Here is a 260,532-nt window from a genome sequence, read left to right as displayed (position 1 = left end):
ATCTAAACGGGATGGGGCAGCCTGTGGAAAAGTTGGGGAGCTGGTGGTCCCAACAATGTAGTGGGGCAGGGGCATCACATCAGAGAGGACTCCCCCACCCCTGGCAGAAGCCCCAGGGATGGGCAGACTCTGGAGGCCTGACTCCTACTAGCCTAACTCATTAAAGGTAAAGTGTAGGGTTCCTAGCCTTGGCCAGTGATCTGAATACCCTTTAAAAAACACAGATTCCTGGCAAGACTCCACCTGCTCAGAACAAACAAACAAACTTGCCATTAAGTAGATCCTGACTCATGGTGACCCCATGTGTGTTAGAGTAGAATTGTGCTCCATAGCGTTTTCAACGCTGATTTTTCAGTAGTTCTCCAGGCCTTTCTTCAGAGATGCCTCTGGCTGGACTCCAGAGTGTTAACTATTTGCCTCACCCAGGGACTCAGCTCCACCCAGCCCTACTGAATCTCCCAGGGGGAGGGAGGGAGCCTCCTGTGTTTTTAACAAGTGCCCCCAGGGTTTTCCCAGGGTAGGGCTGGCAGATAAATACAGGATGCTCAGTTAAATCTGAATTTCAGATAAACAGCAATCTTTTTTTTTTTTTTTTTAGTGTAAGTATATCCCAAATGTTGCATGGGACATATTTATACTAAAAAGAATCATTCAGTTGTTTATGCGAAATTCAAATTTAACCTGCCTCTTTATCTTTATTTGTTAAATCTGGCAACTCTATCCAGGGACCTCTGCTGGGGTGGTCTTAGAAAGAGCTTTTGGAAAGACCATGGACTTGCCCCCCTCAAACACTCCTAGGGGAGGGAGGAGAGTGGGGAGGAGAAAGTAACGTGAGAGGAAGGTGAAGTTACTGGAAGCGATGCTCCGTGGAGACAAGGAATTGAGAAAGTCCAGCGGAAGGAAACACGCTATATGAAAACGTTTTATGTTTAATCGCTTCAAAAAACCAGACTCTGTATTTTACCTGGGGATCTACAGAACGCGTGACAAAGCACAGAAGGGTATGGGATGAGACGCAGCAAGTCCATAGCAGGGGATTGCTCTGTGGTTGTGTGTGTGTAAAGGTGAGAGGGGCGCCTAGGAGACTTTAGCCTTACAGGTGTGTCTGCAAAGTGGATCGCCAGGCCTTTCTTCCTAGTCCGTCTTAGTCCGGAAGCGCTGCTCAGGCCTGTTCAGCACCATGCAGGGCTTCACTGACAGATGGGTTGGGGCTATACACGAGGTGCACTGTGGGGGAACAACCCGGGTCTCTTGCATGGATGGTGAGAATTCTACCACTGGAGAATGGCTGCTCCCATCATTGAGGGTTAGTGGACCTTGGATCCTACTTCCTCCTTGATCTGACATTTGCCCCCGTCCCAACCAGCATTCCCTAACAAGAGCATTGTTAGTAGGTCACTGAGAAGTGCCGATGACAGTCTAAGCCTGGGTGGAGGACTGCTGAGATTCCCTCTAAGCCAGTTCCAGGTCACCAGTCCCTTCCAGGAAGTGGCCCTGCACCATGGAGTTGATTGAGCATGGGAGGTCTGGCCTGGCTGAACGGATGGAAGTACTGCTTAAACCTAACCACGGCTGACTGCTGCCGGAAAGGACAACGTGTTCTCCCCAGGCTCCTGGCTGCTGTCATTCCCTGTGGCTTCCTAGGTCCTTGCGGGTGAGGGGAGGAGGGGGTTTCCGCACAGCCAGCTCCCTGGCACGGTCTGCTCGGCTCACACTCCACCTGCCCAGAGCCTGGATGATCCCACCCAGCGGGCACCCACTCCCTTGGGCCCCTCACCTTGCACTGTCTTTACCGCTCCAGCACGACCTGAGGTCACCTTGCTCACATATTTGTTCTGCCCTCTGGAAATCATTGCTGTATCCCCAGAACAGGGTTGACATGCCTATGCTGTGCTTGGCGAATGTCACCCCCAGTGGCTTAATGAATATTAATTAAATAGATAATGCCCAACAAGGCCTTGTGCCGGTGGTTTGTCTACTTCGTCTTATTTACCATTTTCCCCAAATTTTTATTTGACAACTTTTAAGCCTTAAGACAAGGTTCCACTGCTATTCAGGTTTTTCAAAAGTAGTCTGCCAGTCCTTTCTTCCTAGTCTATCTTAGTCTGGAAGCTCCACTGAAACCTGTCCACTTGGGTGACCCTGCTGGTATTTGAAATACCAGTGGCATAGCTTCCAGCATCACAGCAACACGCAAGCCATCATAGTACAACAAACTGACAACTACAACTGGACCAATAAGCAACATGATGATAAACAGAGAAAAGACTGAAATTGTCAAGGATTTCGTTTTACTTGGATCCACCATCAGGGCCCATTAGGAGCAGCAGTCAAGAAATTAAATGATGTATTGCATCGGGCAAATTTGCTGCTAAAGACCTCTTTAAAATGTTGAAAAACAAAGATGTCACTGGGAGAACTAAGGTGCATCTGAACACAAGCCATGGTATTTTCAATGGCCTTATATGCATGCAAAAGATGGACAATAAATGAGAAAGACGGAAGAAGAATTAGTGCCTTTGAATTATGGTGTTGGCGAAGAATACTGAATATACCATGGACTGCCAGAAGAACAAACAAGTCTGTCTTTGAAGAAGTACAGCCAGAGTGCTCTTGGAAGCGAGGATAGAGAGACTTCATCTCACATACTTTGGACATGTTGTCAGGAGGGATCAGTCCCTGGAGAAGGACATCATGCTTGGTAAAGTAGAGGGTCAGTGAAAAAGAGGAAGACCCTCAAGGAGATGGATCAACACAGTGGCTGCAACAATGGGCTCCAGCATAACAACGACTGTGAGGATGGCGCAGGACCAGGCAGTGTTTCGTTCTGTTGTACATAGGGTCGCTATGAGTCCTAACTGGCTTGATGGCACCTAACAACAACAAGCATTAAGAAAAATGGAAAGAATGAACAATGAACGCTTGAATACCTTCCATCTAGTTCAGTAGTTAACGTTTCACTGTTTTGGCTTTGTCTCTCCCTCCATCTCCACACAAATGTCCATTTTGTTGTTGAATCATTTGAGAGCGAGCTGCCAATGTCATGAACTCCACCCTAAAGCACTTCATTCCTCAGAAGACATGTGTTCTCTTACGGAAGTACAATACCATTACCACAGCCAAGAAAGTAAAAATAACTCTGTATTCGATGATGCGTTAGTTTCTTAGGGCTGTAGTAACGAAGTACCAGAACATGGATGGCTTGAAACAACAGAGATTTCTTGTCTCACGGTCTGGAGGCTAGAAGTCTAAATCTGGGTGTCGGCCATGTTGATTCCCTGTGAGGGCTCTGAGGAAGGACCTGTAGGGTGCCTCTGTCTTAGCTGCTGATGACGGCAGAGAGCAGTGGCTTCTAAGAGTACCACTCCGGTCTCTGCCTGTTGTCACCTGGCTGTGTCCCTGCTGAGTGAGTCTCTTCTTCTCTTTTATAAAGACATCAGTCAGATGGGATTAGAACCCACCCTACTCCAGTATGACCTCTGGTTAACCTAACTCATACAATCTGCAAAACCTTATTTCCAGACAAGGTCACATTCACAGGTACCAGGGTACTTCAACTTATCTCTTTGGGGAACACAATTCAACCCATAACAGGTAATATTATAAGACCGTATTTAAATTTTCCCAATTTTTCAAACTAGGATCCAATCAACAGTTTGCATTCAGGTGTTACATTCATTTTGTGTTTGTAACAACTGGGAGAGGAGGGTGCTCAGACCCCTGCCCCACAGGTGAGGAGGACGCTCAGACCCCTGCTGTACAATTGAGAACTCAGTGGTTCAGAGAGGGGAAGGGCTTGCCCAGGGTCACCCGACTCCTAAGTGGGAAGCCGAGAAGCCATCATACGTCTCTGACCCCTAAGGCTTCTTTCCCCTTCACTGCATCCTGCTCCCCTGAGTCCCCTGGGTCTCTGCAGGTTCACGCCTGGCCTCTGGCTGGTCTGGTCCCCGGGAGTCCTGGGCTGGGGCTGAAGTGGAGGTGTTGGCCCAGTTACTGAGCAGACCAGCCTAGCTTTGAAGTTCTCCATTCTGACCAGCGGCACCACACAGCCCTCACCTTATCTTCTGTTACTTGGGCAGTGGCCATCGTCTGGGCGTGACGAGGTAGTCCTGTTCCTCCCTCATTCCGTGGAGCGCCCACGGCTGTTGGCTGTGTAGAGGAGAGACCCCGTGGAGGGGCGGTCAGGTGTGAAGGTCAGGCTGCAGCAGGGCTGGAGAAAGCATTGCTCCTGGATGCACCGGGCTCACCTGTGAACAGTGAGAAAGAGTCTCGCCCCACAGGAAAATAGGTCGTGAGTCATCAGCTGCTTTCTGCGTGTCCAAACAGAGACTGGCTGTGCTCCAGACTATGGGAGCTCCACTCCCAGAATCCTTTACCGTAGGATGCAGCGCATGCGGGATTGTCAGTTACTACTGGGCGTGTGAGATTATTGTAGCGTAGGACCGGCCACATTTCATTCTGTTGTACGTAAGGTCCTCCATGAGTTGGAGCTGACTTGACAACACCTAACAACAACAACAACGATATTGTGTATGTGACTAGACAACCTGACTCACTGGAATGTTGGGGAGACCCACTTTTTTCATGGGTAAATGCCTGAGCTGATCTCTCTGTGTCTGAGGCTCAACACTTGGGAAGACCTGAAGAGGGGCAGGGAAAGGACTGCGGGGGGAAGTGGAGTGGAGCTGGACAAGAGGGTGTCTTAATCTCCTAGGCTGCTGTAACACAAATACCACAAGTGGGTGGCCTTAAAGAACGGAAATTTATTTTCTCACAGTTCTGAGGCTAAAAGTCCAAAGGAGGGTCTCAACTGTGTCAGTTCCTTTTGTAGGTCTGTCTCCTAGTTTCTGGTGAGCTCTGGCAATCTTGACGTTCCCTGGCATTTGTCTTCCCCTGTGTGTGTCTCTGTGTCTGTTCTGCTCTTTTTATGACTCAGAAGTGATTAGGCTTAGGACCCACGCTACTCTGGGATGGCCTCATTAACATAACAAAAGAAAACCCTATTTCCAAACAGAGTCACTCCCACAGGTACAAGGGCCAGGAATTCAACACATGTTTTTTGGGGGGACACAGTTCAGTTTATAACATGCCCCAACCCTGGCTTGTCATCCTGGCTCTGAGTCCCATCAGAGCTCTGGCCTTTGAGCCCAGGCACTCAGTCTCCAGACTCCCCCCTGGATTCCAAGGGACAACCTCCACCTGTTGGAGCTGGGCCAGGTCTCTCCTCTGCCCACCAGCAGCTGTGGGTGCTCCATGGAATGAGACAGACAGCAGGTAGCCCTTCCCCACCGGTTTGCGAACTTGTTTTGCCCCTCCCAGTGTCTTCGGAGTCTGTAGCTGGGGGCGCACTGGGAAGGGCAGTGTGCAGGCCCCCGTTCTGGGCTCCCAGTCACGGTGGAGCTCCCTCTGGCCCGCTTGCTCCCCTGAACACCCTTTCCCAGCTCCCAACACGTAGCGGGGTTTCCTAGGTCAGACTCCTTCCAAACTGGTCTTACGGGACTGTGCACCTTCTCTCGTGCTACAAGTATCTCGGTCTTGAAGAACAAGGCCACGGTCAGCGCGAGGTTCCACTCAAATGTCTGGCCCAGCCAGCTCTCTGCAGAGCTGGCTTGGCTGCAGGGGGCAAAAGGACGCTAACCATCTTTCCCCAACAAGACTTGGCCTTGAGTCCAGGCGGCCTCCGCCCCACAACGCTTTCCCACGCGCCCAGACATTCCCAAAGTTGTGGAGTCAAAAGTCTTAGGTTAGAACGGGTAGTACACTGCGTCGCCACTAGAGGGCGACGCTGGTAAAGGCAGAGCAGACGCGTAGGGAAGCCGCCGGCAAGGCCAGGAGCGAGCCGGATCCTCGGGCTGGTGAGACCGCCTCCCGGGGTGGGCAGGGGGCGCGGCATTGCATCCCGGGCCCAGCCTGTCACCCAGGCGCCCCTGGCTGTGCGCAGATGCGAGGTGGCCCTTCGCCCTGGGTTTGTGAACCTGTTTTGCCCTCAGATGCTGCTTGTAGATGAAACACTGTCTCAGCACGAGACCCGCTCTGTATAGTCACCGCTTGAAGTACTACTACTGCTGCTGCTACTACTGATATTACCACTACTGCTGCTGCTACTACTGATATTACTACTACTGCTACTGCTACTACTGCTACTGCTGCTGCTACTACTGCTACTGCTATTACTACTACTGCTGCTGCTACGATTACTGCTACTGATATTACTACTGCTGCTGCTACGATTACTGCTACTGATATTACTACTGCTGCTGCTACGATTAATGTTACTGATATTACTACTGCTGCTGCTGCTACTACTGCTACTGATATTACTACTGCTGCTGCTGCTACTGCTACTGATATTACTACTGCTGCTGCTGCTACTGCTACTGATATTACTACTGCTGCTGCTGCTACTGCTACTGATATTACTACTACTCCTGCTGCTACTACTGCTACTGATATTACTACTACTGCTCCTGCTGCTATTACTGCTGCTGCTGCTGCTGCTACTGCTACTGATATTACTACTGCTACCGCTGCTACTATTACTGTGGCTCCTACTGCTGCTATTACTGCTACTGCTGCTACTTCTATTATTGCTACTGCTGTTACTACTACTGATATTACTGCTGCTACTGCTGCTGCTGTTACTCCTGCTGTTACTGCTTCTGCTGCTTCAACTATAAGTGCTGCTATTACTACTACTGCTACTGATATTACCACTACTGCTGCTACTGTTATTGCTGCTGCTGCTACTACTACTGCTAGTGCTGCTGCTATTACTACTACTACTGCTTCTGCTGCCACTATCGCTACTGCCGCTGCTACTGCTACTACTACTACTGCTGCTGCTGCTACTGTTAGTGCTACTGCTGCTACTACTACTGCTGCTGCTATTACTACTACTACTGCTTCTGCTGCCACTATCGCTACTGCTGTTGCTACTGCTACTACTACTGCTGCTACTATTAGTGCTACTGCTGCTACTTCCACTATTACTGCTATTACTGTTGCTATTACTATTATTGCTCCTACTGCTGCTGCTGCTACTATTATTATTGCTGCTACTGCTGCTACTACTACTATTACTGCTACTGCTACCGCTATTACTGTTACTGCTGCTACTGCTACCACTATTACTGCTGCTGCTGCTACTAGTACTATTACTGCTACTACTACTGTTATTGCTGCTACTGCTATTACTATAAGTGCCACTACTACTATTACTGCTGTTACTAGTAGCACTACTACTACTACTATTACTGCTACTACTATAAGTGCTACTACTACTATTACTGCTGCTACTAGTAGGACTACTGCTACTACTAGCAGTACTATTACTGCTGTTACTGCTACTACTATGTATAAAGATTGATATCCTAGACATTAGTGAGCCGTAATGGACTGGTATTGGCCATTTTGAATCAGACAACTATGACAGGAATGACAAATTGAAGAGGAATGGCGTCACATTCATCGTCAAAAAGAACATTTCAAGATCTATCCTGAAGCACAAGGCTGTCAGTGACAGGATAATGACCTGCAAGGGAGACCAGTTAATATGACTATTTTTCAAATTTATGCACCAACCTCTAATACCAAAGATGAGGAAATTGAAGATTTTTACCAACTTCTGCAGTCTGAAATTTATCAAACATGCAATCAAGATGCATTGTTAATTACTGATGATTGGAATGCGAATGTTGCAAACAAGGAAGAATCAGTATTAGATAGAAATGATCCTGGAGATGGTGTGATAGATAGATGTTGCAAGACCAATAACCTATTCGTTGCAAATACCTGTTTTCAACAACATAAATGGTGACTGCACTCGTGAGCCTCGCCAGATGGAATACACAGGAAATCAAATTGACTACACCTGTGGAAAGAGATGATGGAAAGCCTCAGTGTCATCAGTCAGAACAAGGCCCGGGGCTGACTGTGGAACAGACCATCAATTGCTCATATGCAAGTTCAAGTTGAAGCTGAAGAAAATTAGAACAAGTCCGTGAGAGCAAAACTGCAACCTTGAGTATATCCCACCTGAATTTAGAGACCATCTCCAGAATAGATGTGATGCATTGAACACTAATGACCAAAGAACCAGGTGAGTTGTGGAATGACATCGAGGACATCATACAGGAAGAAAACAAGAGGTCATTAAAAAGACAGGGAAGAAAGAAAAGACCAAAATGGATGTCAGAAGAGACTCTGAAACTTGCTCTTAAATGCAGAATAGCTAAAGCAAAAAGAAGAAATGATGAAGTAAAAGAGCTGAATAGAAGATTTCAAAGGGCGGCTTGAAAAAACAAAGTAAAGTATTATAATGAAATGTGTAAAGATCTGGAGTTAGAAAACCAAGCTGAAAGAACTGAAGGAAAAATTTAAGCCTTGAGTTGCAATATTGAAGGACTCTACAGGGAAAATATGAACTCAGAAAGCATCAAAAGACGATGGAAGGAATACACAGAGTCACTATACCAAAAAGAATTGGTCAATGTTCAACCATTTCAGAAGAAGCATACGATCAGGAACCATGGTACAAAGGAAGAAGTCCAAGCTGCATTGAAGACATTGGCAAAAACCAAGGCTCCAGGAATTGACAGAATACCAGTTGAGATGTTTCAACAAACAGATGCAGCACTGGAAGTCCTCACTTGTCTATGCCAAGATATTTGAAAGACAGCTACCTGGCCAACTGACTGAAAGAGTTTCATATCTGTGCCCATTCCAAAGAAAGGTGATCCAACAGAGTGCAGAAATTATCAAACAGTATCATTAACATCACACACAAGTAACATTTTGCTGAAGATCATTCAAAAGCAGTTGCAGCAGTACATCAACAGAGAACTGCCAGAAATTCAAGCCAGATTCAGAAGAGGACGAGGAGCCAGGGATATCGTTGCTGATGTCAGACCTTGGGTGAAAGCAGAGAATACCAGAAGGATGTTTACCTGTGTTTTATTGGCGATGCAAAGGCATTCGACTGTGTGGATCATAACAAACTATGGATAACACTGCGAAGAATGAGAATTCCGGAACACTTAATTGTGCTCATGAGGAACCTGTACATAGATCAGGAGGCAGTTGTTCACACAGAACAAGGGGATACTGCGTGGTTTAAAATCAGGAAAGGTGTGCGTCAGGGTTCTCTCCTTTCACCATATTTATTCAATCTGTACGCTGAGCAAATAATCTGAGGAACTGGACTATATGAAGAAGAATGGAGCATCAGAATTGGAGGAAGACTCATTAACAACCTGTGTTATGCAGATGACACAACCTTGCTTGCTGAAAGTGAAGAGGACCTGAAGCACTTATTGATGAAGATCAAAGACCACAGCCTTCAGTATGGATTACACCTCAGTGGAAAGAAAACAAAAATCCTCACAACTGGACCAATAAACAACATCATGATAAACAGAAAAAAGATTGAAATTGTCAAGGATTTCATTTTACTTGGATCCACAAACAACGCCCGTGGAAGCAGCAGTCAGGTAATCGAATGTCTCATTGCATTGGGCAAATCTGCTGCAAAGGACCTCTTTAGAGTGTTGAAGAGCAAAGATAATCACTTTAAAGACTAAGGTGCGCTTGACTCCAAGCCATGGTGCTCCTAATTGCCTCATAGGCACCTGCAAGCTGGGCAGTCAACAAGGAAGACCAGAGAAGGATTGATGCCCTTGAATTATGGTGTCGGTAAAGAATATTGACTATACCATGGACGGCCAGAAGACTGAACAAATCTGTCTCGGAAGAAGTACAGCCGGAATGGTCCTTAGAAGCAAGGATGGCGGGACTTCCTCTCACGTAATTTGGACGTGTTATCAGGAGGGACCAGTCCCTGGAGGAGGACATCATGCTTGGTCAAGTAGACAGCAAAAAATAGGAAGACCCTCAACAAGATGGATTGCCACAGTGGCCGAAACAACGGGCTCAAGCATAGCAACGATTGTGAGGATGGTGCAGGACTCGGCAGCGTTTCGTTCTGTTGTGTACAGGGCCACTCTAAGTAAGAACCTACTCGATGGCGCCTAACAACATAGCAACAACACTGCTGCTGCTATTACTACTACTACTATTACTGCTACTGCTGCTAAGACTGCTGTTGTTACTACTGCTAGTACTGCTACTGCTACTACTGTTACTGCTACTGCTACTACTGGTAGTATTATCACTGGTGCCCATACCCAAAACCAAACCCATTGCTGTCGAGTTGATTCTGACTCATACTGCTACTATACTGTTACTACTACTGCTACCAGCTCTGCGTGTGTCTGGGAGCTTGTGGAATCGCTTCACAGATGTGCGTCACTGTTTGGTGGCACAGCACCAACATCAAACAGTTTGCAAGGTCCCTGGGTGGTGCAGACGGTTTGTGCTCAGCCACTAGCTGAAAGGTTGGCAGTTCGAACTCACCAGTGGCACTGCAGGAAAAAGATCTGGGGATCTGCTTCCGTAAAGATTACAACCAAGGAGACCCTCTGGGGCAGTTCTGCTCTGTCCCATGGGTCTCCTAAGTCACAATCAACAACAAACACACAATCGACAACATCAAACAGTTTGGGTGTCCTAGAGTCCGTTAAGGAGCCCTGGTGGCACAGTGGTTAAAGCAATTGACTGCTAACTGAAAGGTTGGTGGTTTGAAAACAAAAGTGGCTCCGTGGGAGAAAGATGTGGCAGTCTGCTTCCGTGGAGATTTACAGCCTTGGAAACCCTATGGTGCCACTACGAGTTGGAATCGACTCGACGGCAGCGGGTTTCAGTGGTTTTGAGCCCATTACCAAAAAACCAAACCCATTGCTGTCAAGTTGATGCCAACTCATAGCGACCCTATAGGACAGAGTAGAACTGCCTCATAACGGTTTCTGAGGAGCGGCTGGTGGATTTGAACTGCTGACCTTTTGGCTAGCAGCCAAATGCTTAACCACTGCACCACCAGGGCTCCACTTTGAGCCCATAAGGGAGAATAAATGCCCTTTGTGAGCCAATTTTCTGCCACCAATTAGACCTCATAGTTGGGCTCGCCGTGCCATCTGTCCCCTGTGTATTCACCAACAGGGGACGAATGAGGGATGGGGTGGCTTCCGGAGAATCTTTGTCCAGTAGTCCGAAAGCCGAACCTGGGGAAACAGGATGCTGAACGGCTTCATTTTTACCCCAGTCGGAAGGAGAATATTTTTAGTGGTATAAGAAACAATGTTTGCACTTACAGCTTCGAGTATCTGCTTACTTGTGAGGAGAGGTCACGCTGCTCTCTAGCCGCTTGATCGTGAATGTCTGGGTGTGTCTGAAAAGCAGCCGCTGGAGGCAGCGTTCTCATCTTTCGTCTCTCACATTTATTCACTGTGTGTATTGTATGACTTTCCTGTGACTTCCGTAACAAAATGCCACAAACAGAATGGGTTGTAATAACAGAAATTTATTCTCTCAGCGTTCTGGAGGCTGGGAGTCAGAAATCAGGGCATCAGCCACGCCATGGTGTCTCTGAAGGCTCTAGGGGAAGACCCTTCCTTGCCTCCTCCAGCTTCCGGTAGCCCCAGGCGTTCTGGGGTGCACAGCTGCGTCTCTGCTTCTGTCCCCTCTGCTATGAGGACTCTCCTCAGATAGGCTGCAGCAGTACATCAACAGGGAACTGCCAGAAAGTCAAGCCAGATCCAGAAGGAGATGTGGAGCCAGGGATATCATTGCTGAAGTCAGATGGATCCTGGCTGAAAGCGAAGAATACCTGTGTTTTATTGACTATGCAAAGGCATTCGACTGTGTGGATCCTAACAAATTATGGATAACATTGCAGAGAATGGGAATTCCGGAATACTTCATTGTGCTCATCAGGAAGATGTGCATAGACCAAGAAGCGGTCGTTCGGACAGAGCAAGGGGATACTGCAAGGTTTAAAGTCAGGAAAGATGTGTGTCAGGGTTGTATCCTTTCACCATACTTATTCAATCTGTATTCTGAGCAAATAATCCTAGAAGCTGGACTACATGAAGAAGAACGGGTCATCTGGATTGGAGGAAGACTTATTAACAACCTGCATTATGCAGATGACACAACCTTCCTTGCTGAAAGTGAAGAGGACTTGAAGCACTTACTAATGAAGATCGAAGTACCACACCCTTCAGTACGGATTATACCTCAACATAAAGAAAACAAAAATCCTCACAACTGGACCTATAAGCCACATCATGAAAAACAGAGACAATATTGAAGGTGTCAAGGATTTCATTTTACTTGTGTCCACAATCGATGCCCATGGAAGCAGCAAAAAAAGACCTCTTTAAAGTGCTGAAAAGCAAAGATGTCACCTTGAAGACTAAGGTGCACCTGACCCAAGCCAGGATGTTTTCAATCACCATATGCATGTGAAAGGTGGACAATGAACAAGGAAGACCTAAGAAAAACTGATGCCTTTAAATTATGGTGTTGGTGAAGAATATTGAATATACCATGGACTGCCAGAACCATGAACAAATCTGTCTTGAAAGAAGTACAGCCAGAATGCTCCTTAGAAGCAAGCATGGCAAGACTTTGCCTCACATACTTGGATATGTTACCAGAAGGGACCAGTCCCTGGAGAAGGACATCATGCCTGGTAAAGTAGAGGGTCAGTGAAAAAGAGGAAGACCCTCAACAAGATGGATTGACACAGTGGCTGCAGCAATGGGCTCAAACGTAACAATGTTTGTGAAGATGGCTCAGGACTGGGCGGTGTTTCGTTCTGTTGTACGTAGGGTCAGTATGAGTCGGAACCACCTGGACAGCACCTAACTACAACAACAACAACTACTCCAGTATGACTTCATGTTAACTGAGAACATCTTCAAACACCCTATTTCCAACCAAGGTCACTTTCACAGGTGGGGGTGGCTAGGAAGTTAACATATCTTTTCAGAGGACATGATTCAATTCATAATGTATGTTCATAGGCATTATTATATTTCAACCCCAAACAACCCCATGAGGTAGATGGGGAAACTGAGGCTCACGGTGACGTGGTAAATGAATAGCCTCACTAGGGGTGAAATTAGTTTGTGTCCTTCTGTGAAGCATTTACTGAGACTTCTTGTGTGCCGGGCCTTGTGTCAGATTTAGGGACTTTGACGCTAAATAAAACGCTAGCTCCCTGACTCCCTTCAGGTGGGAGTCACTCTATTAGAGACTTTATGGTCCTGACCATCAGCCTAAAATAGCGCCCCCCACCCCCACCCCCAGTCACGACTGTCTCCTGACCTGCCTCCTCACAGCCAGCATGTCCACCTGGTGTGTTTCCTGCCTCTTTCCCTCTGTCTTCTACTATGTCGTTGTTGGGTGCCGTTGAGTTGATTCCGGTGCACAGGGACCCCAAATGACAGAGTAGAACTGCCCCATAGTGTTTCCTAGGTTACGGGAGCAGACGCCAGGTCTTCCTCCTGCAGAGCAGCTGGTGGGTTTGAACTGCCGACCTTTCACTTAGCAGCTGGGAGTTTAATCACCGCACCACCAGGGCTCCTTGTCTTCCACTGTAGTATAAGTATTTGTGGGGTCAATGAAGATGCCTGGAGTTCTCCAACCTGGCCCCTTCTTCTGTGCTCCCGGGGTCTCTCCCTCAATCTCTCTCTGGGCAGGGCAGCCCTGGAGCTTCTGCTTTCCCAGAAGGGCTGCCAGCCATGACACGCTGCTGTTCAGGACCTCAGCTATGCTCTTCCTTGGGGCCTCTGGTGCCCAGAGGCCATCTCTCTGCCTGCTGTCTACTCACTCTGCCCCATGGTAGCAGACTCCAGGTGTCCAGGCCGGGTGAGGGGAGAGTCCACAGCACCTGTTTGGAAGCTGTCTGGCCTTCAGAAGAGATACTTCCAGAGATCTTGAATCTTCAAATGTTCAAGTATGGCGGTGGCTCTGAGGATGGCTTCGGCCCTTCCAACCTGGGGGTGGGGAGTGTTACTGACACCTAGTGGTAGAGACTGAGGATGCGGCTGAACATCCTACAGCGCGCAGGGAGGCCCCCACAGTGAAGAATTACCCGGCCCAGAAAGTCCATACTGGGGAATATGGGAATGTTTATTTGGCTCCTGAATTGCTCCTTAAAAGATTTCAGACTCGGATTCCTGTGCCCATTCTTATACCGCAAGGTTAAGTGTCTACTGATGTTTTATTTCTTACCTTATGATGAAATTTCAAAAAAGAAACCAGTGCTGCCCCTCTAGAGCGTCCCTGAGCGCTGAGTAGGGCAGTACGGGGAGATGCCACTGGCTGCGCCTTGAGCCTCCAGCCTCCTCGACCGCATTGTCTCTGAGAACCACGCTGACTCCAGGTGGCGGGCCTTCAGCCTTTCACAAAATGAAAACACTCACAAAATGTGCACAAACACCCAGAGTTTCCTGTATTGTATGGTATTCGTTTAAGAAGAGGTTTATATACCATACCAGTTGCCCTTGCGTCAACTCCAATTCATGGCAACCCCATGTGTATCAGAGTAGGCCTGTGCTCCACAGGGTTTTCAGCTGATTTTTCAGAAGTAGATTGCCAGGCCTTTCTTCTGAGGCACTGCTGGGTGGGCTTGAACGTCCAACCTTCCCCTTGGCATCTGAGTATGTCTGGATAGATTGAAGGATAGGTGAAACATTGACCCCAGCTTATTGTCTAGCATTTTGGGCAGCAGACATTGTGTGAAAACAGGTGCTGATGGGCGAACGCCTCTTGGGGGCGCTGTTCTCCCTTCAAAACAACACCAACAAACTGGCTAGTCTGAGTGTTTCCGGACTTGCCTCTCACTGGTCAAGAATGCACAGGTAAGGCACGTAGTTTTCCACACGAGCAAACTTTATTGAAGAGGCTTGCAAGCGGAGATGAGGAGGGCCTAGAGCAACGCATACCCTCATCTCACAGAACAAAAGACAGGCCTGAGTTTTTATAAGTTCTTGGGCGGGAAAAGATTCATGTTTGTTTATAGACATAGGTGTGGATATGTTAACTAAGGTGCACATGCAGCAGCTTTCCAACATGGCTCCTGTCCCGGAGGCCTCTGGGATTCGTAGCAGGACTTATTATGGGGTGTCTCGCCTGCGCAGTCTCACATTCCCTGGGTTTGATTCCCCGGCTGGGGCTGTAGCCTCTCAATGCGCCTGGTGGAAGGTCACACAGCGCTCACAGTGGATGTTCTGCGCATGTCCCCGGGCCTGGTTTTCTCCAGCTGCTTCTGAAAGGCAACTTTAAAGAAGTTTGCCGCTAGTTTTAGATACCCTGCCCCATTGTTCTGGGGAATGGCTTTGTTTCTGTGCCCTGGCCCATTTCTTGTTATTTTGTTTGCAGATTTGGGGGCCCTTGTGTTCCTTGTCTTATTAAGTTTCTAGGTTCCACACTCAACCCCCTATTACCTCTAGGCTATTTCTTTTTTACTGGTTTCTCCTGTGACCACACCAGTCTCTTCGCTATTTCTCAAACAGGCACCCTCCAATCTCAGGGCCTTTGTTCCCTATCTTATGAGGGCTTCTCCATCAGCAAAACAGGGTCCATGCTGGTGTGTGACCACCTGGTGTGTTCAGCCTGTGACTAACCCTCATGCTGCCACCCAAATGCTTCCCACTTTCATACCAGTGGGATCAGGGATTCCTGACCCAGAGTTCCTGCTGTGCAGATTGCCTGCCCTAATTAGGACACAGAAGCCCTGGTGGCATAATGATTAAGAGCTTGGCTGCTGACCGAAAGTTTTGTGGTTCGAATCCACCCAGTGGTGCCACAGGAGAAAACTGTCGATCAGCTCCTGTAAAGATTACCGCCTAGAAAACCCTCTGGGGGCAGTTCTACTCTGTCACACGGGGTCGATATGAGTCAAAAATCAACTCTATGGCACCCAACAAAAACAAAGAGGACCTTTCTGACCAGACTAGCCCAAAGGCAAAAAGCGTACACCTGAGCACACTTTATATTTCGCCGTGAATAATTAATCTTAGGAATTATTTTTGCCTCTCTGGCCTGCAGAACACTCACTCCCTCACACACAATATTCATCTCCAGCTCAAGGTGAATCATTGCAGGGAGCTTTTGACCCAGTAATTTCACTTCTAGAAATATTCCCCACAAAAACATTGCCACGAGGGTACAAAAACATATCTGCTATGGTGTCCGTGGGCGTTTTGTTTGTACTAGTAAAAAAATAGAAGCAACTTAAATGTCCATCATAGGAGAATAGTGAAGTAATAATAGTTACGGGACCTCTATGCCCTGGAATTCTCTGTTACGGTAAAAAAGAACGCACTGGAGCTGTAGGAAGTGACGTAGAAAATGAGCTGCAGGGTGCACTAAATAATTCCACTTTTGTAAAAAAAAAAAAATCACAAATGTTTATTTTACATGTATTAAAAAGTGCTTAGAAACATATTGCTGTTGTCGTTGTTGTTAGGTGCCATCGAGTAGGTTCAGACCCATAGCGACCCCGTGTACCACAGAACGAAACACTGCCCAGTCCTGCACCATCCTCACAATCGTTGCTTGCTCGAGCCCATTGTTGCGGCCACTGCGTCAATCCGTCTCGTTGAGGGTCTTCCTCTTTTTTGCTGACCTTCCACTTTAGCAAGCATGATGTCCTTCTCCAGGCATTTCTATATAGTATATAAAAACCTGAAGAAATGTGTTTCTCTCCAAGAATAGGATTTTGGGTGACTTATTTTTCTGTTTGCTTTTTTTTTTTTTAATTTAGATATTGTCTGCATGAAAACAGCCTATGTATTACTTTTGTAATAAGAAAATCTGTGCTGTTTTGGAAAACTAAGGACAAAATTAGGCTTGTTTGGTTTTTTCCCCAGCCAATGTCAGCTGGGTTTCCCGTTGTCTGCAGGCTCCTGTTACTCCCCAAGGACAGAGTTAATGCGTGAGGTGGCTGTTTTTGGCAAGATTATTACTGCAGGCGCCATTCTCATCCAAAAGGCAATCTTTTGGCCGGAACCAGCTTCTCTTGACTGCAGATTTTGGATCTGTAGGGGGTGCTCCATCACAAAGGGGCTCCTCAGGGCCCTTGCCTGTGTGATGAATGAGACTGGGTGATCTCTCCCTCACGAACTTCCAAAAAGAAAGAGAGCCGACCACGAGGAGACCCGGCCTCTGCCTTGGTGAGCTCCGGGTCATGAAGCTCCAAGGGCTGGGACTAGGTGCGCTGTTCACCTCTGTACCTAGCACAGTGCCTGGTGCGTAGTTGGTGCTCAGTAATTGTTGAATGAATTTGTCAGATGAAGAAGGAGTCCTTGAACCCTGTCAGTGTGATTTTCATGTGTCTTGGGGAAAAGGAGCTTATTACTTTTCTAGGGCTGCCATGGAGCCCTGGTGGCACAGTTGGTATGGGCTCGGCTGCTAAGCAAAAGGTCGGCAGTTTGGATCCACCAGCCACTTCTTGGAAACCCTATGAGGCAGTTCTACTCTGTTCCCTAGGATCACTGTAAGTTAGAATTGACTCAAAGGCAACATGGTTTTGGTGTTGGTTTTTTTTTTTTGGTTAGGGTTGCCATTACAAAATTACCACAAACTGGGTGGCTTAAAACAGCAGAAATTTGTTCTCTCACAGTTCTGAAGGCCAGAAGTCCAAACTCACCGTGTGGTGTCTGCAGGCTTGGTTCCTTCTGGAGGCTCTGAGGGGAATCTGTTCCATGCCCGTCTCCTAATGAGCCTCCTTCCATCCCACAGCCCCAGTTTCACTCCGGAGTTAAACACTTAACTGTTTCCGTGTGTCCTTCCAGAAATCTCCTGGTGACGGCTGGCGAGCCTTGGCTTGTAGATGCGTCAGTCCAATGCCTGCCTTTGTCTCCTCATGGTGTTCTCTGAGTGTGTGTCTGTGTCTCTTTCCCTCTTGTTATAAGGAGCAGCTGAGATTGGCCCACCCTACTCAGTGTGACCTCAAGTCAACTTAACTGATACCAACTTCAAAGACCCTATTTCCAAACAAGGTCACGTGCCCAGGTACCGGGGATGAGGACTGGAACATATCTTTCTGGGGGACACAAATCAACCCATAACAAGGAGTATCAGTGAAGGTGGCTCACAGTTCCTGGTTTCTGAGTCCTGTGTTGTCTCCTGGGTGCCTTCTAATTTTGTAAAGTTGTGAGCAGCCGGCTCTGCTACGTGAGAAGTACCTCAGGAAGCCTTAACACTCAGTCTCTGGACTCCGAAACAACACAGCAGAGCCCATCTGGCATGTCTTAGTGATTTGCTGGTATTTCCAGGATTACAAGACACAAACGGTGATCACCTCACTTCAATTATGGTAAGTGGTATTAATACGAAAGCAAAATCAAGCATTTCAGGGGCAACTTTGGGACCAGGGTGGCCAAGAGGGGCCTAGGTGGACTTACAACTGCTCTGGGATCCCTCCAAAGACCCCTTGGACCCCAAATCCAAGCCTGCTCAGATGCTAGGCCTCTTTGTGTTTCTGGGAAGGGGAGAAGTCCCACCTGCGACCTCTCAGAGCTAAGCCACAGCCCCCTTTCCCCCTGAAGTTCCCCAGCCTCGCCCCTGTCCAGGGAAGCATGGTGCTGGCTCGGCTCTGCCCCAGCTCCTGCCCTGGGGCCCCAGGACACCTGCCCCTCCATCACAGTCTCTCCCAGCTCACAGACTGCAGGCACCTGGCTGTCTTTCCCACTCTCTGTGGGTAGAAATTCTAATATAGCTGTTCTGAGTGAGTGGCTGATGTTTAACAAACATGCACACACACTCAGTTAAAAAATCAAAAGGATAGAAAACAAAAAACGAGTCTTCCTTCCACCCGATAGCCCCAGTTCCACTTGGCAGAGTTAAACAACATTAACTGTTTCCTGTGTGTCCTTCCAGAAACGTTCATGCCCTGCAATCCCCTATCTACCTACCAACTACCTACCTACCTGTCTGTCTATCACCTATCTGTCTATCTATCCATCTATGTTTTGGTAGACACAAATAGACATACACTGTGCACATTCTTCTGCCCCTTGCTTTTTTCTTTGACCTAATTTATCTTGGAGGTTGTTCCAAATCAGCATACACGGATTTACTTATTCTCCATACACAGCTGCATACTATTCCAGTATTTACATGGTAGACAGTTGTTTTTGTTCTTGCCCAGTAGGCTTTCCCCTTTCTTCTCATAATGTGGCCAGAATTTTCTGTGGAGAATTGTTTCTTTCTCATTTTCAGTCTTGTGATTTGGGTGAAGCTGATCCTGACCCCAGCTCCAGGGTTGCATCAGTGACCCAGACCTTACCACAGTGATCGGCTGGGGGATGGGCCTGTGACCCACACCTTACCACAGTGATCAGCTGGGGGATGGGCATGTGACCCACACCTTACCACAGTGATCGGCTGGGGGATGAGCATGTGACCCAAACCTTACCACAGTGATTGGCTGGGGGATGGGCATGTGACCCAGACCTTACCACAGTGATTGGCTGGGGGATGGACCTGTGACCCAGACCTTACCACAGTGATTGGCTGGGGGATGGGCATGTGACCCAGACCTTACCACAGTGATTGGCTGGGGGATGGGCCTGTGACCCAGACCTTACCACAGTGGCTGGCTTGGGGGATGGGCCTGTGACCCAGGTGGTGCCAATGCCAGTCATTGCCAGGACTTTATCTGTAGTAAGGAGTGAGAAGCTCTCTTTTTTCGACTGGACTTGCACCTGGGAAAATGGAGGGCTAGAGCCCTGGCAGCTAATATTGCCTTATGTGGAGCCTGAGAACGAAGCCAAGGTGGAGAAGAACAGGGCCACACCGTGGAGAGAAACCATGCTTGTCTTGATGACATGGCTTACAGGTCTGGTTTAGGTCCTCCGGGAGCCCTCCCTCTCTGCCCTGCGCTTTCAGAGGGAGGCTGTGCCCCAGAGGAGAGGAGGAGAGGCATTGCTTCAGCAGGGGGTGCAGCCCCTTCCACAGAGAGGAACCCAGGGAGGAAGGACCTTGGAGACCTGATGCTCCAAGCAGAGCAGTGAGTCATGCGGCAATACTCACACTTGGCAACAAGAATTGAATTGCTAACCACCAAGAATAAACTCTGTGAAGGAGAATATGCCAAAATACAACCAGGTCATCAAACATGCTCTTGTCCTGATACTTGGTTTTTCTTCTCTTTGTCTTTGTTTCACAATTTTTCTCTTTATTAACTTATGGACAGTGAAGTGATTTAACTTATGTATGTTCTTTATGGATATTTTATTATTTGTATATTTGTTACGATGCTGGAAGTCTGCAACCAATATTCAAATACCAGCAGGGTCACCCATAGTGGACAGGTTTCAGCGGAGCTTCTAGACTAAGACAGACTAGGAAGGAAGGCCTGGTAATCGACTTCTGAAAATTGGCCAGTGAAAAACCTATGGAGCACAACAGAATATTGTTCGATAGAGTGCTGGAAGATGAGCCCCCTAGGTTGGAAGGCACTCAGATACACAGTGGCCATAACAATAGACTCAAGCATACCGATGATCGTGAAGATGGTGCACGACCGGGCAATGTTTCTATTATATATGCTGTAGTAAGGTCATAGTAAGGTCGCCATGAATTGGAGCCAACTCAATGTCAACTAACAACAATATTTGTTATTATAAATCATCTGTTCCTATCCCTCTTCCTCCCAAGAACTAAGCCCTCCCTGGAGGGCCCCCCGGGTGTGTGGAGAAGGCAGATCTAAGGAGATTCTACTCACTCTCATGTGGGTCAGTACTAGGGGGAGGCAACGTGTTACCTCAAGCCCAGGTCAAAGGAATAAGCTGAGAGCCCCTTAACTTATATAGAGGTTAAATCTCATCTGCACAGAAATACCTTTCCTGATACCCTCCTAACTCAGCGCTCCTCGTCGCCATAACAACCCACACCTTATAATCATATGGGCGAAGAAGTTACCTTCCATGTGGGAGAAGCAGGCCAGCAATGGGACCCTTGCCTAACTAGGAGATTTGTCTTCGGAGGTCTCATCCAGGAACCATTTTCCCAAGGTCTGTAACATATTGTGATACAGTGAAACCTGTGAGAGCCAGAACTCGATGGGACAGCCGTGTTTATCCAGGTCTCACAAGTTTTCCGCCTTTGACAGGATGCAGTCTTACCACCTTTCTATCGCTTGTTTTAGTGGAAAATATCTGCGGTTTCCTTCTCTGACAGGTTTCTGTCTTACACAGGTTCTAGCTTTCGTAGGTTTTACTGTAAATGGGGGCCCTAGCCCCGACATCAAATATATCTCTAGAATCCAGGATTGTCAACTGACAGCCCAGGGACTGAATCGATCCTGCAGATGTGTTTTGTTTGGCCTACACAGGGTTTTACTAACAATCTGAATTATTTGCCAGCATTTCAAATAGGGGGCTTTCACTGAACAACTGGGGTTTCCAATGCCTTTTGGGAAATGGGAAGTGCTGGAGCAGAATTCCTGCTTGGCCGGGTCCCTGGGGGCCTGGGTTTGTGACTCCACACACACCCTAGTCCAGTAAACACCAACGTGAGGGAAGTGCTCAGAGCTCACGGTGAGGCAGCAAAGGTTTCCGACTAACTGTCAGACGCAGGCAGGGTAATTTATTGAAATGAAAGTTTCGATGGTCTCTTAGCCTACTTCTTAACTATGGGCAAGTCACCAGGCTTTGTACCTCCCCATTGGAAGGTTTTGGTGCAGCAAAGAGCAAAGCAGCCTGAAAGAGAACCTGAGATTTACTGAGAGCCTAAGGCTTTCGGGTTCCTAGCCCTTAAGCTCTGATTACTGGGGAGTCCTGATGAAGCGGTGGGAAGGCAGAGGGCCTTGGAGAAGCAGTGAAGTGAGGAGAGGAGGGGACCTCAGTCCCAGGAAGGGTAGAGATGTCTGGGAGTCCTTAAGACCCCCTGTTGCCCACCACCCCTCAGCGACAGCCTCCTGGAGGTGCCAGATGGTGGGGTGGCCAGGAGAGACAGCAAGTCCTCCCCACCCACGGAAGCTGGAAGCAGGACTATGGGCTTGGGGGACATGCTGACCTGACCAGGCAGCCGGCGTGACCGTGGTCAGCGCTGCCTCATAGGCCTCAGGGATTCTGATAAAACCTTGAAGGATGAGGGGCCCTCAGAACTGACTGAGGTGAAAAGGGATGAAATCCTGACACATGTTATGACGTGGATGAACCTTGAAAATACCATACTGAGTGAAAGAAGTCAGGCACAAAAGCAGGCATATTATATGATTCCATTTATATGAAATGTCCAGAAGAGGTAAGGAGCTCTAGTGGCACAGTGCTTAAGTGCTCGGCTGCTATCTGAAAATTTAGTGGTTCAAACCCACCCAGCAGTTCTGTGGGAGAAAGACCTGGCAAACTTCTCCCACAAAGAGTACACCCCAGAAAACCCTAAGGGCCAGTTCTATTCTGTCACATGGGGTCACTATGAGTCAAAATTAACTCAATGGCACTCAACAACAATAACAAAATAGGTAAATCCAGAGAGACAGAAAGTAGAGTAGTGGTTGCCCAGGGGTAGGGGGGGGAAGTAGGAAGTGACCACTAATGGGTATGGGGTTTCTGTCAGGGGTGACAAAAATGTTCTGGAATTAAATAGTGGTGACTGTTGTAAAACATGGTGAATGTACTGAAAGCCAGTGAACTGTACACTTTAAAGTGGCTAAAATGGTGAGTTTTATATGAATTATTAAAAAAAAAAAGTGCTTTTAAACTGACTAAGATGGAATTTTCTACCACCCTAGTGAAATTTGACCTGAATTTACTGTTTAGTTGATTTAAAAGAAAATGTCAGCAGAGAGCAACACAGCCTGACCATGAACATGGGATTTACCAGGAACCTAAGGCTTTCGGGTTCCTAGCCCTTAGGCTCTGATTACTGGGAAGTCCTGATGCAGCGGTGGGAGGGCAGAAGGCCTTGGAGAAGCAGTGAGGTGAGGAGAGGAGGGGACCCCCGCCCCAGGAAGGATAGAGATGTCTAAGAGTCCTCAAGGCCCCTGCTCCCCACCACCTGTGTGTGTGGGGGCCAGGAGTTGTCCCATCACATCAGTGTATCCCACCTAAGGGAAGACACTGTGTCCATATCCTGGGACACGGCTAGTGGTAAGGACGTGCACAAACACTGCCCAGGACAGAGGGACAATGATGCTGGCCTGGGGGGTGAACCTGTCGCGGACCTCTGCTTCTTAGGCCAAGGTCACCCGCTGCCGTCGAGTGGACTCGGACTCATGCTGCCCACACGTGTGTCACAGTAGAACTGTGCTCCGTAAGGTTTTCAGTGGCCGATTTTCTGGAATTATATCGCCAGGACTTTCTCCTGACATGCCACCAGGTAGACTTGATCCTCCAACCTTCTGGTTACCAGGTGAGCTCATCAACTGCTTGCACCACCCCAGGGACTCCTAAGCTGGGATGGTTCACCCCAATTCTGACCTAGTTCCCTGTTATCCTTTCTTAGTTTGTGACAATGATGTGGGGTCCCCTAGAAGGAATTCAAGGGGACTTGAAAGCAGAGGGTTTGGTACTTGCCGCACCTTGCCAGACAAAGCTGGGTCCCCGAGGTGAGCAGGACAGAGCCCGCCCCTCCCAGCAGTACTGCTGGTTTGGCTCCAGCCACTCCCTGTCCCCAAGAAAAGCTGTCGTAAAGACTCTGCACTCGCTCAGAGCTGAGAGACGGGGGGTGCCCTCAGTTCTGACACATAGTGACTCCAAAGAAAAGAGTAGAACTGCCCCGTACGGTTTCCAAGGCTGTAATCTTTATGGAAGTGGACTGCCACATCTTTCTCCTGCAGAGCGGCTGGTGGCTTCCAACTGCTGACCTTTCAATTAGCAGCTGAGCACTTAACCACTGTGCCACCAGGGCTCTTTTATCTCAGTAGTAGCTCCATTATCCTGAAGATGCAGGTAGCCCCTTTTAAAAGTCTCTGACTTAGACTGCCCAAGGGCCACTGGGGCTCCCCCGAATCCCACCCTGACCCAAGGATTTGAGTGCAAGTAGTGATTGAAGACTAAAATCCTCACAGATGGACCAATAAGTAATATCATGATAAACGAAGAAAAGATTGAGGTTGTCAAGGATTTCATTTTACTTGGATCCACAATCAATGCCCACGGAAGCAGCAGTCAAGATATCAAATACCATATTCCACTGGGAGAATCTGCTGCAAAAAACCTCTTCAAAGTGTTAAAAATCAAAGATGTCACTTTGAGGACTAAGGTGTGCCTGACCCAAGCCATGGTATTTTCGATAGCCTCATATGCACGCAAAAGCTGGACAATGAATAAGGAAAACTGAAGAAGAACTGACACCTTTGAATTGTGGTGTTGGTGATGAATATTAAATAAACCATGGACTGCCAAAAAAGTGAACCAATCCGTCTCAGAAGAAGTAAACCAGAATGTTCCTTAGAAGTAAGAATGGTGAGACTTCGTCTCACGTACTTTGGACATGTTATCAGGAGGGATCAGTCCCTGGAGAACGACATCGTGCTTGTTAAAGTAGAGGGTCAGCGGAAAAGTGGAAGACCTTCCGTAAGGTGGATTCACACAGTGGCTGCAACAATGGACTCAAACACACCAACGATTGTGAGGACAGGGCAGGACCCTGCAGTGTTTCGTTCTGTTGTTCAGTGGGTTGCTTTGAGTCGGAACTGAGTGGATGGCACCTAATTACAACAACAGTGATCCCAGAACGTATTGGGAGGAGGTCGAGACAGACAGGGAGACCAATAAAGGGGGTGCGCTACATCCCGTTGATTGAACCTTGGAAGTCTTCTTAGGGTACCTCCTGGCATTCTCATTGCTGCCAGCCCTTTGGTGTCACGTCCTTGTTAAAACCAGCTGCCATTGAGTTGACTCCAACTCCTGGCCACCCCACGTGTGTCAGAGCAGTAGAACTGTGCTCCACAGAGTTTTCAATAGCTGATTTTTCAGAAGTAGGTCATCAGGCCTTTCTTCCAAGGCACCTCTGGGTGGACTTGAACCTCCAACCTTTCCATTAGTAGCAAGCAGGTTAACAGTTTGCACCACCCAGGGACTCCAGATCTCAACCATTTATTGCAACAGCCTCCTCGCTGACGTCCGTGCCTGGTGCCCAAGTTGATTTCCCTTAAGCAGGTTGTGATCATGACCTGCTCTAATAGCCTTCGTGGGTGTGCTTTAGGTGAAAGTTCACAGCTCAGGTTAATTTCTCATTCAATAATCTATACACATATCGTTTTGTGACATTGGTTGCAATCCCCACAATATGACAGTAAGCTCCCCCTTTCCACCCGGGGTTCCCTGTGTCCATTCGTCCAGTTCTTGTCCCTTCCTGCCTTCTTGTCCTGCTCCTGGGCAGGTGTCACCTTTTTGGTCTGGTATATCTGACTGAACTAAGAAGCATGTTCCTTACTGTTATTCTTTGGTTCACAGGCGGGTCTAATCTCTGTCTGACCTCATTGCCCTCGGCTGGGGCTGCAGGGCGGCCCAGGGCAGGGCCACTCAATCCCTGAGTCTTCTTGCCAGGTCTGCCCAAGCTGCTCCGAGAGGTGTCATCAGGGGGCTAGGGGCCTGGACCAGAGTACCAGGTCCTGGCGCCGAGCCCGCGCTCAGCACCTGCCGGGCCGGTGAGGGGCGGTCCCCGCTCCTCCTCCGCGTCCCCGCCCGCCCGCCTCCCGGGCTCCTCCCGCCCGGGGCGGTGCCAAGGCTGCGGCGGCGGCGGCGGCGGGAGCGGCTCCTTCGGCTGCGCGCGGCCTCCCGGGGCGGGCATGGAGCCGGGCCCCGCGCCCCCCGCGCCCCCTGCGCCCCCCGCGCCCCCAGCGCCCCCTGCGCCCCCCGCGGCCCCCGCGGTCCCCGCGCCCCCCGCGGCCCCAGTGCCCCCCGCGCCCCCCGCGCGCCCCGCACGCCCGGCGCCCCGGCCGCGCTCCCCGGCAGAGGCCGAGGCCCGCGGTGTTGAGGGGCTGCTGCGCCACTCGGGCTCCGGCTACGAGGGCAGCACCAGCTGGAAGGCCGCCCTGGAGGGTAAGCCGGCGCCCCGCCGCCCTCCCAGACCCGGACCCGGGACCCTGGTCCCTTGCCCGGTCATTCCCCGCCCACCGGCCTGGATCCCCGTGGCCCCGGCGGCCCCCGCCTCCCAGACCACGACCCTCGTCCCTTGTCCCCGCCGCCCCGGACTGCGACCTCGTCCCCGCCGCCCCAGACCGAGACCCTGCTACCCTCTTCAGCCCGGGATCCCTTGTCCCTGCCGCTTCCCGCCCCCCAGATCGCGACCCTCATCCTCTGTCTCTGCTTCCCCGGCCCGTGACCGTGGTCCCTGCTGTCCACCCCGGCCCGGGACCCTCGTCCCCCCCGTCCCTCCGCCTCCCGGGCTTGGAACTCTCGTCCCCGCTGACCAACCCGACCCGGGACCCTTCAACCCCGCCATCCCGCAGCCTCCCGGGCCCAGGACTCTTCTGCCCGCTGACCAACCCGGGCCTGCGACCCTCATCCTCTCCATCCGCCCAACTCTCGGGCCTGGAACCCTCGTTCCTGCTGCCCACTCCAGCCCAGGACCCTCGTCCCGGCCATCCTCTTGACTCCGGAATGGCGACCCTCGTTCCCCCACCCCATCCCCACCGCTCTCCCAAGCCCGGGTCCCCTCGATTCCCCTTCTCCCTTTCTTCCCCTCCCTAGCCCGGGACCCTCCTCCCCTAGGTTCCCCACTCACCCTGTCCAGGTCCGGGGAGGAGGGGCTGCTGTTGGGGGGAGGGGGGGCAGGTCACAGTCACCTTGGCCCATCTGGGGGGGGGCACGGGTGGGAGGGTGCAGGAACCTGGAGACTGATTTCTGGGCCATCAGATGCCATGGGAGGGGGGCCAGGGTCTGGGGATCACCTAGAAGGACAACCTGACTCACTCTTTGACCTTGGGGGCAAGCTTGGGGCTGGAGAGATGGAGAGGGACCTGGAGCTGTATCAGTCACCAAAGCTGCAGACCCAGAGAGGCAGGTACCCTGAGGGAGGGTCTGTGGTATTGATGGGCCCTGTGGGAACTGGAGAGGAAGAAGCCACATGGGCTCTTCCAGCAAGGTCACGGTCCCACCTACCCTTCCAGTCACACTGGCCCGGGGATGACCCCGGCTGGCCAAGGAGCAGTCACAAAGTGGAAACTACTTTGGTCACGTCCCTGAGTTTCTGTAGGAGGCTGGTGTTGGCCCCCGGGGAGGTAGGTGTGCGGTGGGGGGCAGTGAGAGATGCTGGCCTTGGAAGGAGGGGAAGCAAGTTCTCGAATGTGGCTCAGGTGCCCCTTGTACCCGAGTCCAGGGGCCGAGGACTTCCGCAGCGTTACCAGAGGGGCCTGGAGCCTGGATAACCCAGCCTGGGGAGGGGGTGTCAGGAAGAAGGCTTCCCAGGGAAGGCGAGCTCTTAGGAGGTGTGGAGAGGACCTGGCTGACGGAGCAACGTGTTCTTTGACCTTGGAGCCACCATGTCCCTTGTGGGGAACTGACCCTAGAATACTTTGATGGGGTGGGGTGAGGGGAGATGAGTCTGGGGGCGAGGGGCGGATCAAGAAGGCCACCTAGACCTTGCCAAAGAGTTTGGACTTTGTTCTGAAGGCGCTTCGAGGGCTTTTAAACCTGGGGTGAGAGGTGGGTTTGCCCAGCAGTATGGTCCAGAGAGAGTCTCCAGGTGGCCAAATGGTAAATGATCGACTAGTAACTGTAAGGTTGGTGGTTCGAATCCACCCAGAGGTGCTTCAGGAGAAAGTCCTGGGAATCTACTTCCGAAAGGTCAGAGCCTTGAAAACCCTACGGAGCAGCTCTACTCGGCACACACGGGTTCGCCATGAGTCAGAACTGACTCCACAGCAACTCGTTTGGTTCGGTTCGGTGTGGTGTGGCATGGAGTGGCCAGACCCAGGCCGGGGCAATGTCCAGGGAGGGGCGTGCCAGCGCTGGCATGAAGGCAAGTTGTGGGGCCGCCGAGGACGGGGAGCTGGAGACAGTGATGGGACCCAGCCAGCAGCTTGGCCCGAGGCAGGTGGGCCGGGGGTGTGCCTGTGCAGACACGGCGGGGAAGCTGGCTGCCTGGAGGAGACTTGGAACCGAGGGGCAAGGATGCTGAGGGGCAAGGGCGTGAGGAGGAGCTCTGGGCCGAGCAAGCCGGGTGGAGTGACAGTGGAGCAGCCCCTGCTCTGACATGGTCTCCAGCCTCATTGTTGGGTTTACCCTGTGACTTCCCTCCTACCAGGTATCTCTTGACGCGGCTCGCCACTCTTGCTGCCTTTGCTCTTCGTTCATTGGTTGGCCTTCGTTCTGAAGGGCTGTTGGCCTGGCAGTGGTTAGGGTACAGAAAAAAGAAGGCTACCCTGGGGTGCGTGGCTTCTATTTGAGCGCCCGCTGCTGGCTGGTTCCCATCCTGGCTCTGGCCCCTTGCCCTCCTGCGCCCAGTGTGGTGGGCTGAGGACAAGCTCTCGGGGCCCTGGATCTTCCGGCCCCCACGCTTAGTGCCTGTCTGTGGCCCCGCCTGGTCTCACCTGTACTGTCCTTGCTCTGGGCTCATGTCATCTCTGGCCCCCTCACCTCACTCCCTGGCCTTCTTATCAGAGGCTCCACCTTGAGAGCCTGTGGTCCTTGGGGGTGCAGCATCTGGGGCCCAGTGACTTCTTTCCACAGGTGTTTTAGGACCTGGGGTCTGAGGCCCTGGTCCTGCCTTCCGCCAGTTCCTTGTGTGCCTCCTGCAGTTCCCCTCCATCTCCTGTGGGGGGCCCAAGGGAAGCTGGGAACCAGGGCTGGTCCCCTCAGCTAGCTGCTGTTGCCCGGAGCTGGCCTTTGCTCTTGCCCCTCATGTTCTTCCGTTCTTTCCTTCCTCAAACAAACGTTTCTCGAGTGCCGACACGCCAGACCCAGGTTTGGTGCGGGGACGCCTTGCCTTCCCAGAGCTCACAGGGCACCTGAGACAGCTCGGACACAGCCACAGCGTGTGGAGTCAGGCCAGCCCAGCCGGGTCCCCCATGGCCTCAGGCTAGCGGGGTGCCCTTGTGACAGCCTTGGCTTCCCTGCCTTTAGGTCCGGGAGTGACTCCTGCCTCTCAGGGCTGTGGCTGCTGTGACTTCTCAGTGCCCTGGTGGGGATGCAGGTGATCAACTGCCCCACGGAAGTCCTTTGACTCCTGGTCTGTCTACCTTGAGCCCACCCCTGCCCCAAACTGCTTCTTGTTGTTGGCTGCTGCTGGCTGACTCATGGCGACCCTGTGCCCAGCCGGAAGAAATGCTGGCTGGTCCTGCACAATCCACAAGACTGGTTGCGGATCAGACCGTTGTGGTCCGTAGAGTTTTCACTGGCAGATCTTCGGAAGTAGATCCCTAGGTCTTTCTTCCTAGTCCTGGTGATCTACTTGTGAAAATCAGCATCACAGCCACACACAAGCCTCCATGGGCAGATAGCTTGTGGCTACACGTGAGGTGCATTGACTGGAACTCAAACCCGGGTCTCCCACATGGAAGGCGAGGATTCTGCCACTGAACCACCAAGGGCCCCTAATTAGTCCCATAATTGGCCCAGTCCATAGGCCTGAGGAACACTGTTGATGGGGGTGGCCTGTCAGTTCTGGGGACCTGGGGGTTGCAGGGCCTGCTTAGCCAAGCACCTCTCTTGAGAGATGCCCTGCTTGTCCAAGCTGAGGAGCACATGCAGAGGCCGAAGCACCATTATTCCTACACACCAAACATTTATTGAGCATGTACTGTGTGCCTGAACAATCGTTACCTCCTTTAACCCTTACATCTGCCCTCACAGGGGGTTGGTGAGTGTTATACCCATTTTATAGATGAGGAAACTGAGATGCAGAGAGGCTGAGCATCTCGCCCGAGGATGCCTCTTGGTTGCTAACGTATGAAGCCCTTTTGTAGGATTTGTCACAAGGGTCCTCTGATGCAAAAGCTCGTACCCTCACCTGTGCCGACCAAGGACGACTGGCTTGGGAAGGGTCACTGGAGATCATCAAATGGTGCTTCAGACATTCATAGCAACTTCCCCTCCCCTTGATCCTCGGACACCCTGCCACCTTCAGGGTAGACTTTCTCCCTCCTCATGATTAAGGGAATTGGAGAGCTTCTTAAATCATAAAGCCATGACCAGAGCCCAAGTCTTTAACAATTTATAAATAGAAAGCCAGACAGAAGTTCTTGATCAGTTCTTCTCTCTCTGTAGATATTAACCTGCCCTGCCACCTCCAGCCTCAGGTAAAAGCTGGAAAAGGTGACCCAGAGCTCCTGCCTGGGTTCTGGACAGCCTGGGGGTGACTCAGGTTGAGCTATTTCTGGCCTGGGGGTGAGTGTGCATAGCCCAGGCTATAGAGTTTCAGTGAACACTGATTCTGAATTTTTAATGTTGAAAGTTTCTTGATTAGGTATAAACCCACAACTTCCCGAACAAAACCACGCACACACATTTAGCAAAGCTTCTTATACACTTAAAAATTACCAAACTCCCCATTTGATAGTTTTTAATAGTTGGGATTCTGATCTCCAGGCTGCGTGCCTGACGATTTAGAAACATCAGCTGTGAGCCTTTTGGGGATACGAGGATGTTGGGAGATTTGTCTGGGCTTGGGAGTCAGATTTAGTTGTTCCTTCTAATGTTAGCTGAAGCCATACATGTATATAAACATAAATAAATTTCACATCTAAACTCCCTCTAATAGGGACCACTGCAAAGTAGGAATGCTTGGTGGGTTGGATGTTGGGTTGGATTTTGGGTTGGATGTGGGTTGGATGTTGGTTTGGATGTTGGGTTGGATGGTCTAGCCCGGTGGTCTCCTCTTTGAGCACTGGCAGTGAGCAGCGAGTGGGGACCCTCTACCCCTGCCTGTCTCCTCAGTCCACACTGCGTCATAGAGAGCAGTTATGCCCATGAAACAATGGAGAGGCTTCTTTGCTCTGGCTATGTTGAAGACAAATGGACAGTTGCCCCTCGCCCTAGAGAGCAGGTGCATGCCTACGTGGACTTTCCACGTGCTTAGCTGGATTTAGGGCTGAGCAAGGACATTTGTCGTTCAGGGTGGCCAAGTTTCCCTCATACTTTTTAAGGACCAGTGAGGGGTTTGTAACTTTCTAGGCAATAACTCTTCAATTATTATAGGGAATCCAGAGGTGAGTGAAGGCCAGTCCTTACCCTAAAAGAGCAAGCCTCCGGGTCAGTAATTATCATGATGTTGGCAAGTAGCTAACATTTGCGGAGTGTGTCCCATACCAGGCATTGTTTTATACGTTGAGTCCTCTTCAAATTCTAAGAGGCAGTGGATTTGTGTCCCCCCAAAGATGTATTCAAGTCCTAACCCCTGGTACCTGCGAACCCAACCTCATTTGGAAATAGCATCTTTGTGATGTGATTAGTTAGCCTGAGGTCACACTGGAGTAGGGTGGGACCTAATCCGAAATGACTGGTGTCCTTGTAAGAAGAGAAGAGAAGAGACAGAGACAAACACGGGGGAAGATGGAGACAGAGATTGGAGTGATGCTGCTATGAGCCAAGGATTGCCAGGAACCACCAGAAGCTGGAAGAGACAAGGAAGTCTCTTCTCCTAGAGAGAGAGCGTGGTCCTGTCCACCCCCTGAATTTGGGCTTCAGGCTTCCATGGCTGTGAGACAATAGGTTTCTGTTGTTTTCAGCCATGCAGTTTGTGATAATTTGTCTCAGCAGCCCCAGGAAGTGAATCCAGCAGGTACTAGTATTACCTCATTTGGAAGAAAATGAAGCAGACTGCAGCTGGGAAGTGGCAGAGCTGAGATTTGAACTCCGGGGAAGTGGTTTCAGATTCCATGCTCCTGTCCCCAGTGTACATAGGTCAGAGTGGCAGTGTTCCAGAAGCTGGTTGACAGACGAGTGAAGAAGGGGTAGAGGGACGGATGTGGCGCTGGCCACAGACAGTCGTCCTGCAGCTCCGGAGTCAGCCTTCGGTGCAGTTGGCCCTGAGGACAGCAGAGCGGGACAGAACAGCCCAGGCCTGAGGACAGGCAGGAGCCTCTGCTCTTACCATCGGGCCGCTCCACTGCTGGGTCCAACCCATTGCCTGCAGAGACCTTGCTCTTAGACCTTGCTCTTAGAAAGAATGCCAAAGTGTGTTGAGTTTCCAGCAAAGATGGCAGACTGGCCATATGGATTTATTCCCTTTGCTTTCTGAGCCCCATAAATACAACAGTAAAGGGCTTTTTAAGAGGCCACAAGGACAGAAAGAACAGAAGAGAAGACAATAGCAACAAAATTTTGGGAGCTAGGAAGAATGGGTGAGTGGTAACCGCCTTTGCCAACCTGAGAAAGTTCAGAGAGCAGAGAAGTAGACAGAGTCACTCAGCAGGACCTCAAAGACACAGGGACAGGCGGCATCAGTTATCATGGGCAGGGAGTGAAGACAGGGCCCAAAACAGGAGGACTGGTTGACATTTTATTTCAGATCCCCTTCCCCATTCCATAGGGCCCTGCAAGGAACCTACGGTTAAGTCTCTTAAGAAAAAGGGCCTCTAGACACCTTTGAGACTGACAGCATTTAAGTCAACATTTACACGTCAAATGCTGAGGACAGCTCCCCGCCCCCTCCTCCCTCCCCCCAGTCCTCTTCTGCCAGCTCCTTTCCTTCCCCTCCAGGAGGGAGAGTGGTAGATCCTTTTCCAGGGACTCTGATCCGCCCAAGAGGACAGAGCTAAGAAGATTAACATTTGGGACCCGAAGGATCAGTCCAGCCAGATCACTCTACCATGAACCGCACAGTTAGTTAAGTCCTATCCATGGGCTCAGAGGCTCCAGTGAACTCTTTAATCCCTCACCTTAATCATGAACAAATGCCTAAGGGTCACCAGACATCTGAGGAAAGCCTCAGACATGGAAGCTAGAGTCCAAAACAAATGAACAGAATAAAGGAACTTGGAGAAAACAGAGACTACACAGGGAGGAAAAAACTGTCCACGCTTTGCCCCCTGAAATGCCCTGTGAGTAATATCTTCAGACAGATAAAAGGGGATATTTCCTCATTAAAAAAACAATTGGATGGGATGCTTTAAAACGGGGGTATTCAGAGAACAAAACAAAAACAATAAAAATCCTTCAAAATTAAAAATACAATAACAGAAGTGAAAAACTTGGAGAAGGTTAGGAAAATAAAGTTGGGAAAATCTTCCAGAAGATAGAACAAAAAAGCAAAGAGATAGTGAATTAAAAAATAGAGAGAATTGGAGGAACAATTCAAGAGGTCCGACATTTGAAGAATGTGATCTCTAGAGAAGGACAGAGAAAATGGAAAAGAAGAAATCACCAGTGATATAATTAAAGAAAAATCCCCTGGAACTGAAGGACATGGATTTACAAATTGAAAGGGTCTATTGATTGCTTAATATAATGAGTGAAAACAAACCCAAACCAAGGTATGGCATCACACTGGGTGAAAAGGAAAACATGCAAGAAGCTTCTAGAGAGAAAAAAAAATAAAGCGGTCTATATTAAAAGGATCATACATGAGGATGGCTTTAGACTTTTCAAAAATAAATAAACAAACAAACACTAGGAGCTAGAAGAGAATAGAGTTATGCCTTAATGATTCTGAAGGTGAATTATGTCCAACCATGTCCAATTAGGAAACCCTGGTGGCATAGTGGTTAAGTGCCACAGCTGCTAACCAAAAGGTCAACAGTTCGAATCTACCAGGTGCTCACTGGAAACCCCTTGAGGCAGTTCTACTCTGTCATATAGGGTCGCTTTGAGTTGGAATCAACTCGATGGCAACAGGTATGTCCAATTATGTCCAGGTCTCCAAGTCACACAACTCCAGGGCACACCACTCACATTGTATTCTTTCTGCCCCAGGAGGTGCCGCTTGCCACCGCACACAATGTGAAACTCTGCCCGCTGGAGCTGTGCAGTGCAGTGGTTTTGCTATACCCTTCCTCAGGCAGCCCAAGGAGGATGTGCTGCAGCAGGTCAAGGGAGTAAACCAAGAGAGAGGCAGATATGGGCTAGAAAGAACAGTAGAAAGGCAGAGCAGATCCTCGGGCTGATGGGCAGGGAGGCAACCAGTTCCAACTGGAGCAGGTCAGACGTGTCCAGGGACACCTCTTCAAAGTGAAATAGAATTCCTGATTTAGTCTTATCACCTTGAAGGAGTTTTAGGGTTGCAGTTATGATTGGCACATAGAAGACTGGACAACTAAACAAGACCATGATTAACTACAGGCGAGGAGAAGTCGTATAGGAAAGAAGCATTTACAATATGAAGCGTGGTTCGGTGAGGAGTATCGTTTACGTCGTCATAGAACATAGCACTGAATTACTGCTCTAAGCCACATGGCGCTGTACCTATGTTGGAAGGGCAGGAGGTGGGTCAGTAATTGGGGAAGGATGGAATGCAGAGAGATGGAAATTGCCATACGTGTGGTGAGTCGGCAAATGATACACAAAGTGGAAAAGTCAAGAAGTATTGACACACACATGGCATTTAGAGATTTGGAGGTTATCCTTGATGAAGGCACAGTGGCAGAAGAGCTCTGCTGCTAACCTTTAACCAAAAGGTCGTCAGCTTAAATCCACCAGCCGCTTCACGGGAGAAAGATGTGGCTGTCTGCTTCCGTAAAGATTTCAGCCTTGGAAACCCTTTGAGGCAGTTCTACTCTGTCCTGTAGAGTTGCTGTGAGTTGCAATTGACTGGATGGTAGCGGGTTTGATTTTTTTGATTTATCCTTGATGAAAGGAGCGAGGGTGGTACAGTGGTTAAGCACTCAGCTACTAACTGAAAAGTTGGTGATTTGAACCCGCCAGCCATTCCACAGGAGAAAGATGTGGCCGCCTGCTTCCATAAGGTTACAGCCTTGGAAACCCTACGGGGCAGCTCTACTCTGTCCTATAGGTTGACTATGAGTCGGAATTGACGGGTTATCCTTGATGAAAAAGAATAAGCTTTCTTTTCCCAATCCTTTGCAGATGGATATTTTTGTAAAATACAACACCAATAAATTACTAGAACTATGATCATACACTTGGATGTCACAGCAATGTTGATTTACTGTGGAAGTTTCTAGATACTGCCTCCCGATTTCTGTACTTATCTCGTCACGGGCCAGCAGCAAAGAGTCTACGGATCAGTGCTGGTCTGTGGGTGCATTGCTGTTAGCTGTGCTCAGACAAAACTTTGATATTAAAAAAAAAAAAAAGGAAGACTTAAAAATAATAAAAGGGGAGCCTAGGTAGTATGAGTTAATTTGTGTCCCCCCCAAAAGATATGTTGAAGTCCTAATCCCTGGTACCTGTGAACATGACTTTGTCTGCAAAAAGAGTCTTTGAAGGTGTTAAGTCGTCATGAATTCGGGGTGGGCCCTAATTCAATATGACTGGTGCCCTTATAAGGAGAGATGAGACACAGAGGGAAGATGGCCATGTGAAGATGGAGGCAGAGATCAGAGATATGCTGCTACAAGCCAAGGAATGCTTGGGGCCACCAGAAGTCAGAAGAGACAAGAAATGACCCTCCACTAGAGCCTTCAGAGAAATGGCCCTACGGACACCCTAATTTCAGACTTCTGACCTCCAGAACTGTGAAATAATAAATTTCTCTTTTTTAAGCCACTCCGTTTGTGGTACTTTGTTGTGAGAGCCCCAGGGTACGGACATGCTGGGGGTCAGGAACGATTTCTGGGGAAGGGTGGATGGCATGTGAGGTGGACAGGATTTCAAGAGGTGGTGGTGGAGGAGAAGGACGTTGGGAGTAAAGACCCAGCCACACAGACTGTGAGGGCTGGATAATTCTTCAAGGAGCCTGTTGGCTGAACCCTGGGGACTGAGTAGAGACCAGCAGGAGATTAAAAGTTGCAGACCTCAGAAAGCCACAGAGGGAGGTGATGCATGGCTTGGTGGGCATTGGGTAGCCATGGAGGGTGGGTTCCAAGCAGAGGAATCACAGACTCAATACTGTGCTCTACGACATTGTTGTCGGCCCCGACTCTTGGCGACCCCATGCACGACATAACAAAATGCTGCCCAGTCCTGAGCCATACCCATGATCGGTTGCAGATGGGACTGTTGTGCTCCACAGGGTTTTCACTCACTGATTTTTGGAAGTAGATCACTAGGCATTTCTTCCTAGTCTCTCATAGCGTAGGTGCTCCACTGGAACCTGTTCAGCATCATAGCAACTCTCAAGCCTCCACGGACAGATGGGTGGTAGCCAGAATCGAACCTGGTTCTCCTGATTTCGTACAGTCTCAGACTTTTACGTGCATCAGAGCCACCAAGAGAGCTTGTTAAAAATCAGATTGTTGGGCTGCGTCATTTGGTCTGGGGTGCGCAGACCGTTTGCATTTCTAACGGGTTCCTGGGTGATGCTGCTGCTATGGACCACCTTGAGAGCCACTGGCCTAGCACCTGGCCCAGCTGTGTGGAATGATCTGGAACAGGCAGAGGGAGAAGAGAAAACCAGGAGGCTTTCACAAGTGTCTAGGCATAGGTACCCAGATGGTTGCAATGGGAAGGAGAGAAATTCCTGACGTCGATAACACAAGACTTGACAACGGTGGGGTTTAGGGGAGGGAAGGAGATAGGATAATAATTTATTAAGCGTTTACTTATGGTGTTCTCAGAGCCCTGGTGTGCAGCGGTTAAGAGTTCGGCTGCTAACCAAAAAGTCGGCAGTTTGAATCCACCAGCCACTCCTTGGAAACCCTATGGGGCAGTTCTACTCTATCCTAATAGGGTTGCTATGAGTCGGAATGACTCGACAGCAGTGAGCTTGGTTTTTGGTTATGGTGTTCTCAGTCAAGTTCAGACAGCAGTAGAATAAGAATCCCAGAGAAGAAAAAAAACATTTGTATTTAGCACATTATTTGAAGGTAAACAAGTACTCTGAAAGCCTTTGAAAGGCTCCTAAATTAGACAAATATTGCCCGTATTGTTTCATTCCTACGATTAATTCTATGGTGAATTCCATTTCATGGGAGTTAAGGTAAACATTGGCCCAGGCTCCAGAGCTCCAGGGATTAGCAAAAGTATATTGGGGAGTTTGAAGAAAAGAAAAGCAAGCTCCCTGTTCTGCTGGGACACGTTGGAGCTTGAGGAAGGTGTCTCTCTGGGATCCAGAAGGCCTTCGTCTAGACTGCTCCTGGGTAGGGTCAGGCCTCCCTGAGTGGGGCTGAGGAGAGGGTATAACTGAGCATGGAGAAGCTGCGGATGTGGGGGTGAGGGTCACACACACCTCTTCACAGGGCCTGGGGGATGGGGATGGAGAAGGACGGGGAGGATGTGAACTAATAATGGGCCTCACCCTCCCTCAACTGGAGCTCCTCTCCTGAGATACAGAAGAAGGAAGAAAAGACCCTGGACATCTCCACAATGAGGGCCTGGGCTGGCTGAGGGTTGGTGTGGGGGTGGGGGTTGGTGGGGTGGGTTGGCGTTGGGGGTGGCTGGCACTGAAGCCCTTTCTCTTCTCCTCAGACACTACCACGCGTCTCCTCCTGGGGTCCATTGCAGTGCTGCTGTTCGCCATCCTGGTGGTGATGAGCATCTTGGGTGAGCCTGGGTGTCAGGTTATTTGGGCAGCCCACTGCCTGAGCGCCTCTCAGAAGGCTGGATGATGGAGAAGGAAGGGTCCAGATGTTCTAGGAATTCCGTGGGGGACAGAGTAAATAGAAAACGTAGTGTTGGGCCCAGGTGCGATTTTACCCCAGAAATAATACATGCACGTGAGCTAGACAAGCCCCCTTACTAAACCATGCAGGTAAATGCAGGTGAAGTGGAGGGTGTCTCCTATGCACCATTGCAGAGATGCTGCAAGCACTCAGAAAGGGTGGGCTGGGCAGGCAGTGCTTATTGGAGGGATGACTTGGGGATAAGAGCCTTTAAAGATCCCATTTATTCATTCAACAAGTTTTTTTTTTTTTCCTAGTGAAAATGTATACAACAAAACACACCAATTCAACTATTTCTAAATGTACAATTCAATGACATTGGTTACATTCTTCAAATTGTGCCACCTTTCTTGGTATGCTTTTCCAAATTATTTCACCGTCATTAACACGAACTCACTGCCCCTGAAGCTTCCCATCTAACCTTTCAAGTTGCTGTTCTCAATTTAATTGCATATAGATAATTCTTTAAAGAACATGATGCTCAAGGCAGACCTTCTTTTCTAATTAAGCTAAACTACCATTTGGTTTAAAAATGCCCTAGTGCCGCAGTGGTTAAGAGCTTGGCTGCTAACCAAAAGGTTGGCAGTTAGAATCCACCAGTCGCTCCTTGGAAACCCTGTGGGGAAGTTCTACTCTGTCCTATAGGGTCACTACAATGGCTATGGGTTCAGAGGACAGTTTTGGTTTAAGATATAAAGATTTCCCCAGGAAAATAGGTTTTGGGGGGGTGGTCACCCAGGCTTAATGACTCCAGAATGTCTAGATTCTATGAGAATTTGAAATTCTATTCCATATATCCCCCCTTTTGATCAACAAGTATGTTTTGAGCCCAGCTTCTTGTTGGGCCCTGGGCTAAGTGCTAGGGATAAAGAAATGAATGTGACATCATCTCCCCTGTCAAGGGTAAGTGCAGTCATCAAGATATTACTACCTGGGGGCTCCCTAGAAGGAGAGCACTGTGCTGAACCCTGAAGGATGAAGAGGAGTCCCAGAGACAAGGAGGTAGAAGCAACAGTGCACTCCAATGGGGGAGACATGAGAGACATAGAGTGGTGTGTGGGACTGAAAGGGTAGAACCATAAAAAGGGAGAAAACTACACTTAAGGATAGGGGGATACTGTGTCTGTGTCTTCCCACATCAACTCTAAATCTCCTCTCTCACCAACTGCAAACACGACTCTTACTCTAACCACCCAGACCTACATCAGCTCTCAAAGGCTAGAGGGTACAGTCCTCCAGAAGCCTAGTCTGCCCAAAACTTAAGACACCAGCTGTGACATTGGGGGTTCCCAGAGCCCTGTCACTTCTGACCTACTTGCTACAAATTCGAGGCTCGCCACTACTCTCTCGGTTTAAATAATCCACTAGAATGACTCACAGACTTACGATTACAGTTTTATTATAACAAAAAGAATATAAATGAAGAGCTGCATAGGGTGAGGTCCGGGAGGGTCTCCAACGAAGGGCTATGTAACCCTGGTATATCGACATCTTTCACCTACCAGGAAGCTCACCTGAGCCTCAGTGTCCAGAGTTTTTCTTGGAGTTTCATGGAGGCATGATTAGTTGACTCATTGCCCACGTGATTGAAATTAATCTCCAGCCTCCTTCCCCTCTCCAGAGTTGGTCTGATAATCATCACACAGTGGGTCTTTCTGGCCTGGCCAGCCCCCATCCAACATGAGTCACCTCATTAGCATAAACCCACAAGTGTGATCTGAAGCCCTCCATGAATAACAAAGACTCCAGTCACTGGGGAAGGTCTGAAGGTTCAGAGTTTACCTCCCTGGAAGGAGGGACAAAGACCAAATTCTTTGGGTAAAGTCAACTGTACACCCCACAGGGTGCTATATGAACAACAGTAGCTACAGGGCCACTCTTAATGGACTCCATTCAAAGTATGTCGTGGGTCCTAAGGTTTTGCCAGAGATTTCAGTACTTCTGTCTTTTATCTCTGAGAGTGCCAAAAGACCAGAGGTGAGCAACTCAAAATGGGAAAAAGCCCTCTGCCACTGTTAGTCCCACCAGATCCTCACCTGTCAGCGAGGCATGATAAGCAGGTGGTTTGTGAGTGTGTAGAAAATGTTCTGGCGACCACTGGAGCCAGCTTGGAGTCACTAAGAATAACTGCTATAAATTAAATCAGTTTCTTTTTATCCTGTTGTTAGGTTGGGAGGCCAGGCACTGCCATGGACATAGCATATTGTGATTTCAATGAAGTACAGAGTCCCTTAGAAGGGCCTTGTCGAAAATTCGCTGAGGTGTAGCCACACCACAGTCAATACTCCCCAATGGGTTTGCAGCTTCCTGAGCAGATATAGCCCAGCAAGTGTCAATGGATTAACTGGGACCAGCATGGCTCTAGACCTCCAAGGACACGGTGCCATAGGCTGTGCTCATGGCTCTGTCCTTGTGAAAATGGTGTGGTAGGGGTATCTGACTTCCTCTAACTTCAAGAGGGGGAGATTCACCATCAGCATCAGCCCAAGGCTGACTCCTATGAATGACAAAGACTCCTCTCTCCAAACTTTTTACAAATCCTGACACCAGCTGTCCCTCCCACGGCACTCTCTACTCCTCTGCTGGGTTCAATAATTCGTTGAAAAGGCCACATAAAACTCACAGGAAATACAATTAAGGGTTTATTAGGGAAGTTGTTACAACAACGACAACAATTACGGAAGTAACAATTACAATTCAGGAACAAGCAGGACTTAAAATAGAGTTTTTCAATCAGGACAGCTTTTTCTTAGCCATGCTGAGTTCTCCTGGCCCTTGGCCCCTCAGCCTTTCAGGCCTCTTGGACCCTTTGGCCCAGCCTCTGCCCTGCTCGGGCAAGTGTTAGAAAGGTCTTTAGCTCTACCTATAAGTGCCCAAAGGCATTCCACTCTACCAGTAAGGCTTGACCCGAAGGCGCTCAGCTCTTTCATTCCATAGGTCAGTGAGCCTAGCTCCTGCCAAGTGCCCAGAGATACTACACTCTATCAGCAAGCCTCCTGCCCAAAGGTGCTTAGCTCTCTTGCTCCGTGGGATGGAAAGCCCACTGCACCATCTTCTGCTGGTCTCCTGGTTCTGCTGCCTCTGTTGCTGCTGTTTCTCTGCTGCTGCTTTTTCCTGTCTCTCGCTGTCTCCTGGGTCCAGGAGGTTCCCAGTGTGCAGACTCAAGGTCCAAAGGACATACTCTGCTCCTGTCTCTTCTTCTTGGTGGTAGTCAGGTCATCCCTTCTCTGCTCATTTCTCTCTCCTTTTATCTCTTGCAAGATAAAAGATGTGACTCAAGCAAGGGTATGACCTAAGCAAGGCGGTGACTTGTGTAAGGGTGGTGAGGTGGTGACTGAGGTAAGCGTGGTAACTTGAGTCATACCGTCTAGTAAGGCAGTGACTCAAGATACATCCTACCCTAATCCTGCCACATTAACATAATGGACAATTCAGTCCCCAATGGGACCATAATCACAGGCATAGAGGCTAGGATTTACAACACATCACAAAATAGAGGATAATTATATCAGATCACAAGATGGAGGACAATTACATCAGACCACAAAATGGAGAATGACTATATAATTATGTAATTGCCAAAGCACTGAAAATCATGGCCCAGCAAAGTTGACACATAACCTTAACTATCATAGGTTCCATACACCTAATTTGCATAGTAGCACCCAGTCATTGCCTGGGAGTCACAAAGACTGTGCCTAGAAGGGCCATATTAAGTAATTCACCACACCGCAGCACTAATCTACATTTTAATTGAGCACTTGTATGAAAACAAATGAAAAGTACGCTGATGAAATTTGTAGTTGACACAGTCCAAAGAGGGATGCTTAGTAAGACAGATAGAAAAAATCAAAATGAAAATTTATCTTTAAAAATGCAAATGATGAGCCAAACGGAATGAGATAAATGTGGACGAAACAAAGGAAAGCTTCTGCATTTGGAGGTAAAATTGCACCTGTTCTGGGTTGGGGAGCCCTGGCTTGGAAGCAGAGGATAGGAGAACACCCTAAGAGTGTGGCTTCATACCTTGGACAAGAGGCCCTTTGCAGGTCTGTTGGAAGCTCTGGAACTCCTTTCCAGAAGAGTGCACACACCCACAGACTCACAGACACACAGACTTTTGTCGTGGAGGCGTCTGCACACTGGTAAAGCCCATAGCAAGTGCTCCCTGTTGCTGATGGCCACCTCAGACGGACTCCAGTGCCATGTGGCCATGGGATCACTTGCAGCAAACTGGGCAGAATGGAAAAGGGTCAGGAAATCCAACCCTGCAGGGAATAGTGGGAGAGCTGGAGAAGGGAGGCTGGTGGCCACCTTCAAGCAGGAGGTGGCCAAAGATGGACCAGGTCTTGGACCAGCAGGTCTAGACCACAGGAGGGGGCAGGTTGGGACCCAGAATTCAAAAAGAACTTTTCAGAAGGTCAGTGGTAGAATGGGCTGCCTGGTTAGCTAATGAGGGCATGATTAATGAGAGTGGCCCCTCACAGCTTACAGATGGACTGCAGAGAGAGGACCTGAGGCTTCCAAGGTCTCTTTCAGATCTGAGTTTCTGGGGTTCTGTGCCTTGGGGAACTGGGAGAATAGGGAGATTTTAATCTGTCATTTCCTCTCGAGGTGCCACTGACTTAGTACCATCTGTTCGGTGACACACCTACTGGCCTCCCAAATCGCCCCCTCCCACACTCTTCCCCAGTGGTTGCCAGGCACTGGGCAACGCAGTTGCCTTTCCGAGATGCTCCTTCGAGAAGACCCTTCAGACGTGGATGGTTGGAGGAGGCCTGTGGAGGGCGGTGGGCGGTGTGGAGGGCGGGTGCCGACTGTGGGGTGGCGGGCAGGGGCTGGGTGCTGAGCCCCTACCTCCCTCAGCTTCCAAGGGCTGCATCAAGTGTGAGGCGCCCTGCCCTGAGGACTGGCTACTCTATGGGCGGAAATGCTACTTCTTCTCCGAGGAGCCAAGAGACTGGAACACAGGCCGCCAGTCCTGCCATACCCACGAGGCTGTGCTGGCTGTGATCCAGAGCCAGAAGGAGCTGGTGAGTGCATGGGGGGCAGGGGTCACCCTGGGTCCCCATTGCCACTCCAAGGGAAAGCCATGGTTCCAGGGCCACCTGGAGCCCAGGCAGCTGGCTCCTGTGCCCACGTCCATTGTCAAGGCTGCTCACATCAATCCAAGGCCCTGCAACAAGCTCAGATTCCTGTTGTAAAATGTAAGAATTATAATCATTTGTCAAATGTAAAAACATTCTCCCACTTTCTACTAGTCCACATCAAGAGGTGCTTTTTTGCTCAATTTAACATACAGAAATGAGAACAGACCAAACTGATTGCTGTTCAGTCACTCTGACTCATGGCACCCCCATGTGGGTCAGAGCAGAGCTGTGCTCCACAGGGTTTTCAGTGGCTGATTTTTCAGAAGTAGATCTCCAGGTCTTTCTTCCGAAGCTCCTCTGGGTGGACTCGAACCTCCAACCTTTCAGTAATCCGCCAAGCACCTGCAGAAGCACTATGAATAAGTCTGTGAGCCACTGTGGACTTTGAGGCTTACAGTGGTAGCCCTTCAGACTCACAGACAATCTAGACATCACTTCTGTTTGTCTGCTACACGGTGTGATCTCCTGAGCACACACATTCATATGAAGAGAAAGCCCTGGAAATCTGTAGGTGGAAGGACAGCCAAATTTGAAGTCTGTCCCTGGCACTCCATCAAGCAGGCAGATCGGGACTACTGAGCTCAGGAGCACACTCTGCTCCAAGCAGCCTGGCCCAGTGGGTGTGGTGTGAGGGGTCATTGAGCCACTCTGAGCCCAAGGTCCGGCCATGTGGCCACAGGGGGTTCTGGAACCCCAGTGTCTCACTTCTGGGGCACAGTAGGAATTGGTGTGGTGTGAAGGGTCGTGGAGCCACTTTGAGCCCAACCTCTGGCCATGTGGCCACAGTGCCTCACTTCCGGGGTACAGTGGGACCTGACCCGCTGTTAGTCTGTCCCTCTCAGGAGACAGGAGCCTCTCCTGAGCTGAGGTTCCCCCAGGACGTGATTGGCGAGGAGGCTGCGTCTGACCCTGAGTTTTCCCTCCTTCCTCATGCAGGAATTCATGTTCAAGTTCACACGGAGGGAGCCCTGGATTGGCCTGCGCCGAGTGGGGGATGAATTCCACTGGGTCAATGGGGACCCATTTGACCCTGACACGTGAGCTGAGGCTTTCCCTCTGCCACAGAGCTTGGCTGGGGATGGCTGAGCACCCGACCCCTCCCCAGAGGGAGACACGAATCTTTGGGTTCAGCATGTGTGACTGAGACCCATAGTGACCTCAGGATGGCTTCTCTGTCTCCCACCCAAGTCCAGCCTGTGGGGTGGCCCTGGCCAACATGTTCAGGGACCAGGCCCCTTCTGTCCTGTCACATTCTTGTCCCTTGTCTACAGGGTCCAGGGTGGTCACATTCACACCCATTCAGCAGGCAGCAGCCTGGGACGTCCCCGTCCCTCAAGCAGGACCCAGCCATATGGCCACATGGGCTGCAGGGAGGCAGAAGAGGGTGCCTCTGCTCTGGGAGCCATGTGACACCCAGATGCAGTCCCTACAGCAGAAAGGGTCTGAATCCCAGGCCCCCACGAGCTTTCTCACCACCTTTTCCTGGAGAAGACACCCCCAAGGGGCAGGACAGATGTGGTGGTGTGTGTGGTAGTTGGTGTGTTTTCGTGGCCTGAGAAGTATGGACGTGAGCCTGTGCTGGTGCGGGTGGTGGTGGATGGGTGACGGCCCTTTCTGGTGTGTGGGGGTAAGGAGGTGATAGCGTGTGTGGGGGTGAGGGGGTGATAGCGTGTGTGGGGGTATGGGTGTGATAGTGTGTGAGGAGGTGATAGTGTGTGTGGAGGTAATAGTGTGTGTGGAGGTGATAGCGTGTGTGGAGGTGATACCACGTGTGGAGGTGATACCACGTGTGGAGGTGATACCATGTGAGAGGGTGAGGGGGTGATAGCGTGTGTGGGGGTGATCAGTTGATAGTGTGTGTGGAGGTGATAGTGTGTGTGAAGGTGACAGCCTGTGTGGAGGTGATAGCGTGTGTGGAGGTGATAGCATGTGTGGAGGTGATAGCGTGTGTGGAGGTGATAGCACGTGTGGAGGTGATACCATGTGAGGGGGTGATAGAGTGTGTGGGGGTGATCAGTTGATAGTATGTGTGGAGGTGATAGCATGTGTGAAAGTGACAGCCTGTGTGGAGGTGATAGCTGTGTGGAGGTTGTTAACATGTGGAGGTGATAGCATGTGTGGAGGTGATACCACATGTGGGGGTGATAGCACATGAGAGAGTGAGGGGGTGATAGCTTGTGTGGGGTGATCAGTTGATAGTATGTGCGGAGGTGCTAGCGTGTGTGAAAGTGACAGCCTGTGTGGAGGTGATAGCGTGTGTGGGGGTGATAGCTGTGTGGAGGTTGATAATGTGTGAAGGTGATAGCATGTGTGGTGATAGCATGTGTGGAGGTGATAGCATGTGTGGAGGTGATAGCTGTGTGGAGGTGATAGCTGTGTGGAGATTGATAACGTGTGAAGATGATAGCATGTGTGGAGGTGATAGCATGTGTGGAGGTGATACCACGTGTGGAGGTGATACCATGTGAGGGGGTGAGGGGGTGATAGCATGTGGTGGGGGTGATCAGTTGATAGTGTGTGTGGAGGTGATAGCATGTGTGGAGGTGATAGCTGTGTGGAGGTTGATAACGCGTGAAGGTGATAGCAGTGTGGAGGTTGATAACGTGTAAAGGTGATAGCATGTGTGGCGGTGATAGCATGTGTGGAGGTGATACCATGTGAGGGGGTGAGGGGGTGATAGCATGTGTGGAGGTGATAGTGTGTGTGAAAGTGACAGCCTGTGTGGAGGTGATAGCTGTGTGGAGGTGATAGCGTGTGTGGGGGTGAGGAGTTGATAGTATGTGTGGAGGTGATAGCCTGTGTGGAGGTGATAGCTGTGTGGAGGTGATAGCGTGTGTGGGGGTGAGGAGTTGATAGTATGTGTGGAGGTGATAGCGTGCGTGGAGGTGATAGCCTGTGTGGAGGTGATAGCTGTGTGGGGCAGTCTAGGCACAAGTTGAGGCAGGGAGGTGCAGACAGAAACAGAAACCGTCTTCCGGCCTGCAGTATGGTGGGGGAACAGGGCCCAAGGGCCTGGAGGAGGAGCACAGCTGCCACCCTCCCTGATGAGGATATGAGTGTCTCTAAGGTAGGGGCTAAAGGGTAGCTAAAGTGGGAGAGCACCGAGACCCCAGACCCCAGCCGCAGCAGAGGAGGGATGGCGCCCTCTGGCCTGGGCAGCCCGTGGGCACCCTTCCTGCCTCCTCCTGCTTCCCTTGGGTCTCCTGTGTCTCCTGCGCTTTGGGTTTGCACCTCTGTCCTCCCCTCCCTCCCCTGTTTGTCCTTCCGTTCCTGCACCCCATCCGTTCTCAGAGTCTCTCCCCTCCCGCCCCAGGCTGGCGCCCACGGGAGGGCCGTGGGGACCCCTTCGCACACCCTGTCGCCCTGTCGGGGTCACATGTGGTCATCTGGCCCTGGCCGGGAACTGGGTTTTGCATAAGTGGGCTCTCAGTGCAGCGGGAACCCGCTAGGGCAGGAAAGGGGTGATTTCAGACAGGAACACAGACCGACAGATGGTCGGAGAATGACTGACTGATGGCTGCCCCACCTCGCGCTGTGAAGCGCCAGGTTACTCCGGCCGTCCTGACCCAACAGGGTAACTGAGTCTGGCGGTCTCCACCCAGCACGTGCTGCGCCTGGGACACTGTGCCCTGCCAGCGACCGTCCATGTGCCGGCGGGCGGCAGACAGATGGACAGACGGGTGGCACAGGCTCCCAGGGTGCTGGCAGGGGGTGTGGGGGTGGCGGGAGGAGACGCAGGGTTGTGCTCTGACGAGGGTTCCAGGGCCCGGGGGGTGCATTGACCCTGGAAGGAGGTAGGGGGTTCGGGGAGCATCCTGGACACCCCTGTGGGGTGGGAGTGATGGCGCAGAGTGGGGTCCCCAGGTGGGCGGCGATGCCAGAACGTCGAGACGGGACGGGCCATGAGGGTGAGCCGACCCCAGGTACGCGGGAGCTGAGTGCCCGGTCTCTTCCTTCCGGCCGCAGATTCCCGGTCTCCGGGCCGGGGGAGTGCGTGTTTGTGGAGCCCACTCGGCTGGTGTCGACGGAGTGTCTGATGACGCGGCCCTGGGTGTGCAGTAAGATGGCCTACACGTGAGGGGTCCACCAGGCGGCCCCACCGCTGGCCGGCACCAGGCCTCGCTCCAGGACTGCTCCAGGCTCCACGCGGAGGCCCAGCTGGGCTGCGGTGGGTGGCCCCCGCCGGCCCCTCTTCCAGGCCCTGGTTCCTGGTTCCCTCTGCCCCCAGGCAGGTCCTGGGGGGCACAGCAGCTACATCCCATTGGCTAAGTAGCATAGGAGGCACCCGGGCCCCTACACAGGTGCACACACATGTGCACACATGCATACATGCACACACGCGCACACACCCTGGCGAGCTCAGCATCCACCCTCAGCTGCCGGTCCTGGAGAGTCCCTTCCTCACCATGGTCCTGATGCTTCGGAAGGACAGAGGCTAGACAGAGGGCATTACCGGCAATGCTGACAGGCCCACCCTTCCCTGTCCTGTGATGTCCCCTCACCTTGGCCAGCCCAGCCCAAGGCTGTGGCGGTGACCACCCCCCGCACCCCCCGGCTGCCTGCCCTGGGGTCTCAGCAGGCCCCGCTGTGTCTGTGGTGCTGTTGTACTGATTCTGACGGAATAAAGACATCACCGTCCAGAGTCTGCTGGCCTTTGTCCAGGGTCCTGGCTGGGGGTGGGTGGTGGGCAGGGAGGGACTGACTTTGGGCTCAGTCTGTGGAGCACCCCAAAGATGCACTTACCTTGTATGGTGGGGGTGGTGTGAAGGGAGCGGGGCAAACACATTTATCACTACTGAGTTCCCTCAGCTGTCCGAGGGGCCCTCCACTCTCTTCAACTGTGCGATCCAGGGCTTCAGACCAGTTCATTCCGGTCCACACCCCTGTGGAGAATTTGTATTCCACCCCAGATATACTGAATCAGAATCTACATTTTAATAAGATCCCCAGTGATTCTTACATCTGGTAAATTTCGAGAACCACTAGTGGTTCTCAGAATTGGTCCCTAACCAGCAGCATTAGCACTGTCTGGGAACTTGTTAGAGCACAGGCCACTGGCATGCGCTATCAGTTATGGCCGGTCCTCCCCCTGAGGAGCACAGGAAACAGCCTAGAAGGCACTAGAACATTCTGGGGAGGCCCCAGGTGAGAATGGGGTAGGATGAGTGGGGATGGGAGGTGGAAAGCCTCAGAGAAGAGGGGGTATCCCAGTGCCTTGGCTGTCCGAGGAGGAGGGGGCTGGCAGTGCCTGGGTTTTGTGGGGGCTCCCAGTGCTGTCACCCACCATCAACACCCCACAGCAGTGGCCGCGGGGCCTCAGCTCCTTGAGGTGGCTGCCTTGGTCTGCACTGGGTTCTGGCCCAGTTCAGAAAATAGCTCTAGAACCAGGCCCTGCCTGCCCTACTTTTACCCTTGGCTTTCAGGCACAGCTGCCAACCCGGGTTTGTCACCTTTCACCTGCTTTCCAGGTACTTAGTAAATGTGGGCTGTTTGTGGTTTCAGGTTTCATCTTTATTGGGCAGCAGTGGGAGCAGCGAAGTGGCCGAGGGGATTCAGGGCAGTGGGGTGGGAGGCCCACTGAGTCATGGCCCCTGGGGACCTGTGCCGAGTGGTGGCTGCTGCTGCTTGGAGAAGGGGGCCTCTCTCCTCTCAGTCACTACAGGCCCAGGGTCCTCACCTACATTTCCCTCAAAGACCTCAGCGAAGCTCTTCCTACTCTGCAGACTGGGCAGGTGACACTGTCACAGGTGAGGAAACTACACCGGCCAGGGCCCAAGGCTGTGCGAAGGAGAGCCAGCTGGGCAGCCGGGTCTCCTCCCACCCTGAGGGCCTGTGGGAGGATCGCGCAGGAGGGTGGAAAGGGGAAGGGAGGAATGTGAGGGGACAGGGAGTAGTCTTCCCAAAGAAACCAAACCTGCTGCTGTCGAGTTGACTCTGACAGTGACCCCATCTGTGACAGGGTAGAATTGCTCCATTGGGTTTTCTTGGCTGTTATCTTTTTTTTTTTTTTAAAGCAAAAAGAAAGTTTTATTTGGCATATATTCAAAAAGACAAAAGTTGAGAAGCGGACAAGCACGTTGCCAGAGCTATGTCTGCCCGAGTCCAAGGAAATATTACAGGGTAAGCAGGAATGGGAAATGGACAAGCATGCTGCTACAGCCATGTCTGTCCGAATCCACGGATTGGCTGTTATCTTTATGGAAGAAGGTCACCAGGCCTTTCTTCCGAGGTACCTCTGGGTGGGTTTGAACTGCCAACCTTTCAGTTAGTAGTCCAGTGCTTAGCTGTTTGAGCAACCCAGAGACCTCATCTTATTCAGTTGCCCAGAGCCCACTGCTGGAAGTTTCCAGGGCACACTGGCAAACAGGCTGTCCCAGCCTGGGCTGTGTCCTGCACCATGAAACAATTTTAGATCCTTTTTTTTTTTATATAGCGAAGCAGGGGCCTTGCGCCTGGGCTCTGAACGTTTTAAGTTTTCTTATCAAGGGAAGAAACTCAAAAGAAAAACAAAGCAAAACACAGACACACCAACCTCAGCAATGTTGAGTGTCTTCCCAAGGCCATATCTCCATGTGGGGGACCCGGGCTCTGTCTGCTGGACCCCACTCCAAGCCCCCTCACCCTCCTGGGCAGGTTTTTCCTTTCTGAGGCGGCTCCCCTGGAGTTGAGGCATGTTTAGCTCAGAAGCCTCACACTGACCCATGTGTGCTTGGCATGGTCACTGAGGCACTGGGGTGGTACTAGAGGTCCTTGGTGGGGACGGAGGGCATCTCCAGACCTCAGACCTGAGCTCCCGTGTGGTGCTGAGTCTGTGCCGCCTTCTCACAGCGACTGTCCATCCACCACCTGGTTAGAAGCCTCTAGATCACAGGGGCTGTGTGCCATTGGTCTCTGTAGTCACTTAGCAGAGGCTCAGGCAATGGAGTCTGGTAGTAAGGGTGCGCACTATCGCCACCTCTTGGTGCTGTGACAAGGAGGAGAGAACAGCTTTCTGGCTTTTACTCAGCAACAATGAAATATATCTATTTTTTCCCCTCAATTTTATGTTTGTTTTCAGTTCTATTACCTTCAGCTCTTTAATTATTTCCTCCTTTATACTTTCTTTGGGTTTAATTTGATGTTCTTTTTGTACCAATTGGAGATGATTACCTAACCCAATTTTTTCAGCCTTTCTCTTTGCTAATAAATGTACTTAAAGCTACAAATTTTCCTCCGAATAGAGTTTGTAGCTGCAGTTCACAAGTTTTGATATAGTGCACTCGTTATCATTAAAAAAATGTTTTCATTGTGATTTTATGTTTTTAATGTATTATATTTTTTGTTGTTGTTCAGAATATACCCAGCAGAACATATACCAATTCAACAGTTTCTCCATGTACAAATTAGTGACATTGTTGACATTCTTCGAGTTGTGCAACCATTCCCACCTTCCCTTTCTGAATTGTTCCTCCCCCATTAACAGAAACTCACAGCCCCCTAAGTTTCTTATCTAATCTTTTGAGTTGCTGTTGTCAGTTTGATCCCATATAGATCTTAAAAGCACAATGCTCAAGGCTGACATTCTTTACTAGTTAAGCTAAAGTATTATTTGGTTTTAAGAAGACTTCAGGGGATGTTTTTGGTTTAAGATTTAAAGCTTACCTCAGGGCAATAGTTTTGGAGGTTTGTCTAACCTCTATGGCTCCAGAAAGTCTGGATTCCATGAGAATTTGAAATTCTGTCCTGCATTTTTCCCAGCAATGAACTCGTTAGCCGCCTTTCCCTTGGGTATAGATGAACAGTCACACGGGAAGGGGGTCGGGGGGGTTGGGGGGGTGGGAGGGTGGGTGCAGCCTGAACCGAGAGTGAGTGTCCCAGGGGACTGGCGTGGGTGAGGCAATGCTGTCCTAGACTCCAAAACATTCTTATCTCCTACACGAAGCCTCGTGATGTGGAGACAGCTGCAAGTGGACACAGGAGCAGGGAGCATCTCCCTCAGGGACTGGGTTTAGCTCTGGAAGGTTCCATGTTCTTGGGGACAGTCATGCTAACATCGTTGTGGTGTTCTGTCAGAGATGACCTGGTTTCAGAAATGCCCATTGTCTGCTGAGCAGAGGTGGGGTAGCAGCCCATTCCTCTTCTTGGTCCGAAGCCAGCTTCAAACTGTGCACAAAATGGGATCCCCGTTGGGGGCACCAAGAAAACCTCTTCCACACTCCTCCTCCAAGACCCTCCTCATGGCCAAGGCAGCCTGAAGTGGACACACCCTAGATGAGGCTCTGAGAGCCGTCTGAGTTGGGTCTGCTCCTACCAAAAGCTGTGGTCTGAGCCTCAGCCTTCACATCTGTAAAGTAGAAGTAATGCCTGCCTGGCCTACCTCACAGGGTTTTGAGAGTCCTAGATGTCAGAATTTCAGGGGTTGGAAATGATCTAGTTCCTTCTCAAATTCAATGTCACACGGCTAGGGGCAGAGTAGCACTAGAATTCGGCTCCACCAGTCCCCGTTGGTACTCTATGGCTACGTGTATCATGCTTTGTCTGTGTGTCTCTCAAATAGGCAGAAGTGGGAGCCCCCTGAGACCAAGGAGCCAGTCTCAAATACCTTTGTATCTCTAACACCTGCTACATACAGAAGGTGCTCAATAAATGTGTGTTGAACTAACTTGACCTTGACTTCTAGTCCAAGTGCTCCTCGCGATATCCTCTCTGTCTTTGGTCTTGGCAACCTGTACTCCCTGCTCGGCTGCCCGCCAAGCGCGAACATCCACTCACAGATGAACAAGCTGCTTGGCCATGTCCGTCACGGTCCTATAGTCCGGTGCACAGAATTCTTCTGAGCAGATCCATGCACCAAACCAAAACCAAACCCATTGCCCTGGAGCTGATTTTGACTCATTGCGACCTTATAGGACAGAGTAGAACTGCCTCTTAAGGTTTCCCCGGAGCCGCTGGTGGATTTGAACTACCAATCCGTACCCATCTAAGATAAAATTGGACTAACTATAAAATTAACATTAGTTAAGAGTGTACTCCTCAAAAAGTTACGCATAGAAAAAATAACCAAACCTGTTGCCGTGGAGTCGATTCCGATTCATAGCGACCCTGTAGGACAAAGTAGAACTGCTCCATAGGGTTTCCAAGGAGCGGCAGGTGGATTCGAACTGCCAACCTGTTGGTTAGCAGCTGAGCTCTTAACTACTGTGCCACCTGGGCTCCAGAATTATCATATGACCACAAAATCCCACTCCTAGGTATAGCCCGAGAGCTGAAAGCAGGGACGCAAACAGATACAGGTACACCAATGTTCACTGCAGCACTGTTCACAATAGCCCAACAGTAGAAACAATCTAAATGTCCGTCAATAGATGGACAGATACACAAAATGTGGTTTGTACATACAATGGACTGTTACTCAGCCTTAAGGAGAAATGAAGTTGTGATACACGCTACCACATGGCTGAACCTTGACAACATTACACTGAGGGCAGTTTAAGTCAGACACAAAAGGACAAGTACTGTCTGATGGATCCCATCTGTGTGAAATACTTACAATAGGCAAATCCATTGAGACAAAAGTAGAAGTTACCAGGAGGAAGGGGCCCTGGTGGCAAAACAGTTAAGTGCTTGGCCATTAAGTGAAAGGTTGGTGGTTTGAGTCCACCCAGTGGCTTCACAGGAGGAAGACCTGGTAACCTGCTCCCGTAAAGATTACAGCCTTGGAAACTCTATGGGACGGTTCTACTGTGTCACATGGGATCACTAGCCATCGAGACTGACTCAACAGCATCCAACAATAGGTATACGAAGGAGGAGGAAATACGGAGTCATTGCTTAGGGGGCACGGAGTTTCTGTTAAGGGTGACAGAAAAATTTGGTAACAGATAGTGACGATGGTTGCATAAATATGGTGAAAGTACTTAACGTCATTGAATTGTACAAATAAAAATGTTGAAATGGCAAATTTTTTTTAAAATAATTTTTATTGTGCTTTAAGTGAAAGTTTACAAATCAAGTCAGTCTCTCACACAAAAACTTATATACACCTTGCTACATACTCCCAGTTACTCTTCCCCTAATGAGACAGCCCGCTCCCTCCCTCCACTCTCTCTTTTCATGTCCATTTCGCCAGCTTCTAACCCCCTCTACCTTCTCACCTCCCCTCCAGGCAGGAGATGCCAACATAGTCTCAAGTGTCCACCTGATCCAAGAAGCTCACTCCTCACCAGCATCCCTCTCCAACCCATTGTCCAGTCCAATCCATGTCTGAAGAGTTGGTTTTGGGAATGGTTCCCGTCCTGGGCCAACAGAAGGTCTGGGGGCCATGACCACTGGGGTCCTTCCAGTCTCAGTCAGACCATTAAGTCTGGTCTTTTTATGAGAATTTGGGGTCTGCATCCCACTGCTCTCCTGCTCCCTCAGGGGTTCTCTGTTGTGTTCCCTGTCAGGGCAGTCATCAGTTTTAGCAGGGCACCATCTAGTTCTTCTGGTCTCAGGCTGATGTAGTCTCTGGTTTATGTGGCTCTTTCTGTCTCTTGGGCTCATAATTACCTTGTGTCCTTGGTGTTCTTGATTCTCCTTTGATCCAGGTGGGTTGAGACCAATTGATGCATCTTAGATGGCTGCTACCTACCTTTTAAGACCCCAGACGCCACTCTTCCAAGTGGGATGCAGAATGTTTTGTTAATAGATTTTATTATGCCAATTGACTTAGATGTCCCCTGAAACCATGGTCCCCAAACCCCTGCCCCTGCTACGCTGGCCTTCAAAGCATTCAGTTTATTCAGGAAACTTCTTTGTTTTGGTTTAGTCCAATTGTGCTGAACTCCCTTGTATTGTGTGTTGTCTTTCCCTTCACCTAAAGTAGTTCTTATCTACTATCTAATTAGTGAATACCCCTCTCCCACCCTCCCTCCCTCCCCCCTCTCATAACCACAAAAGAATGTTCTCTTCTCAGTTTAAACTATTTCTCGAGTTCTTATAATAGTGGTCTTATACAATATTTGTCCTTTTGCAACTGACTAATTTCACTCAGCATAATGCCTTCCAGGTTCCTCCATGTTATGAAATGTTTCACAGATTCGTCACTGTTCTTTATCGATGCGTAGTATTCCATTGTGTGAATACACCGTAATTTATTTAACCATTCATCTATTGATGGACACCTTGGTTGCTTCCATCTTTTTGCAATTGTAACCAGTGCTGCAATAAACATGGGTGTGCACATATCTGTTTGTGTAAAGGCTCTTATTTCTCTAGGATATATTCCAAGGAATGGGATTGCTGGATCCTATGGTAGTTCTATTTCTAGCTTTTTAAGGAAACGCCAGATTGATTTCCAAAGTGGTTGTACCATTTTACATTCCCACCAGCAGTGTAGAAGTGTTCCAATCTCTCCGCAGCCTCTCCAACATTTATTATTTTGTGTTTTTTGGATTCATGCCAGCCTTGTTGGAGTGAGATGGAATCTCATTGTAGTTTTGATTTGCATTTCTCTAATGGCTAATGATAGTGAACATTTCCTCATGTATCTGTTAGCTACCTGAATGTCTTCTTTAGTGAAGTGTCTGTTCATATCTTCTGCCCATTTTTTAATTGGGTTATTTGTCTTTTTGTAGTTGAGTTTTTGCAGTATCATGTAGATTTTAGAGATCAGGCGTTGATCAGAAATGTCATAGCTAAAAACTTTTTCCCAGTCTGTAGGTAGTCTTTTTACTCTTTTGGTGAAGCCTTTGGATGAGTGTAGGTGTTGGATTTTTAGGAGCTCCCAGTTATTTAGTTTTTCTTCTGCATTCTTAATAATGTTTTATATACTGTTTATGCCATGTATTAGGACTCCTAACGTTGTCCCTATTTTTTCTTCCATGATTTTTATTGTTTTAGATTTTATATTTAGGTCTTTGATCCATTTTGAGCTCATTTTTGTGCATGGAGTGACGTATGGGTCTTGTTTCTTTTTTTTCCAGGAGGATATCCAGTTATGCCAGCACCATTTTTTAAAAAGACTGTCTTTTCCCTGTTTAACTGTTTTCGGGCATTTGTCAAATATCAACTGCTCATATGTGGATGGATTTATGTCTGGATTCTCAATTTTGTTCCATTGGTCTATGTATCTGTTGTTGTACCAGTACCAGGGTGTTTTGACTACTGTGGTGGTATAATAGGTTCTAAAATCAGGTAGAGTAAGGCCTCCCACTTTGTTCTTCTTTTCAGTAATGCTTTACTTATCCGGGGCCTCTTTCCCTTCCATATGAAGTTGGTGATTTGTTTCTCCATCTCATTAAAGAATGTCATCGGATTTGGATCAGAATTGCATTAAATCTATAGATTGCTTTTGGTAGAATAGACATTTTTATAATGTTAAGTCTTCCTATCCATGAGCAAGGTATGTTTTTCCACTTACCTAGGTCTCTTTTGGTTTCTTGCAGAAGTGTGTTGTAGTTTTCTTTGTATAAGTCTTTTACTTCTGTGGTAAGATGTATTCCTAAGTATTTTATCTTCTTGGAGGCTACTGTAAATGGTATTGATTTGATGATTTCCTCTTCGATGTTCTTTTTGTTGGTGTAGAAGAATCCAACTGATTTTTGTGTGTTTATCTTATATCCTGATAATCTGCTGAACTCTTCTATTAGTTTCAGTAGTTTTCTTGAGGATTCCTTAGGGTTTTCTGTGTATAAGATCATATTGTCTGCAAATAGAGATACTTTTACTTCTTCCTTGACAATCTGGATGCCCTTTATTTCTTTGTCTAACATAATTGCTCTGGCTAGGACCTGCAGCACAATGTTGAATAAGAGCGGTGATAAAGGGCATCCTTGTCTGGTTTCCGTACTCATGGGAAAGGCTTTCAGGCTCTCTCCATTTAGGATGATACTGGCTGTTGGCTTTGTATAAATACCCTTTATTATGTTGAGGAATTTTCCTTCTATTCCTATTTTGCTGAGAGTTTTTATCATGAATGGGTGTTGAACTTTGTCAAATGCCTTTTCTGCATCAATTGATAAAATCATGTGATTCTTGTCTTTTGTTTTATTTATGTGATGGATTACATTAATTGTTTTTCTAATGTTGAACCATCCCTGCATACCTGGTATGAATCCCACTTGGTCATGGTGAATTATTTTTTTGTTATGTTGTTGAATTCTATTGGCTAGAATTTTGTTGAAGATTTTTGCATCTAAGTTCATGAGGGATATAGGTCTGTAATTTTCTTCTGTTGTGGTGTCTTTACCTGGTTTTGGTATCAGGGATACGCTGGCTTCATAGAATGAGTTTGGGAGTATTCCATCCTCTTCTATGCTCTGAAATACTGTTAGTAGTAGTGGTGTTAACTCTTCTCCGAAAGTTTGTTAGAACTCTGCAGTGAAGCCATCCGGGCCAGGGCTTTTGCTGAGAGTTTTTTTTTAAATTTTTTTTATTACCTTTCTAATCTCTTCTTTTGTGATGGGTCTATTGAGTTGTTCTACCTCTGTTTGTGTTAGTTTAGGTCGGTAGTGTGTTTCTAGGAAATCATCCATTTCTTCTAGGTTTTCAAATTTGTTAGAGTACAATTTTTCTTAGTAATCTGATATGATTCTTTTAATTTCAATTGGGTCTGTTGTAATATCACCCATCTCATTTCTTATTTGAGTTATTTGCTTCCTCTCCTGTTTTTCTCTTTTCCATTTGGCCAATGGTTTATCAATTTCGTTGATTTTTTTCAGAGAACCAGCTTTTGGTCTTGTTCTTTCAATTGTTTTTCTGTTTTCTGTTTCATTTAGTTCTGCTCTAATTTTTATTATTTGTTTTCTTCTGGTGTCTGTGGGTTTCTTTTGTTGCTCTCTTTCTATTTGTTCAAGTTGTAGGGATAATTCTTTAATTTTGGCCCTCTCTTCTTTTTGGATGTGTGCATTTATTGATACAAATTGACCTCTGAGCACCACTTTTGCTGTGTCCCAAAGGTTCTGACAGGATATGTTTTCATTCTCATTGGATTCTATGAATTTCTTTATTCCATCCTTAATGTCTTCTATAATGCAGTCTTTTTTGAGCAGGGTATTGTTCAGTTTCCAAGTGTTTGATTTCTTTTCCCTGGTTTTCCTGTTATTAATTTCCGCTTTTATGGCCTTATGGTCAGAGAAGATGCTTCGTAATATTTCGGTGTTTTGGATTCTGCTAAGGCTTGCTTTATGACCTAATATGTGGCCTATTCTAGAGAATGTTCCATGTGCACTAGAAAAGAAAGTATGCTTGGTTGCTGTTGGGTGGAGTGTTCTGTATATGTCTGTGAGGTCAAGTTGGTTGATTGTGGCATTTAGATCTTCCGTGTCTTTATTGAGCTGCTTTCTGGATGTCCTGTCCTTCACCGAAAGTGGTGTGTTGAAGTCTACTATTATTGTGGAGCTGTCTATCTTGCTTTTCAATGCTGATAGAGTTTGTTTTATGTATCTTGCAGCCCTGTCATTGGGTGCATAAATATTTAATATGGTTATATCTTCTTGGTGTATTGTCCCTTTAATCATTATATAGTGTCCTTCCTTATTCTTTATGATGGATTTAACTTTAAAGTCTATTTTGTCAGAAATTAATATTGCTACTTCTGCTCTTTTTTGATTGTTGTTTGCTTGATATATTTTTTCCATCCTTTGAGTTTTAGTTTGTGTCTCTAAGTCTAAGGTGTGTCTCTTGTAGGCAGCATATAGACAGATTGTGTTTTTTTTTTAATCCATTCTGCCACTTTCTGTCTCTTTATTGGTGCATTTAGTCCATTTGCATTCAGCATAATTATGAATTTAGTGCTATCATTTTGATGTCTTTTTTTGTGTGTCGTTGACAGTTTCTTTTTCCCACTGAATTTTATGTGCCGAGTAGATTATATATTGTCTTTTGCTCGTATTCGTTGTTGTTGATTTTGTTTCTGCTGAGTCTCTGTTTTTTTCTTGTATTTTATTTTGATGAGTAGGATAGTTTGCCTCCTTTGTGGTTACCTTATTATTTACCCCTATTTTTCTAAATTTAAACCTAACTTTTATTTCTTCATATCGTTGTATCTTCCTCTCCATATGGAAGACCTATGATTACATTTCTTAGTTCCTCTTTATTGTTTTAATGTTGTCTTCTTGTATATAATAACATTGCTGTTACACTGTTTTGAGCTTTTTTTTTTTTATAATCTTGCTTTATTTTTTTGATTTCTCTGTCTGGGTTGACTTCTGATTGCTCTGCCCAGTGTTCTAGTCTTGGGTTGATGCCTGATATTACTGATTTTCTAACCAAAGAATTCCCTTTAGTATTTCTTGTAGTTTTGGTTTGGTTTTTACAAATTCCCTAGACTTCTGTTTATCTGGAAATGTCCTAATTTCACCTTCATTTTTAAGAGACAGTTTTGCTGGATATATGATTCTTGGCTGGCAATTTTTTTCCTTCAATTTTTTAAATATGTCATCCCATTGCCTTCTTGCCTGCATGGTTTCTGCCAAGTAGTCTGAGCTTACTCTTACTGACTCTCCTATGTAGGCAACTTTTTGGTTATCCCTAGCTGCTCTTAAAATTCTCTCTTTATCTTTGGTTTTGGCAAGTTTGATTATAATATGTTTTGGTGACTTTCTTTTAACATCTACCTTATGTGGAGTTCGGTGAGTATCTTGGATAGATATCTTCTCATCTTTCACAATATCAGGGAAGTTTTCTGCCAACAATTCTCCAACAATTCTCTCTGTATTTTCTGTAATCCCTCCCTGTTCTGGTACTCCAATCACTTGTAGGTTATTTCTCTTGATAGAGTCCCACATGATTCTTAAGATGTCTTCATTTTTTAAAATTCTTTTATCTGATTTTACTTCAAATATGCTAGTGCCAAATGATTTATCTTCGAGTTCAGAAATTCTGGCTTCTACTTGCTCAGTTCTGCTCCTCTGACTTTTTATTGAGTTGTCTACTTCTCTAATTTTATTGTTAATCTTCTGAATTTCTGATTGCTGTCTGTCTATGGATTTTTCCAGCTTATTAAATTTTTCATTATGTTCCTGAATAATCTTTCTAATTTCTTCAGTAGCTTTATCTGTGTGTTCCTTGGCTTATTCTGTGTATTGCCTCATTTCCTTCCTGATGTCTTGAAGGGTTCTATATATTAATCTTTTGTATTCTGCATCTGGTAATTCCAGGAATGCACTTTCATCTAGAAGAACCCTGGATTCTTTGTTTTGAGAGCCTGTTGAGGTGATCATGGTCTGTTTCTTTATGTGATTTGATATTGACTGTTGTCTCTGAGCCATCTATAAGTTATTGTATTAGTTTATGCTTGCTTACGGTGTCGTAGCTTCTTGCTTTGTTTTGTTTTGATATGCCTAGGTGGGTTGTTTGAGTGAGCTAGCTTGATTATTTTCACCTTTGGAGCTCTGAAGTCTTGTCCCAAGATGGCTAGTGCTGTTATCAGGTATATCAGTCTAGGAGTCCATTCACTTTTCTGGTATGAATTCAGCTCAGGTATCCAGGTAGCTGATCATCAAGTGTGTGGTACAGGCTCTGTCCTACAGTCTTAGAGGGGGAGGGGTGATTGGTGTATGTACTGGTATCTGATTGCAGCAGGGGGTCACACTCTGAACAAGGCAAGGGGCTAAGAACCAACCCCAGAGTGTCCCTGAGGGAAGCATGTCTCTGTTCTCTAGAGCGTGTAGGTGGGTGGGTTCTGCAGACAGATCATGGGCACCCAAAGTTTTTGGTTGTAAGGACTGGGCGGTACCAGTTATCCCTGGACTCTTGTTGCAGGTGGCTGGGTGACCTGAGTGGAGCTATCAGTCCTTAGGTCCCTGACGTGGGTAGGTGAGGACCCTGTTTAATAGGCAAAGCAATGTCAAATGTCAAACACCCACCTCTCCACTGCGCAGCTGAAATGGTTGGAGTCTGCCAATTAGGGCCTATTCTCCTGAAATAGGCCCACACAGGTCCATGCAGAAGGGAAAGGTGCTCAAAGTCCACGTACTGTTTATGCCTGGACAGGAGCCGCTTCTGTCCTGAGCTTCCCCAGTTAGTGGGGCTGGCAAATTATGTTTCCCCGCAAATGCAAATTTTTTTCCTTCTCCAAGGCCAGGAGGATGGCTCTAGGTGCTCACCAGGGTCTATCTCAGGCCCCGGGATTCAGCCGCTGAAGCCGGCTTGGGGATGGGGGGGTATGGTAATATATACGGAAGTACTTAGCTTTTGCCGAGAGCACCATTCTCCTCAGGTTCCGGAGGTGTGAGCGGGCTGTGTGGCTGGCTGGTTCTCCCTGAGGAAACTGAGGCCAAACGCTAGGACCAGCCTGCCACTACCGCCGCTCCGGGAATGGTGCCTGAGGGCTCCCCGCGATTCAGGTCCAGTAACTCCTCTCCACTTCTGAACGGCCTCTTCCTCCCCCTGCCCCTTGGTTCGTTGTCTGAGCTTGCCTTTGATGCTCAGGCTCCCAGCTTGTCACAAATATACTCGTTTCACTTGTTTTTTCGGGTCTTTTTTGTAAAGAGGGCTTGCGGAAAGCATCTGTCTATTCCACCATCTTGGCTCTGCCTCTGAGTATATTGAAATGGTAAATGTTTTGACATAAATATATTTACCACTATTAAAAAAAAAAGAAGTGTCCACCCAGAGTGCTTAGCACAGTGCTCAGTAAAAAGCTATTATTATTATCTCATTTAACTATCATGTAAGCCAAGTCCGGTACTAGCCAGAGTTTGCACAGCATGGGGAATGTAACTAATACCACCAAATTGTACACCTACAGTGGTTCAGAAAAGCCAAACCGGTTGCCGTTGGGTCAATTCCAACTCATAGTGACCCTATAAGAACTGCCCCGTAGGGTTTCCAAGCAGCAGCTAGTGGATTCAAACTGCTAATCTTTTGGTTGGAAGCCCTGGTGGTGTAGTGGTTAAGAGCTCAGCTGATAACCAAAAGGTCAGCAGTTGAAATCCACCAGCTGCTCCTTGGAAACCCCAGGGGGCAGTTCTACTGTGTCCTATACGGCCTCTATGGGTCGGAATTGACTCAACGGCAACGTGTAATGGCACCTTTTGTTTAGCAGCCAAATGCTTAACCACTGTGCCACCAGGGCTCTTTTAAAATGGTTACAATGGCAAATTTTGTGTTATATGTTTTACCAAGTGCAAAAATATTTAGATCTTTTTGTGTCCTCGTTTCTAAGATGGGTTTTTTACAACACAATTCTTATAGTTTATCTTGTCACAGTGGGAACAAAGATCTCTCAACACCTCTATGTCCAAACCAGAAACGAAGCCCTTCTGAAGCCTCCACTCAACTCTGTATACAAATGACCTGTCCATCCCGCCTTCCACCTCTCCACTCAGCAGTCAGTGGATCAGGGATTGCAACTGTGACCCACTAGAAGTCCCTGGCTTACAGCGGTTCTGAAACTGTACAGCCAGGTGTTATGAAAGCCCAATTCTAGAGTGGGAAAGCTCCTGGTTCCCCTGAATTTCCTCTCTGGGAGGGAGTCCTTCGCCCGCAGTTCTCTGTGGCCCTTGGCGGCCTCTGGGAGGCCCTGCCTTGTTCAGTATCCTCCTTGGCCACACCAGAAGTGGCCGGTGGGGAACTTGCCCTCTTGGGGGACTGCAGGGTTTTAGCAGTCTACTCCTTACTAACCGCCTGTGCACCACCCATCTGTCAGTTTGTCGTACTGTGGTGGCTTGCATGTTGCTGTGATGGTGGAATTTCAAATGCCAACAGGGTCACCCGTGGTGGATAGGTTTCAGTGAAGCTTCCAGACTGAGGTGAGGAAGAAAGGCCTGGTGATCTGCTTCTGACAATGAGCCGCTGAAAACCCTGTGGAGGAGCACAGTTCTAATCGGACACACACGGGGTCACCATGAGTCAGAGTCGGCTTGACAGCAGCTGGTTTATAATAAAGTAGAAAAGAATCAGACTCTCACAAAAACACCCCTGATTGTTTGGAGCAGGCTTACGGAGTGCCCTCCACCAATCAGTTCCAGAGACCTGAGAAGCGGAGCTCTGCGATGGGGAGCAGCTTCCTCTGAAGCCGAAGCCCTAAGGGAAAGTCACAGCTCGCCGTGAAGAGAGGGCATCGTTTGTTCTTTTTCTAGAGGCTTCCAGGCTTGGTTGGTATGTTAGTGTCCTGGGACTGCCATGACAAAATACCACAATTATGACCTTGAGTACATCTCACCTGAATTTAGAGGCCATCTCAAGGATAGATTTGACACGTTGAACACTAAAGACCGACGACCAGACGAGTTGTGGAATAACGTTAAGGACATCATACGTGAAGAAAGCAAGAGGTCCTTGAAAAGACAGGAGAGAAAGGAAAGACCCAGATAGATGACAGAGGAGACTCTGAAACTTGGTCTCGAATGTCGAGCAGCTAAAGCAAAAGAAAATGAAAAGTGGTGGCTTCTAAGAACAGAAATGTGTTGTCTCACAGTCTGGAGGCTAGGAGTCTATGTGCCAGCCAGGCCATCCTCCTTCTGAGGTCTCCAGGGGAAGATCCTTCTCTCCCGGTTTCTGGTAACCCAGGCGTTCCTTCGCCTGTAGGTGCATCTTCACATGGCTGTCCCACTTCTGTCTCTGTGTTTCTTCTCTTTTATAAGGACACTGTACAGATGGGATTGGGACCCACTCTACTGTGGTGCAGTGGTTAAGTGCTCAGCTGCTAACCAAATGGTCGGCGGTTGGAGAAAGATGCGGCCGTCTGCTTCTGTAAAGATTACAGCCTTAGAAACCCTATGGGGCAGTTCAACTCTGCAGGGTTGCTATGAGTCAGAATCAGGGCTTCAAACTGATTTGAAACAGTTCCGTCACGGCTGATGGAAACAAGGGCAGCGTACGCATTGCGTAGCAACCAAATCTCTTGCCCTTCGAATTTTGACCCTAGTTAGAAACAGGCAGCAGTGCCCCACTCAAAGATGGTAGCCGACCACTCAGGCTCCTGAAACATTCAGCGTGAAAATTTTAGGAGCCTGATGTGGGAGACTGGATTATTGGCAGGATTGCGGAGAGTGACACATATTCAAAGCAGTGTGGTCGGTGAGGCATCTCTGCCTGTTTCCTACTCAGGTCAAAATACGAAGGCAAGAGATTTGGCTGCTATGCAACATGTATGCTGCCCTTGTTTCTGTCAGCCTGTGACTGAACTGTTTGGAACGGGCTTGAAGAGCTCTGATCAGAATCGACTCAATGGCAACAGGTTTTTTTTTTTTTTCTACTCCAGCATAACTTCATGTTAACTGATTACATCTTCAAAGACCATATTTCCAAACAAGTTCACGTTCACAGGTTCCTGGTGTTAGGACTTCAGCACGTATTTTGGGGGGACACAATTCAATCTATGACAGTTGGGGATGAGTACTTGTTGTAGAAGAGTCTAGAATAATCCTTCTTGTACATCATTGGTTCATGCCAATGACTTAACATTTTTATTACCCCTTCACTGACTATGGAGCCCTGGCGGTGTTTAAGAGCTTGGCTGCTAACCAAAAGGTTGACAGTTTGGATCCACCAGTGCTCCTTGGAAACCCTACGGAGCAGTTCTACTCTGTCCTATAGGGTTGCTATGAGTCGGAATCGACTCGTCAGAAATGAGTTTGGCTGTTGAATATGCTTGAGGGAAAATATCGACAGCGTAAGTTTGTCTTTTTTTAGAGTCAAATACCTTTCCAGAGACACTGATGGTGAGACCCTCACACATAGACTGACAGCATCCCCAGTGACACACTTGTCGCCTGGTACATAGAATCTGCTTCCATCTCCTCTTCCAGAAGCTGCTGTCCCTGGTGGTGCCCTTCTAATAAAATGTCTGGTAGTAGAGTTCCAAAGTCTGCCAAAATCTTTTGCATGGATTTTGATATCATTTGAATTTTGGCCGAGTTTGACCCAAGTTCAAGTCCTGGCCCCATTTAGGGTTTTGTTGGTATTACTTGAATTTTGGGAGACAGGGAATTTGGGAGAGTGGGAAAGTGGGTAGATTGGGGAACGAAGGTGGGCTGAGTCATTTGGTCTCTCACTCAGATAGTTATTGATCCCCTCTCTCCCTTCTGTGCCTGTCATGGAAATGGGTATCCTAGAAACAGAGATGAGAGATAATCTCTTACCTGCAAGGATTTTATGGTTCCCTAAGGAAGGATTTTTTTTTTATACTCAGGAGACTGGGAGCCCAGACCAGGGGCGCCCACCTCTGTCTGGAGCTGTAGAGAGGGCTTCCTGAGCAGGAACGATGAGTGAGAGGCGACGCTCCACCTGGAGCGCAGGCCCTCTCCTGAGGGGGCTGAGGGGAGAAGTGGTGACAAAGATGAGGAGAAGATTGGGCGGGCGGGGGAGGAGGTGTTAGGAGGGAGGCCCACCTGGCTCCCTCTGGTGGTCAGGACCGGCCACAGCAGAAGCTGATGAGCACAGAGGCCGGCCTGGTGGGGGCCTCTGGGCGCCCGGTCAGGGTCTTCCTAGCAGCCACCCCTTGGGTGTGCATGCACAGAGGGTGGATGGTGAATGTGGAGAAGGCAGTGGCAGGGGGCGTGGAGGGCAGGCGAGCAGGTGGGAGCAGTGAGAGCTTTGCAGTTCAGACTGGCTGAGAAGCTCGTGAAGCCAGAAGACCAGAAAAAGAGGCCGGGGGTCCGGGTCTGAGGACGCCGGCGGTGGAGGCCGGGGGTCCAGGCCCGAGGACCCCGGCAGTGGAGCCCGGGCAGTGTGGACAGAGGACAGAGTGAAGCAGGTGTGGAGACCAGGCCCGGTGGGGGGAACAGCTAGGTCCCTGGCGATGAGATCAGTGTGCGACGAGGCCACCGGACACTGAAGTCTGAGAGTCCTGGGTGGGAGGAAGCCCGCGCCCCACACCCGGGTCGGTGAGGAAGGTTGGGGCTCTGCGGATAGAGCGCAGCTTCAGGGGACGCTCAGGGGTCAAAATGGCCGAGGAGCGGCGGCGGGAGCCAGGGGACACCGAGCCCTGCCCAGCTGCCCAGGAATTGGGATTAGATGACTTCTAGGCCCCTCTACACTGTTACACACACGGGACTCTGCAAATTCTAAATACGGGGACCTGGGTGGGGGTGTGTGTGGACGCTACAAAACGCGACCAATTACTATCAGTCCATTCCGACTCATAACAACTCCATGTGTGTCAGAGTAGAACTGTGCTCCATAAAGTTTTTTCTTTTTTTTAATTTTGGTGAGAATACACCCATCGAAATATGCTCCTGTATATATGAGTTGGAATTGACTCGACGGCAGTGGCTTGGCTGGCATAACAGCTTGTACACAAATTGTTCAGTGACATCAGTTGCCTTCTTCACATGATGCACATTCTCCTTATTTCTGCTCTAGTTGTTTGGCTGCCATTGAGACTCACTGCCCCCCTAGCTTCTCATCTATGCTTTGCTTAGATGTCACTGTTGCCCCTTTGGTCTCATATAATATTTTTAAAAATTATTATTGTGTTAGAATTTTTTTTAACTGTGCTTTAGGTGAAGGTTTACAGAACAAATTAGTTTCTCATTGAAAAATTAATACACGTACTGTTTTGTGACATCGGTTGCCAACATGGCAACGTGTCAACACTCTTCCCTTCTCGACCTTGGGTTCCCCATTTCCATTCGTCCAGCTTTCCTGTCCCCTCCTGCCTTCTTGTCCTTGCCCCCTGGGCTCGTGTGCCTATTTATTCTTGTATACATGGTTGAGCTACATGTATTATTGTTTCATGGGCCTGCCTAATCTTTGACTGAAGGGTGAACCTCAGGAGTGACTTCAGTACTGAGTTAAAAGGGTATCCAGGGGCCATACCCTTGGAGTTTCTCTAGTCTCTGTCAGACCAAGGCTTTTCAGCAAAGCTCTTTTAAAAAAAAAAAAAAAAAAAAAGATGACTTCAGGGGATAGCTGTGTTTCAAGGTTTGAAGAGTATCCCAGCGCAATAGTCTCGGGGTGTTCCTTCAGTCTCAATGGGTCCAGTAAGTCTGGATTCTTTGGGAATTTGAAGTTCTGTCCCACGTTTTTTCCCTGTCAAGATCCATCTATCGTGTCCCTGCTGGAAACTTTCGGTAATGGTAGCCCTCAGGACCATCCAGTTCTTCTGGTCTCATGACAAAGGGGGCAGTTGCTCATGGTGGCAATTAATCACACACTCCATCTCCTCCTCCAGTTTCTGACTCTCCTTCCTCTGTCGCTCCAGGCAAACAGAGACCAATCGTTTGTGATGTGGATGGCCGCTAGCAAGATTTTAAGACTCTAGGAACTACTCAACAAAGGAGGAGGTAGAACAGAAGCACTAAATGGGTGATTGGGTTAATTAACTGGGATGTCCCAGGAAACCACGACCCTAAACCAAGGATCCAAATCCCATGAGGTGTTTGGTTGTACATAAGCGGCCTCAGCAACTACTCTTTTTTTCTTTTTTTTGTCCTTGTAAATACATCTATCACATAGCTTTTTCCAATTCAACTTTTTACAGGTTCTGCAGACATTTTTAGAGGTATTAAATAATTTTCTGAAGGGTTAACTGATTCCCAAAAGATAACCCATGTCACAATAATCCCTGGAGTCGTATAAGTGGTCTGGTTGCAGGATAAACAGGGGCCAGGCTGAGTGTGCAGTGATTTCAAACAGTTTAATGTAATTCCAAGACAAAGTGTGATTACACATCTACACATATACAATATGCATATGTGAGTTTACAAATTTTAATAAACTCGTTTCACCTCAGAGACCGAAAAAATGATCAAAAAGAAACTGTGAGTAACAAGCTATAACATAGTTCACCACAACGGGACCGCCCTCTCTCACCCTACAGTTAGTAATATTACAGTGAAAATAACTATATTCTTCTATAATTTTTTTCTGTTAAAATCATCTCATAAATTTACAATGCTATTATTAGTTTCCAAGACTAATATAAATTCACTCCATTTTTCTACAACGAAAATGATTATTAATTTAGAAGCACACGACGTCATGATGAAAAACACAAGCATTTTAGTAGCAAGAACTTGATCAGTTAAGAATTAGTTTTCTTGTAAAACATTCTAAAGCCAAGTAAAATATCCATTCTTATAACATACCTATAATGAGACTAAGGGAGAGCTTACGTATAGGTCTACAACACATTGGTTTGTCTTTAAAAAAAAAAAAAGTAGACATTTATAAATAAAAAAGAGGGACAATTCACATAGGAAAAGAGGTACACGAGAAAATACTGTTGCACGCAATAATTTTCACAAAGATTAACGTGGATTAACACTTTTTATTACAGAAACCGCACAGTGAAGGAACACAACAGACCAGGGCTTGCTGTCATGGGGTCATTGAGCTGAGATGACGTGGCGGAGTGAGAGCTGGGTGAGATGGCCTCGGGGAGGGAGCCCTGTTCCTGGGACCCGTGATTGAGGGTCAGCAGATCCCTTCCTCCCTGTCCTTATTCTGGGGAGTGAGGCTTTCTGTCCAGAATGTCCTAAATTCACGGGCAGTTGGAAGGTACACATTCCTACGGATCTGTCCTGTCTCCAGCCTCATGGGTATACCATTTTTGGAAACATGATATAATATCAGAGGCTGCAACTCAGTGCATGTGGTCAAAGCAAACGGGATGGAAAAACCCAGTCCCTCTGCTTGTTGACCTTCTCATCCATCCACGCCCTCAACTGCTGGGGACCCAGAGATTGCAGTGGCACCCTTGGGACCACCCGCCTGGGCAGGTGAGATGGAATGGCCAGGCCGGTGCCATGCAGTGACCCCACGTAGGAAGATGCAGCCTGTGATACGTTCCAGCATGGCGATTCTCCCAGTGCTGGCTCTGTCTCCTAGAACGTCCCTCTTCCTCCTCATCCATAAAGCTATCCTTTTCCTATCAGTAATTTGGCTTGATATATATATATACACAAACATATATATCAACATCTATATCTATACAGTGATTCTACTCAACTAGAAACTCCGCTGCCCCCAGGCCTGACTTCCTTGTCTACTTCATTTGGTTAAAAAACACACACGCAGAGGATGAGGGGACGCTCTGGGGGCCAGAAATGATTGTGCCCTGGAAAATCTGCAGAAGAAAGCTTCAATGGGCAGCCGCACGGAAGTGAAGGAGGCGAAGGGTGGGAAAAATCATTGACCCTGGAGGCAGAGCGAACAGTAGGATTTGCCTTTGAAGGGCTGGTGGGTGGGGGGGAGGATATGTTACCATTCAGAAGTCACAGAAAGCTACAAAGGACGGGCATGGTCAAGTCACTTCATTTCCCAAGTTCTTCCTTATAACCTGAGCCAAACTATTAAAATAGTAATAATAAAAGTAATACGAAGTCCACTGACCCTTCAACCAAGTAGGTGAATGTCTGAGGCAAGACCATCCCTCTCAAGGCCAATGGGTCCTCTCCCAGGCTTTGGAGAGCTTCCCGGGGGTCCTGTGTGCCTGGGCATGGGGCTGCTGTGACGGCAGGGTGGGATGGCGGTGGCCACGGGGCCCATGACCCAACATTAGGTCAGTGGCTGGGGCTCCTGGGAGGGGAGGCAGCATCAGGAGAGGCTCATTCAGAGACCGCTTGAAAGAAAGCTGAGAGGGCCATGGTGCAGCCCTTTCTCAGATACAGCACATTCACTTCTGAAATTTAAAAAAGGAGCCAATTTCTATGCCTCGAGTTTGTAAAGATAGGGTTAAGCCCAAAAGATGACAATATAAAATTCATTTGGTTCATTAATGCCAAGGAAAAACAAACTGAGGATAGCAGGAAGAGAGTTAGGAGGGGTGAGATGAAAAATACTTCACAATAACGTTTCTCACACAAAACTGTCATGAGAACATCCTGTTGGTGCAGGTCACGGGACAAAGAAAATGCATGAAAAAAAAAAGTTCCCTGGTCCCAAGAGTTTTCAGTTTTAAAGGTCTTATCTGCTAAAAGGGATGTACACAGAAAACCCAACCCAAACTCTCATGGAAACCAGCGTTTTCCAGTCTGATCCTGTCTGGCAACGGGGCCCATTTTTGTCTCTGAAGATGTGACAAACGTGACCTCCACTGGGCTGGTCTCGAGTGGAAGGTCCTGGGCAGCCCTGACCCTCCCTTCTCCTGCTCAGTAGCATTCACGACCTCAGGAAGGAATCTCAGGTTCCCTCCCACCCACCCAACCAGGTTCCAAATCGAAGCTTGGTGACGAACACGAAGTAAACCCACCCCTTTACACTGATTTTGCTCTAAAGGAGAAAAGAAATCGAGAACAGCAGATCTATGGAAAACCCTGCCACGCATTTGTCAAAATACTGCTAGGAGCCCAGAAATAGCAGCTGCACCTTCAGGGCCTCCTGGATCCCAGTGTCTTCTATTGCCTGGAGAATGGATGTCAGCGGATCTATGAATAACTTAAATATTCAAAGTCAAGACGGAAACAATGGGCCGGGGACCTGTTCTCTCTAGGCTTCCGGAAGGAGGGGTGCACAGACCAGCGGTAACAGAGCTTCACGTCTGGGTCGGCTTGGGGTGCCCCTTTCCATCCGGTCCCCAGTTGCTTTTGCATCCTTCAGGTTCCCGTGGACCACTAATACGGAGGGATGGTGCACGTGCTGGGCTACGCAACGGTAGGGTTAGGACGTGGCCTCCGACAGAAGAGGTTTGAAGATGTCAGTTACAAACAGAAATTTAAAAAAGTACCAGCTTAAATGTAAACTATAAAACACTCTAGAAACTAGAAAACGTAGCCAGAAAGATGCTTCAGCGTCTGCGGTTAATGACTGAGGGTACTCATTCAGAATGTGACTCTTCTGAGGTCTTAGAAGGCTAACAGCATTTTACAGTAGCTAAAAACATACGTGCTTCACATGTGCATCTATCTAAACACCACGTGTGACTACCACACAGAGCATAATCTATTCCTTGGTTTACGTCTTCTGTAAAGAGAAGCTGTTTTCAGAATTCACTTAAGCAACAATGGCCAGGGTGTGCGTTCATCATTATTTTCAGCCCACATACAGTTCCTAGTCTTTTAAATCCCAAGATCAAGTTGGCTACATTTTTTAAAAAAGGCTAAAACCAGGATGAATGCCCACATTTGAGGTAATTATTGCCATCAGATCACAGTTTGTGTAAGATAATGTATCTAAAACCTTCCTTAAAAACATCTGTAGGTGTTCTGTTAGAATTCCAGAATACCTATTGAAACCAACCAAGATCTCAAATTCTGATTAGCTGGGTTTGCTTCCCATGGAGTTAAGGTTCTAGAAGATTCTAGAATGTGTGTAAACTACCTAAGAATTTAGGCAAACAAGCCTGGAGCCAGTCAAAGATTTTTTAAAAGAAAAAAGAAAACAAAAAACCCACTCAAAACAACTGAGGAGATGTTTCATAGCAAAGGATAATAGTTTTTTAATTAAAAATCTAGTCCCAGAGCATTTCTAAATTTTTGCCACCTTTCAACCAAATCAAAATGTATCTATATTACCTTTAATCTCAATCCAGGGCAAGGGAGACACCTTCCTTATATCCTGAAAGTTGGCTAGTTTTTCTTAGTTCATATGACTGTAACTTTCCATTTCTTTGAAAGAATACTTTGCTCCTGATTTTTAAAGTTATCCTCTCTTTCTCCTTCTGTTCCCCCCGCCTTTTTTTTTACACAAAGGAAAAAAAAAGAAAAGTTCCTGGACACCAGACCCACACTGGAATTTCCAAGTTTGCTGTGAACCCCTCATCTGGTTCTACCCAGAGCTGACGAGCGGATCTTTGATGAGATCTGAGTTAGTTGTCGTGACATTTATCAGTGCAGTAAAAAATAGCATTTTGAAAAAAATATATACCTTTAGTATTGCCTTTCTAGAATTAACTATAAGCAAGGAAAAATTATTCTTTTTAAAAAAGAAAAGACATTTTCTTTTTCTCTTTCCCAAGAGTCTGTTGTAGCAGCACTGCTAAAGCTAGTCCGTACACCAGAAAGAATCTCAAATGAACTCAACTGTGACTTAAAAGAAACTCTCCCAAGATTTTCTCTACCAGTCAAACAAGCTCGGCCCCTTCTGCCTACAGCGAATTCGAGACTCCCTCTCTGCTGAGCTTCAGTGTGGGACGTTCCTTAAAGGCCTTTCTTTGCACAAACTCACAGGAGGCCATGGAGGCTGCTGGTTGGGATCGCGGGTTATCTGGGGCTAAGGCCCCAGCCTGGGGCCACTTACCAGCCTTGTGACCCTGGGCAGGTTACTTGAGCTCTCAAGCCAGTTGCCTCATTGGTGAGAAGACTAATATTGCTGACCCCACAGGGCTGTTGTGAAGAAATCAAACAAGGTAAGGGGCTGAAGCTCTTAGCACAGTGTTTGGCACACAGTAAATGGGAATACCATTAAATGGTTCAGTGAAGGAGGAGGCCACTCATTGCCGTTAATTACAAAGCAAAACAAAGGCCTGATTAACAAAAAATTTACTAGAAACTCAGGGATTCCGGGCCACTATTGTAGTAACTTTCTAACACATGCCACTTTCTCAGAGGTGAGCTTCTTTGTGAGTGGGTGGGGGAGGCAGCATTATCACTCACCCTGGGGGGGCTGTGAGGACTACTTGAGGCCACATACATGACGGGCTTGGCTCACGGCCCACCATATCGAAGCCTTCAGTAAATGCTGGCTACTACTGGCGTGTACGGAGTCCACGGGGGGTGCAAACGGTTAACACGCTCAGCTATTCACCGAAAGGTTGGTGGTTTCTGTCTACCCAAGGGCCTAGGAAGAAAGGCCTGGTGATTTTACTTCTGAAAAATCAACCACTGAAAACCCTATGGAGCACAGTTCTACTCTGACACACATGGGGTCACCATGAATCGGAATCGACTCAAAAGCAACTGGGTAAAAAAAAAAAAAAAAGATAACATAACGTCCTAATGTGAGGTCTGAGATTAGAGGCTCTCAAAGACTCGGTGGGGAGGGTTTGTACGGGTGACCAGGTAGCTCCCCTGTGGAATTGGGGCTCTGTGAAATCATGTCCTGCAAAGGTCACTTTCGTCAACTCTCAGCAAGTCTGAGGGAGGAGCTAGCTTTGTGGTCTTGAACTTCTAGGCGCGAGAAGCCTCTGGGGGGTTGGATAACTGTGCCCAAAGCCTTTAAGATGGTTTCTTTTGTGTTGAAAGACCACTTCCCCCAGCTCCGATTCCCAGGTAGCCTGACAGATTTTATAGACTCAAGAGTCCTAAGGCATCCAAGTGGAAATACTGCTATCTGGAGCTCCCGGTGTGCTCAGCCCCCACACAGCCAGGTGCCTGGTGGAAGGCCTGCTCCATGCCGCCCGCGGTGATGTGAGATGAACGAGGCCCAGGTGCTTCTGTGGCGTCTCCAGCGTCCTGATGGTAGCAGCATGTGCTGATTCCACTCCTCTTAGAAGGAGAGTGCAGTTTTGAAATTAATGCAATTAAAACAAAACAAAACAAAACCCTAGTCAGGACTGAAAAGAAAGAGAACGACACAAGGAATTCCATTGCTCACAATGTCATTATTGCCCAGAAAGAAGAGAAGGAAAGCCATTTTGTCCTTAGGTGGAGGTGTCTCTGAGAAGGTTTCTTTGGCTAAAAAAAGGAACAGGTTTACTTTCCTTTTCAATTTGGTGAGGACAGCTCTGGCCTGCTCAGTGTTAAGGCTTCCCCATCGGAAGGAAGTCAGAAGTGAGACACGCCAGAAAGACAAGACACAGACAAGGAACGAGGCAGAGGCCCCTGGCTGGAATGTCAGGTGGCAACGTCACGCGGGCTGGGCTGGGAAGGATTTTTGCCTTTCTGAGGAATTGTCTCACCTAGTGATTTTCCTCTTTCTGTTTTCTGTCACAGCAACTACCTCACAGGTCAGCAAGAGCAACGGTCACCCATCCTGCCCGCCTCAGCGCCCAGCAGACTCCCAGGACGAAAGCTGGGCTGGGGTCGCGGAGGCATCACGTTTTATCAACCATGAACCATCCGAAAGACTTCCTGAAGCCTCCTCATTACCTTCCTCCAGTTTCCAAGAAAGTCTGCTCCACTCACTCACACTCACACAACCAAAACCCTCCACCACAAGCTTGTTCAAAAATGAGCGTTTGCAATTCCAAAGGTCTACTCAAGGGAAATAGCCCTGTCGGCAGTTATGCTAATACCACCATCCCTTTCTCATACCCAACAATCTGTTATTTGGTTAGGTCTTCCAGAGGGGAGAGGAGGAAACCCAGGGGGCTCCCACAGCTGCCATCAGGCTAGAAATGCAAGCACAGTCCACCCTGCTGACAGCAATGTGGCCCGGTCCTTCTCTCCCCTCCCAATCAGATCCACCGTGCTCCATGTCAGTGTTGACTGGCATCATGCCTCAGCCTCACCCACCCCTTGGCCTGCTCGCCCTCCCCTTGGAAACAGGCACCACATCGTGAAGGAGGCAGGAAGCCCAAAGAGTCAGATGGTTAGCAGAAACCCGCCACTCAGCCACAAGTGACCCTGTAGGATGCAAGCAAGACAACTCTTGACCTGTCCTTTAAATCTTAACTCGTCATTGTATTTCTTCACTAAAGGGGGATGGGGCCAATTAAAGGGCAGACGGCCCCCAGGTTATTCCTAAGGACTTGCTGGCGTTTCCCCACGGTGACCCGGTCTGGGGACAGGCAGCTTTTGCACCCTGCCTGCCAGTGACTTGGGGTTAGGGTCTGAGTGGGAGTCATCGGTATGTGCTCACTCATAGGGGGCTGGCCTCCCTGCTGGGGTCCTCTCTTGGGGCCTTCAATCCACGGCTCTGTGGCGGGGCAGGGGGAGCTGGAGAGGAGGTCAGGTGAGGGTAGGGAGGGTGTAGGGACGCCTGCAGACACTGCTGGGCTGGCCTGAGACTGATGCCTTGCTTCTTCCAGGGAACGCGGCCATTTAAACCCTCTTCGTTTGGGCCCGGGCTTGGGGGCTGTGCTGAGGAGCCTGGTTGAAGCCAGCAGGGATGGCTGTTGCAGCCCTGCAGTGCCTTCACAGCCAACGACCCCATGGGGGACATGGCCACCATGTGTGGAAGGCTGCGGGACTTTGTCCAGAGGTTTCTCTGCCCTCCTACCTACCCACTCATATTTGGCCCACTGGCTTGTCCCTGGAATTGCGTGCTGGGAGGATGCAGGGGGGAGGGGACTGGAGATGAGGGTAGTGCAGTGACTGAGACCACCATGGGGAACGACCACTTGCCCATCACCCTGACACCATCACCCCCAGCGGCTTTTGGAAGGATAACTGTCTCTGCATTGAAGGATATAAGCCACATTCCTGGTGCTCGGATGGGAAACAAGGCGGCGTTTTGGAGGGGGCTGCATCAGCCCTGGGCAGAGGGGCTGCTTCTGCTTGATGGGTGAAGTATCAAAGGTGGGGAGGCCAAGGCTCCCATCAGCAGGTTCAGAACTACAGGAGAGCTCAGAGACGCGGGAACCCACACCCAAGGATCCAACAAGCAGGGATTCAACATTCTTCAAGCCCATGCCTCCTCAGGTCTCATCCCAGGCCACTGGGACACCAACCCACGCATCTTCAGGTCTCGTCCCAGGCCACTGGGACACCAACCCATGCATCCTCAGGTCTTGTCCCAGGCCACTGGGACACCAAACCAGTGCCTCCTCAGGTCTTGTCCCAAGCCACTGGGAATCCAACCCACGCCTCCTCAGATCTCGTCCCAGGCCACTGGGACTCCAGAGAAATACAACGCTGATGGTGACAATGTCACCAAGTGCCAGATTTGGCCTGTACAGAGAGAAAGGCCTGGATTCTTCCTCAGACCTGTGTTCTGTGGTGGCTTCACCTGATGGCTCTTTGTGGAAAACAGATGACAGAAGCAATCTTCCTAATTCCTGCGTCTTTCATCTCACAAAATCTGACATCTGGTGTCCCTCCAGTCTACTCATTTACTCACAGATATAATAAATTTAAAGATTAAAGAGAAAACACAAAGACACTTGGAACTAATGTGCGTTTAAAACCCCAGCTAAAATATCAACGTGATGATAATGATAATCATTATAATGGCAACAACAAAAATAATTAGTACAATGATATCTCTACAGCAGCAGGGAACTTTCATTCTTGATCTGGAAGAAGGAGAGAAGATGCCAAATGAAGGAATCAGCAGACAAAAGCATTTTCTTTAGAATGGAAGGCTTTCTTGTCCTTTCCCCTAAAAGATCAGATCTAGAAAGGGCCGGAACTGGCTGTGCAAGGGGTCCAGGAAGCCACTCAATAAGGCAAACTGAGGTTCAGCCACAGCCAACATTAGATGCTTTTGTAACTTGGCATGAGAAGGTCTGATGGGATATCGCTGCCATCCGGCTGCCAGAAAGTACCAGTGACAGAGGGATTTTCCAAGCTGGTGTGGTAGGGGAGGCTCTGGCTCACGTGTCCTCTGAAGGCTTGCCCCGCTCCCTTCCCCGACTGACTATTTTCTTACTGTCTCAGACACTGGCACTTCCCACCTCCAGACAAAGACATATTGATCGAGGCACCAAGAGGACAGTATCCTGCTGGTTGCAAACCTCTCCTGACTCCATCTAGGCAGGGGGGTCATGATGCCCTCCAGCCTGAGGCCTGGGCTAAGTCTCTCCAGTTTGGGGACCCCTTTCTTTGTAAGATAAATAAGAATTCGCAGTTGGGTGGGGGGGTTTCCAGAGTTATTTCACAGCTAAGAGCTAAGGTAATGGCTTCTGAGTGGAATGATGCTGGGATCACTAAACACTCCTTTCACAGTAGGCTGCTAAGGGAGGCTGTGGGCCGGGAGGAAAGGGAGGCAGGACAAGGTCGGGCTGCTGAATTTGAGTTATGGGCATCAGGGCCAGCCATGGACTCGGACTCAAGAATCAGACAACTGGAACCCCTGTCAAGCCCCATCTGTGGATGGAAAGATTCTCCCTACATTCACATGAAGAGTAATTTGTTATAAATTATGAATAGAGAGAACCTTCCCCACCCCTGGCCCCCAGCAGTGTTCAAAGCCTGAGAAAACGTCCAGAACATATCAAAGGTGGAAGAGGGCAGAGGGCAGACTTCTTTGGAAACATAACTGTCCGTGGGAGTGTTTTCGCAGGTGTGGCATGAGACTCCCTGGAGACCCTCACAAGTGTCCCTCTACAGGCCCCTCAAAAACCAAAATAAATCCGTGTCTCGGGTGATCATGGGTGATGTAGGAGGCGATGGTCTGTCTGCGGAGGAAAGGTGTGGCAAAGCGGCAAGGGCAGAAGACCACCTACGGATCCACCCAAGGCTGGGAATGGGGTGACATCTGAGAACAAATAGCTTCTGGTGGGGAGAGTGGGGGCCATGGCCTGGGGTCCTGTGACATGCACCCGGGCTCCCCTTCCATGGTAAGGGGGCTGGGAGGTTGGGGAAGGAAGCAGGATGTGGCCAATGTTACTACCAGAGATGTGACCTTTGGTTCCACTCCACAGAGCTGGGACAGAGAGGGGCGAGGGTGCAGGATGTGGAGTCTCTTGTTCCCTGTTCCTCAGGTAGAGCTCCATCAAGCCATGCCTATCATCAGATCCACCTGTTCTCCCTCTCAAGCTATACAGACTCCCTCCGCCCAGCCCGGCCGCACACAACACCCCTCTGTGAGCAGACAGCCTGAGGACATGAATATGAAACTGAAAACAATGACAAAAGGAAAGGCCAGAGTAGAACGTTCCAATGGTGGAAGAGTGGGCTTTCATCCGGCTAGCCTTGGCTGGCTGCTGAGAGTACCCGTGGAGGTGAACCTTTGACGCGGCTGCCCTTCGTAAGGCACTAGGAGGGGAGATGTAAAACCAGGACTGGGAGGGCTGTGATGGTGGCGGTGCCGGGACACACAGGGACACTCGCACGCACACACACGTACACGCTCACGCTCACACGCCAGGGCCACCACGCTGGTCACACGCCTGTGTTAAATCACTTATTTTTGTGCAATCACATTGAAGAGTAGTCTATTGGTATCATTGGAGTTGAACACAAAGTTGAAAATGAGGATGCAGAGTGCTACATTCTACTCAGGGGTCGGCGACGACCGCTAGCCCTACGCTACGCAACTAGGGGTTGAGTCAAAGAGAACAGAAATCCTCAGAAAACAAACTCAACTTTGCCACACACATGATTAATGACGTTTTAGGAATCACATTGCTTAGGGATTTGTCCAGAGTGCTCTGGAAGAGGAGAAGTCCCCCCTCCAGGGCTCTCTACCAGCCCGGCCACCTCCCAGAACCAGGCATCCTCTCCTCCCGCCTCTTGGCCTTGCCAACCCCAGACCAACCCCCAAACATCAGCCTCCTCAGACCTCAGTCTGGCATTCTGGAGGAGTGGGGGCTGACTCTTCAGAGTTCTGGAAAAATCCCTAATTCTTACGTTTAATTCATTAAAAAAATCTATTGGATTTCCGTATCAGGCGTCCCTGGCAGCAAATGCTTAAATATCACTTGCTGCCATAAGAAAATAATCTTTGAGAAGTTCACAGATAAAGTTCTTCAAATACTGGGGCCCCTGCTTCCGGAATCTTCCGTGGTGCTCCTCTTCTCTATTCCAGTTGGATGCAGAATGGGCTCGAGAGCTGTGTTTTCTCTTACTGATGTTTTCTTTTTTTTTCCTTTTTTAAAATAAAAAGCATAGATTTCTCCCCTCCTGAATCCCTTCCTTTCAAAACATTCTCTTCTCTGCTCCAGGCGTCCCACCTCCTAGTTCAAGTTTCATCCATCCCACCCGCCCTCCCCTGCCCCATTCGCATTGTCTGTGTGAGGCAGGGTCTTCAGTATAAAAAGCCCGCCCCTCCGCCATCCGTCCCCCACTCCCCCCAGTGTTTATAGATAAGGGTACTGGTTGACCTTGGCGGGGCTCAGCGGGTATCCAGTGTAGACGGTGGAGGCTGGCGAGGCGCTGATGTAGGTCTGGTGGGCGAACTGGGCAGGGTACTGACTTGGATGGAGGGTGGGCGAGGGCAGCACCCGCGGGCCCATGCTAACGGGCACCTGGTGGACGATGCTGGCTGGGTAGGCGGTGTGCTGCACGGGGTGGCGCGCCGAGCCCTGGGAGGCCACCAGGTGGGCCACGGTGCCGGTGGAGCCCAGGGCCGCGGGTGCGGTGTAGGTGTACAGGTGAGGCTGGGCTGGGAGGTGGGCGGCAGCCGCAGCGGCCAGGTGGGGGTGAACCGCGCCATGGCTGGGGCTGTTGTGTGGGAAGGAGTAGGGGGCCTGGGCCATCGTGGGGGCGATGTAGGCTTGCTGCCGGCGGTGGTTCCCCGCACGGTCCGCGGTGATGTGCTGCTGGGCCTGAAGGAGCCAGAGAGAGGGGGGTCAGGGGCAGGATGGCAGGGGGAAGAGGGAGGGAGGTCCGGAGGACCACGGGGTGGGGGGAAGGGAGAGGAAAAGAGAGGTTGAGCCAGAGAGATGGGGAGGTTAGGGGCCGGAAGAGGGAAGGGAGGAGCTGGTGGGGGAAAGGAGGAGCTGGGGGGGCTGGGGGAGGGGAAGGAGGGGGGAGAGGAGAAGAAGGGAGGGAAAGGAGGGGGGAGGGGCTGGGAAGGGGGGGTGGGAGAAGCAGGGAGGGGGGGGCGGGGAGGGCAGAATTCGGAGGAATGGGGGAAGGCTTGGCCCGTGCGTGCACAGAAAGTGAAAACTAGGCTGGGCCGAGAGAGTAGCACACTGCCTGTCATCCTCAGCTGGGACAACACCTGATCCCGGCAGCTGCCACGCTAACAGACTGGATTTTCCCCAAGGATGCAGGAAGCTCAAGGCATCAAGGCCCCTTCCTTGAGTGCCGGCTACTCTCTCACTCACAGGGAAACCTGTTCTTTAACATCACAGACTCAGACCAGGGCAGATTATCCAACAGGCGAGTTAAGCACAGTGTTTAATCTGCTTACCAGATCATCTATAGTGAACAATTTCACATTTTTTTTCACCACATCAAAGATTCTGCTTCTAAGTATGTCTGGCACCTGTCTCTCCCAACCCCACAGCACCTTCTTACAGAATCAAAGCCTCTGTTCATATTTATAATCCCTGACAAGGGGGGGAAGACTCAGTCAGCAAGGTAAGCATGGGTTTACTTGTGTTTACCTCCTAATCTGTAGTGAACAATGTCAATGTGGTGAAAAACAGCTGACACTGCTCACTACAGATCAGTAAGTAGCACAAGAAAGCCCGTGCTTATTGGGGAATCCACCTGACTCAGGCCCTTGGCTGCGTGAACTCTGATCAGCACAAATGACACCTCCCACTCACACCAAGAAGCCTCCATGGACAACCTGAAGGGCAGGCTCCAGAGCACAAATTCCACATTCATCTTAACATAGCTCGCTCGAAACAGGACCTGAGTCCCCTCTGACCTTTCCTGTGCGGCCCTGCTTGGCTCTTAGCCTCTGAAACATGCTCCGCCCACCTTCCCTTGAGTCCTAGAATGAGTCTTCTCCTTTACTGGGGTCTCAGGGGTGAGGCCTCCCTTGTTATGATGCATCAGTAAACCTGTCTTTTTCAGACTACAGGCCTCTCCGTGTCCTGGACTGGGACAAACTGCTCCATGATGGGCTGAAAACAGCATCCCACCCCATACATGGGCAGCCCTATTTTTAAGCTCTGGCATCATAGCACTGATGCTTGCCAACATCAGATGGGTCACTTTGCTTTGGTCCCGCTCTCTGTGAACCAGTGATACCGACTCCCCATGGGGAAGGAGCTGCCGAGGTCAACCTGGCTGCTTCCTGCTGCCCTCTGGGAGCTGGGTGAGGGTCCGGCATGGTGACCTCTCTGGGTGGTCGGACAAGTCCAAGGCCTCGAGCCTGGCCAGGTGGGGGCCACCGGGGGGCTTACCTGACTGAGATTCAGAGGCTGTTGCTGCTGGAAGTGCGGCCCTGGCCGCTGCTGCCGGTAGGCAATGGCTCCAGACGAGCTCCCTGAAGAGTGACCGCTGGTGGAGGTCATGTTGCTAGAGGACTTGGACTTGTAGAAGGATGAGTGGTGGCCAGTGCTGACTGTTGGGAGAAGAACAGGCCACTGGTTAGCTATGGCGCCTTGCTGCCCGGAAGATGCTGCCCCGGGAGAGGAGATGGTGGGCTTACAGAATGAACACACCTTGAGGCCAGCCGATCACGGGCCAGCCACCTCCCCAGGAGCCCAGCTGTGATGGTGCCTCACTCTGCTCCACACTAGCGACTAGGCTCTGAGTGTATCTTGGACTGTGAGGGTGGCTGGGCCCCGAGGATGGGGTGGAGCAAAGGAAGGCTGGGGTGGAACAAAGGAAGGCTGGGCCCCCAAGGATGGGGTGGAGCAAAAGAAAATGGCAAAGGACAGGGGAAGCAGTGTGAGCCACAGCCTGAGACCAGGCCTGAGAGACCCTCCTGGGAGGGGCACTGCTGCCATCTGGGACACGGGTGGAGCACTGTTCCCTCCATGAGTGCTCATGAGGTCAGTGTTTGCAATGTGAGTAAGATACTTTCACTCCCTTGGCTTTCGATGGAGGACAAGTTTGTTCTGCAACTTACCTCTTCTGCACCCCTTGCTGGACTTCAGAATTATGACCTGGTGACACTGAAAAACTAACGGGGGTGCACCAGAAAGAAGGAATGTTCTCTATACCTCTTTAGGGTCTCAACAGAGACTCACAGATGCATAGTGATACATAAAGCAGGACGTGAACACCAAGTCTCAGAAAACAAGAACGCGGTACGTCCCAGAGATACAGAGAACTAGGACAAAACTAACAGGGTAAAGAAGTTTACATTAACCAAATCATCCCTGTCTGCTTCTGCGTCGAGCCATCTGTGGATGCCAACTCCCCGCATGGCGGGATTGGGGCTCCACAGGACAGGGTGCAGAGAAGGGCACCATGCAGGGGCAGGTGTGGCTGGAGGCAGGGTGCTATTGCTTGCCTGCCTCTCGGCTCTCTAGAATCGGACTGGTTCTCTCCAAAAGCAATGTCAAGCTCAGATGAACGAACATCAAGAAGAAAAAATCTACAGTCAATGTGAAAAAAGGCCATCCGCTGTTCCCTAAGCAGACCCCCAGCTCTAGGACTTTGAGGAAGGTGCCCAATGAAGAGGGGGGTAGGAGAAGAGGCACAGGAAGTGTGTACAGCTGATAGAGAGCTGGCCGGGACATGGCAGGATGTCAGAAGACAAGTCTCTCAGCACGTTAAGGGCTTCCCAAGCATTGGCTGTGTTCAGTTGTCCTTACTACTGAACCTCCTCCCTGGCTAAAGCAGATGCTCGTGGAACAGGTGTCCGCTCCAAGTGGGGACAATCACACCCTGTCTGCTGGAACGGGACTCTGGGAGCTGGGGTTCTGGCTCAAGGCCCACAGGTTAAGGCAGTGGGCATCGAGCAGACGCCTGCACCGGGTGGTTCTGTTCCTGCTTGGGACTCAGTTGTTGAACCCCGGGCCCACCCCCCACCCCCCCACATCCTGCTCCCTTCCAGTAACTTCTTTGTCTCAGGCCAATGGAAAGTTCATCTTGTTGCCTTCCAAAGGAACCAATGCATGCAAGAGACCTAGGAAGGCTCCGTGAGAAGTTCTAAAGGACCCTCCCGACCCCAAACCACAGGAGGATTAGGGTGTGAGAACAGACGGACAAGCAGCCTTCCTCATGCCTGGAGCTGTCAAGGGAGGGCGTGGGCTCCCTGATACGCTGCGAGCTCCTGCTAGGGCGGCTGCAGCTGGCCCAGGCCAGCTGGGCGCCGAGGTTGAGGAAGGCTCTTTTCCCGATTTTTCCAAGTCTGGGGTGATTTTGCGCTAAGGGCATAGATTAGTTTTGAAAAAGGCCGATAGGGTGGGCAGGCATCGGAATGCGGCCTTCCCTGCTCTGGTCTGTTACTAGGAGGTCGGCAAGCCGCCCGCCCAGGCAGGGGAGAATAAACGTCTCTTTAAGAAGACAGTGGCACCGCCTGTTTTAGAACCACTAGCCTTACTGGCAATAACTTTTTGCAATTTTTTTTTTAAATCTGAACATTCCTCAGAGTTTCTCAGCCATCTGGGTATTTTTTTTTCTTTTATTCCAGATATAACACAGTCCTTGCAGAAATGAGGAGCTCTGGTGGTGCAGGGGTTAAGCTGACTCTGAGAGGTCAACGGCCTTGGAAACCCGGTGGGGCAGCTCTGCTCTGCCTACAGGGTTGCTATGAGTCAGAACTGACTTGACAGCAAAGGCTTTTTTTGTGTGGTCCAAAGGTTAACACGCTTGGCTGCTAACTGGAAGGTTGGAAGTTTGAGTCCACCCAGAGGCACCGTGGAAAAAAGCCCTGGCAATCTACTTCTGAAAAATCAAACACCGAAAACCCTGTGGAGCACGGTTCTACTCGAACACACGAGTTGGAGTCTATAGGATGGCGACTGGTTTTCATTCATCAGCTTCAGGAGATAAAGCGCCATTGTAAAGGTGGTGAAGTACCACAAATTACAGATAAAATGCTGCTCATGGGATGTGCTGTTGAGCAGGACCCCAGCCTGGCTGCCTGGACGAAATGGGGCAGGACCCGCTGCAATACCCAGCACCTATATCTCATGGCCCCTACAGCCCCGTGTCTGCAGCAGGGCACAGAACCCAGCCCGGAAGAGGCCTGCCCGCCCGTTACCTGGCACGAGGCTGTCACACTCCACCAGCACCTCGCTGGCCTGGGTCTTCAGGGGTGGCACGATGATGGTCCGGGGGTTCCCGGGGCAGTGGACGTCCAGGCCACCCTTGCTGTCGAAGGTGTGGGTGCTGCTGTGGCCAGCCCGCTGCTGCCCAGAGTAGGGGCTGTTGTTGCTGGAGGAGTCGGAGTAGGGGGAGTCGTGGACCGTGACACAGCTGATGACGTTCTTTCTCTGCTTGGAGACGGTGCTGGAAGGACAGGGGAGCAGAGGGTGGTGAGGGGCGCTCAGGGGGAGGCCTGCCAGCCCCCCCACAGCCTGCCTGTGCCCTGGGAAGGCGCTGCCTGTTCTCCCGCCACCGCATGGGGAGGAACAGGGCCTGCAGACGTGGGGAGCTGGTCAACGACCACCGCCCTGCTGGGAGTGGGCAGGTGGGAGGCTCAGGGTGGGTGGAGGCAGAGCCCCGGAGGAGGCAGCGCCTGGAGCAGAGCCCGCAGTGACCCAGGCGCCACCAGAACGGGTATCCAGTAAATGGAAGAGCCCAGCAAGCGGCAGGGAGCCCGAGACAAGGTGTGGGAGGGCAGCCCCGCCAGGGAGGAAGCACTGTGGGCTCAGGTGGGGCCTGTGACATGCAGAGAGGTATGCAAGAAGGAATGGGATTTCTAAGGGGGCTCAGGACACAGCCTGTAGGGGTGGTGGGTTCTGAGAAGGGAGGGGAGCCCTGGGGAGGGAAGCAGATACCCAAGGGAGAGGCGGTCCGAGGGGGGAGGCGGGTCCCGAATGAGGTGGGTCCCGAGGGGGCAGGCGGATTCCGAGGGAGGAGGGTCCTGAGTGGGGAGGCGGGTTCTGAAGGAGATGAGTTTCGAGGGGAGAGGGGGTCCCCATGGGGGAGGCAGGTCCTGAGGAGGGAGGCGGGTTCTAAAGGAGGTGGGTCCTGAGGGGGGAGGCGGGTCCTGAGGAGGGAGGCGGGTTCTGAAGGAGGTGGGTTCTGAGGAGGGAAGCGAGTCCTGAGGAGGGAGGTGGGTCCTGAGGGGGGAGGCGGGTCTCGAGGGGGGAGCTGGGTCCTGAGGGGGGAGGCGGGTTCTGAAGGAGGTGGGTCTCAAGGGGGGAGGTGGGCCCCGAGGGAGGAGGCGGATCCTGAGGAAGGAGCTGGGTCCTGAGGGGGGAGGCGGTCCTGAAGGAGGTGGGTCCTGAGGGGGGAAACGGGTCCTGAAGGAGGTGGGTCTCGAGGAGGGAGGTGGGTTCAGAGGGGGGAGGCGGGTTCTGAGGAGGGAGGTGGGTCCTGAAGGAGGCGGGTTCTGAGGGAGGTGGGTCTCCAGGGGGGAGGTGGGTCCCAAGGAGGGAGGCGGGTCCTGAGGGGGGAGGCGGGTTCTGAAGGACGAGGGTCCTGAGGAGAGAGGAAGGCTCTGAAGGAGGCAGGTTCCGAGGGGAGAGGCGGGTTCTGAAGGAGGGGGGCCTCAAGGGGGGAGGTGGGCCCCGAGGGAGGAGGCGGGTCCTAAGGAGGGAGCTGGGTCCTGAGGGGGGAGGCGGGCCCTGAAGGAGGCGGGTCTCCAGGGGGGAGGCGGGTCCCGAGGAGGGAGGCGGGTTGTGAAGGAGGTGGGTCTCCAGGGGGGAGGCGGGTACCGAGGGGGGAGGCGGGTTCTGAAGGAGGAGGGTCCTGAGGAGAGAGGAAGGCTCTGAAGTAGGCAGGTTCCGAGGGGGGAGGCGGGTTCTGACGAGGAAGGAGGGTTCGGAGGAGAGAGGCGAGGTATGAGGAAAGAGGCGCGGTCTGAGGAGGGAGGCGGGTTCTGAGGAGGGAGGAGGATACTGAGGAAGGAAGCAAGGTCTGAGGAGGGAGGTGCAGTCTGAGGACAAAGGCGGTGCGGCACACCCTCAGGCTGAGGGAGTTATGGGCGATGGGTCGAGCCCTCCGCCATCTCTGCGGGTCCCTGGGTGACTGGGGGCAGCCGCGCACCCCTGAGCTGGCCCTGGCTCGGGCATCGGTCAGGGCCAGGTGGGTGGCTGCCATGCATGGGGTGACGCTCTGGCTCGCGGCCTCCGTCCTGTACCTGACACTTAGCATGGGGATGGGGAGCAGGCCAGCACGCCCTCCCTGGGACACTCCTGGTAGTGGGGTGATTCTGGGAGCCTGTTCTGCCCGTCTCCAAGTCCAGCGAGGCTGGAGGGAGGATGAAGATGGGATTCACTGCTGTGTGAGGTTTTAAAAATGGACTTTATTCATGTATTTTTGTATATTGATCGTTTATTTTTAAGAGAGATTGACTACCTAGGGCAGATGGTCCGTTTCCGCTTGATAAAATAAGAAGGTATTTATAAAGCGCCTGTGGAGGCACAGCCCTGTGGGGGCCTCTTGCCCAAGGTCACGCAGCAGTCACAGGCCCTTGAAGGGGCAAGCCCCAGAACTCCGCAGTCAGGTAGAAGGGCAGCGTCCCACTGAGCAGTCACTGACCTGCTAAAGGCTGGCCATTGCCTGGTGACTGAGGGGGCTAGGGAGGGCATCCCACAGGAGGCCCCCTGACGCCACCCCCAATATCTTGTCCGGGTTCCATGTGGCAGGTCACATCTGGGCTGGGTACTCCCTTAGGGGCTGCACACGAGGTCCCTCTGGCTGAGGGTGATATACTTCACCTCTTGGGGATTTGCCTCCTCTTTGAGAAAGTGTGGATGATGATAGGACCCACATCATAGGGCTTTTCTGATTATTGAGTGAAGCCTCCACTCAACGTGAGTAAGGTTTTTCTAATAACCCAGAACTATGAGATACACTACTTCATGAACCATGAGCTTCTGGTTCCTAAGAGCCTCCTTCTGACAAAAATCTCATCCCAGCTGAATGCTTGGCCTTGCTGACCTATGGGAATTCACGGCCACTCCTGGATGGAAGCCCCCAGGCACGGAGCCTTCCTAAGAGGGGTGAACAACCTGTGTGTGCCCGCATCCTGTTATCCACCAAGGAGTGTGGGCTAAGACCTCTTAATTCTTAAGAAGTCCCTACACCTAATGAGCAAAGATGGCCAACACAGTTTAGTATTGATTTTCCTACTTTTTTGGATTTACACAGGACAGGTTTGGAACAGTGAATTCATCTGACAGCTCTTTGAATCTCTTCTATTGTTAGACGTCTCTGTGCTCCACCTGAGTTGACTCTGATTAGAGAACAAATGGGACATGTTCAATGAGTCACTCTGAGGTTCCCACTGATCATTTCAGAGGCTCACATGTATTGATACTACTGGGAGTCACTCCATATTGTGGATAATTTTTATTGACAGCTCATCAATCCCACTACAAGTTGGCTCGTTGAAATGAGTGTGTGACACAGTAGACTGAGAAATGTTTGCTGAAATGGCCTCGGCAGAACCTCGCTTCTGGGTGCAGAATAAAGCCACCAGGGTTGACGCAGGCATTGTGTCATCATAATGTTTTCCATCATTTTCAAGTGACAGAAATAAGGAGCAAAGAAATCAGCCCCCATGGAAGGAACCACTGCCTGAGGCTCAGAAAACCAAACCAGCTGCCTTTGAGTCAGTTCTGACTCTTGGGGATCCCGTGTGCTCACCAAATATAGGTGCCCCTGATCGGATACACACCAACTACTGTTCAAAGGGCTTTAGATCTGTTATCGCCTCTATCCTCACAGCAAGAGTATGCGACAGAGAATGTTACTGCTGTCATTTCAAAGACGTGGAGAGTGTAAGTAACTTACTTGCCCAAGGTCACACACCTAGTGAGGGCAGAGTCAGGGTTGGAACTGAGACGCTGCACTCTCTCTTACCTCCCCAGAGGCACCTGCAAGCACTGAAGGTGCAAACTAACGGAAACTCTTTGTCCTGCTTCCTCTAGGGCATATTTGGTGACACTCATTCATTCATGTGTGCGTGTATATATACACACACACACATATACACACACACACACCACCATTAGGTGATTTTTGGACTACTTTCTAGAGAATCACAAACAGGTGCCTTGAAGAAACGCTGAGTCGGCACCCCAGCCTCGACCCATTAAGTCACAACAGAAGATTTACCTTCTCCTTCCACCTCCTTCTGTGACTTGATCCTCTCTCCCTAAACCAGCCCATGAGTTTAATAAGCTGTCCTAACCTCAGTAAGCCCACTCCCTGAGCAGTGCTCTGCCCTGCAGCATCCAAACCTCACGTGCACTGTTCTCCGGCTGTCGGAAGAACCCTGGCAGAGGCAGCAAGGGACTCAGGAGGTGGTAACGCATCAGTGGTGGCTCTGTAATGTGCTGGCGTGTCCCCAGGCTTCTGGGGACACTGAGTGGTGCTCTTCTCCCTCTAGACGTGGCCCTAGAAAATGCAGCTCCTTAGCCATCCTCCTCAGCTACCAGGGTGTTCTGAACAAAGGCCTGTGTTACGGACTGAATTGTGTCCCCCAAAATAGGTGTTTTAAATCCTAACCCCTATAGTGGTTATAATCCCATTTGGGAATGGGTTTCCTTTGTTATGCCAGTGAGGCCACATTAGTGTAGGCTGTCTTAAGTCAATCTTTTTTTGATGTATAAGAAATTAAACAAGCAAGCAAGCAGAGACAGGAGAAGATAGGCACCTTGCCACAGGAAGATCACCAAGGAGCCAAGGAATAGCAGCTGAAGAGACAAGGACCTTCTCCCAGAGTGGACAGAGAGGGAAAGTCTTCCCTTAGAGCTGGCACCTTGATTTTGGACTTCTAACCTCCCAACTGTGAGAAAATAAATTTGTTTGTTAAAGTCACCCAGTTGTGGTACTTCTGTTATAGCAGCGCTAGATAGCTAAGACAGCCTGCAAAGACGCAGTGGAGTGGGCTGAACAAAACAGCCTCCCATGTCCTGACATGATTCCTCTGACTGAATCTCCTTCAAGCAAGGGGAGTGAGCTGCTACTGAAGAACTGAGAAACTGTCCCTTCAAATGACACCATGTGTCTGGCTCGGGTCCCCTGTTCCTTCACTCATGCTTTAATCAGATGACTCCACAAGGACAGCCGGGATGTTCTATGTTGGCTGGCAGTACCTTATTAACCAAGAGCAGGAGAGAAAAGAGCTACCTGGTTGTTGGTGGCAATGGAAACTAACTCCACTGATGTTCACGTGCAACAATAAATGAGTGTGTGGGTCTTTTCCCTCTGCTGAGTGGATGCACATTTTCTAGGCCAAAGTCTTCTAAGCGGCAGTTAATCAGTGTTCTGACTGTGGCCTATCTACCATAATTTCTCTAGATTTTCAATTTAGTGTAAAGAAGGAAGACATTTTTGGGGTCAAATGTTTTAAACATTTCTAAGACTGCCCCAAGCAATTGTTTTTATATCTAAACTAACCCAAACCTGAAAACCAAACTCGTTGCTGTCGAGTCAGTTCTGACTCACAGCAACCCTACCGGAAGAAGTAGAACTGCCCCATAAGGTTTCCGAGGCTATAATCTTTCCAAAAGCAGACTGCCATATCTTCTGCAGAGTGGTTGCAGGGTTCGGATCCCCAACCTTTTGGTTAGCAGCTGAGCACTTAACCGCTGTCCCACCAGGGCTCCATATTTAAATTACTGACATTTATGAATCAGTTTTCTTAGTTTACATTTTGGTGACACTGGCTGTGGTACTATCTTTGAGCAGCTGCTGACCCATGCAGAATGAAATTCAGAAGGTAGCAGTGCCCTGATGACCCAAGTAAAACAACCCCCAAAAAACCTGTCTACAGTAGTCCCCCCTTAGCAGGAGATACATTCTAAGACCCCCGGTGGATGCCTGAAACTGGATAGTACCAGACGCTATATATACTATGTTTTGTTCTATACATACACACCTAGGATAAAGTTAAATTTATAAATTAGGCACAATAAGAGATTAACAATAACTAATAAAAAAACAGAACAATTTTAACAATATACTGCAATAAAAGTCATGTGAATGTGGTCCCTGGGGTGGATGGGGCAGGAAGGCGTGAGATTTCATCACACTACTCATTTAACATTTTCAGACCGTGGTTGACCGTGGGTAACTAAAACCTCAGAAAGTGAAACCGTGGATCAGGTGGACTAGTGTACTAGAAATATCCAAATAATTGAAGGAATAAGTATATGAATGAATAACTGAGACTGGACAAAATCATTTCTAGCTGAAATGAAATCAGCTGAAATGAGCCACTTTGGTTACATACTTTAAAAATTACCCTTCTGCCCGAAGGTTCTAAAATGCGGGATGGCAACCTCTAAAAGATCGTTTCCACACAAGGCAGGTTGGCAGAGGGTCTGAACAATCAGACACGCAGCTGTCTAGTTTGTCCAAGCAGATCTCATGTGAGAGGAGAGGGCTTGTTCAGCACATGTGGCCAGTTCAATGCTCCTCAAATCAAAATCTCTTAGACATATTTATATCAGACCAATCGTACTACTTAATTCTCAGGGTCCCAGAAAGGTATCTGTTTGCTGTAACAAAAGTATTGTTTGTTTTCTGTCTTTAGGCCAATTCTCTAGCCATGGCCAGAGTCACCTTAGATGAGGGAATTCGTCGTCTTTCAGGCAGCTTACAGGGCTAGCTCTGGGAGCTAAAATGTTAGAACTGGAGGTAAGTGGCAAATAGAAAATGAGGCCAGGAACACAGAAGATCAGAATCAAAATGCTCACAGCACAGGAAGAGAAATCAGTTTGGGTCAAGGTGGGCAGATTCTCCAGTGTTCAGCTGGAATACAGAAGGTCTAGAGAAGCTCTCCAGCCAGAGAGCCCAAGTGGTGCCCTTCTGTGGCTGTACTTCAGGGGGTACATCCTGGTTTTCCAGGCCAGATGTAGCCACCCCACTTTCCCTCCCAATATAGCTGACCACACCATCTAAGGGAAGCCCTCCACATCTCCCCTTTCCATTTGCAATCCCTTTCTTCCTTGCCTCTTGCTCTCTCTTTGATAAGCACCCCACTGTGCTGCTGACCCCACTGGCCCACCTTTGAGGCTCTGCCCCTCAATCTCCTCGCTTGAACTCACAATCTCTCCTCCCCTGCTGTTTGTCCACAGCTGCCCGGATCTTTGGTCTTAAAAGTTCCCTCTACCCTACTGTTTCCTCAGGCTATTTCCTCCTTGAATCTTCACAGAACTTTGCTCCTTTTTCTGGAGCTGGTATTCTGCTTTGTGTTATAAAGATTTGTGTGTCTTATTTTGCTTATTAGCCTGCAAACCTCCCGAGGACAGGGACTGTCTACCTTATTTACGTAACACCTGCAGTTCCTAGCATCCTCCCTTACCCTGGTGGGGCCAAAAAAATCTTTGCTGTGTTAAATTTTATGACAACTCTGATTTCTAAGAACGAGCCGTTGTATTTTCCCCTTTCTCCCCATTCCGCAGCGTGGTCAGGATACTGTGATCACGATTGCACAGTGATTTCTCTGTAAATAAAACAGCTTCTGGTTTGCTTCATCCAACCCAGACTCAAGTACACTTTCCTGCCTTACGGGTGCCTAAAACTTTAAGGAAATGGTCATTTGATCTCTCCAGAAAACATTACCAGGATATCTCATTTTGGGAGCTCCTGTTACATCTGTGGACAGTGGAACCGTCCATGATTCCTCTGAATCTGCGGCATCCTCCTTGGGCTTCATGTCTCTGGTAAATTTTCATCACCCTGGTCTGGCAGGTTCACTACCACCAGATGTCGTGGAATCGACTCTGACCCGTGGCGGTCCTGTGTGTGTCAGAGTAGAACTGTGCTTCACAGGGTCTTTAGTGGCTGATTTTTTGGAAGTAGGTTGCCAGGCCTTTCTTCTGAGATGCCTCTGTGTGGACTTGAACTGCCAACCTTTCAGTTAGCAGTTGAGCGTGTTCACCTTTTACACCAGCTGCCCTCCACGCTTCTCACGTAAGGAAGTGATGGCTCCCACCATCAGTATGTGTGGCTGCTCCTCACTTGGGCATCTGCTTAGCTTCTCTGCACTACATGTCTCAGAGTCATGACACCCCAGTCCTTCCAGGCTGCCAAAACATCAGTGCATCTGTTCCTTCCTCGGGCAGTCCTCTGGCTGCTGGGGGGACTGGTGCCTCACCCTGTTCCTCAGACACACAATGAACTCTCCCTGAGCACACAGATCAAGCCCCTACATCCGCTCAAATCTCATCCTTCAAAAACAATATTCAATCTAGTTGATAGTAGGGGTTTTAAATGACTTTTGCTGTTTTACAGTTGTGGCAAAGGGTTATGGGGAAACGGTTGGGCCCACACATCACTCTGGCTGTGCCCCTGGCCTTGAGCAGCCTTCCCATCCCCTGCTGCATCATAAAGGTGGGAGGGGCACCCCTGCAGGACTGGCCATCACAAGAATGGCTTCACCCATACATGGATATATTCTGTTATGATTTCAAGGATGGGGATTTACTGCTAATCAGTTGGATCTGTGATTACTAATCAGTAACACTGCATTAGTAATGACATCAGTGACCTGGGCGACACCGCAGATGGTAAGTGTGCACACACAATCATGGATATGTGGGGGAGCAGTGCTGGGCTCAGAGGACCTGCTTCCCACCCTCCCAGGGCTCAGCTCCCCCACACAGGACCAGGCATGATGGGGTCGTGAGATCTCAGTATCTACAGGGCCCATGGTATGTGGGGGGCAGGATGCCAGGGGACTGCCGGTTCTGGGGGCAGGACCCGGGGGCTCATCCGAGTGTAACTGCGTTTCGCAGCAGTCTGGCTGGGACGCAGAACAGACTCCACTGCCGGGTTTCCTAGCCGTGCAAACACTCTTCCCCTTTCCTCGGGAGGCAGGAAAGGTGCAGAACGAATTGACTACTTTGGAGCAAACAGTGGTGCTCTCTCGGTGAAGGGCCAGCCAACTGGCAGTTTGAGAGGCTGGGCAGAGGAACAGAACTGGACAATTACTTCAAGTTCCGAGGGAACCACAGCACTATCAGAGGAACATTTGGACCCACTGGGAATATCGGGACCCAGCCTGAGGCAGGAAGCTTTAAACCTATGGGGGGTGAAACACACTAGCCCTGTGTGCTTGGTTTTCACGGTCTCAGGTCCCGACTCTAGAGCCTCTATCACCATTTTTTAAAACCAACGCGCCTGGAAATTATTTCAGTATCGAACAACCATGGAAATATCTGTTTGACATTCCTTTGAAGTAACATGGGAGCCCAGGTAGTGCAGTGGTTAAACTGACTGACTAACCAAAAGGCAAGCAGTTCAAAACCACAAGCGGCTCAGCAGGAGAAAGATGTGGCAACGTGCTTCCATAGAGATTTATAGCCTTGGAAACCCTATGGGGTCGCTATGAGTTGAAATCGACTTGATGGCAGTGGGTTTCTTGGGTTTGAAGGAACTTTAGGATTTTAGGACATGGGGAAACCAGAGTTAGGGGTCAGGAGATGGGGTCACTACGATTGATGATGGAAAATGGCCAAGATCCATGGATAGCTAATGCGGGAGCCTGCCTCACACACGGTCCGCGCCATGAGTAGCTAACGCGGCAGCCCACACCGCCTACAACGCGCACCGTCCGCGCCATGAGTAGCTAATGCAGAGCCCACAGCGCCTACAACGCGCACCGTCCGCGCCATGGGTAGCTAACGCGGGAGCCCACAGCGCCTACAACGCGCACCGTCCGCGCCATGGGTAGCTAATGCGGAGCCCGCAGCGCCTACAACGCGCACCGTCCGCGCCATGGGTAGCTAATGCGGAGCCCGCAGCGCCTACAACGCGCACCGTCCGCGCCACGGGTAGCTAACGCGGGAGGCCACACCATCTACAACGCGCACCGTCCGCGCCATGGGTAGCTAACGCGGGAGCCCACACCGTCTACAACGCGCACCGTCCGCACCATGAGTAGCTAATACAGAGCCCGCAGCGCCTACAACGCGCACCGTCCGCGCCATGAGTAGCTAACGCGGGAGCCCGCAGCGCCTACAACGCGCACCGTCCGCGCCATGAGTAGCTAACGCGGGAGCCCACACCGTCTACAACGCGCACCGTCCGCGCCATGGGTAGCTAACGCGGGAGCCCACACCGTCTACAACGCGCACCGTCCGCGCCATGAGTAGCTAATACAGAGCCCGCAGCGCCTACAACCCGCACCGTCCGCGCCATGAGTAGCTAACGCGGGAGCCCGCAGTGCCTACAACGCGCACCGTCCGCGCCATGGGTAGCTAACGCGGGAGCCCACACCGTCTACAACGCGCACCGTCCGCGCCATGAGTAGCTAATGCGGAGCCCGCAGCGCCTACAACTCGCACCGTCCGCGCCATGAGGAGCTAACGCGGGAGCCTGCACTGCCTATAACGCGCACCGTCCGCGCCATGAGTAGCTAACGCGGGAGCCCGCACCGCCTACAATGTGCACCGTCCGCGCCTCCCCTCCAAGCGGGAGCTCAGCGGGCCTCACCTGGTGGGGGCGTGCTTCTGTTCCTCCTCCTCATCTGTGTCGCTGCTGATGGTGATGACGCTGACAGTGGGGCTGGGGGTATCAGGGATGACAATCGTCTGCCGCTGCCGCTCCCTGGTGCTGCTGGAGGCCACGTCGCCCCACCCGCAGGTGACGGAGGAGCTGCAGGCCGGGCTGCCGTGCACCATGGCGCAGCGCGGGGGTGTGTTCTCCTTGACGCGCTTGGACCGCTGCGGGGAGCCGACCACCTGAGAGGAGGACACCTCGCAGGTGGACATGTTCCTGGAACGGCAAAGGCACAGACACTCAGAAGGAGCCTACCCCACAGCTCCATCCCAGGACCGGGCCAACCAGAGACACCAGCGGTAATGTCAGAGGGCAGGGAAGTCAGACACAGGGATGACTGGAGATGTGGCTGCTCAGACAGGGACACGGCCTCCCTGCTTGGCTTGCTCCAGGTGCCTGCTCCCCGTGGGACAAGGGAGCCCCAGGGCTTGGAGGAGAGGGAGGGCTCTGTCCAAGGGCAGGGTGGGTTATGTAGGGGTAGAGGTGGTTGTTGTTGTGGTTGGCTGCTGCTGAAGCAGCCCCGACTCGTGGCAACCCCATTCACTCCGGAACAAAACGCTGCCCAGGCCTGTGCCATCCCCATGGTCAATTGCAGATCAGACCTTTGTGACCCAGAGTGTTTTTACTGGCTGATTTTCAGAAGCAGACCACCAGGCCTTTCTTCCTAGTCTATCTTAATCTGCAAGCTCTGCTGAAACACATCATAGCCACACACAGTCCTCTACTGACAGATGGGTGGCGACGATGCATGAGGTACATTGGCTGCGAACTGAACCCAGGTCTCCCTCACGGGAGCTGAGAATTCTACCACCGAGCCATCCGGGGGCAGATGTAACAACTAGTATTTCCGCTGTGTCTGCCCCACACAGCCACTGTTCTCAGAGCCCAGGCCCTACTTCCTAGCTCTGCCTGGTCACGACTTAGAGCATAGACAGCCACACACACCCCCAAACGTACTTACCTCTTGTTTTGGGGGGTGGGGGGAGAAGTGGTTATTTGCCACATAAAGGTCTGGTCTCCTTGCTAATTGCTGGCTGCCATTTATTAAATCAAAACACTCTTACCATTTTTGGGTCTAAAGGATCTAAATTTGGTTACCTAAGAAGTTCAGCTTTCTTCCTTCCTCATCTGGGAAAGGGACACAGTCGCTGATGTGCTGGTGTGTGTGTGTGTGTGATTAAAACACGAGGTTTTTCTGGACGTGGACATCTGAGCCTTAGGGGGGCTCACCGGTCTGCCTGAACAGCAATGAAAAACCGGGAAAAGGCATGCCTAAGAGGCCTTGATTGTGAACGGCTGGAAATTCCTTTTTTAAACTGGTCATCGTCTCTGGTAACTTTGTTGTTGCTGTTAGGTGCCGTCGAGTCGGTTCCGACTCATAGCGACCCTATGCACAACAGAACGAAACACTGCCCGGTACTGCACCATCCTTACAATCGTTGTTATGCTTGAGCCCACTGTTGCAGCCACTGTGTCAACCCACCTCGATGAGGGTCTTCCTCTTTTCCGCTGACCCTGTACTCTGCCAAGCATGATGCCCTTCTCCAGAGACTGATCCCTCCTGACAACGTGTCCAAAGTATGTAAGACGCAGTCTCGCCATCCTTGCTTCTAAGGAGCATTCTGGTTCTACTTCTTCCAAGACAGACTTGTTCGTTCTTCTGGCAGTCCGTAGTATATTCAATATTCTTCGCCAACACCACAATTCGAAGGCGTCAGTTCTTCTTCCGTCTTCCTTATTCATTGTCCAGCTTTCTCTTGTACACAATGTGATTGAAAATACCATGGCTTGGGTCAGGCGCACCTTAGTCTTCAAGGTGACATCTTTGCTCTTCAACACTTTGAAGAGGTCCTTTGCAGCAGATTTGCCCAATGCAGTGCATCGTTTGATTTCCTGACTGCTGCTTCCGTGGCTGTTGATTGTGGATCCAAGTAAAATGAAATCCTTGACAACTTCCATCTTTTCTCCATTTATCATGATGTAAATTTAGGGGAAAAAAAAACACCTTCTCTCCCCATGCAACTCTTGATGACCCTGGTAGTATCTACACAGGGAGAGGCCAAAGCCAACGTACAGTGAGACTCAGACTACTATGCCCTTAGAGGTTCTAGCACCTTCTACCTATAGGGATGGCAGTAAGGTGAAAAGAATGCAACAAAGGTGGATTTCTTTAATTTTGTATCTAACGGTGTCAGCTACGTAGCTGGTTCTTTTTTGGGGGGCTGGTAATTAAGTTTCACCGATAAGATCGGACCATCTTGTGTACTGAATATAAACCCATATACTTGCTACTGTGGAAACCCTGGTGGCGTAATGGTTAAGTGTGACGGCTGCTAATCAAAGGGTCGGCAGTTCGAATCCACGAGGCGCTCCTTGGAACCTCTGTGGGGCAGTTCTGCTCTGTCCTGTAGGGTCGCTGTGAGTCAGAATCGACTCGATGGCACTGGGTTGGGTTGGGTACTTGCTATTGTTATATATGGTACAATTTTGAGATTATGCTTCCACGACTGCAGCCATTAGAACATCTCCACTTGGTATTCACATGCCTGGAATGTACCGCCCACCAGGGAGAGCCTTCTGGTCTTTCACAGTGTTTGGCCTCAGGTGCTGGTCTTAAAAACAGGCTCATACACAACTCTCGCTATAATTATCTTGATCTTGAAATGTGCTGCCAGTGGGCCTTCATAAACCAGCTGGGTAGCAAGTAGAAAGCAGGACTTGATAAGCAGACTGGAAGCGTGAGGGTCCTGGCGTCTTGACTCAGCTGAGAACTCACAAGGATGCTCATGAGCTCAGCCTTGAGCTTGAATCAGAGTCTGTGTGACTACATCCCGCACCTTGACAGCACACGGCACCAAGATGGCGGCCTCTGTCACCACCAACCTAATGACGACATGGGCAGTCATCACAGGGAGCCAGACAGAGCACCGTGGAGGGCTCCAGTGGTCTGTGACGAACTTGCCTGAATTGTCAAACAGTCACAGGAGGGATCTAGAAGAAGGACTACTTAACTTGAGAGGAGTCAGCTCTTGGATTGATTTTTGAATGAGACTGACAAAAGCAGGCCTGATTCCTGGTGCCTTGCTCTAGAAGGGCGGAGAATGCCAAAACGCTCCATTTCACAGGCTGGGCTTCTCTTGGCCATTAAGGTCCTCCAGTTCAGCCCTGAGGAGAGCGGTGTGGGAGAGATTCCACAGGCATACCATCTTGACCATGACTTTGTTTTTGGTTTGGAGCCCATTCCACTTTTAAAGTCAGGTTTATTGTGGTTGGCTGCTGTCAAGTTGATTCCAACTCACAGTGACCCTACAGGACGGAGTAGAACTGCCCCATAGGGTTTTCTAAGCTGTAATCTTTATGGGAGCAGATATGAGAGCAGATCTTTCTCCCATGGAGCTGCTGGGTGGGTTTCAACTTTTGGTAAAGCAGTCTTGTGCTTAACCATTGTACCACCAGGGCTCCTTAGAGTCTGGTTTATTGAGACATAATTTGTTGTTGTTATTAGGTGCCTTCAAGTTGGTTCCGACTCATAGCGACCCTAGGTACAACAGAATGAAACACTGCCTGGTCCTGCCCCATCCTCACAATTGTTAGTATGCTCGAGTCCATCGTTGTAGCCACTGTGTATTTTGAGCACCTTTTTTTTTTTCTAACCTAGGGGGGCTTATCTTCCAGTACTGTAGCAGACAGTATTCTGTTGTGATGCATAGGGTTTTCACTGGCTAGTTTTCAGAAGCAGATTGCCAGGCCTTTTTTCTTAGTCCCCCTAAGAGTTGCTTTTCCTGTTCTCGCTACCCAGTCATTCCCCCACCTACCTTGCCGATGACTGGTGCTGCTTACTCTTCCTGGAGGAGGTGGTGCTGGTGGGCTGCTGGCGCATCACGTGGGCTACACCCACGTTCACGGGCTGGGCGGCTGGAAGTGTCACGTGACCTGTCAGCAGTGCAGGCTGCTGCATGATGGGATTGTAATGGCTGCCATGGGCATGTGTGTTCCTAAAAGGGAGACAGGGAAAAGAGGCGCCTTATTTGTTTTATACAAGTTTAGCTCCTTTATAAGATAAACCTTCCCCCTCAATTAAAAGCTGACTGAAAACCTACAATGTTGGCAGTTGGCTATCTCTCTGCCCTCCAGGTGGCAGAGGTAATAAGGGATGAACCTGGCCAGGTGGGTCAGTCAGGTGAGTCTCCCAGATGTATTGGAGGTAAGCGCTGTTCTGAAGGCGGGGGTGGAGGGGGGTAAAACTGGCTGACACTTGAGGAGAACTCTTCAATAGGCAGGGCCTGTCAGTGAGCAAGGTACGCATGGGCTTGCTTACTAACCTGTACTGCGCAATTTCACATGGGTTTCCTGTGAAAAACAGGTAAAATTGTGCACCACAGATTAGTAAGTAAGCCTGTGTGTACCTTGCTTATTGTGTAATCCATCCCCGAGTGGGAAGAAGGCCAAAGGGGGCAGGCTCAGAGTTCTTAAGTTCTGGGGGGAGGTGATAACTATTCTCTACAATTTCTAAAGTCCCCAAGCAAGTGACTATGCTGAACAATGACAGGTGTTTTATTTTAGAGTTTACAAGGTGCCTTCAACGGGTTATTTCATTCCACTCTGTGAGGTAGGCAGGGGATCTTAGCAGTACCATTTTATAAATGAGGAAATTGTAGTTGGTGTGGAAAAACAAATTCTGGAGCCCTGGAGCCTCCATTTTTGGGGTTTGGAAGTGTTAACTCTCCTCTGGATTCCCTCAGCAGCCAGTAACAAGCTCAGGCCTGCAACAGAGCAGCTGATCAATTAATTACACTCTCGCTGAATGAACAATTAACTGAAGGTTGACTAAGCATGTATGGCGTTTAGTATTAAGTCAAAACTAGTAACAGTCAGATACATGTTGATATAAATGCTGGCAGCCCTCATCCTAAAAATCGGTTATGTTTCAAAAGTTTTCATTACCTGGGTTGTCTAGAGCTTAGAGGCTTGTTTGCCTACCTACAGAAATATTATTAAACGTGGTGATTAATTTACCAACTTAAAAGCCCATTTTACACATAGTGAAATTAAAAGCTAGTGGAGGCTTCATTTGAATTTTGAAAAATTAGAAAATCCTGTCTTCGCAAATTGGAAAAATAGGAGAGAAAGAACTCGATGGGCACTATGGTGGAGATTTGGATGGAGTCTCTGGGACACGTGGGTGGACTCTAGAACCTTCCGGGATGCTGGTGTCTTTATTTCGCCATTGCTGTTTCTTCTACAGACAGAGGGCGCTCTTGTTCCTCTGCTACAGGTCTGGCTCTGGTTCTACTCTTGTTATCAGCCATGACTATGGCTGTCCTTTGGGCCACATGTGAAATGGACAGAGACTGCGAATAAAATGTGTTGGCTTTTGATGTTTCCTGTGGTAGCTAGGCAAGAGATGTAAAGACATGAAGTGGAGGGAGGGGGTTAGAAATACATAGGAGCAATGAGTGCTCCTGAAATTACATGAGCTGCTGGAAGACAAGAAGCAAGGAGGAGGGTGTGGAGCTCCAGGAGCAAAGGGTGGCAACACAGCACGGTCAGAGGGCTTTCCACCCAGCTGCTGCTTCTCTGGAGCCCAGCGAAGCCCGCATGACATGAAAGGGGCCAGAAAAGACACTGGGGTGGTCCCTGTCAAATATGGTGAGTGCTTTGTATTTTATCTCAACTTCAGCCCCCCAACAATCTTCTGAGGTGGGCACCATGCCTGGGATGTGCAGAGCCAGAGGTGGACCCCATGTGACCTGGTTCGAAGGTGCCCCCAACACCTGGGGGTAGGCGTAGGGGTACTGTTATCAGGAAGTGAGGAGGGCTGGGGGAGAGCACCTGTAGGCTGCTTTCCTTTCTACTCTTACTGTTAGTGGCTGTGGAGTCAGCCCGACTCAGGCGACCCCACACGCAAGGGAATAAAACACTGCCTGGCCCTGCGCCTTCACCATGATCGGCTGTGGATCAGGCTGTTGAGCTCCACAGGGTTCTCCTTGGTTGATTTTCAGAAGCAGATCGCCAGGCCTTTCTTCCTAGTCTGTCTTAGTCTGGAAGCTCTGCTGAAACCTGTTCAGCATCACAGCAACACGCCTCCACTGACACATGGGTAGTGGCATGATGCGCACTGGCGGGGAATCGAACCCAGGTCTCCCGCATGGAAGGCAGGAATTCTACCACTGAGCCACCACTGCTCCTTTCTTTTTACTAGTCAGAATAAAGCCTGGGGAATGGAGAAGGTGGTCAAGGCTTCCACCTGCTCTCTTTCACCTTGTCCCGTGAGTTCTTTATTCACAGAAGCTGTGGGGTGCCTGGGGTGGCAGGAGACTCAGAGGGTGGTGTGGACTGACCTGCCAGATGTCCGGGTTGAGGCACAGCTCTGCAAGGCCATGGGGAGTTGGGGACCCCCTGGAGGGTGCCATTTGGCTCTGCATTGGTGAAGGGGGCATGGTGGTGGGCTGGGGAGGGTGGCAGGTACACGGCATAGGGAAAGGTGGCCATAAAAACAATAGAGCAGCTTGTCTGGGAGGAAGCTGGTGGATGGGCAGGCAGGGTTCTGGAAGCTGTGGCGGTCAGCTGGGTGTCGGGGACCTGGGGAGTTACCTCTCATCTCCAAGGCAAGACTGTTCACTGGAGGGGTGCACTCAACAAGCATGCTTTCCACTCCAAACAAATTCTCTCTGTAAATCCCTCCCCAAGGCCAGACCCCACCACAGTGCGTCCCGTCTCAAGGTGCCTCCAGAATGCTTCCTGTTTGGCTGAGGCCCCGGGGACTCTCGTCTGCATCCTTCCACTGGTGACAAGTCTTTGTTTGCTGAGAGTGGAATTTAACTCTGAGAAACAACCAAAGTTCATGGAGCTACTCCAGGGACTTGTACAGGGGGTCAAACGACGCAGCTGAATTTTGGGTCCAAAATGGCATTTGGCCACAGAGTCATGAGGCTGAGTTCCTTGTGTCCTGGTGCATTTATTTAAAAATAACCTCTCATTACCCCATAGTCATCTGCTACATTATATTCTTTTTTTTAAGTCTGAAACTTTTTAAAATCGTGCTGAATATATGTGTAAGAAAACATCTGCTGTTTCAGCTTTGCATGTACAACTCAGTGACATCGATCATGTCCATCTTGTCTGACCATTGCCATTATTCATTTCCAGATTCTTTTATCACCCGTATCACCCTTAACATAATATATATATTTTTTAATTTGGAAAGCTCTCTGCAAACCAGGTAACTCAGGTCCAGGCCAGCTCAGGTATCCTCGGAATCTGGGGTGCACATGCCTGCCCACCCACTTGCCCCGGAAAGGTGTCTGCTTACCTCCAGTCGGCCAACTGCTGGGTGCCTGCCATGGTCTCGGGAATCACGGTCGCGTGCTGCACGGACGTGTGGGTGGCCACGCCCGTGAGCTGCTGCCACGCGGGGGGGAGCAGGATCTGCTGGGTCCCACTGGGCCAGGCCTGCTGTAGGACAGAGGACACAGCCTGCTGTCACGCAGATAACTAACCAGCACGAGGCAAGTGCTTATCATGTGCCTCCAGAAGGAACCAATGTTGCCGACCCCTGGATTTCAGACTCCCAGGCTCCAGAACTGGGAGAGAATCAACGTCTGTTGTGTTAAGCCACCTGGTTTGTGGTGCTTTGTCACACAGGCTTAGGGAACCGATGCACTACCATCCCTCCATCTTTGTCTACTGCGGGGGCAATTGATTACTAATTGATTACTTTTGTGTGGCCTTTCTAGCCATGGTCTTTTAACTCCCACCCAGGTGATTGGTGGGATTGTGTGATAGGATGATCCAAGGGGATTGGTCAGTTTTACCTTACAAGAGAGCCAACTCCAGAGCAGAGAAGAGAAGCCCACCACCACCAAGGAAGGAGAGACCAGCAAGAGGCGGCATGGTGGACTTCCCAGCTCACGGAGCAAGAAAACAGTGCCTTTGGGCAGAGATTGAGGGCCAGAGAGGCCTGCCTGTGAGTACGGCTGGGGAGGGGCTCTCCTGAAGAACAAACTGTATCCTGAGTGTTCCTGAGCCTGTATAGTAACTGTTACTTCCTTAATAAACCGTATAATCTTGAGTATGGTCTGTGAGTTGTGTATGGCCACTGCAATGAATTATCGAACCCAGGAGAGAAGTAGAGAGCGCTGTGTGAGGGATGGCTGGTGTCAGAATTAGTGAAGATGGTGGAGAGGGGAGGCTTGTCTGCCCTCTGCCTCATAGGAATCAGTCTTGGGCTGTTGATCTTGGTTCTTGTTCCCCATGGTGGGGCTGCAGGAGGTCAGACACCTCCCCCATGCTGTTTTTACACCTACTCACTGATGGTTCCTGTTGGTGGCCACGTTGTCAGCTCTGGCCTGGGGCTGGGGAAGACGGAGGTGTCAGCCCCTTTTAGGTGACACCAAAACTTTCCAACTTATATTTGTAAGCCAACCCATCCGCATCACTCCCAGGTCATAGAAACAAGAGACGTGATTACAGCTCCCTCTCTAGGCACAGGCCCTCCGGCTGCACCAGAGACACAGCCTGCTGCTGGGAGGGGCAGCGGGAAGGCAAAGAAGATGAACATGAGGAGTGGATTCAAGACTCTATCTCTTAAGTGTTCACAAACAAAATCCTTGAAAAGATTTTTTAAGTATTTGGATAAAAAGCAGGATGGATATATTTAAAGCAGATAATAGTAGATGGAACAGCCCTACCTGATACCTAGAAGTTTACGCCTTCATTTGAAGGGATCTGCTTAAATGCTCAATTACTGCATTTTTTAAATAGCCATCATACTAGTCCTATTAGTTAACCTATTTTTGTCCATTGAAAGGACCATTTAAGCTATCTAGGGGAGAGCCCCATCTTAACCAGCTAACACACCGGCACAGATTCAGTGACAAACGGAGAGAAAAAAATGTGACCAATAAACAGTAAGACCCAGCACGACCCTGGGTAGGCAGGGCGCTCTTCACTTCATGTATCTCGGCTGTCTGTGCGCGTCAGGACACGTAGGTCTACCCTGTCCTTTTCACTGGCTACACCGCGTTCCACTTTATGCATACATCAGTTTATTTCACGAGTCCCCTACTGATAAGCATTCAAATGGCTGCTGGTAGGTCCCCATTAGGAAAACTGCAGCAATTAAAATCCTCATATGTGTATCTTGTTGTTGCCTTTCTCAGTTACAGCTTTAGGTTGAATCCGCTTGGAGATTTATAACACTATAGGGACTCTTTTCCGGTACGCACAAGGCAGAGCTCTCCCTGCTATGTAAGACCAAGAGAAATGGATCCAGAAATGCTGAGCCTACTGGTTTCCACCTAGCTGAGCAGGGAAGAATGTCCGTTTAGCCAATAAACCAGTTGCCCATTCGGACTCATGGTGCCCCCATGCATTTCAGCGTGGCACGGTGCCCCACAGGGCTTTTAATGGCTGAGTTTTGGGAAATCAATCACCAGGCCTTGCTTCCAAAGCACCTCTCGGTAGACTCGAACCTCCAAACTTTCAGTTAGCAGCTGAGCACTTAATTGTCTGCACCACCCAGGGACTCCATTTTAGTTAATAACTCCCCCCCCAAAAACCCAAACCCCTGTTGCTGTGGAGTCAATTCTGACTCATAGCAACCCTATGGGACAGAGGAGAACGGCCACATAGGGTTTTCAAGGCTGTGAACTTTACGGAAGCAGACTGCCACATCTTTCTCCCATGGAGCTGCTCGTGAGTTCGAACCACTGAACTTCTGGTTAGCAGCTGAGTGCTTAACCACTGCGCCACAAGGGCACTGTTAGCTAATAAGAGATGCTAACTATTATTTCTTTCAGCTAGTTCTTTGCCTGCTAGTGTTAAATGTGCAAACACAAAAAAGGGTCCATAATTATCCTCTAGAGAGTCTGTGTGAATTCTAAAGACTTTGGCCAGGATTTTTGCCCCTCAGATAAAATATGGACTAACAAGCTTCTTTACCCTGGGAGTGAGCTGTTGTCCTTTCTCTTGGTTGGTCTCAGCATTTTCTCAACTCCCCGCTACCAGGCTGTGCAAACACAAGGAAGCTATGAGGATCCAGTGAGAGAGGAAGGCATAGAAAACCTGCTTCCAATACAGACGGTTCTCTTTATAAACTTTCAAGAGGACAAACATTGTGCCTGCCAATAGAGGGTGTGAGGGGTCACTTGCACACTGTCCCGTTTGGACTTAAGAACAAAGGGACAAAGATTGGTGGCTACTAATCTTAAGCAAGCTCACCCAGAGGACAGAGGACGAGGTGATGCTATCTAACAGAATGCCTGAGACTGGTGTCGCCTTGGTACCTGCCTTAGTCTCCTGGGGCCGCCACAGCAGAAACACCACACGTGGGTGGCCTTGAAGAACAGAAATTTATTTTCTCACAGGTGTCGGCTGTGTCTATTCCTTCTGTAAGCCCCTCTCTTAGTTTCTGGTATCCGCCAGTGATCCTTGACATCTGTGCCTTGGCACCCGCCCCTGCTGCATGTCTCTGTCTGTTCTGGTCTTTTTATAACTCAGAAGTGAATAGATTTAGGATCCAACCTACCCTGGTATGACCTCCTGAACATAATAACAAAAGAAAAATCCTATTTCCAAACAGGATCACACCCACAGGTACCAGGGCCAGGAATTCAACACATATTCTTGGGGACACAATTCAATCCATAAGAATACCAAAATCAGATAAGGACTCTACAGGAAAAGACTATCAAAAGCCATTTCTCACTTCTATACACAGATGCAAAAATACTAGCTGCAGTATTTACAAACTGAGTCTAGTACTAAAAAACATCTACACACATCAAACCCAATATGACCAAATAAGGTTTATCTCAGAAACGCAAGCACAATTTGACACTAGGTAATCTATCAATGTAACTGGCCACATTAACAGATGAAGAGACAAAAACACAGGAGTATTCTCCAACAGATGCAGAAAAACATTTGATAAAATTCAATATTCATACAGTAAACTCAGCAGACTTGGTAAAGCGTCTCTATGAATGCTACAGTAAACACAGCACCGAAAAGAAGAGTCAACGGCTAGAAGCATTTCCTTTAAAGTCTAGGTAAAAGCTAAAACCACCCCCCCCGCCCCCCCAAAAAAACCATTGCCGTTGAGTCAATTCCACCTCATAGTTCTGCTCTGTCCTATAGGACAGAGCAGAACTGCCCCATAGGGTTTCCAAGGAGCGCCTGGTGGATTTGAGCTGCCAACTTTTGGTTAGCAGTCGTAGCACTTAACCACTATGCCATCGAGAATAAACAAGGAAATTTTGAAGAACGATATGAACACAGAGCTTTCCCTACCAGATACCAAGTCGTACCTTAAACTTGTACTAATGAAGACAACGGGCCATTAGAGAAGCCAATGGAAAAGAAGCGAACCCAAAACAGACCTACGCAATTGGACTTTATGAAAAACAAACAAAAAACCAAAAAACAAACAAAAAAAACTCATGAACTTCTATTCAACAAGAGTGTCTATAAATAAAGTGTCTTTGGGAACACCTTGGCAAAAGCCTTTGGGAACCTACTTTATTTAAAAATAAAGGTGGTTCTAAACTAACGACATTTAGACCAACCATCTTTGACCCTCACAATAGCAACGATCACACAAAGGCAGAATCCAAAAAACCAAACCTGTTGCCATCAAGTCGATTCCAACCCATAGCGACCCTACAGGACAAAGCAGAGCTGCCCCACAGAGTTTCCAAGGAGCACCTGGTAGGTTTGAACTGCTCACCTTTTGGTTAGCAGATGTAGCTCTTAACCACCACGCCACCAGGGTTTCCAAAGGCAGGATATCAGGTGGTGAAAACATAGGGGCTGGAGTCAGACTTCTTGAGTTTGTGGCCTGGTTCTGTCTGTAATAGTTGTGTGACTTTGCGCAAGCCATTGTACCTCGGTTTCCCCTTGGTCAAATGCAGACAAATATCTTGCCGGGTGGTTGTGGGGATTCAGTCAACTAACAACCATAAAGTATGCCACATACGGGATGATGTATTTGTTATTAGAATTCAAGTGTCATGCACGATTTATTATTATTATTGTGACTGTGATCTTAACATTTACAGACACGTTACAAGTGCCACCCTACTTTCACCTCTGTCGTCTCAATCTACCGTCAGCACCTACGTGGATAGGAAGGAAGGTCCCAGCTTCGGCCTTGGTGAGCCTGTCTCTTCAGCTGAAAAATTAGGAGATAATTGCTAAGGCTCCTTTTGGCTATAAAAAAATCTTTTCTGCTTTACAAAAAAAGAATTTGAAGCAAAGACACGTTAACTGACTTGCCTTAGGTGGCAGCAAGTTACTAGTGGATTTAGGATTAAAACCTAGGTCTCCCAGATGAATGTGCATTATAAAGACACCACGATAGTAACAATTTCCCCTGACTCTCCTTGTGTCTAAACTTCTTAGAATAGTAAGCTGGGTACTTCGGAAGGTAATTCACCTGGGGACCATTTAGAACATTACTGACACATTCCAATGACTCAAAGCACCTAATTCATTACCAGGGAGGAAGCTAGAGGAGAAACGTCCCTTTTGTGAAGAGCATTAACATGGGTAACGGTGATACCAGTAATAATAAAGGGGGAAGAATTACCTGGGCAAGCAGACCCGGCTGGATCTGAAGAGGCTGAGCTCCTGGGGCTTGCGTGACGATGGGCACAGCGTTCTCCATTCGCACTGAGTAGCCGGCATGCTTTGAGGGAGAAGCCTGCAACCCTACGAGCAGTGGGCAAGGACGAGAGGGTGCAGGTAAGTGATCGGATACAGCTGGACCAAGAAAACCTTCCAGTAGGCTGTGCCATCTCTCAACGCCCCCTTGGTGTCAGTCCCTCCACTCGACCAGTAGGTACTTCCAGGTCCTTTGGAAGTTTCCCCTTAGTTTCAAACATAAATTGAAAATAATACTAGTAACTAACCTTGAGATGAATGTTTTTAAGGGTTAGAAGGTCAAATTAAGGCATCTGCAAAGGCAGCAGTGGGGGCAACTTACGATGACAAGTTACAAGGGGAAAACAACATCTATTCTTGTATATGTCAACATTGAGGTCAGGGGCGAGGGGGCAGAGAATGGATGAAACTATCTGGACTTGTCTTGACTTTGAAACTGAGCAACCACAGACATGAGTGCACCATGGGGTTTGCAAACATACACTCGTGATGACTAACTTTATGTGTCAACTTGGCTATGGTGCCCAGTTGTTTAGCCAAAACACCAGTCTAGTTGCTGCTATGGAGTAGTTACATGTGATTAAATCAGTTGACCTTGGGTAGAGCAGATGACCTTCCATAATGTGGGCGGGCCTCCATTAATCAGCTGAAGGCCTTCAGAGCGAAACAGGAGTTTCCCTAGGGAGTGCTCTGCCTTGAGATGATAAGTGGACATTTTGGGCGCACTCTCATCTCACTCTTCCTGTCTTCCTACAGATTTTGGACTTGCCAGGCCTCCAGAACATTCTGGAGACTTCTGGGTAAATTATAACTGAGCACACGGGTGTTTGGAGTCTACAGGAGAGGAGTGCTGGGCAGGTGGCCAAGAGTCATTAGGGGTATGGGCTCTGCAAGGTTATTTTTGCGACAGGTTTATATTCTTCAAGGGAGTAGGGCTACGTTAGCTGTCAGAGATTGACCCTTTTCACAGATAATCCACACTGAGAAAGCCTCCACGTGAAGACACTCAGGAGCTGACATCAGCATAAAATGGGAGAAAAACAATGGGCAAAGGCTGAAGCCAGGGTATCACGCCCAGGGGCAATCTCAAAGTTTGGGGGGTGTGATTCACCTGGCCTCATCTGGCACCCCCTTGAACTTGCCCGCTCTAACGCCCCCTCACTATGCCTCTGTGTTATGGATTGAACTGGGTCCCCCCAACATATGCTTTTTTTGGTAAATTCTAATCTCTATCTCTGTGGTTATAACCCATTTGGGAATGGGTTGTCTCCGTTATGCTAATGAGACATAATTAGTGTCGGCTGTATCCTGAGTCAGTTTCTTTTAAGATATAAAAGAGATTAAGCTAGAAGCAGAGACGGGGGAGGGGAGATGCCAAACCATGTGAAGATCACCCAGAAGCAGAAGCTCAGAAGAGACAAGGACCTTCCTTCAGAGCCGACACCCTGAATTTGGACTTCTACCCTCCCACACTGCAAGAAAATTAATTTCTGCTTGTTAAAGCCACCCGCTTATGGTATTTCTGTTACAGCAGCACTAGATAACTAAGACAGCCCATGTACAGATTGTCCACCAGCGACAAAATCCCTGGCCAGCGGTCAGGATAACAAGCATCCACTCGGGGCTGAAGCACGAGTGCCATTGTTTCTGGGCTGGCCGGAGCCCTCAGGTTCTGTGACACCAACGCTCTCACCGGAGGAAAGAGCCAGGCCTCTCCACAGGGAAGTCAGGGCGGCCGACCGCTCTGGGGCTGGGGCCCTAGAGGTTGTCCTAGCTGCGCCTGCTCATCCTTACCTTGGAAGCCGGGGGGACACACGATGAGAGCTTGCTGGAAGGGGTCAGGCCGGGCACAAATCTGGGCTGTTCCAGTCTGCAAGGGCATGGTACGCTGGGCCACTGCAGCCATGGACGCCGCGGAGGGCTGGTAGAGTGCAGATTGGTAGTTTAGTATGGAGACTTCGGGATTGGCTAAGGAAAGAGTGGCACTGGTGGAGGTGGGAGCCTGAAGGAATGACGGGAATTAAACAAAAATAAACACAAAAAAAAAAAAATGAGGGAGGTGGTGTGTTGGGAGACACGAGTCTAAATCAAATAAACGAACTCAAAGAGGAACAAACAAACAAATCGACAAACAAAAACCAAGAGCCAAGAAGTAAAAACAGAGGGGAGTGGAAATACAATGCAAAAGGCTCAGGAAAAAACAGGCGCCTGCAGCCCCACAGACACGGAATCAACCCTGGGGCTGGGGCGTCCGGTGGTCTGGTCAAACACTGGTCTCGTGTCGCTGTGAAGATATCTATACGTGACTAACGTGTACAACCTGTTGACTTTAAGTAAAGCAGATGACCCTCTATGATGTGGGTGAGCCTCATCCAATTAGTTGAGGGCCTCAAGAGCAAAAACCAACATTTCCAGGAGAAGAAATTCGGCTTCAAGACTGTGACACAGAAACCCTGGCTGAGTTTCCAGCCTGCCGTCCACCCTGTGGATTTTGGACTTGCCAATCCCCGCAATTCTGTGAGCCAATTACTTAAAATAAATCTCTCCCTGCCAACTCTCTTTCTATATATAGATCTACCTGCCTATCTGGAGCCTTGGTGGTGCAGTGGTTAAGAGCTCAGCTGCTAACCAAAAGGTTGGCAGTTCGAATCTACCAGCAGCTCCTTGGAAACCCTAGGGGGCAGCTCTACCCTGTCCTGTAGGGTCTCTATGAGTTGGAATCGGCTAGATGGAAATGGGTTTAGTTTGGTTTTTCGCTGTCTCTCTCTCTGTCTACATTGATACCTGACTCCTGTTGGTGCTGGGTCTCTGGAGAACCTGGCAAACCCAGATGGTGTCTGTGCTGTGGAGAGCAGGCTCTCCTTATTTGATGATGGCTGCCAGCCCCTGCTGTGGGAGGCCCCTCAGTCCTGAAGTCTTTGAGACACTCTTGGGAATGGATGTGACGGCTTTCACATCAAGGGCAGTATGGAGGGGCATCTGCTGGTGTGGTCAGGGACCCCAGTTCTCCAGCCCCACAGGGCAACACCCACTGCAAGGACGGTCGGGTGGGGAGACTTGACTGGACCCAATGTCTGTGTCTGAGGTCTATGCCCATCTGACATCCCCTAAATGCTTTTCACGTTGGATGGGGCAGGCAGATGGCAGATGGTGGTGGCAGTTTGGGGCTGTGGCAGCTGAAATCGGGTGTCCCACAAGGTAGATGGGAAAAAGCTCGCCTCTTTAAGGAGGTGACAAGGGACAGAAGCACGCTGACACATGTCCGGCTGTGGGTGCCTCAGGGCTGGGCTGGGGGCCGGATAGAAATGCCTCTCTCTTGGGACTGCAAGCTTTAGAGAGCCTAAGGAGAGTGCTGAGAACATGAACCGCCCCCAGGGAGCAGCAGACTCCAGGGGCCTCTCCTAGAATGTCGGCCGAAGGAGCCATGACAGGCCAGGAATGAAGCCAGGCCTGAGCAACCCAACTGCTGATGAAAGGCCTAGAAAATGTGGGGGGTAGGGGGCACTGGAAAGCAGGGGCCAGAGACTTCATTACAGCGAGCCTGTCCAAACAGAGTGGCTGGCTGGCAAAGGGTTGTGCTCCAGGTTTACAGCATATGTACCTCTCTGAAGTAGTGGGTCTGAGTATGTGTGTTTGTAGGAAAATGTGTACGTATGTGTATCTGAGTGTGTACCTGTGTGTATGTGAATGAGTAGTTTGTATGTATGTGTGTACATGTGAACGTGTATGTGATATTTGTATGCACGGGTATATATACAACAGGAGCCCTGGTGGCACAGTGGTTAAGCACTTAGCTGCCAACCAAAAGGTTGGAGGTTGGAACCCACCAGTGGCTCCATGGGAGAAAGACGTGGCAGTCTGCTTCCATAAAGATTACAGCCTTGGAGACCCTATGGGGCAGTCCTACTCTGTGCTATAGGGTTGATATGAGTCAGAATAGACTCGGCGGAAACGATTTGTTTTTTTTGTGTGTATGTGAGTGTGTGTGTGAATGCATACGTGAGCATGTGTAGTATGTTGCATATATGAGTGTGTAAGAGTGTGTACGTGTGTGAGTGTATGTGAGTGTGTGTGGTGTACGTGTGTTTGGAGGATACCCAGGAGTATCCTGTAACCTTACAAAAAGTGTTGTCATTACAGATTGATATTAAGAGAAGGAAAGGTCTAGGACACTGGCTTGGGAACCACTAAGACTGAAGACAGGAGTAAAAGCTTAAGTGTCTCGGACACTGGAGGCACCTGCCTGAGGCTCAGTGGTTATCCATCCATTAAGTACTTCCTGATGTCGCCCATGTTCCGAGCAGCGTGTTAGGTGCTGAACCCCATGGGAAGAAGATCCTAGTCCCCGGCCCCGTTCGGTTCCAGCTCCTGGCTCCCGGTTGTGGGCTATGAACCTACTGGTTGTCCCTCTGACTTGGAGAAGAGATGGTTTATCTGTCCTGAAAGGAGGCCTTGAGGACCCAGCAGTGTTGGGATGAGGGAAAGGGCCTGACCAAGGGCTCTGCTCTCCAGAGTCCTTTCCAGCTCTAGAATTCTCCGATGAGAAGATGTCAGACATGAAAGGGTAATGGCATCTCCTTTACCTGATCCCCATACTGGGCCAGAGGAAAGCAGGAAAGAGGTACCAACTCAGAATCACTGCCTTAGCGAGTCCTTTCTGGGGCTTTCAATGGGGCCAACAGTCAAGGCTGAGCGCCTCTGTCCCTGAGAGGAAATTCCCTTGGAAGCAAACACTTCCTTACTGGTGGAGTATGACACTGGAGGAGCCCTGCCTCCTGACTAGGTCTGCTGGGGGACAGAACCCCCGCCTCACACTGTGTAACCGCCTGCCCCTCCCTGTCCTCAGGCACTCGCTCCCTGGCCCTTCTGATCCCCACTCACCTGGTTATGGACAGTGTTCAGCTGGTTGTTAAAGGTCATGGTCAGGTTGGTGGACGTGCTGGGGGCCACGTGTGTGATGAAAGGGGTTTTGCTCTGGTTCACCGTGTCGTACATATTCACCCGACGCTTGCAAATTTCCATGTTCTGGAAACAGGATTTGACGCTGTTTGTGCAGAAGGCAGAGGGAGACAAAGGCATAGGAAAAGGGGAAGGTAAGGTGGGGTAAAGAGGAGAAAACAGAGAGGGAAGGAGAGAACGGTTAAGACAACTGGGGAATTAACTTCACGTCTAACCTCCTGGGATTTCTGCACAAAAGTTTGTGTGTTTGCAGCGGTCGACATCATTGGGACGAGCTGTCCCTGTTGTCCCCCCCACCCCTTCCCCCCATCCTGGATAGTAAAGGTCCCACATCTAACACAGCTGTTCTCACTGCCCTTTCCTCCATCACTGACCTACTGACAACCCCATGGCTCACTGTCCACTCTCCACATGGTTTCTGATCCACAGACAGAGTGTAAGTTCTCTGATTGGGAACCTTCGACTTACACATAAAACAGCAACTTCCAGCCTGCCTTCCCCGCCACCCGCCAGTACCATCTAAGGGACAACCCGGGAACTCTCCCACCCGGGATCAGGGCCATGGGGCCGCTCTTCCTCCCCACTGGAATTGGGCATGTAGTGCAAACACTAATGATCATCACAATCAATAATGAAGGTCCCTGGGTGGCGCGAACGGTTTGTACTTGGCCGTTAATCAAAAGCTTGGTGGTCAAACCCACCTAGTGGCACCTGGCGACGGGAAACCCCTAGGTGCAGTGCTGTTCCATAACACATGGGGCCTCCTAAGTCACAAGCCAACAACAAAAGCAAAATCAACATCACAATTAATAACGGCTAAGGCTTTTTTTTTTTAAGGCTAACATCCAGCGAGCCCTAAGGTATCTGCAAGCCTACAACCACCACAAGAGGGAGATACTATTTTGGTCCTTATTTTCCCATTAAGGAGGAAGCTCATTGTCACTGGGCACCGTGTAGTCGGTTCTGACTCATGACCCCATGTGACGGAGTAGAACTGCCCCACAGGGCTTCCTAGGCTGTAATCTTTATGGGGTCAGATCCCCAGGCCTTTCTCCTGAGGACCTGCTGGGTGAGTTCAAGCCACCGACCTTTCAGTTAGCAGCTGAGCGCTTAAGCACTGCACCACCAGGGCTCCTTTAAGGAGGAAGCTCAGAGAGGATAATCTGCCAAGGCCAAGAGCTAATACCCGGCAATCTTCCCATCTACAGACACATCTTCTTTGATCTCTTTCCTCCTTCCTTTTTCTTTTTTAATTCTTGCCCAGATACCTGAAATAAAAATTCTCTCCCTCTTTCTACCCCCACTGCACTTATGAATCAAAACAAAACCCTAGCTAGGAGAGTAAAGCATACAAGCGATGCTGACCCAGCCCTGAGGAACAGGAAAGCCCCACAAGTCGGCGCAACCAACTGTTCACACACACGTGGAAACCATCACAAACGGCCCTTCAGAGTCCATACACTGTTTCTCCTGCAGTTCTCTGTCTTCTTCTAATCAAACGTACTTCTCCTCAAATGCAAATAATCAAATAATCAAACCCCATTGGATTTTCAATTTAAAATGTCTATCTTAATTACGGAAACCCTGGTGGCATAGTGGTTAAGTGCTACGGCTGCTAACCAAAGGGTTGGCAGTTCGAATTTGCCAGGTGCTCCTTGGAAACACTGTGGGGCAGTTCTACTCTGTCCTATAGGGTTGCTATGAGTTGGAATCGACTCGACGGCACTGGGTTTGGTTTTTTTTTTCGGTTTATCTTAATTATAAATAATGTGATACCGTATTCTTACACAAATAACGCGCACTATACATTTATTTTTGCCAACTGCCTCTGATTTTTGTAAGCACGCCATGCCATTTTTTTTTTTTTTTTTTACATGTTGCTGCAAAAAAAATTTGGCATAGTACTGTTATGAAAATACCTGGGAGGGAGAGCATGGTTGGCAAAAAATGGGTAACACCCATGTTATTTGCGTAAAAATGCATAACTGAATATAGATAAAATAATAGTTTTCTACTATTTTGGGATCACAAATGTATACTATTTCCACATACCACAAGTATGCTATATTTTGGGCCAAACAAACCGACCCTAACTGTACCTTGTGTTTTTCCTGATACCAGGCTAGTTGTTTGGGTTTTTAGCTGTTGTGGAGTTGGACCCCGACTCATGGGGGTCCCGTGCATGACAGGAGGAAACATTAGTGAGCCCTTCGCCATCCCTATGATTGACTACAGATTGATCTGTTGTGATCTATAGGGTTTTCACTGGTTGATTTTCAGAAATAGAGTGCCAGGCCTTTCTTCCATGTCTGCCTTAGTCTGGAAGCTCTGCTGAAATCTGCTCAGCATCGTAGCAACACACAAGCCTCCACTGACAGACGGCTACACATGAGGTGCACTGGCCAAGAAGTGAACCAAGCTCTCCCACGTGGAAGGTGAGATTCTACCACTAAACCACATTGCCTCAGACTGCAAGCGCCCACAGGTAGGCCCGACATGCTGGCTTACCGCTGTGCACCGTACCTGGCAGCACACGGTGTGCTGAGTGAATGAATGAACAAGCCCAAATCCAAACTGACTGAGTCTGCCTCAGAATGGTGCTGGGAACAACATCTGGCATGGAACATGGCTTTGCTTTGTGTTCACTGATGTATTGGGCACCTCCCTTCACGAATACCCAGAATCCGGCTCATCCAGCCTGCGCTCCCCTTGTCCCTCCTTCTGTGTATAAAGCAGGGTTGGCAAGCCGTGGCCCAGGGTCCAAATAAAGCAAGCCCGCTACCCGCTTTTATAAATAAAGTTTTATTGGAATGCAGCCTCCCTCTTTTGTTTACGTATTGTCTACGGCTGCTTTCAGCTACAGCCACAGAGTTGAGTCTTTGTGGCAGAGACCGTATGGCTGCAAGGCCTAAAATATTTACTGTCTGGGCCTTTTAGAACCAGTGTGCCACTCCCTGGAAGAAAGCGCCAAGTAGATACCTACTGTGTACTATGGGGGAAGTCGAGGAGATGAGTCATGGTGACAAACGGGTGGTTCAGGGTCTCGATCGGTGTGACCCTCTTGTCAGCGTCTATGGTCAGCATCTTCTTTAACAGGTCAATGAACTCCCGCCGGTCGGCCTTCTCCACCAACATGTCGCTCCCTTCCAAGTCTGTCGTCATGTTCACCTGGGAACAAGTAGGGACAGGTTACTCAGAGCCCCCGGGCCTCCCCTCCCCTTGTTCTCTGCCCTGCAACCTCATCCCCGTCTCTCAGTCACCCCATCCCCACTCCCACAAGGCTGTGGGGCCCTGCCTCAGGCACTACCCACGTGGGATTACTGTCCACAGGATGTGGCTTTTCTCTCTTTGGGAACAGCAGTGGGGGTTGGGGGGGAGGGGGAGGGCTCTGCCAGACCTGCAAATCCACAGAGACAACAGGGCGCAAACAGTTAAGGTGAAATGTAGCTCTCAGCACACCTCATTAAAAATCCCCACAGCCCAGCAGAGGATAATAAAATGCAAAAAGGCCTATTAACCTCTGAGGGGAATGTGAGGGCCTCAATGCCCTTCCCTGTCTCTCCTGTTATCCCCTCCAGGGCTCCCAAATTATTTCAGTTCTGGTTCACCGGGCCACCTACACCCAAGGCAGGCAGACAGGAGCTTTCTTCCAGGACAGGTCTATTCTGGGAGAGCCTTCCAAAGGCTGGTTTTGTGGTGTTTTCTCTGTTTTCTAAGACATGCTCTGGAAGCCAATTTCAGTTTTCGCAGACAATCCAAGCTTCTGACCAACTGACGAGCACGCCGCTCAGGATCACAATTTGGTTACTTACCCACAGCAAGAGAGGCACTAGGTGTTGATTGGTCTGCGGCTTTATTTCTCCTTGCTTTAAAGAAAACCCACTTTGACTTGCTGTGGTTTTAGACTACTTTTTGCACTAAAATAAGCCAGAATTCTAGAATTTTCTCTGGGACACAAAGGTGAGAGCCTGGGATCCCTGCCAGTGATGTGAGAGAGACTGGGTCACATGAAGCTCATTAAACTCAAGTGTACTAATAGGCTTGAATTCTTCTCATGAAAATATGAGTGAGACCAGCCAGTACTTTTTAAAAATTGGAAGCAATAAACTGAAGCTATTTTTTTTTAGTTGTGGTGAAAATACACACACCCAAACATAGGCAATCCAACAATTTCTACATGTAAAATTCAGTGACATTGATTATATTCTTTATATTGCACAACTGTTCTCACTATCCTTTGCCGAGATATTTCACCACTGTTAACGTAAGCTGAATGTCCCTTAACTGGAGCTGTTTTTAAGGAGCTGGTGTAAGGTTTTAAAAACATTTCACAAACTCAATGGTAACCTACTGAGGCCAGCACATCAGAGTTTAAGGCTGAGGTCAACCACCGTGACTGAGCAATGAGGGTTTCTGCCCACCATCCTGAACTACACCCACAAAGGCATTGCTGCACTTGGTGTTTAACAGGCTCTCCTTGTGTTCACCCCTGGAGCTTACCTGGGCCATGTCATCCAGACAGTTGAAAATGTACTTCCTTGCTTCTTTCGACTTGATCCCCGTCTCTGCTTCGTGGTCGTCTGGTGCCTGGTGAAGAGAGGCAGAGGCTGATGGGTAACGCAGGTGTCTCCTGGTCACCGAGACGAGAACCCTAGAGTTTCTAACAGAGGGTGTTTCTCACCATTCAGAGGACTCTTCACTTCCTCTTAGTAGTCTGCACACTTGTTACTTCCCCACTCATCCACCCTGTTCCTGCAAACACCTGCTGGGTACCTGCCCTGAGTCGGGTACTGAGGGTTCTCAGATGTGTAAGACACACCACCTCCCTGATGACCCTACAGCTTTCCCTAAGTGTAAGGGGTCAGGTGTGTGGAGACGTAGAAGCCCATTTCCACGTTTTTCATTTTTAATTTAATGCTATTTAACAAACCCTTATACACACAGCTCTTCCGTGTGCCAGGTGCTAACGCACTAACTCATCTAATACTCTGAACGACCAAGGGAGGTAGAAACGATTATTGCTAGTTGCCGTCCAGTCGGCTCTGACTCATGGCGACCCCAAATAAACAGAACGAAACGTTGCCCAATCCCGTGCCATCTTCACGATCATTGGTATGCTGGAGTCCAATGTTGCGGGCACTATATGGGACAATATTCTGTTGTGATCCACAGGGTTTTCACCAGCTAATTTTTGGAAGCGGATGGCCAGGCTTTTCTTCCTAGTCTGTCTTAGTCTGGAAGCTCTGCTGAAACCTGTCCACCATGGAGCACCCTGTTGGTATTTGAAATACCAGTGTCATAGCTTCTAGCATCACAGCAACATGCGAGCCACCACAGTGGGACAGAGTGATAGACAGGTGGTGGGGGACGGTTACTATGCCCATTTCATAGCTGGGGAAACAGGAACAGAAAGCTTAGAACTCGCCAAGGTCACATGGCCAGGAAGCGGCAGAGCTGGGACCTGAGCCCAGGCAGTGCTGCCTCTCCCCCTGGGCTGGGACATGGACACAAAGCAGCCCCACCCCCATCTTCAGCCTTGGTGTGGAAGCTCTGTGCCAACCTCTGCGGACATCTGGACTCATCTGGGTCAGAGGTGATGAGTCCTCAAATCTCACATGAGGACGGTACACCTGGAGCTGCTTGGGCTCAGACTCAGATCCTGCAACAGCCAGTCTGAGGCCCCTCACATGGGCGTAAACCCTGCCACCTGCCCTCCACCCCCCGGGCTCTTCACTGGACCTGACCTTGCATGGCACCCGCACAGATGCCCAGTGCCAGCCCTCGACCGACAGCCCGCGAGTGCCCGCTTAGCTCCCAGATTCCTTCCTAATCTGCGACTGGTGGTCACACAGTATCTTTCAACCACATTAGAATCTGGCTGTGCTTTCCGTAAAAAACACGCACGGCCCTCCTGCAGAAAAAGAAACACCTGAAGAGCGTAAACCATGCTTAAGACTCTCATTACTTTCTCCTTCCCAGCAAAAGATGTTCATTCTCACTGCCAGGCACAGATCAAAGAGAAAGCATACCGCGTTCTGTCACAGTAAAACCACTGGGAGCTTACGGCGTGCGGCAGTGTGCCACGCCGCCTGCAGCCTGGGCCACGCCACACCTGCCCGGGGTCCACTTTGCGGGCATAGCTCTAGCTGCTGGTTTTGCGTGAGGGCACCCCCACTTCTCTACTCGCCAAACCCTCCTCATCCTCCAGGCCAGCTCCCACTTCCCCTGGGCCCTCTGACACAGGCAGCGTTGACACTCTCCTTGAGGTTCCTCTTTCCTTCCACAGATAGGGCAGTGGCTATCACAGTGGGCAGGAGCTGGTGGCAGGGGTCCCCCTTTGGTCCGGGAGCCCCGTGAAGGCAGGGTGCGCTCTGCCTCTCCCCTCAGCACACAGTCATGTACTCTCAGGGCTCACTGGACAGGGTCCTGCCAGCTTGGCAATAATTGCTTCAGACTCCAGCTTCTCACATGTAACCGGGCAAGGAAGGAGGGGCTCCTGAGCCTTCCGGTTCATGCACCCCACGTATGAGCAGTGGGGCCCCCCTCTGCTGGCTGAGTCAGAGTGGGACCAAGGGTCAGACCCGTGGTGTCAAAAGCTGCCCAGTAACCACACTGCCCCCGCCCCATGTTCTGGCAGCTGAGGACGGAGGGGCGTGCGCCTACCTTCAGCCTCCACAAAGGGTACGGCGAGTCGGTGTCACGGTTGAAAAACCGAGTTGTCTTTGTTCCTGCACTTAATAAATATTCAGCTGGCAAACCCTGCGTTTGTGAAATATACCGGATCTGTGGGGAAAGAGGAGAATGAGGTCAAGCTGACGCCTGGCCCTGCCATATGGCACACGGTGGCTCTGAGAAAAATGAAAAGGACATTTTACAGGGAGAAAGGAAGAAAAGGGGAACAGCAAGAAGAAGAGAGAAAGGACAGCAAGATTAGGGGCAGCAAGGCTGGGAGACGACACGGCACCCACAGTGCGTCCCTGGCCCTTGTTAACGAGAAAGCACGGAGATGGGACGTTTCTCAGAGGAAGAATGCAGTCTTGCTGAGTGTCCCTGAGTTCATGGCACCCACCTGGTCATACTCTGAAGCGCCTGGATACAGCGGCCAGCCCAGGAACAGCTCCGCAATGACACAGCCCAGGGACCACATGTCGATTGCTTCACAAAATGGTAAACCGAGGATGATCTCAGGGGCCCTGGAAGACAGCGGGAGGGAGAGAGCTTCAGTGGTTTGAAATCCAGGCAGCTCTTTCTGCACAACCCACGAGCTCGACAGCAAATCCTATCGAGCCTTCTCTAGGAGCAGTGCCATGCTGCAAGGACCCGGCTGTTCTTTGCCTCGATTCTCCTTCCCAGCAGAGAACCTGGCCAGATGGAGTGCTGAGACAAGGGGGCAGGTCTGTGGCTTTAGAGCGAAGCCCAGTTAAGTGGCCCCTACTGGGACCACGAGCCCCACGTGGTGCAAACAGCTAATGTGCTTAGCTACTAACTGAAAAGTTAGAGGTTCAAGTCCACTCACAGGCCCCTGAGAAGAAAGGCCTGGTGACCTGCTCCTGAGAACCCAGCTCCTGAGAACCCTGTGGAGCACAGTTCACTCTGACACACGGGGCTCCAGGGCAACTGATCCCTTTCTTGGGAATCTGCATCACATCTTTCCAAGGAAACGCCACAGTTTTGCTCAATAGCTTCTAAAAAATTCATCTCCCGGAAAGATCTATAACATTGCACCTAGAGAACCATGTTCGCAAACGCATGTCAGGGTATCAACCAGAATTCCGCAACCAACGCCCCGGACGGCCCGTCCCTGGCTGCCCTTCACGTGAGAAGCAAGGCTCCACCCTAGAGAGGCTGAAGGAAGTCACCTAATGTCAGCAAGGAAATCGCCCTCGTGGCCAGGGAGCAAACCAGAGAGACTTCAGAGTCCGCCCTCTTTGCTAAGAATCTGTCACGACTGGGGACAGGGACGTTCTGTGGAAAACCAGGCTCGGTGAGGTCTAACTTTGCCAGCGTTTGAGATCATGCGCATAGATAGCTTACGCTTTAAAAAAACTGTGGCTCAAGACACTTTGCTGGTCATGAAATGCATGAGCTCGATGTTTGCTTTCTTCTAGCAACGCCCCACGTGACGAAGCCATGCTGAAGAGGCCACTGTCACAGCCTCCAGCAGCAGGCAGGAGGCAGAGGGGCTGGGGAAACCTGAAAAGACTCTCTCAATCTAGGTGATCTAGGTTATCCTTCATCTATCTAGCACCTGAGCGGGGAGGGACATGATCAAAATGCCACCACGGGGCTCAGATCTTCGAGCTGAATTTGTCTCCACTTAAAAAGCCCCCCTTACCTTTTAAAATTTGCTATGTCTTTTTTTTTCTATGTAGTAATATCAAAAACAAGACAAACAATAAACAAAGCATCTTGCTACAAAGCCTTTGTAAAAATGAGCTGACCCACTTCCTTAGGGCTGGGGCTTTGGCACTTGGCCCCTGGGGGCTTCTGGAGTGGCACCTAGAACTTTGCTCAAGTCCAAGGCTAAGTCTTCAGGCTTGGGGAAAGGGAGATGCTACTCAGGTTGGGAGAGTGAGAGCTGCTCACTGAGAGTTTGGAGGTTGGAGTCCCTCCAGAGGCGCCTTGGAAGAAAGGCCTGGTGATCTACTTTAAAAAAAAATCAGCCATTTAGAACTAGGAGGCGCAGTTCTACCCTGACACACATGGGGATGCCACGAGTCAGAGCCAACTTGGCAGCAACGTTTTTTTTTTTTTTTTTTATAAATCATACAAGCACCCAGACAGGAAACATACAGCAAACACAAGCCTACAAGCTCACTCTAGCATCTCCCATTTTAACAAGCAAAACAGAGCAAAGGACAAGTAAACCTCAAACTCAAAAACCAGAACCAAACCTTGATCCCTCCTCCCCCTGTGGCTGCCACCTGGCTTCCCTGCTCGCCTTGAAAGCCTACTCTCTCTGGAGCATGACCTCCTCCTGTGTGTCCCACTTCTTCCCTCACGCTATCCCCCAACCTGGTCCCTGGACAGCGGGGACCCCACACCCCATCGCCAGCTTCTCAGCTTGGGGACCCGAGAGCAATGTTCCTTTCACCCGTGACCACCCCTCCTGCTCTGGAATGCGAGTTCTTGGCTTTCACGCCTCCCCACTCTCCAGGTATCTGTCCTGTCCTGTGGTTGTGGCTTGTCTGTTTTATTTGCTGCCGCATCCTCCTCTGTCCAACCCTTGGCACCATCCCAGGCCCCCTTCTCTTCTCTCCCTCCATCCATGCCACAGGGTATCTTGTCTACTCCCCTAGATTAAGTTCCAGGCCTCAGTTCATAGTTCTCTCTCCATTTTGGCCCTCTGCTCTGCCTCCAGCTTTACCTTCCGACGGCCTGACATCTCCACTTGGACATCTCACAATCATCTCAGATGTGGTATGGGTAGGGGGGCTTCTCTGTCCCCTCTCCTCTAACTACACCCCAGTCCTCCTCTTTTCACTCAATGATGCCAGCACCCTAGCTGCTCAAGGTCAGAGATCTGGGCATGATCTTTAGTTCCTCACTCTTTACCTTCATCGCCACCATCCAATCCATCCATCATCTATCCATCGCCCCTCCACCCATCATCCATCCCTCCCTCCCTCCCTCCATCTAACATCCAATCCATTCAATCCATCCATCACTCTCCTCACCATCCAATCCACCCATCCCTCCCTCCCTCCCTCCCTCCATCCATCCACCATCCAATCCAATCATCCATCCATCCCTCTCTCTACCCCTCTAGCCATCCATCCACCATCCAATCCCTCTGTTCCTCCAATCAGCCCCTTCGCCATCCAATCCATCCAGTCCATCCCTCCAGCTCTAAAGCATCACTCAAATTAGCCCCTGGCTCCCCCTGCATGCCCTTGGCTCTGGTTCCAGCCACCCTCTCTCTCTGGCACTCCTGCTTCACCTTCCCACTTCATTATCTTCATCCAGTCCCCTGTGTACACAGTAACCAAGGAACAGATTCCACCCCCGCCCCCCACCATGAACTCTAAATCCCTCCATGGCCCCTGGAATGGCCACCTCAGGCTGCCTGCCTCTCCAGCGCCAGTTCAATACCCTCCTCTAGCTCAGTAAGACCCAGTCCTGGAGGTTTCCTTCAAATTTCTAGAGCACCCTAAATTCTTTCTGGACCAAGAGTCTTTATAATGGGCTGTTGCTTCTGCCTGAGGTGCTCCCTGGCTCTCAAATGGCTGCAGCCCCCACCCCCCTCCAATCTCACTCAGCTGTCCTGGCCTCCGCTGGCTTCAGGACACGAGTGCATCCCAGACACCCCTGCCAGTGTGCTACCCACTCCCAGAGAGGGGCACCATCTGCTCCCAGCCCACAGCGCCTGGCGTTCAGGGGTCACGTGCTCAATCAATCAATGTTTGGTGACTGAATAAAGCTTTATCGGTATAACAAAGTGCTACTATGTGCGATTCAAATGAAAAGGTCATAGCGCAGACAGAAAAGGGAAGGTGGGAAAGTTTTTCCAAAGGAACAAAGGTCTGGGGATGAGGAAGTAGGGTGGAGCCCATGGGACAGCAGGCTCCCTGGCCAGGAACCTCGGTGGTGGAAGCCCAGGGGTGGCCAGCCCGCTTACCTGTGTAGGGCACCTGAGCAGGGTTGAGGGTAGAGGACACCCATCTGTGGGGGCTCAGAGTCACGGCAAAAGAGTCCAGGAGATGGGACGGGGTGACACAGGGCTCGCAGGGTCAGGATTTCAGGGCTGAAAATGTCCTGGAGACGGGGTTCAAACGTCTCCTTTTCAGCCCACGGTCCTCAGATTTTGGGGTCTGTCTCTTCCCTCCATCTTGAAGCTGTTACCCCACTCGCTCCCATCGCTACTCAGCATCCAGTCCTTCCACCCAGGCGTTACCTGCAATGCCTACTGGTCCCCTGCCCTCCGTTCCAACCCTTTCCCGCCCCTCCCCACCCTTCTGCACACATGATACACCGATCCTACTTCCAGTATAGCCTGCCCTCCCGCCTTCTTCACTCTGTCAGAGGCTGTCCACGTTTTCTGTGCTGGCTACACTAGGTGATGAAGACACAAACACAAATAAAACCTTACACCAGATTCGCCCGGTAGATACTAGCTGAGCCCAAGTATCTGCCGTACCCTGCATCTCCAATAAACCTGCTGAGGGACAGGGCTGGAGCCTCCTGTTCCATGATGCCCCGTGAACGTTTACAACACCCAGATCAGGCACCCTCGGGTGAGCATGGTGCTTCCCTAACCATCTTCACCACCCAGGGAAGAGTGACAAGACTGTCCCCGTCCCAGGCTGCTTGGAGCCTCTAACAGTCCTCTGGCTTCAGCCTCCCATACTCATGTCCAGCATGTGGCTGGGCTGGGGAGCAGGTCTGGGAGGGCAGTGACGTGGGCCTGAGGAAGCACCCTGGATAGAGGTCAGGTGGGCAGAGCCGCCAGCTCAGAGCATGTGTGCAGCCCAACAGCCTGGGACCAGGTCATGGGCGGTCCTTCCTCACACCGACCTCCCTGACAATTGTGAGACCAGCGTCGGTGGCCCACTTGTTCACACACTCAGATAAAAGGGGGGTGAGGCTCAGCAGCCGCTCCCCACCTGCGAACTAGATCTGCAACCCACATCAGAGACATGGGAAGAGCCGGGCACTCCTGGAAAAATGCGACTCCATTTTTCTGAGTTTTTATTTCACCATCTATAAAATGTGATTATGAATCTCTTTTTTCCTTGTTTCTACAGCAGCTTATGAAGATAAATTACGGTCGGCAGGACTGTAAAGCAGCTTGAGCTCCTTGGAAGCAAGACACTCTATGAGTCCGTGTATTTTATAATCACGGATATTATAAGGTGTACTAAGATTGGACGGCAGCGAAAGAGGCTGTTCCCACAAATATATGTAGATTGAAAGTCACCCCAGCATGGTTGGGGCAGAAGCAATCAGAATGTAAAATTGCATTTCAGACGGGTTGTTAAATCTTGTGTTTCTACCGCAAAAACAAGGAGACTCAGAAATGCTGACATGCGCTCTGGGAGGCTGTAGAAGCTGGTGGCTGAAATGGGGGACGGAGGTCACCTCAGCACTGCAGAGGACCACAGACTATGGCAGAAAGCAGGCGGGCAGGGAAGGGGCTCTTTCAGAGAGATTGAAACCAAGCCCAGGGACCAACGGAGAAACCAGGAGGAGGGTGACAGCTCAGAGGGAATGGACCCTCTGACCTTGGCAAGCCTGCCAGCAGGGCAAGGAGAAGCCACCCTACAAGACAAATTCACACCACGCCTGGGGACCCAAGGGGAGATTCAAAAATGACAGAGGACAAGCTAACCCTGCTCAGCCTGTGACTGACCTTTGAACAAGGCACAGCTTCCTCAGCGAACAGGAGCTAGGAGAGACGTAGTCTGCCTTTGATGGAGGTGCTGGGGATGGGCAGGGAAGAAGGAAGGGACCGGGGGGCGGGGAGCGGTGGGGGTAGTCCAGGGGCAGAGCAGGGTGGACACTGACTGGAGTCACTCACTGTGGGCCTACACTGAACCCGAGCGGTGAGCAGACTGTCCTGGAACTGCCCAACTGGAGGCCGTGGGCCCAAAGACCTTTGGGAAGTGTTGGTGGTTCAGTGGTATGACCTTCACATTCCACGTGGGAGACCTGGGTCCAATCCCAGCTAACGCGCCTCCACGTGCAGCCACCAGCCGTCTGTCAGTGGAGTGTCCAGGTTATGATGGACTAGGAACAAAGGCCTGGTGATCTACTTCTGAGAATCGGCCAACAAAAACTCTGTGGATAACAACAGTCTAATCCGCAACTGATCGGGGGGTTGGTACAGGACTGGGCAGCACTTTGTTCTGTTGTGCGTGCGGCTGCCATGAGTCAGGGGCCGACTCGACAGCAGCTAACAAGATTTTTGCATGCACATTGCAACAGAGTATTTTTGCCCCTCGATAAGCCCGAGAAGACACTGGGGTAGAGAGAGCTGCCGCAAAGCACAAAGCTTTGGCCTGAAAAGAGCATCGAGGAGAGGGGCCCCGCTCATTCCTTCGGCTGGCTGCAGCTCGGCATGACACAGACAGCAAAGTCGCAGCACGGGTGTTCCAGGCATTCTACCTAAGCGGACGCCGTAATGCCACGTGCTGGTACAGACCACCTCAGGTCCTTCACTGGTGAGTCAGCCCTAACGTAGTGTCTGTGGTCCTCACCGACTCACGTGGAGGCTGACAGTCAACATCTCCTCCAGATTTTGACATCACTCTCACACTACACCTGGATGCCTCCTCAAGGAAGCTGGTGCCTTGGCTCTGCTGGTCATTTCCAGCATGATGTCCAACACTGCACATCACAGGACAGTCAGCGGCTGCTCTCACCTGTACTGGCAGTGACCGTCTGGGCTTTGTATTGGACTTTCCTGGTCTGCACCACTAATACCTATCCATCTATCCATCCATCATCCACCCATCCATGCACCCATCCATCCACTCACCCACCCATCCAGCCATCATCTATTCATCTACCCACCTACCCACTCACCTACTTAACCCACCCAGGCTGATCTATGGCCCCCAGCCCTGCTCCAACTCTGCAAAGTGCCAGCACCAAATCGAACTTTCTTGCTAACATCCAAAAAGAAAAGAGTGGATCTGGAATTTCACCGAACACAATCTCCAGAGATTTCTAATGATGTTGGTCGAAATTGGAAACCATTTTCAGATGTCCAGAAGCAAATTCTAACAATAGCCTCTAGATTCCTTGTCACATTCTTGTGTACGGTTGCATAAAACAGAGTGAAGAAAGCACAGCCAGCGAGGTGGATCTGCCTGAATGATGTTGACCTGGCTTGTAGAAGATGGAGAGAGAAAGAGAGGAAGTGAGGGAGTTAAGGGAGAGAGAAAGAGAAATATCCAGAGAGAGCAAGGAAGGGAGAGAGGTTGATTCAAAGAGAGAATGGAATTGAGAGAGAAGAAGAGAAGGAAGAGAAGGCGAGGAAAGGAAAGAAAACTATGGATTATAAATCTCTGAGAAACGGTCTAGAAAGAACTAGCGTGGACCCTGTGGCGGGTCATCTCACAGGCGCTCACAGTGCCATATCCCTTCACCCTCTTGACATGGCTGTGCCTGCTCTGATCCCATCCTCCACCTGGATGGTCCTGTATCCCCCAATCTCTGTGGCCTTTTTGTGAAGCCAAGGACGGCTGCAGGAAGCCTGGTGCTGCTTCCCAACGCCCTACAACTCTCAGTCTGGTCAGGCTTTGCGCTGGCGGCCGGGACACTGCACAGCGAGTACCTCTGTGTCTCTGCATGCTGCGGCTCTTTTCACGAGCACCCGGCTCCAGGTCCCTTTAAGCTTTTTTTTCATCTCTATTTTTTTAATTGGGGAAGATAATGCACACAGAGAGAAATGCACAAAGCCAAAGCGTAGAGCCCAGTGGCGTCTCAGAAAGCAAAGGTCTGTGCACCACTGACCAGGTGAAGACAGAGGACAGGTCAGTCCCACAGAAGCCCCGAAGCAGGTACAGGGGTGGGCACGTGCCATCGGCACCCAGGGTGTGGGGAGTGCTGTTAGCAAGACCCAGCCTCTGCCCGGCTCTCACCACCCTGCCCTGATGCAGGCTCTAGGTCGGGGCCCCAGGAGCTCAGCTCCACCTGAGGGGCTCCAATCAAAGGCTGGGGAGGGCAGCAACACAGCTAGCTGAGGCGGGGAAGGGACAAAAGCCTCCTCCATTCCTTCCCGTTCCTTCTGTTGATTGTTTCTGTCCACTTTGTTTTGGTCTACTGACTGAGGGCTGGAACAGTGCAGCTAAAGCTTCCCGGGAATCCTGCTGATCCTGGAAGGCTGGACCACGTCCCACTGCTCCTGCTGTTGCCTTCAGTGTTCCCAGCTGCCCCTCTCTTCTCTGCACTGGGAGGGGACCTGGAATTTCACTGTGAGTTGGAACTGACTTGACGGGACACAACACGGCTAGGCTAGCATCTTCGTTTTATCCCATGTGGTGATGGGCTACCCAACAGCAGAGGGGGGATGAGACGTCCCTGGCGACAAGGCTGGCTGCCTTCACACAGCCAGTAAACTCAAGGTGCACCCTCTCCCCAGATCAACGTCAATGGGGAAGGTAAAAGTACCTCCTGATGAGTAACGTTACCGATTTCAGCGTAAAACCTTTCACTGGTTTAACGTTCAGTGTCGACTGCCCAGGACAGGGGCTCATGTTTGTGGGTGACTGAAGGAGCCACAGGGGCTGTCAAGCCTCGGCGCTTTCCTTCCTGGGTTCCCAACTCTGAGGACAGTGAGCGTGATGATGATGACAAGGACTGTCCTCGGTATCCTCCTTTCCTTACAAGCCCCTCCAGTCACCTAGCTTGTGGGCCGATGGCCTGGGATGAGATAGGCAGGGACGGAAGACAGAAACCTGCTCCTCCTTTGAAGGGGGAGATGTGTGGTATCCCCACCTGGAGATACTCCAATCCAAAGGGCAGATGCCAGAAACTGAGATACAAGGAGTTTGCTGAGTCTGGACACCAAACGCACAGCAACTGGTAATGACCCCAACTCAATGGCACCCCCAGGTGTGTCAGAGTAGAACTGCACTTTGAAGGGTGATTTTTTGGAAGATTATCAGGCCTCTCTTCTCAGGTGCCTCTGAGTAGACTGGAACCTCCAACATTTTGGTCAGCAGCCAAGTATGTTAACCAGGGATTCCAAAGGCATGTCAGGCCACAGTGGGGGGCGTTCCCACTGCAGCTCAGAGATGGGTTATCATCGGAGGGCCCCCGAAAGAAGGGCAGGAACCCCCTAATGTGCCACCTTGGCAGGCTTTCAAGTCAAGTCACAGCCGCCTGGCCCAGGAAGCAGGCTCTGACTCGGTAAGTGCAGGTGTGTCAGGTTTCATGTGGGCAGGTGGCAGGGAGAACAGGTACCAGGTGGCCGGCTGGCCTTGCTCTCGGGGCATGCACACGCTGGCCTGGCCAGGGACAGAGCAGCAGAGGAGGCCCTCAGCACTCTCACCACTTCTGCAGGAGACACGGCAGGATGGGCCTGGCCACCACCTGCCTGCTCGGGGCACACCCATGAGAACCTGCCTGCAGCTGAGATCAGGGGCTCCTAGCAGGAAGCGGGAAAAGGAGAGTCCTGCCAAACAGAAAGGACATCAACCCCAAGTTCCCAGCCAACGGCGATTTACTGAGGGGCACCTTCCTACACTCACCTTTTCCCAAAGGAGCTGGAAAGCATTCTCAAGTTTGCTTTCTTGTTTTCTCTGGGTCCCAGAGGAAAATCTAAGCTGGCTCTTTACGGCCACGCTGTGGGGAGCTGACGTGCAGCTGGACCGGGACCTGAAGACCTTCTGAACCCATCTGAGCATCCCCCTCCCCATGGGGCCACAGGGCCAGCCCTGACCCTCTGAGAATCCACCGCACTCTGAGGACTGCATGGAGGTTTGTTTCTGTGGGGGGGTACGGAGGCCCAGATGAGGACACTGCCACCCCACTTTCCTGAAAACAGAGTCTCCTTGTAACGCCGGCGCTGGGACTCCATGGACACTGTCGGAATGGAGCATGTTCAGCAAACAGACCAAAGTGTCCACTGTGTTTTCCCGAGTACTGAACACTGCTCTAGACAAAAGAGCAACCCGGGGCCCGGGGCTGCCACACGCCAGCTGGATTCAAGAGGCGGGTGTGAAGGGAAGGGGGAGGAGGGGTCTTGGAGGACCAGACAGGACACAGAGTGAGGGGCAGTGAGGCTGGCCCCTCCAGGCCTCTGTCACTGTCCTGTGGGCAGCATTTCTCCTGGCTTTCAGCTCAAATCCCACTCTTCTGGAAGCTTCCCTGACAGAGATCTCTTTCCCTATCTGGCACCCTGGCAACGTCAGCTGCATCATCTCACCACAGCTCAGCTCGTCCTCACGCCCTGCGCTGGGACTTAGTGGTTTAATGACAGTAATCTACTCATCAGCTTCTCAGCTGACTGGGAGCATCTCGAGGGCACAGACTGTGCGCTCCTCACCGCCGTACACCTCACAGATGGCTGTCGCCACCATCAGGAACCGGAGAGGCTCTGTGAGCTTTTATTCCCTACTGCCAAGTGTGATCCCAAGCACCGTCAATGCTTGCTGCACAGATGTTTACTGAACTGACACGAATGGCTGACTATATGAGGAAGAGGTAAAAACAGGGACTTCTTTCTTTTTATCTACCTACGACCTACCTATCTTCTATCATCCATCCACCTACACACCCTCTCTCTATCATCTATCTATCTACCTACCTACCTATCTTCTATCATTCACCTATCTTCTATCATCTATCCATCTATCCACCCACCTACCTATTGTCTCTGGGTGGTACAAACAGTTTGCACCCGACTAACCTAGAGGCTGGAGATTCGAACCCACCCACTGGCTTTACAGAAGAAAGGCCTGGCAATCTTCTTCCATAAAGATTATAGCCCAGAAAATCCCATGAAGTAGTTCTACTCTGTAACACATGGGGTTGCCATGATCACAATCAATTCAATGGCAATAGGTTTTTTTGTTTTGTTTTCATCCATCCACCCATCCAACCATCCATCCTTCCATCTATCAAGTTAGTTTTAAGGAAAGAGAAGGGGTAGGGAGAAGGCAAGCTCTTCCTAGGCAATGGGGATTTCAATGGTTAATGACAGAGGCTTGACCTAGGGAGTTTGTAGCATTAAAAGATATACAAGCTGAGGAGTGGCTAATGAAAAAGGGAAACTGTGTATCTGTCTGGAGATGAAGAAAAAAGTAACAGGTGGAGAGAGACAGAAGAGAGAGGCACTTAAAAAAATCCAACTAAAAAACTCAAGCAAGTAAGCGGATGTTTGGAAGAATGGCGTTAGCACTGGTGTGAAGAGCCCGAGAACACAGGTTTTGTGGGATGGCTGGTGGTACTAAGGGGTCCTTGTCAGGCTTGGTGGTGGCAAGTCAGCCATCTGTTGGCCCTGGAGTGTCTGTGTCTGAGGTTCCCCAGGCTTCCCCGTGGGAGGAACAAGAACAGGCTGGTGGCCGTTCTGCACCGGCGGGTGTGAATCAGAACCGACCCACTCAGCGGGCGAACCAAGCCCAGCCCCAGGATCTGAAAGGCTCTCACAGGCTGTCCCATTCCTTTTCACTCAGCCTCAAAAAGAGTTTGCTTTTTGAAAAACACAACAGCCCCAAGGACCCCAAAGATTCAATCTGGATTCAACTCTGAGGTGAGCTGAAGCAGTTTGGCCTACTTGTTAGGGCCTTCCTTCCTCCCCCGAAAGTTACCAGCAACTGTGAGGGGGCGCAGTTCAGCCCAGAAAGTGGATCGGGGGGTCCCTTGAGTGGCGAGATGAAGGCAAGGCCACAACCCCCAACCTTGTTATTCCTTTCCCTGGGGTGGCAGCAATGCCCTGACCATGATCATGGTGCCCGCTCGCTCCTTCTTGCTGTTAGGTGCCGTCGACTCAGCTCCAACTCACAGCAACCCTACGTACAGCAGAACCAAACGCTGCTTGGGCCTGGACCATCTTCATGAGTGTTGATACGTTTGAACCCCTTGTCGCAGCCACAGTGTCAGTCCATCTCGTTGAGGGTTGTCATGGATTGAATTGTGTCCCCTCAAAATATCTGTCAACTTGGCTAGGTCATGATCCCCTTGTACAATTGTATGATTGTCTAGCATTTTATCTTCTGGTGTGATTTCTCTTTGTGTTGTAAATCCTATCAATATGATGTAATAAGATGGGCTAGCAGCAATTACACTGATGAGGTCTACAAGATTAGGTAGTGTCTTGAGCCAAACTCTTTTGAGATATGAAAGAGAGAAGCGAGCAGAGAGACATGGGAACCTCATACCACTAAGAAAGCAGTGCCAGGAGCAGAGCGTTCTTGGGCTGAGATGCTCCCAGACCAAGGGAAGACTGATGACAAGGACCTTCCTCCAGAGCTGACAGAGAGAGGAAGCCTTCCCCAGAGCTGGCGTCCTTTATTTGACTTGCAGCCTCCTAGACAGTGAGGGAATAAATTTCTGTTAAAGCCGTCCACTTGTGGTTTCTCCGTTATAGCAGCACTAGATGCCTAAGACAAGTGTCTTCCTCTTTTTCACTCACCCTCTACCTTACCAAGCATGATGTCCTTCTCTAGGGACTGGTCCCTCCTGATAACACATCCAAAGTATGTGAGATAAAGTCTCACTATCCTTGCTTCTAATAAGCATTCTGGCTGTACTTCCTCCAAGAAAGATTTGTTGGTCCTTCCGGCAGTCATTGGTTTATTCATTTTTCACCAACACCATAATTCAATCAGAGCAGGGTCATGTTAGCCAGGCGTTAAGAATTAAGTGTAATTATACAGCTGCTTCTTAATGTCTGGCTAACACGACCCTACTTTGCAAGCCAGAGCTTAGATTCCAGCATCTGCCCCCGACCCTTCCCACCGAGAACTGCCTCTCGCCACTTCTCCGTTGCCATCATCCTGATCACCACTCTCAGGCCCGTCTTGCCTGGCTGGGGGACAGCAGAGCCCTCAAGTTGACTGCAAGTCACGGCCACCCCATGTGACAGAGCAGAACCGCTCCATAGGATTTTCTTGGCTATAATCTAAATGGCAGCAGATCACCAGGCCTTTCTTCCACGGTGCCGCCAGGTGGGTTTGAACGGTCAAGCTTCAACTGCAAACTGTTTGTACCATCCAGGGGTGCTGCGGGCTTTTTTCTTTCTCTGTATTGTGTTCAACAGGGACAAACATTTGTGTGGCCTCTGCACCTCCCATTAATCCTGGGATGAAGTAATTAGCAATCAGATGTTTCTATGGGAAGCTGCGAAGCACAGAGGGGAAACGCAAAACCAAAAAAGGAGAACAAAAACACGAAAAGCTGGCATCCGAAGGTCTTATTCTGAAACACCATGGGGAAAGGCAGGACTGTACTTCCTCGGAGCTTCTCAGGGGAAGTTCAGAGAAAGGTCAGGAGGAGAACAATGTGGGCCTTGGATCTCACAGCCTCTCACCTCGAAAGGTCACTCCCTGCTGCCGCAGTCTCTCTCAGGTCTGTAATTACTGCCGCCCGACTGCCACCAAGCCTCATGAATTATACATTCCATTTCCATTTACCAAGAGAACTTGGTGGCCGGGCGCTGGGACACCACCCTGTGTTGGGGGTGGGTGGCTGCCCCCCCAGGTGCACTGGTAAATGTTCCAGGCCCTGTGAGGGCGGTCGTGTGGAGGCCACTGACCTTTGATTCCCAGCCTGGGGGCTGTTTACTGAACTAAGAAGCCCCAGCTCTCAGCAGGCTTTCCTGGGGGAATCAATCAGGGGTTCTTCCCTGCCCCTCGACATCTCTTTTCAGGGGAGTCTGGTGGAAATGAGCATTAGCGGTGGTCTGGAGGGGGGCAAACATGAGGCGCAGCCTGAGGGGGTGTGTGGTGTACATTGTGTGAATATGTGTGTATGTGTGGTGGTGACGGCACATGTGATATGAGTGTGTGTGTGTGGTAGACGTGGTGTGTGTGGGGTGTATGTGGTACACGTGGGGTGTGTGTGTGTGCGTGGTACACGTGTGTGTGGGGGGTATATGTGGGGTGTGTATATGTGTGGGGTATATGTGGGGTGTGTGTGAGGGGTATATGTGGGGTGTGTGTATGTGGTGTGAATGTGTATGTGTCATAGTGATGGTGTATGTGCCGTGGATGTGTGTGTGGTACACGTGGTATGTGTGGGGTGTATGTGGTGTGAATGTGTGTGTGGTACACGTGTGTGGGGGGGTACATGTGGGGTGTGTGTATGTGTGGGGTGTGTGTATGTGTGGGGTGTATGTGCTGTGAATGTGTATGTGTGGTACACGTGTGTATGTGGGGGGTATATGTGGGGTGTGTGTATGTGCTGTGAATGTGTGTGTGTGACACGTGTGTGTGGGGAGTATATGTGGGGTGGTGATGGTGTATGTGCTGTGAATGTGTGTGTGGTACATGTGTGTGGGGGTGTGTGTGGGGTGTATGTGTGGGGTGTATGTGCTGTGAATGTGTATGTGTGTGGTACACGTGTGTGTGGGGGGGTGTATGTGGTGTGAATGTGTGTGTGTGGTACGTGTGTGTGGGGTGTATGTATGTGGTGTGAATGTGTATGTGTCGTAGTGATGGTGTATGTGCTGTGGATGTGTGTGTGTGGTACACGTGTGTGTGTGGGGGGTATACGTGGGGTGTGTGTATGTGTGGGGTGTACGTGCTGTGAATGTGTGTGGTACACGTGTGTGTGGGGGGTATACGCGGGGTGTGTGTATGTGTGGTGGTGATGGTGTATGTGCTGTGAATGTGTGTGTGTGGTACGTGTGTGTGTGGGGTGTATGTGGTGTGAATGTGTGTGTGGTACACGTGGTGTGTGTGGGGTGTATGTATGTGGTATGAATGTGTATGTTGTAGTGATGGTGTATGTGCTGTGGATGTGTATGTGTGTGGTACACGTGGTGTGTGTGTGGGGTATACGTGGGGTGTGTGTATATGTACGTGTGGTGGTGATGGTGTATGTGCTGTGAATATGTGTGTGTGGTACACGTGTGTGTGGGGGGGTATATGTGGGGTGTGTGTATGTGTGGGGTGTATGTGCTGTGGATGTGTGTGGTACACGTGTGTGGGGTGTATGTGGTGTGAATGTGTGTGTGTGGTACACGTGGTGTGTGTGGGGTGTATGTATGGTACACGTGGTGTGTGTGTGGGGTATATGTAGGGTGTGTGTACGTGTGGTGGTGATGGTGAACGTAATGCGAATGTGTGTGTATAACCCCCACCAGTATCCACTCAGACCGGCTGTTTGAGTTGCGGGGTGTTGAGGAGGGGTACGAGAACGATACCGTGGCAGGAACTGGGGTAACCCTGCTCCTCCCTAATTGCCAACTCTGATTAACTGATTAAGGAAGCTCTGGTGGTTATTTGTCTTCCCAAGTGCTATTAATGTATCAAATTGGGCTCCATGTTCAGGATGCCACTTCTTAGGGACTTCCTCTCAAACGTTTAAAAATCATTATGCTTAGCAGAGAAATGTCATCTCAGGCAACTAAGTGAATGAGAACAAGGGCCATCCCAGGAAGCAGACAGAGATAATCAATTGTTGGAAAAATTTCCTCAAAAAGGAGATGGAAAGCCTGAATCTATCACTCTAAGAGATGGTAGGACTTTAAAATTAATTAAAAAAATTTTTTTAAGATTATGTGATGGTTAAGGTCAACTTGACTAGGCTATGGTACCCAATTGGCTAAATACTAACCTAGATGTTGCTATGAAGTTATTTTGTAGATGTGACTGACATTTATAGTCGTTGACTTTAAGGAGGTTACCCTTGATAATGTGGGTGAAGTCCTTAACAGCAAAAACGGAGGTTTCCAGGAAAAGAAGGAATTATGCCTCAAGACTGTAACACAGAAATCCAGCCTGAGTTTCCAGTCAGCTGGCCTGCACTATGGATTGGACTGGGGACTTGCCGGCCCCTACAATTGTGTGTGCCAATTCTGTTAAACGAATGAAAGAAATTGTGAGTGTGGGTGTATGTATACACACACACACATACACTGGTTCTGTCTCTGGAGAACCCTGACTGATACAGGTATATTCAGGAAAAAATGAGCTGTACAAAGTAGGATATTTAATTTCTGAGGTTGATATCGAGAACACAGTAGGAAATGGGATGAATATTGGGTATGAATCACTACGACATAAACATTATTCCCCCAAGTGTTTTCTTTCATGTTTTGAAAAAGCCCCTTTCAGTGTTGGACCATTTGTTTGAGAAGGATTTACTGAGGGTCCGCTGTAGGCAAAGCTGTGATAGTTAGCCTCCAAGATGGCCCCCAACTCGACATCCTGGTGTGGTCCCCTCCTACACTGTGTACCCAACAGGATATTGCAAAAAATGATGATGTGTGACTTCCAAGATTAGGTTGTAAAAAGACACCGTGGCTTCTGCTTTGCTCTCTCATTCTGGGTAAGGCCAGCCGCCATGTTATGACGAGACTCAAGTATCTCATGGAGAGGTTTAATGGCAAGAATTGAGGCCTTCTGCCCATAGCCAGCACTGACTGCCAGCCATGAGTGTGAGCCCCCTTGGAACAGAACCCCCAGTCCCAGTCCAGTCCTCTGAGGGCTACAGCCCCAGCTAGGCTCCTGATGGTAACACCATGAGAGGACTCGAGCCAGGCCTGCCCAGCCAAGCTGCTCCCAAATCCCTGGCCTGTAGAAACTGAAAAAATACAGGTTTATCGTAGCTTTAGGCCATTAAGCTGCGGGGCTAAGTCGTTATGTGGCATTTGATAACTAACGCCCACGTGTGGGCACAGCTCTCAGGCAGCAGGGGTCATGTAGAAGCAGCACAAGCCCCACTCTTTTGATTGGCCTCAGCTGGCCGGCTGCCTGGTGCCCAGCACTGCCAGGTGCTACCTGGTCTCTGCCGTCACACACTTCCTTAAAGGTGGGTGGCATAATGGGGAGGCCTGAGGAGGACTTTTAAGTAGCGAAAGGCTGGATGGACTGAAGGGCTGCAAACTGCTATCCCATGGGACGACCCAGCACAGAGGCGTGAACTACGTCGTCAGCTGGTTAGTGTCCTAGTGCTGCCAGGACAAAGCACCACAGACAGGGTGGCTCATAAGAACGGGATAGAGATGTATTGTTTCACAGTTCTGGAGGCTGGTAGATTGAATTCAGGGTATCAGCCGGGCCATGGTCTCTCTGAAAGTTCTAGGGAAAGACCCTTTCTTGTCTCTCTCAGCTTCTGGTAGCCCCAGGTGTTCCTTGGCATAACTCCATAGTCATAGGGCCGGCTGTCCACTGTCTGTCTGTCTCTTCTATCAAGGACTCCATTCAGACGGGACTAGGACTCACCCCACTGGTATGACCTCATGTTAACTGATACCATCTTCAAAGACCCTATTTCCAAACAAGGTCATGTTCACAGGCACCAGGGGCTAGGAGCTCAGCGCATCTCTCAGGAAAGGGGGAGATCCAATTCAACCCATCACAGCCTACAGAGCACTTTACACTGTTTTAGTTAGTTATCCACGTTTGGAAATCAGGGCATTTCTCTTACCACTTTGGGTTTCCAGCTTCTCTTGAAAAGCGTGAGCTGAGCAGGGCTACCTCCTGCAGGTGGCGCCACCAAAGCTGTCCCTCCCCTCCAGCTCACGAACTTTGTGAGCCTGGCCCTGCAGGCATCCAAGGGGACGACCCCTTGGAGAGACCAGAGCAGGGAGACACCTCTGCGTTTAGCTCTCTATTAGGGTTCTTCAGAGGAACAAAAACGGCTCAGTCAACAGCTACCCCAGAAACACAGGCATCCTAGAATTTATAAGAAAAGTAAAACAATTATCCCACTGTAATGAACTGAAGCGTGTCCGCTCAAAATATGTGTTTAAATCCTAACCCCTTATACGTTTGGATATAATCTCATCTGGGAATAGGATTTTCTTTGTTGTGTTAATGAGACCATACCGGTGTAAGGTGTGTTTTAAACCAACCACCTCTGAGATATAAAAAGAGAGCAGATTAGCACAGAGAAGCAAACACAAACAGGGGTGAAGATACACGAAGACACACGTCACATGAAGACACCAAGGCACCGAGGAACAGAAGCTGAGAAGAGATAAGGACCTTCCTCCCAGAGACAGAGCCTTCTCCTAGAGCTGGCGCCCTGAATTCTGACTTCTAGCATCCTAAATATAGGGTCGCTATGAGTCGGAATCAACTTGACGGCACTGGGTTTGGTTTTTTTGGTTTAGTGTCCTAAACTGTGTGAAAAAAAAATTGTTTGTTGAAGCTATCCACTTGTGGTACTTCCGTTATACCAGCAGTGGATAACCAGGAAGGGGCCCCGGTGGCACAGTGGTTAAGTACTCAGCTGCTAACTGAAAGGTCGGCGGTTCAAATCCACCAGCTACTCCTTGTGAGAAAGGCCTGTTGATCTGCTCCCGTAAAGATGACAGTCTAGAAAACTCTATGGGGGCAGTTGTGCTCCATCACACGGGGTTGCTATGAGTTGGAATCAACTGGAAGACAAACGGTAGATAACTAAGACATCGCTTTACATTAAACAGGACTTTTAACAGGCTAGGCCCCACGTTAAGTCTATGTCACGTTGGTTTGTGAAGTTCTTCGTTATCTAAGGCCTGGCCGAGAGGAAGTGGCACGCCGGGGTCTCGCTCTGCTGACCTGGCTTTCTGCTCTGACAGTAACTCACAGTAAGAGGAGCAGGGGAGGCTTAGCACTGTCACCCAGGGACATCTGCCAGGTCCTTCCCTCCTGCGACACAGAATTGTAGCTGCTTTTTGGGCCTGCTCCCAACGCTTCATTTGAAACAGGGATCATAGTCAGTTTTCAGAGTGGCTTACTCTGGAATTAACTAGCCCGTCACTGGGTAACTGATTCTCAAAAAATTCAAAGTCCTTTGCAAATTTTTGGAAGAGGAGTGGAACGTTAACCCCATGACGCTCTTAAAAATACCCTTCCTAAACGGGCAGTAACGGGGCCGGGCAGTGTGGGGCCGTGGGGAGGGCTCTGTGCTTGCTCGGTGCAGCTCAGAGTGCTTTTACATAAGGGGTAGGGGGAGGCACCACCACAGCCCCTGGAGCGTCATAAGATTATCGAGTAATTACGTAGTAAACTCAATCACCAGTATTTACTGAGCTTTTAGGGGGAGGTGGTGGTTCAGGGGTAGAATTCTTGCCTTCCACGCTGAAGACCCAGGTTCGATCACGGCCAGTTCACCTCATACGCAGCCACCACCTGTCTGTCAGTGGAGGTGTGCACGCTGCTACGAGGTTGAACAGGTTTCGGTGGCGCTTCCACACTAAGGTGAACTAGGAAGAAAGGCCTGGCAATCTACATCTAAAAATCAGTCTATGAAAACCCTATGGATCATGGCAGAATGGTGTTCGGTACAGTGCTGGAAGATGAGCCCATCTGGTGTGGACTTGAGGCCTCACTGGGCTGTCCCCACGGAGGGTGGGCAACGGTCAACGGGAGCATAAACTCGGGCCAAAAGGACCCAGCGCAACGTGCATTCCCGTAAGTCCAGCAAAATGCTGATTTTGTGGAGAGCTTGAAAGTCTTGCTCATCTTGAGATTCCTCATAATATGAAATCTCAAACTACTCCCTGGATGCCTGCCCAATACTTATTTTGGTAATAGTTTAAGTCAAGAGAAAAGCCTATTAATAAGCTAAATAGAAGCTCTGAGTGGGAGGCTGAAGAGGGGGATTTCTAGATCCTTGCCAACACCATAATTCTATGAGTCTACGAATGCCATCCTTCTGATCACAGGCAATTACATATTCACAGGCTACAAAGAGTACCAAACCCAAACCCATTGCCATCAAGTTGATTCCAACTCATAGCGACCCTACAGGACAGAGCAGAACTGCCCCATAGGGTTTCCAAGGAGCGCATGGTAGATTCGAGCTGCCGACCTTTTGGTTAGCAGCCGTGCTCTTGACGACTATGCCACCAGGGTTTCCAAAGAGACGAGAATCCACAGAAGGGCTGTGACATACGACTGGGGAAGAAGTTGCTTGGACAAGAAAGTGTGCCCAGGTATCACGGTCCCAAGTGTCACCAGGTCCCAAGTGTGGCACTGAGGTACCCCTGAGCAAGTTACCAAATTCTAAGCACCCACGAGTTCAAAGTCAATGTCGATGATGAGGCTGGGCTGGATTATGGGAGTGACCACGGCCATGAGTGACGCAAGCTCAGGAAAGAGTGGAGGGACGTATAGGGAAGGCAAACAAACAAATCAAGACCAAACGAAGCAAATTACGATAAATATGCAGATACCAACTGTCCCTTTCACTGGGATATCAGCTGCAGGGCAAAGACGTTTAATCGACTGGTTGCTGCTGAGTCGACTCGGACTCATGGTGCCCCCACATGTGTCAAAGCAGACTTGTGCTCTGTGGAGTTTCCACTGGGTGATTTTTCAGAAGTAGGTCTCCAGGCCTTTCTTTTGAGGTGCCTCTGGGTAGATTGGACCCCCCAATCTTTCAGTTAGCACCAGAGCACACTGACCACTTGCACCATACAGGGACTCTACAAAGAAGCTTAGTGGAGGGATAACTAGAGGCGGGGGGATTATCCAATAAGCAAGGTAAGCATCATGCTTACTTTGCTTACCATTTGATGAATGATGGGTTTCATTCATCAAAGATGTGGTGAAACCCATGTGAAACTGAAATTGCTCACTACAGATTAGCAAGTAAACACAAGTGAACCAGTGCCTACCTTACTTACTGGGTCACCCAGCCCTGTTAGGGATTGTAAATTTGAAAAGAGGCTTTGATTCTGTAGGAAGGTGCTGTGGGGTTGGGAGAAAGATGCCAGCCATACCTAGAAGCAGGATCTTTGATATGGTGAAAAAATGTGGAATTTTTCACTACAGACAATCTGGTAAGCAAGGTAAGCACTGTGTTTACCATGCCTATTGGATAATTCACCCCGATGGGAGGTATAATAGGCTTTCTGCCCGAGGTCCTACAGGTGGCAGGAGACGAGGAGCAGGGCCTGGAGGACAAGCTGCCTCCCTCCACAGAAGCTCCTTGTCCCATGTGGGGTCATCGTTCCTTCTGTTTAAAATGGGCTCGGTCCCTTTGTGTTATCTCCCTTCCCCTTCTCTCGCTCTCTTGTCCCTGCTAACCCTCTCCTCTGCATGGGCTGCTCAACTGCCAAGTCTAGGCCCCAGTCTGCTTCCAAACTCATTCAAGAGTCCCATTCAACATATGTGACTAGATTTGGATTTTAGAAACGCAGCTATTACCATGACGACTTTAAAGAAAGCATGCTTTCCTGACAGGCACCTAGGGACTGCCTGGAGCTGGGAAGGCTCGGAGGCCAGGGGCAGGAGGCAAGGCCACGCGGAGGAATGGCACTGGAACGTCTTTCCTAGACCTCCTTCCTTCAAGAGGCACCACCTTTTCCCCAGTTCTCATCCTCATCCTCCTCTCTCTTTAATAACTGACCCTGTTGACCCCCAACTCACTCTCAACATCCCCTTGTTGTTGAGTCAGCTCCGACGGGTGGAGACTCCACCTACAACAGAACAAAACATCGCCCAGTCCTGTGCCATCTTCACCATCGTCAGCATGCTCGAGTCCACTGTGGCCACTGCTATGTATTTTGAGTGCCTTCCAACCTAGGGGACTTATCTTCCAGTACTGTATCAGCTAATATTCTGTTGTGAACCACAGGGTTTTCATTGGCTGATTTTTAGAAGGAGATCTCCAAGCCTTCCTTCCTAGTCTGTCTCAGTCTGGAAGCTCTGCTGAAACATGTCCACCATGGGTGGCCCTGCTGGCATTTAAAATATCGGTGGCATAGCTTCCAGCATCACAGCAACATGCAAGCCACCACAGTATGACAGACTGACAGACATGACCTGTACCGAGGCCCTTCCCACCCTGTGTCCCTGTCTTGGTTGCCTCCTCTATTCAGTTCCCTCTGCCCTCCTCCTACTCCGTCATCATACCAGGATGCAGCTCATCTTCCCTTGGCTTAGAAATAGAGCTCTTAGACTAGGCCTAGTCACAACTCCGGAATACATGGCTGCATGCTAAAAGCAACGCCTGTACTTGACCGTCCTTATTCAGAATTTGAATACTGAGATACAGAGTCCCTTGCTCCATGGTTCAAAAATCACCTTTGGACGGGTTCTTTGGCCAGGAAGACTTTTTATCAAATACAAACAGCCGGCTTGCTGGTAATACACACTCCGTGGGCTGGGCCTCCCGCTTTCAGCAGCTCTTTATCTGGCTGCAGCTGGACTGACCTCTCCTGGGTGCTGCTCTGGGGGTAGGGAGAAGGCATCCATGGGAAAATGGAAAAGCCTGTTGGGATTCAGCTGAGAACGTGGCAGACACCCCATAAAAGTAAAAACAATCAATTTTCCGACTTAGATTCTCAAGACACCCTCAAGCAGAATTCGCCCAGCTTCCGCTGAATTTAAGAAGCCCTGGTGGTGAAATGGTTAAGAGCTACAGCTGCTATCCAAGAGGTCAGCAGTTCAAATCTACCAGGTGCTGCTTGGAAACCCTATGGGGCAGTTCTGAATCGACTTGAGGGCAACGGGTTTGGTTTTTTTGGTTTGGTGGTATAGTGGTTAATAGCTCAGCTGCTAACAAAAGGCTGGCAGTTCGAACCCACCAGCCGCTCCTTGGAAACCCTATGGGGCAGTTCTATAGGGTCGCTATGAGTCAGAATCGCCTCAACGGCAACTGGTTTGGTCTGGTTTTTATTTTTCTACAAGGAGAACCTGGGTGGTGCAATTAGTTAAGTATTTGACTACTAACTAAAAGGTCGATGATCCAAACTCATCCAGATGTGCCTCGGAAGACAGCCATGGCGATCTGCTTCCGTACAGATCACAGCCTTGTAAACCCGTGGGGCAGTTCTACCCGGTCCTACAGGGTCACTGTGAGCGGGAATCGACTCGACAGTCACGGACGTGAGGGTGAGCTGAACTGGCCTATGGTGTCCCCCACACCATGATTCAGACTTCATTCAAATCCTCCCTTTAAAAAAAAAAAGAGCGCAAACAATAGAATTAAAATCATTGTTTGCTTTCCACCCACACAGCGTGGGGACAGGCTGAATGAGGTCATCGTGCTCAGCCCCTCGTTGGGGCTGCCAGTGCCACCTGGCCACAGGGCTTTGCCATACTCATGAGTCGGACCTTGAACCTGTAATCACTTGTTCTCAACAGCCCAGGTGTTTCCAAATCCGAGTTCAGTGGTTGGGCTCAATAGTTCCTTGCAGTCCTTTTGGCTGTGCTGGGAAAGGGGTGGGTGGGGGAGCCGCCCTTGCAAAGGGCTAGCCTGGCTGGGTACAGGACAAGGAAAGAATTACTCCAAGAAAACAGAAGATATCTAAGCTTCCTGGGCAGATCCAGTGACAGAAGCATGCCTGGGCTATAGACCTCAGCAGGAAATAGGAAGTGGTATGCGAACCAGCAAGGGAGCAACTCAGAAGGGTGGCCGGCTCTGAAAAGTCCACAGATGGAGACACGGCAGAACTTTCCCTGGGTCTGTGTGTCCTCGTTCCGGAAGTGCAGCCCCCACAGACACTCTGGAGAATTCCAGTGTGGTGCAGGTCCATGTAGGTGTACTGACACCATGTATGTGTCTGTGTGGGCGGGGAGGGCCCCACTGATTTCAAGCAACCAAATGGTTTAACCTTTGGCACACACAATTCCTGATCATTGAACAATCAGCTCCAGCTCGCTCCTGGATAACACCCACAAGGACCTCGTTCATGTGCTTCCAAATTTCTGAGAATTCTGAAACCACGGATGAAGAATTCTCTTTCCGAATTTTTTTCTTATTCTTTTTGGTGCCAAAACCCTGGAAACAAACCACCAATATTTTTAATTTGGGGAAAAAATTTTTTTTTATGAGAAAGCTCTGAAATTTGGGTGACAATAATATACTTCTAAAACTCATTCACGTTTCCTTTACAGAAGCGGGAGCCCTAATGGTACAGTGGTTAAGAGCTCAGCTGCTAACCAAAATGTCAGCAGTTGGAATTCACCAGCTGCCCCTTGGAAACCCTAGGGGCGCAATGACTTGGAACTGACCCCATGGTAATGGGTTTTGGTTTTTACAGAGAATGGAAGAAACCATGGTGGTCAGCCCTAGGCCCAACCGAAGAGTCTCTTCTACAGAGTGCCCACAGTTGTTTCTGCCAGCCAGAAGCCCCTGGCAGAGCCGAAGTTGGCCCCGAGCGTTGCCAGGTGTGTCCCCCAGAGGAAAGCACAGTCCACCTCCAATGTGGTGTCTCCAACAGGGCAGCCCTCTAAACACCCAAGACAGTTGTCAGAAATCCTGAGGTTTTCTCCTTTCTCCTCCAAGGTACACAAACACTCCCAGATTCTTCAACCCCCAAACCATCAAACCAAACTGCCCCCCATGACACAGTGAACACAAAGGGTCAAACGTGACCCATCAGGATGCCACAGGCCCGCGACTTCCCTTGTTCTGGACCCTAGAGCTCTCTGTCCTAAGGCTGTGCTACCCTCTGACAAGGACCTCGCATCCTTGATTACTGTCTCCCCAAGGCTTGTTTTCCCAAGTATTTTAATATGTTTTCCAATTGATTCAGGCTTCTTCTATTCATTGGGATTTTTTAAGCCATGCCACATCAGGTAAGCCTGCTGCTGTCAAGCTGACTCCGGCTCATGGGGACCCACGTGTGTCAGAGCAGAACTGTTCCCCACAGGGTCGTCAGGCTGATATTTCAGGAGTAGATCACCAGGCCTTTCCTCCGAGGCACCTGTGAGTGGACTCCAACCTTTTGGTTAGCGCCTGAGTGCAATTATTCTGCCTCTTTGGGCCTTTGCTTTCATAAAAGGGTCAAGAACAGTACTTATAAACTTTTTTTTTTTAAGTCTTAGTTTAAAATGGGTGATGCTGCCACACTGTTCTTAAACCTGCAACTTGGCCACCACGAGCTCAGGCCCTTTGAGACTCTGGAAGCGCCTGGCAAGTCCTCCACAAGAGGCCGCCACTACAGTAACACAGAGCCCAAGGCTCCAATGTGATGAGCTCTGAAAACATGATGCTGAGTGAAGTCAGTCAGTCACAAAGGGACAAGTACCGTGTGATCCCACTTAGGGAAGTATCTAGAATAGGGAAGCGTACAGAGACCAAAGTTTATTAATGGGTACCAGTGGGGAGGGGAAGAAAGATGTGGCAGTCTGCTTCCACAAAGGTTACAGCCTTAGAAACCCTATGAGGCAGTTCTACTCTGACCTACAGGGTCGCTATGTGTCTGAATCGACTCGGGATTGGGGGCGGGGGATGGAAGGAAAAGGGGGACTCGCCAAGCTTCTGTTCAGGGTGAGGGGAAAATCTGGAAAAATGGATAACGTTAATAGTTGAAAACATGGTAAATACATTTAATGTCATGGAATTGTACACAAAAAGAATGCTGAAAGGCATTTGATTTGTTACATATATATTTATCACAATAAAAAGAACAAAAAACACGAGGCTCACTGGCCCAAGTAAGATCCTCTGGCTCTTCTTAGAAGCCAAAGGTCATGAGGTAAAATGTCAGCTTCACGTTCAGGCAAACACCACCCTCTCCCTCGAAATCTCAACTAGACGGGTTTGTCCCAGTAGGTTAATGACTTTCTGGGAGTGTGTAAGGGCCTCATAGAGGAAGCGGTCACTCAGGACGCCACCAGTGGACGCAGTCCCTTGTTAAATGGCACCACAACACCAGGAGACTCCTTATTTTTGGCAACATGACACACAATTACTGACTGATCCCTTCTATTCCTCCTTAAAGTGCAATACAACAAAAACATGGTAGAAAACGCACTACAGCGATTCTGTAACAATATAAAAACACTAGAAATCTTTTGAAATACCCATACTCCTACTCTAGCACCATGGCTTTTCATTTAAATCTTTACGTGTTGTGGTTGTTAGGTGCCATGGAGTCGGTTCCGACTCATAGTAACCCTATGTACAACAGAACAAAACACTACTTGTCCCAAGGGGCAGATGCATATGGTGATGATGTTGTTCTTGTTAGGTGCTGTCAAGTTGGTTCCGACTCACAGCGACCCCATGTACAACAGAAGGAAACACTGCCCGGTCCTGCGCCACCCTCACAATCCTTATGCTTGAGCCCATTGTTGTAGCCACTGTGTCAAACTATTTTGTTGAGGGTCTTCCTCTTTTCTGCTGACCCTCTACTTTACCAAGCATGATGTCCTTCTCCAGGGACTGGTCCCTCCTAATAACATGTCCAAAGTATGTGAGACGAAGTCTCACCATCCTTGCCTCTAAGGAGCATTCTGGCCGCACTTCTTCCAAGATGGATTTGTTTGTCCTTTTGGTGGTCCATGGTATAGTCAATATTCTTCGCCAACACAATTCAAAGGCGTCAACTCTTCTTCGGTCTTCCTTATTCATTGCATATGATACATACCAATTAAAATCAACAATGTCTGATACAACAATAGTCAGACAACCTTAATACTAAGCAGGTTAAGTCCAGTTAATGTTAAATGTTGTGGAAAACAGACACGGTTTACCTTTTACTCAGCCAGCACCTTGGTGAGACATCTCTCTCACACCTGAAGCAGTGATAAATATGTGAAGACGGACTCAAAAGAAACAGACAAATGAAGTCAATTCCGTTAAGAGTTTCATGTCATTAATTTTGTGACAACAAATTACACACACTATTCAAATTTCCTGGAACTGCCTGGTTAATGTTACGGTCGCCCATTAAATTGGACACTCGCTGTTGGATCTAGCCAAGACGAAACCCAGCTTTGAATCCACGTGTTGTTAAAAATGGTCAAGTCAAAAAGGGCTGACGTCTGCTGTTTCATTTCCCTAAATTTAACTGTTTACACGATTGGCTTTTGTGTATATGCCTTTCAAATGTCAGAATATTTAGAAGATAATTAAATGACCATGGAAGTGTGCAAATGGCAGGCTCGCTCTGGTCCGTGCCTATCCACATGTGGAAGGAACTTACAGAGAGGCCAATGAATTTTCTCGTCAGAAACAACAAAACCTATGAGGACCTCAAATCCCTCCTTTGGGCTAATCCCTCTAGCTAACAACTACATTCTAGAAAACCAGGGCTTACCATTCTGAGTAGTTAGCGATCTTTCCTGAAGAATCACAGAAGCCCCCTCCCACCCAGGAGACTGCTTTCCATTCATGCGGCCAGGAAGGATGAACAGAAGTGGGGGCTCTGCTTCTGAGGGGCTGGTGATCTGGCAGGGGAGATAAACCCTAAGGCAGGGGTCGCTACACTGTGATTACGCATGACTGACCAGTACCAGCTGCTGCTGAGTGGACTCTGACTCATGGCGACCCCATGTGTGTCATTGTAGAACTGTGCTCCATAGAGTTTTCAACGGTTGATTTCGCAGAAGTAGATTGACAGGCTTTTCTTCTGAGGCACCTCTAGGAGTACTCAAACCTCCATCCTTCCGACTGGCAGCCGACTGTGTTAACCATCTGCACCACCCAGGGCCACCTGGCATAACTGAGGACCTAGGTAACATCAGCAAGCCCATTTTTATTTTGTTAATGGGGGAAAGAAGACCTTGAACGTTTGTCTTCTTAAATGCAGCCTTTTAAGACTCATTTGTGAATGAGAAAACCACATTGTAGTGGGTTCTCTGAAAATTATCTTTTGAGTATACTTACAGGGATGAAATCTGGGGACTAGAGAGAGAGGAACGTGAGACCATGTAATCGCAGTGGAAAACTCTGGGGTCTCACCAAATTGTTTCATTTGTAAAAATAAATATTCAACTAATGAAGTAAAAAGTACTAAGGCCTAGAATAATCAAATAGATTGTATCTCACAAAAAACTTCAATAATGCTAAGTTACATCACTTACAATGGAAAAAAGATGGAACACCATGATTGTATTAGTACCACTCTGAGGGATACTGGATGCAGTATAAAGAGCTATTGATGCCACTCACATGGCAATGAAGTCACCACGAGGCCAGGCACAGGGCACCGGGGCTGGGCATCGCGCTGGAATAGTTACGCTTTATTCACTCCTTATGCAGCCTGTCACTTCAGCTTTTTATTTATTGAGACACAAAGACACAGTAAAATGTGGCATGATGAACAGAAACAACAACAAAACCCAAACCCATTGCCGTTGAGTTGGTCCTGACCCTCACAGCGACCCTATGGGAAAGAGCAGAAGCCCTTGGGGCACCTAAGGCTGTCATCTTTACGGAAGCAGACCACCACATCTTTCTCCCGTGGAACAGCTGCTGGGTTTGAATTGCTGACTTTTCGGTTAGCAGCCGAGTGCTTAACCACTGCACCACCAGGAATCACAATGAACAGGTTAAATTTATTTTCCACCAGATCTACCAAGAGATTTGGTTTAAATTACTCTCAAATGGCTTTTGGACATTTGACAAGTGAGAAATGGTACAGTAAAAGCTAAAGGTTTCCAACTCTGAGGACGGGTTTGAGGGGCCGGCCTAAGAAGGCTCAGTAGTCATGGAGAAGGTTGTCCTCCTACATCCACCCCAAAGACACCTTTCACCACACAGCTGGTGGAGGGACACGGATGTTCCCACCCGGCTTGCCGTGTGATAAATATTATGTAATTATGGACAATTCCTGTCAGCGGCTGCAGCAAAGAAAGAGGGTCTGGCTGTCAGGTCTGCATTCCCAGGATCCAAAACAAATGTTTTCAGCCAAGTTTAAATGTCTTCTCCTTCTGATTACAACTTAAAAATAACACATTTACAACCCACAAATGCAAACAATGATCCCAAAGAGTAAGTTGCTACAGAAAGGGCAGGAAGATATTTTTTATAACAGTTGTAATCAAAGCAGTGCAACTGGAATTCGGGGGATAGAAACTGGCATGTCAAACAATACCAGGAGATTATAAAGGTAAAAGTTAGAACAATTAAAAGAAATGGCAACTATATTAAAAAAAAAAACCCAAAAAACCAAACCCATTGCTGGGGAGTCTATTCTCTTAACTACGCAATTGCTCTGCTCTATCCTGCCAGTCTCTATAAACACTGCTGAACGGAGATCAGAAAATCCAAGCCACTTAAGGGCTATTCACATGGTCTTTGTGCCAAAAAAACAAAAAACAAAAAAAACCCAAAAAAACCCTGTTGCCGTTGACTCGATTCAAATTCATAGCCGTTGCTGTTAGTTGGAATTGACTCAACGGAAATAAGCTTGGTTTTGTTTTTTGTGTGTCAAAAATGGATTCGACGTTCTGATAGTACCTTGGGTTGAGAGTCAAGCTTTAATGAAGAGACTTCAATGCAGTTACCAGGAAATGGGCACTACCAAAACCTAGGTGTTGATTTGCTAGAGGGCAGATGGACAGCGCAAAGAATTTTTAATCACTCCCATTTGTGCGCTATTTCTTGTTCTGGTTTAAAAAGGCATGTATGAATTTTAACATACTATACTGTTCTGGATTTTTATCAGATGATTTTTATTAATTTCTTGTACATTATGGCTATAGCTCATTCATCCATTCAGTGTTTATCTACTGGCTACAATGCTGGGCACTGTTTCAGATTTTACAGGTAACATAGCAAACAGAGACCCCTCCCATCAAACGTCCCTGCCTCCATGGAGCTTACATTCTACCTTATAACACTGGAAAATGAATATAATTGATTACTGACTTGCTATATGCCATTGAGTTGACTGCAACACATAAAGACCCTACAGGATACAGCAGAACTGCCCCATTGGGTTTCCTAGGCTGTAGTCTAATGGGAGCAGACCACCAGGTCTTTTCTCCTGTGGAGCAGCTGCGAGCACTTAACCATTGCACCACCAGCGCTCCTTAAAACTAGTTAGTGATTTGAAAATCAACGTTACATGTATTTAAGTCAAAGTGAAGTTGTAATTGATCTCTGACATGGAAAACCAGTGAGGTTTATTACGAACTGGAGAAGTCCTAAACATATCAATCAACCATTAACTACTGTAAAAAGGTTGGCTCAAGTCCTGACTCTGGGACATGAAAACATCAACAAGTAATAAAAGTAACATTTTTACTAATTCTGGTGATTGACCAAGATCACTGAACCAGACTCACAATCGATCTAGTCGTTGTGGGCTACCTCAACTTTAACTCCTATCATATTCATAAAGAATTTATGTTTTACTAGTCTCCGTCATAGTATGATTTAATATTTTATTCAGTATCCTCCTCGCAAAAAATAATGCAAGGTGGAACAAAGCCCATGAGGCAAAATTTACCACCTGCAGCAATTAAAACAAATATCTTAATAGCTATGAATTTGAATGGAATGGTTAAGTCCCAGTGGTTGGAATGGCAGTGATTAGAAAAGTAGTCGTCAGAATTTTTTTTACAAGATGGAGTGAGAAAAAAAAAAAAAGAAGACAGACACTAAATTATATTTGAAACCTACAGGGTACCCCAAGGAGCCCTGGTAGTGTAATGGTTAAGCACTCAGCTGCTAACCGAAAGGTGGGCAGTTCAACCCTCCCAGTGGCTCCTCAGGAGAAAGACCTGGCAATCTGCTTCCAGAAAGATTACAGCCTGGGCAGCCCTGTGGGACAGTTCTACTCTGTCACACAGGGTCACCGTGACTCAGAATACCCGACGGCACCCAACAACAATGACACGGCGTCCCCAATCTGCTCTGGGATGCATGCCCAGGTGACAAGTGAGCAAACGGAATGGAGATGTGGAAGACAGAAAGAGGATGCGTTTGGAACAGGCTGCAGACGCCTGTGGGCTGGCGGCTAGTGAGACAGGCGTGCAAGCTTCTGACCTTGGAACGGATGTCATCTCATTCTCGTTCACGTTCTGTCAGCTCCCTCTCTCTCCTCACAGAGGCAGCCAGGCTATCTGGGAAAAATAAGTCAGCCACAGCACCTCTGAACACGTTGGCGAACTCCTCCAGCCTCTTCTCTGAGCGGCGGCCCCAGTACCTTCTGCTTCTCATAAGACTACAGGGAGGATGGTGAAGGCTGGGGAAGCCCCTGGTGGCCACATCTGTCACCCGGCATCGTGAAGGCTCCCAGGGCCGGGCTGTCCCCAGGCCTGTACGTCCGCTTCCTGTGGGTCTTCCTTCCTCTACTACCTGCAGTGTGAGGAGGTACCTCCAGGAAGTTGGCCAAGCCCCTTCGGAAGCTTGTTGACTTTCACCTTGGAGACCTTCAGTATGAACTGCAGCAGAGCTAAGACAATGCATAAAACAATGCCAGTAACCACAATGGTACCAGAACTCACATTTGCGTGATGCTGTACGTAGGAATGAGTCTTTCCCTACATTATCCCGCCTTATCCTCAGAGCTGATGAAGTTCTCTTACCAGCTCAGGGAGGTCAGATCTCATGCAACTAATGCAGAGTGGCACCACCTGTCTGTCTGTGTATCGTATTGTGGTGGCTTGTATGTTGCTGTGATGCTGGAAGCTAAGCCACTGGTATTTGAAATACCAGTAGGGTCACCTACGGTGGACGGGTTTCGCCAGAGCTTCCAGACTATGACAGACTGGTGATCTACTTCTGAAAATTAGCCAATGAAAACCCTATGGATCACAACAGAATGTTGTTATATACATACGAGGTCGCCGAAGGTCGCTCCAAGAAGGAGCCAACTTGATGGCAATTTACAGCCATAATGCTAAGTGACGGTGCATTTTGTTTTGAAACTTTTTTTTTTTTTTGGCTTTAACAAAGAAAAATTTATTCTCTCGCAGTCTAGGAGGCTAGAAGTCCAAATTCAGGGTACCAGCTTGGAAGACCTTCTTTCTCTGTAGGCCCTGAGGGAGGGTCCTTGTCATCAATCCTCCCCTGGTCTAGGAGCTTCTCAGTGCAGGGACCCTGGGTCCAAAGGAAGCACTCCTCTCCTGATTCTTCATTCTTGGTGTATGAGGTCCCTTTCCTCTCTGCTCAATTCTCTTTTTTTTTTTTAATAACTTTTATTAAGCTTCAAGTGAACGTTTACAAATCCAATCAGTCTGTCACATATAAGTTTACATACATCTCACTCCTTACTCCCACTTGCTCTCCCCTTCCTGAGTCAGCCCTTTCAGTCTCTCCTTTCTTGACAATTTTGCCGGCTTCCCTCTCTCTCTATCCTCCCATCCCCTCTCCAGACAAGAGTTGCCAACACAATCTCAAGTGTCCACCTGATATAATTAGCTCACTCTTCATCAGCGTCTCTCTCCCACCCGCTGACCAGTCCCTTTCATGTCTGATGAGTTGTCTTCGGGGATGGTTCCTGTCCTGTGCCAACAGAAGGTCTGGGGACCATGGCCGCCGGGATTCCTCTAGTCTCAGTCAGACCATTAAGTTTGGTCTTTTTATGAGAATTTGGGGTCTGTATCCCACTGATCTCCTGCTCCCTCAGGGGTCCTCTGCTGTGCTCCCTGTCAGGGCAGTCATCGATTGTGGCCGGGCACCAACTAGTTCTTCTGGTCTCAGGATGATGTAGGTCTCTGGTTCATGTGGCCCTTTCTGTCTCTTGGGCTCTTAGTTGTCGTGTGGCCTTGGTGTTCTTCATTTTCCTTTGCTCCAGGTGGGTTGAGACCAATTGATGCATCTTAGATGGCCGCTTGTTAGCATTTAAGACCCCAGATGCCACATTTCAAAGTGGGATGCAGAATGATTTCATAATAGAATTATTTTGCCAATTGACTTAGAAGTCCCCTCAAACCATGTTCCCCAGACCCCCGCACTTGCTCCGCTGACCTTTGAAGCATTCATTTTATCCCGGAAACTTCTTTGCTTTTGGTCCAGTCCAATTGAGCTGACCTTCCATGTATTGAGTGTTGTCTTTCCCTTCACCTAAAGCAGTTCTTATCTACTGATTAATCAATAAAAAAACCCTCTCCCACCCTCCCTCCCTCCCCCCCTCGTAACCACAAAAGTATGTGTTCTTCTCAGGTTTACTATTTCTCAAGATCTTATAATAGTGGTCTTACACAATATTTGTCCTTTTGCCTCTGACTCATTTCGCTCAGCATAATGCCTTCCAGGTTCCTCCATGTTATGAAATGTTTCAGAGATTCGTCACTGTTCTTTATCGATGCGTAGTATTCCATTGTGTGAATATACCACAATTTATTTACCCATTCATCCGTTGATGGACACCTTGGTTGCTTCCAACTTTTTGCTATTGTAAACAGAGCTGCAATAAACATGGGTGTGCATATATCTGTTTGTATGAAGGCTCTTGTATCTCTAGGGTATATTCCCAGGAGTGGGATTTCTGGGTTGTATGGTAGTTCTATTTCTAACTGTTTAAGATAACGCCAGATAGATTTCCAAAGTGGTTGTACCATTTTACACTCCCACCAGCAGTGTATGAGAGTTCCAATCTCTCCGCAGCCTCTCCAACATTTATTATTTTGTGTTTTTTGGATTAATGCCAGCCTTGCTGGTGTGAGATGGAATCTCATCGTAGTTTTAATTTGTATTTCTCTAATGGCTAATCATCGAGAGCATTTTCTCATGTATCTGTTGGCTGCCTGAATATCTTCTTTAGTGAAATGTGTGTTCATATCCTTTGCCCACTTCTTGATTGGGCTGTTTGTCTTTTTGTGGTTGAGTTTTGACAGAACTATGTAGATTTTAGAGATCAGGTACTGGTCGGAGATGTCATAGCTGAAATTCTTTCCCAATCTGTAGGTGGTCTTTTTACTCTTTTGGAGAAGTCTTTAGATGAGCATAGGTGTTTGATTTTTAGGAACTCCCAGTTATCGGGTTTCTCTTCATCATCTTTGGTAATGTTTTGTATTCTGTTTATACCTTGTATTAGGGCTCCTAGGGTTGTCCCAATTTTTTCTTCCATGATCTTTATCGTTTTAGTCTTTATGTTTAGGTCTTTGATCCACTTGGAGTTAGTTTTTGTGCATGGTGTGAGGTATGGGTCCCGTTTCATTTTTTTGCAAATGGATATCCAGTTATGCCAGCACCATTTGTTAAAAAGGCTATCTTTTCCCCAATTAATTGACACTGGTCCTTTGTCAAATATCAGCTGCTCATACGTGGATGGATCTATGTCTGGGTTCTCAATTCTGTTCCATTGGTCTATGTGCCTGTTGTTGTACCAGTACCAGGCTGTTTTGACTACTGTGGCTGTATAATAGGTTCTGAAGTCAGGTAAAGTGAGGCCTCCCACTTTCTTCTTCTTTTTCAGTAATGCTTTACTTATCCGAGGCTTCTTTCCCTTCCATATGAAATTGGTGATTTGTTTCTCTATCCCCTTAAAATATGACATTGGAATTTGGATCGGAAGTGCGTTAAATGCATAGATGGCTTTTGGTAGAATAGACATTTTTACTATGTTAAGTCTTCCTATCCATGAGCAAGGTATGTTTTTCCACGTAAGTACGTCCTTTTGAATTTCTTGTAGTAGAGCTTTGTAGTTTTCTTTGTATAGGTCTTTTACATCCTTGGTAGGATTTATTCCTAAGTATCTTATCTTCTTGGGGGCTACTGTGAATGGTATTGATTTGGTTATTTCCTCTTCGGTGTTCTTTTTGTTGATGTAGAGGAATCCAAGTGATTTTTGTATGTTTATTTTATAACCTGAGACTCTGCCAAACTCTTCTATTAGTTTCAGTAGTTTTCTGGAGGATTCCTTAGGGTTTTCTGTGTATATAATCATGTCATCTGCAAATAGTGATAACTTTACTTCTTCCTTGCCAATCCGGATACCTTTTATTTCTTTGTCTAGCCTAATTGCCCTGGCTAGGACTTCAAGTACGATGTTGAATAAGAGCGGTGATAAAGGGCATCCTTGTCTGGTTCCCGTTCTCAAGGGAAATGCTTTCAGGTTCTCTCCATTTAGAGTGATATTGGCTGTTGGCTTTGCATAGATGCCCTTTATTATGTTGAGGAATTTTCCTTCAATTCCTATTTTGGTAAGAGTTTTTATCATAAATGGGTGTTGGACTTTGTCAAATGCCTTTTCTGCATCAATTGATAAGATCATGTGGTTTTTGTCTTTTATTTATGTGATGGATTACATTAATGGTTTTTCTGATATTAAACCAGCCTTGCATAAAAAAATCCTACTTGATCAGGGTGAATTATTTTTTTGATGTGTTGTTGGATTCTATTGGCTAGAATTTTGTTGAGGATTTTTGCATCAATGTTCATGAGGGATATAGGTCTATAATTTTCTTTTTTTGTAATGTCTTTGGTTTTGGTATCAGGGAGATGGTGGCTTCATAGAATGAGTTGGGTAGTATTCCGTCATTTTCTATGCTTTGGAATACCTTCAGAAGTAGTGGTGTTAACTCTTCTCTGAAAGTTTGGTAGAACTCTGCAGTGAAGCCGTCCGGGCCAGGGCTTTTTTTTGTTGGGAGTTTTTTGATTACCGTTTCAATCTCTTTTTTTTGTTATGGGTCTATTTAGTTGTTCTACTTCTGAATGTGTTAGTTTAGGTAGGTAGTGTTTTTCCAGGAATTCATCCATTTCTTGTAGGTTTGCAAATTTGTTAGAGTACAATTTTTCATAATAATCTGAAGTGATTCTTTTAATTTCATTTGGTTCTGTTGTGATGTGGTCCTTCTCGTTTCTTATTCGGGTTATTTGTTTCCTTTCCTGTATTTCTTTAGTCAGTCTAGCCAATAGTTTATCAATTTTGTTAATTTTTTCAAAGAACCAGCTTTTGGCTTTGTTAATTCTTTCAATTGTTTTTCTGTTCTCTAATTCATTTAGTTCAGCTCTAATTTTTATTATTTGTTTTCTTCTGGTGCCTGATGGATTCTTTTGTTGCTCAGTTTCTATTTGTTCAAGTTGTAGGGACAGTTCTCTGATTTTGGCTCTTTCTTCTTTTTGTATGTGTGCATTTATCGATATAAATTGGCCTCTGAGCACTGCTTTTGCTGTGTCCCAGAGGTTTTGATAGGAAGTATTTTCATTCTCGTTGCATTCTATGAATTTCCTTATTCCCTCCTTGATGTCTTCTATAACCCAGTCTTTTTTCAGGAGGGTATTGTTCAGTTTCCAAGTATTTGATTTCTTTTCCCTAGTTTTTCTGTTATTGATCTCTAGTTTTATTGCCTTGTGGTCTGAGAAGATGCTTTGTAATATTTCGATGTTTTGGACTCTGCAAAGGTTTGTTTTATGACCTAATATGTGGTCTATTCTAGAGAATGTTCCATGTGCGCTAGAAAAAAAAGTATATTTTGCAGCAGTTGGGTGGAGAGTTCTGTATAAGTCAATGAGGTCAAGTTGGTTGATTGTTGTAATTAGATCTTCCGTGTCTCTATTGAGCTTCTTACTGGATGTCCTGTCCTTCTCCGAAAGTGGTGTGTTGAAGTCTCCTACTATAATTGTGGAGGTATCTATCTCACTTTTCAACTCTGTTAAAATTTGATTTATGTATCTTGCAGCCCTGTCATTGGGTGCATAAATATTTAATATGGTTATGTCTTCCTGATCAATTGTCCCTTTTATCATTATATAGTGTCCTTCTTTATCCTTTGTGGTGGATTTAAGTCTAAAGTCTATTTTGTCAGAAATTAATATTGCTACTCCTCTTCTTTTTTGCTTATTGTTTGCTTGATATACTTTTTTCCATCCTTTGAGTTTTAGTTTGTTTGTGTCTCTAAGTCTAAGGTGTGTCTCTTGTAGGCAGCATATAGATGGATCGTGTTTCTTTATCCAGTCTGTGACTGCCTCTTTATTGGTGCATTTAGTCCATTTACATTCAGGGTAATTATAGATAAATAAGTTTTTAGTGCTGTCATTTTGATGCCTTTTTATGTGTGTTGTTGACAATTTCATTTTTCCGCATACTTTTTTGTGCTGAGGCGTTTTTCTTAGTAAATTGTGAGATCCTCATTTTCATAGTGTTTGACTTTATGTTAGTTGAGTCGTTATGTTTTTCTTGGCTTTTATCTTGAGTTATAGAGTTGTTATACCTTTTTGTGGTTACCTTATTATTTACCCCTATTTTTCTAAGTAAAAACCTAACTTGTATTGTTCTATATCGCCTTGTATCACTCTCCATATGGCAGTTCAATGCCTCCTGTATTTAGTCCCTCTTTTTTATTATTGTGATCTTTTACCTATTGACTTCCGTGATTCCCTGTTATGTGTATTTTTTTTTTTTTAATTAATCTTAATTTGTTTGTTTTTGTGATTTCCCTATTTGAGTTGATATCAGGACGTTCTGTTTTGTGACCTTGTGTTGTGCTGATATCTGATATTATTGGTTCTCTGACCAAACAATATCCTTTAGTATTTCTTGTAGCTTTGGTTTGGTTTTTGCAAATTCTCTAAACTTGTGTTTGTCTGTAAATATCTTAATTTCGCCTTCATATTTCAGAGAGAGTTTTGCTGGATATATCATCCTTGGCTGGCAGTTTTTCTCCTTCAGTGTTCTGTATATGTCGTCCCATTCCCTTCTTGCCTGCATGGTTTCTGCTGAGTAGTCTGAACTTATTCTTACTGATTCTCCCTTGAAGGAAACCTTTCTTTTCTCCCTGGCTGCTTTTAAAATTTTCTGTTTATCTTTGGTTTTGGTGAGTTTGATGATAATATGTCTTGGTGTTTTTCTTTTTGGATCAATCTTAAATGGGGTTCGATGAGCATCTTGGATAGATATCCTCTCATCTTTCATGATGTCAGGGAAGTTTTCTGTCAGGAGTTCTTCAACTATTTTCTCTGTGTTTTCTGTCCCCCCTCCCTGTTCTGGGACTCCAATCATCCGCAGGTTATCCTTCTTGATAGAGTCCCACATGATTCTTAGGGTTTCTTCATTTTTTTTTAATTCTTTTATCTGATTTTTTTTCAGCTATGTTGGTGTTGATTCCCTGGTCCTCCAGATGTCCCAGTCTGCATTCTAATTGCTCGAGTCTGCTCCTCTGACTTCCTATTGCGTTTTCTAATTCTGTAATTTTATTGTTAATCTTTTGGATTTCTACATGCTGTCTCTCTATGGATTCTTGCAACTTATTAATTTTTCCACTATGTTCTTGAATAATCTTTTTGAGTTCTTCAACAGTTTTATCGGTGTGTTCCTTGGCTTTTTCTGCAGTTATCCTAATTTCATTTGTGGTATCTTTAAGCATTCTGTAAATTAGTTTTTTATATTCTGTATCTGATAATTCCAGGATTGTATCTTCATTTGGGAAAGATTTTGATTCTTTTGTTTGGGGGGTTGGAGAAGCTGTCATGGTCTGCTTCTTTAAGTGGTTTGATATGGATTGTTGTCTCCGAGCCATCACTGGGAAACTAGTTTTTCCAGAAAATCCGCTAAAAAAAAAAAATGCAGTTAGACCCCTATCAGAGTTCTCCCTCTGGCTCAGGCTATTCGGATGTTAATGAAGCCGCCTGGGGAGGGTGGGGGAGGGAACAGAGAGATAGGAGAGTAGCACCTCAGAATATAGCCAGAGTTGCTTGTCTTGCTTGGAATGACTATTATATCTGAGATTCCCGCGGGGCGTCGCCTATGTGTGCTGGCTGTGTGGAGATTGCGCCCGGGGGGTCTGGCCCGCTGGAGTCACGGTCAGATCCTCCGCTTCCAGCCCCACGCCCAGCGTCAAGGCTCCCCTACTGGGACGGTGCACTCTCGACTCCAAAATCAGTCGCTGCCTCCCGGGGACTTCTCATCCCTCCAGCCGCGTGGCCGTGCCGCCCCTGCGAACCAGGTGGGCCCCCTCCCGGGGTTAGTTCAGATGGGTAGAGCAGCTCCCCGTGCTTGTGCCGTGACCGAGTGTCCCAGCTGGGACGCTGATCTCCCCGCTCCAATACCAGTCGCTGCCTCCCGGGGACTTCTCCTATCGGCTGCGTCCCACGCCGCCCGCGCGACCCGGCTGGGCCCCTTCCTGGGGTTAGTTCAGGGGGGTGGAGCAGCTCTCCGTGTTTATGCCGTACCTGCGTCCAGTCCAAATCCCGGCGAGACGGTTCCCTGGCTGGGACGCTGCTCTTCCTGCTCCAATACCAGTCGCTGCCTCCCGGGGACTTCTCCTACCGGCTGCGTCCCACGCCGCCCACGGAACCGGCTGGTCCCCCTCCCGGGGTTAGTTCAGGGGGGTGGAGCAGCTCTCTGTGCTTGTGCCGTACCTGACTGGTACGCTGGCTCCAGGCTCTGGAAACAATCGCTGCTTCCCCGTATTAGTTCATTCTCCGTCTCTAAATCTGTGTTTGTTGTTCAGGGTTCGTAGATTGTTATGTATGTGATCGATTCACTTGTTTTTCCGTGTCTTTGTTGTAAGAGGGATCCGAGGTAGCGTCTGCCTAGTCCGCCATCTTGGCTCCGCCCCCTGTTTTGAAACTTTTAATCCTCTCCATTACCCCATGGGTGGATAGAGGACGAATTAAGGCACAGAAATGGGAATGGGGAGAGCTACACAGCAAAGACTAAACCCTGATTCCAGGCAGAATGTTCTCATCTAGCCCTGAGCATCAAACCTGGCCTGGACCAGACACTGGCCACTTTCCACTACAGGAAGAAAAATGCACTCAGTAATCATATTAATCAATTAGTCTTCTGTTTTCAACTTCAATCCCTGGAGCTAATTAATTACTTTGTTAAGTAGGAGATTCTCTCTTGATTTAGGTCTTTAATGAATATTACAAAATCAAACCTGATTTGTATTTCCAAGATGTTTGCGTTTCATAGCCTTGTTAGGGCTTAGGGTCAAGATGAGAAACAGCTGCCAGGAACGAGCTTGGACTTGTGGCCCAGCCAGCCCTCCATCCCACCCACCCCGCTCTCCTCCCGGCCATGGCCTGAGCTGTCCAGTAAGTCCAGATGCTTTAGCTTCTGCCTCCACAGTCTTACAGCGGACACTGGGACCAACGCTCCCATCGTGACTACATTTACGGTGTGTCTCATTTTAGTCTGGGTTTCCTGGGTGGTGCAAATGGTTAAGTGCTTGACTACAAGCTGAAAGGTTGGTGGTTCGAACTCATCCAGAGATGCCTCGGAAGACAGGCCTGGCTATCCGCTTCTGAAAGGTCACGGTCTTGAAAACCCTGTGGAGTAGTTCTACTCTGCTCACGTGGAGTCGCCATGAGTTGGTATCGACTTGATGGCAACTAACGACAGTGTTAGTTTCATCGTACCCAAACAACCGATGGCGGGGCCTCATCACTTTAACTGAGGATGCTGGTGCACTGGACGGACAGATGCCTGCTTTTACCGTCAGCAGCCTGATGTGCGCTGACTAATTTCCGGAACAAGGTATGGTATGTTTTCTCCTACAACACATCCTACTCAGAAACTGTCATTACCAACCATGTAAAAGGGACCAGCTATGTTCAAAATACCACGCTAGCCACGAGAGTGCAGAGAGACGCAGACACAGGCCTGCTCAAGCACACACGTGTGCACACAAGCAGCAGGAAACACCACGTGGGCAATGGTGGCCGAGGGCAGGGGCGAGGGCTGGGTCTAGATGCACTGCCATATTCCAGTGCTCTGGCCCTTGCACCGGCCGCTCCAGTCAAGTGGTGCTCAGTGCTCCTTTAGGTCCCTGGCAGTGCAAGCGGTGGCTGCTAACCGAAAGGTTGGTGGTTTGAAGCCACCCAGAGGAACCGAGCGAGAAGGGACCGGTGATCTGCTTCCATAAAGATTACAGCCAAGAAAACCCCATGGAGTGGTTTTACTCTGTAGCACACAGGTCGTCATGACTCAGAGCCGACCTGACAGCAATGGGTACGATTTTGGCTTTTCAGTGATCCCTTCCACCAGCAGAGCACATGGCTGGCGGGTGAGGGGCTGGGAGAGAAACGAGGGTGCAGACACAAGCTCTGGCCTCCAGGAGCCTGACATTTATTGTGGAGAAAGAAGTGACCTGAGAACAGCTACAGAGCTGATGTCAGCAAGAACAAAACAACCTGCCGTGAGTTAAGTACATTTGTGCAGAGACCACTGAGGATTACGAGGGTGGCTGGCTAGGTGGAGCTGACTTGGAGTTTCTGGGAGGGAGCTTTGAGGTGGACCCCAAGTTAGTGACATGAGCTGGGAGAAGGGCAAGGTTTTCACGTCCAGGGGACCATGTGTGCTGAGCTGAGGAGCAGATAAAATGCAAAACCCTGCACTTTCTTCAATGAGAGATGGCTGTGACATCCTCCCAGGGGGTTTCCCTACACCTAGTCCCATATCGCCCTTCCCACACCTCATCTCTGATCAGGTCAGTCCCTGATCAATAGAGAACTAAGTTCAAACTGTCACTTTACAGTATGGTCCTAACAGAGTCCCTTGAGTGGAACTCACCCTGTTCTATTCCTCACGAGCCGAGCTCAGCAAGCTTTCCGTAAAGAGACAGAGAGTGGACGTTTCCAGCTCTGCGGGCAGACGGCTGAAACTACACCAGTCTGCCACTGGGGCACGAAAGCAGCCGTGACCCTCTCCGTCAAGTCAGCTCCGACCCGTGACACCCCCACGCATGTCAGAGTAGAACTGGACTCCAAGGGGCTTTTGATGGCTGATTTTTCAGGAGATCACCAGGCCTTTCCTCTGTGGCACCTCCAGGTGAACATGAGCATGTATCTGACCTTTGGGTGAGCAGTGAGCATATTACCCCTTTACAGCACCCAGGGACTCCCAGGTAGATTGCTGTTGTGATTAGCTGCAAGGAGTTGACTGCGACTCATGGCAACCTTGTTCTACAACAAAACGTAGCCTGGTCCCTGTGTCGTCCTCGCAATCGCCAGCACGTTCAAGTAGATGACACAGACAAGCAAACAAAAAATCAGTTGCCATCGAGCTGATTCTGACTCTCAGCGACCCTGTGTGTTTCAGGGTAGAACTGCCTGGTAGGGTTTTCATGGCTATGACTTTTTGGGAGCTGATCACCAGGCCTGTCTTCTGAAGCACCTCTGGGTGGGTTCAAACCATGGACCTTTTGGTTAGTAGCCAAGTGCTTAGCTGTGTACGCCACCCAGAGCATCCTTCGAGTAGATTAAACCAAAAACCAAACCTGTTGCTGTCGAGTCGATTCCAACTCATGGTGACCCTATAGGACTGAGTAGAACTGCCCCATCAGGTTCCCAAGGAGCAGCTGGTGGATTCGAATTGCTGACCTTTGGTGAGTAGTTGTAGCTCTTAACCACTGCGTCACCAGGGCTCCTCGAGTAGATTAGGGTAGTTTAAATAGGGCTATGGAATCCTATTAGGAACACCATATATTTGGAACGACCCATCTTTAACCAACCTATCAACTACCTTCATGGGGGAAAGACAAATATGGTATGATTCCACTCTGATGACGCTTCTAGAACAGGCAATGCGTAGAGACCAGAGTTCATCAGTCGTTACCAGGGCCGGGGCGGGGGGTGGGTAGGGAATGACTGCTTAAGGGCCACTGAGTTTCCAGTGAGGGTGAGAAAAAAAATTAGAAATGGATAGCAGAGATGGTTTCACGACACAGTGGACATAATCAATGTCGCTAAACTGTACCCACAAACATGGCTGAAATGACAAGTGTTTTGTGATATATATTTTACCACATTAAAAAAAAAACTACTTTCATGGAGAACTGCTAGTTATAAATGTGCTACACATGGAGGAAGAAAATTCCAGAGCCTTTAAGACCTTTTAGGAGCATTAAAAATTCCTTGCCATTTCATTATTTGTCATTCAACAAACGTTAATATTTCTCTTTGTAGTCCTACTGAAGCTTGAAATTAACACGGCTTTGTGTTTATTTCTTCGTTTCTGTGTCCCTGTCGGCTCATTTCAGGAAGGCAGTTTGTTAGCTGGCTGCTGCAGAGCTGAATAAAAACACTAGAAACCCAAACACCAAGTAGGAAAAGGCTCGGCGCAGAAACGCATTTGTGCACGAACTTCTCAGAAGCAGAACATGTAGCTCAAAAGGAGCATTTAAATCCGGGTGCCTTTATGGAGAGCCACTCTGACAAGACATGCGTCTTCCCCTAGCCCAAAGCCAGAGCGCCTGGGAGGCAAAGCTTTCTGCCGATTTATGCAGGGTCCTGAGTCCAGGGTAAGAAGGCCGGGAAGCCAGGGTGAAGGCAGGGATTCCTAATCTCTATTTTTTATTTCTAATTTAAGTTTCTTAAGGATGACCACCCTCCTTTCCCCTAAAACAGTCATGTAACAGAATTTAGCATAAATTTAGCATTTTCATATCACTGGGGACCCAAGAAGGAGCTCTGGTGGTGCAAGGGTTAAGCACTCGGCTGCTAACCAAAAGACCAGTGGTTCGAACCCACCAGCTGCTCCACCCACCAGCTGCTCCATGGGAGAAAGGTGCGGCAGTCTGCTTCTGTAAAGATTACAGCCTTGGAAACCCTATGAGGCAGTTCTGCTCTGTCCTATAGGGTCGCTCTGAGTTGGAAATGACTTGATGGCAAGGTTTTTTTATTTTTTGGTGGGACGATCCAGGTACCTGGGAGTGGTGTCCCCATCCCATCACCATCTGTGTTGTGTTCCAGCCCAAGGACCTGCCACAGATAGTTCTGAATTTAAATCCCAACCTGGCTTGGGGCCATTCGAGGAGGGTCTCACTAACCAAAGGGGGAAGTCGGCAAACTCTGCCTTCCTGTGTCATAGAGACCCTACAGGACAGAAGAGAACTGTCCCATAGTGTTTCCAAGGAGCGGCTGGTGGATTTGAACTGCCGACCTTTTGGTGAGCAGTCACACACTTAACCACTACGCCACCAGGGCTCCAAACTCTGCCTTAGGTGCCCAGTATTAAACTGATATTGCTCACGTGAATTCCTTCCTCCCAAGGTGCCTCAGGTTTTGGGTTTTTTTTTTTTATTGTGGTGAAAATATACACACCAAAGCATACGCCAACACAACAACTTCCACCTTTATAATCTGTTATGGGTTGAACTGTGTCCTCCAAAAATATGTGTGTCAACTTGGCTAGGCCATGATTCCCAGTATTGTGTGACCATCTACCATTTTGTCATTTGATGTCATTTTCCTGTGTGCTGTAAATCCTATCTCTACGTTAATGAGATCGTATTAGTAACAGTTGTGTTAATGAGACAGGACTCAATCTACAGAATTAGCTTGTGTCTTACATCAATCTCTTTTGAGATATAAAAGAGAGAAATGAGCAGAGAGACATGGGGACCTCATACCACCAAGAAACAAGAGCCAAGAGAACACCTCGTCTCTTGGACCTGGGGTCCCTGCTCCTCGACTTGGAATATTATGACAGGACCTTCATCCAGAGCCAACAGGGAGAGAAAGCTTTCCCCTGGAGCTGATGCCTTGAATTCGGACTTCTAGCCTATTAGACTGTGAAAGAATAAACTTCCGTTTGTTAAAGCCACCTACTTGTGGTATTTCTGTTACAGCAGCACTAGGTAACTAAGACACAATTTGATGACACTGACTACATCTTCATGTTCTGCCATCCTTCTCGTTATCCTTTTCCAAAATATTCCACCATCCTTAACATAAACTCAGCGCTCAACAAACAAAAACTCCCCTTCCCCCGTACTCCCAACCCTCATAATGGTTAACAATTCCTGGTTTCTATATATTTGCTGGAAACCCTGGTGGCGTAGCGGTTAAGAGCTATGGCTGCCAACCGAAAGGTCAGCAGCTCATCCACCAGGCACTCCCTGGAAGCTCTATGGGGCAGTTCTACTCTGTCCCATAGGGTCACTATAGGGTTGCTATGAGTCGGAATCGACTCGATGGCAACGGAGGTATATTTGCTTATTTCACGTAAGTGAGATCACACAGCACTTGTCTTTTCCTGACTGACTGATTTCACTCAGCATGTTTTCAAGGCTCAACCACGTTGTGGCATGCATCAGGATTTCATTTCTCTTTATGGCTGAGTAGTACTCCAGTGTGTGTATGTACTACATCTTGTTTATCCATTCACGTTGATGGACGATTCGGTTGTTTCTACCTTCTGGCTGCTGTGAAAAATGCTGCCATGAACATTTGTATACAGGTTTGGTGCTTTGCGCTTAGAGGGGACAGTGTTTTACAAGGGATTTTGTGAAGCAAGAGATGTTTTGAAAACTCCTGGCCTTGGCGGACATGAGTACTGAACGTCCCCGGACAGAACCATCAGGAATCGGATCCAGAACCACCTTGAGGAAATGCCTCCAACGTGGGCAATCATTTGTTACCTTCATGTTAAGATTGGCTAAGAGTCTTCAGATGAGAGACCCTTAAGTGTGTGGTATGTGTTTGTTTAAATGTGTTTCTTGACTTTCTCAACCAGGGCACCAAGGTGCCAGCCTATCTCATCTTTCTGCTGGTGGCCTCCCCTTAGGGAACCTGGAACTGTGATGAACACGGCTCTGATGACAAGTCGACTGTGGTTTGTGTGTTATGGCAAGCAGGCTCCCACAGAGAGCTGTCACTGTTGGTCAGACATCAGCACCCGGATGGGAGCCCACAGCACCGTGACATTCCACAGCGCCCCACGCCGGCTCCTGTCTGTAGATTTCCTACGAAGACTATCACCTGCTGTATCCATCCCTCTTCAGAGCAGACGCTGACCCTCTGTATGACAGAGCGCTGAGTCACTACAGGTCGAAGCCTCCTCTCAGTCTCTATTTCTGGGAGACTTCACACTTTGGGGGAGCAGAGAACACACCTTCCCCAATATAAACGCGAAGCAGGGCCCATTAGACACAGCCCTTAGTTGAAGTCTGGACGTCTTAATTGGGTCAATGTTTTAATGCACACTGCATGACCACTTGAAAACTTGGAACATTTTCTCTGTCCTTAGCTTTTAATCCGTTTCTCCCTTTGCTGGTTTTGAGAGTGGAAGAGACCACCACCCCAGTGAGGCTGGTAGGCAGCATGCAGGAGAAGCCATCTTGCTGTGCTGGCCCTTCTGAGCTGTCTTTACTAGCTGGTTTTGAAATTTTGTGTGCCTTGTCAGAGCACCAGGCACCCCAATATGTAAGTATCAACAACAGTTTGCCATCAAGTTGACTCTTGACTTACGGCACCCTCATGCGTGTCAGAGTAGAACTGTGCTCTACAGGGTTTTCCATGGCTGATTTTTTGGAAGTAGATTGCCAGGGCTTTCTTCCAAGGTGCCTCTGGGTGGACTGAAACCTCCAACCTTTCAGTTAGCAGCCGAGCGCGTTAACTGTTTGTACCACCCGGGTGTTTATTAAACGTCGCTGTCATCCTCCTGTCTCCTACTTTGTGTCAGGAGGCAGGGGGTGCTACAGTGTCTTCTTGTTAGATTTCTAATCAGAATAGTGAAAATGTTTTCAGTATGGTGTTCAAACAGTTCGGTTTCAGTCATTTGGAAAATTTATACACTTGGGATATCTTCACTGTCCAATACAGTACAGCTCCTGAAAATATTTCTAAAAACACTTGCATTCATCCAAGTACTAAAACACAGTACCCAGCGCACAGCAGGCACCCAGTGTTTGCTGCAAATCAAATACATGAGTCAGGTGATGATCCAGCTAAAAATACAAGCAACTTGTCTGTGCATAAGAAAGGCAGGTCTTTCTTGGAGGAATTAGTTCTAAACCAAGGAAGAATCTGGAATTGAAAAACCAGCACCATGAACAGTTGCCGTAAAGTCGACCCTGACTCTCAGCGACCCCGTGTGTGTCAGGGTAGAACTGTGCTCCATAGGGTTTTCAATGGCTGAGTTTTCAGACCGTGAAGATTACAGCCTCAGAAACCCTGTGGGGTGGTTCTACTGTGTCCTGTAGGATCGCTGTGAATCGGAATCGACTCAACGGCAGTGGGTTTTGTTTTGTTTATTTTTTCAGAAGCAGACTGCCAGGCCTTTCTTCCAAGGGATCTCGGGGTGGACCTGAACCTCCAACCTTTTGGTTAGCCACCCAGCATGTTAACTGTTTGTACCACCCAGGAATCGAAAGAGCAGGCACATAACCAAGCATACAACCCAGACAACCCAGTGCCGTTGAGTCGATTCCGACTCATAGCGACCCGATAGGACAGAGTAGAACTGTCCCACAGAGTTTCCAAGGAATGCCTGGCGGATTCGAACTGCTGACTCTTTGGTGGGCAGCTGTAGCACTTAACCACTATGCCACCAGGGTTTCCTAACCAAGCATGGTTAAATCTAAATGGCCTGTGCCTCCGAGCACTTTAGGCTTCTCAGGTTTCTCGTTTCACCTGGCTGAAACAGGACGGAAACAGGCTATTTAATTTTGATTAAGCAGAAACTCACTGCCTAGTCCCGAATTGTGCAATACATTTACGAGTCGCATCTGTCCCTCTCCAGTTCTCCCACATCAGGCGTGCCCCGTTCTCCCAGGGCAAACCAGGACTCACACACCGGGAGACCCAGTCCCACAGCGAGAGTGACGGAACACTGCCCACCTGCCAGGACCGCCCACCACAAACATGGCCTGGGCTGACTCTGACACACCCAGCAGCACACAGTCAGAGCTCAGCCAGATGGCCTCTCCTGGGGCAGGATGAGAGGTGAAGGGTACTTCTCTGGCTTGATCCAGTCTCACCATCGGGCTCTAGGACCCCTGGGAACTCCATTCTGGACTCCTTGGGTCTCCAGGATGCCTTGTCACTGGCCAGGGCTCCGTGGTTTGGGCCAGCCTGCCATACCTGGTAGCCAGGTTATTCCTGTAAGCCCAGTGGTCCCATGGCCAGACAAAGACAGAGACAGAAACTACACTGTGGGGGGCAGGGGAGGTGGTGTTACATTGGTGCAGGGGAGGGGGCAGGCATTGGAGGAGCAGAGGAAGGTGGAAGAGGAGGGCTGGGGGGCATGGTTGGAGCAGAAAGAGGGGGGAGGCCCTGCCATCAACCCCAGGAATCCCTGATGGGCAGGCAGGTGGCTACTGCTGCCTAAGGGTCACTCTGTCACTGGTAAAACCAAGCTTGTTGTCACTGAGTTGATCCCGACTCATAGCGATCCTACAGGATAGCATAGAACTCCCCCATAGTATTTCCTAGGCTGTAATCTCTAAGGCAGCAGGCTGCCACATCTTTCTCCTTTGGAACCACTGTTGGGTTCAAACCATTGACCTTTTGGTTAGCAACTGAGCACTAAACTACTGCACCACCAGGGCTCCTTCCAAGATTCTTAAAACAACCTAAAATTAATTAACTAAGGAGGTTTTGTTCTAATATGTAGGCTTTCTGTTTAGTACCTTTTTCTTGATATTGGGGTTTTCAATGGCTAGTTTTCAGAGGAACCCTGGTGGTGCAGTAGTTAAGAGCTCAGTTGCTAACCAAAAGGCTGGCAGTTCGAATCCACCAGCTGCTCCTTGGAAACCCTATTGGGCAGTTCTACTCTGTCCTATAAGGTCGCTATGAGTTGGAATTGACTTGACGGCAATGGATTTGGTTTTTTGGTTTTGGTTTTTCAGAAGTAGATCGCCAAGCCTCTCTTCTGAGGCATCTCTGGTGGGCTCAAACCTTCAACCTTTCAGTTAGCAGCTGAACACTTAACCCTGTGCCACCAGGACTCCTTCCTAATGGTCACGCTGGACATTAAATAAACAAAGAACTGTCGCAGGAGAAATACCCCGTAAGACTGCTGAAACGACAGCATTTATCTGCCTCAGCCAACACTGAATATAAAGATGCCCAGGTTCGCCCCACTTCACATGTCTGCTGAGGGTCTGCAGCATTTCTCCTGGCTGGTGGCACCCAAATATGTCCCTGCCTCAGGCAGTGTGGCCCGCCATTTTGTCAAGAAAACAAAACGCCTGTCTATAGCTCCACACTTGGACTTCACTCAGAGATACCATCTCCGTGAAAACCTAATGAAAAAGTAATAAAAGTGAAGTATGGTTTATTAATATTCATTCGGCCCCACTGAGAGCCGCCATATGCGCTCCATCATTAGAGGGGGAGGCTGCCTGAGTCGGGAGCTGGTCATCAAAGTGACCGTCCCGGTGGGCAGCTTCAGGACAGAGTGAGGGCCTAAATATAACCGTGCACCACGGAGGGATCCTGAGCCGCCCTTCATCACCGAGTAGCTGGGCAGCCCGGGGGAACTCGCTTCACCATCTCCGGGGGACACTGCCACTACCGAGCAGGGCTGATAACGTCAAAGCAATTACCTGCCCGCATGTCACAAACAACACGGAAACAAACTTCTGTGCTCACAATGCAGAAAGTAGCTTACGTGAGCCTGAGGACATCACAAAGTTTTGCAAGCAACGGTGAAGAAAAAATTGAAGATGATTTACATGACAAACTTTGTTAAAATCAGTACAAGAAAATAACACGTTTTGGGGAGGATGCGGGGGAACTGGAATCCTTGTCTACTGCTGGTGGGAATGTAAAATGCTGTAGCCACTGTGGAAAACGGTTTGGTGGTTTCTCTAAAAGTTAAACACAGAATTACCATACAAAACAAAACAAAACAAAACAAAAAAACTAAATCCATTGTCCTCGGGTTGATTCCAACTCATAGCGACCCTACAGGACAGAGCAGAACTGCCTCCCAGGGTTTCCAAGGAGTGGCTGGTGGAGTCAAACCACCAACCTTTTGGTTAGCAGCTGAGCTCATAACCACTGTGGCACCAGGCCTCCAGAATTACCATATGATCCAGAAATTCCACTCCTAGGTATAAACCCAGAAGACTTGAAAGCAGGGACACAGACACATGTACACCAGCGTTCACTGTAGCATCATTCACAAGCCAAGAGGTGGAAACAACCCAAGTATCCATCGACAGATGAATGGATCAACAAAATGTGGTCTATCCATACAATGGAATATTATCCAGCCAGAAAGAAACATGAAGTTCTGATACATACTACCACATGGGTCAGCCATGGAAACATCATGTTGAGTGAAATAAGTCTGACTCCAGAGGACAAATATATGATCTCACTTACATGAAACACCTAGAATAAGCAAGTGTATACACAACACAGTAGATCAGCGGTTACCAGGGGAAGGGGGTGTGATTCCTGAATGGGCACAGAGTTTCTGTATCGAATGATGAAAAAATTTTGGAAATGGATAGTGGGGATGGGTATGCAACATGGTGAATATAACTAATGCCACTGAATTGTACACTTAATGGTTGAAACGGCACATTTCAGTTGGATATATTTTACCACAATAAGATTAAAAAAACAAAAGAAAACAAAAACAACTTTCAGAAGTAGAAAGAACATACACTCAAGAGAAAAATTTCCAGAAGGGAGGTTTACAAATAGTCACAAAATACACCCTGCAAAAGATGTTTTGGACAAGCTACCCCAAATGATGGGGCAAGTATGAGTGGGGAATAAAATGGCCCTAAAAACAGAGTTTAGTGAAACCTTATCCCACTCAACGCCTCTGAACTTTGGCCACTGAGGTTTCTGTCCGCTCTTCCTTATGGGATTCTCCTCAAGGGAAGGGCACTTATGAGGCACCACAGCACAGTGTCTTGCTTATAACCCACCCACTGCCGTCGAGTCAATTCCGACTCATAGCGACCCTATAGGACAGAGTAAACCTGCCCCATAGAGTTTCCAAGGAGCACCTGGTGGATTCGAACTGCCAACCTCTTGGTTAGCAGCTGTAGCACTTAACCACTATGCCTTATAACAGATGTTCAATTTATTCCTAAAAGAATGGAGAAAGAGAGTAGCAACCAATCAGGATTCTGGGAGTAGTAGAAACCCTGGCGGCGTAGAGGTTAAGAGCTACTACATCTGCTAACCAAAAGGTTGGCAGTTTGAATCCACCAGGGGCTCCTTGGAAACCCTTTGTGTCAGTTCTGCTCTGTCCTATGGGGTCGCTATAAGTCGTAATCAACTTGATGGCAACGGGTTTTAGACATGCCATGGATGTTCAAGACTTGGTCCTGGCCGGAAGGGTGAAGCGTGTCGCAGACCAGCAGCAGAAGGCCAAGGCAAGGGGAAGTGAGGCGCTGATACAATGTCAATGTGGAGCTTTGGCTGGTTTTGTTGACGGTGTGGCGGGGGGGTGGGGATGCAAATATGTAAACACGTATGTAGTAATACACAAATGTCTTTCTTATTGAAGGCCTGGAAAATAAATATCATTATCTATGAGGCAGTCCAGGGTGGGGGAGGGGAGATGCAGTCTTCTCCGAGTAAGGAAGATAAACCGAAAAACCAAACGAGTGCCGCTGATTCCGGCTCATGGCGCCCCCACTCGTGTTAGAGCAGAACTGCGCTTCCCAAGGTTTTCAACGGCTGTGACCTTTTGGAAGTAGATCACCTGGCCTTTCTTCCAAGGCACTTCTGGGTGGATTCAAACCTCTAACCTTTTGGTCAGTAGCTGGGCACCTAACATTTGCGCCACCCAGCAACTCCTAGCGTAAGGAAGATAGTTGATGAAAGACCAGAACGAAATGAAATTGACACACTTGGCACTTTCTCTAGATGACAGCACAAGGAAACAGACAAAAATGTAAAGAAGGGGGCGAAGAGGCAAGAAGAAGAGTCCAACGACTGGCTGATAGGAATCCGTGCATCTCCCTGGAGTCAACATTCTACAGGTGACATGTCTTCACAGCATCTCCCTCTTCAGAGAGGTTCAAGTCTGTGCGTTTCCACAGGCCAGCAAGGGGGGTGTGTGTGCGTGCGTGCGTGTGCGCGCGCGCTCTTTCATCCTCCCACTGTCATAAGGTGGCGTTATTATCCCCGTGTACAGGTCAGAAAGCTGAGGGCAGGAGGTTAAGTAACCGCCCAAGGACACGGACAGTCAGCTACAGGACGGGAATTTTATCTCAGGCTGGCCAACTCCAAACCCACACATATACTTTGGGGATGCTAACATCTCATAAACAAAACCTTCCCTTCCAGAAAAAGATCAGTCGTACTTGTAAGCTGGAGAAAGAGATTCGGCCCACAGGGGCAGCTGTCTTCTCTCTGGGAAGTTCCTGGCTTCACCTGTTGTGCAGATAAACACCTGCTCATCAGAGTGACATTCACCTTCGCCCCTAACACAGGTGTGACCGGTGCCTCAGAGAGAGAGCTACGAGAAAGCTGTTCTTTTTTCTCCTCTAGTCAAGAAAGAAACAAATCACTTACCTTTGTGTTTCAGCCTAGGGCCAGAAAGTATAAACCACCTTCAATAATTTGCTTTTGTAAGGATTTTTTTTAACCAACTCCTATATACAGCTCTCAAAAGGCCTCATGTGCTCGCTGGCCTTTCTAACAATCCTAGGGCCCGTGGACAAACAGACCTAAAAGGGCCTAGTCCCAAGTCCCTAGGAGAATCTCATCCCATCCCAAATTCTCAGCCTGAAAAAGCTCCTTTAAACATTTCTAAATGATGAAAAATAAAATTCCTGAAATGGTTTTCATGACTGCCGACCTCTGCAGCTCAGAAGTCTTGTTGTTGGTGCTGTGGCTGTTGTCAGCAGCTGTCAAGCCGGCCCTGACTCACAGTGACCCCATGCACAGTGGGATGAAATGCTGCTGGACCCTGCACCACCCCCTTGGTTGGTTGTAGATCGGGCCATTATGACCCATACAGTTTTCACCAGCTGATTTTCAGAAGATCACCAGGCCTTTCTTCCTGGTCTGTCTGAGTCTAGAAGCTCTGCTGAAATCTGTTCAGCATCACAGCAACCTGCAAGGCTTCAGTGACAGATGGCTGGTGGCTGCACTGAGTTATACTGGCTGGGAATCAAACCCTGGTCTCCAGCATGGAAGAAGAGAATTCTACCCCTGAGCCACCACTGCCCCCATGAAAGGCTTAGGGGGTTTATACCACCGCTCTCCGTTAACACGTCTTGTGGACTCTCTCATCCTCAAAACACCCACCAAGCACAGAGAAAAGGCTCATCAGCAGGACAGACACTGTCCAGCTGGTGGTGTACAACTAAGCCTAAAAACCAAACCCGTTGCCTGCTGAATTGCACAGGACTCCTACAGGACAGGGTGGAACTGCCCCATAGGGTTTCCAAGGCTTGTGACCTTTATGGAAGCAAACTGCCACATCTTTCTCCCACAGAGTGGCTGGTGGGTTCGAACTGCAATTAGCAGCCGAGCACTTAACCTCTGTGCCACCAGGGCTCCTGCCCAGGACACAATTATACAGCAAATGTTTAAGCCAATAGTTGAATGGTTTAAGCATGGATACAAAACTAGTGGGCACACCAGCCCAAAAGCAAAGACGAGCAGGCAGGAAGGGAGAGGAAAACCAGACAAACGGAAACAGAAGCTGGGGTAGAAGAGAGTGTTGACATGTCGCGGGGTTGGCGGCCAATGTCACCAAACAATTTGTGTTAACTGTTTAACGATAAACTAACTTGCTCTGTAAACTTGCACCTAAATTACAATTAAAAAAAAAATTATGAAGACTTATTAAAAAAAACCATATGGAGCACAGTTCTACTCTGACACACGCGGGGGTGCCACCAGTCAGGGCTGACTCAAAGGCAACGGGCTACTTTCCCCAAAGAGCACGTCAGGTGACGGGGACAGCGCCAGGAGGGGGGGTCAGAGCCTGGCTGGGGGGTCGGAGCCGGGAGGACGGGGTCAGAGCTTGGCTGGGGGGTCAGAGCCGGGAGGGGGGGTCAGAGCTTGGCTGGGGGTCGGAGCCGGGAGGATGGGGTCAGAGCTTGGCTGGGGGGTCGGAGCTGGGAGGAGGGAGTCAGAGCTTGGCTGGGGGGTCAGAGCCGGGAGGAGGGGGTCAGAGCTTGGCTGGGGGGTCGGAGCCGGGAGGAGGGGGTCAGAGCTTGGCTGGGGGGTCGGAGCCGGGAGGAGGGGGTCAGAGCTTGGCTGGGGGGTCGGAGCCGGGAGGAGGGGGTCAGAGCTTGGCTGGGGGGTCAGAGCCGGGAGGAAGGGGTCAGAGCTTGGCTGGGGGGTCGGAGCCGGGAGTAGGGAGTCAGAGCTTGGCTGGGGGGTCGGAGCCTGGCTGGGGGTCGGAGCCAGGCTGGGGGTCGGAGCCTGGCTGGGGGGTCGGAGCCTGGCTGGGTCCCCAGCACTAGGCATGAGGGAGTCTTCCCCCCATGCTGCTGCTGTACCTTTGAACTTGAAAACCACAGGGAAGGATGACATCTCTGTTCGTTATCACAGCCACCTGCACCTCTTATTTACACCGTGAAGGGGCAGGCCTCGCCACACCCCCACTGGACAGGGAGGGGCACAGCAAACAGGCAAGGAACAATGCAAATCCCACCACGTCCACAGGACCAGCACACAACAGGAGAGCAAATAACACGGAGTGTGCTGGAGGACAGGTCACCTCTGGGTACCCGGAGAAGGGAGGGCAGTCGTGGGTGGCTTTGGCTAAAATGTGTTCCCAGGATGCCTCGGCCATCCAGAGGGGCTGGAGGCCAAGCACTCTGTGCCTATCAGTGTTCCAGAGTCCAGCCCTTGCGTGTCTTGGCCATGACCGTGTGTTCCTGCCTGTGAGCTGGGGCAGGTGTGTGCAGCTTTGCTGCCTGCAGACCGACTGTGACCAGCATGTTGGGCTCTGGAAACACTCAAAGACCTGAGTCAATATCCACCCAGAGGCTGGTCACATACAGACTGTTGCGTTCACTTCAAATAAGAGCACGCAGGACTCGCCAAGTGGCCATTTCCTGTAGTACATACGTCCTGGACTCTCTGAGATCTGCAACTTGTGCCCACATCAGCCCATAAGTGATCTTCCTTCTCCTCAGTTAGCTCCCCACGTCAAACTTTCTCCAGAGAACCCCCTCTTCATTCCAGAAGGGAGTCTGGCCCGTTTCTTTAGCACATTCACACCCCGAAACACTCTGTCCGAGCGGGATGTGCCCATCAGAGATACTACTGTCTGAAGAGGCTTTGGACGCTCCCCAGAGACAGGGTGGCCCTCTGTCTTTGGTGCCCACTTCAGTGTCTAAGGTCAGGCACACAGAAGGTGTTCCATAGCACTCACTGAGAGAGGCTTAGAAAGCAAAGCAGTAAGATGACGATAAAGGTCTTCCTGTACAAACCAGGACATGCAACAGAAACCTAAAATCTATCTTCAGCATTACAGTTTCTGTCAGTGCCGACAGAAACCTAATTTGGATCTGTGTGGTACCCAGTGGAGAGTCACACACGAACGCACTTCTAGCAGGGGCTTCTGGGATGTTCTCTCGACTATGCTCCCTGTGTCTAAGTCTGGGCATGCTTGGAGACATCCTGTCTACCGCTGACGAGTCCACCTGGGCCAGCTTGTGAGAACGTGGGGGAACACAACAGGTAGAAGAAGAAAAAGGAAAAGCCAGGTGGAGAGAGGACAGGGGGCTGGCAGGTCACGGCTGTCGACTCTGACTCATGGCGACCTTATGCACGACGGAATGAAGCACCGCCTGGTCCTGCATCACTTTCACAATAGTTGGTGTACGCCATAGTTTCGGCCATCGCGTCAATTCATCTCACTGAGGGGTCCCTTGTTTTCCCCCAACCTTTACTCTACCAAACAGGATGACCTTGTTAGAGACCGGTCTTTCCTGATGACGTGTTCAAAGTAAGCGAGCTGAAGTCGAAGGTCAGAAATAATCCTACGGCCGAAGCCTGAGGGGCTCTGTGGAGGTCAACACGTGCGTTACGATTAATGTGCCTGACCAGGTCGCCCCTGTGGCACAGGGCGTCACCTCTCGGAGCATAGCTGAGAAAGTGCTGTCAGAGGGTAAGAAACTTGTCCGAGTGCCCGTGTCCACACCGCTTCCCTAGACTTAGCCACAAGCCACACCACTGGCCCTCATGGAAAACTGGGGGCTGGACTCGGCCTGGCTGTCCCCCAGGGTCCAAGCCCCAAGAAGAGTATGCTCTATCTGAAAGTCAAATGAGCGAACGGACAGCTAACAGGCAGCCCACACCCAGTGCCAGCTGCTAAGAGGAGGAACCTCCTCGTAGCAAACTGGGTCCTGGGCTTCCCCAGAGATGACTGGGCTGGGTTGGGGTCTGGTAGAGCGAAGCGGGGGCGTCCTAGTGAGGGCAGGCAGTGGGGCACACGGGGGTTCCTGGGAGGATGCTGGTGTGCCCATCAGCTGTGGGTGCCAGGCTGGGGATGTGGATGTGGGAGCTGAGTGGGTGCCAGAGAGACACAGAGTCCAGGAACGAGAGTCTCCTAAGAACAGTAAGGAAAGACCTTAACACTCCTCAGAGCTGTGCCAGCTAGGGGACCTGTGGGTGTGGGGGTTGTGTGTGCTGGTGGGGGCAGAGGGGTGGGCAGGGTATGGGGGAAGTGTATGCTGGGGGCGCAGAGAGGTAGGCAGGGAGTGGGGGGCATGGAGGGGGTACAATGCTGTGCTGTGGGGGGGCCGGAGATCTGATGGGGGCAGGGGGGCATGGGGAACCAGGCGGGTATGGGAGCACGAAAAAGCGGAGGGCTGGAGGGACATGGGGGACAGGGAGGAGTGGGGACTGGAGCGGCATGGTGGACAGGAAGGAGTAGGGGGTTGGAGGGACGTGGGGACAGGGAGGAGGAGTGAGGGATGGAGGGGTGTGGGGGGCACACAGGGCAGTGTGCAGTGAGCTCCTATCTACAAAGGACCTACAAAGGACCTGTGACTGGGGAATGTCAGAGAAACCCCTGCGTCTTCAGCCAGCTGCTCTGAGCTGCAGGGAGGTCGCCCTTACACAACATTTACAGGCTACTGACCCTCTTGTTTCTTCCATGGAAATGAGTTAAAAGCTCTTGCTACTGGGGAGAGGAGGAAGGAGACTGGCTCTGTGCCCAGCATGTGGCCTGGGCCACAGCCTCGTCACCCTGGATCACTACCACCCTGGATCACTGCAGGGTCAAGCCCTCAGAAGCCCCCTACTCAGCATTGGACAGGACCAGCCCCCACACCCAGGATGGCGGGCAAGCCCCTCCCACCAGGTGAGCCACAGACTTTCTGCACCACTAGCTGCTTCTCTGTCATACATACGAAAATCCCCTCATACGGGAGCCTTAAGGAGGCCTGGTGGCGCAGTGGTTAAAGTGCTTGGCTGCTCACAAAAAAAAAAAAAGTTGGCAGTTTGAGCTCACCAGCTGCTCTGAGGGAGAAAGATGAGGCAGCCTGTAAGGATTACAGCCTTGGGAACCCTATGGGGCAGTTCTGTCCTCTCCTCTAGGGTTGCTGTGACTCGGAATTGGCTAGATGGCAGTTGGTTTTTGGTTTGTTTTATGGGACTCCAGCTACGGGGGAACCCCCCCAACCCAGGATGACCGAGCTCACACACATGGGTGTGCAAACCAGGGCCATGACAACACCGACCTTGAGGGGAAGGCCCTAGACACAGGGGCTGAGAGAATCGATGCCACTGATACTGAGCCTTCTCTGTGCTTCAGACGTCCTGGCATTTCAGGGCTAACCGTTCCCACCTGTTTCTAGCGGTCACTGTCCTTGGCTTTCAGAGGACACGTCCATGACCCGCACGTGAAGCAGCACGCAGATAAAGAAAAGGCATGATAATATTGTTTCCATCCCCACCGTGGCCTACTCCCCAGACTTGTTTTCACTGTTCTAGAAATGACTGTCCCCTCCGGCCATCCTGTTACGGGATAAACAAAGTGACCCTTCCACCCAAACACGGTGCAGCAAAACAAACACAGGAAGAAAAATTAGGCAAGGCAACGCTTGAGGGTTTAATAGTAACAATTTGCTCAGAGGCCCTTAGGGTGAGTGTATATTTAAAATGTTCAGTTTTAAACTACTGAAAAAAAACAAAAAAAAAACCTCACAGACACACAGTTCTATGAGTTTTAACCCCTGGACAGATCCGCGTTGCCCCCATCACGGTCCGGATAAGGAGCAGCCCCATCACCCCAAAACTCTTGGAGCCACGGCTCAGGGTGAACAGGGGTTCACAGAGAGAACATCACCGACTCATTTGGCACCAGGTCTATTTATACTCTGGGGGTTCACAATTGGTGCATTTTATTTGCCAGTAGATGTTCTAATGTACAAAAAGGAGAGGACCAGAAGTCCCTCACTGGGGGTCAGTGGATGACAGAGATGTGGCACCAACAGTCTGTCCCTGAAGTTCTGACCAGGGAGCTTGATTTTACGGTCAACATCTGTATAAATAAAGCTGTGACCAGAGACGGCACTTCTCGTCACCGACTCAGGGCTGGAAGGGGGCTCCAAGCACGAGGATGCTGGGGGCCAGCTAAGCCACCTGCTGACACTAAACACGCACACACACCATAAACGCACACACATACACACATGCGCACACACGCATATATACCACAGCCACTACACAAATACTCACAGCACCAACATAGCCCACACGCCACACACACACCACACCCACCACACCTGCACATATACACACATCACACACATACACCCACACAACACATATACACACTATACATACACACACACCTGCACATAAACACACACACATACATACACACACACCACACATACATACACACACCTGCACACACACACATCACACATACACCCACACAACACATATACACACTATACATACACACACACCACACCTGCACATAAACACACACACATACATACATACACACCCACACACACACAGATATATGCACACACACACACACACACACACACACACCTGGCTGTGTGGCTAAGCACAGACCGCAGCCCTCCACGTCTTTACTTCAGGCACCAGCACCAGTGCCCTGGGGGATGGCAATGAAGCCTGTGCCCCCGAGTCCTGCATGGGCACCTGCCTTCCCATGCCGCCATGTCCACACGGTTTGCTCCTCTCCCCCTCCCCACTCAGGGTCAGAGGTCACCCCCCTCTGATGCTAACCCCTCTACTGCTGCGCTGGGCACAGCCCTTCTGACCCAGAGCAGCCCACCACACACCGCACATGTCCACACTCAGGCACTCCTTCATGTGGCACCTGCTGAATGCACAGCACAGGGCTGGCCACTGGGGTCTGTGGAACAGAGAGAAATGCTCTGACCCTGTGGGTGGTGAGGGGGCCAGATGCCAGGCAAATAAAACCAGGTGCCACAGGAGAGGCCAGTGAGCAAGGAGGGAGCCAGGGAACCCACGAGGGTCGGCAACAAGACAGTGGCTCGGTGCTGAGGTGAGCTACAAGCCCCATCTCACTTAGTCTTCACAGCAGCCTGATGAACTGCTGCTATTTCTCCCTTTTAAGAAGGAAAAAAAAAAAAAAAAAACGAGCCTCACAGAGGTTTAGGAACTTGCCTAAAGTCACACAGCGATCAAGTGGCAGACAGAATTCAAACCCAGGTCTGTCTGCCACAGACAGTCATGATGATAAAAATCATGACTGTGATGATAACAGCAGTAATGGTAGTAAAAAATTAATTATAGCAGCTAACATTTATTGAGAGCTCCTGGGTGGCAGGAACAGTTAAGGTGCTGGGCTGTGAACTGAAAGGTTGGAGGTCTGAATCCACCCAGAGATGCCTTGGAAGAAGGGCCTGATGACCCACTTCTGAAAAACTGGCCACTGAAAACCCTAATGAGCACGGTTCTGCCCTGACACATGTGGGGTCACCATGAGTCGGTGTCAACTCCATGGCAGCGGGTTAACAGCTATGGAGTGCTTGCCTGTGCCAGGCGCATGGTGAACACCTTAGGACTGGCTTTATTTTCTCCAGGAAAGCCTGGCCCATTTGGATCTCAGGTATGAAGATAAAGTTAACAGGAAGGTATCTCACATGTCCACAGAAAAGCTGTGAAGAGGCTGCACAGCCCTGCGGACAACCTGTCTCCTCATGGGTACACACCGGCTGCTGTGCTCTGCCCCTGCTTGAGGCTGAGAAGTCGTTTCTAACTTTCTGACAAGGTGCAATGGGACCTGACAGGTGCTGGCTGATTTCAGGGATGGATCTGCTAGGAGCTGAGTCAGCTGTCTTCAGGTTCACGCTGAAATCTCACAGTTGGAAAGACAAGGTGGGAATGGACATTTCTGGCGAGATACATATATTCCCCAGGAGACTGGCATAGGGGCCCCTCTGATGCAGGTCCAGCGGTGCTGCAGAGCGGTGCAGGGAGAACATGAAGGTACTTGTGTGAAACAAGAAACCGGGCAGGCATGGGCTCTGGTATGTGGTGGTGAGCACGGAGCTAGAAAGCACAGGGAGCCACTGAGACCATCTGCTCATTCACCAATCAGCCCGTCACACTCACCCCTTTAGCCAACACACCTCGCTGAATGCACCATAGATGCAGTCCACCCTCCTCCATGTGTCTGACAGACTCAGCACATAGCACCTGCCCTCCTGGGGAGCCAAGTGCAGAGCCCAGCCTCAACCCACCCCCAGCTGGCAGGCTCGCCAGCTCAAAAGAGGAGAGGGATGGAGGCAAAATTCATTATCGGTTCTTTTAAAGTCAGATCCTCGACTCCCCAAACCCAGAGCTTAGAACCCTGAGCCTATCATTCTTAAATTTTCTAGCACAGGCGGCATCGCCCCTAGGAGACACGGCACAGGTCGCTGGCGGGGGATGGGGGCTGATGGCCAGTGAACACTGGGGCTCACATTCTGGGGCCCTCTGGCTGCACACATTCCCTCTGACCTCTGCCACGGCTATGGGGGGTAGCCTTGTGACCCCCACTGCCTTGCTCCACTGAGCCTTTTCTGCACCTGCTCAGACCACCGAGCCCTGCCCTCAAGTCCAGCCCAATGAACAGGAGAGCTGACCTCCTTGAGGGTGACCCTCCACCAGGGGGGACCAGGCCCCAGCCTCCTGCCCAGGATTCGGGGGGCCTCTAGATGCTTCTTGGTGGTGGACTGGAGCCCCTGCTATACACAGCATCCCCCCAATAGTGGGGGTATCACTCTCCCTGCACCCCCATCCTGCGTCCTGGGACCCTCTCCCAGACAGATCACCTGCTCCCAGCCCTTGTCCTGGGCGCTGCTCTTGGGGAAACTCAAACTAACACAATGTCCCCCAAACCTGCCCAGGAACAAGGGCCACATTCAGCACCCCCAGTGCCCTGACACTCCAGCAGTCCTACTCTGGGTTTGCTCCCTTTCATCTTGTCCTTAGGGTCCTGCTCAGCCAGCAGGCAATGTGGTGCAGAGAGAAGGGACCCCAGCCTGTCCTGCACAGCTCAAATGGCTGTGCCCCAGAGCTCACTCCTGCTTCCTGGACAGCCCAGTGGGGGAAGGGTGGGCCTGATCTGCCTAGGCTGGGAGGCAGACACCTACTGCCACGGGGAGGGTGAAGGTCAAGGGAACAGGAGGGACAAGTATCCACTCACGGGGGAGGGCACCCAGGAATCCCACGTACAAGGGCTGAGGAGCCAGGACGTGGTGACCCACGTTCTCCTTCTCAGCCTAGGGAGAGATGTCCACGTGGACGGACCCAGGACGCCACGTTCCATTACTGGTTTGGGGCAGACACGGCAGGTCGAGGGCCAGGCCTCCACCCGGTTGCTGAAAGCTCAGGCAGAGGCACAGGGCCTGGCACACCCTAGGATTCCAGAAACCACCACTGGGTGTAGCTGAAGATAGAGCACCACACCAGCTGGGGCCACAGGAGGCACTCAGGAGCTCCTTAGCCAGCGTGCGGCATCTACCGTGAATCCCCCAAAGGCCCATGTGTGCCTCCTTACTCGCTCCAAACGTCCCCTCCTTACAGCCCACACCACCTCTCCAATGGCTATGTGCCAGCTAGTTTTGGACCTCACCGCCACAGCCACTGTGGTCTACGGGTTTGGCCGTAAGTGATCTGACAACTGGGGCGGTGGTAGGCTACCAACATCCCACAAGAAGCCAGCGGCTCTACACCAGGTCCGTGATTCTCTTCGCTAACCATGACAGAAGGAGCCCCAGTGGCACAGTGGTTGAACGCCCGGCTGCTAACCGGAAGGTCAGCAGTTGGAACCTATCAGCTGCTTTGCGGGAGAACGATGTGGCAGTCTGCTCCCGTAGAGATTACAGCCTTGGAAGCCCTGTGGGGCAGTTCTACTCTGTCCTGTAGGGTTGCTATGCATCAGAATCCCCTCAACGGCAATGGGCTTAACCGTGACATGGTCCAGGGTACAGCGGGGTGATTGACTTCTGCGTCCGAGCCATCTAGAAGGACAGCTCTCCAAACCCGGGAATCAGCTGCAGGGTCTGGCAGAATGCAGGCTGCCTCCCCTCACCCCAAGAGGCTGCCCCTTAGGTCTGCTTTATAGCCCAGGAGTCACCACTTTCACCAAGCTCCCAGGGATCCTGTCGGTCCAGGAGGCCCCTTGGGCCACACGGTGAAAATCACTGGTCTACACTGTGAGGTTTGGGGACACACAGCTGGCAGCTTGGCAGAAACCTTGGCCAAGTTTCCTGGGCCTCAGCGCTGCTTCTACCCCTGGCCCTCAGTCTCCAGGGCGTCGGGCTGGCTTAGGCCTGTGGAGGCACACACACGTCAGTGGTATTGAATCTGCATGACCCTGTGTGTGCATGCATGTGGCTCCGTGTCTGTGTGTCCCTCTCCGGTGGGTACTGAGGCATGTGCAGAGCTGAGCACTCACTCCTGTTACCCAGGTGCTCTCAAGTATACCTGTGCCTGACGCTTTTACACTGGTGCTCACGCTGTGTTCTCTGGGTGCCCGGGCACAAATGCTCAAACACGGACAGGGCTTCCCGCCTCAATGGCTGTATGATGTTGCTGTCGGGCGCTGTCAAGTCAATTCCGACTCGTAGTTACCCCAGGTGACAGAACAGAACTGCCCCATAGGGCTGTAATCTTTCCGGGAGCAGATCTCCAGGTCTTTCTCCTGTGGAGCCACTGAGCGGCCTTGAATAGCCGACCTTTTGGTTAGCGGCTGAGTACTTAACTGCTGCGCCACCAAGGCTCCTTAACGATTGCATACCAAAGACCATTTTAATTTCACATTATTTCACCTCACAGTTCAAGGTCCTAGAGACGAGCTTGAGGGACAATGAAAGCCAGCCAGCAGCTCAGATAACACATCGATCACTTCTCTGCATGAGAGAAGCTGCGAACCTACAAGCTTGCACACATTTCTAACGGTCTCCCCAGACTGAAGCGTTCAGTTGATATTACCCAGTGTGAACTGGCCCCTTTACTGTTGTCTCTATGAGCAGTGAGATACAAACTGATTTACAAAGTTAGAGCCTGCACGGCACCTGCTTTCTGAGCCCCGTACTCTATTATATCTAACTTGCTGGCACCTGGACTCTCCCTAACTTGTGGGCACTTTGGCTCTTTATAATCGGCACAAGCAGGTACTTTTTGAAAAGACTCAGGTTTTGGCTTTGCGAAGCTGAGCCTTTTTGGCAGCGACTTCTATTTCCAGTCTAGAGGATGGCACTTTGAAGTATGCCCTGTTCCCTGTTGCTGATGTAGAGGTTATAGAATTCCTAGTTTGAGGCCAAGGTCAACGCGCAGGAGAGAACACCGTCTCCGGCCACAGAGAGCCACTGGTGCAGCCAGCTGTCTGGTGAGCCCAGCACTGGTCACGTGGGCTCCAGATGCGGGCGTGTGATGGCTCAGTGTCGACACTCCGTGAGGAATGAGTCAGTGAACGGGGACAGGCCAGGACTGGAGTTGAGGCCTCTTCACTGGACAGGAGACGTGGGATTTAAAGAGACCAGGGCCTCAGAATTGTGCCTTGCAGAGAGCAAAGTCACCAAACAAAACAGCAAACCAAGCTGGTTCCCTCTAAGTCAGTTCTGCAGCCAGAGGCCCAGACCCATGGAAAGCACGCGAGGAAACGCCCCCATTCAGCCTCAAGTCTTTTCCCCGGGTCCTGAATCGCTATGACCTCTCCTAGCTTCTGGGTCTCCCTACCCCTGCCAGTCTGCTTTTTTTGCAGTGCAGTTGATTTACACCGTCATTAACTTAATTAAATTAGTCCTCTGTGCAAGAGTTTACAAAGGATCCCAACACTGGCATCTGGAGTCAATCCAAGCCCCTGAGACCCACATTCAAAACTCACTCCCCTCATCATTCTTTTCCAGCCCAGGCTCTCATCCCTTCACAGTGTTGCTGTCGTTGTCCTCATCTTCCCTTACTCATTCCCATCTCCACAGCCCTAGGCCCCCCTGTACCCCATGTCTCCTGTAAGACATACCTCAAAATTCCTCCATATGGCTCTTCTTCTCTAACCAGCTAACCAGTTGCTGGTGAGTTGATTTCAACTCCTGGCGACCCCATGTGTGTCAAGAGTAGAACTGTGCCCCACAGGATTTTGGTTGATTTTTCAGAAGGAGATCACCAGGCCTTTCTTCTGAGGCACGCTTGAGTGGACCTGAACCTCCAATCTTTCAGTGAGCAGCTAAGTGCATTACACGTTTCCACCACCCAGGGACTCCCAAGAATGGTCTTAAGTGCCTCATATGAAATCTAAACACAAAACCCATTGCTGTCGATTCAATTCCAGCTCAAAGCCACCCTATAGGACAGAGTGGAACTGCCCCATAGGGTTTCCAAGGAGTGATTCTGGCTGCTGGATTGGAATTGCCAACCCTTTGGTTAGCAACTGTAGCTCTTAACCACTGTGCCACCAGGGCTCCCAAATTAAGTCCGGACAAGAGTATTCTGAATCACTCGGAAGAGCAGCAAAACCCTGCACATTTAATTGCTGATGGCCCTTTGCCTGAACAACATGTCTTTTTCCTTTTTTCTGTGAGCAGAGTTTAACACTTGACCTTGTGTTTTAGTTTTCTGGTCATGCTGACAGACGAAATACCCTAGCACCAATTTACTGCTTGCTCTGAAAATCTGATTAAAAAAAAAAAAAAAGAACTGGCATTAATGTGGAATGAAGCAAAGAAGTGGCCAGGACTTCAAAGGTGAGGTAATACAGTAATGGGATTACCTGTAACTCTGCCTTGGGTGTGAGTATGGAAAAGTAACACCTGGAGGAAGTCCATTCTCCCTGGAAGGGTCTTTCTCTAGGAATGGTCTGAGACCCTGCACCTGTCCCCTCTGTCCCTGAGGGGTACCTGAGGTGGGCACTTCCCTGCTCAGATCTGGTCCTTAACTAACTCTCCAGGTGACCCCGGGGCACAGCAAAGCCTGAGAGCCACTGCAGATGACAGTGTAACTATGCAAGGGCCTTCCAGCTGAAGGGGAGACCCACGCATCAGACTTCAACAAGCCTTAAAGAAAAAAAAAAAAAAAGCAGCCTTTGTTTACAGAAAAAACAAACAAGACTGGCCTCACAGGATCCCAACAGCAATAAACCCTCACCCAGGCCACGAAAAGGCCCAATACCTGGGAGAACTTCCCCTCCCTGCCACATGGCCTACTTGCCCAGGCCCCCAGCATCTCTACAGAATGCTATTCCGTGTCACTAGCCAGGAGGATGGTAGGATAAGCCATAACACGCCATGGACAAGACATGTGCCCAGCCAAGATGATGACCCCATGAACGTCAGAGTAGAACTGTGCTCCGTGGGGTTTCCAATGGCTGAGTCACTGCAAGTAGATTGCCAGGCCTTTCTTCCGAGGTGCCTCTGGATAGGCTTGAACCTCCACCTTCTCAGTCAGCAGCTGAGCACATTAGCTGTCTGTACCACCCAGGGACTCCTAGGTCCAGGGAAGCGTGGTGGGAAACAGAGCCAGTAGGCCCTCGGTGTCTGACAGCCCTGCCGGAGGCCAGTCCCACATGGATGATGCCTCCCCCACGTAGCTCCAGCGACACCTTCTCACGGTAGGGCTGAAGCCTCTTCCTGCTCCCCCAGGGGCCTCGACAAGGGACAGCGGAAGGGCTTGCTTGCCCTCCTGAGGGCAAGCAGCCAAGAAAACCAGGCTGAAAGCTGTGGCCTGACCTTGGCCACCGCACATAGCTAGGACTGAAGGAGACTGGAAGCCCAAGACTGCCCTCAGAAACGCTATTGCCATGCATGGGAGCAAATGCTTCTAGGGCCCCCAAGGTGGAGACACGGGGACGGATGGACACCAGGCTGGCTGTGCCCTTGAGACTGGGGCTGGGCGTCAGGGTGCCTGGAGGACTGGAGACATTAGCTTTTCTGGACAGAGTGGCCATGGAGGGGAAGAGGCTACCCTGCTCTGAATTGTAGGCCGCAGCCACCTACCGGCTAAAGACGGGTGACATCACAGCCAAAGGGGCCTTCAGAGGGAGTTGGGGGCTTCTTGTGAAGTGAGAGACAGAGAAGGGCATGAATGGGCCCTTGGGCTGTCAGAAAACAAGCCTGAACACCCACTCAAGGCTTTCCAGAAGGCTCCATCTTGTCAGCAGAGGTTGGTAAGGAGAAGGCCACAACCAGTCATCGTAAGGCCCAGGTCCTCTTCCCAGCTCCCCTGACAGACATCTGCTGCCTGGGGCTCCAATTCTGGGACCTTACCCCCCGGAACCAGGGCAGGTGAACCCACTGGTGGGTCTGTCAGGGAAGGGGCAGGGTGCGTCATGTGGGCTCCAGAAGGTGAGGATGCCGAAGAGCTAAAGAATCCTAAATTAAACCTGCTGACTCAACTCATTAAATCTCGCCCTAAGCTTATAAAAAAAAAAAAATATATACTGCCTTTTAAATAAACCAAAGAAAAGAAAGAAAAAAAAAACAAACCCGTTGCTGTTGAGTCGATTCCAACTCACAGCAACCCTACAGGACAGAGTACAACTGCCCCACAGGGCTCCCAAGGCTGTAATCTTTACAGAAGCAGGCTGCCACATCTTCCTCCTGTGGAGCAGCTGGTGGCTTTGAACCACCAACCTTTCAGTTAGCAGCCCAGTGCTTACCCACCCAGTGCTTACCCACTGCGCTACCAGGGCTCCTGCCTTTAAAAGTCTTTTTACGAGTCCCTACGCTCCATTTTTAGTGAATGGTAATAGAAGCACTCTGATCCCATAAAACGATCCAGGAGAAGGGGAACAGGAGCCCCATAGCACCTCACTCGGGACAGGACCCACGTGCTAAATGTGCAAACCTAAATCTAAAATGACAGTGGCAGCTTCTGGTGACCTGGGAGCTAGCCACGACCCCGAGGGACCCTCAGACAGACAGCTGCTCCACATGGCTGAACAAAGCTTGTGTCACAGAAGGGCCATCGCTGGCCTCACTGGCTGCTCATCTGGTGGTCACCCAGACTCGGGACTCTTCTCTAGCCCCCTCCCGCTGGGATACAGGCGGATCAAGTCCCCTGCCTCGGGGGCTGCCTCCCTTCCTTCCCAGAGCAGCCAGGATGACCAGCACCTGCTCCAGGGCCCGCTGAGCAGCCCCTTAAGGCAGCAGGAACAGACATGGCTGCAAAGGCAGGAAGGGAGCGAGTGGGGGGAAACTGAGGCAGCAGTAGGCCACCCCGAGCCTGGCAGCCAGGTAGGGACCTCCTAGATGGGGGTGTGTGAGCCTTTGAATTTAGTGAGGAGGGCCCCTAGAGACGTCAGACTAAAGAGCGGGCATCACTCAGGAATCACCTCCCCAGGAAAGGAGCGAGGAGGGAGAAACCACACAGGTGGAAGGACGGAAGCAGACTAGGTGGGGGATGTGGGGATCCAAGTCGTGTGGCCACAGAGCCCCCAGGGAGGAGGGTGGAGGCTGTCTGCTGAGCCCCCTCCCAGGCTAAAGGGTGGGGAGCCCTGCTGAGAGACTCAGAGGGTGAGGAGGTCACAGCAGTCTGGGGTGGGGGGGGTGGGGGTGGGGTGCCTGGCTGGGGGCCAAGCAAGAAACAAGAGAAGCAAGTGGAGGGATCTGAGAGGCCAGCCTCAGACTGGCCACAGGCAGTGTGTCCACGTGGCGCTCGCTCAGTGCCCAGCAGGCCCTGTAGCCCAGGGCTGTGTGGAAATGGCCCATCCGCAACGGGGGCTGGTCTCATGGAAGGGCTGGGGGCCCAGTGAGCACTAGGATTGTGGCTTTATTGCCCATGTGCTGACCTCTTAAGCAGGGGGGAGCTTCCATTTCTCACCCACCTCCGTTTCCAGTCGACTGTCCAATGTTACCTCCACCACCCCCAGGTCTCCCCACAAACCATGGGGGGCCTGAGGAGCTGTGCGTCCAGCAGAGTGCCGTGGTTGCTTCACTGCCTTCCACCACCCACCAACCTACGAGGTGTGCAGTGGGGCTCTCCCTAGGTTACGGGTCCGGAAATGCAAGCTCAGAGAAGCTACGCGTTTTGCCCTCGTCACACAGCTGGTAAGGGAGGGACTCAGGTTCAAGCGCAGGACTCTGTGGCTCCAGAGCTGGGTCAGCACATGTGAGGCCCCCAAAGGCGGGGTTGGGGGGCCCGCTTCTGTCCTGTCGTGGCTGCATCCCTGCACCTAGCACTGGTGTGGCACACATCAGGAGCAAAATAAACATTTATTGAATGAATGAATACTTTACATGTCCTTACAATGGTGCTACAATTCTTCCAACACCCTGACTCAAATTCAAAGTGATCACCCACAGAGTAAGCCAGTGGCTGCCTGGGCCAAAGTTTCTCCCTTCTTCCGTCCATCTTTCACATGATGTCAACTACTCTTCACAAAACACCACATTGTGTAAAAGCCTCCAGTGCACGCTCAGCTGTCAAGGGTGCGTTTCCACCACCTTAGCCTGGTATTTAAGACCTCCCGTAATCTGCTCCCTACCGGCACTTCCAACCACATCTCCCACTGCTCACAAGTCCTTTGCTCTGGAAGGTGGTGTTTTCCTCATGTCTGGCCCTGACTTCAGTCATGCAGGCCCGTCTCTCCTCTAGTACCTGGACCCTGTCCCCCTGCCCCATGAAGATCTGCCCCCCTGACAGCACTCAGCCATTCCTGCCAGCTCCAAATGTCTACACCAAGCCTCTCACTAGGCTCCATTCTCATCCGGCTCCTAAATGTCACTTCCATGCACACATGTCCTAGTCCCCCGACTACATTAAAATCACTTGAGGTGGCGACTGTAGGCACGCACTTTCATCTCACCCGTGGTGACCACCATGGCACATTCATGGTGAATGCCCTCAGCGGTCAGCCTCTCCTAGCTGTCTCAGTGTGGATGGCCTTACCTGTAATATCTAGACTGCAGGTAGGTGGAGCACACCGCCTTGGACACATGACTGGCGGAGCCAAAGTCGATGACCTTGACCCTGTAGGGCTGTCTGGATGGATCCACCAGCATGATGTTCTCTGGTTTGAGGTCTGCATGGATGAGACCCAGGCTCTTCAGCTTCATCAGGGCCGTGGCAACCTGCTGGAGCACGGGGCGAATGTACTTGAGGGGCAAGGGGCTGAACTTGTTCTGTTTGAGAAAGTCATAGAGGTTCTGCTCCAGCATCTCGAAGACCAGGCATGTGTGGTTCTTGTGCTGGAAGCACTCGTAGGCCCGCACAAAGTTGTAGTCATCCGCGCTTTCGGTGCTCAGGCGGGCCAGGATGCTCACTTCGATCTGGCCCTGCCGGGCATATGACGGGTGGTTCTTCAGGATCTTGATGGCCACAATCTCGTTGGTACCCCGCTTCCAGCACTTGACCACCTGCCCAAATGTCCCTCGGCCCAGAAACTCGAGGACCTCGTAGGTGTTGGTCATGGAGCACAGCACCTCATGCTGGACCAGCTGGTAATCACCCTCGCTGTTGGAGCCGCTGTTTTTGGAGGTGGCAGTTGACGTAGTGGCAGTGGCTACAGTGGCCCCGCTGGCATTGTTCTGAATCATGGGTGGGTGCTCTTCAATGATCTGCACGCTGCTCGTGTTCTCAATCTCCTCGCTCTTACGCTTGAGCCCACATTTTTGGTAGGTATCGAGAAGGCTCACAGTGCTTCGACGCATTAGGTTGTGTGGTCCCCCGAGAACCTGCCCAGTGACAGAAGTGCTACTTGCTGATGTTACGACGACGTGCCCGGTGCTGCCTGGGAAGATGACGGTCTGCTCGTAAGGTAGGCTTGGGTTTGGGACGGGCAAGGAGGTGCTGACGGTTGCGGTAGCTGGCTGTGATGGTGGTACGTTCTTGCTCTGGCCGTAGACTTTGCTGTGAGAGCCGTACCCAGTCATGTCCCAGTTGGAGCTAGGCTCGACTTTCAGTTTCTTCACACTACAGAAGGCACTTGATTGAAGGGTGGGAGGGGAGAAAACTTGCACACGTGAGGCCATACCTACAAGAAAAGCAAAGGGAAACATCAGCACCCGCAGAGTCACCAACGTGGGCGTCACTCCCCAGAGCCACTTCAGCTCTGCTCAGCAGCCTGGCCATAGAGAATATTCTCCTCCCACTTAAAAACAGGTTTGGGAGAGTGAATCTACTTCACGCAGAAGCACGCGTGGTCGGCCCGCCCATAGGACCACACGGCTCCAGTATCCACCCGCTACCACCAGGAAAGAGGCGACTCGAAGAGGAGAGCCAGGAATACGGCTGAGATTCAGAGACAGAGTATCAGGGCTTAGCTCATCATTGACTTTTTTTTTTTTTTTTTAATAGACTTTACTTTTTAGAGCAGCTTGAGGTTTACAGAGAAACCGTGCAGAAAGGACAGAGTTCCCATATATTCCCTTTCCTCCTGAGACACAGTTTCTCCCAGCGTTAACATTGTGCATTCCTGTGGTACATTTGTTACAGCTGATGAACACTGATACACTGTTGCTAACCAAAGCCCACAGTTCACATCAAGGTTGACTCTCGGAGTTGTACAGTTCTACGGGTTTTAAAGAAGGTGTGGTGGCATGTGTCCCCCATTAAGAGTATCACACAGAATAGCTTTATTGCCCTTAAAATGCCTTGTGCTCCACCTATTCATCCCTCCCCCGCCCCAAACCCCTGACAACCACTGATATCTATAGTTTTGCTTTCCCCAAAATCTCAAATAGTTGAAATCAATCAGTATATAGCCTTTTCAGACCGGCTTCTCTCACTTAGCAATACGCATTTAAGGTTCCTCCATGTCTTTTCGTAGCTTGATAGCTCCTTCTTTGTATGGCTGAACGGTACTCCGTTGTACGGAGGTACCACAGTTTGTTTATACATTCCCCGACTGAAGGACATCTTGGGTGCTCACCATTTACTTTTTGATGACTATTAGTTTATGACAGAGACTGATTCTTCCTCAGTTCTCACTGTGTTGCACCCTAGTATAACTGAAGACGCCATTAGATGGCCCAGCTAACTGCTCTGTTCTTAGTCACCGCACAAGGTCAGCTCAGCCGAGTCACGGACCATGCCTGTCAGTCTCACTTGTTTGAGGAAAACTGTTGCTATCAAACCCAGTCACACAGCTGCTCAAAACCCGCTGGCTTCTGGATGGACCATAACTACTCATCCACAATTTTTGGCGGCCTCAGAAATCTAGAAGGCCATTATTCTGGAATGGTTCTACAACTTACAATTATTGTGATGCTGGAAACAAACAAAAACTCATAGACAATGTATTAAGGAAAAATAATAAGCTGATGAGGAAGGATAAGTTCTTACGGGTCAAAATAGAAACAAGTATTGCCCATCTTCTAAGCCACTGCCAATGAACACCTGGCCATCTACCTCTGAGAAAAGCCAGCCACTGAAAACCCTATGGAGCACAGTTCTACTCTGACACGCACGGGGGTGCCATGAGTTGGGATCTACTCAGCGGTGATGGTTTGGATTTTACTGAAGCACAAGGACAGTGGGGTTTCCAGTCAAGCAGAGATGTCACTGCTGGTGTTGAGCCATCTAGTGTCTATCTCTCTGACCTCCCATCACCCTAGCCCACCCTCCTTCAGAGACCACCCGCCTTCTACTGTGCCCAGGAGCCTGAGGTCAGCTGCCATGCTTTCCACCTTTGTTCTATCTCCGTTTCCCAAACGTTTTGCAATCACTCACTCTCCACTCTCCATCCTCTCTTCCTTATCTCCAAACTCTCCAAACTTTTCACCACTTAAGAGTTCCACTGTTCTCTTGCTTCATTCTTTCTGCTTTCTCTGGAAACCTGCTTCATTTACTACCCTGTCGCTTACAGCTTTCACTTTCTCCTTGTTAACTGGATCTGAGTCCTTAAAAAAAAGAAAACAACCAAACAAGCTACCATCGAGGCGACACTGACTCATGGCAGTTCCGTGTGTGTCAGAGTAGAGCTGGGCTCCACAGGTTTACAGTGGCTGAGTTTTGGAAGGAGGTTGGCAGGGCTTTCTCCTGGGGTGCTTCTGGGTGGCCCCAAACCAGCCACTTTTCAGTTAGCAGTCAAGTACATTAACCATCTGTGCTAACTGGATGGACTTCAAGTCCTCAAACCAAAACCAAACCCTGCTGCCATCGAGTCAGTTCTGATTTAGCGGCCCTACAGTAGGTGCTTAATAAATGTTTGGTGACTGAACCCGGGGCTTAATCATCTCCTTCTGCCTTCACGTGTGTGCGCACACAAACTCCCAACTGGAAGGCAAGGGCAACGGCCGCATTCCCCTCTCTGAGCTTTTCTTCAGTGTTCTCCTTAATCAACCCCTTCTCTCACCCACATATACACACTATAGTGCTGGGTTCCTAAAGGTAAAACAAAAAAAAACCAAACCCGCTGCCACCGAGTCAATTCCGACTCACGGTGACCCGCTGTTGCACAGGTAACTGTTCCACGGGACTCTCTCGGCTGTCATCTTTACAGAAGCAGACCACCAGGTCTTTCTTCCATGGGTTTGAACCACCAACCTTGAGGTTAGCAGCGGACGCAAACCCCTTGTGCCACCCAGGCTTCTTTCTTAGCCCTTTGGTGACCTAATTATTTTCTGCTTTGAATTTTTGTTTACACCATGTATTAACAGAAGCATACTGAATCACTGACTGCGTCCGAATTTTTGGCAGGCAGCATAGATTTTTGTTGTTGTTGCCCCCTCCCACAGGCGTACCCTAAGTGTTCAGTGGTACACATGAAGAACCACGAATTATACCCCAGCGTCCCCACCGGGGTCTATTGGTATGTACGTGTAACAAACATTTTCAAAATTTCTATTTTTCCTACCAAAAATTCAGATGCCACATACGATATCCTGTAAAAACAGTAATTTGTGGTATGTGCCCATTTCTTCGGTTTCAAATAGTCCTAAGGGTTCTTGCTTTGCACCGGTACATACTGTCAGTGGTACAGCAGCTTCCCAATAAAATAAAGGCTGAAAGAGTTCACGGTCACTGCATGTACCGCCAGGCACAAAAGGGTTAAGGGTAAATGACTTCCTACTTGCCTAAACCGCTAGCCTTTCCTCAGCCCCTATCCCCCCCCCCCCCCCACCTCTCTGCAGCATCTGGTACTGCCAACCACGGCTTCCTCTTGACGGGCCTCTCTAGGCTGGTGTGAACCTGGAGCGCCTCCTCTCACTATCTGGAGGTACACTGTGTGCTCTGGTGACCCTGCTTCCTCTTCCTCTCTTAACTCGCTGGCATTCCCAGTGCTGTGACACTGCTCTCTCCGGAAGACATCAGCCATTCAGTTTAAGCTGTCATTTCTGTGCAAGCAACTCCCACATGTTTATCACAAGCCAGGCCCTTCCTCATATGCTCCAGTACTCTTATTTCTGCCTCCTGCCACAATACCAAACACTAGCTTCCAAAGGTGGACTCCATCTTTGCCCATGGACCTAGCCATCTCAGCCTCCCTCCTAACGTCCTCAGTTCTGGTCATAAAATATTCCTCTAGTTAACTGGTTCCCAAACCATGGATTTCCCTTTGATTCTCCTTCTTTGCCTCCATGGATAAGAAGGTGCTAAGTCTCATTAATTTCTCCTTCCTTCAAAATAGCTCTTGCATCCACCTCTTTATTTTTTGTTTTTACAGCCACTTCTGTACCCAAAGCAGTTACCACTTTCTAACAGGACTAGAGTAAACACAGAAGTCTGGTCTGCCTAAGCACTTTTTCTCTCTCTAATTTGCTTGTATTCAACCACAGATTAATGTTTCTAAAACCTCTCTGAGCATTTCCCCCCTCTATCCAAAAACTTCCAATGACCCCTAGTGTCTAGAAGATAAAGTTGAGGACTCCTTAATACCTTCGCATTTTGAATTCAACTTACCTCATTGGCTTCATCTCCAACTATTCACCTTCTGGAACCCTCGACTATAATGAAGCTGGCTTATTCATTGTTTCTAGAAAGTCTCTTATACTTACCACCTCCACACTCTACTTACCATTCCCCGCCTGGCATGTCTTCACCACTTCTTCAACTTGTCCAAAGGCTATCCCATTCAGATCCTCCCTCTTACCAGATATTTCAACCCATACTGGTCACGCCCAGCTCTCCATTCCTACAGCACTTACTGGATCTACCACGTGGCCATCTATTTGGCCATGAACTGTTTCTGCCTCATAAATCTCTTGTATTTTTGAACCGAATTGTCTTCTGTGTTCTTCAACTTTTTACATGTTTAGGTCATATTTCCATAAGTAGCCTATGTTCTGAGAACAGGAGCTACAGGCTGAACTTGCTGCTTTCTTTGTGTTTTCCCCAGTAATAAGCCAGGTTTACGAGACACAGTAGAGCGTAGCGTTGATGGACGCAAGCCCTGAAGCTGGCCAGGCCTCCAGAAGAGCTCAGTTCTCTGGCTCTGGAGCAACCCCAGTCCCATGTGCATGGCCTCACTCTGGAGATCCGAGAAACATCTGCCAACACTGATTCACCTCAACAAAGGCTGTTTAAAAACCTAGGCAGATGCTAGGCACTCCCGTCCTGGGGTCGTGTTCCATCTGCACTCCGCCTCCAGGGGCGACCCAACACCTGCCCTGAACCCCCCGTACCTGACCCCACGGATAGGCTGGCAGCATCTCTTCTCATTCGGATCCTGAACTTCAGCCCCCACCTGCACAATCTGACTACACTTCTGCGTACACTTTGCCTGACAAGACTGCTCGACCTGCTGACTCAGAACCCAGAACTTCACCTGTTTCTTCCTGCTGCTCTGTGTTCAAGCCAAAATCCCCCTAACTCTATAACCCACTGTCATCGATTTGGACTCATAGCGACCCTATAGGACAGAGTAGAACTGCTCTATAGGGTTTCCAAGGCTGTAATCTTTACGGAAGCTGACTGCCACGTCTTTCTCCTGTGGAGCAGCTGGTGGGTTCAAACTGCTGACCTTTCGGTTAGCAGTAGAGTATTTAACCATTGTGCCACCAGGGCTCCTTCTCTAATGCTGTAACAACCCAGAAAATGGTTATTCTATATTCATCAGTATTAATTAAATATCCATATTGTTTTAGATGTTGTATACAATATAAAAATGACCAATTCCTTGTCTTTCAGTAGCTCAGCCACTAAGAGACAAGGCAAAACAGGCCTTTCCTTCATCTCCTGGTATCTGTCTTGCCCACTCGAGTCCTCAACCCTCACGTACTTGTGGGAGGTTGGGGTGGTGGGAGAAGAACACGCTGAGGGTATATAAAGGAGCTAAGACTCCAGTCTCTAGTTCTCACTGTTCCAAAAAGATCTTGGTGGGAAGGCTGGGGTGTAGGGTGGAATTTTACAGAGGGGAAGACGGTGGCTTATGACCTATTTGTTACTGGGATGACAGCCAAGGGTCATAAATTTGTGGCAATCGTCACTGGCTGCCTCTGGTAACAGATGCCCAGGATCAGAGAGGGGACCTGCGTGGCTGGAGACACCCTGCCTCTTTGCTGGCCACATGGCGTGGCCACTGCTGCTCCTTTGTAAGGTCAACAGCCCCAATTCCAAGAACTGGACCCAATTCCCAAAACGGCCTTATTATCCATATTCTGTAATGGAAGCTGTACTGCTCTGGGAAGCAAAATGCTCAAAGAATATATAGTCAAAGAAAGTCTTTAATAATAATTAAAAAAAATTTAAATCCCTAAAATATCTTTATAAGGAGTAAAACACTGTTCGTTCATGGTTGTGTAGCTTAATCTTAAAATAATCTAAAAATAAGCAACAACCAAGCTTATTTCCAAACGTTTCTCCTTGGGGGCATTTTTCTGTGAAAATCTTCTGGATTCATTTGGCTCTCAGTGAATCATACCTGCAACCTGTGCCCACCACTGTATTTATTCAGATTGCTAAAGCTGGGGAGGTGTGCCCTGTGATGAAACCCACATTTTTTGCCCTGAAGGAAGGGCCACAAGTTTCCTTTCTCTTCTTTCTGCGTCGACTCCTATACTCTTCAGGGGCTGCTTCCTCTTATTGCCAGTGTTCTTGTCAGAAACACGGGCTTAATGGGCACTTTCCGTCTGACCCTATGGCGAAATCTCAATTGCTTTTTAAGTCATCTCTGCCCTTCCCTTCTGGCCCTTGTAAGAGAAGGTGGGTTTTGCCCTCCATGACTGGGGGCCGGGGGCAGGGGGCTATCACAGCACAACAGTGAGTGAGGCTGGGTCTGGAGCCCATGGGGAGCAGAGTGAGGGACTCAGGAAACCATGGCAGGATCTGCCTACAATAATCACCCCTGCTCTACAGGGACCTGACTCAGACCTCTCCACAAAGGCCTAGGTAGCCCACCAAGGTAAGCCTGACCAGATGGCCGCATTTCCATTCACTACGAAAGTACAGCAGGTCCCTAGAATCCAGGCTCACGCTTCCCGTTAGCACACTGCCTGGTCTCCTAAGCAGGTCAGCGTCATAATCACTGACCATCACACAGGCCGAGTGGCCTTCTATATCCTTTTTAATGTTCCAGAGGCAAGTTTATGTTGATGTCATGGGGTGATCAGTAGGGAGCATTTTAAAACAACACATTTATTAAAACCTATGACAACTTATATCACACACCGTATGCAACATTCTTCACTGCAGATGACAAATGAAAAACAGCATCTGTAAAATGGACGTCACAGAACCATCCCGCAGTGAGCAGAATCAAAGGCCCTTGTCTGTAAGGAGTCATTCATCCCTCATCACCAGCACAAAGGCTGCAGCCTGCTCCTTCCTGCCTTTGGTTATCCAGGCATTTTGGGTGCTTTCTGATCAGCCTGTACACTAAAGGCAGTGAAGGCCCTGGCCCCGATTTTGGCTACTTTATTCAAATATCATTTGCATTTTTTTTCTTTTTTTTACAAACATGAACATAAGTCTGCATTTTAAAATACAATTTCTTAAAAACATTTGCCTTCTAGCCTTTATTATTGACACCATTTACATCCTCAGGGTTCTCAAAACACCTTGTGATTCTCTAGGTTTTAACATCTTGGGCAGCTGGGAGAGGGACCAGACTCTGGGCTGGCTCTTTTAGGAAGTTTGCATGGGACTGTCCCAAAGTATCCCTGTTGGGTCAGCTCAGTGAATAAGCGCAACCTCCCCCCTTTATTCTCACAGGGCCCTTGTTAGAAAACAAGGAAGTCGAGTGCTAAATTTAGGCTTCTATGATAAAGGGGGAAAAATGAGACCGACTCCAGACATCCAAACCCACGCTATTCTACGTGCCTCTTTGTCTTACTGACTTCATGAGAAATTCATCTTTCTAGAGGAAAGAAGACTTTTTCCACTTAATAAAAAGAAGAGCTAGAAATCTTCCTGTTCCTTCTTGAGGTCTTAAATCACGAGTTTTTTTTTTTTTTTTTTTTAAATGACATTTGTGAAAGGATTGGCTCGCTTCGTGGATTTTTTCCACTTATTTGCTTAGTTTCTTCATAACTTTATATTTCACAATTAGATGAACTGAAAAATTGCCTCACTTCTGAGTACATTTCCTTTCCATTTCACCACCCCACATTATCTACTGGGAGATCAGACCTGCCGAAACTACACCGATGAGCGAGGGTTCAACTGTAATTAAAAAAAATAATAACAACAAAAAAAAAAGCCCTTTAAATTGAATCCAATTTCACTGAACTTACATCCAAGCTCGAGAGAAAGAATTATAAGCATCATCAAAAAACCCATTGCTGTTGAATCGATTCTGACTCATCGCGACCCTGGAGGACAGAGCAGAACTGCCCCATAGGGTTTCCAAGGAGTGGCTGGTGGATTCAAGCTCCTGACCTTTTGGTTGGCAGCCGAGCTTTTAACCACTGGGCCACCCGGGCTCCACATGAGCACAGTAGCAGCAGCACTTTATCAGCATATAAGGTTTAACTTGGGTTTGGCAGATGTGACATGGGTTACCCCTCAGAATCCAGTTACCTTACTGAAGGGAACAGAACCCTGAATGCCTTAGCTTAAGGGGCTCCGACTTCCCCATTTCCTAAAATCCCTTGTACAAATGCTTCCGCTGAATATGCATATTTGATAGAAGCTGCGGATCCCTAGGTGGTACAAAGGGTTAAGTGCTCAATTATTAACCAAAAGTTTGGCAGTTCATACCCACCCAGAGGTACCTTGGAAGACAGGCCTGGTGATCTGCTTCTGAAAGGTCGCAGCCTTGAAAACCCTATGGTGCAGCTCTGCTCTGCACACGTGGGGTCGCCAGGAGTCGGAATCGACTTGATGGCAACTAACAACAGATCTTCTTATTTTTTTTTTTTGTAATCAAGAACTCAAAGAAAGGATTAATGCCCCATACTTAACACAATGCTGTCTGCTTATGTATCATGTAGTACACATACAAGCCGTCATAATATTACAGAATATAAAAAGGAATCTCTATTTCAAATGCCAAAAAATATAAATGCTAGAAACATGCCTCTGAATGGACATTTTTAAGAACCTAAAAAAGGGTTAATCTTTATAACCCTTGATAACCCTGCGTAACATTGATAATTTGATGCCTCGGGGAGTTAGAAAGCACTAGAAAAAAATTTTTTCGTTGACATGCTAAATAATATTCAAAAAATTATAATGATAATTATCCTGCTTATCAAGCTTCTATTTCACAAATGGCGCAAAGATAATTTTAGGGTGGCCCCTTTCTAAATGATAAGTTTCTAAAACAGGGTACACTAAATGTCTATGAGGTTTTCATATTCATTTTCAACCACAGTCTGTTTATTCACTCACTGTGTAATGTTAAATATACAGTATCGCCCACCAGAGCACCGTTCAGGATCAGCCCCAAGCTCTGCAGAATTCTTTTGTCAATAATGACAAAACGCAGCACCAGCGTTTGAAGGAATACATTTCATATAAAATCAATCATTAAATCCGCAGCAAGGGTCTTCCCTATAAAAAAAAGACCAGGGTAGGCACAAAGGGAAACACAAAGACACTGAAGATGCAGTCACTGCCCTAAAGGAGCTTAAAATCTCACAGGGCTGCCAAGTTCAATGCAAATAAAAAGGGCAACTGGAAACTCTAGGCAACATAAGCAACTTGCCAAAGTAAACCGGAGGAGTCCAGAGCCTGTGGGCTGTGGTTAGGCAAGGTTTTACAGGGGGGCAAAGATCTGAGGTGGAATGAGAAAGGTGGCGGGTTTTCTGAAAGGCAGAGGGCACTTTTCTGCTGACAGGACATAGGTTAATCAGTCTACCAGGAGAGCAAGGCTCCATGGTCTCTGTCCTCAGGAAGCTTAGATTTTGCTTGGAGACAACTCAGGAGCCTACCCACAGCAGTACTACATGAACAAATACCAAACCCATAAATAAGCACCAACAGACACTGCGTACACCAACAGCCTACTTATCCAGGAGGGCCATCTTCTTATAACTTGCAATTTTCTAGAGGCAATTTCTAAACATGCAAAAAAAAAAAAAAAAGTTGGGTGAGGCACTACCACTAAAACCCACCACTTCCCTCTATCAGCCCTCACAAGGTCTAACTCATTTGCTACTAAGACCTGATTGACAACAAGCTGGTAGTCGTCTTCGTTGTTAGGTGCCCTCCAGTTGATCTGGGCTCACTCCACCTCATGTGACAAAGAGGAACTGTCCCACATGGTTTTCTGGCTGTAATCTTTACAGGAGTGGATTGCCGGATCTTTCTCCCACAGAGTTGCTGGGTGGGTTTGAACCGCCAACCTTTTGATTAATAGCCAAGTGCTTAACTGTTGTGCCACCAGGGCTCCTTAACAACAAGCTGTAGGGGACTTCCATGACTGAGTTTATGCTCTGTGTCACACTCCACAACTGGAAGGTAAGGTGCATTTTCCCTGTCTTACAGATGAAAAAATGAGTTTAGGGAGATGACATAATTTGTCCCAGGTCACTTTGCTGGTAGGTTGCAGGGCTGGGATTTGAACCAGGGTCTGACTGATTCCTAAATTTATGAGAAGCCCCAGACAGAGGTACAGCACCGGCCAAAGGAAGACTGAAAGTTGTATGTGAGAGGCGGCGGATCTAAACTACGCGGTACTACCCCTGGTTAAATAATGAACACCCGTAACAACGACCCTGGGTCATCTACCATTTCTGCACCCTCTGTTTATGACGACAGGAAGGCATATTACACAATGAAAAATACCATTCAAAATTGTTAAAATAAAAATAAATTTAGCTCTGTAAAGAGGTAAACTTCACTTATTGGACTCATACTGGCCCAATGGACCAAGCACAGAAGATCCAAGTTAAGGGACCTTGAGCAGGTTACCTAGCCAACAGGAAGGCTGTCCCCTGGAGAGGTAGACTGCCTGCGGAAATAGAAAGGAAGTAGGAGCAATACAGGACTTTGCAGAGAAGAAAAGGCCAGACGCACTGGCAGATGAGATGTGAGGGCGAAGGAGAGAGAGGAATCACACACCTCAGTGGAATCACACACCAGAAGCAGCAGGGCTCCAGGGATGGGTACTGGGAAAACAGAAGTGGTGTTAATGGGTTTGTCTTGTGGGGAAGGGAGAACAGAACCAGTTTTCAACAAGTTGAATTACAAGCACTGACAGGGCATCTAGATGGAAATATCCGGCGTACAAGTCTTCACGCTGAACCTAGGAAGCAAGGAACTGTTCAAATTACTAAAGTTTAAGTGTCAACAGCCACTGGTCATTGACGATCAATCAGCATCTAGCTCCTATTGGTTGGGTTACATCTTGCCTGAAGATAACCCATTTTGGACCGAGTGGAAATCAATAGGATGGGCTAATCCTGTACAGGGTTAATTGGATGGGGATTAACTAAGAGAGTTGCTTACTGAGAGAGCAGAGTCCAGCTGGAGGAGCTCTACCACGGAGAGATTTCACTTCCGCATCACTGACAACAAAGAAGGAATGTTCCGTAGGTACTCAGAAAAATCCAGGACAGGAGAACGGGTGAGAGGTCACTGAGGGAGATGATGAACTGTGGGCTGTCATCAACACCCAGACGGAAATGGAATCCATGTAAGGTTGTTTCCCAGGAGAGATGCTGAGCAGATGGCAGATACAATAACCCTTAGGGGCACAGAGAAGTTGTCAAATAGTGTGAGGAGGACAGTATGTACGAGTCACAGAAAAGCCAAGGATTAGATGATGATAAACACAATTAAGGGATTGACTCTGGAGAAGGAAAACAGAGCAAGAGCTACTGGGCCTGGCTGGGAATAGGTCAATAGCCCTCTTTACACACGGAGTCGGGAGGAGAGGAAGAAGGGGCACTCTCCTGGGAAGAGAACCAGATGTGCCATGTTATGCTCCTTGCTGTTCTAAGAAATGTGATTCTCTTAAGAACTTTCAAAATATTTTACGTCACCTTCCTTGAATCTGAAAATTCTGCCACAAGTCATGTTTCTTTAATTAGGAAATCATCCTTTTCCTACCATTTGTAAATTCTCCATATATCTATCTACCTAGTGGCTAACTAATTGTCAAAGCCAGCCCCTCTCCATGTTCAAACTTACTTCTCTTTTTGAAAGTTGCTAACATTAGCCGTAACAACTGTCTTAGTCATCTAATGCTGCTGTAACAGAAATACCACAAGTGGATGATTTTAACAAACAGAAGTTTAATTCTCTCACAGTCTGTTAGACTACAAGTCCAAGTTCAGGGTGTCAGCTCCAGGGGAAAGCTTTCTGTCTCAGCTCTGGAGGAAGGTCCTTGTCATCAATCTTCCCTTGGACTAGGAGCTTCTCTGTGCAGGAATCCTAGGTCCAAAGGACATGTTCTGCTCCCAGTACTGCTTTCTTGGTGGTATGAGGTCCCCCTGTCTCTCTGCTTGCTTCTCTTTTTTATATCTCAAAAGAGATTGGCTTAAGACACTATCTAACCTTGTAGATCTCATCAATATAACTCCCATTAATCCATCATAGTGATAGGATTTACAACACATAGGAAAATCTCATCAAATGACTAAATGGTAGACAATCACGCAATACTGGGAATCATGGCCTAACCAAGTTGACACATATTTTTGGGGGACACAACTCAATCCATATCGACAACACTGAGCTTTTCTCAAGTTCACCATCCTATGACCTTCTACACCATATTGCCCTGAGCAAAGTCATAAATCTCTTCGATTGAACCAGGACTTTGTTACAATGTGTGAGTCCAGGCAGTCTGTAAATTGATTATCTACAGGTCATATTACCAAGTGTTCCTAAGCAATCTCAAAATGACCAATTCCATTCAATGCTGGTGACATAAAGAATGGCTGGTAAGACACACATTTCTCTGTATCTATCTCCAGGAATCAGTGAAAGGAAAACAAATTTGTACAAAATGACTCAACAAGTCCTTTCCCAGACAATACTTGGATTAAATAAGAATATTAACCTTCTATGTCATTGAACCATTTGGGTAGAAATTGTTAAGTGGGAATCTAATCTGTTGTGTAAACTTTCACTGAACACACGCACGCACACACGCACACACACACACACTACCTATATATAGATAAAGAATATCAACCTTCTAAAAAAGACTTAAGGAAACCAAAAGCGTTTTACCAAAGCATACTTTTCTTAGGGAAAACAGTTATGGTCTTCCAAAAGAACGCTCTTCATTTTTCCCTCCTTGGCAATAAGACATTTCACTTTTTGCTCTCCCCACATCTTGCTTTAAAGGACCTATGAGTGCCCTGCAATTATTCGAACGTTATATATGGCAACAAGCAAAAGGAAAGTGATTGTCTCAAGGTAAGTTTCTGCATTAAGTTACAGTGCTTCTGGGAAGACCGTGCAGGAACACGCCTCTATGTGTGTGGTGTAGAAAGAACTGGCAGAAGCATGGTGATGAGAACACCAGAATGGGAAAGAGTACGCTTGGTGGTCAGTTCTGGCTCTCAGTGTGGCAAACGTTTCTGACGGAGAACCTGAACGTGTCCCAAAGACACATCAGGTGTGGGCGGGGCCTGGGAGGGTGAGGGTTGGCCATCTCCCTCTTCAGGTTCCATAGGCACCAGTCCTCACCTGCGGGCTACACCGTCCTTTCTGCCCACGCTGTCCCGTTTCTCAGTTCTGCATTTTTCTTTCCAACCGAGGATCTCAAGAAAAAGGCCAACATCCACAAAGTATAAAACAAAACCAGCTGTGCTTCCGATTTCAACCCGGAGTAAGTCCAGTTAAATACACATTTTTCAAAGATCTTGAAGGCTGCTCACTTTGTCCCTGAAACATTCGAAATAAGCAGAGTCAATGTTTCAATAGCACTGATGTCCAGGTGGCAGGAGCTCTGGTGGCGCAGTGATTAAAGCACTTGGCTGCTAAAGGAAAGATGGGTGGTTCCAACCTACCAGCTGCTCTGCCGGAGAAAGATGTGGTGTCCTGCTTCCATAAAGAGGACAGCCTTGGAAGCCTCACGGGGCAGCTCTACTCTGTCCCACAGGGTGCATAACAACAACATTCAAAAGTGTTGTCCCCAGGCACTTCCTATACTGCTGACATACCAGCCCCTCCCTCTCTACGGACCAATGTTCAAAACCACTCCCGCCCACCTCAAGGGACAAGGGCTGGAGCAGGTACTGAGTAGGCTAGCCAGGTGTCTAGCAACGATAGGTAAGCCTCCAATTGAAGTTTGCTATCCTACAGAATGCCTCACAAGCCTAAATCAACACTAAAAATCTGGTAGGCATCTTTTCTCTTTTATGCAAAAAGGAATTCGTTCTCTCTAAATTTCTAGTACCATATTGTTGTTGTTGTCAGGTGCTGTCAAGCTGGCTCCGACTCATAGCAACCCTATATGCAACAGGACGAAATACTTCCCGGTCCCGCACCATCCTCACAATCGTTAAGTTTGAGCCCATTGGTGCAGCCACTGTGTCATTCCATCTCGTTGAGGGTCTTCCTCTTTGTTGCTGACCCTCAACTTTACCAAGCATGATGTCCTTCTCCAGGGACTGGTCCCTCCTGATAACATGCCCAAAGTATGTGAGATGAAGTCCTGCCATCTTTGCTTCTGCAGAGCACCCCAGCTGTACTTTTTCCAAGACAGATTTGTTCGTTCTTCTGGCGGTCCGTGGTATATTCAATATTCTTCACCAACATCATAATTCAAAGGTGTCAATTCTTCTTTGGTCTTCCTTATTCATTGCCCAACTTTCACACGCATATGAGGCAATTGAAAATACCATGACTTGGGTCAGGCGCACCTTAGTCCTCAAAGTGACATCTTTGCTTTTTAACACTGTAAAGAGGTTTTCTTGCAGCAGATTTACCCAATGCAATTTAATTTACCATATTGGTAAAGTAAAATTACATCTTTTCCTTCCCTAACCCTGACCCCTTTCACACCCTGCCTTCACCTGATCTGCCTTTTTGAGCTTGCTCATGTTCTTCATGAGAAACGTTTGACTCGCTGAGAATCAGACCATCCTGGTGTTCTTATACTAAAAATTACACAAATTCTATTACTCTGTAATATAATTCAGGATGCAACTCATTGGAAACACCTGTTTGCACTCAAGCTATGATAAAGTTGTATTTAGAACAATCATGGAGTCCCTGGGTGGTACAAACAGTTATGTGCTCAGCTGTCAACTAAAAGGTTGTAGGTTCCAGTCCACTCAGAGATGCCTTGAAAGAAAGGCCTGGCTATCTTCTCCCGAAAAATCAGCCACTGACAACCCCGTGGAGCACAGTTTTACTCTGACATGCACAAGTCGGTGGTGGTGGTAATGTAACAGTCACGCCGGCAAACAGCAGGCCGCCTTCCAGCCTGGCCTCGGTGATACAGCAACGGAAGCACCCTCAGTCTGATGCCCACATTTTAGTTCCAATTCCTGCCAGGGTGCTAAATACCTCCTCTCTTTATACAAATGTACGTGTTCATCCTGGTCCACGCTGGACTTCGGCGCAACAAAATTTCTAAGGAAAGCACACAAAAGTGTAACCTGTCCTTGCTAGCTACTTCCACTGTTAGGTCACGGGACAGCATCTCCTCAAACCCGCTGTCTTAGTTACCTAGTGTTGCTGTAACAGGAATACCACAAGCGAATGGCTTTAACAAAGAGAAATTTATTCTCTCACAATCTAGAAGGCTATAAGTCCAAATTCAGGGTACCAGCTCCAGGGGAAAGCTTTCTCTTTCTGTTGGCTCTGAAGGAAGGTCCTTGTCATCAATCTTCCCTTGGACTAAGAGTTTCTCCTCACAGGAACCCTGGGTCCGAAGTATGCGCTCTGCTCCCAGTGCTTCTTTCCTGGCGGTGTGAGGTCTCCCACGTCTCTCTGCTCGCTTCTCTCATTTATATCTCAAAAGAGATTGACTTAAGACAAAATCTAATCTTGTAGTTCTCATCAATATAACTGCCACTACTCCATCTTATTAACATCTTAGCAATATTTACAACACATAGGGAAATCACATCAGATGACAAAATGGTAGACAATCACACAATACTGGGAATCATGATGTAGCCAAGTTGACAGATGCTTTGTGGGGACACAATTCAATCCATGACACTCATCCTTTCTAGGCCTCAGCTTCTTATTACTTTAGACAAAAAAACCTGGACAAACAACAGCCATTTGTGGTCTGCTCTTGGGTAACCCTGGTGGCACAGTCGTTAAGAGCTATAGGTGCTAACCAAAAGGTCAGCAGTTTGAATCCAACAGGCACTCCTTGGAAACCCTATGGGGCAGTTCTACCCTGCCCTACAGGTTCGCTATGAGTCGGAATTGACTCGACAGCAATGGGTTAGTTAGTTTCTCAGGGTAACACCTGTTTGCTGCCTCTTGCACCCAGGTTTGTGGGTTTCTTTGGACACTGCCTCCATAGGCTGTTACCTAACTGCTGAGAAAACTTAGTGGGAGATGTTGCACAGATCTAGACACCTGCCATACGAAGAACGTGTAACCCTTTCCCCTTGCAACAGAGGCAGATGCACCTACCAATAGCAAAGGAATACCAAGATTGCCAGAAGCCACAAGTAACCAGGAGACAGGCATGAAACAGTCCCCCATCAAAGCCCTCAGAAGGAATCAACATGGCTGATCCCCTGACTTAGATTTCTAGCCTCCAGAACTGTGAGAAAACAAATTTCTGTTCTTTAATATTCTCTCCCCTGGGTTTTGCTCAAATACAGGAATTCATTTCCGTATAATACTGTACACTTCTGACTTGATTTAAATGGCAACTGCTGCTTACAACAGCGGCTCTGCAGGATCGCCACTCCGTGCTCCCCGGAGAACCTGTCCACTCCTCTCAGCTGCCTAGCTGACATCTGACTGTACGCCGTTAGCGCGCGCTTCGGGGAAGGCGGAGGGAGGAAGCGCTGCGTCATCACGTAAAGGGAAGAAGAAAGGACGGGAAGGGATCAAAGGAAGAACGCCAGAGGAAGAGAGGAAGGAGGCAGGAATGCTAGGGGAAGAGGAGAAGGAAAAAAGAAATAAAAGATGGAGAAAATGTCAGAGAGAGAAGTGAAACTGTCTTGGGAGTGCACTCAGGATACTAAAGTGAGGTTGGCAAGTGCCTTGAAAGCTATAACCCAAAAACTCGTGGCCGTTGAGTTGATTCAGACTCACAGCGATGCTGTAGGACAGAGCAGAGCTGTCCCACAGGGTTTCCAAGGCTGTAATCTTTAGGGAAGCAAACTGCCACATATTTCTCCCATGGAGTGGCTGGTGGATTCGAACCTCCGGCCTTTTGTTTAGAAGCCAAGCACTTAACTACTGCGCCACCAGGCACAATAGAAATGCAATGCTGTATTATATTTTTTTGTGTGTGTTAAAATCAGTTTGCATAGGTATCCCTGAAAAAACGAATGTGCAACCAGCAGGCCATTCTAAGCTGCTCAAACCGAAGTGTGTTCCTTGGTCTGTTGTGAAGACATTTTTACACTGTGAGTCGCTGTCATCAGCAGCCCTGGTGCTGTTACTGCCCAACAGCTCCACGGTGCTGGGAGCGGCTGAGTCTGATTACACGGTCTCTGCAGTGGCCGTTCCTCCTACAGCCCAGATGGGACATCAGACAGCGCTCACGTGTCCTGCTTTACCGCAGACGGAGTGGCGTCTGTTGACACAGATGCTTTTCACCTCAGCGAGGGTCTGTACTCCAACAGCTCATCTTAAGAGAGTTTCTGAGTCCCCAACAACAAAGTCAAGGCCAGGTCCGCCACCTGCTAGCTGTGCACATCACCTAATCTCTTTGTGCCTCAGTTTCCTCATCTATAAAATGGGGACAGTAATCGTATCTCATAGGGTCCTTTGAGGATTAAAGCAGTAACACACACATAAAGCACTGAGAACGGTGCCTGGCACAGATTGTTGCTGTTGTTAGCTGCTGTCCAGTCAGCCCCTGACTCATGGCGACCCCACGCACAGAACACTGCCCAGGATCTTGTGATCCATAGGGTTCTCATTGGCTGATTTTCCAAAGTAGATCGCCAGGCCTTTCTTTCAAGTCTGTCTTAGTCTGGAAGCTCCACTGAAACCTGTTAAGCGTCACGGCAACACGCAAGCCTCCCCTGACAGACAGGTGGTGGTCGCGCATGAGATGCGCTGGCTGGGAATTGACCCTGGGTCTCCTGCATGGAAGGTGAGAATTCTACCGCTGAGCCACCAACGCCCCTGGTGTTTGGCACATAATAATCCCTAAATGAAGTTCAGTGAAAAACCAGGAGAATGAGGTCGGCAAGCTCACCAACGCTAACATATAACGTAGCAACACTGTCTATTTGCAATGAAAACTAGCGCTCAGAGTAGTTACTTAGCACACCGCCTGGCACATACAAGGTGTTTGGTAAACTAAGTTTGAACGAACAGACAAAGGAAACAGAAACACAATGAAACAGGACAGGAGTTCATTTCTTATTTCTCTGCAGAGCAGGAAGGAGTCAGGGAGAATGCAACTTCTGCAGACTCTGAAGAGGGTGTCAGGAACTTCACTACCTTCAAACAGTCAGGTACAGAGTCTCTATTTTATCTTATTTACCTTAAAAAAAATCATGCATTTCTTTCTATATAACAGCTTAATCAAAAGCACCATCCTTGGCCATAATCAGGACCCAGCTCCTATGAGTAAAATGCTCACGCAGAACTGCTTCTATTGTAAAAACAATCATTGGAACTTTTTTTTTGTCTCTCATACAAAAACTTATATACACCTTGCTATATACTCCTAGTTGCTCTCTCCCTAACGAGACAGCACACCACTTCCCTCCACTCTCTATTTTCGTGCCTATTCAGCCAGCTTCTGACCCCCTCTGCCCTCCCACCTCCCCTCCAGACAAAAGCTGCTCATAGAGTCTCATGAGTCTACTTGATCCAAGAAGCTCACTCCTCACCAGTATCATTTTCTATCCCATAGTCCAGTCCAATCCCTGTCTGAAGAGTTGGCTTTGGGAACGGTCATTGGAACGTTTTTGATTGAGCAGTTTTTCAGTAAAAACATTGAATACTCACTCCTAATACATGTGATGTTTATTGTTTTAATTACGTTCAATTTTACTAATGTAGTATGTTGATGAAGGACATAAAAAATGGGGAATTTAGGGGGAGATAACATATATGCAATCCAATATTTTCTCCTATATCCCGGTAGATTGTCTTGAGCCCTTTGCACTGAAAACCACTGCCCTAACACGGTAACCCAAGGTAAAGTAACTTGGAGTTGCTGTCCTTTGCCACGGAGTCCATTCTGACTCAGAGCAACCGCACATCGCATGACCGAGCAGAACGGCCCCATCTGGTTTCAAAGGCTGTAATCTTTACAGGAGCAGATCACCAGGTCTTTGTCCCGTGGAGCCGCCGGGTGGGTTCAAACCACTGACCTTTTGGCTAGCAGCCGAGCACTTAACCGTTGTGCCACCAGGGCTCCTTGACTTGGAGTTCATCGTAGTCACATGACTAGCCTTGGCCAATGAAAAGTGAGCGGGAAGTGTCATCCTGGCAGAAGCTTTGCAGGGCCCGTGTGCGATCTGCCAGCGACCCTGCCCTTGTTACAACAGCTGGTGGTGGTCCCGGGCACGGTGCTCCTGTGCCTGAGAACTGAGTGGGGATGAGCCCGCCCAGCCCCAGAAGGACGTGTAGCCTGAGTGTGAAATACGCCTTCGTGGTTTCAAGCCCCTGTGATGTGGGGGTGTTTGCTGCTGCAGACCTCGCCCACCCTAACTGTCGGCCTTCCCAATGAGTCTGAATTCATGCCGGTCAACGTGAGCATATCCCATGCTCGGCCGGCTCCACCATCGGCACCAGGGCACCCGTTTAAAGCGTAAAGGTGCACACTTTAAGCACCCTAGAGAGCTCCATCTCCACCCCCCGCTCCTGAGCATCGCTTCTGGGCTTTGTGAGAACGCTTCGTGGAATTGACATGCCAAGTGGCACCTCCAACTGCCGGTGGTTTCAGGTGTGCACACGGGGACCCCTGGATCTCGACTTCTCTGCAGGATCACCGCTCACAAGCGCCCCTTGTTTGGTTTTGGAAACTTTGAGACACATAACTTCCTGGTGACGAAATGATGGGATGATGCCTACCCAGCTGACCATCAGCAGCTGGCACTGCGGATCTAGGAGTAGGAGTCCTAACGGGAGAGTCGCCTCCCACCTGCGCTGCCGATTCCTCTGGGGAGAGTGGACTTTCCACACAGCCCCACCCCGGCGCATTTCTGGTTTCCATGATGCAATCAATGCGTATGTTCTTGGTAAAGAATATTCAAGTTCTGATATCATAAAAGCCATGGGCACTACCCATGCGAGACTCACCCGCCCGGCCAGGCACGTCCTGTACTCTCTTTATCACTGAGGTCAGCAATGGGTTTAAAAATAGCATTGCTCTCATACTCAAGGTACCACTGGTTCATTAATGGCTGAGCAAACACTGTTCTGGGCTCCTCACGTCAGCGGGCTTTGAGGCTGAGATTCCTAGAATGGAGTCATAAGCATCTGCCATTTCCCTAGTTGGGGGTTGTATTGTCCTGAGGCTAATTTATGACTAGAAACTTGTAAATCTTACAAGAAGAAATCCCCCAAAATTACAGAATCAGGATTTAAAATGCCAGCTTATCTTGACTCCAAATTGGTCAGCCTAAAATGTAATTAATGACAGTACCTATAGACTTGAGGAGCCCTGGTGGTGCAGTGGTTAAGCAGTCGACTGCTAACCAAAGGGTCGGCGGTTCGAGCCCACAAGCTGCTCCGTGGGAGAAAGACGTGACAGTCTACTTCTATAAAGATTACAGCCTTGGAAACCCAATGGGGCAGTTCTCCTCTGTCCTATAGGGTCGCTATGAGTTGGAATCAACTCAACGGGTCACCTATCAACCTGGGAACTATGATACGTTGAACATAACAAAATAAGGAGAGATGGCATTACAATGGTAAATGACAGAGGCCTCAGTGAAGTCTGCAAGTCAGTCTGTGATTTTTCACTGTTAAGGGGGAAGAAGGGTATTCAATCCTAGATGCCTGATTCAGTTCTTTAGAGAGGAATCTCTCCAGAGCAGAGAATGTTTTTATACTTCACAGATACCCACAAAAGTACACACTGCCTTCTGCTCAAATTTTGTGCCCAACGAGTGCCTCGTGATCTCTTACTGAGCCACCTCTAGAAGGGCCTTCTGACGAAGAGGAAACGCCCCATGTATGGACACCCAGCCTCTCTGGGGTGCTACGATTCCCTTTCCTTAAAGGGTTCAGGTTTATCAATCAGCCTCTAGTAACATCAGTTGGTGTAAAGCAGGCCTTTAGAGCCTAATAATCTCCTAATAATGACAAGTCAAAGTTCCAACCCTGCTGACCAGCTGTGGGCTTTGAGTGGTGAACATCAGAACTACCTGCAGAGCCCCTACTGTGTTCGAGCTCCACCCCAAGGGCTGGGGGCGGGGGAGGGCTCCAGGCACAGCAAAAACAGGACTGCCTGCCTCTCCAGGGGCCAGTGTGACAAGATGGTGATGTGGGAAAAGCTAGCGGACCACAGGACAGCCATCACCGATAGTGCTGAAGGGTGTGCGGGTCCAGGGAGACGCAGCGACCTCTTTAGCCAGGAGTGCGCTCCCCCCAAGGAAAAGGGGTAGGAACTGGGGCACAGGCCAGAGAGGGTCAGACGTGCACTGGGGTCAGCGGCCAGAGTAGACCTATCTTCACTGAAGATGCATACACCACCTACCTCCCAGAGGGCCTGGGGTCGTGTGCAGATACAACACAGAGCACAGTGCTGCTGTTGTTAGTGGCTGTTCAGTTGCCCCCAACTCAGGGCAGCCCCGTGTACAATGGAACAAAACACTGCCTCGTCCTGCACCATTCCATGATTAGCTGTGGATCGGACTGTTGTGATCCACAGGGTTTTCACTGGTTGATTTTCAGAATTAGGTTGCCAGGCCTTTCTTCCTAGTCTTAGTATGGAAGCTCCAATGAAACCTGCTCAGCATCACAGCAACACGCAAGCCTGCACTCACAGACGGGCGGTGGCTGCGCATGAGGTGCACTGGCTGGGAATTGAACCAGGTTTCCCACGTGGAAGGTGAGGGTTCTACACTGAACCACCACAGCCCTCCAGAGCCCAGTACAGAAATATGGCGACTTATGTACGTGCAACATAGTTTCACTTTCCTTGCTTTAAGGAGCATTCTGGCGTGCTTCTTCCAAGACAGATTTGTTCGTTCTTTTGGCAGTCCATGGTATATTCAATATTTTTTGCCAACACCATAATTCAAAGGCATCAATGTTTCTTCGGTCTTCCTTATTCATTTATCAGGAGAATCAGTCCCTGGAGGAGGACGTCATGCTTGCTAAAGTGAAGGGTCAGTAAAAAAGAGGAAGGCCCTCAACAAGATGGATAGACACAATGGCTGCAACAATGGGCTCAAGCGTAACAATTGTGAGCGTGGCGCAGGACTGGGCAGTGTTTCGTTCTGGTGTATGTAGGGTTGCTATGAGTTGGAAACGACTCGACAGCACCAAACAACAACAACAACACAAGATAAAGCAGGACAGAACCCACCTAAAGTGAACACAAGGGGGACTGAGGGCGCCTGACAACAGCCAAGATGTGTGTCTGGAGTCCCACCTGGAGGGGTCTTCTCACCAGCTCAACTGCATCCCATAGGCACCGAGGGACACAGGGCATGCTGAAGTGGGGAGAAGAGGAGCCTGACTTCGCAACAGAAGTAGACACAGCAGGCTGCCCCCACCTGAGAGGAACACCTGGGAGACATCAGGGACCTGAAGGAAAGGCAGTGTCATGGGAATGTCCCAGAGATGAAGGGACCACGTAGAGGCACTTGCAAGTGATGGGGCAGGAGAGTGGGGAGGAGTCCCCCATCACGGAGACACGTCCCCTGTAGAGTGGACACGGCAGGCCCACGAGACAGGTGTGCGAGGAGGTGTCCCTTGTGGAATGGACAGACGGAGGAATGGCCTGGCATGGGGGCCTTCATGGACTTTGGGTGGCCAGGGGCCCTGGCCTGGTGTCCACACCACACAGGAGGGAGCTTGGCTGGCACGGTGGGCAGGGCCTGAACAGGCAGCCCTGCGAGATGCTTCCCCACGGGTACCAACAGGTGGGCAAGGGGTCCTGGAGCCCCTGTGCTCCTGAGAGCGTGCCAGGGGAGAGCTACCCTAAAACACAACCCTGGGCGGGCCCTATGAGCTGTGGTCTGGAGGACACCTTCTGTCCGTCTGTCCATCTGTACGTCTGAGCTGGGACTGCACTGCCAAACAAACGCTAGCTCGACTCAGCCACAGACAGACCTGAAGTCTTGATAAACGCTAAGGCATGGATGCGCCCCGGCAACGTGCTGAGTGAAATAAGCTGGCTACGAAGGGACAACACTGCATGATCCCAGTTACATGAAACACCTGGGACAGGCAAGTGCACAGACACCAAAGTGAGTCGGCGGCCACAGGAGCTGGGAGTGGGGAACTGGTGTTTACCAGGTGCTGAGTTTCTGTTTGGGGAAATGAGACAGTCTGGGAAACAAACAGAGGCAATGGTCATAAAATGTGGCAAATGTAATTAACGTCACCGAATTGTACACTTAAGACGGCAAACTTTGTGTTGTACGTATTTTACCACAAGAAAGTTTAAAAGCAAACAAACAAGCGATACAACACAAGCTAGCTCAGTGGCTGGTCCCTGGGTCGGGGGTTTATATGGGGGATGAAAACAGCTCAGCCAGCCGGGGGCCTCGGGTCACTCACAGAGTGTCCGCATATGAGGACTTGGAATAGGCGGTTTCCTTCTGGAAAAAGTGGCAGCACTCTCCAGCCTCAACCTCCGCGGCAAGGCCCCTCTGCAAAGTTCTCAGTGGCGGGCAGGACCCCGCGGCCGCGCAGTACCCACCCACGGCGCGCCACCTGGGCCCCTGACCAGGTGGCGAAGCCCCTTTGGTCCCTTTGAGCTGCACACAAAATGAAGCCCTCGCTCCATTTCCACTCTGCATGAAGCCACTTTCCTCTTCTCTCTTGGCTCAAACTACCAGCTCCTATAGGATCCCTGCCGAGCCCGGCTGGAACTCCCACCTTGCTAAGTATTTTTCCTCTCCCAGAACTGCTGAATCAGAATAAAAGGGGTGGGGAAGTAGGAGAAGAATCTCTGAGGGGCAAATGGGAAAATAAGAAAAGAGAGACTACTCCTGCTGATTTTTGCTTCCTGGCTTTTATTCCCACAAGGTGCTGAGTGTCACGAGGGGGAGGGAAGTGGGATCAGCAGTCCAGGGGTCCATTTTCCAGACTCGCTCATGCCACAGGGATGCAGTTCTCTCTGGATAAAGCCCCGGCTGGTCACCAGGGTTTCCCGGAGGATACTCTATTGCCGGCTAGTTCAAATCCAGGAACCACTCTGCATTTTGCTCATTTGCCCCTCTTCTTCCAAACCATGGTGGATAATATCAGAAGCCCACCTCTGCCCTGGACTGGAGGAAAACGGGAGTCCCTGGGTGGTGCAACCAGCTAACATACTCGGCTGCTACCTGAAAGGTTCGATTCCACCCAGAGGCACCTTGGAAGAAAGGCCTGGTGATCTATTTCTGAAAACTCAGCCACTGAAAACCCTATGGAGCGCAGTTCTACTCTGACACACATGCGGTTACCACGAGTTGGAGTCGACCTGCTGGCAACTGGTAAAGAAAGTAAGCTGACAGACAACCAGGTTGTAGCACCTGGGAAAGTTGGCTGGCCACCTCTGGCTCAGACACACAAGGGCTCCAGGCTCCAGGAGGTGATGAAGAGCTAAGGTGTACCGACTCAGCCACAGGACAGAGAACTGCAGGCTGAAATCTGGGAAACGGTGATCAGAGAAGAGAAAAGCAGAGCTGAGTTACTAAACCAGTAACAAAAATACTAAACAATTCCAAACTGTGGAAATGTGACCGGCCCCAGGCCTAATCCAGGTGCATGTCCGCTTGAAGAGAAAGGATTAGTGCTGGAAGAAGAGGGCGTGATAAAGGGCCACCTCGACTCAAGACCAGCAAAATCTTTACATGTATGGAGGGAGCCCTGGTGGCACGGTGGCTAAGTGCTCAGCTGTTAACCAACAAGTTGGCAGTTCAAACCCATCCTGTGGCTCCCTGGGAGAAAGGTGTGGCAGTTTGCTTCTGTAAAGATTAAAAAAAAAAAAAAAACAGCCTCGGAAACCCTATGGGGCAGTTCTACCCTGTCCTATAGGGTCACTATGAGTTGGAATCAGCGTGAGGGCAGTGGGTTTGGTTTGGTTTTAAATAAATATATAAAAACACGCACACACAAACATATATACATGTGTGTATGTTCTACTCTGTCTTACAGGGTCGCTACGAGTCAGAATCAACTCGACGGCACTGGGTGGGTGGTTTTGTATGCATATATTACGTGTATATGTACATGATAAGGAGCCCTGGTACCACAATGGTTAAGCGCTTGGCTGCTAACTGAAAGGTCGGTGGCTCGAACCCACCAGCTACTCTGCTGGAGAAAGAGTAGCCGTCTGCTTCCATAAAGATTACAGCCTTGGAAACCCCACGGGGCAGTTCTGCTCTGTCCTACAGGGTCTCTATGAGTTGGAATCAACTCGGTGGCAATGGCCTTGGGCTTGGTACATGAGAAGAAAAAGCAAGAGGCAGTGGGAGCCAGCAAACGTGGCACGCAAATGATAGAGCAAAAGTGGGGGCGGGGGTGGTCATAACTGGTGAGTCTGGGTAAAGGGTATACGAGATTTTTTGTACTACTTTTATTTTTGCAACTTCTCTGTAACTTGGAAATTATTTCCAAATAAAACTTTTAAAACATGTCTGAGTGTGAACATTCATTCATTAGCCACTGAAATCTAACAGGCCCCAAATGGAATGTGTCTGCAGTTCGGGGGTGGGAACTAGGTGTTCAGGACATTCCAAAATTCTTAAAACACACCGTGGGCCCTACAGAGCGTCAGCCGTGACCCAAAGCACAGCTCCTCCAGCCCACCACGGGGGGGTCTGCCCATGGCAGGATCCTATCACCCTGCCCAGTAAGGACCCCCCTTCACCTGGCCCCCTGGCCTGCTCACGAAGGAGCCGACTGTGACGGCAAGTCCAGGACTGTTTTTCTAACGGCATTATTGAGCTAGAATCCACATACCGTAAAAGTCATTCTTTAAAAACGTGCAATTCAGTGTGGTTTTTACTATATTCAGAGTTGTGTAACCACTGCGACTATCTAATTCCAGAACATTTCCATCACCCCAAAAAGAAATCCCGTACCTATTAGTAGTCACTTCCAATTTCCCCTTCCCCATCTCCTGGCAACCACAATCTACTGTCTGTCCCCACGAGTCTGCCTACTCTGGACATTTCATATAAACGGAATCACACAGCATGTGTTCTTTCAGGCCTGGTTCCTTTCACTCAGCATAATGTTCCTGAGGGTCATCCGTGCAGTAGCATATACCGGGACCTGATGCCTTGTTGCTGTCCAACACTGTCTCCTTGTGTGTTTGTGTGTGTGGCATCGCGCTTATGCACTGATCAGCTGATGGGCATTGGGGCTGTTGCCGCTGTTTGGCTATGATCAACAATGCTGCCATAAACGCTCTGTGCCTGTGTTTGTGTGGACATGGACTTTCAGTTCTCTTGGGTATGTGTCTAGGAGTGGAACTGCTGAGCCATGTGGTGACTCTATCTATGTTCGACCATCTGAGGAGCCTCCAGGGTGGCTTCCACAGTGGCCCCGTGAAGTCCCCAAGGTCATGACAGACAGGGGTCCCAGTCAATGCTTGCAGAAGGCAATCCTCCAGCAGCGGCTGCCCTCTGTGGTTCTGTGACACCCCACCATCCCCAGTCAAGGTGGGAGTCAGGAGTGCTGTGTTGAGGTGGGTGGGGTGGGGCAGCCTGACCTGGCTGCCGCAGCCTGTCAGCCTCGTACTGCCCTGGGGAACACCCGGCACCTGCAGGGTGGGGATGCCGGCACAGCAGAGCCACATGAAGAGGCTCTGTGTGGGTGGCACAGCTGCCGTAGAGCAAACAGGCACTCACCCGAACCACCCCTTGCCCCGGCACAGCTGTCTGGTCAAGGCCTCAGAAGAAGCTACTGCCACCAACCAGAGATGGTGCTCCCAAAACGCCTGCAGGAAACTGGCCGAGACGAGACCCAGAGAAGGAGCTGTTGTTGTTGGGTGCCATCAAGTCAATTCTCACTCACAGTGACTCCATGTGATAGAGTAGAACTGCCCCAAAGGGCTTTCTAGGCTGTGATCTTTATGGAGCAGATCACCAGGTCTTTTCCCACAGAGCCATTAGGAGAGTTTGAACCACCAAACTTTGGGTTAGCAGCAGAGTACTTAATTGTTGTACCACTAGGACTCCTTTGGTGAGAGAGAGACAGGACAGAAGAAATCCCAGGCGACATGACAAGGAGGATCAGAGAGGTCCATGGGGCCGCAGACCCGTTGGTCCTGGTATGTTTCCAAGCAGGGGACAAGATGGGACATACAGGACTGGGGCCAAGGAGGCATCCAGGCCCAGCCACCGCCGATGGTGGTCAGTGTCAGCAGGGGTCCCCTCCAGGTGCCCTGGCTGCACTAAATCCCTGGGCATAGGTATGATCCCAAAGCTGTACCACACGTCTCGAGGTTAGGATGCTGGGCTGGTGTAGTACAGAGGATTTCTGCAGAGAACACAGGAAGTCCTTCGACGGCTCCCTCAGACCCTTCAGATCTCAGCCCTTTCCCTCTGTGGGCCCACCCTGGGGAGGCTGGTCTTCACCTTGGGGCCGGTGTGCCGAGCCCCCGGGTTCTCCTACCACCCTGAAACCAGCCTCTACTGCCTGGTCCCATTCACCTCCCCTTTGCCTTTCTCACCTCAGGACAACTTTGTTGTACAGCCTGGCACTATTTTTCTTTTGATATAAATCATATTCCAAAGGCAAACTGGCACCTGTTTAATAAAGAAACCTCGGCCACATTTTTATGTTGTGAGAATGGAGACAGGGAGGGCAGTATTATGGGCTGAGCTGTGTCCTCCAAAAGGATCTGAAGTCCCAACCCCGTCCCTGTGTGTGACCCAGCTTGGGGAAATGGGGTCTTTCTTTGAAGACATTATCCGTTAGATTATACGGGAGTAGGCGGGCCCTGATCCTAATACCTTCGGAGTGATGTGTTATAGAAGGGGGGAAGAGACACAGAAACACACAGGGGGCGGGGGGAGACAGGCTCCACGGGAAGATGCATCTACAGGCGGCAAAGAAAGGCCAAGGGCCACGGCTGCCACCAGGAGCCAGGAGAGAGGCCTGGGGCAGTTCCACTAACAGCCTCAGGAGGAATTGACATGGCTGATACCCTGATTTGGACTTCCAGCTCTGGAACTGTGAGACAATACATTTCTGTTCATTAAAGCCACCCGGTTGGTGATATTTTGTTATGGCAGCCCCAGGGTACCATGGCACCAGGTGAGGTGAGATGCTGAAAACAGCTTTCTAAGAGCACAGCCTGTTCACTCCCCGCTGCCCCCCACCCCCGCCTCCAGGTCATCTACACCCTTGAGCCTCTCCCTCCTTTATTCTTCCCCAATCCCATGGATATTTAGCAATTTAATACGGCTCTGAATTTCTGTAGTTAATTACTTCTCACGTGCATTTATTCTTGCAGCCATCATTCAATAAATATCCAGTACAATCATCACTAATGATTTACTGGTATCTGTAATACGCCTGTTGTTATCATTGTTAGTCGCCAGGGAGTCAATTCCGACTTACACCAATCACCTGTGACACAGCCAGACTGCCCTATAAGGTTTTCTTGTCTGTGATCTTTACAGAAGCAGATTGTCAGGTCTATCTCTCGTGGAGTTGCTGGGTGGGTTTGAGCCACCAACCTTTTGGTCAGCAGCCAAGCTCTCCACTGCAACATGCTTATTCCCTTTTACAATCACAGATAACTGAGCCCAGCACCTGGCAGGATGAACAAAGTCTGAGAAAATGAAGATATGAAAGCAGGGTGTATCCATCTCGTTGAATCCTCACAACAACCCTATGAGGTTGTTACTCTTAACCCATGTTTTACAGACGAGGAAGCAGACTCAGAGAGAGTCTGCTCAAGGTATAAACTAGTAAAACGACAGAACCGAGATCCATTTTCATTACGAATATAAGTGATGGCATTTAAAACCGATACAGCCTTATTCAAGTGTATGATAGGGTAACAGTCACAGAAAGATGAGTGGAGCGGGAGTGAGAAAACGGGCTTTCACGTCTGGCTCTGTGTTGCCCTTGAGCAAGTCACTTCATATCCCTGGACGTAGGCATCCTCGTCTGTACAGAAGGAAATGTCTCCCAAAGCGTGCTTTGTGTCCTGTGAGGTGTTAACAGCTATTATTGGGGGGGTGGGGAGAACCTTGCATTCAAACAGTTTTAAGAATACTGGGTTAAATCAAATAAAGCAGGTTTCTTTATTGCAGGACTTCTCAGAGCCTTGATATACTAATGCCTGCTGTGAATCCACAAGGGGGCCATACAGTATGCTGGGGGACCCAGCTTACTTAGCAAAGGAAAGCTTTTTTTTTTCTCCCTCACACAAAACATCTGATGGGATTAGTGTTTTTTAAGTCTGGATAGGACTTAGGAAAATATTGGACTGGATAATCCCCAAAGACTCTTCTAGGACTGAATAATTTTCAGGTTTATCTCACCCTGGCGGGATGACACACATTCTGGAGGTGGAAAATGGCAGTCGGGAAGTGGAGCTTAGAGTGTTGGGACAGGCAAGAGGGGTCGGTTGTCCAGTGAAGGACCTGGCAGATGTGGAGGTCCTCCCTTCGCTTTAAAAACAAGTAAGAATCATCCAAACACAGCCGGTGGGCTTTGTTCTCGAGAGCAAAATGTCCTGGGCCTTAAAGAGATTTTTAACAGCCTTAATACATTTAAGATTAAAAAAAAAAAAAAAAATTAGCAATCGATAATGTCTGTCCACAACCCTTCAAATTCGAGCCTAAGGAAAGACCCGACCTCTGAGGCGGGGGGCACCTGTGGCTTGGCAGTGTCACCACACAGTGCAGATGGACCAGCGGAATTCCAAGGCCTTCTCCTCTCTACAGGCACCTCTTCCCTGGGGGCAGGAAAGGCCCAAACCACAGACATTCTGGGCGCTCCGGAGGGGCAGGGGACCCGCTGGGCCCTGGAGGAGGAGGGGTGGGCTGGATTTGAATTGGCAGGAAAGGTGGGCTACCCACATCGGGAGAGGGCTGTCCGTTTCGGCAGAGGAGCAAAGTTCTCAGAATAGAGAGGGATCTCCAGCTCTTCTAAGAAGCTTTGAAGGTTTCCATAAAACTCCTTTCTCTTTAATATAGACCCTGCTTTCCTTGGGACATTTTTACATATGACTTACAACGCCAGCTCACTCTTGGGAAATCCCTTCCTCATCTTGGCAGGGCACTGTGGGAAAGAGGCCAATGTCCTCAGGGATACCTCTTTGTGGTGCACAGTATCCAGAACCCAGGGTAGGGAGTGTCCTGGTACTTCGGCAGCACAATCTGTACAACTGTCCACCAAGCCTCCACCTGGAAACCACAGAGACTTAGAAATCGCCAAAGCCATCTCCAGACCCTTGCTACTCCCTGCTGTAGGGTTCAGACTGCAGCTCCGGGATCAGAACGGCTCAGGGCTCTGTGCTCAGAAGAGCTCTGGACAAGGCACAAAGGTAGGGCCGAAGACTCAGGACGCTGGGGACTCAGTATCTGGGCAATTAGTTCCAGACATCTCCTAAAAGATGACAGACTGTGGTGAGAAACCTGGGAAGTGGAGGCAACATCAATTGCTTGCCTATTTCAAAACCAGACACAGGATCCAAAATATATAAAGAACGCTTGCATTTCAACAATGTTGTCACTGTTGTTAGGTGCTGTCGAATAGATTCCGTCTCACAGCGACCCTATGCACAACAGAATGCAACACTGCCCAATCCTGTGCCATGCTCACAATTGTTCTGCTTGAGCCCACTATTGCAGCCACTGTGTCAATCCATCACATTGAGGGTCTTCCTCTTTTTCACTGGCCCACAGCACTGGGTTTTTTCTACTTTACCAAGCATGACGGCCTTCTCCAGGGACTAAACCCTCCTGACAACTCAACAATAAGTAGACAATAACCCAGTTTTAAAAATGGGCCAAGAATGTGAATAGACATCTCTCCAAAGAAGAAATACAGTGACCAATAAGCACATGAAAAGATGCTCATCACTATTAGTCATCAGGGAAACGCATATTGAAACCACAATGAGATACCGAGAGAAATAAAAACACACGTCCACACAAAAACTGGTACACCACCCTGAGATAATCTTTAAACCTTAAACCAGAAATATCCTCTGAAGTCTTGTTAAAATGAGACAATAGTTTACCAGGGGAGGCAGAAAGGGGGAACGACTGCTAACAGGGGTGGGGTTTCTTTTGGGGGTGACGAAAACGTTCTGGAGTCAGGACAGTGGTGACTGATCCACAGCTTTGTGAATACACTAAAAACCACTCAAGAGTAGACTTTAGAAGGGTGAACTTTACGTTATGTGAATTATATCTCAATAAAGCTGTTAAGAAAATAGGCACAATGGTAGATGCTTGATACATGGTGCTGTTGGGTGCCGTCAAGTCAGTTCCAACTCACAGCGACCCTATGCACAACAGAACAAAACACTGCCCGGTCCTGTGCCATCCTCCCAATTGTTGTTATGCTTGAACCCACTGTTGCAGCCACTGTGTCGATCCATCACATTGAGGGTCTTCCTCTTTTTCACTGGCCCTCTACTTTACCAAGCATGATGTCATTTTCCAGGGACTGGTCCCTCCTGATAATGTGTAAAAGGTATGTGGCATGTAGTCTTGCCATCCTTACTTCTAAGGGGCATTATACTTCTTCCATGACAGGTTTGTTGGTTCTTCTGGCAGTCCATGGTGTATTCAATATTCTTTGCAAACACCATAACTCAAATGCATCAATTCTTCTTCGGTCTTCCTTATTCATTGTTCAGCTTTCACATGGATACGAGCAGATTGAAAACACCATGGTTTGGGTCAGGTGCACCTTAGTCCTCAAAGTGACAGCTTTTTAACACTTTAAAGGGGTCTTCTGCAGCAGATTTGCCCAATGCAATTCATCGTTTGATTTCTTGACTGCTGCTTCCATGGGTGTTGATTGTGGATCCAAGTAAAATGAAATACTTGACCGCTTCAATCTTTCCTCTATCATGATGTAGTATTGTCCCCGTCTTACAGATGAGGAGCCTAAGGACTGGCAAGGTGTAGCTAACTGCCAAGAGTCACACAGCCAGCGTACGATGCCTGAGGGTTTCAACTCGGGTCCCTGACCTCAAAGATCAGGCTGTCACCCCTCCACACTGCTTCTCACCATGATGAGAACCTAACCACAACTGCAGACCTTTTCCCATGGGAAAAGACCACCCTATGGACACAGGGTCACCGATGGACACAAAGTGCTGGTGGTGGAGGTCACACGAAGGGCACCTCGCAAATCCCCTCGTCTCACCGATGAACAAACACAGCTCAAGGTAGCACGCTGACCTGCCAACCAAAGCCACAGGCTGGTGGGGACAGTCCCTCTCTCATCTTACATGAGAGAGCCAGCGTACCATGCCCATCACTGGTAAGAAACCCGAGGTGGATGGAGTTGACCCAGTGGGGCGTGCAGGTCAACAGGCCCTCACCAACTTTACCCGTCCTGGCGGAGGGCCACTCAGACCTGCCACCGCTCAGTCTCCTGCAGGGACCCAGAATCTCTTCACACCCAAGTGTGCTGAGAAGGGCCCCACCGGGCATGACTGCTCCAAGGATCCCTGGAAGCTTCTGAGCTATGCCGCAGGGCCAGGGGCTCTGGGTTAGCATTCAAGTCTGAGGATGAAGGCCAGGGAGACTTATAAAGAAGCTCCCCTCCCCCATTCCAAAGTATCTCGGGGACCACTGCAGATAGGAAGGGACACTGCCACCGAGTGAATTCTCACTAGAACTATGGGGCCCTTGAGGACTCCAAGTGGGGGGCCTAACATAAGTGTCTTTCACGCCTGCTTACTGTCCCCATGGGGGTGTCCTGCCAGATTCTCAGACTTAGAAACAAAACAAAACCAGGTACCGTCGAGCAGACTTGGACTCACGGCAACCCCAGGGTAGAACTGCACCATAGAGTTTTCGAGGCTGTGGCCTTTTGGAAGCAGATTGCCGGGCCTTTCTTCTGAGGCTCCCCTGGGTGAGTTCGAACTGCCTATCTTTCCATTAGTAGCTGAGCGTTTAACCCTTTGGGACTAACGTCTCAGGTTTATGATGTCTAGAATCAAGCTCAGGAGCCTGTTTTCCATCCGGTGGACCTTCTCCTCCTTCGGTTCCCTGTATCTCATTATCAGCAGCCGGAGGTGAACACCCGACTTACCTTTTCCTCTCCCTGCAGCCCCCACTTCTAGAGTCGCTGACAGCTCCTGGCTGTCCCTCTCCTGTTTGCACGCCCGCTGCCACTGTCCCAGGCACGCAACACAGTTATTGTCTGCTGAACCGAAGGGCCAAGCCTACCTGCTACTGGTTACACCCTTCACGGCAAGTAGCAGTCAAGACCATCTAAACGCAGAAAAAAGAGGAGCTGGACGCCCGCGTGTGAGTAGGTCACAGAGGGCATTAAATGGACGAGCAGGGCAGGGGGGCTGTGGCCGTTCCGCACGTGCTCAGCTGGGACCAAAGGCGCAGGGAGCCACAGGCCCTGTGGCCTCTGCAAATTGTTCCTGGTTCCAGGTCATCCCCTGAACTCTCCATGTGCCCCTGGCCACCACAGCAACGACATTTACATCCAAATGTTCCAGGCACGTCGAGTCACAGACCCACTGACCACCTCACCCAAAGCCACCTCCGCCCCTCGCCTCCCACCCACACAGCTGTCCTGTCAAGGCCGGCTCAGAGGAAGCACCCTTGTCACTCTGGAGCTCTGAGGGAACCCACCGGGTGCTCTAACATGCTCCTCACGTGATATCTTCCGTCGTTTGTTTAAGCCTGGTCTGCGGAGTTTCTAAGCCCTCGGAGAAGACAGCCTTGGCTTCGGTGGGCTTGTCTGGGCGGGTGGTAAGCTCAGGCCAGTGCTGACACAGCACTGACTAGAGAGGCATTAGCTATGACAAACACTACTACAGTTGGTGTCCCACAGTTCAAGCTATGACACATGTCACAGATGGACAGCCTCTCTTCTCTCCTAACCTCTTCTCAAACCATAGCTCCTGCCCTCCCAGACCCTGGGACCCCGCGACACACCACTGCCTCCCAGCTGCCACATGGACAGGCGCCTCCCTGTGTGCCGCCCCCTCACTGTTTACAGAGCTCGGTCCGCCAGAGGGGGGCAGACACGAGGAGAGGCAGGTTCCATCCCAACATCGGGCATCTCCACTGGACACCCCTCGTCTGTCTCAGGTCCTAGAAAAGCGATCAGAGCTGACGAACCACTTACTTTCTGTGAAACCCAAACGATATCTAAGCAGAGATGAGAAAAGAAGAGATTTTCAAAGCATGCCGGGCACTGAGCCAGAGCCCGAGGTGAGGCAACAAGGCCCGTGTGTCCAGCACTGGCCAGAGTGTTCCCTGCGAGGCCCTTTCCTGACCATGCCAGGCTAGGCTTCCATTTGGACTCTGAACTGTCCTGCCCATCAACCAAAACCAGCCGTGGTCGAGGAGACTCTGACTCATGGTGACCCATGTGTGTCAGAGCAGAACTGTGCTCCAAGGGTTTTCGATGGCTGATTTCTTGGAAGTAGGTCGCCAGGCCTTTCTTCTAAGGCATCTCCGGGTAGACTCAAATCTCCAACCTTTCCGTTAGCAGCTGAACACGCTGACCGTGTGCACCACCAGGGGCTCCAACACACACACGAGCGTGCACACCCCAAATCAGCACCTCATACCACGCTCCCCTTGGCAGTCATCAATGAAGAGGGTGGGTGGGGGTATCTGAGCTCCAGAAGGTTCTCTGACGCCTCCCTACAACAATCCAGTGCAGGAATGCAGGAAGGTGCCAAGAGAGGCCCTCTCACCTTCAGAGAGGAGGCCTGGGGGTGGGCGTCCTCGCCACCCTGACACCGGGCCTAGAGACCCCTCAGGAACATCACCACACACAGCCTGAAGGTCGGTTTCCCCGCCCTCCCGGAGCACACCCAGCCTCCTACCTCCCTTTCCCCATTCACTAAGCTGCCCCATCTCTGTTGTAGCTGGCTGCCGTCAACTCAGCCCCGACTCGTGGTGACCCCTGCTGGCTGCCGTCAACTCGGCCCCGACTCGTGGTGACCCCTGCTGGCTGCCATCAACTCGGCCCCGACTCGTGGTGACCCCTGCTGGCCGCCGTCAACTCGGCCCCGACTCGTGGTGACCCCTGCTGGCTGCCATCAACTCGGCCCCGACTCGTGGTGACCCCTGCTGGCTGCCGTCAACTCGGCCCCGACTTGTGGTGACCCCTGCTGGCCGCCGTCAACTCGGCCCCGACTCGTGGTGACCCCAGGCATAACAGGATGAGACGCTGCCAGGTCCTGCGCCCTCCCCAGGATCAGCTAAGGATCAGACCGTTGTGATCCATACAGTTTCCCTGGGCCGACTTTTGGAAGTAGATTGCCAGGTCTCTCCTTCTACGCTGTCTTAGTCTGGAAGCTTCGCCAATACCTGTTCAGCATCCTAGCAACACATAAGCCTCTACTGACAGACAGGTGGTGGCTGCACGTGAGGCACACTGGCTGGAGATGGAACCCAAGTCTCCCGTATGGAAGGCGAGAACATCGACCCACCACTGTCCTCTTGCACTATATTTAACAAGATTTAAAAAGCAAAACAAACATACAAAAAGAAAAAACTCTGAGTTTAACAGAAGAGCAAAAGGAAACTGTATCAAGTCGCAGTCACGAAGTACAGTGCTGGAAAGATACTCCACCTCCACCCCACTCCAAATGCTCATTCTACAGGGATGGGAGCCCTGGTGCCATAGTGGTTAAGAGCTCGGGCTGCTAACCAAAAGGTCAGCAGTTTGAATCCACCAGCCGCTCCTTGGTAACCCTATGGGGCAGTTCTACTCTGTCCTATAGGGTTGCTATGAGTCGGAATCGACTCGATGGCAAACAGGTTTTTGGTTTCTCCAGATGAATGTGGCCAACACTGATGAAAAATCTCTCCTGACCCAGGGTCTGTGACACAGTGCTTTTTGCTGCTGCCATCAACAAGCCACCGCCCAGATCATCAACCGTGACCAGAAAGAAGAGAAACTCACCCCAGCACAGACACCTAGAAACCCATGTAACACGGCACAGAGTGGACCATCAATCCAGGCTTGAAGCCATTGACATGTGCTAGATGAAAGATCTCGGACAAGCGAATTCACGTCCTTAAGCCTCAGTCCACCCATCTGTAAAACAGGGAGAAAGAAGCCGACCTCCCATTATGCTCAGAAAGGCCTACAGACGGCCGTCGCCATGATAACGACTTTTGTTGAGTGCCAACAATATACTCATGATGCTTTCTAGCAAGTCTGTGGGTAAGGAACCACCGTTACCCCCTTTTTTGGAAGAGGAAACTGGGGTTTTGCGCCTAGAACCAGATCTGGCCACAAAGCTGCGTTCTTAGCCATTCTGTTCCCTGACACTGGCTCTCAGAGGTAAACCGGTGACGCTGTGGCGTATACAGTAAGAGCCCTGTGATGCTTCTTCCTTCTGTTCCCCCGCCCCCCTCCTGGCACGGAAAGCTGCATAACTTTGCTGCCTCTGCCCTGTCCTGAAATCTTTACACAGAAGGAAGATCACCAAAAGTCACTTAGAATAAGTACTACCTACCTATCAGGAGAGGCTCTGGGTGGCAAGAACTGCTTGTGACCAGCTACTAACTGAAAGGTTGGTAGTTCAAACCCACCCAGTGGCACCACAGAAAAAAGGCGTGGTGATCTGCTTCCACAAGGGTTACAACAAGAAAGCTCAGCTCTAGTCTAACACACGGGGTCAGAACTGACCTGAGGGCAACAGGTTTAACTGTCAGGACACTATAATTGTCTTATTTGACATCCCGCAAACCCTCTTGCTTTTGCTCCTGACGTGACTGGCAGCTGGTGGTAACGTCACTGACCCCTCTCCCCTTCCCCCGCTGACCTGCCTACGTTTACCTGCTCACTCCCACCCTTGCTCACACACCTGAGACAGTAACACGGACAGTCTGGCCTCCAGCCTCTACACCCGTCGGGCGCTTCGCCTGCGTGAAGCCCTGGGTCCCCGGCAAGCGGAGGGTTCTGGCTGTGGTCTCGTGGTTTTAACAGTGAGGCTGTCCCTTGGAGTGGTTAAATAAAGACAGATATTAGCACCGTTTTCCACCCAATTATCCTATTTACAAAAATAGAACTGTCCTCTGTGAGCATCTGAAACAGAGGCCTGGGTTTCTGCAAAAGATGCCAGCCTTTCCAGGCGAGCCCTAACGCCTCAGTCAGCGGGCAGGACGGCAGCACGGAAGACAGCAGAGTCATCTTTAACTGCCCCTTCCTATACGTGTGTGTACACGTGTACGTGCATGTGAGTATGCATGTGTATACTGTGCAAGTATGTGTGTCTATGGGTATGTATATGTGTTTATATATGCATTTGTATACGTACACAAGGAGCCCCGGGGGTGGAACGGTTAAGCACTCAGCTGCTAACCGAAAGGTCAGCAGCTTGAATCCCAGCCACTCCTCCGGAGAAAAGACCTGGCGATCTGCTCCTCTAAAAATTACAGCCTAGGAAACCCTATGGGGCAGTTCTACTCTGTCACACGTGGTTGCTATGACTTGGAATCCACTCGATGGCACACAACAACATATGTATGTACATGTATGTGCACATACATATATTGTGTAAACATATGTATGTGTACCTGTGTATATGTGTGTACATGTAACTGAGTGCATATATGCATTTGTATACATGTGTGAGCATGTACACGTGTGTGTGTGTGTGTGTGTGTGTGTGTGTGTGTGTGTGTGTGTGTAAAGCAGCCACAGGAAGATCGGCTGGCAGACAGGCCGTCCAGCAGCTCCACTGGGTATTTTGGGTCCCTGCCAGGCATCAAACCACACAGTGGAAAAGGGCTAAGTACTCAGACTTCTGGTTCCGGTGCTGTGGGGGGTGGCTTTCCATGCGTTGTGGGCTGACATTGAGCGTCCAACGAGGACTGTGCGACAAGGAGCTGTGCGACCCTGGTCTCTGTTCGCTGTGGCTCCCGCTCAGGGCTTTCCAGGTAAACGCTCACGTGCAGCGCTCAGTTTAATGTTAGGAACATTTAACATTTGGCGTGTACTTCCTCTGGTGAGGATTCCGAGAGTGACCCCGTTCCTCTCCGGTGCCCAGAAGCTCAGGGCTGGCGTGAGGACCTGCAGCAGGGTGTCAGGGCCCAGTCGCCTGTCCGTCTGTGGTTCTCTCCCTGCCCGCACCTTTGAACCCTTACATTCATTTGCATGTATCCTGGCCCTGCTCTTGCCTTCTCTCCTGTCTCCCCTTGTTTATTACAGCGTCTGTGCTCACACTGCATCAAGTACATCAAGTTCACAAATCGGAATCTGTGGAACAAGGTGGGTATAAATGACTAATCAAACAGGATTCAATTAAAATAACTCCCCCGGTAAACACAGCCAGATTTAGAGACTGCTATGGAAGCCCTGGTGGCGTAGTGGTTAAGTGCTACAGCTGCTAATCAAAGGGTCAGCAGTTCGAATACGCCAGGCGCTCCTTGGAAACTCTATGGGGCAGTTCTACTCCGTCCTATAGGGTTGCTATGAGTGGGAATTGACTCGACGGTACTGGGTTGTTGGTTGGGTTATGCTAGAGCTAAAAACATCACATATTTGGGGTAAAATATAAAGAAACAAACATTTTGAAGCAGACTTGCCTCACAGCACTCCCTCTGCCCCCTGGTTGAGCCCCGCTTTGGTTCTGACGTCACCCAACCCCCAGCCGCCGATGTGACTCGGTCCTGGCCAGTCTCAGCTGATCACTGACTGCCCAGCTCCAGCCTGTGAGAGGGAGAGGAGAGCAACTGGGGCTTTGGAGAAGGCTTCCTTGAGCATGGTTGGACGGACGGACGGAGGGCTCGATGAATGGATGCATAAACGAATGGATGGACAGATGGACAAACATAGACTTCTGCTGGGCCAACCGTGTGTGCTGATTTTACCCCACCAAGCAGCCCATCTGAGAGACAGGGGGCATGAGGGCTGACGGGGCTGGGGAGGTGGGTGCCATGAGCACCGGAACACGACTCAAAAACACAGACACCTGCACACCTGCATACACACACTTGCATGTGTGCACGTGCATACTCACACACGCACACACCTGCATGCACGTACACACCTGCATGCACACATGCAAACACACCTGTATACACACACACCTGCATACGCACACATGCACACACCTGCATACATACACACCTGCACATGCGCCACCTGCACATGCACACACCTGCATGCACACACACCTGCATACACACACCTGCACATGCACACACACCTGCATACACACACACACACACACCTTTTCTTTCACCCGGGCAGTAATGAGGTCCAAACAGCTCGCTGCATCCCCGATGCCAGTAAGCCCCACCTCTCCACCTGAGTCTTCACTCCCCTGCTGTCTGCAGACACCTGCGCCCACGGAGACACCTGAAGCAGGCTGCATCCTCATGCTCTCCTCAAATCTCTGAATTCTTTTGTGTGTGACGGAAGGACAAACATCCCTTTAGATCCCGGTGGCCCAATTTTCTCACCCCACACTCACCGTCCTCCCTCTGCCCTGTCGCGTCCACCTCTCTTCTGAACTACAGGAAAAATCAAAATCTTCATGAAAGCATCCAAAGCTGACCTCCTGGGGCTGGGCCACCGTGCCAGTATCCCAGCAGCACTATCTCCAGGTTTCCTTTGCCTTTGAGACACGTGTCCTCCAAAGTCGACTCCTGCAAAGCAAATCCTCCTTCTCGCTGACCCATCATTTACCAAAGGGTTGGTGCTGCTTTCTCCCACGGAAGGGAACAAAAACAACCTACATCTTCGTCTATGGAGCCAGCCGTACTGGCCGTGGGAAATGTGAGGGCTTCTGAGACACCTGAGGCCGAAAGTTCCATAGCTTCCAAGGCCAGCTCAGCGCCTCTGCTGTGGGTTGAACTGGGGACCCAGGCGATGGACACAGCAAACACGAATACGGATGTGTCCCAGCCCACACCCCACGGGGGGCAGTCCCCCTCTCAGGACGGTGCACACCTGTCTTCTGTTCCTCTGAAAGGTGACTCTGCAAGGCATGGCTGTGTTTTTTACTGTTACACACAGTGGGCCCCAGACATTGCTGAAAGACCGACATCTAAGAAGGACAGGACTGGAACCGTGGCAGCCCACAAGGAACAAAAGGGGGCAGCCAGGATAGGCGCGCCCCTGGAGTCGGGTTTAAGCTGCATTGTTGTTGTGGGGCCCTGACTCCATGCACAACCCAACAAAATGCTGCCCCATGATCAGTTGTAGATCAGACTGCTGTGGTCCTTAGCGCTTTCATTGGCTGACTGTTTAGAAGTAGAGGACCAGGCCTTTCTTCCTAGTCTTAGTCTGGAAGCTCTACTGAGACCTGTTCAGCATCGTAGCAACATGCAAGTCTTCATGGACAGATGGGCGGTGGCTGCGCATGAGAGGCACTGGCCTGGGATCAAACCCGGGTCTCATGCACAGAAGGTGAGGATTCTACCTCTGAACCCCCACCATCGAGAGGCAGGTAATAAAAACCAGCTTCCCCAGAAGTTCAGGCCAAGGGGCTGGCCTGCAGCTGAGCCAGAAATCGAGTAAGGACAAGCAAGCACGAAGATGTTCTGCTCGCTGAGACCAGCACCGATTCTACAGGTAAATAACGCCATGGCACGGCCTGAGACAGGGCAAACAAGCAGAAGGTGAACAGTGGTGGGGGGAGACACAGGTGTCGCGAGTGATAACTCAAATTCTGACACAGGGACACACAGAGCAAAGACTTCCTCTCACTCGGCAGGTGTGCTTCCCAGAAAGATCCAAAAGCCTTGTGCATCAGAGCAGCCGGCTTGCTCTTTTTCAGCGTGTGCACAATAGGGAAGGAGTCCCTGGGTGGTGCAAACAATTAACATGCGTAGCTGCCAACCAAAAGGCTGGAGGATCAAGTTCCACCCAGAGGCAGCTGGGAAGAAAGGCCTGGCAGTCTGCTTCTGAAAAATCAGCCACTGTGAACCCTGTGGAGCACAGTTCTACTCTGACACACATGGGGTCACCATGAGTCAGAATCAACTTGACGGCAGCTGGTGAATTGGTGTTTCAGTTTACGACAGGGAAACCAACCGCTGAAAACGATGCCTATGACCCTCATAACGTCTAGAAGTCACTATCATGAAGGCTGAAGCTCGAGATGTGTTTACACATGCGTGTACCCACTGCACACACCAGCACGCACCCAAGCAGCATGCTGACCCAGCACAGGACAGCCACTGAAAAGGTGGCCCTGTCCCTTTAATCAGGCCCATGGTGTGATGGGGAGGCACCCGCCAGGAGCCTTTAAGCAGACTGTTCCATTTAGGGAGACAGCGTTCCTGGAAGTGAAGACTGGCAGCTTTCCTGGACTAAAGGTTGCACCCGGAGCGTGAGGGCACCAGCCCTGCCCGTGGGGCTTTCACCTGCCTCCAAAGCCAGGCGCCACCGAGCCAGGCGCCACGGCAGAGGGGAGGAGGAGGTGCAAGGCCCCCTCTGTGCTCTGCTCCCACTCAGGGCAGAGTTCTGGGTACCACAGACTCCACTGTTCCCCAAGAGACGCCCTGGCCCACTGCCGTCAAGTCGATTCCAACTCATAGTGACCCTACAGGACAGAGCAGAACTGCCCCTCAGGGCTTCCAAAGGGCGGCTGGTGGATTTCAACTGCCGACCTGTGGACTAGCTCTAAGCCAAGCTCTTAACTTCTGCGCCACCAGGACTCAGAGAGACACCCTTAGAAGGGATGAAAAAAATGCTGCTAAATCATCAGCCCTAGACGGAAGGGCTAGAAAGAGGGGCCACTGTATGTCAGAGCCTTGCCCTTTATTTCCGGAATCACTTTTAGGACAAGAGCTGTTTTGTCCAGGTCTCCCGTAAGACGCACAAATGGTAGATGCTCAAAAAATGTTGGCATCTAGTTTGGGGTGAAGAACTCATCCAGCTGCAGCAATGGTGGAGAAAAGGGCTTTTTTGTGGAAGCCACGAGGAAAGAGCTAGAACCACATACTTCAGAGACGGTCTCCAGTGACAGACGGGCTGGTGGCTGCCCGTGAGGCGCACTGGCCACGAACTGAACCTGGGTCTCCAGGATGGAAGGTGAGGCTCTACCACTGAGCCATCACCGCCCAGAGGCAGGTAATAAAAACCAGGGTCCCCAGAACCTCAGTCCAAGGTGCCGGCCTACAGCAGAGCTGGAAATCATATCAGGACAGAAATTAGTAGGAAGGGGCCTGTTTAGGGCCAGAAAGCTGGTTCTACCAAGTCAGGTCAGGAAAAAGAAACAACAACATCTATATAGTGTGTTAACCAAATCTACAGCAGCTATTCCTCTCTTACAAAAGTCATTCTAAAAATTAATTTCAAATAACAAAGAATTGGCTTGTAAAACAATTTGCTAAGGACCTACAGGAACACCATCCTTTTTATATACCTTTACCATACCATAAACCAAAACCAGACGAGTTGCTGCCAAGTCGATCCTGACTCACGGCAAGCCCATGCGTGGCAGAGTAGTACTGTATTCCACAGCGTTTTCAACGTTACCTTTCGGAAGTAGATTGCCAGGCCTTTCTTCCAAGGTGTTTCTGGGTGGATTCGAACCACCAGATTGACGAACGTTAGGGGGTAGTGAGTTTATGCTAATGGGGGAGGAACAATGCAGAAAAGCAGGATGAGGATGGCTGCACAACTTGAAGGATGTAGTAAGTGTCTCTGTACGTGCAGAAGATGTTGAGCTGGCGTTATGTTTTGCTGTGTATATTCTCAACAACAACAAAATAAACCAAGTCTGTGCAAACACACACCATTCAGACACCTGACCTCAGGGAGGGTGACCTCCCAGCGTAGGGGCTGTCCTGATCAGCGAGGGGTCACCCCACTCCCTTTGCCAAAGGCTGATGTAGGTACTGGCACATGAGATGTGAAGGGAGATTTGCCAGAAGGCTCCTAGTTAATATTTTCTTGCTCTTCGAAAGGGTCCACTACGAACAGATGATCTCTTTTTTCCTGTGGACAAGGGTGAGTTTGGACGTTATACCTGAAATGGCCGCCATCTTGCCAACACACCAAGGACAGCGGGGCAGAAACATGGACAGAACCTGGTTCTTTATGACCGACCCTAGAGCTGAGCACCGCACAATGTCTTGTTAATGAGACAGTGACTTCCTTTTGTTTAAGCACTCTGAGTTTGGGTTCCGCTCCTTGAAGCTAACAGCATCCTAACCAGTAATCTACTGACGAGCGCTCCACAAAACAACACTTCGTTTTCTACTGTCTGCCTCTCTCCAAAGAGAAACCAAGCTCTCTTGAGCCAACAAGGGGAATCACCCAGCATGTTTTCCCAATTCTTCCTTTCAGTGAGACTGAGCATTCTCACGGCTATCAAACTCTCTCAGGAGAAATCTTAACAGTCATCTAGTCCAGTCATCCATCGTGGGGGACACACAGAAAGGTGCTCATGCAGACCAAGGGAATCACTGGGCTGTCCATTTGTGGAGAGACCTCCACATTGTCATGTGCTGACCTACGATATGATTAAAGCTGCTTCCTGTGGCTTTCATCCATTGGCTCAAGTTGGTCCTGCAGCTATCTTTCTTAATCTATCTGCCCCTCGGATATGGCTTTTATCTCATACAGCTCAATCCTCAATTAATTCCTTTCTGGGAAATGTTTTCTCATGGCAAAGGCATATCCTTTTGAATCCTATTCTACCTTCTCCATCTCTCAGGCCCAGATACTTTAGGGAAATTAATTTGTTTTGGTCATCCAATGAATGAATGAATGAATCTCTCTCTCTCCCCCCTACGCCGAATCCATACATGCCTAACAAACCTAAGTGTAACGTTGTTGTTGTTAGGTGCCATTGGGTCGGTTCCGACTCATAGTGACCCTATGTACAACAGAACGAACACTGCCCAGTCCTGCACCATATTCACAATCGTTGTTATGCCTGAGCCCACTGTTGTAGCCACTGTGTTAATCCATCTCATTGAGGGTCTTCCTCTTTTTCACTGACCCTCTACTTCACCAAGCATGATGTCCCCCAGGGACTGGTCCCTCCTGATAACAAGTCCAACGTAAGTGAGAAGTCTCGCCATCCTTGCTTCTAAGGAACCTGCTGTAATAGTCATGCTAAAAGTCACATATTTTGAAACAATGTTGGAGCGACATAGAAATCCTGTATTGTCAGTCTCTAAATCCTCCAACAGTGTCCAAAGCTCTCCTGCAAATACATACATGCGATATCTCACCTATTTCTATAACTAATATACCTTTCTTCAAACCTGATTCTAAAGAGAAGTAATAATTTCTTATCAATATTATTTTTCTGACATTAAATTATTTCCCCTTCCCATACAACACATGTATTTCAGCTATGCTCTCTTAAATAATCTTTACAGGCTAGCTTGAGACCCTAATCTTAACCAATACCAGTTCTTTCTTTTGATAAATATATTTTGGGTCCAGATAAGTACCTTTGAAACGTAGCCCTTTATAAACACCTGAGACTTCTGAAATATGTGTGAACTGGTAGATTTCATTCAAAACTCCCTATTCCTATTCCTAGGTCCATATAATACCTTGTCCGAATTTCTCATCTCTGCCTTATGTATACAACCAAGCAGTCTTCAATACCAACAGAATCTAGGGCCATAAAAAGGAATGAAGGACCAATACATGCTACAACATGGATGAACCTTGAAAAATCACATTAAACCGGACACAAAAGACCACATATTGGATGATGCCATTTATAACAAAATGTCCAGAACAGGCAAATCTATAGACAGAAAGTAGACCAGTGGTTTCCAGGGAGTAGAAATGGCAATGACTAAGAAAGGGCCCAGGGCTTCTTTTGGAGTGTGATAAAAATGTTCTAAAATTAGACACGATGATAGCTGCACAACTCTGTAAATACACTAAAAACCACTAAACTGCACACTTTAAATGGGTGAATCGTGTGAATTACATCTCAATAAAATTGTCAAGAAAATCAGTTGCCTTCATATATGCAAACAACCACCAATTACAAGACAATAACGAAAGACCGTATGTATAAAAAATAAGCTTAACGAGAAACATATAAAGTTTTTATGTAGAAAACTTAAAACTAAAGTACACACAAAAAGAACTGCCTGAAAGATAGCCTGAGCTTAGACAGGTGGACTCAGTCTCCTACAGCTATTAATTCCCCCTAAATAAACAAACAAACAAAAAACCCCAAACCCACTTGCTGTCAAGTCTATTCCAACTCATAGTGACCCTACAGGACAGAGTAGAACTGCCCCAGTAGGGTTTCGAAGGAGTGGCTGGTAGATTTGAACTGTTGACCTTTCGGTTAGCAGCCATAGCTCTTAACCACCGCACTATCGGGGCTCTAATTCCTCCTAAGTAATGCAAAAATTTAATGGGATTCCAATGAAAATACCAACCCATCTTCTTCTGGAATCAGGCACGTTGACATGTAGAAAAACAAACAAGGAGAACAGCCAGGGACACTGACAGGGAAGAGCAGTGAGGGAGAACTAGTCCTTTGAAATAGTAAAAGATAATACAAACCTCAATAACTAAAACACTGTGGTATCCATCGGCACATGGGCAGACCAACCAGCAGAAGAGCAGAAATAGAAACGGACCTCAAAACACATAGGAACTTAGTTATACGACAAAGCAGACATCATGGTACTGTGGGGAAAAGATAAACTTTTAAATAAATGGTTTTGGGGCAATTGAGTAAACCAAAACCAAACCAAACCCATTGCCATCAAGTTGATTCCGACTCATAGCAACCCTATAAGACAGAGTAGAACCGCACCATAGAGTCTCCAAGGTGCGCCTGGTGGATTCGAACTGCTTAACTTTTGGTTAGCAGACGTGGCTCTTAATCACTATGCCACCAGGGTTTCCAGCAATTGAGTAGCCATCTGAAAAAATATAAAGTTGGATCCAAACCTCAGAACATACCCTTGTATGAACCCAAATTAACCAAGATGTAAATGGAAAAAACAAAATTCCAAAGGTCGTAAGAGGGACCTGAAATGTCTGAAATAGGGAAAGCCTTTCTGACTCTGACTCAAAACACAGAAGCCACTGAAAAGAAGATAAATTCAATTACATAAACTTAAACATATTTTTGAAGGGCAAAAGATAAGTGAACCAAAATGCACATGATCAACTGGGGAAAAAAATCTGCTACTTATATTACAGACGATATATAAAGAGCTCCTAGAACTAAAGAAAAAGACCAACATAGTGAGAAAATGTATAACATTCAAAATACAATGAACATAAAAAGATATACAAAATGACACTTAAATGGAAGATGCTCAACCTCATTTATAATAAAAGAAATGTAAATTAAAACTACAGTGAAATACCACTTCTCTGGTAACTGTGGTGAAGGGTGAGACAGTACACAATACTGGGGAAGCCAGCCCAGCCTGTAGAAGGCAAGGTCACGGAAGCTCCACAGATACATCCAAATTCCCTGAGGGACCGAATTGCTGGGCTGAGGGCTGTGGCGACCGTGGTCTCGGAGAACATCTAGCTCAACTGGCATAACATAGTTTATAAAGAAAATGTTCTACGTTCTATTTTGGTAAGTAGCATCTAGAGTCTTAAAAGCCTGTGAGCAGCCATCTAGGATACTCCACTGGTCTCATCCCTTCAGGAGCAAGGGAGAATGAAGAAAACTAAGGATACAAGGAAAAGATTAGTCTAAAGGACTAATGGACCACATCTACCATGGCCTCCACCAGGCTGAGTCCAGTACAACTAGATGGTACCCTGCTACCACCAATGGCTGCTCTGACAGGGATCACAATAGAGGGTTCTTGACAGAGCTGGAAAAATATATAGAACAAAATTCTAACTCAAAAGGAAAGACCAGACTTGCTGGCCTGACAGAGACTGGAGAAACCCTGAGAGTATGGCCCCTGGATACCCTTTCAGCTCAGTAATGAAGTCACTCCTTAGGGTCCCCCTCAGCCAAAGATTGAACAGGCCCATAAAAACAAAACGAGACTAAAAGGGCACACCAGCCCTGGGGCAAGGACCAGAAGGCAGGAGGGGGCAGGAAAGCTGGTAGTAGAGAACCCAAGGTCAAGAAGGGATAGAGCTGACACGTTGTGATGTTGTTAACTAATGTCATAAAACAATATGTGTACTGTTTAATGAGAAACTAGTTTGTTCTGTAAACCTTCATCTAAAGTACAATAAAAAAGAAAGAAAATCCTATGGAGCACAGTTCTACTCTGACACACACAGGGTCACTATAAGTTGAAATGAAAAAAAAAAAGAAATACCATTTTTCATCTACCAGCAAAAATCTAAAAGCCTGACAACAGATTCTGTAGGTAACACTCTAGTGAAATAGGCACTTTCACATATTGCTTGTGAGAGCAAAATATGGTGAAAACGGGGGAATTTGTCAATACCTTTTTTTAAGTCACAGATGTAGTTATCCTTGACCCCACACACTCCCCACATCTAGGATTCCACCCCACAGATGCACCTACGTAAGGATGGAATGACATGTATACAAGGATACTCATGACAGATGGTTTGTAACAGCAGAGGAGTGGATACAACCCAAGATCATGCCGTTGTTCCATAAACTACCGTACATCAACCAGATGGAGGACTCTGCGGCCATAAAAAAGACCAAAGATAATCTCTACATACTAATAATAGTGAGGGCTTCAGGACACATTGTTATGAGAAAAAAGTCAAGAGGTAGAACAACATATATGGTATGTTGCCTCTTATATAAATAAAAGGAGGATAATAACACACACACTCGTGCACAAACACACACCACATTCACACTGAAGCTGCAAAATGTAAGAATCAGAGGATAATAAAAAAATGTGTGTGTGAGGGAACAGAGTGAAGAGGGCAGGGGCAAGACAAGATGTTACTATGTATTCCCCCCTACCTAGCTTTCAGATTAATTATTTTAACTGTGAAACATACAAAAATGTAGGGAGAATAACATAACAAACTCATTCTCCAGGTTTAACATCTAGATAGTTTGTTTTTTTTTTAATTTATTGAGCTTTAAGTGAAAGTTTACAAATCATCAGTCTCTCATACAAAAATTTTATATACACCTTGCTATGTACTCCTAGTTGCTCTCCCCTCAATGAGACAGCACACTCCCCTCCACCCTCTATTTTCGTGTCCATTCAACCAGCTTCTGGCCCCCTCTGCCCTCTCATCTCCCCTCCAGACAGGAGCTACCCACACAGTCTCATGTGTCCACTTGATCCAAAAAGCTCACTCCTCACCAGTATCATTTTCTATCCCATAGTCCAGTCCAATTTCTGTCTAAAGAGTTGGCTTTGGGAATGGTTCCTGTCTTGGGCTAACAGAAGGTCTGGGGACCATGACATCTGGGGTCCTTCTAGTCTCAGTCAGACCAAGAATTTGAGGTCTGCATCCCACTGCTCTCCTGCTCCCTCAGGGGTTCTCTGTTGTGTTCCCTGTCAGGGCAGTCATCTGTTGTAGCCAGGCACCATCAGGTTCTTCTGGACTCAGGATGATGTAGTCTCTGGTTTATGTGGCCCTTTCTGTCTCTTGGGCTCATAATTACCTTGGGTCTTTGGTGTTCTTCATTCTCCTTTGCTCCAGGTGGGTTGAGAACAACTGATGCATCTTAGATGGCCACTTGATAGTGTTTAAGACTCCAGATGCTACTCTCCAAAGTGGGATGCAGAACATTTTCGTAATAGATTTTATTATGTCAATTGACCTAAATGTCCCCTGAAACCATGGTCCTCAAACCCCTGACCCTGCTATGCTGGCCTTCGAAGCGTTCAGTTTATTCAGGAAACTTCTTTGCTTTTGGTTTAGAACAGCTGTGCTGGCCTCTCCTGTATCATGTGTTGTCTTTCCCTTCACCTAAAATAGTTCTTATCTACTATCTAATTAGTGAGTACCCCTCTCCTTCTCTCCCTCCCCACTCTTGTAACCATCAAAGAATATTTTCTTCTCTGTTTAAAGTACTTATCAAGTTCTTACAATGGTGGTCTCATACAATATTTGTATTTTTGCAATCAACTAATTTCACTTAGCATAATGCGTTCCAGATTCCTCCACGTTATAAAATGTTTCACAGATTCATCATTGTTCTTTACGGATGTGTAGTATTCCACTGTGTGACTACACCATAATTTATTTACCCATTCATCTGTTGATGGGCACCTTGGTTGTTTCCATCTTTTTGCTACTATAAACAGTGCTGCAGTGAACATGGGTGTGCATATACCCGTTCACGTAAACGCTCTTACTTCTCTAAGACATATTCCAAGGAGTGGGATTCCCGGATCGTATGGTAGGTCTATTTCTAGCTTTTTAAGTGAAGCACCATATCGATTTCCAAAGCGGTTGTACCATTTTACATTCCCACCAGCAGGGTAGAAGTGTTCCAGTCTCTCTACAACCTCTCCAATATTTATTATTTTGTGTTTTTTGGATTAATGCCAGCCTTGTTTGAGTGAGATGGAATCTCATTGTAGTTTTGATTTGCATTTCTCTAATGGCTAATGTTTTTTTTTTTTAATGGCTAATGATCGTGAACATTTCCTTATGTATCTGTTAGCTGCCTGAATGTCTTCTTTAGCGAAGTGCCTGTTCATATCCTTTGCCCATTTTTTAATTGGGCTATTTGTCTTTTTGTTGTTGAGTTTTTGCAGGAGCATGTAGATTTTAGAGATCAGACGCTGACTGGAAATGTCATAGCTAGAAACTTTTTCCCGGTCTGTAGATAATCTTTTTACTCTTTTGGTGAAGTCTTTGGATGAGCATAGGTGTTTGATTTTTAGGAGCCCCCAGTTATCTAGTTTCTCTTCTGGTGTTTGTGCATTGTTAGTAATGTTTTGTATACTGTTTATATCATGTATTAGGGCTCTTAGCATTCTCCCTATTTTTTTCTTCCATGATCTTTATTGTTTTAGATTTTATATTTAGGTCTTTGATCCATTTTGAGTTAGTTTTTGTACACGGTGTGAGGTATGGGTCTTGTTTCATTTTTTGCAGATGGACATCCAGTTATGCCAGCACCATTTGTTAAAGGGACTGTCTTTTCCCCATTTAACTGACACTGGGCCTTTGTGAAATATCAGCTGCTCATCTGTGGATGGATTTATGTCCGGATTCTCGGTTCTGTTCCCTTGGTCTATGTGTCTGTTGTTGTATCAACACCTATATAGTTTTGACCTTCCAATCATGCAAATGTCTTATCAATTTCCAAAAAGCTTCATTAAAAGATTTCTTAAACTGAACAGACACTGAAAGATACCAACCTAACCACATGCCAAACTGGTAGCATAGTCACCCCGAGGAAAGATTTATTCCTGGGGACTCTAGAACACGATATTTTAACTAGTCATCTTTAGTGGGATGCACTCGAAGGACAAAAACAAAAATTGCAAAGACGTGTTCAGCTTTCCTCTGTAGCTTTCATGTTTGTAACAGTATACGTATTGGCATTCTGAAACTGTATTCTTTACATGAGCATAACAGGAAGGGTACACAGAGGGTTTTGGTATAAGAGAACTGGGTTACAGAGGCAAAACTGAGGAAACTAACTAACAGTACAAGAATATTAAAAATACCACTGGCTCCATCCTGTCTGGAACAAGGGTGAATGAAGGAAACTAAAGACACGAGAGAAAGTTAAGTCCGAAGAAGTAATGGAGCACAACTACCACAGACTCCCCCAGACTGTGTCCGGCACAACTAGATGGTGCCCGGCTACCACCACCGACTGCTCTGACAGAGATCACAATAGAGGGTCCTGGACAGAGCTGAAGAAAAATGTGGAACAAACTTCTAACTCACAAAAAAGAATCAGACTTACTGGTCTGAGGAGACTAGAGACTCCCCAACAGTATGGCCCTGGGACACCCTTTTGACTCAGTACTGAAGTCACTCCTGAGGTTCGCCCTTCAGCCAAAGACGAGACAGGCCCATAAAACAAAATGAGACTAAATGCGCACACCAGCTCAGGGACAAGGACGAGAAGGCAGGAGGGAAGAGGAAAGCTGGTAATGGCGAACCCAAGGTCAAGAAGGGGAGAGTGTTGACATGTCTTGGGGGTGGCAACCAACATCACAAAACAATATGTGTATTAATTGTTTAATGAGAAACTAATTTGCTCTGTAACCTTCATCTAAAGTACAACTAAAAAATAATAAAATTTTAAAAAAGAATATTTAAACAATGTCAATTGGACTTTCGAAAATTTGTATTTCCCAGCTCTGCCCACTGAAATACCCTAGAAACAAGTCACCCCTCTAGCAATGACCACCCCAGTGCCCAGTTTATGGTCCCTAACACCACTGTGCAATGCCACTGACTGCAAGTCTGAGGTGGGAAGAGTACCAGAGCCCGGGGTATCCTGTGCAATAAGGAAGCTTTTGAGAGACTGCTGAGGTTCTATCCAAAGGTCAGAGGAGCTCAATGACGGGGAGCTCACTGCCTAAAGATGTAACACCTTGAGCTTCAAAGAGATTAATGATGACAACGCACCAAATCAATAAGAATCCATCAGTATAGAATAAGACAGGAAAAGGCAGGAAAACCAGGGCTTCCAACCAGTTTGTTCCAGTTCAAATCCCTGTTGAGAATTTGCATTTCTAACAAGTTCCCAGGAAGTTATACATAACAATCACCTGGGGATCTCTTTAAAATGTAGATCCTGATTCAGTATATCTGGGGGTGGAACTTGTTAGAAATGTAAATTCTCAGCAGGGGTTCAAACGGAAACTAACTGGTTGGAAGCCCTGAGGCAAACCTCGTCTGTCACCATCTGAAATGGCTGTTAAACACTCCTTACTTTGAGAATTAACAAGTGTAGGGAAAGTATTAGCAAGGATCCTGTCTTTCCAGTAGCAACTATATTTCAGGGTAACCAAATCAAAAAAGGAAAACAAACGCTCGTCGCCATCAGGTCGGTTACGACTCCTAGCAACGACATGTGACATAGTAGAAGTGCCCCATTGGGTTTTCTACGCTGTTATCTTTATGGGAGCAGATCACGAGGTCTCGGGTTCAAACCACCAACCTTTCCAATAGCAACTGAGCGCTTAACCATTGCACCACCAAAACCCAAAACCCATCGCCATCGAGTTGATTCTTACTCATAGTGATCCTACAGGACAGAGTAGAACTGCCCCATAGGATTTCCAAGGCTATGATCTTTACAAAAGCAGACTGCCACACCTTTCTCCCATGCAGAGGCTGGTGGGTTTGAACTGCTGACCTTTTGGTTAGCAGCTGGGTGCTCAGGCTCTTTTTCCAGGGTAACTAAACAGCCCCAGGAGCCCTGGTGGCACAGTGGTTAAGAGATTGGCTGCTAAACAAAAGGCTGGCAGTTCGAATCCACCAGTGCTCCTTGGAAACTCTATGGGGCAGTTCTACTCTGTTCTGTAGGGTTGCTGTGAGTTGGAATCAACTTGTTGGCAAGGGGTTTAGACGGCCCCAACCGATGAGGGAAAGCTCTACTTTCTAGAAGGAATGAAAGAATTAGAAAAACACCATCTCACAAAGCCTAATGAAAGAATGTGTTCAGGTAAGAACTACCACTAAGTGCTAAAACATTAGTTAAGTGTTCGGCATGGTGCCACAGTTACACCATACTTGCCACTTCCTGGTCTCCAGGGTCAATCTCAGCATCACTAACAGAGGGTCACTAGATGTGTCTTTTCAGTAACACAGGCTGGAGTACACAGAACCACCGCTGGTGTATTCATGCCAGAAATGATGAGCCTGAATTCATCAAGCCTTTACTATTTTTTTTTTTTTTTTACTATAGGAAGCACAGGAGACAGAGGAACAAGCTCCACCACGAGGAAGCGACCCCACAAAACTAGACAGTGAGAGGTCATAAGGCAATAATGGCCCATTCCTTCAATACGAGGCCAAGCTAGGTCCAGAGGCTGAAAGGAAGCAGCAATGGGGTGCAATGCTTTGTCCTCAGTTACATACAGATTCCAACCAACAAGCTTCCAAGGGCCTCTGAGGGCCAGTCATGGAAACCTGAGTATGGACAAAGCTGAGAATGAGGTACGTTTCACTGAGATGCAAAGTTGGAAATTGTTGGCGGAAAAAAGCAGATTACGGGCATCGTGCTGAGTGAAATAAGACAATCACTAAAGGACAAATATTGTATGACCTCACTTATGTAAAAAGAAAAGAAAAGGCAGATGTATAGAGACCAAACTTTATCAGTGGTTACCAGGGGTGGGAGGGGAAGAAGGGGAGCTGAGGATGATAGAAAAACCTCGTTAATTTAGGGCAGGATTGCAATGCAGATTACTGTAATTGTTCAGTACACCTGTAAAAAGTTGAATTGGCAGAAATTGTGTGAGAGATACATTTACAACAATGACCAAAAAAAAAAAAAGAGTAGCTACTGAGGCTGCTTACAGACAACCAAATACCTTACAGGATTTGGTTCCTTGGTTTGGAGATTTAGGGTCATGGTTTCATGGGACATCCCAGTTAAATGGACTAATAAAGTAGTGCTTCAGTTCTACCTCCTAGTTCTTGCATAGTGCCTGGGGTCTTAAAGGCTTGCAGGCGGCCATCCAAGGCACAACAATTGGTCTCTATTTGCCTGAAGCAACAGAGAAAGGAGGAGAGTCAGGAATAGGAGGCTAATTGCCTCCATGAACAACTGCCTCCTTTGCCATGAGACCAGAAGAACTGGATGGTGTCCAGCTACCACTACTGAACATTTTGATCATGGATTCAAGAATTCTATAGATTCAAAAGGACGAAAGCACAGAAAAGAATTTTAAATTCTCATGGACTCCAGACTTTCTGGAGACATGGAGGCTGAATGAATCCCTGAAATTATTGCCCTGATAACCTTTAAACCTTAAACCCTGAAGTCTCCTTAAAATCAAACAATAGTTTAGCTTCACTAGTAAAAAATGTCTGCCTTGAGCATTATGCTCTTTTAAGAACTATCTATACTGGATCAAGGAGCCCTGGTGACACAGTGGTTAAGAACTCAGCTGCTAACCAAAAGGTCGGCAGTTCAAACCCACCAGTCGCTCCTTGGAGACTCTATGGAACAGTTCTACTCTGTCCTATAGGGTCATTATGAGTCAGAATTGACTCAACAATAGAGGGTTTGTTTTTGGTTATATGAGATCAAAGTGACAACAGCAAGCGGAAAGATTAGATAGGAAGCCTAGGGGGCAGCGAGTTTATTTTAATGGGGAAGGAACAACTCAGAAAAGGAGGGCGAGGATGGTTGTAAAACTAGAAGAATGTAATCAGTGTTGCTGAACTGTGCACGCAGAAACTGTCGGATTGGTGTATGCTTCACTGTATATGTTCTCAACAAAAACAAAATAAATGAAATCTTTAAAAAAGCAGATTACAAAACAGTAACATATCACTTTGGTAAGAAAAAAAGTCTTTGTACATATTTATGTATAGAAAAGACCTGAGAGGTGTAGCAGCGGGGATTTCTGGACTAGTGGGAATTAAGTCTGTGTGTGTGTGTGTGTGTGTGTGTAGGTGTGTATGTATGTGTGCACGGGTGTGTGTTGGTGTATGTGTGTATAAGTGTGTAGGTTTATGTGTGCATCTCTATGCGCATATATGTGTGCGCATGTGTATGTGTGTATGTGTATGCGTGTGTGTATATCTGTGTGTATGCATGTGTGTGCAGGTGTATGTGTGTATATGTGTGTATGCGTGTGTGTATATCTGTGTGTGTGTGCAGGTGTATGTGTGTATATGTGTGTGTGCAGGTGTGTGCAGGTGTATGTGTGTATATGTGTGTGTATATCTGTGTGTGCGTGTGTGTGCAGGTATATGTGTGTATGTGTGTGTATATCTGTGTGTATGCATGTGTGCAGGTGTATGTGTATATGTGTGTATGCGTGTGTGTATATCTGTGTGTATGCATGTGTGTGCGGGTGTATGTGTGTATATGTGTATGCGTGTGTATATCTGTGTGTGCGCGTGTGTGTGCAGGTGTATGTGTGTATATGTGTGTATATCTGTGTGTGCGTGTGTGTGCAGGTGTATGTGTGTATGTGTGTGTGTATCTGTGTGTATGCGTGTGTGCAGGTGTATGTGTGTATATGTGTGTATGCGTGTGTATATCTGTGTGTGTATGCATGTGTGTGCAGGTGTATGTGTGTATATGTGTATGCGTGTGTGTATATCTGTGTGTGCGTGTGTGTGCAGGCGTATGTGTGTATATGTGTGTGTATATCTGTGTGTGCAGGTGTATGTGTGTATATGTGTATGCGTGTGTGTATATCTGTGTGTGTGCGTGTGTGTGCAGGTGTATGTGTGTATATCTGTGTGTGCAGGTGTATGTGTGTATATGTGTGTATCTGTGTGTGTATATCTGTGTGTATGCGCGTGTGTGTAGGTGTATGTGTATGTACATATGCGTGTAGGTGTGTGTGTGTGTGTGTGTAGGTGTGTGGGTGTTTGATTTGCCTGCCTTTACTTTCTTTCTTCTACAACACATAAGTGGTGCTTCTATTTTTTTTTTTAAGCAGTTAAATAAAGATTTAAATTTCACTGCTTCTAATCTTTGGAAGTAGGCAGTGGCAGAATTCTCGCCTTCCACGAGGGAGATCGGGTTTGATCCCGGCCGAAGCACCTCATCCATGGCCACCACCCATCTGACAGTGGCGGCTTGCGTGTGGCTACGATGCTGAACAGGTTTCAGCGGAGCTTCCAGACTCAGATGGAGTAGAAGAAAGGCCTGGGGATCTACTTCCGAAAATCAGCCAGTGAAAACCCCACAGACCACAAGGGTCTGATCCTCAATGGATTGTTGAGGATGGTGCAGGGCTGGGTGGCATTTTTTTCTGTTGTGCACAGGGTCGTCGAGAGTTGGGCTGACTGGACAGCAGCTAAGGACAATGAGAGCAAAGGTTCTGGGCAGAAAACAGCACGGAGAAAGCACAGACACACTCCTACCCACATGCAGCTTACAGTCTAACGTGGGAGGGAGGCAGTGAAAAACATATGCCCAAAACAACAAACAGAAACCCAAACCTACTGCCATGGAGTCCATTCTGACTGATGGCAACCCTAGGGGTCACAGAGTAGAACTGTTCCACAGTGTTTTCTTGGCTGTAATCTTTATGGAAGCAGACTGCCACTTCTCTCTCTCGTGGAGCAGCTAGAGAGTTCGAACCACAGACCTTTTGGTTAGCAGCTGAGTGCTTAACCACTGTGCCACCAGGGCTCCTTCCCAAATAAAATTTGTTGTTGTTAGAGTCGGTTCCGACTCGTAGTGACCCTATGTACAACAGGATGAAACACTGCCCAGTCCTGTACCATCCTCACAATGAGTCCTTGTTTGAGCCCATCGTTGCAGCCTCTGTGTCAATTGAGGGTCTCATTGAGGGTCTTCCTCTTTTTCGATGGTCCTCTACTTAGTATGATGACCTGGCACCTGGAGATTACAAGTGCTATGAAGGAAATGTGTGGGGTGCTAAGAGATCCTAACCACACCCACTGTCATCGAGTCGACTCCAATTCATAGAGACCCTGTTGGACAGGGTAGGACTGCCCCATAGAGTTTCCAAGGCTGTCATCTTTATGGAAGCAGATGGCCACATCTGGTGGGTTCAAACTGCTGACCTTTCGGTTAGCAATCCTGTTTGTAACCACTGCACTACCAGGACTCCTTAGAGGGTATCTAACTTAACCTGAAGGATCAGGGGAGGAAGTGACATCCCATTGAGACTGCTGAGGGAGCGGAATTCTCCAGGCTGACAGGCAGAAGAATACATAAGGCCACGGAAGCAGGAAAGGGCCAGGGGTAGTCACAGCACTGAAAGTGGCCAGACATGGCAAAAAAACCCAAGAAACCCAAACCCATTGCCATCAAGTCAATTCAAATTCATAGCAACCCTATAGGACAGAGTAGAACTGCCCCTTAGGGTTTCCAAGGAGCAGACGGTGGATTTGAACTGCTGACCTTTTGGTTAGCAGCTGAGCTCTTAACCACTGTGGGAGTCCCTGGAGTGTAGACAGTGCTGGAAACCCTGTGTGACCTGAGGTAAGAGGCAGAAGGAGCAGGGAAGAGGGACTAGGCCTGGCACCTCCATTGTTTCCTGAATGAATGAGTGGATGAATTTAAATCTTTATCTAGGTGGTCTAACTTGGTGAATATAAAGACACTTTCGGGAGGAAGTTAATTTAGGGGACCTCCGGTCAATTCTGACTCACGGCACCCCCATTTGTGTCAGAGCTGAACTGTGCTCCACGGGGCTTTCGATGGCTGATTTTTTAGAAGCAGATCACCAGGCCTGTCTCCTGAGGCACCTCTGGGTAGATGCGAACCTCCAACCTTCCACTTAGCAACCGAGCGAGTTAACCGTTTGCACTGCCCAGGTATATACCTAGAACCCCACAAATGTTCATACTCCTTGACCTTGTAATTCCACTTTGGAGAACCTAAGAATTCAGGAAAAACCTGAACGTTACACAGAAGAACGATGAGGAAGAGTTTATTATGGCAAAACCAGAAATAACTTTTGGAGAATGTTTACGCCAACAAACTACTGATATTTCCCTCTGTGACTTCTATGGATTCTAAGTTTAGAAATTCCCCTCCCCCAAAGGTTTAATAAACATTGACTTCTGTTTCCTTCAAGATTTCTAAAAATAGATTATTTACCTTTATCTACAAAAACGCAGACTCCTTCAGGGCAGGGAGCTGTATCTGGCTTGGTCACTGCCATACACACAGCACCCAGAACCGTCCCTGGCACGTCGAGTGTGCCAAACACACTTTTGTTGAATTTAACTTCGAAATCGCCTACAATTGCTGTTGCTGTGATGTCGGTGGATGGTACCCACTGAGATCTATCAAACTGTGGATACACAGTCCCACTCCTGTTTGTTTAATCACTACGTGGTGGTGTCTCAACCAGCTAGTGAAAGCTCCAAGCAACAGGCCTCCATCTGGCCTACCTGTGCTGGCCCCCTGGAGGTCTGTCCAGTTCCGTGCCAAATCTGAAGCTTCATGGTTTGTCTGAACACATGACAGAGCAGGCCCCTCCCACACAACGCTTCTCTTCCAGAAAAGCAACCGAAATCCATTTCTCACATTTTAAAATATTTATTCGGATTTTGATTAGAACAAAGAATATCTACATATGGAGAAGAGGTGATATATTTACAAAATTTCACTTAGGAAGGGGTTGGGAGGACTCTCCATTACACAGATTTAGCCTGGGGTCCACCCCAGCTCTGCCACTTCTGAGCTGTCTGGCCCTGGGCAACGCACTCCCCCTTCCTGCGCCTCCGTGCCTCGGTTCAACACCATGACAGCTGTGCCTAACCTGCAGCATTGCTACAAAAAAACAAAAACCAAACCCACTGCTGTTGAGTCGATTCCAACACATAGCGACCCTTACGGGACAGAGTAGAACTGCCCCATGGAGTTTCCAAGGAGTGACTGGTGGATCTGAACCGCTGACCTTTTGGTTAACAGCCGTAGCACTTAACCACTACACCACCAGGGTTTCCAGCATTACCATAGTATTCACTAATTAACACATATATAACCTTAGACTGTTAACCAAGAGGTCGGCAGTTCAAATCCGCCAGGTGCTCCTTGGAAACTCTATGGGGCAGTTCTACTCTGTCCTGTAGGGTCACTATGAGTCGGAATCGACTCGACGGCAGTGGGAACCTTAGACTACCACCTGTCTGTCAGTTTGTCAGCTGTGGTGGCTTGTGCTGTGCCACCATACTGCGGTTGCTACGATTCTGGAAACTATACCACCAGTATTTCAAACATCAGCAAGGTCACTGTCCTAGTTATCTTGTGCTGCTCTAAGAGAAATACCGCAAGTGGATGGCTTTAACTGAAATTTCTTCTCTCATCGTCTAGGGGGCTAGAAGTCCAAATTTAGGATGCCAGCTCCAGGGGAAAGCTTTCTCTGCCGGTTCTAGAAGAATGTCCTTGTCATCAATCTTTCCCTGGTCTAGGAAATTCTCAGTGCAGGGACCCTAGGACCAAAGGACACACTCCGCTCCCAGCTCTTCTTTCTTGGTGGTAGGAGGTCCCTCCTCTTTCAGCTCACTTCTCTCTTTTATATCTCAAAAGAGATTGACTCAAGGTACAACCTAATCCTGTAGATTGTGTCCTGCCTATCAACATAGCTGCCTCTAATCCTGCCTCATTAACATCACAGATTAGGATTTACAACATGTAGGATAATTACATCACATCACAAAATGGTGATCCAATTCCAAAAATTAGCTAATGAAAACCCTACGGATCTCAACAGAATATTGGCTGATATGGTGCCGGAAGATGAGCCCCCTAGTTGGGCCAGGTGCTGTCGAGACGATTCTGACTCGTGGCAGACCACTGTGTGTCAAAGAAAATTGTGCTCCATAGGTTTTCGATGGCTGCTTTTTCTAAAGTAGGTCACCAGGCCTTTCTTCCGAGGTGCCCCAGGAAGGACTCAACTCTCTAACCTTTCAGTTGGCAGCTGAGTGCATTAACCATTCGCACCACCCAAGGAAGGCACTCGAAACACACAGCAGCCGCAACAATGGAATCAAGCACACCAGTGATCACGAGGACGGCGCGGGACCCGGCAACGCTTCATTCTGCTGTACACAGGGTTGCCACGAGTCAGAGCAGTTCAACGGCAACTAACAACCACCACCTCAGGACAGAGCTGGCAACAGCGAGTGCTCAATAAATATTAACTGCTATTTTTATCATCTTTTCATAATAAATGTTTTCCTATACATGAGACATATTTCTCAGTAAGGTTATTCTTAGATATTTTGTCTGGTCTGCTCAGAGGGGCTCATGGCTTGTCTGCCCCTCATCCGAGCCAGCGGGGGACTAACTGCGTCACACTCCAGACCTCATTAAACCCGTCTGACAAGGAAGAAGCGAGTGGCATGGCACAGCCTGGGGAAAACGGGTTGAGACATTCACTCCACACCACCAGCTCCAGCTTGCTCCCTCCTCCAAGCAGCACCCCAGCCCCTCCTTGGAGTTCATCTCGCCTGTCCATGCTGTAAGTTCCACAGACACTAACTTGGGTGGGCAGGGCCGTCTGAAGTCAGGCTGGAGTCAGGGGACTGGAGTTCAAGTCCTGGCTCTACCAGCTACTGGTCCTAAGACCCTGGAAAAGTGATTTAATATTTCTAAGCCTCAATTTCCTCTTGTGTAAATGGCGGGGGGGGGGGGGGGAATGACACACACAGCTCTTAAATGTTAGTAACTAATATATTATCATTGTGTGAATGGTATCTGTCTGTCTCTTCTCAGACCCCAGAGCCATACCAGATGTCCTACAGGCTCGAAGAGCACTGACCAACAGGTCCTGGAACAGAGGGGCCTCATCTCTCCTGGCACCAGGGCAAGAAGGCTGAAGGCCAGGTTGCATGACGTCCTACGGCTTCAGGAAGTCACCGCCACAGAAGGCAGGAGAGCTGCAAATAACCTCATGGCAGGCCTCTGACCTCATGCCTCCAAGGAAAGCTGCAACCACAGCAATCTCCATGGGATTTAAAATATTTCCTGATTTCATTAGGAGCGCAGCCCTCTGACACAGTGATTCTCAATTAGAGATGCAAATGCGAGCCCCACCGCAAACCTGCTGAATCAGAAACTCCGGGGTCGGCCCAGCAACCTGTGCTTTAACAAGCCCCCCAAGTGACTGACATGGAAAAAGTTTACAACCACTTCTCCAGATCATTCCCTTCCACACGGATTCCTGGAGTTCCACGCGTGCTTCTCCACAGACTCTCATACCTACAGGTGCAATGAGACAAACACACACACACACCCACACAAGACACACAAAGTCAAGAGGACAAAGAAAGACGGACGTGGGGGGCCTGGCCTCCGGGGTAAAGGGGAAAATCCTGAGCAGGTGGAAGCAGAGAGGGAGATGGCAGGCAAGGAAGGGTTGCTGGAGAGGCTGTGGATGCAGACAGCTGAGACAGACAAAATCGGAAAACAGGTCGACCAGCTCCCTGCACTGAGCTACCTTAGCGAGCAACGGGAAATCCGGCCCTTTCATCAAACCTGCTTTACGGAGCAACTGTGTGCAATAAGACTGAGGTCAGGAGCAGAAGAAAGGGGCGCTGAGCACTCAGTGACGTAACCACAGAGATTACTTATATAAACAGGAAACAATTTCAAGCTGCCTTTGTTGTCCAAATGTTTAAAGCAAGAGGTGCCCTAAGCACTGCTCCCAGAACAGGACAGAGGGGCTCCAGTCCTGAACCCCGAGCTTGCCAGGTCCCACCTACACCTCTCCCTATGGGGAGAGGCACCTCCAGAGCAGAGGGCTGAGCCCCTCACAAGCTGAGCCTCCTCCCTTCCAGACCCTACTTTGGGGTCCTGGTGCCCCAGAAGTCCCTGTCCAGACGGTCTCATCCTGTCTCCGGGGCCCCTTCCCAGGTGCCCCCTCCTGATGGTGGCCTCCAGGGCCTGTGGGTGCACAGGGGGCCTAGTGAGGTGGGCAGGAAGCACCCTAAGGTCCAAGGGGGAGGCGGGGGGCAATCATAGCTTAGATACACAACTTAGGGATGGAAGGGGAGTTGGGGTCCATCACGGGGGTGGTCCCCCCAAGTCTGTGCCTTCACCAGCATGGACACTGGTGTGTTCAGGTACTTTTTCAGGTCATTCATCTCGCTAAGATGCTGCCCAGGCAAGCCAAGGGAAGCACATGAGCAGAGGGCATATCTGGGGTCATGTGTCACACCTGGAAGCAGGTGCACTTCACCTTTTGGTCACATCAACAGGAAGAACGACCCTAAAATGCACCTTGAGAAATAAAGTTTTTTTTTTTTTAAGCCTGCTAAAAAAAAGTGCTTTTTGAGGTTCTGCGTGAAACCCATGTCGACCGTACTGTTTCTCTCCTGTTGGCACTTTTGTTGTTAATGAGAAGCCCGTAGTGACAAGCTGCAAATGCCTCAGCAACAATGTCCCAATGGGAGAGCCTTACACACTGGGGCTGAGGGCACCCTGGTCTCCCTTAGGGTGGGCTCAGCTGCGCCCTTCCTGGTCTGGGTTCCAACAGCCTAATAGGAGTTCCCTCTAGCATGGCGGCCAGGAAGCCCCACTGGGCCACTCGGAGCTCTCCTGACAGACAGGTCTGGGCACACTGCCCCCCACCTTCCCCACGACCTCTCTGGGTGATGCTGGGACCCTAATGAGGAGCTGTGAGGCATGCGCAAGCCCACAAAAAGATGAGATCCTTTAGAAAAGCAGAATATCGCGGTATTGCCCGTACCCACAAGCTCTCCTGATCCAAGACTACTGCCGTGGGGTACGGGGAAAGTGAAAAGAAACACGTTATTCAACGAACCCCTGGGGCAGGCACTCTCCTCCTATGTGACCCCAAGGTGGGTTGCCCTGACTCCAGGTTGCCGGCCCCCAGCCAGCCCGGCTCATCCCCAGACCTCACCATTTCCTCTACACCCAGGCCGGCAGAAGCGACCTTGATCAAGTGTCATTCTGGTTATACTGGCCCCTTCTCCGCACCACCGTATGTCTCTTGAACTACAGCCCTTTTAAACCTTTCAACAATGGATTCCAAACGCTCTGCTCTGTCTGCTGCTCTATTCTGTGCTTCCCACTGCAGCCAAGCAAACTCACCTTGCAAACGAGTCCATTATGCACTCAGCCTGCTCACCTCATGTGGTCAGGACAGTGCTCATCCAGGATGGGTGCTCAGCCAGGACGGTGCTCAGCCAGGACTGTGCTCGGCTGGCCTGTTATATCCCCTCTACATGGAACACCCATTTATGGGCATCTGAACCCTAAACCTCCTCACCCACATAAATTCATTTCCCTCAACCAGAAACTTAACCCTTTAAGTTGCCTTAAATCCCTCCTGGAGTAAGTCATGGTATGATCAAATGAAAAACTTTATTTTGACCATTTTCTAATGGAAACATTTCTGTAATAGATGAGAGAACCTTCCATCTCAGATAACAGAACACAGAGAACATGGATTCACCTCTCCTTGACAGTGCAGGTCATAACAACACCAGCAATCGCACCATGCTGGCCTGCACAGGTATGGGATCCTGGCGGAGAGCCGGAAGTGTGTGCACATGCCACATGCACACTCATGCCCCACACTCACACACATATACCCCACACACACTCACACCTCACACACACCCCACACACAATCACACACCACATACACACACACCCCCACACACACCCCACACTCACACACTACATGCACACACATACACCCCCACACACACTCACACCTCACACACACCCCACACTCACACACCACATGCACACACATACACCCCACTCACACACACCCCACACACACACACCCCACACGCATACCACATGCACACACACACCCCACACCCCACACACACCACATACACCCCCCCACACACACCTCACACACCCTCACACACATATGCCCCCCACATACACCCCACACACACACCGCACACAAACACCACATGCACACACACACCACACACAAACCCCCACACATTCACACACCACATGCACACACGACACACACACGAACACACATACAACCCACACACACATACACATGAACACATACACATACAACCCACACACACGCATGAACACACATACACATACAACCCACACACACTCACACACGTGAACACACATACAACCACACACACACGAACACATACACATACAACCCACACTCACGCATGAACACACATACACATACAACCCACACACTCACACGCGTGAACACAGACATACAACCTACACTCTCACACGCATGAACACAGATACACATACAACCCACACACATGCATGAACAGATACACATACAACCCACACATACTCACTCACACACATGAACACACATACACATACAACCCACACACATGAACACGCATACACATACAACACACATTCACACGCATGAACACACGCTCATACACATACAACCCACACACGCGCACACACCCCACACCACATGCACACACACACACACTCCACACACATAATATACATCATACACTACATGCACACACACACCACTCAGTCACATTCATACACCACACACCACATATACTCACACCCACACTCACTCACACCCACACCCTCACTCACAGGCACACCACACCTGCACACTCACGCACACACTCACACCCTCACTCACACTCTTGTGCACACTCACACATGCCACACCCACACTCACACCATACCTGCACACACACACTCACACCCACACCCACAGGCACACCATACCTGCAGACACACACTCACACCCACACTCACAGGCACACCATACCTGCACACACACACACCCACACCTACACTCACAGGCACACCATATCTGCACACACACACTCACACCCACACCCACACTCACAGGCACACCATACCTGCACACACACACTCACACCCCACCCTGCACACTCTCCCACAAAAGCCCCTCTCTCCGCATGGGCTCGGCTGAGGGAGGGAAGAGACTGTCCTTGGGAGCCTGGAACAGCCTGCCTCTCTGCCCAATTTCAAGAATTTGCACGCTGGTTTTTGTTAGAGCTCTTGCAAAAATCTATAAATCCTTCATTAGAGGAAAAATCAAATAAAAAAAGAACATACTTCCACCCGCAGCAACCAGCTGGAGTTTTCCCAACCTCCTTCCCATGTGACTTTCACCAGGATCCCAGGCACAAACACCATTAACGTTTGCTTCTTTACTACTGGGAAACTAGAGGGTCTACACACAACTGGCATGATGGGTCGCCTTCCTTAGAACAAGCCCTTGAAAAAAAACAGTTTACACTGTAATTAACTATGCCACAGGTTGACACAGGTTGAATCGATAAGGTGATACCGCTATGAAGGAAAACGGTAAAAACTACAGGAACAAACCCGATTTTGTCAGGACGTAATGCGTAACTGTGTGGAACCTCAAGTGCCTTCCCAGGCAGTGTGATGGCAGGCTCTGCAGCGACGATCTTTCTCTCCGGAGGGACAGAGGCCCTGGGGGAAATGCCCCTGCCTGCTCTTACATCAGGCTGCCCCCTTTTTGTGACAACGCGGGTTTTATAAACTCGACAGCAGCAGCCCATTGCAGAAGAGCTGGCCAGCCTTAATTGTGCTTCAACACAGTGGCGTTCAGTTAATCAGAGCCTGGAGGGCAAGAGGAGCGAGGTGAGAATGCCTACGACAGATCACCTTCAAAAACACCAACCATTTCTTCAAACGCCGTGTTCAGAAATAAATGGCTGAAAAAACCACACAATTATTTTGCAGTTTTAAGTCTCTGCTGCTTTTTTTTTTTTAATTGCAACTACTTTACTAGCTGACTTTCTAACAGCAAAGCTGTCCACGAGAAAATGCTTAAGTTGCGATGACACTGTCCAGGACGTCTTCTGCCTTTTTCACTGGCTTTAGACCAAATGTAGGGATTTCCCTGGAAAGCTGACTTGGGACTACTCTCACAAACCCCTAGTTCACTTGCCTTGCTGCGGGGGGGACAGTTGCCATGGAGTTGATTCTGACTCATGGTGACCCCACACGTGGCAGAACAGAACCGTGCTGCAGAGGGTTTTCAGTGGCTGATTTTTCTGGAAGTAGATCACCTGACCTTTCTTCTGAGGTGCCTCTGGGTAGACACAGACCCCCAACCTTTTGGTTAGCAGCCAAGTACTTTACCGTTTGCACCACCTGGTAAAACAGGTATGGTTTTCACTGGCTCAGAATGTGGAAAGTCTGCCCGACTGTCCTTTCTAGACCTGGGTGAGCTGTCACTGCAGGGGATCACCAGGTGCCTCCCTGAGGTCTCTCTACTGCATTCAGGAGCAGCTCCAGCTTTTTACACCTGCGTCTTCTGCGTCCTGCCTGGAGATCTGTAAGAACAATTCGGTATAATTCTGAAGAGCTGGTAGTCCAGGGCTGAAATTCAGAGATCGACAGAGTGGAGCACAAGGTGGCATTGTGGGGTGAGGAGTGGCTGGCCACAGCTCAAGACAAATAAAGACTCGGGGCCACGGCGAATGCCAGCCACATGTGAGTCACCAACCCGGGGCTGCTGTGACCTAGGTGGTTCCTTAGAGATATGAAACGGAACAGTCTGGGCAACAAATATTTATGAAGCGCCTCCCAGGTTTGAGGAGCTCTGCAGCTCCACTGGGGGTACGCAGAGATGAATCAGCTACGCTTCCTGCCCCCCAGGGGTCCACAAGGGCGCAAGAGCCGTGAAGCTGTTTTTCTCGTCCACGCTGCACTAACGAGGCCATTATTTAGGCACTGTTTTCTGCCTTGACCGCCACCGTATTTTCTTAACACAGAGAAACCAGAGCGAGTTAGAGAAGATGTGCCTTTAGGGACACAAAGCAGCTCTACAAGGGGACAGCTCGGGAGAGCCCATTACTGTCCTCGAGTGTAGGAAAGGTTCTGGAGAAAGAAGCCGAGTAAGAGAAAACAGGTTTGAATGATGCAGGTGAGGGTTCAGTCAGGCCTAGGAATTTCTTGACAATCAGGTTAACAGAAAGCCAGAGTGGGTCATGGTGGGCATTTCCAGTGCTGCCTTTTCCTGGAAATGTTTTTTTTAATGGACAGACAATTTCAAGTCACCAACATTCACTTTCTGAAAGCAGAGGAAGAGCAGCACCCTTCCCCAGGCCCCTTGTACTCTGGGGCTCCATGGTGCCAGAGCTAAAAGCTGTGGCCTCCTTCTTTGTCCATAAACACCTCCACACTCTGTGACTGTCCTGCATGTCTACCTGGTCTGTATCCCACCAGAAAACTACCTGGAACATGTGGTCTCAGCCAGGCAGCAAAGGCAGGAATTCATTCCCAACAGTCGCCTACGAGGCGAGAGTCCACAGGCAACAAAGCCAATCACAGCAAGTACCTAAGCCAGAAGGTCTGCCAGCGACATGGGCCAATTAGGAGCGCGTTTGCCTTTACAGGATATAAAAGTTAAGTAATGAAAGAGGGAGACAGGATGGGCTGCAAACTGGAGACGGTAATACCTAAGGAGGAGTCCTAGGAGGTGCAAACAGTTAACATATTCAGCTTCTAACAGAGGCACCTCAGAAGAAAGGCCTGGCATTCCACTTAGGAGAGATCACAGCTCTGCTCTGGCACGTAGGGGATTGCCATGAGCCGGAATTGACTTGATAGCAACTGGTTTTAATATCTAAGGGAATTTCTAAAGAAATTTGTAATGAGTATTTTCTACATTCAGAAGTCCTTTTTTTTTATTCCAAATAAGGAAAATAATTCAAGGGAAAATACGGAAATGGGGTCTTCCCTTTACATCTCAAGAAAACAGAAGCAGGGAAGAATTGAAATCTGCCACTAAGAGAAAAAAAAAAAAAAAGCCTTCCATCTTGAGTCAGACCCACAGCCCAGTGGGCCCATACTGGGTTCTGACTTTCCCTTTCCACACCCCCAAATCCTGCGTGGACAGGGATCAAGTCTCTGCTACTTCTACAAACCAGAACCTAGCACAGGGCCCGGCCCCGGCAGGCCCTGTGGTACATTTGCTGGATGAATGCACCCTGGTCTGTAAAATGGGGTAACGGCCAGCACCAGCCCTGCAGGTCTGCGAGGAGGACAGGTCAGTCACGTGGACGTGCGTAAGGGTGCAGAACAGCCCACGGCACAGAGAAGTGCCACGAAGTGGGAGCTGTAACTGGCAGAGGAGGGCAGTGGTGGCTGGGGTAGAATTCTCGCCTTCCGTGCTGGAGGCCTGGGTTCGATTCCCGGCCATTGCACCTCACTTGCAGACACCACCCCTCCGTCAGTGGAGGCCTGTGTGTTGCTATGATGCTGAACTGGTTTCAGTGGAGCTTCCAGGCTAAGAGGGACAAGGAAGAAAGGCCTGGAGATCTACTTTTGAAAATCAGTCTTTGAAACCCTCTGAATCACAGTGGTCCGACCCACAACCGGTCGTGAGGACGGTGCAGGACTGGGCAGCATTTCATCCCACGGTGCACGGGGTCACCATGAGTTGGGGGCTGATTCAATGGCAGCTAACAACAATGATCGCGGCTTCGCTTCGAGGGAAAAATAAAGATCCTTCTATACTGCAGATTCTCAACCTTCCTTCCCCTCCCCACCCCCAACAGGGTGCTGCCATGTGAAATGAAATTATGAGGAGCGTGGGCTTTTCAGAGTCAACTGCATCCGTGGTTATAGGAGGTCTGCTGGCAATATTCCGAATCTCATCTCTGAAAGCACCCCTAAGATGTGAAGGGTCATCTGGAGGCTATCGGGACGGAATGGCAAATCACGTGTTGGGAAAACAATGTGAAATGCCCCCACAACAGGCCCTCTGCATCATCACACCCTCTGCGCTGTGTGTTCCACACCATCCTCAAAGGGGGTCCCCAAGATCAGTGTCCAGGGGAGGAAGGAAGAGAAAAACAAAGAAACATAAAAAATAACATAGAAAGAACATGAGCCGCTCTAACTTGCACGAAGCATCAAACTGTCTTTTGTAGGAAAAATTATATTCAATACATGACGAGCTGGGCCCTGGCTGTGGCTGAGCAGGGCTCCCCTCGGCAGAGGCCCTGATGAGCGACCTGTGGGCGCCCCTTTCCCTGTCCTCTACCCTGTTTAGGAACAGTCCTGGACGGGGGGGAAAGGTGACCTTTCGTACTTGGGACCTGCTCCCAGCAGCACGGCTGCAGCGCCTGACGCCGCGCCTTGATGGTCTGCTCCCACACTTTATGAGGGGTATAGGAGAGCACCACCACAGAAGAGAAATTCTTTACTTGAAACCAGCCGAAGCTCAATGGGAATAGAGAATCTGGAAAGGTCACCAAACCCATTGCCACTGAGTCAATTCCAGCTCACAGCGGCCCTATGGACAGAGTAAAGCTCCCCACAGGGTTTCCAAGGCTGTAAGCTCTACAGAAGGGGACTGCCACATCTTCCTCCTGAGGGACAGCTGGTGGGTTCAAACCACCGACCTTTCAGTTAGCAGCTGAGTGCTTAAACACTGCACCACTAGGGCTCCTCGGAAGGGTCACAGAGGGGGTTAAAGAAGCTTCTTTCTTCTGTGGCTATGGGGGGTTTATTGTCGCTGGTACCCAGACTGGAAAAGGGGTAGCAGGAGACTAATGATTGAAACATTGCTACTATTGGTCTTCTAAACTATCTGTGGGTCATTCTTTCCCTGGAGTCATGGTGCCTGCAGGCTGCCGGGAAGACAGAGGGGTTTAACACGTGCTGGAAACGCCCACCACCGCCAGGCACTCCCAGACACTTCCTCGCCGAGTCCTCCCACAATCCAGTAAGGCTGATAAAAAAGCTCAGAGAAGGTACGGTAACACGCCCGAACTTTCTCCCCCAGCAGGGTATTGCCTGGAGAACAACAGGCGCAAAGCCAGTAAGTAATTAAGCTGGATTCAAACTCAGCCTTCTCTGGGTCAAATATGGGACCGGACCGTGCTGTCCAGAATCAAGGATGAAATGAATCAGCCTGAATCACTACCCCCATGTGGCTAAAGGGAAAACAATGTTTATACTTACTCATTTTAAAAATATAAAACATAAACACAGAAAAGGCTATTTTAGAACACGTGTCATCAAATCCCTTCAGCAGAGAGTGATTCAGAACTCATTTCTCGGTCGGGTGTCGGCGGGTGGCTTCAGGTACGTCTGATGATGGATCCCGGGGCGGTAGTTGTCGGAAGTCTGACAGGGGAACGTTTCTTGACGGAAGCCAGTGTTGATCAGCATCTCATATCTCAGGTAAAACATAATTAGCTCGGAATTTAGGCACGGTTCGGTGGTAGAATTCTCGCCTTCCACGCAGAAGAGCCCGGTTCGATTCCCGGTCAATGCCCCTCATGCAGTCACCACCCATCAGTCAGTGGAGGCCTGTGTGCTGGTTGCTACGATGCTCGACAGGTCTCAGTGGCGCTTTCAGACTAAGACTGAGCAGGAAGAAAGGCCTGGCAATTTACTGCTGAGAATCAGCCAGAAAACCCTATGGAGCACAAAGGTCTGATCCCTAACCCATCAGGGAATGGTGCAGGACTGGGCAGCATTTTGCTCTGTGGTCGTGGGAGTCGCCACGCGTCAGGGGCCATTCCAACAGCTATCACAACTACTATTCAGAACCCATGGCTGTAACTAGCCTTTGTATCACATTATGAAAAAAGCCTTGCTGACCAAGCTAATGGAGTAAACACGACTGCAAGGTGCAGGTTTAACTTTCTAAAGAAAATAAACCTTTTTAAAGAAGTTTCGCTGAGTGGGCACCACACCACTGAAAGCGAATATGCTATGTCCTGAAGACTGGTGATGCTTTGCCAGCCACTAATTCATATTATCAAACACACCTGTTTCAAAAAAGGCATGTCTGCCTGAATACCTGGCAGTCTAGAATGTTCCAATAGTGCACCCTGGCCTGTACCCGTATTCTGATCTGGTACAAGCGCACCCCTGAATCCAGCTGCAAAGTCTCACGGGGCATCACGCTTCTGCTGAGTAGGGCCCCATGGTCAAAGCTCCAAGCCCTTCAGAAGACCTCTTCCCAGAGGACACACAGGGACTACCGTGCTCTGATTGGGTGGGGGAAGAATCAGGTTCAAATCCAGGGTGTAGGGCCGAGGAGGGAAAAGGAGGGCAGCTCTTGCCCCTGGGGTCTCCCAGTGAACGCAGGTTCTGGCACTGTAAGCTTTCACTGCAGAGGCCACCTGCCAAGCACGGCCACCCACCCCTTCCTGAGACCCAGGCCCGGGCTTTGGCAGCATGACGCCGGGCTAGTTGAGGAGAGGTGAGGAGGCAGAAAGGGAAGGAATTACAAAACTGCCCAGGGAAACTCTGGAGAATAAAAGCATGCAAGGGGAGAGCGTCATTAAAAGAGACACAGACAAGGCTGAGGAAGACCCAGGAGGAAGGCAGAGCCAGGGAGGACACAAGAGCAGCCACGGGACAGGTAAAGGAACAGCAGTGAGCTCTTGAGCCCTTTGAGACCCACGACTATTCTTAAGCCGTACACCTTGCACCTACGGCACTTTCTCTATGTGATGCCCCGGAGGGACCACATAGTAAGCGCAGGGTCTTAGCCGTGGGGGTATGGTCTGCATTCCAGATAGATTTAGAACAAAAGGAACAGAAGAGTGGCTCCATTCCCAAGAGGGCTTTCTACAAAGTTGACAAAATACATCCCAGCCCACCTACTCGGCCCCTCCACAGAGGGAAAGCGGCCGGGTCGCCTCTAGCTCTCAATTCAATGCCTAGTTTCTTCTGCAGTGCTCGCCTGGAGTGGCCAGCAGAGGGAGTCTCAAGGAGGGACTTAATAAAGAGAAAATTGTTTCATTTTAACACTCCAGACAGTGGGAGCTTTGACTGTCGCCCCTTCCCATAGATAGAGATGAACAATGAACGCCGACACGGGTCCCTGAGAATGTTCCCACACCCACCGGCAAGTTCCACTGTGCTTGGTGGAGTGATCAGAAATTTCGTTTTGTTTGGTCCAACAGTTAAATGGACCTTGTGTTCTTCAGAATCAAAGAGGAAAGCTCCTGGAATAACATCTCTCTGTTGCCTTCTAAACAGCCCCTTTGTTTCTAACAGAGCCTGAAAAAAAATATTTATAGTCCATAGGTTATTTACAGCCTTGTTATCCAGAGCCTGGCCGGTAACTTTATTCTACCCAGAAATCTGATTCATTAATAGTCCTGGAACTAATAACAGATTTTCCTGTAAGATGTTTTTTTTTTTTTTTTTTTTAATCAGCTTCTCCTAACAGAGATAAAACTATTAATGGCCACAACTGTTCCCCAGGTTTATGGAAGGATTAAAATCTCCCCTCCCCTTCTCTGTGCCATCCAAACCCTCTGCCCTCTTGTTTGCCATGTCAGGCACAGCCTATCTGAACAAAACCGAAAGAAAGCCAGATGGACTGAAAAGTAGGTGAAGGCTACCATTTCAATGGTTTCACGAGAAAAACATTTTCCCGATAAAATGACCGAATAAAAATCGGGCACACTTCGGTTTAGCATTCATCCCCCTACCACCACACAAAAACACAACCAAGTGTAAAAACTTAGTTGATTCCGGGTTGATCTCGGGTGGAAGCTGGCAGACAGACAGAAGAGAAACGAAAGAGAGAGTAGAGGAGAAACGTAGAGCCTGGGCCTCGCTCTTTTCTTTCTTCCTGAGGGCAGACGAACCAGGCGAATGCCCCGACGCCGGGAGAAGGTGCACCGCGCAGGTTCGCCCAGGCCGCTCCGAAGCCGGCCTCGCCCCCGTCCCCACTGGGAAATCCAAACTCCACGTCCCTGCACACGCGAATGCGGGCGACTGTCGCCTGGTTCATTGTTCTGCCTGGGCCGGAGAGGGGCTTTTCATCCCCTCCTCACACCACCTGGCCCCAGAAACCCCGACCCCACAGCCCCCCGAAATCAGAGGCTCGCCGAGAAGAAGGGCGCGCGGGGTGGGAGTGGGAGATGGGCAGGGTGGCGGCGAGGACAGCCAAGTCGGAGAGGCCATTCCGGGGGGGGGATTTGCTCTCGGGGGCGGTGGGCGCTGAGCCGCATCACCTTTATTTCTTGCAAATCCCTGAAAGCCCAGGCGGGATCGGGCTTTCCCGGCGCCCCACACACTTCTTTTCTTTGGGCAGGAGCCCACCACGGCCCCTGCCCGCCTTCTCCTCGTCCTGGAAACGCGCCCCCGCTCCGTCCGGGACCCCGGGCCGGGCCGGCTCCGGGCGGGAGGCGTGGGGCCGGGAGCTGGGGGTCGCGGAGCCGGGAGCCGGGGGGCGGGAGGCCGGGGGTCGCGGAGGCTCGGGGCGAGAAGGCGCGGGGCCGGGGGCCGGGTGGCAGAGCTGGGGGCCGGGCCGGGGGTCCAGCGGCGCGGAGCCGGGGGCCGGGCCGGGGGCCGGGGGCCGGGGGGCCGGGGGCCGGGCCGGGGGCGCGGGCCGCGGGAACAAAGCCGGGCCGGCCGGCGCCTTACCTTCGTACACGGGGGCCATCGGGGCCGGGCCGTCCGCGGCTCATGGCAGCGGGGCGGGGACGGCGCAGCGCGGGCTCGGCGCCCCCCGGCTCAGGCGGCTTCTGCCATCTTGCGCCCGGGTCTCCGCTCGCCGCGCCGCCGAGGCCGCCCGCGCCCGCATCCCCGCCGAGCTGCGCGCCGGGCGGGGGCGGCCGGGCCGGGCGAGCCGAGGGGCCGCGGCCCGAGCGCGTCGCGGAGGCGGGTGCCGGGCAGCGGCCAGTCCCGGGCTCAGCGCAGCATGGCTGGGGGGTCCGGAAAGTTGACGGGAGGGGGAGGGGAGCGCAGGCCGCGCGCGGGGGGCGGGGGCCGGGAGGCGGGGCGCGCAATCGAGCGCCGATGGCACCGATGGGGGCGGGCCGGGCGGGGCGGGGCCGGCGGGAGGGGACAGCCCACCGGAGGGGCGATCCGGAGCCCCGGCGGGGACAGGGGGCGGGGGTCGGGATCCAGAGGGACCGAGCGGGAGGGGCCCGGGGAGCCGGGGGCGGGGCCTGGGCCGGCGGGGGCGGGGTCGGGAGGGAGGGGACGGCCCACCCGGAGGGGTGATGGGGTACCCCGGGCGGAGGACGGGGGCAGGTCGAGGGGTTCGGAATCCGGAGGGACCGAGGCGGAGGGGCTGGGGGGCGAGGGCAAGGGTCAGGCGGGGAAGTCGAGGGAGGGCCTTGGGGGAAGAGGGCCAAAGGGAGAGTGTCCGAAGAGCGGGTCTAGGGGACCGAGGCCGGGGAGGAGGGGGGCCCGGAGTGCAGGTCCAGGGAAGGGAAGGCGGCTCCTGCCCGTAAGGTGCGCACACAGTGCAATCCGAAGCAAGGAGGGTCGGAGCAAAGGTAGCCCCCAGAACTTTGTGTGTGTGTGCACGCGCGCGTGTCCGCGTGTACGAGCGTGTGTGCGCGCGCTCGTGTGTGTGCGTGCGTGTGTGTATGTGCGCATGTGTGTGTGCTGGGGCGCGGGGGGTGGGGGGGGAAGACTAGAAAGAGCCCCGGCTGGCACGGTGTCTCGCCCACCCAGCCCCTGAGCTGCGTGCCGAATGAATGAAGGAAGCCGGGGGCGCACGCCGACCTCGGGGAAGGACGAGCAGGTGGGCTTTGGAAAGCTACGTGAGGTCACGGATGCAGAAGTGATTCCGTGCGCGCTGGAGACAGGCTTCCTTGCCGGTGGTCTAATTCCTGCAAGTCGCAGCCATCCGGACCTTCCCCATTTTGTCCACAACGTCCCCAGTGCCCTCCTCCACACCTGGACGGGCTGGTCCTCAGGTGTCGTCCCCAGGCCTCCTCTGTTCTCCGCCTTCTCTGATGAAGCCTTCTGAGGACTCTCTCCAGTCAGGAGCCTCCGGGCCCACTTCTCCAGCCTCCTACTGGGCGTCTGATAGGATGCCCTGCCGGCGCCCCAACTTGGAAAGCCTGAGTCTCCTCGGTTTAAAAACTGGGTCGTGACACATTAATAGATCATGACATAAATTCA

The 260,532-nt window shown here is 49.4% G+C and overlaps 2 protein-coding genes across 5 annotated transcripts; one reads left to right on the top strand and one right to left on the bottom strand.

Moving 5' to 3' along the window:
• Positions 1-25,648: 25,648 nt before the first annotated feature.
• On the top strand, positions 25,649-47,301 carry CLEC2L (C-type lectin domain family 2 member L). Its single transcript, XM_049894604.1, has 5 exons — positions 25,649-25,901; positions 37,326-37,400; positions 42,386-42,552; positions 43,606-43,706; positions 46,636-47,301. Exons 1-5 carry the CDS (start codon positions 25,649-25,651, stop codon positions 46,745-46,747), a joined length of 708 nt encoding a protein of 235 aa, XP_049750561.1. The 3' UTR covers positions 46,748-47,301.
• Positions 47,302-77,309: 30,008 nt separating this feature from the next.
• Positions 77,310-259,208, bottom strand: HIPK2 (homeodomain interacting protein kinase 2). Of its 4 annotated transcripts, XM_049894784.1 has the most exons (17): positions 259,039-259,208; positions 223,009-223,141; positions 222,099-222,233; positions 185,340-186,423; positions 117,235-117,358; positions 116,829-116,948; positions 114,666-114,752; positions 113,149-113,333; positions 110,088-110,250; positions 107,001-107,208; positions 105,133-105,254; positions 99,856-99,998; positions 96,359-96,538; positions 92,478-92,759; positions 82,120-82,367; positions 79,364-79,524; positions 77,310-77,827 (listed from the first exon to the last, which is right to left on the bottom strand). In XM_049894784.1, the coding sequence occupies exons 4-17, from the start codon at positions 186,419-186,421 to the stop codon at positions 77,360-77,362; spliced, it is 3,573 nt and encodes a 1,190-aa protein (XP_049750741.1). In that variant the 5' UTR covers positions 186,422-186,423; positions 222,099-222,233; positions 223,009-223,141; positions 259,039-259,208; the 3' UTR covers positions 77,310-77,359. The 4 variants fall into 4 exon arrangements, with proteins under 4 accessions (XP_049750741.1, XP_049750740.1, XP_049750743.1 ...); XM_049894783.1 differs by lacking the exons at positions 222,099-222,233; positions 223,009-223,141; XM_049894786.1 differs by lacking the exons at positions 222,099-222,233; positions 223,009-223,141 and having other exon boundaries at positions 107,001-107,127.
• Positions 259,209-260,532: the final 1,324 nt, after the last annotated feature.

The sequence above is a fragment of the Elephas maximus genome, chromosome 8 (assembly GCF_024166365.1).
Source record: "Elephas maximus indicus isolate mEleMax1 chromosome 8, mEleMax1 primary haplotype, whole genome shotgun sequence".
Lineage (NCBI taxonomy): Eukaryota > Metazoa > Chordata > Mammalia > Proboscidea > Elephantidae > Elephas > Elephas maximus.
Note: the sequence above shows the minus strand (reverse complement) of the source record. Positions and strands in the feature narration are given on the sequence as shown.

Excerpts from the sequence above, each read along its gene's own strand:
- CLEC2L (XM_049894604.1), top strand. The coding sequence starts at position 25,649 with ATGGAGCCGGGCCCCGCGCCCCCCGCGCCCCCTGCGCCCCCCGCGCCC. Across the intron at positions 37,401-42,385 it reads GGTGGTGATGAGCATCTTGG|CTTCCAAGGGCTGCATCAAG; the intron begins GTGAGCCTGGGT and ends TACCTCCCTCAG. Across the intron at positions 42,553-43,605 it reads TCCAGAGCCAGAAGGAGCTG|GAATTCATGTTCAAGTTCAC; the intron begins GTGAGTGCATGG and ends TTCCTCATGCAG.
- HIPK2 (XM_049894783.1), bottom strand. Across the intron at positions 79,525-82,119 it reads GTGTGACAGCCTCGTGCCAG|TCAGCACTGGCCACCACTCA; the intron begins GTAACGGGCGGG and ends TTCTCCCAACAG. Across the intron at positions 77,828-79,363 it reads AGCCTCTGAATCTCAGTCAG|GCCCAGCAGCACATCACCGC; the intron begins GTAAGCCCCCCG and ends TGGCTCCTTCAG.